The following is a 261,584-nucleotide window of genomic DNA, read 5'->3' as shown; positions in this document are numbered from 1 at the left end:
ACCCAATACTTAAGAAATCCTAATATGATCAAAAGATTTACCCTTTCGACAGTAGACTCAGCGGATTGAACAAATTTAACAAAAGGGTTTCCATTAGAGTTAACAATAGAAGAGTTACTAAGTTTAGGGTTTTGTAAATTGGGGGAATTGCCGACAGTAGATTCACTAGGAGATGGAGGCGAAGCTGGAGAAGTTGAGCTCAGCGAAACGATTCGAGAACGATAGAAATTACCGAAACGTTTCGTAATTTTAATTGGGTATTGAGTTTTTTTAATTATGGGTGTTGAGAATTTCGGATGTAAAGAAGTTGATGAAGTGATTACTGCAAAACCCATTTCAATTTAATTTTGTTTTTGGATTTGGGGATGAATTTGAAGAAGACAGAAAAATGAAGAAATATCAAAATAAATAAATACATGAATAATTGAAGAAGAAAAAATATTTATAAATTGCTAAAAATGGAAGATGTTGTGGGGTCTACCGAATCTGGAAGTTAGTGTTGGCGGGAAGTGTTAAGACGTACCGTTGGAGAAGATAAGTATGCAATCTCAATAATGGCGGGGTGAATTAATTGTAGCCAATTATTTATATTGACGATCTTATTTTATAAAAGGAAAATTGTAACCAACCAATTATTATGCATGATTTACATATTTTACATAACATTATACCAGATTTTGATTTTTTTTTTGGACAAAGTTTTGGCTGCTCTTTGAGTACAAGAAAATGTTGTATTATTCACAACTCAATGTAAGTTGGCGAAATTTGGCTTTTTTGAGGGACTTGTATTGTAGTGATATGAAATAATTGATGGATTAACGGGTTGGTTTTTCATTCGTTACTTGATATATTATCTTAAATAAAATGTATTTTAATTGTTTTATTACTAAATCTAGAACTTTATATAAATTTTTTCTAAGAGTTATATAGTACCTCCGTTCCCCAAAAGTTCGACTCACTTATTGTTCATCTGGTTAAAATATAATACCTTTGACCACATATAATCAAAATAAACAAGTTTGATCTTATTGGATTTCCCTTATGATAAAATTTTCAAATATTAACTTTTTAAATATTTTACTTATACACAACCGAAGTTATTAATGGTCAAAGATGTTCATTGGAAACCGTGCAAATGCAAAGAGTGTATATTTCTCTTAAACGAAAGGGTATATGTAAAGCTCCATAGAAAACTAAATGATGTTTTTGTTGGATTATACTCCCTCCGTTTTTGAATAACTGCTCCATTTCTCTTTTTTGCACTATTCATTTATCCTATTTTGACTAACGTTTGTGATTTATACATAAGAAAATATATAATCTTGTGGGTACTTGTTGGAATCATCTCAATGAGTAGATTATTAATTTTCAATTGTTAGAATTTATACTTATTGATTATTAAAGATATTAGTGATCAAATATTAGCATCGACATGCGTGTCCAAGAGAAATGGAGCAAATATTTAAAAACGGAGGGAGTACATACATTATATGAAGTCCCGTGTTAATTAATGACTTAATTTTAAAATGAAGTTATCTCAAAATTCAAATATAACTCATCAAAATTATTACTTGTACAAAAATAAATATTTACATCGAAATATATACGTAGTATATAAGAAAGTCACCATCCGATTTTTTTTTTATTTATTTTTTTTTCCAAATGGAACGCTATCTATTTTTCTGAGCTTGCTATTTTTCTAGATGATATTCTGTACTTATGTAGTGGCTTTGGTTATGTTGAGTGGTCGCATGTCAAAAGAGGTGGCAATATTGTTGCTCATCAATCACCATCTTGCTCAATTAGTGTCGTTCGATGTTGAACAAGTTTGGGTCAACCATTGTCCTTGCGAGATTTCTTCATATTTATTTTTGGACACTTTGTCTCTTGATTAATATATTTAGCTCGACGCTTTCACTTAAAAAAAAAACACTATCTTGTTGAGTTTACATGAAATTATTTAGGAATGTAACATAAATTGTTGCTCGATTACTTTTGCGATAATTATCTTAGGTTTGACTTGTGATTTATGGGTATGGACTTCGGAGTACATATGACTTTCCTATAGAACTGCTAAGCAAGTTGGCATTTACATAGTCATAGTTAGGGGTGACAATTCGGGTCAGCGGGTCGGGTTCGGGCCAGATTTTGGGTCAATTTCAGTTGTGCTTAAAAACTATCAAAAATAGTTTAAAACTTAATATTATAATGATATATATATATATATATATATATATATATATATATATATATATATATATATATATATATATATGACATTTTGGTCAAATCGGGTCGAATTTGGGTTGTTCGGGTTCGGATCGGGTCGGGTTTCTCTCAGTAACTTCAGGTCGAGTTATCGGGTCGGATCAGGGATTGCCATCCCTAGTCATAGTGTCATACTTCTAATTTCATTCATACGAAGTACAGTACAAATCATTCCAAGTATTTCTTATTCCCTTCAATTTTTTTGAAAAAATAATCAAAATATGAAGAATAAAAATAATAGGAAGAGCATTAATATATACTTGTATATATTTTTTTCTTTTCCAATTAACACCACTTGTCGCCGAAATCGGCTCCAAAAATTCCCCAATCCCCACTTCAATTGAATAGAGATCACATATATTAGTCATGAAAATCAACTGGTAATTTCACACTGCAAATTTGCCATTTTATCTTTGCATAATTGCTTCCTTTCTTCTTCCCTGAGAAATTCTGTGCTACCAGAAAATAAAAATGGCAGAAGCTGTATTATTCAACATTGCCCAGCAACTACTGAACAACATGAGTTCAGCAGCCATTGAAGAAGCAGCAACAGCTTGGGGGTACAAAACCCAGCTTGCCAAACTCAACAACACAATCAACACCATCAAAGATGTGCTCTTAGATGCAGAACAAAGACAACCCAACAGCCATGCTATTCAAGGTTGGCTTCAACGGCTTCGTGTCGCGGTGTATGATGCAGATGACCCGTTCGACGAAATTACCAGCTTAAATACCCGAAAAGAGGCATGTCTCTTCTTCTCTAAAATTAATCAGCTTCATGTTGGTAGTATAATGGGTAGAAAAATTAATAATATGAGGGAAATTTTAGATGGTATTGCAAATGATGGTGGGAATTTTGGGTTTAGATTGCTAGTTGATGAGGAGCGAGTGATGGGTAGGAGAAAACGTGAGCAGAGTTATTCTTTTGGATGCGAGGAGGATATTGTAGGAAGGGATAGTGATAAAGTTGCAATCTTGGAAATGTTGTTGAATGATGATGTTGAAGAGAGTGTTTATGTTATTCCTGTTGTTGGGATTGGAGGACTTGGGAAGACTACTTTGGCTCAATTGGTGTATAATGATGAGAAAGTCGAAAGTCATTTCGAGCTTCAATTGTGGGTTTGTGTGTCTGATGTCTTTGATATAAGAGTTATTGTGGAGAAGATTATAACTTCTGCTACTTGTGTGAAGCCTTGTGATTTAGACATGGAGCAACTGCAACGACAACTTAGGAATGTCATTGGTGGGAAGAGGTATTTGCTTGTTCTGGATGATGTGTGGAATGAGGATCGAGAAGAATGGCTTAAGTTGAGAGCATTGTTGTTTTGTGGAGGACCTGGAAGTAAGGTTTTGGTGACTACGCGATCTAGGCAGGTGGCCGGGATCATGGCAACCGGCTCGTGTTATGACTTAAGACATCTATCAGAAGCTGAATCTTGGTTCCTGTTTTGTAAGATGGCATTTGAATCTGGTCAAGAGGATAAAGATCTAAAGCTGGTTGAATTAGGGAAGCAAATTGTAAAGAAGTGTGCCAACGTTCCACTTGCTATAAGAACTGTTGGGGGGCTTTTATATGCCAGGGATGAGAGAAGGTGGTTAGCTTTTAAGGATAATGAGTTAGCTAAGATAAGAGAAACTGAAAATAGCATCATGCCTATTTTGAAGCTTAGTTATAATCATCTTCAACCATCACTTAAGCATTGCTTTGCGTATTGTGCTTTGTTCCCCAAAGACTATGTATTAGAGAAGGATAGACTGATTAGTCTCTGGATTGCCGAAGGATTTGTTGTACCGTCGTGTGAAAGACAGAGTTTGGAAGATGCTGGAGAGGAGTGTTTCACGGATTTGGTGCAGAAATGCTTCTTTCAAGATTTAACAAAAGATGCACTAGGAGATATCAAGAGTTGCAAAATTCATGACCTGATGCATGATTTAGCCCTAAAAGAGGCAGGAGGAGAGAGTGTTATCTTTACCTCTGATGTGAGGAATGTAAGTGAAAATACTCATCATCTCTCTGCTGGGTTTAATTTGACATCGTTATGGGAAATTCCAAGTTGTTTCCTAGAATTGAATCGCCTACGCACCTTTCTATTACCAGAACAAGCAACACTCGGGACAAGGATTAGGAAGTCAGTTTCTGAGCAATTAACTTCAAACTTTAGACGCTTGCGAGTGTTGGATCTACATGGGCTAGGGATTGAAAATCTGTCAAACTCTATAGGGGATCTAATTCATTTAAGGTACTTGGATATATCCTTCAATTCGCACATCAAAGCACTTCCGAATTCTGTTAGTCGCTTGCAGAACTTACAGGTGTTGATACTTTCCAAGTGCTATAGGCTGAGGAAGTTGCCCACAGATATCAAAAGGCTAGTCAATCTTAGGTGCCTTGATCTTGATGATTGTGATGCATTGACTCATATGCCAGCTGGAATGGGACGATTAACTGCTCTCCGTAAGCTTAATAAGTTTGTAGTAGGCAATAACTCTGGTGCTTTTAATCTTAAAGGATGTGCTCAGCTAAGAGATTTGAGTTCTCTCAACAATATCTCAGGAGATTTGCAGATTCTTCTTCAGGGAAAATGGAAATATGCTCTTTCAGAAGCCAAGGAAGCAAATCTGTGTAACAAATTGCATCTTTCGGAGTTGGTAATAGATTTTTTTGAGGCAAACTGCATGTACCATGAACCATTGTTTGAAGGCCTCCAACCAAATTCAAATATCAAGAGTCTAGCTATCACATATTATGCAGGTCAGAGTTTTCCAAGTTGGGCTAGGTTGGATAAGCTTAACACCTTCCTACCAAATCTCGTAGATATTAATATAAGAAATTGTAATAGATGCAAATGTCTCCCGTCTTTCAGTCAACTCCTTTGTCTTAAACGTTTACATATTACCTATGCCCACAGTGTAGAGTACATGGATAATGCAGGGCTGCATTTATCACCCTCAGTGTTTTTCCCATCCCTTGAAGAACTAATTCTTGATCGAATGGGTAATTTAAGGGGATGGTGGAGGCAAGCTGATGGAAACCATGATGTTATTGATGTTACAACAGCATCTTATCAGCAAGATATTGAAGCATTGCCATGTTTTCCTCGACTGTCAAAGCTACAGCTACGTAACTGTGCTAAGTTGAGAATGATGCCTCTGTTCCCTCATGTTGAAGAACTTAAGTTGGTGAATGTTGATGAGGACTTGTCATTAAGGAAAGCGGTTGAGAATTTTACTGCAGCACCTCGTTCATTGTTATCATCAAGACTGAAAACTCTGGAGATAGACAACATAGATCATTTTATATCTCTACCAAAGGAGCATCTTAAGAATCTCTCTACTTTGGGTCTGTGGCAGTGTTCTAAGCTCGTGGATTTGTCAGGACTTGGAGAAGGCTTAAGAAATCTACCTTCTCTTAGTACTCTTACATTCTTCCACTGTGATCAGTTGACATCTCTATGTGGAGGTTTACAACATCTCACATCTCTTCAGGAGTTGCTGATTCGAAAATGCAAGGAGCTTATCATGCTAGATGAAGAGGAAGAGAATGGCATGCCATGGAAAGCTCTCCGGATGCTTCGTTGTCTGAGACTTCGATACATCCCAAAGATGGTTGCTCTTCCGCAGGGCCTTCAACATGTGACATCTCTTCGGTTCCTAGAGATTGTTGGTTGTGATGGTTTAACAACACTTCCGGATTGGATTAGCTGCCTCTCATTGCTTCAATGGCTCAGCATTAGAGAATGCTCTAAATTAATGGAGTTGCCAGAAGGGTTCGTACATCTTAGCAAGTTAAAGGAGCTTGAGATCACTGCATGTCCAAGACTGACCAGAAGATGCCGAAGGCCCCAAGGTGAGGATTGGCTTAAGATTCAACATATTCCCAGTATTATAGTCAGGGAGAGTCATCGGGACAATGCTTGATTTTGCAGGATAAAACTCACCAAACATAACAATATTCCTCACAAAAAAATTACTGTTCCAATTTGTAGTTTAACTTTGCTTTGTTTGCATTAAGTATTAACGAAATTACCAGCTTAACTACCCAAACAGAGGCGTGCCTTTTATTCTTTAAAATCAATCAGCTTCATGTTGGTAGTACAACGGCTAGAAAAATCAATAATGTAAGGGAAATATTAGATGATCTTGCAAATGAGGGGAGGGGGGGATTTTGGGTTTAGATTGCAAGTTGATGAAGATCATATAACGGGTAGAAGAAAACTTGAGCAGAGCTATTCTTTTGTACGTATGTTGATAAAGTTGCAATCTTGTTATTGAATGATAATGTTGAACAGAAAGAGAATGACATGCCATGGATTAGCTGCTTCTCTTTGTTTTAATGGCTTAGCATGCATTAGAGAATGCTCAAAATTAGTGGAGTTGCCCGAAGGCTTCATAGTTTCATACAAACGTAACAAGGTTACGTAGACATATAGTGGCACAATTAATTTTTCAACAGAGGGAGTACATCCCAAGTCTTTTAAGTTTATCTCTTTTTTTTTTTTTTTTTTTTTTTTTTTTTTTTTTTTTTTTTTTGCAAATGCCCAAAGAATAAGATCTTTTTTAGAGTTGCAAATTGTTATGGAACAAAACTTTGTCGGGGTGTTGAAGTAAAGTAATTGAGTGTGAAAGACTTTATTTCAAGTGAAGAGCGAAAGTACACAGTTGCCCTGACAGAATTCTTTTGATCTAACTCATGTGTTTCTTATAATCATTTGCTAACCCAAAAAGTTATTCTGACATTTACAATGGGAGGAGTATTTTCCTCACGATCTAGCGGAAGATTCAGTACAAGGGGTAGATTTTCTACTACTCCCGCCCCTCATTATGGTGGTACGTTCAAATTTCTGTTCTTGCTCTCTCTCTCTCTAAAAAAAAACAAATTTTAGTGTTAGAAATTTGAATTATATAGAGTTTTGCAGTGTATAGGCGGCCAAGATGGAGAGTGGAAAACAAATTGAAGGAGTTAGGCTGGTATTTACCATTGTACAAAGCTGCCCTTAGAGGGAGATGGAAAGATGCAAGAAAAATCATAGATGAAGACCCAGAAGCATTGACAGCTAAAATCAGTATTGCATCAGAAACTGCACTTCACATTGCAGTTGGTACTGGAACTGATATACCCTTTGTCGAAAAATTGGTAAAGAATATGTCACCTGAGGAGTTGGCACTTACTGATCAAAATGGTGAGACTGCTCTTTCTGTTGCTGCTATTGTGGGCAACCTTGAGGCTGCCAAGCTATTGGTGAGTAAAAACCCCGATTTGCCAAATATTGCGAGCAAATCAGGTTTCCCCCTCCACAGGGCTGCTCAGTATGGTCATAAGTTGATGATCTCATATTTATGGGATTATACTAAACAGGATATGGAGCCTAGTCCATTTTCTGGTGAATATGGGGCTAAGCTCTTGATTTACCTTATTCATGCTGAGTTTTATGGTGAGTTGTTGTATACTTCTTTGATATACCTTATTCATGTGAAATTTACCTTAATTGATACTTTATTTGGCACAATTGGTCAACATATTGCTGGTTTTACATGGTTAAAAGCCTTTTTAAAATCTTATTTGTTTCACTTGATGATTCTTCATTTTGGTCTCATTTATCTCATATTTTATCTCTTAAGATCATGTGGTTCATAATATATAATACAAGTATGAAGTATATGCTTACACTTAGAGTTGCTTTCGCACCAATAACATTGTCTAATATATAGTCAAGGAAATTGTAATCCTATTGTTACTTTATTTTTATTTATAAATTATCAAAAAGCGGAATAACCCTTTACATGTTTCACTTTTACTTTTGCTGATGAGTACAATTAGATTATATAATTAAACAAGATGAGAATCAGGAGATGGTAGGGCGGCTTGTACTTCACCTTTCCCGGCCTTAGGCCTTAGGGGACCGACTTGCTACCTAAAAATATCTCAAAAGCGTACTCACCCATCTACTATAAGGACTGTAATTCAGATTTTAGACCAGCAAGGTTTTTTTCTGTAACATAGTCTATCACAAATTCACAATTGAATGGTTTATTTGCATACTCCCTCTGTTTCCTTTTGATGTATTTAATTACAATTGACTTTGTTTCTAGAAGAGGTGAGTAAATGTAAATAAATAGGGATTATGTAAGAATGAAATTACAATGGTGGGGTAAGGGATGAAGTACAATAGTAAAATATACTCCGTATATATGATTCTTTTGATTATTGACTTCACGTTTATAACTTTTTATCCTGGTCTTTGGACAGGTTTAGCTCTCAAGCTGTTTGAATTGAACCCAAACTTGGCAACCATGGAACTAAATGAGGTCGGTTCTCCACTAAGTGTACTAGCTGAGAAGCCTAACGCCTTTCCAAGTGGAAGTGACTTCAAGTTTTGGCCACAAGCTCTAAATCCTTGTAAGTTCACTGCCACCACATGCTCCTCTGCCCCCTCAAATCTCACAAGGTAGCCTTAACAGCCAACTTCAAGATGGCATGCTTTTGAAACTAATTGTTATCATGAAGTTTGTGATCTTTAAACAAGGCAAAAAAAATTTGAATTATCTTGATATGTGTTTATGGTAAAATTGCTACATTGCTACATGGATTACAGATGTGCAAATTGTATAGGTAACATTTTTGTATTATAGTGTATATGCTGAATTGCTGCACTCTGCAATTTTGATGGGGTACGATCTCTTTCTTTGTTCTGATGTTTTCTCACGTCTTCATGTTATTGATCCATTTCTTGTAATTGTAGTTAGTTTACTAAAGTGCTGAAAAGAACATGGAACTTTTGAGTAATTTTGGTGAAGGTGTTATCCCAATATCCTATAAAAATTATGAGAGGGAATCATGTCTTTTGATTACAGAAGTTTATTCTAACATTTGCAGCCTATACATAGTGATGTTTTAAGGGGATGTTGGGACTCTGTTGAAACTTACCTTTTAATGAAAGTAAATAAAATTAAAAAATCTATAATGGCTCTGATTTTCTCGTGTGATTTCTTATCACATTGGACATTTTAATTGCAGTTTCATACTGGAACTATGTTAGAAATACAAAAATGAGGCATCATCAAGCAATCAAACTTGTCAAATGCTTTTGTGAGGAAATCATGGAGTTGGATGATGCTAAAGCATTCTCAATGCTTCAAGAACCACTCCATCTAGCAGCTAAGTTAGGAATTCATGAGATTATAGAGGAAATTGTTGTGACATTTCCTCCTGCAATATGGTCTTCCAATGAAGAAAATCACAATGTATTTCAGCTAGCAGTTACATATCGTTGAGAAAATGTCTTTAACCTCATATATCAAATGAGCGAGTACAGACATTTAGTAACTAGGTATATAGATCCATATGGAAACAACATATTGCATTTGGCTGGAAGATTACCACCTTCAGACCGCCTTAATCTTGTATCTGGTGCAGCTTTACAGATGCAACGTGAGCTACAATGGTTTAAGGTGTTAAGCTGCTTAACCTAGTTACCTGTTTTTTAAATGTCATTTTCTTAGACAGTTGTATGATTTAGTTAGTTCATTCTATAGATTTCATAACATCAGTTTATGTGTGTCTCTTCAGCAAGTTGAAAAGTTTGTTCAACCTGCATACAAAACTTGGAAGAATGCAGAAGGGAAAACCCCAGCACTTTTATTCAGTGAAGCACATCAAGATTTGGTTAAAGAAGGAGAAAAATGGATGAAAGACACAGCAAATTCATGCACCGTTGCAGCAGCCCTTATTGCTACTGTAGTATTTGCTGCAGCCATAACAGTACCGGGTGGCAATGATCAAAACAGTGGGATCCCAATTTATATTAAGCACAAATATCACCATCATAAGGCTTTTGCAGTTTTTGCTGTTTTTGATGCAGTCTCTTTATTCTCGTCTGTGACTTCAATCTTGATGTTTTTGTCAATTCTTACTTCACGGTATGCAGAGGCTGATTTTCTGTATCCTTTGCCGAAGAGGTTAATCATTGGTCTTAGTATGTTGTTTATCTCAATAACATCGCTGATGGTTGCCTTTAGTTCTGCGCTTTACCTTGTTTTTGGTCAAAACAAGGTGTGGAGACTGCTTTTGGTTGGTGGACTGGCAAGTTTGCCAGTGACATTGTTCATCTTCTTGTGCGTGAGTGCGGTTTGCTTAATTGTTTCCTGAATAAAAGGTAATCACACAAATTTAATCTTTGGAGTTGTATGTCTATAATTTATTATTTCGTAATCACACGAATTTTATATGGGAGTTGTTTGTATTATATTTCGTATAATTATGGGTGAATTGTTTGATTTATTATTTAATTTGTATTTGTGAATTTTAATATGTTGTTGATGATTTGTGTATAATTTGATTGTATCATTGGTTTAATATTGTGAATATTGCTCTTAATATGCATCCGTCAGTGATACGCATCCACGAGTGAATGTAATATGTGATTACTTAAGTGTAGATTATTCTAGTTATTGTTAAACATACATATCTCGGTTTTTGGTAATTTATTTTAGTTTGATTTCTTTTTATTTGCTACGTTAGAGTGTACTTCCGCAATACTATTATTTGAGGTTTTATTTGGCTCTTAAATTTATAATCTTGGGTTGAGAATTAATAAATTTTGGGTATTAGTTTGATTGCCTATAAGAGTTGAGATATACTACGATTGAATCGAGTTCGAATTATTATATGAATTGGGAACCTTGCCAATATTGAGATATTATAAATTAATTTGTGAATGGTTATTTGATCAATGTGTGAGATCAAAAGGTTGAGATTATTATTTTGTTATTGGTTTGAGGCTCGGCGTTATAAACCTTAGTCCTTGGCTTGTTGGTAATGAGATAATGATCATGAGTTAAGAATGAGGTACAATCTTTATTATTTGCTTTTCTATGGTCCCCTACATTGGGAATTGACCCGTATATGGTCTGGTTCAAGGTGTTTTTTTGGTTGTTGGGAGTTTTCAAGTTTTTATACTTGTTGGTTTTATTCGAATTACCCATGTCCAAGGCTAGATATAGAACAATGAGCATGTCACACTTATGGGATATATTGAGTAAAGGTTCGTATTATTATTTGAGGTTGAGTTGATAAAGGTTATTTTCAGAGTACAATGTGTTATGTAGTTTTGAACGACATTATTTAATTGAGCTAGTAATGTTGATTATCCTATTATACTCTATATTCTGATATGTGGTAATTACTCAGCTTTTTGCTGACGTGTGTGTTATTTTGTTGTGCTACTTGTGTTTGCGGCCATGTCTTTTTCTTATGGTGGCCCTGCGACGATCTATTTTGGAATTTGTCCTTAATGGTGAGCAGTCAAAATTGTTTAAACAGGTTAATCAAGTGATCGTAGCTAAATGAGCTCAAGTGATCGATTAGTTTGTTTATAACAAGTTTGTAAAGTTGTATAAATAGCTCACCTAGTTTATTGGGATTTTGTAAGCCTTAACACTCGACAAGTTGTTGAGTGTGGCGATAATACCTCCGATTTAAGTGTATGCTTTCGCAATTTTATTTAAAGGTTGTCTATTTTTCCTTTATTTCTTATTTATTATTAGCTAGTAAATCGGGGGTGTTACAGTATATATTTATTTTGAGGGTTTAAAATATATGATTAAGACATATTTATAAGTAAATTCATTATTACTCATTAAATCATTTTTATTTTAAAATTTTTGTAAAATGAATATGAGTATCAAGATTTGTAAGCTGTGCATCGCACGGGTGCTATACTAGTGTAATAAGAATGTGGTGGGTTAATGATGTTGAAAAGGTGAGGGTAAACAATTTTCTACTATACCAATGAAGATTTTTTTTTTCAAAATTTAGTTAACATATATATTCTATGTTTTAAATTTCATAGCTTTTGCACCTTTTATATTAGACAATTCATTATTATTGCTCAAACCATGTGTCAGACTAAAGTTTGTCAACTAATTAAATTGGTAAGGGGAAAGTGTTGCATCTGTAACTAACCTAGATGTCATTGTTCTAAGGTATAACTTTGGTAAAAAAAAAAACTGTTAGTTTATGCGTATTATAAATGTTATAATTCTCTATAATTTATTTATTTTTTGTAAATTATTGTAGAGCTAACTAAGGGATGTAATTAAGAGAGTATTGCATGGTACTAACTACTAACCTAGATATCTTTGTTAAATTAAGAACCGTTATAAAACTAAATAATTGTGTTTATATTAAAAGAAACTATAAATCTCTCTTTTGTGTAAATTATTGTATAACTATTCAAATATTGAAATAATTCATAATAAAATTTTGTTAAATCTGTGCATTGCACGGAATCTAATCTAATTTATTTACGTAAGAAAGTGTATCGATCATTTTGAAATACAAGGGGTTACAAGCAACAACTACTATATACCAAAAACTTTTTTTTTCTTTTTTTAATCTTTTTACCGACTAACTTGTGGTTAACTTTTCAAATTTTTTTTTTCTTTTGACCATCAAACTATAGCACTTTAATAAACAAAAAATACCAAAGTAACACTATGACATTAGCATCTGATACTAAACTTATTTATTAGTACTATTGTTACCCAAAACAAAAAAAAAATCTCTTCCTAAAATTACACTCCCTCCATTTCACTTGGTTTTTTTAGGCATTTCAAAATGATATACCTATATGGAATATATTCCTAACAATATAATAGGGTGAATAATTTTCATAACCTATGAATAATTAATCTAATTGGGTGTTTAAAGAGTCAAATAATTCTATTTGGTTAATATATTCTATTTGGTTAATATATGCGCTAAGCTAGTGGATTGCTGACAAGACAAATTCTTCCAATCAAGATTTATTACAAGCGATTTAATTACACCAAATTTCCATAAATAAAGAAAGCGTGAAAAGACAACATTAATTACAAAGCTGCAATCAAATTCCAAATTTTTAGGTATAGACAGCTAAAAATGTCTCCCCAAAACCAAACCCGATAATGAACAATTTTTCACCGCCATTATTGGCCGGGTCGAGTATTTAATCTCCGGAGTGCTTAAAATCCATATTCAGTCCAACACAACATACAAATCAGTCTACATTTTTAGTCCAAGTATTTATCCAAATATTGTCCAATCATCATTTCAACCCAAACCATTTTAATCCATTTCGTTTCATTAATTAATTGAGCTCGATTAATACATAATAAAACCCTAAACCTGAAAATGAGTCCGGAACAACTAAAATGTCGCGTAATTATCATGTATTTTGTTTAAAATTAAACAAGATAAAAACGAATTTTAAGGAAGTTTCCAGAAAACATAAACGTTGCGCTACGACAATTTCTGCCGCGACACGACGTACAACAGCAATTCCTACCGTGACACGACAATTCTTTTGACCTGGTTTTATCTTTTAACACGACTTGACCTTTAGAATTAATTGTCGTGCCACAGCAGATATCCGTACCACGACAATTTATTTCTCTGCGACGCCTCGTTTCTGGGGGGTTTCGTACCTTATCCCTCCCATTTTCTCTATAAATACGAGGCTGATTTCACAGTTTCGGGGCTCGAAATAATACTCTCTTTCTCTCTTATGCTCTAGCCTTAATACTTGCCTTCCCTATTCTCACAATTCATCCCCTAAGCACTCCCTAGAGTTCGTACTTTACCTAAAGTTCTATACTTAAACCAAGGCATGAAAGGTAGAACTCTTTGAGGATTTGGGCCCAAATCAACTTTACTTTAATTTGAATCAATTTCCATTTTATTATTGATTTTCCTTGAAGTTACTAACGTGTTTATTGTTTTATAGTTATAAGCAAACACAGTCAAAGTAAGGAATCATGTTCCTTTTGTTCCTATTATATTTCTAACGATTTTTTTTTTATTGTATTTGTCATATATTGATCGCTATTATGGTTAAATTATTTCCAATGTTAATGTTGATTCTATTATTATTGTATTAGCCACCATATTGCATGATAAAGGGAATATGTAATTGAATATAACGTCTAATAAGATAATTTGGACGACCGGTTTAAGATCTTTTTTAGTCTTGTTGTTAATTTTAACTGGTCACGAAAATTAGAATTATATGTTGCATTAACATTCAACCAATTTAGTTTGGAGCAAATTGAATCTTTGTATTGTGTGCCTTTGAGATCGCATAAATACTTTTCATTATAAGAATTGAGTGGATGTCAATACGGGCGAATGTGACTCTATAACTCACTTTGTACCATCATCTCCGATTCTCTTTTTGTGGTCTCGAACCATATGGAGCTAGTAATCTCATGGATTATGAATAGGGTACGGTGTAACCTTCACGGGTCAATCGTTGTTGCCCATCATTGTCCCTTATTCATGGTTGCCTTTTAATGATCCGTGAACGGTTTACAAGTTCTTTAAAAACTTGTTGGCGGATCCCTACTTTGCTTTGGCCCTAATCGCATGTCAATTCCCACTTCCTAAGAGTGTGAAGCATATTCACAACATGCTTAGGTAGCCACGCTTCGAAATAACGCCTACATTAGGATTCCTCGCTCTTTTTTTATTTTAAGTGATTGATTCCAAATAGAACTAACAAAGTGAAACGGAGGGAGTAGTTAATAATTTCCCTCTGTGCTTTATTAGTTGCTCCACTTTTCTTTTGCAGCCGTATTTTATTACTAGCTCAATTTCTTATTTTTGGGAACTTTTAAAAATATTATACTCCCTACTAGTGTTCTCCTTATACTTCCTTCGTTTTTTTTTTTTTTTTGAAAACATACTTCCTTCGTGTTTAAATTAATGAAATGTTTCCTTTTATGTCAATAGGTAATATTTAGACTGGTAATTTCTTTAATTATCAATAAGTAAAAATTATAACAAATTAATCATTAATTTTATAGCTAGCTTAATATAAAAAATTCACCATTGAGAAAATTTAAAACCACAGTGTTACCAAAATGATTTTTTTTTAGTAAAGATTGAATATTGTAGATTTGATAGTTTATTTCCATTTTCTTTTTTACGAGTATTTTTTTTTAATTTTACATACAGTGGAAAACCGCAACTCCAGTTAGCGATTTTCCCCATTTGGAAATCGTTAACTCAAATGGCGGTATTTGGTTGAACCGGATAAAAAAAATATGAATTAATACTTAGATGATGATGTGGACAATATAATGAGAAATTTTAAAAGTATGGCTATATTTATGGAATTACAATTTTTGGGAGCATTATTAAGGGAAAGGAAGAAATACTCTTTAACAAAATACAAAGTAAACGCCATCACATGCGGATTATCAGGGGTGTTCTGATTGACTGAATTGAATATTTTATGAGAGCAGGAAATTAAGATAAAAACTGAACTGAACTAAATTTATTGGAGCTGAACTGAAAATAAGCCGAAGAGAACAGAGCCCTCACATTAGCATCACTGCATCAGATACTTAACGTACTATCTTAAAAAAGAAACAAAATAAATCAGCATAATTAAAGTGATGACACACTTGAAAAAGTAAGAATAAACAATGGTGGTTGCTTCAAAAAGTAAAGAATAAAAAAACAAGAGTAGAGTGACATGGAAAAAGAAAAGATAAAAAAAAAGCATTAATTTACTGTAAGGATTTTTTACGAAACTGAGCCCTATTAGCAAACTATTTACAAATATAGACGCGTGGCCAAACTATTTACGGAATTGAGCTTCTGAGGTAAAACGCTGCCTCGGTCAGCGTTTTACCTCTGTTATTATTTTTTTTTAAATTTCTTATTTAGTGAAATACAATTTTTTTTTAAAAAAAATATGGAAATACATAAAAACGCTGCCTCAGTCAGCGTTTTTGTCTCCCTTAAAACGCTGACTGAGGCAGCGTTTCATTAATACTAGAAAACCGCTGCCTCAGTCAGCGGTTTTGCCTGGTATATTTTTCGCGCACTCACTCTTCCTCAAACTAAAAACTCAAACTCACTCTTCCTCACGCAATAGCCTATCTTCCTCAAAGCTCTGTCGTCGCCGCCGCCGCCTGCTGCCTGCCGCCGTCGCCGCCGCCTATTGCCTGCTGCCGCCGCGCCTCTCCTCTTCTTTGTAATCACATTGTTAGTACTTCTCACTTATTTGTTTTTAAAATTTAAAAACCTAGGTTAGTTTGATAATTATATACTACATTGTTTTAATTTGATAATGTTGTTGTTTATTCACGGGCGCAGAGGAGTACGACATTCGCAGTTCCGCGCCCCTACGTCATCCTGATGACCCATCTTCCAGCCAGCTGACTCCGCCAGTACGCCCGAACCCATTTACGACGGTCCGTCACTACAACCGTCGTCAAAGGCCGAGAGTGGACATACAGGATAGAGAGCCGTTACACTAAATTGATGAGTCAGAATAGGATAGAATTATCTGATTTATTTGCTGTAATGACCTTCTCTAGTTTGTTGTACATAACACTTACATTACATTATTATTTGAATAATTATTTGAATGAATTTATGTCTTGTTTGAATTTCAAATTCCTTATTTGTCCACGTTTGACTCATTTCGTTCAAAATAAATTGTGGATGTGGAGGTGGTGGATGTGGAGGAGGATGGGTGGTGGAGGTGGTGGATGTGGAGGAGGAGGGTGTTGGAGGTGTTGGAGGATGTGGAGGAGGAGGGTGATGGTGGTGGTGGATGTGGAGGAGGAGGGTGGTGGTGGTGGGGGAGGAGGAGGGTGATGGTGGTGGTGGATGTGGAGGAGGAGGGTGGTGGTGGTGGTGGATGTGGAGGAGGAGGGTGGTGGATGTGGTGGATTTGGAGGAGGAGGGTGGTGGATATGGAGGAGGAGGGTGGTGGTGGTGGTGGTGGATGTGGAGGAGGAGGGTGATGGTGGTGGTGGATTTGGAGGAGGAGGGTGGTGGATGTGGAGGAGGAGGGTGGTGGTGGTGGTGGATGTGGAGGAGGAGGGTGGTGGAGGTGGAGGAGGAGGGTGGTGGTGGTGGTGGATGTGGAGGAGGAGGGTGGTGGAGGTGGAGGAGGGTGGTGGTGGTGGTGGTGCATGTGGAGGAGGAGGGTGGTGGTGGTGGTGGAGGATGTGGAGGAGGAGGGTGGTGGAGGATGTGGAGGAGGAGGGTGGTGGTGTTGGTGGATGTGGAGAGGGTGGTGGATGTGGAAGGGGGCTGCACTGGCTGCTGTTGGGGGCCTGCTGTTGCTGCCTTCAGCCAGCAGATAAAACGTTGACTCAGTCAGCATTTTTCTCTGTTATGGATAAAAAAAAACGCTGACTGAGTCAGCGTTTTACTGTATTTCCAATTTTTTTTTAAAAATTTGTATTTCACATAATACGAAATTTTATAAAAAAAAAATAATAACCAAAGGTAAAACGCTGACCGAGGCAGCGTTTTATATCCGAAGCTCAGTTTCGTAAATAGTTTGGCCACGCGTCTAGATTGGTAAATTATTTGCCAATTAAGCTTACTTTCGTAAAAAATCCAAATCAATCCTGAAAAAAGTATATTCTGAAGCTCTTGCTTCACATCAAGTTCGAAAGCTGAAGGGTCCAGTGACCAAGATCTCTCAGATACTTGAAGCTGGTGTCTTGGTTGATGATGAAGCTGAAAGTACGTTGAGTTGGGTAAAGAAGGTGAGCGATGCGGTGCATGAAGCGGAAGACTTGGTAGATGAAGCTGCTACTCATGCTGCCAGGTCAAAGGTACGCTCATTTGCCTCTTTGTATGTTAAAACAAGTTTAATTGGTAAGAGAATGGGCCGTGAAATAGAGAGGGTTTGCAAGGAACTAGATCAGCTAGCAGCTGATGCCGGCTTTTTGGAATTTGGTTTTGGTAACCAATCAGTATCAAATCTTGGGACAGATGTTGTGGAAACTCGTGGTTATATGCAAACCCAAAATGACATCATTGTAACGAGATTCGATCACAAAGAGTTAATAGTACAACAGTTAGTCAATACCAGTGATGTAGAGGGTGAAATAGCTACTCATTTCATTGTTGGGAAGGGAGGATTAGGCAAGACTGTCTTAGCTCAGTTGGTGTACAATGATGAAATGGTCGCAGATCATTTTGACCTAAGATTGTGGGTTTGTGTTGGTGATAACTTTGATGTCAGGACAATAAAACTATGTATTTAACCCATAAAAAAATTCTTTTTTTTAATACAAACTATTATTTTTTTTTTTGAAATAAATACAAACTATTACTCACTCCGTCCCCGAATGATAGTCACTTTTGGGTGAAAATCACGGGAATTAAGGAGAAATAAATAAAGTACATGAGAATTAAAATCCAATCATTTGCAAAATAAAAAAGAGAGAGAAACTGATTGTCATTAAAAAGGGAGACAACTCATTCAATTAAGGCACAAGTACAAAGGCAAATATGAGGGTATTTTGGGAAGCACAGATAATACATCCAAAAAAATGAGGGTATATAGGTCATTTTGTGTTATTGTATGGGACCTAAAATTGTGAAATGTGACTAACATTTTGGGTGTCCAAAAATGGAAATAGTAACTATTATTCGGGGACGGAGGGAGTAACTTTTTTTTTTTTTTGAATAGATACAAACTATTAACTTAATTCACCTTCCTTACGCAAATATTTTTTTAATCAGTAATTAGACAACATAAAATACTACTCTATATCTTTCATGTCAAATATTATTTTTATTATTCATGATTTCTAATTACTTTCTTAGAGCTTCTAATACGTAGTTGAAAGGGTAAAGTCGCATCCCCTAATAAAAAATAATTACCTAAGTCTTCTAACTAAAGTAGATAGGGAAGTAGGGTCGAATCCACAGGGAAATAAGTCTTTATACTCCTAATTAATTATTATAATCTAAATTATCGAGGTAACCAATATTAATGTAAATAAAGTCTGTATTACGAAGAATAAGATCGGAGGAAATAAAATAGGGAGAAATTAAATATTAAAAGACCTAGGGCATAGGTTCACTAATAAACAATAATCCAGGGAAAATCATAATAAGCAATCATCAAGCATTGATTAATCAAATTATAAAGGGCTTTCGCTACGTATTATAATCACAGAGTTAATTTACCGGTATTAAATCTCATCTGTCGAATCTCGACTAGTACTTAACCATTTATAAATTAGTCCGCCTATTGAAACTAAGCCTAAACATCAATTCTCATCTGTCGAATCTCGAATTAATATTTCTAAACTCATACAATTAAATCTGGCCAAACCTAATTGCATAGCATTAAATCAATCAATAGGAAATTAACCAAGCATTGATAATCAACAATCACAAATTTACCCCTTCATAATATTTATTAGATCCCCATGAACCCTAGAAATAAAACTACTCAAGCATCATCATAACTAAACTAATCAAATAAATAAAGCAAGACATAATCAAAGAAGTAAATAAAATAACTGAAATTAAAAGAGAAGAAATTGTTACCAAAAGAAATATGGCAAAACCAAACCAAGTGATGAATACCTTTCATGTCATTTGATTATCGAACATAGTGAAAGTGTGAAAAGTCTAGTGATGAGGATGTTTTTATTAAAATATCTCTTCTTTCTGTTTTTGAAAATATTTCTTTTCTTACTCTATTTATGAAAAAACGTACATTCCAGTTTATTTTGGTCCATGATATGAGTCCAATAATGGTGTAGTTGGATGGGTCTTGAAAAGAGCTTTCCAACGATATATTATAAGCCTAATTCCGATGAATAATGAGGAAGTTATGGCCAAAATACTAAACTGGGCCCGGTTTGGTTCTTATATGCGGCCCAATGATCTAGAGGAGGGCCTATTATTAATTATCATTCCTAAAGCTATTAGAATTGATTATGGTTTTCTAGAATACTGTTGAAGGTTATCTTAAATCCTAATGGAGTTAGGATTGATAATTATGTTTCAAAGAGTTTGAAATTGAATAAAACTACTCCTTTTGAGAATCCTTGTTTTGTACCAAATGAAATTTATTCAGATATTATTTTTACGCCTCATAATCTTTATCCAAATCTTATATGGTTGGATAAATCTTGAAATTATCTTTCCAATGATATATTATAATATTAATAATGGTTGTCTGTAACAACAACATTGACCGTTGGGGCCAGAGGTAGTAGAATTCTTGTCACTTCACGCTCTCAAAGAGTTACATATGAAATAAAAGCTGATTATATACTTCTGATGTCTGGTATGATGATGGATGAATCATGGGAACTATTCAGCAGAAATGCATTTGGCGAGAAAGAACCCCCAGAACATCTTATTCAACCACTCAAAAAGTTGGTTGTTTTTCCAAAGTGAGCCAATTTTGGCAAATATTAACCAAAATGGTTGCGTGGCAAAAATATTTACCAAACTAAGCTTCCAGGCTAAAACGCTGTCTCGGTCAGAGTTTTATGCCTGGGTTTTTTTTTTTAAAAAATCAACCTAAAAACGCTGTCTGGGACAGCGTCTTTGTTGTTGACCTTTTTTTAAAAATTTTTTTGTAATTGCCTTTTATTTATAAAAATGTTTTTAAAAAACAAAAACAGTTATACCAAAGACGCTGTCCCAGACAGCGTTTAACTCTGGAACTATAAACGCTGTCTCAGACAGCGTTTAAGGTTATTAATGAAACGCTGTCTAAGACAGCGTTTTGTCGTTTTTTTTTTCCCTCCAACAGCGTATTTCATTTCATTTCCTCCTCCTTCATTCTCAAACCCCTTCTTTCCCAAACTGTAACTTAATCCCCCTCTCTCTCATACTCGTGCTCCTCCGTGTAGACCGCCGCCGGCGCCGCCACCTCCACCGTCGCCCGCCGTCACCTCCACCGTCGCCCTCCGTGTAGCCCACTATACACTCCCCTCACCCTGAAATAGGTATTCATTCAACTTTCTTTGTGTTTTAAATTCTAGGGTTTATGTTGGTGATTTCTAATTTTTTTGGAATTGGGTTAAAATGTTGATGAGGTTGAGTTGTTAGTGTTAAAAATGTTGAATTGTTAGTGTTGGTATTGTTGAATTATTAGTGTTGGTAATTGTTGAATTGTTAGTGTTGATAATGGTAGTGTTGATATTGTTAGTGTTGATAATAGTTTGGATAATGTTGAATTGTTGTTGTTGGTTTTGTTGAAAATTGTTGACAATGGTTGATAATTATTAGGTTTTGAACAATTGTAATTACCTACATTGTTGTGTAATAATGGTGATTTAGGGGTTCTTAGTAGTTAATTTGTAGAGTATGTAAATTTTTTTTGTTTGATTGTGGTGATTTAGGGATGATTTAACGGCTTTACGTAAAATGTGTTTTGGTTGTTATGTAGAATATGGCTGGACAAAATGTAGCGTTGTTATGTCGATGGGGAGGTGAAATTTTGTGTAATGGATCAAATGTGGAGTACAGTGGAGGGAATATGGACCTTATAACACTTGAACCGAACATGATTGTGAATGATCTGATGAATGAGGTTCACAGTTGTATTGGTTCAAACCCTATGACTGTTGAACTGAACCTTAAAATGAGGTGTGATACTGGTCATGGGGTGCAAGTGTTACCTGTCTCTACGAACAAACATTTGAAAGGTTTGAGGAGCATGGTAGGAATGAAGGGTTTTCCCAATGAGATATATGTAGAAACAGTGCCTATATGTACCCAATAAAGTACTCGGGCAGAACAACAAGCAACATATGTCTCTGATTACAACACCACGTCCTTCCAAGAGCCCGCAAACCACATTCCATCGAATGCATATAGGATGGGTTCTTTCACTCGAATGATGCAGGACGACCAATTTCACTTGCCTTTTAGTTCTCATATAGCTTCACCAGTACATGCGGGGGGACGCGTGACAGTGTTCGGCCAGCCTGCTCCGTCGTCATCGAACACCGTGGCATCTTCGCCGATGCAATTGCATAGCTACTCTCCTATGCAAGGTGATGATGGTTCACCGTTTCGAGAAGAGCCAAATCATTTTGATGATGTTGTGAATAATGAATTGTCGGTGTATGATGTGTATGCGGAAATGGATGATGAGGACGAGAACGGAGAGGGGGATGATGAACCTACACAGGTGGAAGATGGTCAGCCGTTGGTTAGAACTCCCATACCTTGGTTCAGTGAGGTACCCGAGAAATATGAAGTTGATCAGTATTGGGCCGAATCGGGTAGCCACACCTCTTTTGTTCCCGGGGGAGAATTTGAGAAGGGAATGTATTTTGAGAGCAAGAAACTGCTTCAAGAAATGGTGAAGATGTATTCTATTCAGAGGAATCAATTCTACACCACAGTGACCTCGAATGATGGTGTCCTACATCTGCGATGCAAGAAGAAATGTGGTTGGATGCTACGGGGTACCAAATCGAGTGAGCACTCACGTGGTTTTACCATAGTCACGTACAAAGGCCCGCATCGGGAGACATGTATCACTGAAGTACTATCTAATGATCACCCACACTTGGATTCGTCCGTAATAGCCGAGTATGTGAAGTCCTTTGTGCGGAAAGATCCTTCGTTGAAAGTGGAATTCATACAGGAACTGATCTCGAAGCAATTTCATTTCGATGTCCCGTATCGATGAGCGTGGTATGCCAAGGAGAAAGCTATAGCTGAGATATTTGGGGATTGGGAGAGTTCATATGGAAGACTTCCCCACTTCATGCAAGCACTCCTACGGTCGAACCCGGGAACATGTGTCGTATGGAAACACAAAGCTTTAGTGGATGGTGTATACTACAGCAACATGGAAGTGTTTGAACGAGTGTTTTGGGCCTTCGGTCCTTGTATTGATGGCTTTAAACACTGTATGCCTGTCATCTGTATCGATGAGACGCACTTGTACGGGAAGTATAAAGGAACACTGTTGGTTGCTACGAGTGTTGATGCAAGCTTCCAAGTATTTCCTATTGCATTTGCGGTGGTTGAAGGGGAAAACACTTCCAGCTAGTCTTGGTTCCTAGGTTGTATTCGAGATCGTGTCACGCAACGGGATGGCCTTTGTGTTATTTCTGATCGGCATCCTGGGATCATTGCAGCAATGAATGATCCTAATGTTGGATTCACCCAGCCCCGAGCGTATCACAGGTTTTGTGTCCGCCACATAGCCTCTAACTTGAAGACTCACGTGCGAAGTAACGACATGAGAGACATGTTCAAGGCCGCTGCGTACCAAAGGCAAGAAAGAAAACTTCAAGCTGATATGTGTTTCATTGGTGAGGCCTGTCCCAAGGCCATTGAGTACATTTCTCAAGTCCCGTTCCCTATGTGGTCTCTGTTTCACGACAGTGGTCGCAGGTATGGTATATTTACCTACAGTTGTTAGACCACGACTGGGAGCATATCCGTGGATACAGCTGGGGTAGTGCCTCTTTGGCGGTGTTGTATCGCCAACTTTGCAGAGCCTCACAGAGTGGTGCGCTCGAGATTGGAGGACCTCTGTTTGTGCTTCAGGTATACTAGGTATATTATCACAAGCGAATTATGCAATGAGTAATGTCATATTTAACATAGTTTTGTGTTTTGCTATTGAAGCTATGGGCTTGGGAGCACATCCACGTAGGAAGACCAGGTAGGCCTGCTGTACATCGTCCGGGGCAGCAGGACCAGGATGACCAGTATGAGCCGTACATCGCTCCGCCTCACCCTGCAGCTGATGAGGCTTAGGGTTGCAGGTTTGTAACAATTGTCATTTTTTTCCCATATACGATTTCATTTTGTAAACATACTTACCAAATTTGTTGCCCCAGGTGGATGGTCCCCAGAATCACACAGGCACATGCGGCGAGGGGTCTCCCATACTACCGAGATGCCCTTGATCGACTCACTGAGGATCAGGTACAAACTCTGAAGACATTTGTAATCATTTAGGTACTGTGTATACTGATTGTGGACTAACTTATTTAGGATGTGTTATTGGAGATCACATGGGATCCGTATGTACCGGAGTTGGTAGATGTCATGCCTGCACATCTACTGGAGCATCAGGGAGAGTGGCGTGCCCGGGCCCCCCTGATCTGTTTCGAGGTTGTGGAGAGTCACCTACCTGACCGCGTCATGCGACAGTTCGGACTGCAGCAGCCTATTCCCCAGAACTGTGACACTGTCGTGCGCCTTCACGACATTGACCGTCGAGGAAAGACGGAGACAAACTGGGCACTGGAGTATTGGCAGTATCTTCAGCTATGGGAACAACGGTTGGGTCATGTCGTTCAGGGTTATCCCATGCAGGGCGTTATGGATCATGACGATTCGTACATGGTGTGGTACAGGCTTATCACACGCCGTTTCATCAACCCCAGCTACACGCTACCGTCCACCCATTACCACCCGGCACATGACGTCATTAGCGGATATGTGAGTTTCTTTTACTATACTTATCATCCTCATTTTTTAACTTTTTTAAATATCATGTACTTGACTGATCGATGATTACTACAGGCGGCGGATATGGTGGCGATGTATGATGCACTGTCCCTCGCCCTTACAGACGGACCCACCAAAGCCCAGGTCCAGCGGATGCGAGATATGTCCGCGACTTCCTTACGCAGACATGGTCACGGTCATCTCATCCAACAGCGGGACGGTGATAATGGTCACTCCATCCATTCGCGGTTCGACCCTGGCCAGAGTAGCAGTGGAGGTGATCCTACGTCGCACACAGAGGCAGAGGAGTACATCTTCCACAGTTCTGCACCCTTCAGAACCCAGGAGGACGCATCGTCCAGCCAGCTCACTCCCCCCCGCGCCGGAACCCATTCACCACCATTCACCATTACACTCGGCGTCGTCCAAGACGAAGGGACGACAGTGAGGCTAGGGAAGGGTTACACCAAATTGATGAGTAGTGAACGTTTTGTCCTTTTTCCCGGAATGCTGTATATAACGATTGCATTATCAATATAAGACATGCTGGTTGAATGAATCTGTTTGTGTTTTGAAGTTTTGTTTGTTTATTTATCCAAATCGGATTTATGTTAGTCAAAATAGATCCTTCAGGGCTAATGTACATTAAACAACAGACATTTGGAATCCATAGTCGAAAATGGGGAAGAAAGGATGGCCCGTGGTGGTTAATGTGGTTGTTCATGGTGGTTTTAGTGTTGTTGGTTGTGGTGGGTGGTTATCGACGGTTGTTGAATGGTTGGGGTTGGTGGTGGAGCTGGTTGAAGTGTTGTTGGAGGTCAAAAGTGGTGGCAGATGGTGGTCGATGGTGGGGGTTGTTGGTGGATTGTGGTGGCAAGAATCATGGCAGGGGGTGGTGGGTAGGGGCAGAAGAAAGTGGCAGATCAGTGGCAAAAGGCTGATTCTGCTGCTGTTTTGCACACCAGCAGAGAAACGCTGACCCATACAGCGTTTTAGGTTGAAAATAAGACGCTGTCTGAGACAGCGTTTTAGGTACAAGGAAGTTTGTACATAAAGCGCTGTCTGGGACAACGTCTTTGGTATAACTATTTTTGTTTTTTAAAAACATTTTTATAAATAAAAGGCAATTACAAAAATTTTAAAAAAAAAGGTCAACAACAAAGACGTTGTCCCAGACAGCGTTTTTAGGTTGATTTTTTTTTAAAAAAAACCCAGGCATAAAACGCTGACCGAGACAGCGTTTTAGCTTGGAAGCTTAGTTTGGTAAATACTTTTGCCACGCAACCATTTTGGTTAATATTTGCCAAAATTGGCTCACTTTGGAATTCTTGTCACTTCACGCTCTCAAAGAGTTACATATGAAATAAAAGCTGATTATATACTTCTGATGTCTGGTATGATGATGGATGAATCATGGGAACTATTCAGCAGAAATGCATTTGGCGAGAAAGAACCCCCAGAACATCTTATTCAACCACTCAAAAAGTTCCTTCACCTTTGTAAAGGTTTTCCTCTAGCCATTGTAGTTGTTGCCCGTTTTCTTCAATCAAAGAATGAAGACGAATGGAAAAACATCCTTGCAACACTTGAGAAGAATGTTGGGGATGATATTCACAGTCTTCTTAAGATCGTCCTAAAGCAAAGCTACAATCATTTCCCATCACCATTGAAGGCTTGCTTTGCTTACTTGTCCCTGTTTCCTAGGGACTTTGAATTCAGCACACTTGATGTAGTTAGTCTTTGGCAGGCTCAAGGGTTCCTTGACACAGCAGCACCAGAAATGTCAGGTGAAGACCAACAACTGGAGGATTTGGGCGAGAAATACTATTCTTTTCTGGCCCAACGTGCATTTCTCACGCCTTTAGTATCGGATGAAGATACAAAACTTGCAACTTTTAAGATTCATGACCTTTTGCATGATTTTGCATCAAAGGCAGCTGAAGGATGGGAGAAAACACATGTATCTCTCATTCATGGAAACGACCCGACACTGGTGCAAGATAACTTAATGGATAACCATAAACTAAAAACGTTTCTTTGCTTTGTTGCTCTAGAAGAAGCTGATACAATGACTGAAATAAGGCTAGTTATGAAATTGTCAAAATTCAAGAGCCTTCGGGTGTTGGATTTGCATGGGTTTGGCATTCAGATTCTACCAGATTCCAATGGCAACCTTATTCACTTGAGGTATCTTGATCTCTCCCACAATCAACCTTTAGTGAAGCTGCCCAATTCAATCACAAATTTGTACAATTTACAAACACTGAAACTCAATTGTTGTTACGATCTCAAAAAATTACCCATTAATACAAGAAAGTTGGCCTGCCTCAGGCGCCTTGAGATAGATGGGTGTGAGAAATTGACTCATATGCCTCCTGGCTTTGAAAACCTGACTTCACTGCGAATTCTTTCTCGTTATGTGGTTGGAAGACCTCGTTTTCAGTCTACCAGTGGATTTCACTCACTTGGCAGCCTCAACCGCTTACAGGGAAGATTGATGATTGAGCTTTCAGAAAACTGGACTGCTGATGTAAATGAAGTCACAAAATCAAACTTGAGCAGCAAAACCAGGCTTACAGAGCTAGCAATTAAATGGGGACCTGCGAGACATACCAGTGAAACTGATTCATTTAAGCACCAGACGACGTTAGATGGCCTCCAGCCCCCTCCTAATCTGAAAATGCTGCATATAGAAGGATATAGAGGGCCTGATTTCCCAAGGTGGGCAAAGGCCAACACTTTTACCACAGCACTTCCAGAACTCGTCACTGTCAGCATTGATGGCAGTGGACAGTGCAAAACACTCCCTCCTTTCAGTAGGCTCCCACACCTCAGGCGCCTCACTCTTCGATTTATGGACAATGTGCAATTTTTTGAAAACTCTTACAACCAATCATCAACATCAGAATCTCAATTTTTCCCAACCCTTGAAGAGCTCACACTGCATGGTTTTTATTGCTTGGAAAGATGGTGCGAGGATGAAACACTTGTGTCATCACTATCATTTGATTATCTCGAGAAACTGAAGTTATGGAGTTGCCCAAAGTTGGAATTCATGCCTCTGTTTCCTGATGTTGAAGTACTTGATCTGCAAAATATCAACAAAAAATTATTCGATGTTTGCAATGCGACATCACTTCCATCATCATCTAGTTCACAGGCTATGAATTCTGTGCCAAGAGGGCATCCACAAAACCTCCCACGTCTCAAGACATTGCATGTAAAGGGTTGTCCTAATTTAAAGACCTTAGCCCTTGAAAAAAACTCTGGTAAACTGAAAAAACTGGTGGTTGAAAGATTAGATATGGTGAGTTCTTTAACTGAAGTTCTGAAACAACTCACTTCTCTTGAAGAGCTTGAAATTTCTAGCTGCAAGGATCTTGACCTTTCAGGCGGATGCCAACGTAGCTGTGGTGAATGTGAGGAGTGTAGTATGCCATGGAAATCTCTCTCAACTCTTCGTCGTTTAACTCTAAGGGAGCTAACAAAGCTACACACTCTTCCTGTCAGCCTGGGGTTCATTGGGACACTGAAATTTATATGCATTTCAGCATGTAATAATTTGAGTGTTCTGCCAGAGTGGATAAGAAAGTTCAGTTCACTTCAACACCTTAGACTTGAGGGTTGTCTAGCATTGTCAGAGCTGCCTGAGAAGCTAAAAGACATTAGATCTTTAGTGAAAGTTGACATCATAGAATGCCCCAAATTAATGGAACGGTGTAGAAAAGGCGGTGAAGACTGGCACAAGATTAAACATGCACGAGTTCTATGTCACAAGTCCTGGCGCTATGCATTAATGACAGAAGCAGAATTACCACAGGTATATTGTCCCCTTTCCTCTCAAATCCTCCTCCTCCCTTGTACCTTTTTGTTGCCTAAACTTACACTAGTCATTGCATTTCTCAGAAACCCAAAAATCAGGGAGAAAATATTGCTGTTCATTCAGAAGATCCTACCATTCACGTAGATGTTACTGTCAGACGGCAACCAAAACGTAACATGTGATGGGTGAGCCTCAAATGTATGATAACACCGTTAAATTGCTGTCATTTAAATTTTTTGTCTTTGTGTTATGGCTGATTATATTTGGTAAAAAGAAAAAAAAATCATTCTAATTTTACTGCTTATTCTACAACATGCCATTAATTGATTTTATTTAATATTTTCGTTAGGTATATTTTTTTTAGATAAGCTAAGATTGATTTATCATAGTGATATTTAGGTATACTTGTAATCATATTGAAAAGTCATGATATTGCTCAAAAACTGTATGCAAATGACCCTATCTTAATGTCAGGTTATACCAATATGCTCAGCCCAAATAAAGGACTACTAAAGAAATTTTTTTCCTCTTTTATTTTTCCAGATATCAAAGTGAAGGTGTTAATCTCAAGTATCAGGCAGATATTGAAATAGCTCGAAAAAATGCTGCTCTGAAGCTGAGAAAGAAGGCTGGAAACCCCAAGTTTCAAACATCACTTGAATATAATAAAATTTAGCACTGATCGTTGGTCACTTGTAAAGATTTCTCAGCTATATTTTGTACCTATTCGTATTTTCTTCAGCAGTTGTCTTGGCAATAGTATCTCAATTCTCATCATAGATTAATATATTACTTGTATGTGTTTAGGCCAGGGTTTTAGGCCTTACTTTAATACAATTATTATCGGTTTGTAGTAATTTGCCACTATATATAGTGGATGTATCAGTTTGTTGGTTTGTTTTTTCTTTTACTGTAATTTAAATGAAGCTTATTCTGCAGAACAATGTTAGTAGATAGAAATAAGAAAATAAAGCTGTAACTCTGTAAGCAATTACTCCGTAATTTTTTTGCTATTATTTGCAGTAGTTGCCACATTAATTTTCACCACAAAGACAGGAAGTATTCCAGATTTTTGAATTAGAAGCAAAATACCATACTAAAATGAGGCAGCAAGTAAAATAAACTGCAAAGTTAAGCTCACTGATCTAATACAACGTACCAGTCATGAAACACATGCAAATTGATTGCATTTCTGCAGGTATGATTAGAATACGTGCGAAAATAAACATGCTCAAATCATGAGACAGATACAGGAGGAAAAAATTATAGCTTTACATCCAAAAATGGTACCGATCTCTCTACTAGTGTACATAGTATAGGCTCTACAGCATTAAAGCACTGGAAATATATTTGCGACAGTATATGACTCATAAGCAAATACAAATTCGAAAAGAATATCCTTGTACATGTTCTACTTAGCAAAGGCAAACAAAGATATAAATGGGATAAATTTAATAAGACCCACTTGAAGAAACAGGGAAAAGTTGAAATTACAAAACTAGTATGAAGAATGTCAGAAGAATAGAGATGAAGAGAATACCTGCAATACTTGTGGTAGCAGATCTTGTAACTGCTTTCTGCGCAACAAATGCCGACTGCTAGGCAATGATAAAAACATTTTGTCCTGCAATGGTTAACGCCATCAGAATTCTAGCCCTTCAAGTCCACAGCAAACTCAACAAGTCTGGATCTAGCCCATCCACAATTTCATTACTCTATCCCTGCCACCAGATGCCACCTTTTCACCATCTGGACTCCAATCCACAGCAAAAACCTGTAAATGTTAAAGAGCAAGGGCAATTTGTTGTCATAAATCAAAATTTATGTCTGCAAAGGAGGAGGGAGGGGGGATGATCCAGGAAAGAAACATAAATTAAAATTTCCAACCTCATCTGCATGGCCTGGGAGGTCTTGTTTCAGCTTCTGCGTTCTGATATCCCATATCTAATTGAGAAGATAGAAAATCAGGAACAAACTAATATAATCATATAAAATACAACTAATCTCACAAACCACACGAACATTATTATGATTGAAGACTAAATCCAGCAAACAGAAATACACCTTAACTTCATCACACAATTTGGATATCATAATATGAAGAAACAAGGCAAACCTACAATGTCGTGATATATAGCCAGAATTTAGTTGGCTTTGTGCAAATAATTTTAATGATATCATCACTTCATGTTAAAGTTCTAGCTTATGCTATGAGAGTCAACTTATGCTATGAGAGTCAACTTCTAATCCTGTATGTTGCTTGCACAAGAAATGAAGGCAGCATGCCAGCATATTTTGTGTTCATCCTTCCTGTTTAGGGGTTACTACTTACTACAGAGTCAAAAATCATACACGATTTAAGGTGATATTGCCGAATACTAAACGAAGCTTTCATAATGAAATGGGGTATCACTATCTATCAAGGTACCCAAGGCTACAAGAGAAAAGGTGGATTGAGCCCCTCTACATTTGGTGAGATAACTTGTTGAAGTGGAAGTCGGATAATCTTTACTCGTACTAACCTTTAGCGTAGAGTCCTTGCTACCACTCAATAGGAGTCTGCTATCTGCTGACCAACTGCAATGGAAAAAAAAAATATCAGATCAACGTCCACCATAGTTTGAAAATTTGAAGAATATAGGGAAAATTCATACCTTATTTGATAAACAGGCCCAACATGACCCCGAAAAACAGCAACAAATTTCCCCGTAACACCATTCCACAACTTAGCGGATTTATCAAAGGAAGCACTTGCCACCCATTGCCCATCAGGAGAAAAGTAAACATGATTCACAAGCTGAGTGAAACAACAAATGAAAATCTTAGGTGGCAGGCAAGGTCAGATTTTCCAGCTAACAAGTGACTATCATATTATAGCCAATAAAGAAATGTGGAAAAGGAGATGCAACATTGAAAAACAAATATGAGTAAACCCAGTTTGAGCTGGAACACTAAATTTGAGGCCAAACTACATAAGCTTTCCAAAAAAATAGAGGGAAAAAAAAATCTCAGTCTCACCTGTTGATGACCTGTCATTCGAGCTTTAGGGTGCTTGCTTACAGAAGGTTCCCATAGAAACATGGTGAAATCATCAGAACCTGAAACCAGTCTCTCTGGAGCATCACCTCTCATTTTGTTGTATCTAGCCAAAGCAACCTTGGTTCAAACATGGAATGTTAAATCAGAAACCAACTCAACTGAATTATAACCAAATAATATAAAATTAAGCAACATCTGTGAGCATCGTAGTTCCTTAGATGACCAAATTAAGCAAATTCATTCTACTTTCTGTCAAAGATGACAACTCTAACCAAAGGCCAGTTTCTATACATTCCATTTATAAGAACATTCGAAAATGTGAAATGTGACCTAATTACATAACTTTACGAAGAAGAAAGATGGAATTGTATCTATGAAAAGACTTGCCCACTCTTAGCAAAATAACCACTTGCATGTACAATATAAATGAGACACAACTATATACTCTAACTTCTGGAGCTGCAAGCATAGAGATTGAAATCTACATTACCTCCTTCATTTCCTCTGGGGAAGAACACTTCTTTCCTGTGTGATCAAAAGCTCCGGTTCGAAGGACATACTCGGTACTGAGTGCCAGAGAATTAACCCAATGTCCATGGCCCTACATCAAGGTTATAGTACATTAAACAATGCAATGAAGAAATTTAGGTATAGAGAAGATAGCTACACATCAAACAATACTGGTGACAATTAAGGGTTAATGAACAATGTGGGGAATCTACTAATGCTGAAGAATTTGGATTCTCAAAGATCCAGCAGAAGATGGAGGAACAATCAAAACAAGTAGCAAAACATAAACAAGCTCAAGTTGCTCCACTTTGGTGATCAACGTTATATTACAGGAGATGAGTAGTAAGAATAAAAAAAAAAAATGTCATTAATAAGTAATATTTATCATTATCATCACTAAATTCTTCAAGAATCAAAGTTAAGAGAAGATGTCAAAAAACAAAATCATGGAATCTTTAGCAAGAAATCAAAGCTTGACAAGTACTTCAGAAAGAAGCAATACAAACAATGGTTGCCAGAAAAATGGTACACTAAAACAATCATCATAGCATATTGATGAAGATACACCACAGTGCCTTAAAATGACCTGCAAAGTGCAAACTCAATACCAGAGATAACCTCATTACAGCAGTACCAGAAAATGCAGTTCATAGCTAACTGATGCACACACAAAAAACAGAAAAAAAAAAAAAAAAAAAAAAAACAAATAAAAAAAAAAAAAATCAGAGAAGTCATGAATAACACAAATGAAGAGAAAATCATGAAAAAAAATGTGATATACAGTAAATTATAATCACAGCCAATAAATAAATATAAGAGAAACAAAAAAACAAAACAAAAAAGAAAAAAAGAATTGCATCCAATACACTGCAGGTTATGACTTGAAGCATCCTTGATAAAGTTGTCTAGTATACCTTCAACTCACGAATTAACTTCCCTTGTTCTGTTTCCCAAACTTTTATGGTACAATCCTGAGAGCTGTTTCAGATTAAAAAAAAAAAAAAAACACACACATTATATGAGCAACCAGCACAATTGAGAGCTCTGGCTAGCATCACTAATTATTACTCCGTAAAATGATCAACGGACTAGTCAAAACTACAAAGGAAGCCAATAGATAGTTACATCGTGCACTTTTGAGTACTTACCCAGTATAGATGAAACCATCTCCACCCCATTTTACACAAGTTACAGCTAGGGTATGCCCACTCAGGCACAGTACAATTTTACTAAGTGTTACATCCCATACACGTGCATCGCCATCTTTGCTAGAGCTTACAAACCGGCGACATGGAGATTGCAAGTGTACTGGTTCCCAAGATATACCAGTAATCCATTTTTTGTGCCCCTGACATAAAGTTCAAGAGACTTATCAGTGAAGAGTTATGAAGAAAGCTCATAATTTTAAATTTCTGACACTTCAGATTGGCTTTCTCCACTTTTGTTTCCCCCCTGGGAGTAAAAGAGGTTGTCGCAGGTTAAAGGATCCTTTCATAATCTAACATAAATAAAATTGAGCCCTTTGCGTATTTTTAGACCTTAGTGCTCCTATCTCTTCAGGGAAAGACATGCAATTACATGACTAGAGTATTCTATCAGTCAAACAATGACTAAACTACTTACATAAAAGTAACTATGTACACAAACTTGAGACTTGACATAAAGCATGAATCTAAACCAAAATATAGTAAGCAAACGAAAACATAGCAAGGCTCTAATTGTTTCAAGGAACTAAACTAGCACATATGCATGTCAATAGGAGTGAGAACATTCACATGCCACCAGCAACTTTCTACTTCTTAAGCTAGAGGTGGTGTTGGCAAAACTACTCCCTATTTTTTTTAAGAAATTCAATTAATTTTAATACTGTGTAAATATTACTCCGAAACAATGTCAATATAAGCCATCTCTAGTAAGGAAAAATCTTTTATACAATTACTGCCTGGCTGAGTTGATAAAAACGAACCAGGAGAAGTTTTACCATAGACTAATCTAGCTGATGATGACAAATGATATTTCTCTCCTCAGACTTATAGATTAGAGGCTAACAAATGTTAATATTCAATCCTTAAACTGTACTAGAAAGAAACATAGCCAAAGGAAACCATGATAACGTATAATATGGAAGAGTTTGTTAGCCATGAGTTGACAATGTGGCATTGGACCCCTCCATAGTATTTCAACAAAATGCACAAAGTTAGCAACTTAAATCTATGATACATCTTAATTTATTTATTTTTGCACAAAATATTTACCGTAAGTGGGCTTCCTGATGGTTTTCCTGTTTGAGGATTCCAACACTGAAGCTCTCCTGCCTTGCTACCACTGACTAGATATTTACCATCAGGTGACCATGCTATGCAGAGTACCCAATTTTTGTGTCCTAAACAAGAAAGAACCAAAGGAACTTAAGAAAAACTAGTAAACAAAGTCAAAATCAAATATGAGTATCAAACAAATGAAAGACACGCAAGCACACAAAACCATTATTACGATACAGAAGCTCCCAATTCACTGAGCAGCACTTATTAGCACACTCATAAACCTTTCTCCCCAAGTTCCCATAATTATATTGTAAAACCTTACTACTCATTTATCTTACAACATCATCTCCGTAGATTGAACTGAAAGACATAATACCATTAAGTTACAGAAGGTCCCAATTCACTAAGCAACATGTCACTAACTCATTCACAAATTAAGTTACAGAAGGTCCCAATTCGCTAAGCAACACGTCACTATTTCATTCACAAACTTTTCTTTCAGTACTCTTAATAATAAAATCTTATACTCATTTATCCTACGTAAAAATCTCCGTAGAATGAACCATCAGCAAGTAGCCCATATAAATAATCCAAGTGCCATTAAAATGTGATAAATACAGAAGGACAGAAAGCACATGGAGATAACCCCACAAATTATTCTTGTGAATCATAAACCTTGGATTAAAAAGGAGATCAATGACATGTGGGGAGTGAAACAGAAGGAAACAGTAAGAATGAAGCTTCTAAACCATCTCTCAGGTCACTACATGAATTTCCAAAAGCTCCAGATAATCTAAGAACCAAACCTGTACAAGTGAACATTGGTGTTTGAGTAGCTATGTCCCACAGTCTAACAGTAGTGTCACCCGATCCACTTGCTAACTGTTGGCCATCAGGACTAAATGCGACTGAAAGCACAGATTCAGTATGACCTGCAGCACAAGATCAGAATAGCAAATTATGTTTCAATGATAATCAATAGCTTGACCAACGACAACAGATCACTAGAATATGAGGCAGTAAGCCAGTATTATCAGCACATAGTTATTTATGTAACCACAACAAGACAAACAACAAAATGGTAGCTTCTCCCTAGTAAATAGGTTTAGCCTTGAATTTCTTTTCCCCTTTATCATTCTTCTTGCTAGAATTCACAATGATTTAGAATATATTTAATATCTGAATGGCTTTCTCATACATAACTAGAAGAATTACCAGCTATTTAGCAGAACAACGATTAACAGGACGGATGCGGAAAATTGCTTGAGGCTGATAAACTATTTGAACAACCTTCTCCACAGAAACTGCATACAGAAGATATATTAATAGCTTTAGGAAGAAGTCAAGATACAACACAATTAATATGGCAAGATAACACATTAGTAGTACATTTGATAAAACCAACCTTTATTTTTCTGTAAATAGTTTCCCAGTTCAACAAGCAGCTCATGATCTGATATATAGAAAGCATATGGTAGTTTATCTTCCTGAAATAACAAAAGAATAAGGTCACTGTCTCCACTGATGTTTGATAGACAGCTTATGTGGAACACACTTCAAGCTTTTCGATTACCTTTATTACAAAATCCATTGTTATACCCAGCAGAGGGAGGATTAAAAATTGAATAAAGTAACCATCATTTGATGTTTAGCAAGTTTTGAACTTTGCTTTTAGAGAATTGGCAAGCCTGTATGATTTAAACTTCTCTTAGAAAGCTCTAAACCCCACATGCATAGACCAACAACCAACCTAAGAATCTGAAATTTCTGAGTATCTAAATACGAACACAAAAGCATCCACCTAGAAGGGTAAAGCGTTCTTGTAATCTTATTATCCAATTTAAAGCAATACTGATTTAAATGAATATGAAATCACTAGAAATGTGAGTACTTATGTATTAATACTAAAGAAGCTAATTATCCACCACTCATAACTACTAACAATTTCCCAACTAATTACCTTCAAATTCAGTGATCAGCTGTAATTGAAACCTGAACACATGCAACTCCAATTCACACAAATCACTTCCAGCTTCAAAATAGTGTCAACCTTCCCCTCCCTCCTCTCTCCTCTCCTCTCAAACAAACATACATAAATTCATACTTCCTCAATATCCCAACTCGCCCCGGTTACCGCTGTTTAAGTTATTTTGATTAATTTGTCGTAATAAACAGAGGAAAACAATTGAAATTAAAATTAACCAAAATTCATGAATCAGCTAGTTACACAAAACCCATAACACAAAATTTGATAAAAAGCAAGGAAACGCATAATTATGTCATCACAGTAGCAAAATTTAACCAATAAAAATCACCCAAAAATGTAAAATTATTGGGAAATACTTAATTAAACAAAAAAGAGTATGTTAATGAGAAAAGATTACATTGTTGAGAAGGGTATTGACGATTTGTTGAAGTTCTTTAGGACCAGCATTTTTGAGGAAGATACATGGCAGTTCCAAGAGGATTGCCTTCTGGGTCTGCCAATTGACACATCACACTGTTCCCATTGTTCATCTCTTTATCTCCTTCAACCTCCATTGTTATGGCAGATTAATAATTATCAGAGGAATTCTCCAAAGTTTGGAGCTTGCAGGGTTTTGGGATTATTAATTATCAACCAACTTGAGGAAATAAGAGGGACAGTGGGGTTTTATACTTTTACTCCGTATTTATTTATTTATTTATTTTTATTTTTATTTTTGACAGCCAACCGTATTTATTTTGTACGGAGTACTTGTCTTCAAATACAGTACATTTTTTTTTGAGGGATAAATACAGTACATTTTATTTTACTACTCCGTACTAAATATTGAGTCTTGAAATCGAGCTTATGTGGACGATACTGTGAGGAATAGTTTTTAAATAAGGCATCAAGGCAAATTAGTTTATATTTCTACGGGAATAACTCGACAATTGAACAAGTTTCAAGGATTAAAAAAGTATATTCTTAAAAAAAATATATATTTCTACTTCACACACTTCCATCAAGGCATCAACCACCATATCCATTCGGTTCATCCATCACTACTCAACCATAAGAATAACGAAAACCAACATTTATAGTTAAATCTACCACAAGTCTACAAGTAGAAACTACTTACTATCAACGATATTGAGTCATATTACAAGTACATTTCTCTTCATACGGATTATTTCTTTTGTAGACAAGGGAATAAACAATCAAATATACTTTCTCCGTATTTTTTTAAATGTTACAGTTTGTCCGACACATAGTTTTAGACAATTTAATTGACTTAAATAAAATAAGAGGTAAGTGGGGTAGTTGGAGTATTAAAAAATTGTAAAAGAAAGATAGTGGGGTTAATAGTTTATTGAAAAGTAATGAATGTGAGAGGAAATATATAATAAAAAAGTAGTAGTGGGTTTGGGTGGGCAGATGAGAGATATAATATTTTTATGTAGTTTTTTGCCAAAAAAAGAACTGTAACACTTAAAAATACACGACCGAAAATGGGAAGTATAACACTTAAAAAAAACACCGATGGAGTAAATAATTTTAATATGTGCAAAAATAATATTCGTAATAGAATTTTTTTTTTGAGGAAAATTCGTAATAGAATATTACTCGTAGTACATTGTAATATTTGATTTTGTTAGAATTATTCCAATATTAAATTTAAAATAATTATTTTAAAAAATAAATATATACAAATTAAATTAAATAAAAAGTTATATACATATAAAATAAAGGAGTACTTATTATAAAAGTATATATCAAAGCGAATCTAACGAAAGTCAATATTCATATCAAATTTTCCGATTAATAAACAGCGTAGAAGCATACGGATACAAAATACTACTGTACTGTACTACTGTGGTTTACTCTAAACAAAATACAGAGTACTTCAAAAAACTACAGAGTACTTTTAAAAGACAAAGAAAAAAAAAAAAAAGGGACCAACTTCAATCATTTTTAACGTTGACCAAAGAGGATAGAATTTGAGAAACGCAGCTTTGAATTCAATTGAATGTCTTAAAAATTCCCTAATTAATCATGAACAAAATTAAGTCATTGCTTCCGATTTTAGCTCTGCTTTTGATTTTCCAAACATGCGATTCATCTCAACAATATCCAGAAGAAATTAGGTCTGTAATCAACCGTTTAGATTCTCAACGATCATCTCCAACAATCCAGGAAAATGCAGCTAAATCCCTTCTTCAGAGATTGTTGCCTTCTCACTCTTCCTCCTTCATTTTCAACATCATTTCAAAGGTATCATCTTTTTTTAGCTATTTATTTTCTGGGTTTGATTTGCATGTATTTTCTACTTTAAGGGTTTTGACTATCATTGTCTTTTAATTCTTTATCATTTTGTTAGCTTTATTAATATTTTTTTTATTGAAGTTAAAGGGTATATTAGTTTGAATGGGTGTTTTGCATTATGTCAAGTTTTTTATTTGATTATAAATTTGTGGGTTTTGTAGGTTTGGATTTTGGTGCTTGTTGTTTTAGATTGTTTTCTTTAATCAAATGTATATTTTGAGGTTTTATTGTTGATATTTATAAGTTTGTTCAATCTCATGACCAATGTACCGGAGAATTTGGTTCGAAATTTGTGTATCATCCCTCGAATGTGCTGTGTCCTTTGCATCTTCTTTGATGCCTTACCATTTTTGGATAACTTGGTTTTGTTGTGCCTAATTTTCCTGACAAGAAATTAGAGAAGGGTGACTAGCTCTCTTATGTGAACTTGCAAGAGCAAGTTAAGTTGTTCTTCTTAACTAGAACTAGGTCGCGGGTTTACTGTTGCCATGTTTTTTAAGCAGCGCTTTGTCATGAGCACCAATGGCTGCTTTTCTAATTGTGATTGTCACCAATCAATGTCATTAGTGGATGACAAATAATTACTCTGACTTCTTTGATTAAGTTGCTATGCCTTAGAGAACATACATTGCTCATTGACAATCATAAGAAGTTTTATCTTTGTATTTGACGGTCTGACAGGATTGCATACTCTTTCACTGGAACCTATAATCCATGAGATTTGTGTGTGCTTGGAATGCAAAAGGCTTTCTAAGCAGTCTGGTTGTCTATATACATGTGTGACTAAAGTCGCCTGCATTTACCTAAATTTTGTTGCCATCATATAGTGCTTCACAAATCACAACTAGTGTGAGGATTGCAATATTGCTGAAACACATATTTTGCTTACAAAATCTTATTTTCCTGTAGTAGGATGTTTGTGGTGGAGACAGTTGCTTTAGGATTGAAAACTACAACAAATCAAGCAGGCATGGCCCGCAGATAGTGTAAGTAAAACGTAATTATTGCTGTTAAATGTCACATCACAATTGTTAGCTACCCTGTCATCCTTCTCCCTTTTTATCTCTTGGCATGACATCTGAATGTGCTTATTCATCTTACAGGATAAAGGGTACCACCGCTGTGGAAATAGCCTCTGGCCTTCACTGGTACTTGAAGTATTTGTGTGGTGCACATATTTCATGGGAGAAGACTGGAGGTGTTCAGATGGCTTCTATCCCGGATACGGGATCACTTCCTTTTGTAAAAGATGGGGGCTTGGTCATGAAACGTCCAGTTCCTTGGAATTACTATCAAAATGTTGTTACTTCAAGTTGTGAGTGTTATTCTTCTACCCATGGCTTTTATCTCCTTGTTTATTTCTGCAGTTGTTTTCCTCAATATATATTTGCTACCTCTGTTTCACATTTTTTTGCAACTTTGAAGGGTGCACGGACTCCTAGGCAAAATTTGTTTGTGAGTGTAAGATAGAGAGAGAAAAATAGGAATGCATGTGATGAAGAGAGAGATAGAGAGAAATGACAACCTAAAAAGGAAAGAAAACATTAGTTGCAAATAATGTGTAGCATCCATTTTTGGCAAAAGTTGCAAAAAAATGAAACGGAGGTAGTAGTTTTGTTTGCATGCCAATGGTACAAATTTATAACAAGAACTTGCTTATTATTAAGGGTGGAAGGTAAATTTCGTTTTTTTTTATTTGGATCTTATTCTGCCACATTCTAAAAAGATAACAAGTATCCTGCAAATAGCTGGGGATGCATTTTAGCTTATTGCCTATTAGCGCATTCTAAAAAGACAACAAATGTCCTTTAAATAGCTGTGGATGCATTTTAGCTAATTGCCTTTTACTAATAGTGGAAGTCTCACACTAAGTCTATAAGTAGCAGGGAATTATTGAACCTCAAAGGATTGTATGCAGTGTTAAAGTGATTGGTTGGTTGACATTGTTAACTGAGACAATACTCACAAACTCACAATACCTTAATTATAGCCTGTTTCTAGGCTTCTCAAAGTCTAAATGATAATGCTCCTAATTTTATCTCATACTCTCTCTCATTTTTTGTATCATCTGCACTGTTACTGTCTCTCATTTTCAGTTTTCCACTTTTACCTTCTTCAATCTTTTCATTTGTATTGCTTAAGTTGGCATTCTGGATTTGTAGATTCCTTTGTCTGGTGGGATTGGCAAAGATGGGAAAAAGAAATTGACTGGATGGCTCTTCAAGGTATCAACTTACCTTTAGCTTTTACTGGGCAAGAAGCTATTTGGCAGAAAGTCTTTGCAGTGAGTATTGGCAGTATTCTCCTAGCGCATTTAACTTACTGCATCATGTTAAGCTTTCATTTGAAGTTGTGCGTACATGTGAATACCTGATGGTCAAAGACCATAAGCAAGCCAACTTGTAAGGGAATGTTGCATAGCTACCTAAGGTAGCCAACAATTTAACTTAATTGTATATCTTTATACCTATGTAAGTTAACTCATTGGTAGGTTGAGGACTTGAGAATTGACTTTCACAATTTCACTGCCAAGATCCTTCACTACCAACATACGAATCACATAGCTAAACTCCAATGAGCTATGCATCAAATTGATTATTGGACTAGGAATGTTGAAACTGTTTTAAGTATTTGAAACGCCTTATTTCTAGCAATTCAAAAAATGTGAATCATTATAGATTCTTGTAGAGAATCAAATTCAAACACAGTAGTACATAACTGTAATAGTAGTTGTTTATACCTATTTTTACTTTTGTGGTTGCAGGACTTCATTGTTAGTAAAGATGACCTGAATGATTTCTTTGGTGGACCTGCATTCCTTGCATGGGCACGCATGGGAAACCTACACGGGTCAGTACATAATTATAAATTATTGCAATATTTTCCTTTACCTCTATGCATATCAAGTATAAAGAAGTGCTCACTGCAGCCTTGTTACATAGATTGCTAATGTTTTGTTCAGGTTAAGTATAACCTTCCTTGAGAATGCACTACATCTACATATGTAACTATATATTAGTACTCTTACATTATTGTTTGAAGGTTTCTGTTTGAAATCTGGTTCATCTATCAATTATTTCAGTTTTTTGCTCATCTTAATAGGATCATAGGATAGCTTTTTTATTTTCTTTTTTCATTTTATGTGTGAGATGTAGCATAATGGTCTATGACTACATTTTGTGCTATCAATGGACTGCTACTTCAGACCCTCTCTCTCTCTCTAAGTTATCCTCACAGAATAACCAAAAAGAAAAGTTATTACAATTTATTTGAATCTCCCCAGTAGAATAATCCTTAAAACCCCTTCCTGCCTTTCGGATAAAGATGCTAACAATCAAGTTACATAAATATTACTTGGAAGAACAACTAAATACAGGTATCAGATTAAGTTTGCTGTGAGGCTCTGGTTATATTCATCTGGTGCATCTTTATACCTAGCAGACTATAAGTTGATCTTGACCTTAATTATATTTTCTTAATGATTTAAGCTGCAGAATATGTATAATTTTGTATCAGCAAGATCCGATACATACATATCATTGTAATCTCTAACAGCCCGTTTTCTTATGATGCAACAGCTGGGGTGGACCATTATCACAAAATTGGTTAGATCATCAACTAGCCTTGCAGAAGCAGATATTATCCCGGATGTTGGAACTAGGAATGACCCCAGGTATGATTCAGCTAACCCCATATTTTGCCAGTCTATAATTTTTTAAAAAAAAAAATAATAAATTATTTACAATTGATAGATGTTTATTAAAGTATGTCTACTGTCAGATACAATTATGATTGCAGATTGATCCAATCACAATATTTTTTATTTCAGTCTTGCCTTCATTCTCTGGAAATGTACCTGCAGCACTGAGAAAAATCTATCCCTCATCAAATATAACAAGGCTGGGGAATTGGTATTCAATTCTCTTGCTCCTTCCCCAAATATCTCATGCAATATTTTAACTTTTAAGTGCTTCCTCTATTCTACCTTTGTTTTCAATAGTTCTACTTGCCCTTTTTCATCTACTTTTCTGAGTTACAGTCACTCCATTCCCTTATTGGAAATTTTATTTCATTTCAAAAAAAAAAAAAAATAGTTTCCTATCCCTCCTTGTGGGAACCTATTACATTTGACAAATCCTTTACTCTGTATCACTCTTATCCTAGTAGTAAAGTAACCCACATGTGTGGTCCCCCTTTTAATTTATCCTTGGTTTTTGTATCTGCAATAATTGAGTTTTTACTGCTACAGTACTAAGTAGATCTCTGGGAAGTAGAGGTAGTAATGATTTGCCTTCTGATTGTGTGGATATCTCAGTGAAGTACTTCGATAACTCCATGAGTGTTTAGTAGAGAATGTGTTTAATTAATGAATTGATTGTTTAGATCATAAAATCATGTCCTGTTCTTTTTTACAGGAATACAGTTAGTGGTGACCCCAGATGGTGCTGTACTTTTCTTTTAGATCCTTCTGATCCATTATTTGTTAAGCTGGGTGAGGCATTTATCAAGAAGCAGATTAAAGGTGAACTGCCTTTTTCTAACTTTATAAAATATCATTTGTTAGACATGCAGTGATGTTGATGATAGCATGCCATAACTTTCGTGTTTTGTTAATGTTTATAAACTTCTTGTAGATAGTATGTTTATGTGGGGGGAAAAATTATGAGGTCTCAAAATTACTTTTGAGAGACATACACACAAAGATCCCTGTGTTTTTAACAAATTACAAAGCCGTGCATGTTAAAACTGCTTAGAAAATCATTAGTATCCGAAAATGATAGAACTCATAGAATTTATAATAGATTAGAAACTAGAATTTCTCTTATGGTAGTATATTTTTGCATATTTGTGGGAAAAAAAGGTATGAAATCTTAGAAAAATAGAAAGGTACTTTAAGGGGGACGCACACATAAGGTCCTTGTGCTTATGCAACAGTCTACAAAGCCATATTTTTGTGGCCCAGAAGTGATTGGCAAACCTTGAAAAAGATGTAGAAGTTGCAAAACTGCTAGGGGATCACCCCCCTTTTAATGATCTGCCATGCCCATTATGAACTTTGGCAGAAATGCAATTTGGTGTTTGCGTTTAGCCCACACAAGGAGTTGTTGGTCTCTTATGTCCATGTATCTATGGGCCAGATTGAAGGATTATGAGAAGTAAGTGAAGGATCATATTGAAGCTGAGTTAGCTCAGAGGATTGACTGGATTACATAGGTTTTATTTCAATATTCGGTTCTAGCTGTACAATACATTTATACTACCAAAAACCTGATTAATTAAAATGCAATGAAAATGTTGTCTGGGAAGTTACAAAAACGGTTGATTACTTATTGGATGTTCACCCTTGGCTTGATCGGACAAATTTGATAAATGTGTACTTAATAACACTGCTGGAGAACATTCTTTCTGGGTTGATAGATGAGTACTTAATAGCACAGCTGAAGAACTGTCTCAATGTGTTTGTTTTATCAGTCATTGTTTTCGAATTTCAATTAAATGGTGAACTTATTAGTTTTATTATTTCTCCCTTTTACAGAATATGGAGATGTGACTGACATATACAACTGGTAAATGGACATTTAAATTTTGTAAGTCCAGTTTTTCCATGAATCACTTAGTAGTAGTCCACCTAGTCCTTAACGTTGTATGTGCAGACACTATACACTTGAGTTTTAGGTAGTTGCAATTTTGCATTACTCTCTTCTAAGTGTTATCTTGAATTATTGACGTTCCAAGATGTCTTTGCTACGTATGCTTTTTTTTTTTTTTATTGTGGAGTCCACAGGCTATTTATGGTCAAGAATCCATGCAACCCACGTGGTGGGTGTAAAATTGTATGTGATAAGTATTTTCTGTAAAATGTTTATTTAATCATGTTTGCTCTACGTTTATGATGGTTATAGTATACTAACAATCACACACACATAAATGCAATCAACACATTTCTTAATACTTAGATGGTTAGAGGATACATTGTTAGCCAACTCTTTTCATTCTTGAATGTTTTACTGCTGGTTTGTACTATGGAATTTTATCTTTGCTTTTTATTGACCTGACATGGACAGTGACACTTTCAATGAAAACTCTCCACCCACTGACGACCCAACTTATATATCATCACTTGGGGCTGCTGTTTATGAAGCTATGGTCAAAGGTGATAAGTATGCTGTGTGGCTTATGCAGGTAATATAATTACCCCCCTCCCCCAAGTCCCTACTTTTCTGGATGATATTGTATTGATTGCTGAAACTGGAGCAGATTTATAATGATGGACAAGGGTGTAAAGGCTTGAGTATTAAGCAACATATTCACATAATTAAATGCAGGAATAAGTTCATTATTTGATTGACTCCTCTTGGTAATGTTCAATCATCCATGATTTGTATCAACTAAAACATGAATCCCCCATTGTGTATCTGGAATCAATTGAGAAACGTTATTATAATTGTATTATTTACCCCCCACCCCCTCTTTTTTCCTATCTATTGTACATGGTAGGTTTTGCCTTCACATCCAATCAAGGAAAGACTGATGTTACGTGTTTTCTTTTGGGAAAGAAATTAGGAAATGGAGTTATTGATAGTTACCAATTCTATGGGCACTTGTCATTTGAGTATTTCATCATTTAGTCTTAGATTGATTGTATGTAAATTTCAACATCATCAAAGGCTTAGTTGTTAATAATATAATCCAATGTTTATTTCTTTGTAGGGATGGCTCTTCTATTCAGATTCGAAATTTTGGAAGCCACCTCAAATGGAAGTATGTTCTTGGCTCTTCTTTCTAGTTTTTAACCTCACAACCCTGATAAATTTTGGTTGTTGATAGTTTGATACCATTTTTTTTTCTTTTTTGCACTAGTCATTTTAGTTTTTTCTCAATATAAATGAGGTTGTTAGGCAGAACTAACCTACTCAGCCATGGGATCAGCCTTGGAAATTAGATCGGCCTCCCCCCCCCCCCCAAAAAAAAAAAAAAAAAGAAAAGTTTATGTACGTTATAAAGGTTAACTTTCATTCATTTATTATTGGATGATCAGTTATGAACTTTATGACTCAACTTGCACTATTGATCCTTAGCATATTGAATTCTTTGTTGTATAAAAAAAAAAAAAAAAAAATCATTCTTGATGTCTCCTCTGTGTGAAATTTGACACTTGCTTCTTTCCAATGTAGGCTCTCCTTCATTCTGTTCCCAAAGGGAAAATGGTAGTTCTTGATCTATTTGCTGAAGTTAAACCTGTATGGGAAACATCTTCTCAGTTCTATGGCACTCCTTATGTCTGGTAAATAAACTAATTTCAGTGGGCAAGTCGTTATTATCAATTAGACAATTAATCATAGTAATACTTGTACATTTGTTACCAGGTGCATGCTTCATAACTTTGGTGGAAATATTGAGATGTATGGTGTACTGGACTCTATATCTTCAGGGCCAATTGATGCTCGAACTAGTGAAAGTTCAACTATGGTACATTGTGATATGTTCGCATACATTCAGCTCTATGGATCAAGAACTGAAATTTTTATGTGTTCTGATAGTTTTTATCCTCATTAATGTTTCATTTAGGTAGGTGTTGGCATGTGCATGGAAGGTATTGAGCACAATCCAGTTGTTTATGAGCTCATGTCTGAGATGGCCTATCGAAATGAAAAACTTCAACTTGTGGTAAGTGAATAGATGTGATTATATGATTGATATGTACTTGCAGATATTGGGTGCACATGAATATTGATTACAGGATTGAATATAAATTGTGCAGAAAACCTATATATGACGATAATTGAAATCTTAGTTCAATTAGTGGTTTTTTTTTTCCCCTGAAGAACTTTTACTTTTAATCTCATTATAATACCCATGTTTGACATGTGAGACTTCTTACAGTTAACCCTGGTGTAGAAACTTTTTACCACATAATTAGAATTCTTGCATAAATAACAGGCACTTGAGGGCAAAACTTTCTAATTTTGGAAATCCATAAATGGAATACGACCTTGTCTTTCATGTTCCCACCAGCTCATCTCTGACAGAACTATATATGGACCCTTTATGTGAGTATGGTATAATATAAAACAAGCTAACAAGTGCATCCTGTTATGTCACTGGTATGAGTGGTATCCATCTCGCCAGGGCATTGTCAAATATTCCAAATTGTGTTTTTCTAACTGATTAATTCATATTGCCAACCCTCAATATCAATGCCTATAGCCCTAGATTCTCTTTTTAGCAGGATGTTGGAAATTATGAAACTTGACCAGTTGGGTTTCTGCTTTGCTTCCGATTTTTACTTTCTATTGTTGTCTTTGATTTTGGATTAATGTCCTGTTGCATGACCACCAGACCTAAAGACCTTCCCCGTCAGAGATTTTCTGAATTTGCTAAAAAAATGTAGTATTTATTAAAAGATTAGATTATGGATTGTTTTCTTATTTATTTTTAGGAAAATTTGTCAGAAAAAACCTTTTAAAGCACTCTTTTTGTTGGAAAAAACCTTTTAAATTTTTTTTGGCAATATAAAACCTTATTCTAAACTTTTTTTGTTGAAGACAACCAAAATCTCTAATTACCCTAAATATCCTCTAATATTCCCTAATTACCCTTTTAATTCTCAATTAATTAATTAAAAATTATATTAATTACAAAAAAAACATAAAACACCCAAACCCCCATCCCACCACTGACCAGCCACCCCCTCCCCTGCAACAGCCGTGGCGTCCAGAACTACCCCTCCCCTACCCCGCGCCGGCGCTGTTGATGCCACCCTTACCCCCGCTGTTACCCTCCCTCTTCCCCTTCCCCAATATTCCTCTCCTTTGGCCTTTGGACTGGGTTTGATATATATAAGTTTCCCTATTCTCCTTTTAACTCTTAATGATTGTCGTTGATTGCGGCAATGACGTTGGTGGAGGGCGGCGATGAGATGGATGAAAATGATGGCGGCAACACCTACAAAGATGAAGAAGAGAGAGATTACGAACGTGATAATAATTAAGACCAAAAGGATTGAGAGGAGTTTTGGGTTTGATTTTGTGACGGTTAAGGAGGAAGGGGGAGGGTGACGGCGGGGGTAAGGGCGGAATCGGCAGGCGCCGGCGCGGGGTAGGGGAGGGGGGGTTCTGGCCGCCGCGGCTGCTGTAGGGGAGGGGGTGGCTGATTGGTGGTGGGATGGGGGTTTGGGTGATTTATGTTTTTTGTAATTAATATAATTTTTAATTAATTAATTGAGAATTAAAAGGGTAATTAGAGAAAATTAGAGAATAATTAGGGTAATTAGAGATTTTGGTTGTCTTCAACAAAAAAAAATTAGAATCAGGTTTTTTTATTGCAAAAAAAAATTTAAAAGGTTTTTTCCAAAAAAAAAAAGTGTTTTAAAAGGTTTTTTCTGACAAATTTTCCATAATTTTACTTTTGCTCGAATTAAGGTTCTCACCTACCCTGAAAATGCTTGATTTGCAATTTTACTATGTTTCTTTACCCAGGACTGGATCAAAACTTATTCTCATAGGCGCTATGGCAAAGCTATTCATCAGCTAGATACAGCCTGGGAAATCCTTTATCACACCATTTACAATTGTACAGATGGAATTGCAGTAAGTTCTGTAACTTCTGTCCAGCTGATAGTATATGTGACTTTTTTCCTATTGATATATGTTGCTTCTTTACGCATCCTCATACTCCAATGACAGTTATACATCCCTTTAAGGTGGGTTTTACTCTCTTGCTGTATTATCATGTTTTTGTTCATACAAAAGTTGTTACTTTGACAAGGGGAGTGACCTCCATCAGAATTTTGAGAGACCCGGTAGGTCGTAGCTGAATATACAAATTAAAAGATTTGACAGTTTGAAAACAGCAAATTCTGATAGAGTGAGAAATATCTCAAGTATTTAGAGCTCCTCTCCCGTTTCCAGGTGATCATGGGATAAATTCTCATCACACGCCCTTGCGGCTCTCTAAACACCAAAATAAAATAAAAATAGCAGATTCAGTACAAGGGCAAAAAACTAATATGAAACCATGCATTATGTAAATACTTCCTCCATTTCAAATTAGCACGTTTTGACTTTTGACACTATTCACAAACTCTACTTTGACTAACTTTTGTAATTTATAGATAAATAATAACATAGTCATCATGTAAGATCTTGTTGGAATCCTCTTAATGTGTAATTTTCAATATATCAACTTTTTATAATTTTTTACTTATTAATAATTTGAGATATTTACAATTAATTTATGCATTGGGAAATGTGATAAAAGAAACATGTCATCTAATTTGAAACTGAGAATTTATTAAAGTAAGACAAAACTACTGCTAATACAATTTGCCTTGTATAATTTTTCGTCCATGGAGCTGAAAGAGTCATTACTGATATTGTTTTAATATTGGATTGAAATTGGAACAACCTTTTGTATTTATAGAGTGCTATAGACTGCACATGTCTTATAACTCTTACGCCCTTACCCTGCTTAGAGTCTCATTTGAGGAACTCGGGTATTCTTTATAATTCTTTTTTTTTTTAGCTTGTATGCAAATTCTTTTGCCTAAAAAAAGAGATAGAAATAACTCTCAAGTTATTCAGCGTGTTTAGATCAAATAAAATTGAAAAATCTTAATCTAATATGATACTAATATATTAATTAGCAGTTTATGAGATGAATTCAAACTCATTTTTACTCATTCAGTGTTTTGTTAATTTGTTTTCTTCGTTTTTGCAGGACCACAACAAGGATTATATTGTTGAGTTTCCTGACTGGGATCCTGTAAACAACACGGTACTGGGTGGAACAGAAAATTATCAGAATCACAATAGTTTCAACTCACACAGAAGCATGAGGCATATTTTTCTTAACTCAGGGCCTTCTCTGCCATCACCGCATTTGTGGTATCCAACTGAGGAAGTTATCAAGGCTTTACGTCTATTTCTTGATGCTGGGAAGGATCTTGTCGGAAGTTCTACTTATAGGTATGTTATCTTTCATTTGTGTGTGTGTGCTGGACTGTGGGGGGGGGGGGGGGAATTCTGTAACTTGTTCCTGGAAATCCAAGATGAAGATACCTTTGTTGCAGATGAAAGGTACAGCACAGCTAGTATAGCCTATGATGTTAAGTATCTATCTGTTTAATGCCAAGGGTTGAATCATCGACTAGATTTTATAGTACTCATATAAACTTGCTAATCGTGGAAGTTGAAATTTTATTTTATTTTTTTCATAGAAATTTATTTGGCAACATAAGATGCTTTTTCCCATCATAGCAATGTATATAATATTACTTGCATATTGCATTACATTTTAGACACATTTCCAAAATCACAGTAATACTTTCTTCGGTGATGTATTTGTATCTAAATGTGGCTAAATGATGCGTGGAGTATTGGAGTTGGTCCCATAGCTCTACTACATGCACTTTAACTTGCCTTTATTATGACAGGTATGATTTGGTTGATTTGACTCGGCAAGCACTTTCAAAGCTAGCAAATGATGCATATCTGAAAGCTGTGACTGCTTTTCAGCATAAAGATTTGAAGGCATTAGATTTACACAGCCAAAAGTTCATTCAGCTCATCAAAGACATCGAAAAAGTTCTTGCTTCTGATGAAAATTTTCTTTTAGGGACTTGGCTAGATAGTGCAAAAAGGTTGGCTTTAAATCCGAAGGAGATGAGGCAGGTCAGAAGTAGTTTTATCTAGTTTTTGTGCTTATTCACATTTTCTTGATATCAAAGTTTCCATGATGGTATCAATGCAAATTCACTTTTGCCGCAGTATGAATGGAATGCGAGGACTCAAATTACAATGTGGTTCGATACAACAGAAACCAATCAGAGCAAGCTTCATGATTATGGTAAATTGTGTCCCTAGTAACCCCCCGCCCCCCTTTATTTTCCCTTTTGATTCATTTGTTAGTTTGCCGTGGAGGACACAATTCCTTTGAGGCTGGGGAAGGAGGCTGGAGAACCCAACCTACCAGAAGCTCCAGCCCAAAGGCTCAAACCCCGTCAACCTCTAGGTTGGGGTGTGACCTTAAAAAGGATGAGCGAATTGTGCTCCCACATAACTCTTCTACAGTTGTAGTAGATATTGTATGTTTAATATTGTACTGCTTGGTGTGGGCTGTTATTCACCTCTTCTCCAACTGCTCTGTTCAGCAAACAAATTCTGGAGTGGGCTGCTGGAAGACTACTATCTTCCTCGTGCAACAACCTATTTCAATCATCTCAGGAAAGCCTTGCAAGATAATGAGGTCTTCAAGATTGATGTATGGAGAAGAGAGTGGATATCCTACTCAAATAAATGGCAGTCTGACACGAAGATATATCCTAAAAAACGTCGAGGTGATGCTCTTTCTATAGCATCTAGGATGTACGAAAAGTACTTCAGCTAGGACTTCCGATTTGGCTGAAAGTGTAATTTGCATGAAAAAACAATCAATCATTTCCACTTGATGGATGGAAGTAATAGAACATTATGTTACATAAGTTTTTCATAACTGTATTAATGTTTTTGGATTTATGAATAATCAATAAAGCTTGTAACATAACATTTGCAATAAATTACTCCGTACACTCTTGTCAGCACATATATATGAGGGAGCCCAAGTTTATCTGGATTTTTTACGAAACTAAGCCTTATTAGTAAACTATTTACGAATATAGACGCGTGGCCAAACTATTTACGAAACTGAGCTTCTGAGGTAAAACGCTGCCTCGGTCAGCGTTTTTCCTCATTTTTATTTATTTAATTTGTTTTGAATTATGTATTTTGTGAAATACAAAATAAAAAATAAAAAAAAAAACTGAAATACACAAAAACGCTGCCTCAGTCAGCGTTTTTGTGTTAGGCTATAACAGGCCTTAAGACGCTAACTGAGGCAGCGTTTCATTAATACTAGAAACACGCTGCCTCAATCAGCGGTTTTGTCTGGTATATTCTTCCAGGCAGACGCAACGCATTCACTCTTCCTCAAAACTAAAAACTCAAACTCACTCTTCCTCACGCAACGCATTCACTCTTCCTCAAAGCTCTGTCGTCGCCGTCGCTGCCGCCGCCGCCTGCTGCCTGCCACTGTCGCCGCCGCCTACTGCCTGCTGCCGCCGCGCCTCTCCTCTTCTTTATAATCACATTTTTGGTACTTCTCACTTATTTGTTTTTAAAATTTAAAAACCTAGGTTAGTTTGATAATTATATACTACATTGTTTTAATTTGATAATATTGTTGATTATTCTAAGTTAGTTTGATGTAAATTGATAATATGTTGATAATTCTAAGTTAGTTTGTTGTAATTTGATAATAGTTTAGTATAAAAGCCCTAAATTGATGTTAGTTTAGTAAGAAAGTTTATGATGAAATTGTGGAAATGTTTGATAAAATTGTTGAAAATGTTGATGAAATTGTTGATAATGTTGATGAAATTGTTGTTTTAATTTGATAAAGTAGCCTACATTGTTGTTTAATTACGAAAATTATGTTATGTAGAGTATGTTGGTTGTTATAGTGTGAATATGTTCGTTGTGTACTTTGTTTTGGTTGTTATGTGAATTTGAACAATGATGGTTAATTATGTTTACAGTGTGAATATCTTGGTTGTTATTGTGCGAATTGACGGAGATTGCATGCAATTAAGATGTGTTTTTGGTTGTTGTATAGAATATGGCTGCACAAAACGCAGCTTTGTTATGCCAATAGGGGGGTGAATTTGTGTCTGATGGACCGAATGTCCATTATAGTGGTGGAAATATGGAACCATTGCCACTTGGACCGGACATGACTTTCAACGATCTGATGAACAAGGTTCATAGAATTATTGGCTTAAAACCAATGAATGTACAACTTAACATTCAAATGAGGTTTGAGACTAATAACGCCAGACTTGCATACTCCCCCAAAGTCACATCCATTATGGAGAAAAACATTGCAAAGGCTAGATATCACAAAGTGGAAGCGTATAACCGTCGACTGCATATATATCAAGTTGAAACAAAGAGGGGAGATAGAATTGGTAGAAAAGGAGGCCATAGATATACTGTTAACTTTCAGTTAAGAACGTGCACATGCAATAAACCACGGATCTTCCACCTCCCATGTTCGCATGTTCTAGCAGTTTGTGTGAAGTATTCGATATCAGAGCGGCCATGGGTGGACCGGGTACTGCAATCAGAGGCCTACGCAAACACATACGCTCCCCAATTCTGGCATATCCCTTGTGAGACGACATGGAGAGAGAATGGAGGGCCTAAACTCATTCCCGACAACAGCATGGTATGAGGACAAGGTCGCCCTAAGTCAAGGCGCAAATGGATGAGACCAACCGTCCTGCGAGCAAATGCGGCCTCTGTCACCAGCAGGGTCACAACAAGAGATCGTGTCCCTCTAGATCGACCGGGCACTAATTTTTTATTTTTTCTGTTATCTAGAGTGATGTAGTAGAATAGTACGTTGATTGTATTTCTACATTTCAAATGATTGTAACAGTTGGATTTTTAGATTGAAGTATGAGATTTGAAATTCTGTATTTTGTTATCGCTTATATGTAATTTTTACTTTTTAATTGTTGGATTATAACTGTTTATGAACAGATACCATGGACACCCGAGATAGGACACCCGGACCCACCGACCCTTCTGTCCTTACACTACAGGACACACATCGTAGCGTTGACATTTGTCCACGTTTGACTCATTTCGTTCAAAATAAATTGTGGATGTGGAGGTGGTGGATGTGGAGGAGGAGGGTGGTGGAGGTGGTGGAGGATGTGGAGGAGGAGGGTGATGGTGGTGGTGGATGTGGAGGAGGAGGGTGGTGGTGGTGGTGGATGTGGAGGAGGAGGGTGATGGTGGTGGTGGATGTGGAGGAGGAGGGTGGTGGAGGATGTGGAGGAGGAGGGTGGTGGTGTTGGTGGATGTGGAGAGGGTGGTGGATGTGGAAGGGGGCTGCACTGGCTGCTGTTGGGGGCCTGCTGTTGCTGCCTTCCGCCAGCAGATAAAACGCTGACTGAGGCAGCGTTTTATGCTAAGGTGTAAAACGCTGACTCAGTCAGCGTTTTTCTCTGTTATGGATACAAGAAAAACGCTGACTGAGTCAACGTTTTACTGTATTTCCATTTTTTTTTTTAAAAATTTGTATTTCACATAATACGAAATTTTATAAAAAAAAATAATAACCAAAGTAAAACACTGACCGAGGCAGCGTTTTATGTCATAAGCTCAGTTTCGTAAATAGTTTGGCCACGCGTCTAGATTGGTAAATTGTTTGCCAATTAAGTTTACTTTCGTAAAAAATCCAGTTTTCTTCAAGATAAACATAATTTGTTTATGTAGTGGTATTTCTGTAAATAAATCATTATTTATGGGACCCCATTTAATAAAGTTGTTGATTTATTTATAGAAATGTCACTCAATAAACTCTTTTTTGTTTATCATGAAGATAAACTAGTATATTTTCCATGTGAGAAAATGTCATTAAATTTAAAATTTTGATGAAAAAATGTAGAGAAAATACTCAGCACAAGTTATCTCCATGATAAACAAAAAAAAAATGTTTGTCTGGTGGCATTCATGTAAATAAATCAACACCTTTTATTAAATGCGGATTCCAGTGATATTGATTCGTTTAAATAATACTAAGCTGATTAGAATATTTTGTTGTTTTATTTATAGAAATGCTACTAGACAAACGAATTTTGTTTTTCACCGAGATAAATTAGGGCTTCTTAAAAAAATGTATGTTTTTTTAATTTTTAATAACATGTCAATAAGACCCAGATCCTAGAGGATGGGAATTGAGGAAAATGAGTTGAGACTGCTGAAAACAAGTGAGTTGACTTGATGTCATTGTTTAGGAAAATAATGTACTATTCAAGGTCTTTGTTTCCATTACTCTTAATTTTGATTTTGATTTTGAACCTACTTTTGTTTTTGGGGTATGAATCCTACTCAATATACTACAGTATATCCCCAACACTTGTTGATTCACCTCAAAAATTGGAAACAGATCCAATTAAGGCTTTAATCAGCCGTTTAGATTCCCAAAGGTCAACTCCTACAGTCCAGGAAAATGCAGCTAAAACCCTTCTTCATAGATTATTGCCTTCTCACTCTTCTTCCTTCATTTTCCAGATTATTTCAAAGGTATTATCTTTCTTCTTTTTTTTTAAAAAAAAAAAATTATTTCGAAGGTATCATCTTTCCTACTAATATCTGTTCGTTTGACATGCATCAAGTTTTCATCTTAATTACATATATATTTATGGGTTTTTCATAATATTTAATTATGTTGATTGTTGGTTGAACTATCTTGTTGTTATGTTACAGTAGCTTTTAGGAAGTTTGCTTCATTCACATCATATTTGACATTAGTCTTTCTTGTAAAAAAAAAAAAAAAAAAAAAAAAAAAAAAAGACACTAGTCTTTTATGCGCGCGATACGTGCAAGATTTAAATTTACTAAAGAATTATTTTTTGTAAAGAACATAAAGTAATAGATATATAGATAGTTTATAGAAATATAGGTAAATAATGTTTTTTCAATATTAATGTCTACTGTATTTATTTTTCTGATTCAAAGTATTAACTCATTAATATCCTTTTTTTTATCAAGATTGATGAAACATTTGATTTTTTTTTTTTTTTTTTTGTCCCCCAACTTACCTTCTAAAGTTTGATTGGATGATTGGAATCTTAATCATAATACGGCAAATGCAAGTTTATGTGCCTGGTAAACGATTTTTTGTGGTGACATTTCTGTAAATATATTGAAAAAGCAGGATCATTTTTTCATTACTTTTGGTGAGCTGTGCACTTGCATTTAGATAATTACACTTATACCCCTCAACTAGTACATGAAAAGATGCATGTATGCCTCCACCGGTACTTGAAACGACGATTTATATGAGAAATTAAGTGATCAAAATATTAAAATAACATTAATCGACTTAAAGGGCAACCCAAATAGGCTTTGTATTGTGAGACGGAGGAAGTAGAGATTTACATTGGTATTGATCAATTTAAGTTTTATTAATCTCTTGAGCATTGTACCTGATATGTATCAACTCATAAATTTTTGTAGAGTACATTATTAATCTTATGGATACCACAATCTTCCTTTTGATTCTGTATACTGCGAGATTGTTGCATAATAGTTTCATTCGCAGTTTGGCAGTTTGTATGTGGTTTGTGTATAGCTTTATGTGTGTGTGAATGTGTGATTGATGTTGTTTTTATGTAACTAAGATTTATAACAGTCTGTAACTCATACGAGTATTTCAAATTTGCAATAGCAGATAAACAGGTTGTATTAACATAAATGCATAAACTTATTTTCGTGTACTAGGATGTTTGTGGCGGGGACAGTTGCTTCTGGATTGAAAATTGCAACAGATCGAGCTGTCATGGACCACAGATAGTGTATGTAAAACAAGAACTGTCATATCACATACTACCCCTATATCTGAATTGGCATGAAATGTAAATGTGGTTAGTCATATTTCAGAATAAAGGGCACCACAGCAGTGGAAATAGCATCCGGCCTTCACTGGTACTTGAAGTATTTGTGTGGTGCACATATTTCTTGGGAGAAGACTGGAGGAGTTCAAATGGGTTCTATCCCAGAACCAGGATCACTTCCTTTTGTAAAAGAAGGGGGCTTGGTCATGAAACGTCCTGTTCCGTTGAATTATCATCAAAATGTTTTTACTTCAAGTTGTGAGTGTTATTCTCCTGCCCATGGCTTTCATTTCTTTCGCTTTCTGCTGCTATTTTCATCCTCACTAAATCTGCAATGTTGTTTACACGCCACTGATATGAAACAGCAATTTATGGTGCTGGTTTAAAGTGTCGTTATTGAATTTTCTTTGGATACAAATGGATGATGTCAGGGGTAACTTGGAGTCCCTTAAAGGGCCTAAATGTCTGAACAGATAATGTAAGCTACTAAGCTGGATGTGATCGATATTATCTGAATTGTAAACTCAAATGTCTATCTATATTTTTCATCCTTTGTTTCTCCTCCTAATCATCCTTTTCTATTGTATTTTATTCTGCAACATCCTAAACAATAACGCAATACATGTACTTTTGATTTTTGCTTGCCTATGATTGGCATTCTGATTGTACCATATTGGTCATTTTTGACACTTTGTGCTAATAGTTTTCAGTTCCTCACTTTCACCTTCTTCAATATTGTTCAATACTTTGATTCTTTTATTGGTTTATAATTGACATTTTTGTATTGCAGATTCCTATGTTTGGTGGGATTGGCAAAGATGGGAGAGAGAGATTGACTGGATGGCTCTTCAAGGAATTAACCTGCCTTTAGCTTTTACTGGGCAAGAGGCCATTTGGCAGAAAGTCTTTGCTGTGAGTGCATGATAATCTTATTGTATCTGACGATTTTTAGTCCATCCTTAGAAAGCATTTACTAAGCTGTGTATATGCCTTATGCATGCATAATCAAGCCAACTCTTCGGAGAAGGTTGCAACTAAACTGGAGCTTTCTCACCTGATATTAAGATGCACAACTGCCCATGTAACCAACTCGCCTGATAAGTAGGAAAAAGTTTGGGTTGTTGGTTACTGTGCTCCTGATTGTTTCACACTTCTCTACTAAGGACTTTGACCGTCAATTTACAGTCACTAAGCTAAACTCCAATGAACTATGATTATAGGACAAACAGCACTTGAAACTGTTTCGAGTCATTGAAATCTTTGCTCTAATGTTGTAAACCATGTTAGCCATTTCTGCATCCTGAGGAGAGTTAAATTGAATATGATTAACACATATTTGTAATAGATGATTTTTTTTCCTTTTCCACCTGTTCTGGTTTCAGGACTTCAATATCAGTAAAGAAGATCTCAATAATTTCTTTGGTGGGCCTGCCTTCCTTTCATGGGCACGCATGGGAAACCTACATGGGTCAGTACATAATTAATGCATCTCATTGTCATCTCTCTTAATGCATACCAACTATAAAGGTTAAAGTAGAGCTCTGTGAATCTTTGACATCTACGCTTTGATTGGATTGAAGGAAAGGGAGGGAAAAGAAGGGAAGGGAAGGGAAATAGAGGGATGGATAATCTTTCATTTGGATAACAAATGAGGAAGAAGGGAAGATAAATGGAGGGATTAAATTGTAAGAAATTGATCTCTCGAACAATGGAGAAATTTGGACCAAAAACTCATCATTCCTCCCTCCCCCTACCTCCCCTTGTTCTCCTTTCCATTTCTCTTTCCAAAGCTAGAGTGTTAATTATATATTGTTCAAGTTAGATATATTCTATTGAGAATGCTCTGCAACTCTACACTATTTTCAAGGTTTCTGTCCTATATCTAACTTATCCATTAAATTATAACTTGTACCTTTTTTACTCTCAAGTAGAATGCCTTCTTTGCTCTGTGTGAGTGAATTGTTGCATAACTTGCATTATGGTCTATCACAATTTTGTGCTATTAATGAACTGCTAATTTAGATACAAACATTTCTTCGTGATCATTAAATAGATCAGGGTTGGAGGAAATTTTCCTCATAATACATGAACATTCTTTAGGAAGAAGTGAAGAACAACTAAATTCATGTAGCATACACAACTGCACAAGAATGATATTTGAGATATTGTGCATAGGGCTTTGTACAACATTTTGTTCTTGTTGGATAGATAACTGATGGTGCATTTTGTTCTTAATAGGTTATAATTATAACTTCTTCTCTAACAGCCAAATTTCTGTCCTGTAACAGCTGGGACGGACCATTATCACAAAATTGGCTGGATCAGCAGTTGGCCTTACAGAAGCAGATATTAACTCGTATGTTGGAGCTAGGAATGACCCCAGGTATATTTGGATTAATCCCATATGTTATTATAACCAACCAAAATTTGAGAGAAAAGTATTACACTGACATTTCATAAACTTGTATAGTTGTATGTTAATGTAAGTTTTGTTTACTTTTAGTAAAATTTAAGATTGATCTAATTCTAATATTTCCTTGTGTCAGTATTGCCTTCATTCTCTGGACATGTACCTGCAGCCCTTAGAAAAGCTTTCCCTTCTTCAAAAATAACCAGGCTGGGGAAGTGGTATGTCACTTTTCTTGCTACTTTTCCATATATTATATGCAAGCTTTTGTTGATATGTTCTTTAGTAATATATCTGCTGATTGTGCATTTACCTACGTCTGGATGGCTGTTAGCCACCTTTTATAATATGCTATGAGTTAGCATAGCTTCGGACTGAATTTAGAGATTAAATGAGAAGAATTAGGGAAGAAGATGAGGAATTGAGGATGATTGAATGGAAAAACAGCAAATCTGGAGGATAAGTATAAGCATTCAAGAGGCTTGTTCTCTTCCATATAGTAAAACAATCTCTGAATTCACTTTAAAGCTGTGCTAATCGCCTCTACACTTCCACCAGTGTCTGCAATGATCAAAATGTTTAATGAAACGCTTAATGGTTACATTAGTTTGATAGAAGATATGTTATTAATTGTTAAGTGAATGAATTGGATAATAATTTTGTATCCTGCTCTTGATTTTTTTTCCAGGAAATCTGTTAGTGGTGACGCCAGATGGTGCTGTACCTTCCTTTTAGATCCTTCTGATCCATTATTTGTAAAGCTTGGTGAGGCCTTTATTAAGAAGCAAATTAAAGGTGAGTTGTCTCTAATGCACATTAACAAGTAGTGTAATCGTATGATGCTCCCTTGTGTATAACCTAACAATTGTGTGAATATAATACGAAGTACATTTATAGGAAGAATGAGATAAATAAAATCGTATTTTTTCTTGTGGAAATTATCATCTGTTAGTTTTAAACCTTTAATTCAAAAGTGAATTTGGATTGCTGCTTGATTGTTTAGGTCAGGCTTAGGATTATTCTAAGAAATTCAAAACCTTAATCAAATAATCAGGATTTAGAGTTTGATAAGTTTTCTGCCTTGCTCCATATGAAAAAAATTAATAACACTGTAAGAGTTATCTTTCAGATTTAGCAAAGGTTGAATGTAATCAAATGTACTGTTGAACAAGCTTGCTGTATTTTTTTATAACAGTTTTATTCTTGGAACTGATCTGTTGCTATCTTTGTCATTAAACAGAGTATGGAGATGTGACTGACATATACAACTGGTAAGTGAATGGTCAATTTTATTTATTTATTTATTTTTAAGCTCAGTAAATCTATGACGAACTGTGCTTTATAACTGATATACTAGGTAGTACATCTAGTCCTTTCCTATCAACATTTGTGTAGACATTAGTTGCTTGAGTAGGTAGCATCAGTCTTGCATTTTTTTTCCCCCTGCTGTATAACTCTTTTTTTAGTGTAGATTCCGTGTGCTATTCATGGCAAAGAGTTTATGCCACAAACCACCTTGTGTCATAGGAACATCTGTTCAGTGCAATTGTTGATCTTATTAATTTGGTTACTGTAAATTTATGATTGTTACACAGACACACACACACACACTTATCAGATGATTGTGGGCAACTTTTTAGTTAACTTTTCATGTTATATTATTCAGCATTATTCTGCTGGTTCATATTTGCTTTTCTAATGTTTTAGCATGGACAGTGACACATTCAATGAAAACCTTCCACCCACTGATGATCCGACTTATCTGTCATCACTTGGGGCTGCTGTTTATGAAGCAATGGCCAAAGGTGATAAGCATGCTGTGTGGCTTATGCAGGCAATTACCTATTTCTTTCTCCCATTTCTTATATTCCCTGTTTTTCCGGGCCCTCATAGCCCTTTTTAATGTCTGGTTGCCTGGTTGGTATTGTATGATAGCTAAAAGTATACCAGACGTCCAGACTTCAATAATAGAAAAACATTTAGCAACATGATTTGGAGATTGATTTGTTTTGAAACATAATGCACATAATAAATACTTTGATAATATTTAGTCCTCCATGTAAATATCAGTTCTCATATAAATATGGTTGTATGGGTTCTCACATATGGACTTATTCTCAGTTTCTCACCTACTAGCATAGTTCAGTAAAGTTACTTTGAACAAGGATGAGTTTAGCATGGAGTTTCTGAGTTTTCAAGAAAGATGTCTAACATGTAGGAGGATACATTTTGGCCTCTTTGTAAGTTAACTGGAAACTCGAGAGTAGTTGGAACAAGCAAGGAACTGTGGTCTAGAGGAACTTAATTAAGAGTCTGCTCCTAGGAAGTTAGTTCAAGTCATGACTTTCATGCACCTAAATTTTTTATTTGAGAATTTGTTTCCTCATTGTTATCTAAGTTGTCAATCCCGTCAATTGATAATCAATAAACAGAATGTTAGTAACTTGAGTTTGATGAGGAATGGCTCGAGTTAGTAATAGGATTGTGACTGAGTTGATGTACATTTATTATGAAGAGTTTGATTCAAATTGCATGTAGTTGAGATTTTCCGCTTCCTATTGGGCATAGGAAGTTTCCTTGTATAATTCTCTCTTGCATTGATTCAAATCTGGCATTTACTTTCAAGTTTCCACAAATTGTAGACAATTTTAATACAATTCAGTCTCCTCTTGTTACTTCATCCAGATAGCAGTTGTTCATGGCATGTTAGCCTTCATATCCAATCCCAGGAAATTCGAGCTGAGTATTTATGTTCTTTTGGAAAAAGAGAAGAATAGGGGACTGAAGATGGTGATGAGTGCAACTAGCAAGTGACTGGTCTATAAACTCTATATGAGCTTGTCATTTAACTGATTCATCATGAAGTCTAAAAAGGACTATATATAAACCAAGTGCTGAAACCCGACATACGGTTTGCTATCATTTACTATATAATTGTATGTTTGCATATAAAATTTCAAATCAACAAAGACTCTATATTTGTTCATATAGTGCAGGCTTAACCTATCTATTCTGCTAGTAATTGTGCAATCCCTTTGCTCTTTTTTTTTTTTTTTTTTTAAAAAAAAAAAAACTTTTTGTTGTAGGGATGGCTCTTCTATTCACTTTCAAATATTTGGAAGCAGCCTCAAATGGAAGTATGTTTATGAGTCTTGATTTGAGTTCATGAATTTTCTTTCTGGATATTTACTCAAGCTGTTGCTCCTTACTTTTCGAATACTTTGTTGAATCAAACAGAAAGATTTTTGCATGCTGTCTCTTTGCTGTGAATTTTGACACCTTTCTTCAATCTAGGCTCTTCTTCATTCTGTCCCAAAAGGGAAGATGATAGTTCTTCATCTATTTGCAGATGTAAAGCCCATATGGGAAAAGTCTTCTCAATTCTATGGCACTCCTTATATCTGGTAACCTTTTTTACTAGGCAAGTCATCATCAATCAGTGAACTGCATTAAATCTTTGTTAATTTCTGTAATTTTTCGTTAGCAGGTGCATGCTTCACAACTTTGGTGGAAATATGGATATGTATGGTTTACTGGACTCCATATCTTCTGGGCCGGTTAATGCTCGAAGTAGCAAAAATTCAACAATTGTATGATTTCTATTATCATAAACTCAGCTTTACTGACTATAAAAGTTTGTGTGTCCTGATATTCATATCTTGTTACATGATGCACCTAGGTTGGTGTTGGTATGTGCATGGAAGGAATAGAGCAGAATCCAGTTATGTATGAACTCATGTCTGAAATGGCTTATCGAAATGAAAAGGTCGAACTTGTGGTAGGTGAATAGATGTAATTCCTATGTACTTACAGATAATGTGTTTTTATAACTTCCAGATCTCAAATGCCCAAGGACACTTAGGTTGTGTCTAGGGATTCATCTTAGATTACAAAATTTGAAGCAAATATACTCTGATCCCCAATTCTAGGACAGGGTCTCTGTATTCAGAAATTGAGCCTTGAACGGACACTTGAATATGTACCCATATTCGATGCTTGTACCTGTTGTAATTATAATTTTGTGTTAATTCTTTTCTGCTGCTGAAGGTAATTTTTCTTTGATCTCACCATAACAGCCATGTTTGATGAGTAAGTCATCCTACAGGCAACCCTCACATAGAAATATAGTACCAAACCCAAATTATAAATTGAAGATTTCTGTCATAAATATTACTTAGAGAACTATAGCATTTATCTTTCTAATACTGGAAACCCTCATATGATACAATAAAAATCTGTTATTTTGCATTTCTTCTGATGCTGTCTTGTCCTCACATCGATCTCATCTCAAAACTTGTACGTCGAATTGATTGCATAATTCCTGCTGGGAATCCTCAATTTTAACACCTCTCTTTGAAAGGATGTTGAATAAGCATCTTTCACTTGTTGTCCTCGTTTTTCGGATAGATTTCCAGTCATATATATCCCCAGAATTCAGGACTTTTGCCCTCAGAGATGGTTCTGAATTTATATACTATTTGTTTGTGGTATTTTTTTCTAAAAAACTTTTGTTTAACTGATTATTATTTTCACACAGGAATGGATTAAAACTTACTCTCGTAGGCGCTACGGTAAAGCTATTCATCAACTAGAGACTGCTTGGGAAATTCTCTACCACACCATTTACAACTGTACAGATATGATTGGAGTAAGTCATTTGTTCTTTATACCTGTTAGTGTAGCTGGTTTCTGTACAAAGGTTCATGCAACAATGATTCAGCATTTCACAGTATTCGTCTTAATGTGCAGATCGAATATGAATCAGAACATCTAATGCTAATGTGATGTAATGCTTATCAGTGTTGAGATGATTTCATACTCCTTTTACAATAGTTGATATTTGGCATGTTTTCAACCTTTTTCCATTGTTCAGGATCACACAATGGATTATATTGTTAAGTTTCCTGATTGGGATCCTGTAAACAACGCGACACTAGATGTCACCAGAGAATATGAGAAAGAAAATCTTCTCATCTTACACAAAAGTATGAGGCAAGTTTTTGCTTGAGTCACCGCGTTCCTTGCCATCGCCGCATATCTGGTATCCAACTGAGGAAGTAATTACAGCTTTACATCTGTTTCTTGATGCAGGGAAGTACCTTGTTGGAAGTCTTACTTTCAGGTTTACTTCTATCAGAATTTTTCTTTTTTTTTGTCCGGTCACTTGTCCTATAATTCTGAAATATATACGAAATGTTGAAACCCATTGTAGCCCACTTGTGAGTGTCCCACATTGGAAAAAGAGGAGAGGTGGTTCTACTTTATAAGGTAGAGGAGTTACTCCTATTATTGCCAATTGGTTATAGTATGGAAGCTCCAAAGGCTTGATTGTGAACCAAACTCCCCTCCTCCTTGTTCGGGTTGCCCAAGCCCATTTCATATTGTTTCGAAATTTATCATGGGGCTTTGTCAAGCCACTGGTTAAGGGGCCTGGACACTCACAAGTGAGGGGGAGTGCTGAAAAAATGTATCTTTGTTTGCTTTTTTATTTTTATTTTTATAATGAATTGAAATTCTATTTAATGACTAAATTGATTTTTACTAATTAAAACTTATTTTTGCCAATTGAAATTGACTTTATTTTATTAATTAAAACTGATTATACTGATTCACTGACACTAGTATCTTTTGTTACATGAGGACATAGTCATTGGTTTTGTGATTTTTACTGACTTGTATTGAATGAAACTTATTTTTCTTGGTTTAAACTGATTTTAACTTAAATAGATCTTTTTCTAACTGAGTATTTTTTTTTTATTTATTTTTTTTACAATTGAGCTTAGCAGAGATTAAGGGTCTAAAATTTAGGCTGGTAAAAGTAATCTTGAGTTGCAGAATTTTCAACATAAAAATTGTGGAATTACTTGGCAACATACTCCGGAGTAACTTTTTTCTCTATCTTAAACGATAGATACATCAGTATTATCTGTAGAACTGAAATGCTTTGTACAGAAACCGATTTTCTAGACTAATTATAGTAGAAATGGGATTACAGTTGCATACTTGCATAATATAAACTTGGCTGATTGGTTCGTCCAACATCAGGTACGATTTGGTTGATTTAACTCGGCAAGTACTTTCAAAGCTAGGAAATGATGTATACCTGAAAGCAGTGACTGCCTTTCAGCGCAAAGATTTAAAAGCATTAGATTTTCACAGCCAGAAATTCATTCAGATCATCAAAGACATTGACGAAGTTGTTGCTACTGATGACAATTTTCTTCTTGGGACTTGGCTAGATAGTGCAAAAAGAATGGCTACAAATCCTGAAGAGATGAGGCAGGTCAGATATAATCTTCATTTTGTTGTGACACAATAAGAGTAAGATGATGATACAAGTCCTCCAACCTATGATCCATGACCATAAGTGTTGAAAATCGGACCTCCATGGTATGGTGAGACCTAAACTCCTGTTTTTAATGCAATTGGCTTTTGTTGCAGTATGAGTGGAACGCGAGGACTCAAGTTACTATGTGGTTTGATACGACAGAAAACCATCAAAGCAAGGTCCATGATTATGGTAAAATCTACTATTCCTAGTAATTGTCATTATTTTTGTTGTTACAGTAAGTATTTTCCCTTGGACTCTTGGAGGGCACAACCCCTATGACTCTTTAAAAGGAGTGATACTGAAAGTCTCAGTTTAAGAAATGTCGTGTAATAATCAGATACCGGATACCCCCTCCCCCTTAACCTCAAGGTTTGGAGGTGGAAGCTCAATGGTAGAATCCCCACTTCATACTCTCCTACAAGTTATGTTTAATACTATATTGGTTGTGTGGGCTTATTCTCTTCATCTTCAATTGCTCTGTAGCCTGTAGGCGCCAACGTTTTGTTGACTGTTGGTGTCATTTATAACTAAACAAAGGTATACTATCACTAGTTAGTGTGCTCTTTTAGCTAGCAAATTCTGGAGCGGACTATTGGAAGACTATCATTATCCTCGTGCAGCAACATATTTTGATCATCTCAGAAAAGCCCTGAAAGATAATGAGACCTTTGAGATTGATGTATGGAGAAGAAATTGGATATCGTATTCAAACAAATGGCAATCTGATACGAAGATCTATCCTCTTAAGGCTCGAGGAGATACACTTTCTGTATCTAAGAAAATGTATGAAAAATACTTCAGCTAGGGACTTTAGCTTTATAAACAATTTTGGCTGCTGAGCACCTGTCATTCTGTCAAAGGCGAGTACATTCAGACTTTCAGAGATGCACAGCAGTTTGTTTCTTTTATTTTTCTGTAAACAATTTTGTTGTGAAATTGCATTTTGCAGTCTTGAGAATATTTATATTTAATGTTTGGTCTTTTTTTAATTATCTTTTCAATTTGAATCTTTCCTAGAATAGAATGGTAAAAAAGTATAAAATGCTGCAGAGAATTTCCTACTAGAAATTGCAAATTGTATGCCTGGAGTTCATAGTTGTATAAATCAAATGTCTTCAATCTTAGTATCTTACGTGAAAACGAGGTAAATTAAACCAGCCAATGGATACAGCTCCCCACTTTCAGTATCATTGTTGTCCAAATTGGAAGAACCAAACCAAAGCTTCCATGGCAGCAGCCGGATACAAAATCATTGTAGGTGCAGTGTAGTAGTGTACTGATGAGACAGAATTTAGTAGTATTTGGATTTGTAAACAGATTTAAATTAAATTAAAATGCCAATGTAATTTGTCTTTACAATATGAATCTTTGAGTTCAAACAACAAGAAAGTTACCATCAGATAATCATATACGTACCAAAATTACTAAACTCTACCTGAAATCCACTTCATCACTTCAATCAATATCTTTATTCCTATCTAGGTATCAGCAAATCCGAATCATATACTGTTCAACTTATCAAATTAGACTTTCCGTAATTATACATCAACCGCGCCAGCCAATGCACGCAGCTCCCCACCTGTGTCACTATTATTTAGTTTTAGCTTAATGGGGAAAAACCACAGTGTGGACTTGGCTGCTCCCCAGCCAATGCCCCGTGCTGGTCATGCACTTGAGCCTGCTCTGCTTGTTGTCTTGGCAAGTGCACCCCTGAAATCTAACTAATTGTTCACCAGTGACTGATCCATTTAGTCATAAGATGGCTTCTGGCATTCCTAGGTTACTGCCAAGGAAGATTTGCCTAGGCAGCTCGTACTTATGAAGGTTTGATACTTTCTCAGTTTGAGGTAATGTCAGTGATCCTGTTAGTGCTAGCAAGGGTTCCAATAGAAAAGGTTGGCTAATGTCGGTTTTTCTTCCCTTTTCTGTCGTCATTTCTTCCAACAAAGCGTTTGCACTGTCAATACCTAATTATATATGTTTTGATTAGACACCCACATTATATATGCTATGCTGCATCAATAGGATCATGATATCAAATTTGACAGCATTTACCTGCGAGATATCCTCCATGAACATAGCCATTAAACCTCTCACTGGTATGCTCTCCTGAGAAAAAGATGCGCCCTACAGGATCCTGATCCAAAAAAAAAAAAAAAAACAGTGAATAAGCTAATTTGCTAAACAGTTATATGACAAACCGTGAATCAAAGGAGATAGTACTCCGTTATGTTCTTCAATTATAATGTCACCTTAAGAAGGCTTAATGCAGAAAACATTAAAACAACAGGAAATGCAGTCAATCTGTCCATGAGAATTCAAGTACCTTAAGGTCTCGTGCAACCTTATTGTTGGAAATAATGGGGTAGTTGCTATAGCTGCCCCTCTGAAAACGATTATTCCACCAGCGAGGGACAAGTACGTCTGTAGCATCTGGTATATCAGGGCCAAACATATCTTTCAGAACTTCCATGGCTTCTCTGAGAGTCTCTTGGTCGGATTGAGCCTCAACACGTTTAGACTCGTCATTTGTTAATGTTACAACGAGTATATTAGATCCTGGATAGGCATTATCCATGTGCTGTTGACAAGTCAATAATACATAAGCAACTGTGGTCAGATTTGAAGAAACTCAGAACAACTATACTGAGGAAAAAATACTCAAAATCTTGGTATTTTATCATGCAGCAATTAACTGACACCACGAATGGAAATCACAGGAAATATGACTCAAATTGTCCACAGGAAGCTAAACACATGACACATTAGTTAAATATGGTAAACATCTCAATCAAACTTATGTCAAGTTCAACAACTTTGTTCCCCAATATTGTGACCATTGGCTGATAAAATAAAAACCATGGACTGACTTCCACAGCACACAGTTAATCTTGACACATTTTTCAAGAAACAGTTGCCATGTATAGCAAGGGACATGGTACACACAAGCCACTATACCATAAGATAGGATTAGGAGCAACACCAAAAGCTAAAAAGAAAACACTAAGTATTTCAACAACAAAAACTAATTTCTTTCAACATAACAATCTACATCGTTAAAAGAGTTTGCCTGATATGAGTGATATCTAAACAACTAAAGTGATGCCGTAATTTGTGGCAGACTCACTCCAAATTATTTAATGGTGTGTTTGGATTCTAGAATTTCATTTGAAATTCCGGAATTGGGACAATTATAGTGTTTGGATGTCCAAGAATTTCAAATGAGGAATTTGCCCAAATTATACAACTACCAAGTAATAACCCATGAAGGTAAGGATTTCAAATGACAAGGTAAACCATGTCATTTGAAATACTCAAATTCAATAATTCAAATGATGCATTTGAAATAAAATCTATCTTCCCAAACACAACCTAAAGTAAAACCGTTTTTTTTTTTTTCTTGTTCAAAGTGAGTCAGTTTTTGGATTTGTTGAGGAGAATCCTCACATCAGGAGCCACCAAAATAACATTTTAATGAGGGTGGATCCTCTATCCAAATAATCAAAAGGAATCAAGGAGAGCGCATTCAGACATTCTGATAAACCAAACCGCTCAGATTAATCCTTTTTCATGGAATATGAAGCCATAAAAAACTTAAAGTTCATCAAAAGACCCCACTAATCCACCATGTTAATCTCTTTGTGACTAAATAAAAGATGATCTGAAATGATTTCATTGTGTAAAGGGAAAAATGCAGAGCGCACCAAGGCCACCAACACACCACTTTATGTAAATTTTATAATGCCTCCGCAAAAAAGATACAAGAAAGAAGATTCACTAGCTAGATATATGAAGCCTCAAACACACCTGCCAGAATGTGTAGTAGCCTCTCCTCTCATGTGCATAGATAAAGAACTCTTTCTCCACCCCAGAAGGCCAAAACTTAGATGGAAACTTGAGGAAGATTTTTGTATATACCATCACATCACATTTTTCTATGGCTTCTGTCTTCCACCTCTGTTTCAAACACGGAAAGAGTCATTACATAAGAAAAATACACCATTGCATCACTGAAATAATCAGAAAATGAATACATGACCGTCTTTATGTTACAGCATTTCACAATCTCGAACTAAAATTTAGGCCATTAGTCCTCAACAGAACGAATTTTATACTTCAGACTACTATCACTTCATCTGAAAATGACATTATGTGATATTCTCATGTACTATAGTGAGATAGCTGTACCTATCTCACAGATTTATGGGTCCACAGGGCAGGCCAGAATGCCTGCAAGTTTACCAACAAGATAATATTTAGCTTTTGAGAGTGGTCCAATTCTTAATCTAGTTCGTTGCACCCACCAAATTTATTTTCCCTTATATCATAAATCAATATGAACTTTAAAGTTTCAATACATTTTCTATGTGGTGATGGACTGCAATGATCATTTACTAAAATCAGCCATATAAGACTATAAGGTAGTCATGGCTATACTTCCGAATTGTGAGTTGCTAAAAGACCAGACAAAACAAAGAAAAATCACATATAGCAGCTGAATGCACGTGGACATAACCGTGGCTTCTATTTAGAACTCCGTATTTGATTAACTCATATTCCTTAGTTCACTTGTAAGATCTAAAATGCTTAGAATCAAATGTCAGAAACTATACAAGTCCGCAGCAGAGGACAACTTAACCAGGGACTTAGCCTATTGTGATCTTGTGGACCATGTATCCTAGCAGTAATAATACTATCAATGGTTATATCCATAAGTTGGGTGGTACTATACATAAAATACAACTATAGATGTAAAACATTATATACTTCCTACCACAACAACAATGTCACAGCCTAAATCCCAATAGAATGGTACCGGTTGCATGAAGCCATGAACCGAGGATGCATATAAAATGAAGCCATGAACCGAAAAATGTGTAAAATAAACCATACATGTTCATTAGAATCTCACATTGGAGGAAAACATATAAGATCTAGGAAAAAACATGAATTACTACATAACACATCCTGTGGTTCACCAATGTGCAATACATGGAGTACATATGCATAAAAATCGGAGTACAATACAGAGTATGGAGTATATTATACGTGTACACAAGAATAGAAGGGATACGTACGGGTAAAGGAGGCCGAAAAGAAATAAGATCACTTTGGAGTACGCCAATGCTAACAGACAAAACCACATAACTAGCCTCGTAGATGGAACCATCCTCCGTTTTTACCGTAACGCCGCTCCTCGAGTTTTGAATTTCTCGAACAACCTGCCCATAAGCCATAAACGTACATGATTAACTCCAAAAAATATAGCTTGATTAATTAAGATGATAAGAATAAAAATTATTAAATTTTAGCTAGAGGACCAATTTTACCACCTTAGAAAAATAAAATAATAACATTACATTGCACATAGAATTCAAGCGACCGCCACCACAATCATCATCACATATTCAATAGTACAAATTTTTTTACATGATTTTTTTATGATTTGAGCTATTAAATTTTAGAAATGACCCCACCTTGAGTCAGTGGGAGCTTTTCAATCAATACATCAAGTTAAAATGTAGAGTTACCTTAATATAATAACATTACACAGTATACTAAAGAAGAACATGTGCATCTACAATCAATCTTCTACTGTTATCAAAGTGTTGTTAGATCTTACTGTAATAAAGAGTCGGCATAATAGCAAATTTTATGATGTGACGATAGTTAACCAACCACAGTGCATTGAACGTTAAGCCTTAAAATCAAACGTAGTATTGTTCTAACCAGTGTGATAGAGTATAAAACATGTTCCTGAACCTCAACCATAAGTTTAAACTTTTGGTTAAATTGGTCCACTGACACAGTGTTATGGAATAAGGTAACCTTAAATCAAGTTTACATAAAAAAGAGGAGGAGGATTCATTGACTTGCATGGTTTTAAGTCTGATTTGACATTTCATTATATTAATAGGTAGCTAGTAATCTAGCTAGTATTGTAACCTTTTGCAAATTGCAACATACAAATATGGGGCACAGTAAAAAGGTAGTGCAAGATATGTGGGACCCATGATGCAAATAACAACTGAGGAGAGTCAAGAAGAAAATCATCACAATTCATTACTGTATGATTAGGAATCATAATATGGATAGGTCAAACAAGGCTCTGTTTGATTGGGTCATGAAAATAGGAAAAAGGAGGAATTCTATTTATTTCATTGCACAATTTGATGTGTGCATGTGCAAATCTGCAAAATTAAATGATGGTCAAGACTCAAACACACCACCCAACCCAGCTAGCTAACTACAGCCAAGCCTATATCAACACATTTCATTTTCAGATATCAAATCAGATCTTCTAACCCATGCATTAACATAATAATGACAGCTATATATCTTAATTCAATGTTTCTAATATTAACTCTGATCAATATCATAGATTTTGGAATGGTAATCCAGATATACTTTGAATCGGATTGAATTTCATCTATGCCATATTGCTATTGATATTCATAGCCCTTTCTACACTACGAGAAAAAATAAATAAATAAATAAAAAAATAAGACTCGTACAAACTACATAAACAAAATGAGCTTCAACTGCCGAATAAGACAAGCTAAGTTGTCGTTTTTAACTATTCTTACTAATAATGACATAATTAGCTAAGATCCGTGACAAAATCATATTGATTATCATATTACCCTCATTGTCATTGTCATTGTCATTGTCGTTGTCATCATCATCATTTGTGTCATTATCATAATTGGCTTATCTATTTGCTAATTTAAGTCAAAACCAGAGCCAATTCTAAACAAAAATGATACGTATTACAATTTGAAAGCTAAAGGATGTTGCATGACATAAGTTAGATTGAGAAAACAGGCATATAAATTTGGATTACGTGATAATAATGATTCATACAGCCTAAAACAACAAACTTATAACTGCTCATTGAATTGATCACTTTCCCCATTTATAAAAAAAACAAAAACAGAGATAACCAACAAAAACACAACTTCAACAAAGGTATCATTATCATACAACGTCTCCCAGCTAAGAATTGAAACGTGCAAAATTACACCACTTTAAATATTTCATCTTTATTCTTGTTGAAACAAATTAACTTAATTTGTTTTACCTTTATTTGCCAAAATAGATTAAAAAATTCACAGCGATTATATTATACTAACACCGTGTTTAATTTAAAACAATCATATTGTATGACTTTTAGTTAATGAATTCGTTACTTAATCAAAAAATAAATAATTACCGTGTTGAGTTTGAGCCGATTATCCAATATCTCCCCATCAAAAGTCAACAGAAACGTTTCAGCCAATTTGTATAACAAATGCTCGTACCCTCTTTCATCAGCAACTAGATATTCCCTTTCTCCAAAATCAATAAATGTTGATATTGGTTCCACTTCTGCAATTAACAACATTTCATATTATATTAACCTCACTTTTCCTCAATCAATTATGCTAAAGATCATTAAAATAACTTACCTTTATATCTTCCTTGAATTTGTGTAATCATAGTTAAGTTCAATTGTCATATCAAAGTAGTAAAGTGGTGCACAATAAAAAGATGAGATATGTTTGTATAATTACCAATAGCGCATCTCCTTTATTCTTACTCTCCGTATACACTCGATTGTATTATGAATGCATATGGTATGCTAAAAAATCATTCTAAATAGAATCCGTGTTTTTTACATATGTCCTAGTGCACAATAGAAATCGTGTCTACTTGTACAATCGTACAAACAAAAAAATAGGCTTGGAGTTTACTTATGTCCCGGTGCACAATAGAAATCGTGTGATCCGTGTCTACTAGCACAATATTTATTACGAGTACAACCCTAAAGAGTGAATAGCCTTGGAGTTTCATTATGTCACGGTGCACACTAGAAATCGTTCAATATTACAATTTACCCCAAAGTTAGAATAAAAATAGATAAATAAAATATGAGTAAATAAATAACTCACCGGCCATTTCAAAATCATGAAGGATAAAATCAATTGCCAATTCAATTGGAGTTTTCGGCAAACTGCAAATTTAAAGAAATAGATATTTGAAAAAAAAAATATTAATATAATTTCGAAATTAATATATATAACTAAAAAATGTGCGACAAAAATTAAATTTTTTTTTAAAAAAAAAAAAAAGTTTTACTCCGAAATTACTTGGGAGGCTCATTGGTGTTATCAACTTCATCCTTGAGTCGCTGAATTGCCGAGTCAACCGCTTTTTTATACGAATCAGCTGCAATTCCACTCGGAAATATCTTCCCACTGCCAAATTTCCACAAAATTAATTCAAATTTTGTATAATTTCCTTCTATTTTTAATCATTTAAACTGAAATTAAAGAGAGAAAAATCGAACCCTCGGTCATAAATATTAAAATGGGCGTTACTATAATCAGAGAAGCAAGTACGTAACCCGGCCCGATTAGCAAGCTCCCAAACCGGGTTGGACTGTTTACCACCTACGCCGGCAATCCAACCGGCGCCGAGTTCGACCGGGACTCCGGCGAATTGCTCCTTACGAATTCGACCGCCGATTCTATTCGAAGCTTCGAGAATTACGACATCTTCTACGCCATTATCGGCGAGTTGCTTTGCCGCCGATATACCTGTGAAAAACAGAGCATTAATGGAGATATTCTTGGAATTTATTTGAATTTTTTTTATTGAAGTAGGATTAATGGTGGTTTTACCGGAGATTCCAGCACCGATAATGATGACTGAACAATGTTTGATAGAATCCATGAGAATTGAGAAATACAGAGATTTTAGTTTGAGTGTTGAAGATGAGAGGACGCGGGGTGTTAAAACAGCGGGAGTCTATTAGTCTATTTATATAGATAGTTTTTTTTTTTTTTTTTTTTCTAAAAAGTAAAAAATAAAAAATAAAAATTGTTTTTTTTTTTTAATTTTGTTTTGGAAGGTACTCCGTATTTAACAGATTTGGAGGGCCTACTACCAATATTACAAATCTTACGAGTATGGACCATAAGAATTAGAAGTTGGGAGTCTTGGGACAAAGTGATTAAAAAATACGGGTTGGGTCGGGCTTTAACATCAAATTTTATGACTGACTTTATAAAACGAGAATTAGGGTCTATTCGCATTTATTGAACTGAATTGATTGGAACTAAACTGAACTGAATAGATCTAAAATAAATATTTAATGAGTGAAGGAAATTGGGGGTGGAATTGAACTGATTGAAACTGAACTAAACTAAACTGAATTGAAATTAAGATGAAGTAAACAGGCCCTTAGAGGGGAATAAAAAAAATGGGATGAAAATAGTTGGAAAAGAAAAAGGGCATGTGATGGGCCGACGCCAAAAAATAACAAGTCTATGTTGGAAAGTAAGGGTTTGTTGTCTTAGCTTTACAAACATGTCTTATATTGCCAAAAAAATAAAGAATTAAAAGGTTTTTTCGACTAAATTTTGCTATTTTATTTATTCATTTTACTTCGATATTTAGATTGTGTTCTATTACTAATATGACAATTCTACAAAATAATTTATGTAATGCTGCATACTACTCGTATGTGGTTCAAAAACAAAATGCATACTATGCATATTACAAGAGATAAAAACTTATCAGCATGTATTGTTTGTTATATAAAATTAGTGTAAATGGATACTACACATTATATTCATTTTCCTCTAGAGCCTAGACGGTGATGTTTGATGTATTGATTTTTTTTTATTTTTTTATTTTTTTTTATGGATGTGTACTCTTGGATCTTGATATATTTAGTACAGTGTATTTTTTTGTTGAGGATATTTGTTTATTATCCTTTGAGAAATGCTTAATTGACACGTACAAACTTGAATTTTAATGCTCAATTTTTAAAATCAATAAACAAACTTTACATTTACTCCTATAATTTTAGGGAGGTGTTAAATACCGCCAACAAAAATTATCAAAACCGCCAACTTTTTAAGCAAAATGTCATTATTGCCCTTACTAAAATACTAAACCCAAACCCATCTTTCTCCTCTTTCTTTTTTCTCTCTCATCAACAACCCCTCAAGATCCCCAAAAATAGCCACCACCACCACCACCACAGAGACAACCGACGTACCAGTCAGCGGCGTTCAAGAGGTGGTGGCGCATACATGGATGACGGTGGTTGACATTGGGGACATGGCTGGAAACCGGGGAATGAGGTAAATTTGCCTATTATCCTTTTGTTTTGAATTTAAGTTTTTTTTTTTAAATTCCGCTGGCTGGCTAACGACGCTCAAAACCGGTTGGCCGCCACCGGTAACCGACGGCCAAAACCGGTTGACCGTGCTGGTCAATCGGTTTGACCGCCGATTACCGGTGGCGGCCAACCGGTTTTGAGCGTCGTTAGCCAACAACTTTTTTTTTATTCAAAACTTATTCTAATTAATTGTTATTATTATTACAAAATAATTATAATTAATTTTATTACTATTGTTGTAGATAATTATATTGATTAACTGTTATTATTCTTGGCAATCTGGTGTAGATGGTGGTGGTTGACGCGGTGGTTGTGGGTTTGTAGTGGTCGACATGGTGGCGTGGGTGGTACCGGTGGTGTGATTGGTGGTGGTTGATGTGGTTGCTTTAGAAGTGGTGGATGGAAATCATGGAATGAAGTTAAGAGAAAGAATATGGGGAAGATTTTAGTAAGGGCAATGTTGTCCCTTTACTTGAAATGTTGGCGGTTTGATAAATTTTGTTGGCGGTATTTAACAATTCACTAATCGATAATCTAGCATGTACTAATACGAAAAAAAAAATAGAAATCTTAATAAAGCCAAACTAAGCGTACAAAAACTCCCCTTCTTTATGTAATAATCTTAATCATATTCCACTAATAACACAAATCCACACAACAAGTATTCTTATCACAATTAAATTTTCGTTGTATATTGCTTCACTTAATTAATTTCTTCTGTTCAACAAAGTTCAACAAAGGAAAGAATAAATATATGTAAGTTTAACATAGCAAATAAATGCATGCACCAACAATTTCATGTGCAATAAGCCACTAATCCTAAAATTTATAACAATCCACAAGCACACGGCACACTTGGTAATTTAATTTTAAAATTCTAAACATGCACTAATCACTTCTTTATTAAAAACTTGATCTCAATGAAGGAAATTGATAAGGCTGTAATGGTGTTATCCCTTATAGGATGACAAAGGTGTGTTCTGCAGTAGCTTTAGAGTACCTTTTTTAATTATTTAACAAAAAAAAAATATGATCTGAGTGTTTGGTAATGTAGTGGTTAGGATAGCTTACTAAAAGTCCAAAACCTTAAACAATGGTTAAAATTATCCTTAATAAGCTTAGAAAACTTTAATTTTATGAGTTTTTTTTGTGTAAAACATATAGGGGGTGTTTGGGAGTTAAGAGGTTTTAGGAAAAAAGAGATGTTTGAGAGGAAAGAGAGGTTTGACCAACTCAATAAGCTATTTGGGGTCATTCGTATTTCGAGGTTTTACGCTTAATGGTTAAAAGGTGTAAAAGTAATGGGTGTGGGGCAGGGCCTTTCGTACTCCAATCCGTACGAAGAGAATTATTAAGCACACTAAAATCTAGTGGATCTGGTTCCATATTCATGAAAAGCCGGGGTTGAAACATGTTATGAAACTAAGACAACAATTATTTATTACTAATAATAAGAAAGAGTTAAGCGCGTCCAAGGCCTATAAATAGAAGCTTCTTTCAGTCTATATTTTCAAAGAGAGAGGTAGAAGAAAAACTTTAAGTAAAAAAACAATGGATATCCCTACCTCAGAAAGGCTAGCAACAATTCAGAACCAAATCCGTTTGCTGTCTTCCAGAGCGCGAATGCGGCGCTGGATCCGTAGCATGGCTGCAGCCACAAGCGCTGGATCGATGGGAGGCAGGTGCTCCCAGACGGAGGAGGACCCTCATCCATGAGCGGGACTTTATTATTATTAGGATGGGGTACTCATTCTGTAGTTGAGAGTTTACACGAGTTGAAAGGAAATCTCCTCATAAGGAAGGAAGTCTTTTCTTACTATTAGTTCTTACAGACAGGTTAAAGACAAAGAAGAACACGCACGCCATACTCCCCGGATCAGTCGGTAGATCTTAGACCTTCTCAAAAAAGGAAAGGTGTGAAAGCGGTTAAGAATTCTTTCTATTCTAATAGAGAAAATCAGTCCTTAAGCTTTAATAAGCGACTTCATACCTCTTAGCAGGTCGGTCAGTCTCAGTAGTAGAGGAAGAAGAGTCCACTGATCATCAGTTACATCACAGTAGTGGTCCTCTTGCCTTTGCCTGGCGGAGTCAGCCCTTAATGGGCAATTCAGACATCACATTACACACCGCAGTTGAACCGTGCTTTAGACTACCGGGCATAGCAGAATGAGGAGGCTCGGCCTGCAAGCTCTAGCATACTCTAGTAGACAGTGTAACCAATCCAGCTAAGTTATTAAACCTGAAATTCAAGACTAAAAAAAGTCCTTTCTCTTTAGGGATAGACCTAGAGCAAGAATGGTAAAAATACCCCATAAACATTTTAGTCAAATGGAATCTCTTTCCTTATGCTTCGCATAAGCAACTACATACCTCCTGCTCCTGATCTCTTTGATTTATCTCACCAGCTGTAAGGCTTGAAAAGAACTGGCTTGGTAGTTAGAGGTTTGGAAGAGAGTTTTGGGATAAAAAAGCTCTTTTTCAAAAAGCTCATATTAGGAGCTTTTTGGTCATCTGATCTCAAAAACAGCTTATAGCTAACCGCTATTTACCAAACAGTTTTACACAAACAACTAATATAATCAGTTAGTTAAATCATCTACCATAATCAGCTAGTCAAATCAGCTAACTCAACCACCTAATCTCTAACAAGTATCAGCTAACTCCCAAACAGGACCATAAACTTATCAATTATCATTGAAAAAAAAAATCCCGCACGAGTAACACGATTACACGACAGAAACGTAAGTGTGGTTAATATGGGAACGCGACAAGCAGTGGAGTGGATTAGCTAGAAAGGAATAAGCCATCAAGCAATATCGTGTCACCGCACGTGGTAATTAGAAATGAAGCAACCGAGTGAATAAAGTAGAGCATTTTATTATTTATTTTTTTTTAAAGGAAAGAAAAGATAATTTGATTGCATGATAATATTGGTATACTCTTTAATATCAAATCTCATATACTACGTATATTGTATTATTTCAAGACTTTTACACACAAAAAATATACTTATAGTTAAGGTTCTTAAAAACTTATTAATTTTGTCTTTAGGTTCAAGGACTAAGAGACATGTGATATATGCAACTATATCTTTAATCAAGAGATCGGAAATATAAGTTTAAAATTTATAAACAAAAATGTTTAAACATTACTTGAGACAAACTTAAAATAAAGGATTTTTCAGACTAACTCCAAACGAATAGAGTTACGTCACAACCTATATATAAGGATATGTTCTCATTGACTGAACTGAGCTGAACTGAATTGAACTGAACTGAACTGAAATAAATATTTTATAAGAGAAGGAAATTAGGAGTTGAGCTGAACTGAACTGACTGAGCTGAACTGAACTGAACTGAATTTCAACGTAAGAGAACAGGCCCTAACTCTTTGCTTAATCAATTTCAACCTGTAAAATGATTTGAACTCTAGAACCCAGAGGGACTTTCCAAGTCTCTTTGCTTACATTGGATGAGAAAATTGACACGTAAATTAATTATATGCATAAACCATCATGAAAACATGGTTATATTCAAACAACCAAAATTATTAATCATAATGCATAGCTTTTTGGCAATATTAGCGTTGAGGGTAGAGGGGGTGAAGCAATGTAGTTTAGACAAATGGCATTGATGTGATTATTGTCAACTGTGATTGCAAATCCACCACAATTAATATAATTAAGGTGGCTAATTATAAAGGGGGAAAAATGACCAATCCAAAGATTAGTTACAATCAAAAGTGTAGTGAATGGTCCCCATTCGTTAATCCATAATTAAACCATTTTAATTTTTTTGGTTGGAGATTTATTATATTAATTAATTGACATAACTAACTAATCAATAATCTATGTACCCCTTTGCCTGTCTCTTTAAATTTGTCTCATTTTATTTTTAGCTAACATGTGTGGTTTCCACAATCGCTCCATCAACTATTGATGGTTGACTGATCAATATGATTCATAGTAAAAATGTTCATTTTCTTAATTGAAAAAAAAAATAAAAAAAATCATGTACTTGTAATGGAGTTGGAGTTTATTCCATTTTTTATCAATTTGGTCAATAATGAATCGATGCCGACCTTAATTAGTTTGTGAGGATGATTGGAATTGAAACTTGTCCATAGATGATTCTACTAATTTCATTAATTCGTAATCTGATAGGATGGGCTTAAATCAAATGAAATCATTAAAGTTACTAGACCATCCACTTTTGTAAGAACGAACCATTGAACATTATTACAATTATATGGGTTTGTTAAGCAGAAACTCAAGTTTGTCTCATGTTGGAGACACGAAGAATTAATATATATATATATATATATATATATATATATATATATATATATATATATATATATATATATATATATATATATATATATATTAATTCTTCGTGTCTCCAACATGAGACAAACTTGAGTTTCTGCTTAACAAACCCATATAAGAACGAACCATTGAACATTATTACAATTATATGGGTTTGTTAAGCAGAAACTCAAGTTTGTCTCATGTTGGAGACACGAAGAATTAATATATATATATATATATATATATATATATATATATATATATATATATATATTATCTTCGTGAGTAAAGATTTGGATAACCCTTTTAAAATATTTTCTTTTTATAATAAAAATTTTGGGAATGCATGCTAAAATCACAAGTTAAACGGTGTAATTTATGTTTATTTCAAGTTAATATTTATACTTTTAATTATATTATTCAACCCATTCGGAGCGTTGGTTAGCTTTCTTCTATTTGTACATATATTGATATACAGTACAATACAAAGTACCACTATAGATTTATAGTTTATGTTGTCTTAATTTCCTCCGTTTCTTTTTAGTTGATACGTTTCTTTAGTCACGTTTGTCAATGCATAAATTCAACCATGTATATCTTTAATTTCTGTTAAGCAAAAATCATAAAATGTTGATATTTAGAAATAATATGTATCGTGACTATTCTAACAAGATCCCACATCACTATATTTTTCATCATATATATAAATCACAAAATACGGTTAAAGAAAAGAGTGTGAATAATGCTAAAGTCAAAACGTGTCAACTAATAAAAAACGGAGGTAGTATTACCTCAAAATAATGGTATAATATTTGATGTATCAACAAATTTATTTGTATCATAATACACTATGCACAATTACCCCCATATTATTTACATACAGTATGTCATATTACAATTTATTATATCATCTTATTTACTTCAAAATACGTAGGATGGCCCTATTGATCAATGATTAGGACTTCTCCGTAATGCTGTAAGATACTCCTCTTAATCTCTTATTACTGGTTAATTAGACTTATGAAGTTATTAGTTATTACTTATGATGGAACCCTTAGCTTTTATGCTTGTATGAGCTTTGGCTTTTATGTAACTTATGCATGCATGTTTATTTGTTTAAACTCGGTGAAGCTAAGAATTATCTATTTTAGTACAATAATATATATAGATCATAGGTCTCAACCATAAGTTTAAACTTTTGATTTTATGGTCCTTAAACATGAATTACATTAAATAATAATGTAAGTCGTATTAACATAGGTAAATTTGTACGTTACTAAACTACGTAAATTGAAATATAGCTCAACTTAAATGGTGTATGTAGTAGAGATGAAAGAGGCCCCCACATTAAGGAGGTTTTGGCCAATATAATGGAAGCAAATGATTAAGAAGACCGTTTATATTGACGCAATAACAAAGTGAAGGCAAGTACTTAATTAACTTTATCCAAAAGACATTCTAGTAATTAACGTATATATTACGGTGTGGTTAATACCTTAATTTGATATCATGAAATTTGACCTTTGGTACGGTAAAAGTGTGAAACCCATTCATCCGTTGCCAAGTCTTCCCTTGTCTTTGAAGCTTCAACTATAGGTATGCATTTTCTGTCAATTTAAGAACATAATTATCACATTCTGACTTTTATTTTTTAGATAAGAAATTGATGTCATAGCCATTAGCCACTATATATTTTCTTATTATTATATAAACCCTTTTATAATTTAAATTTAATTAAACGAGTCAACTAGGAAAATTAAGCACTTTTGATGATTAAATTTTTAAGAAGTTTCTCTAGTTGATTAAGGATGCACATATATAGTCAATTGAAGTTGGGGTTTGACCAAAAATATTTTGTTTTTTGGTTATGAACTCGTGTGAACGATATATATATATACCTTTGAAGTTTGAAGTGTAGTAGCATGTTATGTTTTAACAATGTGAATGTGACCAAAGTCAACTATTCTAGTGATGAGAATTAGGAAGACACTGTTTTTCTATGGGCGTTGACTCCCTGAGAAGCATATAGGGTGGAGTGGTGGACTGATGAGAATAATTTGGCTTCTTTAAAAAAAATTAAAAATAATTACAGGGATTTGGCTAAAATTATTTACATTGATTCTTAAGTTTTCGAAATATGTACCAATAATTATTAGAAATCTTTTCTTTGTTTTCATTTAAACAAACGGGGAATACCTTAGGCTTCGAGCCATTATTGGTAAAAATGAGCAATCCAAACACATATCCCTCGTTTGAGAAGCGTATTTCAGTTTTTTTTTTTTTTTTTTTTATTATTATGCGAGTAATAAATATAAGAAATAGACTTCTAATTATGAAACGAGAGAGTATAAAATATAAAATTTACATGAAACTATATACTCATAAGATATGAAGATAAGAACTTATTCTTTAGAATTTGACTGATTAATCACATTTTAAGTACTCGAAGTGTTTAATTTTTTTTTTACTTTTGCCATAAATTATAGCCATTACATACAAATATAATCGACTCAAGTTCTATTTTATATTTTTATGGGTTTGTTGAGAAGGAACTCAGATGCAAGTTTGTCTCGTATTGGAGACGTGAAGGATGTAACAAATTAAATACTCCATTTTATGCTCATTTAATGTATCAATATTACCTGCACTTGGTGCTCTGGTATCGATATCAATTCAAGATGAGGTTCCATGGTGTATAATATTGGTGGATGAAACTAAAGATGGGGTCAATGCCATATTTTAGCAGTGGATGCAAATGTTGGAATCTAGAGGGTTTAAGCTAAATCGGAGTAAAATAAATATTTGGTATGCCGCTTTGGTACACAAAGGAGGACAAGTGATGATGTATAGAACTTAGACGGAAAGGATTTGACTATTGAGTGAATGTTTTAAATAGATCGATCATCTATAAAAATGGTGACATTGATCACCAACAGGAGCCGGGATGGCTTAAATGGATAGCGATTACAGGGTTTTATGTGACCGAAGCATTACTTTACAATTAAGGGGAAATTTTATAGGACTGTCATAAGACCAGTGTTGCTCTATGATACAGAATGTTAGGCTTCTACGGAGGAGCACATCAAAAAGACGGAGTTAAGGAAATGCGAATGTTAAAATGGATGTGCGGGAACACTCTAGAGATAGAATTAAAAATGAGGTTATTCGCAAGAAAATAAAAGTTAGTATTAAAAATGAGGTTATTCGCAAGAAAATTAGGTGCACACAAACTAAAGGAAAATTGTTCGCGTTGGTTCGAGCATGTAAGACGACAACCCAAGGGCACCGGTGTGAAAAGTGGAAGAGTGGGACCACGGAGAGGTTAAACGAGGGAGAAGGAGACCAAAAATGACTTGATTGGAAGGAGTTAGAGAGGATAGGAAGCATATGGAATTGCATGAGAATGAGGCATTTGATTATACATTTATACAGGATAATCACTTTTGGTTTATATAGCCAACCCCACTTATGGGATTAAGGCTTTGATTGATTGAATATCACTGTCAAAAGAAAAACACATAAAACCATTTCCGTCAAAAAAAAAAAAAAAAAACCTCTCTCACACACACATATAACCATTGAGAACACCCAAAGAAACAACACAATACGCAAAACTGCAATTACAGTCATCCAAATTGGGTAATTGCAATGGTACATCAGCAGCCAACTGTTCGTTCTCATGATTGAAGCAAATAATAATACCCCTTTTCCCAGATGGAGATATACACAGACAGTGCATTGAATTGTCGTCTAAGCATACAAGTTGAACGCCGATTGGGAAGGTAGACTTATGGATCAACAAGATACGTGGTGGTCTCATCAATGCATCTCCAAGAATTGGACTTAATGCTATAGACCTTAACCTTACAATATACATCATGTGGTTTCCAATAATAATCAACAACAAAAGGTTTGAAATCACCCTTTAAATTGTCATAACCAAATCCAGTACACGTTCCTATAGGAAGATCAGTTGAGACTTGAGATGTTAAAGAAGATCTTTCCAGTGAAAGGATTTAGAATAATCGTGGAGTACTTCATATTATTGGTATTACGCTTAATCAAATAAGAGGACTTAAGGCAAATCAAACCATTGCAAGAACCAACGAACTCTAAACACCTGAGACTGCCATAATAACTATCGTAACCTGTGATGAACCAACCACAGCCTGCACTCAAGGTCTACACAAGAAGAGGGAAAGCAGAGAAAGCAGCCAACGGCAACAATGACAGGGCAGAAGAAGACGAGCCTCATTAATTTTCCACTATGGGGGAGTGGCACCTTGTCCTCTGATGTTCTGTATTGCAGTAGTACAGGACAAACACCTTAATTGGAAGCTAGGTTATTTTGTAGTAGTGCCTTGGTATATAAGAGGCTAATTTATTCAGTAGTAGTTACGTACTTATGTGAGAAATGTAAGAAACACTTTGAGAGATTAGCAACCTAAAGTTGCCTTGAGAGAGTTGTGGCCTAAAGCCACTGTCTTGTTACTTTGCTAGAAATCAATCAAAACCAAAAGCTTCCATCTTTATTACTTGAATTCCTTATTTTACAATTGCTGTTCCTTAATCTATTACATAACCACAAAAGTTTTGGGAATTGCAATATAGCAAGCCGGAGAGTCAGGTGAATCAAGATCTAACAAGTTAAGGCATTTTCGGCAACCTTTCATAGCAGCAAAAACGATGAAAGGTTGGTTGGTGAGGGAGGAAACAGAATGGTGAAGTTGAAGGTCAAAGAAATGTTTTGGCGAAATATAGGGATAGAAAAATTGTTAAGGCACTAAAAGTCATTCGCGAAGCTTGTTGCTTCCATTAAAATTCTTTAACACAAGTAATAAACACAGAGCATACTATATTACTACTCATATTAGCTATGGCAAAAAAACTGAAACAAGGAGAATTTTACCATAACTATATCAACAACAGCTAGCTGTCACATAGGCCTCCAATCTTTCATTTCTTGCAGTGATAGTTGGTCATTATCACAAGGTAGTAGCACAGAAAAATGAACTAGCACCCAAGCAGCTTAGGTCCTGAAATCAATAGAAAGTGAATCTCAATTCAAGAAATTTCTGTCAAAAGGTAAGATCATACAGTGTACTTCATATATGGCATGGCCCAAATGATTTAAATATAAAGATAAAGACAGACCTGAACAGGTTTGTAACGACAACATCTTTGCCTCAAAATGTTCTGCAGCTTCACTCATCCCCTTAGCATTGTAAGCTTGTACCATAGTAGCAAAGGTTACATAATCTGGATCATAGTTTTTCTCAATCATTTCCGAGAATACCTCACTCATTTTATCAACATTACCAGCCCTTCCATAAGCACTGATGACACAATTAAAAAATGGAGTGTCCAAAACTGCATTGGAGTTCTCAACTTGCCTAAGAATTGAATCCACTTTGAACAGCTTTCCAGCTTTACTATAAGCATTAACAAGTGAGCAATAAGTAATGGTGTTAGGCTTCATCCCTTGATGCTTCATTTTTAGGAAAAATTTATCCATCTTCTCGATATCACCAGCTCGTCCATATATATCTATCACTGTATTGAGAGTCACGACAGTCGAGGAGAAGAACCTATTTTTCATGAAGTCCAGAACAGACTCCATTTTCTGATACATGCCTGCTCTCCCATACGACCTTATTAAGATGTTAAAGGTCCTCACATCTGGGCTTATCCCCATTAACTGAAACTCTTCATACGACCTCTCCATCTTCTCTATTTGCCCACAATTCCCATAAGCTGAAATGAAAGAGTTCATTGTGAAAACATCTGGATGGCATGTACCACTATCAATCATGTCAGATAATACGTTCTCCATCATTTCAAACATTTCAGCCTTTCCATAACCATCTATTACAGTGTTATATGTAATTGAACTGCATTCTATTCCCAAATAAGTCATCTCGGCAAGAATCTGACTAACAAGATCAAGACGGTGATGCTTAATGCAGCAGCTTAGTAGTATTGTATATGTATAAACATTAGGTTTACAGTCGTACACAGATTTCATGTCATCAATGGTTGAAAATGCTTGGTCAAAAAGGCCACACATTCCATAAGCATTTACCAATGCACTGAAAACATCAACAGTAGGCTGAAGCCCATCAGACAACATCACCTCAAAAAGCAAACCAGCTTGCTCCGCCTTCCTACATTTTCCGAGCATCATCAAAAGCTTTGTGTATGTTTGACATCTTGGTTTATACCAATGCTGTTTGCGAAGCAAGCCAAATATCTAGGATAGTGTCTTTGTTAGACATGATTTGCAGAAAACATATAATTAGATAGAGTACATAAGGATGAGTTAGGTTGGTCCTTTACTAAGTGCTAAATTCCTTAATAGCTGCATAATACTCGAAATACAGCAAAGCAAGAATAACCAAGAAAACACCAACTGACCTTGAGAGCAGACTCCCAATTGTTCAGCTGAATAGCATCATCTAAAGCCTCCAAGACAGCTTTTGGCCACAAATTCTTATACTTTTTCGACCCGGCTTTACTCTCAATGGCTTTAATGGCTGCCTCAGTCCACAACATCTTTGATAATTCCTTTTTCTGGCGCTTCTGAAGCCCCTTTGACACCACTACACTGGTCTTCTTTGCCGCAACACGAAACCCAGATGGGTTTTTTCCTATTCCTGGTTTTTTTTCATTGAAGCATTTCTTCAAACAGGTAGAAGGCATAAACGAGGATGACAACCAGTTGAGATTGAGTGAATCTACAAGTACTATATTATCCATTATACTGATTGATGGGTTGAACGCGCGTTAGTTAACTGCAAGAGTTTAATTTTGTAAATTAGGTGTTTCGGATGAAAACAATCGAATCTCGGAAGATCCTTTTATCTTGAGGGAACTTGGTCTCGGTCCGAACGACGCAGGAGCCGAGGGTTTCCTGCACAACAAATACACGTAAACTAGCCTCGGGGGGGACGCCGAGGAAGGCCCCTCCGATGCTTAAGTCAGTATATTAGAGAGAGAAAGCTGTGCAAGAGTTTAGTTGCTTGAGGCTTTATTGTCTTACCAAGAATTGACCAAATTGTTGGCTTTTATACCTTGGCTAATGAAGGAGGCGGATTGGGCCCGGAAGTCAGTTGGGCTGGGCCAAGCTGATTGGGCCGTTGACTGACCTTGACATGGCTTTGAGGATGTTGATTTTTGACTTTAGCACATTTGGAGAGTTGAACCTTAACCTTGGGCTTTTAATTGGATCATTCAGTGACCAGGCCCAATTGGACTAAATTGGACCCAAACAACTTGCCCCCCAGACCCGATTTGGAAGGATGACGGGTCGGGTTTGATTTAATCAGAAAAGGAGGGAAGTGAATGATTTGTTAATCCAAAAATGTGAATTTAAACCGTAATTAACCCATGATTAATGAGATAACAACAGTTAATGTGGATAATTGCGGAAGTTGGACGGGTAGTGGGCGATTTAACTGCAAGGTCGTGTGTTTAACGGTTACTTAGTGGGGTGCTTGAGAGAAATTGAAACGCAGACTCCTTGAATTCCCATTTCTGGAGATATAAATAGAGGCGCGTCTTCTCTCCCCACTCATTCATCAACACAAACCCAGAATTCTCAAGAACGCTCAAGAGCCCGCATCAAAACTTCGCAAATTCCCCGAGCATTAAGCTTAGAAGCTGAGACTTGTCACTACCAATTCGTAAATCGGCGGCTTTTGCTTCAGATCAAGGTAAATTCCTTTGATTTTATTTCATCTTTCTTCGACTTTGCACTCTTTCCCCTTTTTCGACTTTTTCCTTCGAAATTCGTCAATGGTGAGGGGAGTTAGAGGTGGAGCCCGTGCTCCAAGAAGAGCAAGGCTAATCCCCGATCCCAGGGACAGGATTGGGACCTGGAATGGACGAAGGACAGAGTCTGACCCTGCTGAAGGGGTTAGGGCGACTCCCATTTCTTCGGCTCCTCCTCAGAGAACGGATGAGCCGAGTGCTTCTGGACGGGACGATGAAATTCCCGCTGTCCTTTGGGATATCCTCCCAGGGTTTTCAGAGTGGGAGGATGCCGAAGTCGCTTCGGCCATGATAAAGAACCGCCCCTACTCATGGTGGGTAGAGAACGCCGATCAATATCGATTTGCCGAGCAAATTGAGTTGCACTACGGCATTTTTGAAGCTGATGGATATTGGTGCCGAATGCCCTCAGCATCCGATAGAATCCATCGTCCACCCCCGGGGTATGTGGGGGTGTACACGAGACAGCTTCAGTATGGGCTGAGGTTCCCTTTGGACGTTTTCGTCCGAGACTTGCTGATCCATTACAACATTTCCCTGTGCCAGCTGACCCCCACCAGCATCCGAAGGGTAATGACGTACTTATGGGTCTGCAAATTCTTCAGGTACGTGCCGAACCTGCATTGCTTCAAAAGGCTCCATCGGCTAGTGCCAAACATTCAAAGTGGGCACGGATGCCATGGCTCTGGGTGGTATCGGATTGAGTCTCGGCCCCCGTTCCTAACCATGTGGCCGAACGACTCTTCAGACAAGGACTGGAGAGGTCAATGGATTTGGGTTAGGGCACCCACGGAGCCGAGCCACCCTTACGTTTTCAGCGCTCCCCGGTATCTTGCCGAGCCGGATCCTGATATGGGAAGTTTAGGTCCTCCCGAAGATAGCGGGCCAGACCCGAACCTTAATCAGCAGAACATCTTCGGCAAGCTGCCGAACCGGGGAGGCAGCGGCCGAATGCAGCATATCCCGGAGACTTGGCTCCCCGATACGCACTATGTTTTCCAAGAGAATATGCTGGCAGCTGTCGGCCTCAGCCGAAAGTTTAGGGATGGTAATCTTCTTCGGCTGGGGCCGAGGCCTTTTAATTATCTCTTTTCTTCTTTCATTTTGCTTTCTTGTGATGTGCCGAACTAACTGAATTGACTTCTCCCCTTTTCTTTTTCAGAACGGGACGAGACCAACATCGGCATTGATTACGCTCGCCTTGGCGTCAACCGAGAACGAGTCGTAACTGATCGGGCTCCCCCTATCACTGAACCAAGGCGCCGAGAGGTTCACCTAGACTCTTCCCACTTCCAAATTGAGGCTGTTGCTCTGTATCAGAGGCAGAAGCCTTGGTGGAAGAAGAGAGATCCCTTGTTTCAGCTGCTGGAAGAAGAAGCTGAAGCTGCCCGTACAGCCGAAGAGGTTGCACGGGTTATTGAAGCTTGTGAAGGTGGAGAAGGGTCCTCCAGAGTTGCTGAAGAAGCTGCGGCTAGGGCAGCTGAAGAAGACGAGGCTTTGCTGAAGACCTCGGTGAGCCTTTAGACTTAACTTTGTCTTTCTTCTTCTTTTTTTTATTTTACTCACATTCTTCCCCCTGCCTGCCCTTTACAGTCTGAAGAGAGCAGCAGACACAGGGAAGGGAAAGCCCCTGTTCGTCCCGAAGACCAAGTACAAGAAGAGTCTTCAGACTCGGGTATGGACGAGCAGCCGCTTCAGAAGAGGCGCCGAAGAATGGCCATCATCGGCCCGCATGACTTTCAGCGGAGGCCGATGACCATCGGCGTTGAAATAAGGGAACCCGAGGAAGGCAATGGATCGCCGAGGGTTCCCCGGCCACCGCCTCAATCACCCCCAAGGGCCTCTCTGCCACCCCCCGAGATGGAGGTGGATCAGAGAACTCCCAAACCTAAGGGAGAGGTTCTGGAAGAAGCTCGAGAGAGTGCCGCCGAGGACAAGGATGGAGACGCCGTGATGCCCAGTGCTGAGGGTTTCACGGCGGACATTGCCAGAGAGGTTGGGGCCTTCGTCCTCACACCTGAAGAAGAAGAGGTCACAATAATTGACTCTTCTGAGAAGGAGGAGGACGTTGAGCCACCCAAAGGTAAAGAGGCTCCATCGTCATCCTTCCCTTCCTTCCAGACGCTGCAGTCTGGAGAAATGGGTTTCTCGGCCCCCCGAATTCCAGTCCCAGACCACATCTGGGACCTCATATGGGGTCAGAACCGAGAAGGTGCTGCAGCCTACTTCGGCGATTTTGCTGGCCTGTCCGAAGTAGATAGGGCAAGGATTTGGTCGCTGAAGGCCACTGCTGGGATGGGCGAATCCAGCAGATCAGTTCCTGACCCTGCCAGGTCCAACCAACTGCTGATGATGCAGGTAATTCTCCTTGCCTTGATTTCTTTCTGAACTCAACCTTTCAGCTATTATTTTTTACTTTTTTAACTTGTGCCCCTGTTTTCAGTTCGTGCACAATCAGACTCTCACTGTAGAGCTGATTGATACCCTACAAGATAGGGTAGACGCTGCTGTGCACGAAAGGAAGGTGGCTGAAGAGGAAGTTAAGCTTGCTAAGCTGAAGCAAGCAGCAGCTGAAGAGAAGCAGCAGGAGGTTGAGGAGTACGGTAAAAAAGCTGCCGAAGCTCTGAAAACCTTCTGTGATGCTATGGAGATGGAGGTTTTTCCCCCACTGATGGAAGGGGAAAAATTCCTCCAAGAGCACCTGGGAGTGGACGTCTCCAAATTCAAGGCTGCTATTGAGAGCCGAATTCAAGAAGGAACTGCTGCACAAGCTGAAGTGCAGCAGCGTCTAGAGGCTCTTGAAGCCAGCCGAATGGCTGCTGAAGAGTTGCTCTTGGCCAAAGACGTCCAACTCTCAGAGGCTGCTGCTGCTGCTGAAGCTCAAAGAGCTAAATTCCAAGAGGCTGAGGATCAACTGCTGATCCAGAAAGTTGAAGTGGCCCAAGCTCAGACAAAGGCTTTCCAAATTCAGCAAGAGCTGAATGAGCTGAAGGGGTCCTCCTCCAAAGTCGCTGAACAGCTGAAGAAATCCAAGGAGGACTTGGAGGAGACCCAGAAGAAGCTGGCTGATGCTGAGGCTTTACTCAAAGTCCGTGTTTACACCCAAGAGGAATATGAGATGGGTTTCAGAAACGGATTCCGAGTATGCCGAAGACTCTGCCTTCATGCTGAGCCGAAGCTTGACTGGTCTAAATGTGCTGAGTGGGTCCAGAATCCCGAAGACCCTCACATGAAGTATGCAACTCCAGCTGAAGCTGAAATTCTTAAGGCTGAGGAAGCCGAAGAGGAAGCTGAAAGACTGGAGTTGGAAGCTGAGCAGAGGGAAAGGGAGGCTCGGCAAAGTGCAAAGCCCGCCTCTTCTGCTGCTGGAGCTGAGACCACCATTGGGCCCAATGAAGCTGATCAGTCTGATCCTCAGGCTGAAGCATAGGAACTCGGGCAGTCGTCTTCAGAATCTTGCGGTTCATCATGCGCTCAACTTTAGACTTGCCGCTTTCTGAATTTTTGCCTTTTGTTTTTTTTTTGCTTCAGCTTGCCTTATCGTACAACAGCTTATTATATTTTTATTTTGCCTGTACGTATTTCGGCAGCTGTTACTTTCCGCTTGTGGGCGGCTGCCGACTATTTTTGTAATTCAACATTTTTATTTCAAAGAAGTTCACTTTCTCAGCTTTCTCGTGTATTTTTTTCTCTTCGCTTTACCAGTCTTCGCACTTTACTGCTTTCTTTGAATGATCTTTCAAATATTTGCTAAGTGCAGAACTTCGGCTAGCGAGAATCATTTCTGCTGAGACTTCTTTTTGCCGTTTGTACTCGGATGTTTTCAACTTGTGAAAAAACTGACATAAGTATCAAACTTCGGCTGAGCTGAAGGGTATTAGATCAGTTGTGCCATTTCTCTATTTCCCTCTGCCCCCCCAGAAATCTGAAGATGAGGTCTTCTGAATTCTGGAATGGCTGATAATTTTTCTCGGCTAAGCCGAGGATCTTTGAACACTTTGCTTTATTTTCTACATCTGTTTTTAAAGTACTGATTTCCCACCTGAGAGTTTTCACTCTAGAGATGGTACTCTTGTGACACTTTCTTCAATTCATCCAAGGGAACAACTATCCGAAACACCATGCCGGGGCAGCAGTTTATCTGAAGTACGAGGCATCATCATGCAATACTTCAGAGTTGCAACTACCACCCGGAACTGATTCATCCGAAGTACAAGGCATCACTATGCAATACTTCGGGGCTTTATCAGTTCCTATTTTTTAGGCTATGTTTCGGATAAGTCTATGGCCTTTTTGCCCAAAGGAACAGCTTCTCCGAAGTACAAGGCATCACTATGCAATACTTCGGGCTTGTATCCTTTTTTGGCAGGTTTTACGGCTTGCCGAGGTACAAGGCATCATTATGCAATACCCCGGACAGCGCCGAATGAAACCTTGAATTTTTGAAAAACCGTAGAAAGCATAAAGAATAGATTGTACTATCCGAAGGATTTACACATAGTATTTTTTGAGCACATCGGCATTCCAATGGTTTTTCAGCTCGGTGCCATCCATTTGTTTGAGTCTGAAGGTACCGGGCTGAAGCTCTTGATAAATTTCATAAGGTCCCTCCCAAGATGCTGAGAGTTTGCCATGAATGCGACTTTTTTGAACAGCTGCAGCATTCCTCAGAACTAAATCCCCAACTCTGAGAGGTCGTTGATAGACTCTTCGGTTGTAGGACTTGCTCATTCTGAGCTTGTGTGCAGCCATCCTTTCTCGGGCTAGATCTCTAATCTCGTCAAGGAAGTCGAGGGACTCTTTCATGAGCTGCTCATTTTCCTCGGCTGAGAAGAGATTCACTCGTAGGCTTTCTGAGCCCACTTCCACTGGAAGCACTGCTTCGGATCCATACACCAGCTGAAAAGGTGAATGCCCCGTTGCCTCCTTCTCGGTTGTCCGGAGTGACCAGAGGGTTCCCGGAAGTTCCTCTACCCACTTGGACTTTTGATCCTCTACTCTTTTTCTGAGAGCGTTAAGGATCTGTTTATTTGCGGCTTCGGCTTGGCCATTACTCTGAGGGTGGCAACCGCGGAGTAAGCCAATTTTATCCCGAATTGATCAGTGTATCGGCGCAAGGGCAGGTTGTCAAACTGTCTGCCGTGGTCGAACACAAAAACTTTTGGGATGCCGAACCGAGTTATTATGTTCTGCCAGATGAACTGTCTGACAGTTTGCTCAGATATGCTTGAAGCAGCTTCCGCTTCAATCCATTTGCTGAAATAGTCGATTCCGACTATCAGCCACTTTCTTTTGTATGGGGCCTCGGGAAAGGGTCCCAGAATATCCAACCCCCATTGTGCAAATGGAAGAGGATTAAGAATTGGCTGGAGATCTAGGCATGGCCGATGGATTATCGGTGCAAATTTTTGGCATTTCTCGCATTTTCTGACCATGTTCTTTGCATCCGAGATCATTGTAGGCCAAAAATACCCTGCCCTGAGAGCTTTGTGGGCTAAGGTTCTCCCTCCTATGTGGTTTCCGCAGATGCCGAGGTGAATCTCTCGGAGAATATAGTCGGCATCCGTTGGACCCACGCATTTCAATAATGGAGCGGAGAAGGATTTTCTGAGGAGTTGGCCGCCGAAGACGAGGAATCGTGAACTGATCCGCTTTATCTTGGAGGCCGAATTCCTATCCTCGGGGAGCTCGTCCCTGAGTTTATAAGCCAGGATGTCATCCATCCAGCTCGGCTCGAGTGCAGCGCAGCAGATTGATATTGCTTCGGCTACACTCTTTTCTCGGCGCACCTCCACATAGACAGAACGGCTTAACTCAGTCAGAGTTGAGCTTGCAAGTTTGGAGAGTGCGTCCGCTTGAGCATTTTGACCCCTTGGGATCAGCTCTACTTCGAAAGATCTCAGCTTCGCAATTGTCGATTTGATCCTTGTGAGGTAAGCTGCCATTGAAGGCTCTTTAGCCTCATACTCCCCCCGGATCTGATTGGCGACCAGCTGAGAATCTGTCTTGAGGTAGACATGCTCGGCTTCCAACGATATGCACAGGTCTAAGCCAGCAATGGCTGCTTCATATTCGGCCTCGTTGTTAGAGGCTTTGAATGAAAATTTTAGTGCATACTCGAAGGTTTTGCCTTCGGGAGAGGTAATGACGACCCCTGCCCCCGAACCGTTCACGGTGGAGGACCCATCCGTGAAGACGGTCCAGATTTTCCTCCTTGCATCCAGAGTCTCCTGATAGGAGCACTCGGCCAAGAAGTCTGCCAAGGCTTGCGCCTTGATGGCTGTTCTCGGCTGATAACCGATACTGAACTCGGTGAGCTCGAAAGCCCACTTTGCTAGTCTACCGGATTTTTCAACCTTGCCGAGGACTTTCTCTAACGGCTGATCAGTTAGAACCGCTATTTGATGAGAATCAAAATAGGGTCGCAACTTCCGAGCAGCCACCACCACTGCATAAGCCACTTTTTCTAACAATGGGTAGCGCGTCTCGGCATCCGTCAGGGTGTGGCTGACGAAATAGATCGGCTGTTGAACTTTTTCTTCTTCCCTTAGCAGCACCGCGCTTACCGTGGCTGGACTGACCGCCACGTATAAGTATAGGATGTCTCCTACGACTGGCCTTGCCAGTGTTGGGAGTTGAGCCAGGTGTTCACGGAGCTGCTGAAAGGCTGACTTTTGTTCGTCTCCCCATTCAATGCCTTTTGAATTTTGGAGCTTCAGCGCCTTGAAGAAAGGGAGCCCTTTGTCTGAGGCTCGTGAGATGAACCTGGACAAGGCAGCCATTCTCCCGGCTAGACGCTGAATATCCCTTTTTGTCTTCGGCTCGGGGAGGTCTAAAGCAGCTTGTACTTTGGCGGGGTTTGCATCAATCCCCCTCTTGCTGACCATGAAGCCGAGGAACTTGCCTGACTTCACGCCGAAGACACATTTCTTCGGATTCAGCTTCATTTTGTATTTTCTGAGGGTGGCGAAGGTTTCGGCTAGGTCCGTGACATGATCTTTTTCTTTTATGCTTTTGACGATTGAGTCGTCAACATAAACCTCCATGTTTCGGCCTTTTTGCTCGGCGAAAACCTGATCAACCAGCCTCTGATATGTTGCCCCCGCATTTTTCAATCCGAAGGGCATCATTCTGTAATTGTACAACCCGGAACTTGTTATGAACGCTGTTTTAGCTCGGTCCTCGGGGTGCATGAAGATCTGATGGTATCCCGAGAATGCGTCCATGAAACTGAGCAGAGCATGCCCGCTTGTCGAGTCGACCAGTTGGTCGATCCTCGGCAGCGGATAGGAGTCCTTGGGACATGCCCTATTCAGGTCCGTGAAGTCAACGCACATCCTCCAGTTACCATTTGCCTTCTGAACCATTACAACATTGGCCAGCCACTCCGGATACTGACAGGGTTCAATGAACCCAGCATCTAGGAGCTTATCGACCTCAGCTGCGATGTTCTGGTTCTTTTCGGCGGAGTAGTTCCGCTTTTTCTGCTTAATGGGTCGACTGGAGGGGTCGACATTAAGCCTATGGGAGACGAAGTCCGGATCAATCCCGGGCATTTCTGCGGCTGAGAAGGCGAACACGTCTCCACTGGCCCGTAGGAGTTGGACGAGTGCCGCACGGGTGTTTGGCTCCAGTGACGACCCGATGCTAACACATCTGTTCGGATCTCCTACGGTCAGTTCTATTGACTCGGTCAGGTCATCCGTCTCCATGCTCTTAGAGTTGGATTCCTCGAATTCCGGCCTGCTATCAATATTAGCAGACTTTCCTGACCGCGGCTGGCCATCAGAGTCGTTCGGCTCTGAGGCGGAGTCAGCCTTTTGGCCCCCATCAGATTTCTCGTTGTCTGGGGCTTCATTAGCCGAAACGTCTGAGCCTCTCGGCTTTTTGGCGTTTCGGTCCCGGTGCTTTTCCTCCCCATCGCCACGGTCGCCTCGGCGAGACGTGGATGGCTTGAGGTGATTGCATCGGCGGGCTTCTTTTTGACTGCCCTTTATTTTCTCGGAGCGTCCCTCGTCTGAAACGTATATCATGATTTGATGATACGTGGAGACGACTCCTTGAATGCCGTGAATGAGGGGTCTCCCCATGATCACGTTGTATGCAGATGGAGCATCTACGACCAAAAATTCGGCCATGATATTCCTAGCTGCTCGGCCTTCGCCGATGGTGACAGGAAGTGTAATCTTCCCGTCAGGATACGAGGAAGAGCCGTTGAATCCAGACACCGGGTAGGGTGCGGGGGCCAGGTGCTCGGCTCCCATCCTCAGCTGGTCGAACGCTCCTCGGAAGAGGATGTTCGCCCCGCTACCGCCGTCGACGAGGGTCCGCCAGACGTTGCGGTTGGCGATGCCCAGAATGATTACTAGTGGGTCATCGTGGGGGTATACCACCCCCTCACAGTCTTCGGCTGTGAACAGGATGTTCGGCGCCGGTGACTGGGACTGCCGAAGCTCAGCCTGATGAATCTGATGGGTTAGACCCCTCAGTTGGCGTTTGGCTGTGCCTCGCGAGATTCCCCCGGAAATAACTAGGATGTCGAGGGACTCCTTGCCCTGAGGTCCCTTATCCTTCTTCCGAGCGAAGTTGAGGTCCTGCCGAGAATCTTTTTCAGCTTTTTTCTCCTCGCGCCTGTCCGCGAGGTATTGGCTCAGGTACCCCTTGCGGACCAGATCCTCAATCTGGTCCTTCAGCTGGACGCAGTCCTCGGTGCGATGTCCGGGTGAGTCATGGAACTCGCACCACTGGTCCTTTCCCCTCGTCTGATGCCAGGGAGGCAACGGACGAGGTTTTTTGAATCTCCCCTCGTCCTTCGTCGTGCTGAAAATCTTAGCACGGGGAAGGGAGAGTGGAGTGTATGAATCGTACCTTCCCGTGTAGGGAAAGTGTCTTTCCTTCTTCGGCTCGGCAGCAGAGGACGGTTCTGAGGCCTTAGCCTTCCCTTTCCTCTGCGCCGAGACTTCGGGCTGCTGCCCTTTCGGCTTCTCAATTCTCGGACGAGACTGAGACCTGGATCTGTTCCACTCCTCGGCTCGGATGAACCTATCCGATGCTTCCAAGGCTTCCTCCAGGGTCTGCGGGGGATGCATGACCATGAAGTCCAGGAACTTTCCAGCTTGGAGGCCGTTCCGTAGCGCGAACACGGCCAGGCCTTGATCCAGGCTTGTGATTCCGGATGACTCGTTGCTGAAGCGAGTCAGATAGTCGCGGAGGCTCTCGTCCTCCGCCTGCTGCAGACTCATTAGCTCTGCAGTGGTCTTCTCTCGGCGGTTGGCCGTAGAGAATTTGCTCTTGAACTTGTTGGAGAGGTCGTTCCAACCGGTTATGGAGCCTTCCTTGAGCCCTTTGGTGATCCAGGATTGGGCAACACCTTTGAGGGTCGTAGGAAAGTATTTACACCAGGTAGCCTCAGACCTCGGGTTCAGATACATGTGCCCCTCGTAAGAGGCAATGTGATCCTTAGGATCTGAGGTACCATCGTAAGTAATATGTGCCGGGATTTTGACCGTTGGCACATGCTCTTCCAGAATCCACTTCTGGAAGGGCGAGTTCGATGGAACCATGACCGCCTTCCCCTTGTACCCGGCCTCAGGGACCTCGCTCCCTCCTCTCTCAGAGGTGGAAGTGGTTTTCGTCCCCGGCTGAGACAAGGTTGGGTGGGGCCCGGTATCCTCTGGGAAGGTGAGGCGGCTATGCACACTCACCTCCCTCGAACCCAAGCGTTCGTGAACGCTTTGGCGGGCGAGTTCCGGGTCCTTGGAGGGCCCCATGGAATTCTGAGCTTCAGAGTGGTCAGAGGGTTGAGGGTTCCTCCTCCTCTCCTTACTGGAGTTTCGGGTGTCCCCTCGCCACCTCTGGCCGAGCTCTCTATGTGGTGGAACTTGTCCACCATCATCCTGACCGATCCTCCTTTTCAGGTTTCTCGGCTGGTGATCATCAGGCATCTGGATTGGAGCCCCTTGAGCTTTAAGGAACTCCATGCAGATGGCCACTGCTCTGGCCACTTCCTCGGTGGAGGGTCCGGAGGGAGGAGTCTCCCGCGGATGTGACCTGGATTGCACGCTATGGCGCGGCGGGGAGTTCCTCGCTCCTGAGCCACTCGGTCTCGGGGATGGCCCCGGCTGCCGAGTGTGGTGCGAGGTGTTCTCCTCCTGGAGGCTAGGACCTCTTGAGGCTTCCCTTTCCGGAGAAATGGGGGCCTCCGATTCGGAAGAGGCTTGCTCCGGGGAGGGATAAACCGGCTGGCGTTCCCTCACCGTAATCCGGCCTCCTCCCTTCTTAGCCTTCTTGGAACTCTTTCCACTCTTAGTCATGGCGACTGCCGGAGTGTTTGATGACTGACGCGAAATTTAGTAGCGTTCCCCACAGACGGCGCCAAATTGTTTCGGATGAAAACAATCGAATCTCGGAAGATCCTTTTATCTTGAGGGAACTTGGTCTCGGTCCGAACGACGCAGGAGCCGAGGGTTTCCTGCACAACAAATACACGTAAACTAGCCTCGGGGGGGACGCCGAGGAAGGCCCCTCCGATGCTTAAGTCAGTATATTAGAGAGAGAAAGCTGTGCAAGAGTTTAGTTGCTTGAGGCTTTATTGTCTTACCAAGAATTGACCAAATTGTTGGCTTTTATACCTTGGCTAATGAAGGAGGCGGATTGGGCCCGGAAGTCAGTTGGGCTGGGCCAAGCTGATTGGGCCGTTGACTGACCTTGACATGGCTTTGAGGATGTTGATTTTTGACTTTAGCACATTTGGAGAGTTGAACCTTAACCTTGGGCTTTTAATTGGATCATTCAGTGACCAGGCCCAATTGGACTAAATTGGACCCAAACATTAGGTAATTCAGTTTTATACTATGATCACTAAATATTTGAGCATATATTGCTCATTTATAAATTACAAACCACCTGAATTTATTAACAAAGAAAAATTCAACAGAAGAACAGAAACAACTCCAATTCAACAGGAATTGATATATAGTGACAAAAAATTCAAATTTAGCAAATTCAACAAATACAAGTATATATGAAGCCAACAATCATAAATCAAGGATTACAAGAAATTGAAACTAAACAAGATTTTAATAACCTGTTAATTAAGATTGTCATCTTCCTCACTCACCTTGATTATAGGAAGTGCACTGCAATTTCCTCAGAATTCATCTTCATAGCATAAATTCAATGAAATTTGAGCCAAATTGTGCAGTAGGTACCACTGTTGAGGTTTAATTAATTCCATGGATACCAAACTCTGGAATTAAATGTTGAGGTGATAGAGGGAGGAGGTGAACGATAAGCGTCGTTTAGCAGTAGGATAATAAACCAGTAGGTGGATCCGGGTTCAGTATCCACTAATCGGTCTTACCATGGCACTGACTGGGCCAAACCATAACGTGACATAGGCATGAGGTAGGTAGACACAACATGACATGTTATTGTGCGTGTTAGGCCGTGGGCTGTCCTCGGCTTCGCTTTTGTAGAGAAGCACGATAAGACATGATCTAACATGTACCAACTACCAAGGGCATGGAAGTACGAAACTGTGGCACTTGAGCTTGGGCCAAGGGGTGTTCAAGGATTGGGTTTTTAAAAAAATTCTGAACGGCACAACATGTATCTAGTGGGTTCATCCATACCTCATGCCTAACCAAGTTATTGAGTATTGATAGTATGACACGTTGGCTCGACACAAGCTACTACTCATAGCTATCTTAATTGGTTACCATCACTCCCATCCCTTATATTGTATAAGCTAGGTAAAAAATCCATGGCTTTGATCACTATTCACAAGTATTCAGTGATATATGAGGAGAATAATTCATTTCCTTTGGGGTCTTTTACAATTCTTCTCAAGATTTTTAACGCGTAATTTTAAAAATTTGATTTCGGCTACTCCAAAGAAAAAACAAATAAGCTTGTGACGATTTAAATATGAACATTATATCAAAATTATAATGTTGATTTTAAGATTAATGATGAAGAGTTTAGGCAGATGATGAGATTCGAGATTCTAAATTAAAGAAGGAAAGCATACACATATATAAAACCAAATTTATTAGCATAAACTCAACAATCAAACATCATAATTATAATGAGTGTTAAGTTGTATCTCTCTAATTATCTATTCCTTATGGTTATCGAGGTATGTTATCCAATTTTCATCTTATCAAAGGTTATTGAACATTTTTTTTAATTTTTTTTTAAGAGTACATTTTTTTTATTGTTGAGTTAAAAGGCCTCACAATGATCAATTGAGTTACACATAACGTAATAGAGGAGCTAATAGTGCTCTTAGTTTGTAATACCTTTATTTTAATTTAAATTGTTGTAAAAAAAAATGTAGTTATACCATGCTTAAACGTGCAAACCTAGTGTAAAGAATAAAAATAACCCTAAAATCTTCACCTCCATCCATTTTTGTTTTTTTTTTTTGGAATATCCATTAAATTTATTATCATCTAGTCTATCCTTACTTTTTTTGTAAACGGAACTTAATATCTCAAGGAGGAATGGGTCAATCCTCGCTCAATTAGTAGGATAAAACAATTTTTTTGCGAAAGAAAAACAAATACATTCCTTTTTCCGTCCCATAATAAATAAGATGTTGGACTTTTTTTTCACTATTTTTGCATCAGGTTTCACCATAATTTTTTACAACCTATCAAGAATATATTTTATGATAAAATATATTGTTAGATAGGTTTTAACATAAAGTTTCATAATATAATTTAAAAAATAATTTTCATTAATATTAAATTATATAAAATTAAAGTCAAACCAGCATATTGTCATGCATGCAATGTTTAACCCGTGTTATACCAGAGGATACTATTGACTTATTGAGGTGATATTTGTGATTTAAGCTAACCATAGGGCATAGGGGCAAGTATAAAAATCAATAATAGAAAGGTAAAAAGTCTAGAAACGAATAAAAAGGGTAGTCCAACAATTAGGTAACCGCGAATTAGTGGCTACCAAACGCCGCAACGATTCGCGCATATTGAACAGCACAAACGCGATTCTTTCCTCTGTGTTTCTTCAACGCTACTTCCATTCTCCCCATTTTATTGCCTAATTCAACGCATTTCATTGATTTGACCCAAACACAGCAACTATTAATTCAAATTAAATACCAAAAATTAATATCATAAAATAAATACTTTTTTAAAAAAATTATCAAATTGGGCCCGGCCCATAACCTAGGAAATAACGTAGGAAATGAAATCCCTAAAAAAATCACCTATAAATAACCACTACTCCTCCTTCCTCATTTCAAACCACAACAACTCCCATTTTTTTTATGGGATCTCCTATGTTTGACGTCTTCTAAATTTTCTTCCATTTTCTTTTATCATTCATTCATTTTCTCTCTCCTCAATAACTTCAATTCATTCATTTTCAGAAAAAAAGGAGAGAGAATTCAATTTAGAAGAACCCTAAAACAAAAATGAGCAAATATTCAGAGTTGTTGGATATTGGGGTCAGAATCGCTGCCCGTTTTCATTCCCACTGCCCGCAAACTGCCCGGATGTATTATCATCCTCCGCCGAACAATTCCTCCTCCGCCGGAATCCACCAGTTTCCGACGCAAGACGGCGGCGCTGTTGGTTGCAATGGGAGTTCTTCTGGGGTTGATTATACAAAGGATTTGATCCTTTATACTATCTGTTGATTTTTTTATTTCCCTTAAAAAAATTGGGATTATACTAATTTTAGGGCATTTTTAATTTTTTATCATGAGAGAAAAAAAAAAAAAGAAATGTTTTAGTTTCAGTTTTTGTTATTTTGGTGGATTGTTTTGAGGATTGATTGGTTTGATGGAATAATATGTGGATTGTGCATCATTTTATCTTGATATTGTGGCTGCTTATTTTATTATTATTTTTTTCTTGAAATTTCGATCAACTCATAAATATCCTGTTAAATAAAAATCTGTATAACGTCTTAAAATAAGTAGATTTAATCTGTAAAATTAGGAAGATTACTAACCAATTTGCAAATTGGTTGAAATTAATGAACTTGTTATGCGAATAAATTCGTTGCTTCTACGAGAGGTAATGAGGTAAATGATGCTTCAAGGTAACCTCATTTTAAATACGGAGTAATTAAGATGATCTCATTTATGGACCAAATCCTTTTTTAGAGGAAGTTGTAACCTAAAGAAATTTTTTAAATTGTGTTAATGATTTACCTATTACTTAACAATCGGGAATTGTCCCTTTAAATTAATACGCATACAATAAAAATAAAAGTTAATGTCGATTTGGAGTGACATTACATACTCCCTGGAGTATATAAGTTTGTTTAGTTTACACATGTTGTGTGGGAGGACACTAGTGTAGAGATCTACTGGGGAAGGAGCATCTGGTGCTGGTACAATTTGCGCTACTTAGGAGCATCTGGTGCACGATAACTGTCACATGACTATTATCACTATATGTATTTTTTAGTCGGAATTTTTTTCACTATTCATGTATTATGGAGTATGTGACTGAGGGAGTATAAATGACTAATCTAAGATAAATGTAAAGGAATTACAACCCTTAGATTTAACCACCAGACCAAATCTATCGGGCACGAGCAGGACACGTGATTGTGAGCAATTCCATTTAGCTGGAATGACTGGGTCATGAGATTAGGCAAGATATCCAACTTGTGTGGAAAGAATATCCCCCACGTTCATGGGTATGAGAGAAAGAAGACACAATCAACGGATAATATTGTAGACCAGACAAATTGTCCACCATTCACTTGTACAAGTCTACAAAGTACAGCAATTTATAAGACTTTACAGTATTGTAATTTATTTTTTTATAAATGAAAGGTTAGCTATATAAAGTGTAAGATAATAAGCACTTGTTATTTTGTGAATCTAAAATAAAGTGGCAGTCTACAACTCCACCTTTAGTTTTTATTTTTATTTTTTATTGTTTATTTATTTTTTTGAGAAAAAAACTCCACCTTTAGTTAATTGTTATAAAATCAAGTTTACAATTGCCTTTTCACAGTCACTAAAACCAAAATTTGACTACATCTTTTAAGTATATAAAGTAATATTAATCATATTTAATCATTATTAATAGTACAAACTACGTAGTAGTTGACATTTCAAAAATACATGGAGTGAATGAGAAACGAATCTAACAAAAGCTCGTACTAAAGAAGTACTATTTGAGCATAGAAGTATAAAGCTGTAAAAGGATTTTGAATTTTCGACTCTAAAATGCCAAGTGTGAAATAAATTACTTCTCATATGAAAAAAGATGAAAATTATTTTAAATGAGGAATGGAAAAATGGTGATAGAATACATTTTTCCATATCTACTTAGCACATAGCCCCATAGCATATTCCATTATTCCTATCTTGCATCCGCACCTAACAAGGCTAATAGACAGTTCATACACATTAGTGCATGCAGTACACAGGCAATACTCTAAAGCGAGAACATGCATCAGCATCATGTACATGGCCCGCATCATTTACGCGTCACAGAACAAGTTTCACAGCTAAAGAAGACAAATTCAAAGATAACTGCACTAGTAAATTAGCAAGAGCGAAAATGCAGCAAATTTTTGGCAAATTACACATTAATAGGTGATGATCCAAACCAAAATGTTGACGAATATGAAAATTGCAAGAAGGTGAAAAAAGATCTGCTAAATGGTAAACAAGAGGCAAAGTTACTAATTGGAAAATGGAAAAAGGACCCGAGTGAGCTAGCAACATTTCGGATGAGGTTGAGATGTACTAATTGCATGCGAGTGACACACAAGACTGCATTGAAGCTTGTTCTATTGGTCACAATTGGAAATTACACCAACCAGATGTCCCTCGACCGCTGCATAGCTTTTAAACCAAAACAGTACATGTGTTTAAAGTTACTCGGAAGGTGACAAGGGCTTCCGCGCCACAAAAAAGTACATAGGAGTGAAGATCTCTCTCCTGAAAATTTCCAGTTAAGAGTAAAGTAAGATACTATATGAATGATAATGATGATTCACAATATTTTCCAGGAAGGAACATAACCTCTTCAAAAAAATTCAAATGAGCCTTATTTAGCAAAATAATGCTACTAACCTTCCACCCTCAACAAGCCCTTCAGCAGCCTTTTCTAGAAAAGATTGAACTCTTAAACTCCCCTTTGGAGCAAGTCCGACGTATTCTAGAGACTTGACCTAGAAAAGAAAGACAAGATAGTTAAGAATCGTTCTCTGTGGATAGCAGGTAAAGCAAACTCGAAGTATTAACAATTTTTCGCATGCTATTCTTACCAGGTTTCTCGTGAAGAAACGTCCAACAGAAGTTAGACGGAAGCTACTAAAAGAAAAGTGATTTGTATCCAAAGGCAAGTACCAAGGAACTGGTGAATCAGGTGCAAGATCTCTCTCCCAAATGACCTTAAAAAGTAACAATAATTCGCAACTTTAGAACATAAAGAATAAATGAAGGTTGAACAAAAATAAAACAATGAGATATTCATAACTGCAGACCTCAAATCCTGCCTTCTTTAGAGCATCAAGGCACTGTCTAGTTGATCTGATGTCTGGAAGCCCATCACCAAGCTCAATTTCTGACTGAACTCGTCAAATTGCCAACAAAAAAATACCAAATTTTAAGATATTAGTCATCCACAACAATTGCATATAATAATGACCACTAGAAAGCATAATCAGATACTGTTGTTTCAGTAACAACCTTGATTTTCTGGTGATCTTGATTATCGGGATCAAAGGCATCTGTCATGCACCACTCGTATGCAGCAAAATGTTGCCCAGGCTTTAACACTCTGTATATCTCTTTATAGCACCCAACCTTTCTCCATCAGAAATGAAATAACATACATGTGAGTATGAATAATCTCAGCTTATAAATGTTGAGAAAGAAAGGAGATTATTGTACAACATACAGCATCTGGAGCATGACACGTTGCCTCTATGGCATAAACAGCATCAAATGAATTGTCAGGCATTGGCATTTTCATGAAATCAGCCTGAAAAAAATGATTTAAAGATGCAAGTTATTTAGATGTTGTCCATATCTCTGTAATTTTCAAAGCTAAATTTGCAAAAGTAAAACCTCCATTATGTGGCTACCCTTACTTTGATAAAATTACATGTCTTGTCAACCCCTGCAATCCGATTCAGTTCCTGTCATGCAGTGAAGGCAATCAATAAACAAGCATAAAAGCATATCCATCGATTAACAGAAAATGGAAATGATGCTGGCATGAAAGATTCAGAAACATATTCACCTAATGCAGAAATAGAAACAAGAGAGGTAAAGAGCACCAAAAAATAGTGGGATCATACCTTTCCCCTTGTAATTTGATATTCATTATTGTTCAACCCTGTCACAGATGTTGAGCTGCCAAATATTCAACAATTCAGATCTCCGACCAAAAAAAAAAAACCCACGAAAAGAATGAAAAGGACAGGATTTTCAATAACTTTATACTACACGTGATATTGTTTATTGTAACTAACACTACTAGCAGGTACTGCACAACACTTACAATAACGCCAGGTTGATTGATACAGCAACGATAGTACTACTTAAATATTACAGAATAGCATGTAACACACTGAAACCTCATAACATTCTACAGAATACCAACATGTATACACCAACTGTACTTAGAGAAAGTGCAGATATACAATGCAAACAGATAGTATTCCCCAAAGAGGCATACCAACAAAGGCTTTAGAGATAATATTTAGAACATTGAACATAGAACATTGCACGCCAAAGGTACCTGAATCTAGAAATTTCCCGGAGAGGTCCTCCAATACCACATCCCACATCTAACACCTGAGGAACACCCAAATTCAGGAAAACATTGGGATTAATTCTCAGTGTGAATATAAATCCACCACGAATCCCGAAAGGAAGGAGAAAAAAAAAACCTTCTGCCCTGGCTTCAGTTCTAGTTGCAAAGCAAGGAAGTGCTCGTGGCGTTTGATGCTTTCACGAAGAGATTCCCCATTCCATCTGAAAGCATAAAAATATAAAATTCCATGCATTTCATCCTTAAAAAAGGTAAAATCTGGAGAAACATGCTAGCACCAACATGAATACAGTTAAAATAAAATAAAATAAAAAAGGTTGTTAACAGAATAAAGGCAAACCTGTGAGCAAAATGAAAGGACTCTCCCCAGCCAAACTCGTAGAAACTAGTCACCAAATCATAGTACTTGTTGACCTGTCATTAGAGTACACCAAGAAAAATAGCTCATTCAGATTAAAAAAGTAATAATGTAAATAATTTTAACAATCAAGCCTGGACAAAGATTATGTGATCACCATTCACCAGTTAAGAAGAATACGAATTCTAGATACTTCGGAGTTCAAAACTTGGAATGGAGATATAGTCAGAATAATATAATTACATAATATAGAGTAAATTAAACTACGTGCTCATTAATCATTATCTAGCCTTACAGAGAAGCATACATCCTCAAAAGCAATCAAATAAATTTATAAAGCCAGCGCATTGGTATGAGCAATGCTTATTGTATCCTGCACTCAAAGAAAGTGAAACTAACTTATCGCCGATCCCATATATTATTTGGTTTTATCTACACTAATACATATGAATATAGGATAGCGAAGCTTAAACCTTCAAAACACGATAGATCAAGATAAAATGAATTAAACTAAAAAAGCTATTTCAACACAAGAGACGTATACATTGAAATTGGAATTCGGACTATATATTCCCCAGTAATCCCCACCACACAAGATTGTACCCAAACTTGCACATGCTCTCTCTAACTAGATGAACCACTCAAGTTTCAATTTGTCACAGTAAGATACAATCCCTACTTCATACCTTCATGTTAGCTAAACTTCCAACTAGTGTCAATACCTAAGTAGCAAAGATACTTCTAGATAATGACATGTTCCCTATCATGTACTTAAGACACTAGCATGTTCCATTTGATAATATTCGATAATCAACACTTAGAGCAAGCTAGCGGAAGTTGGCAACACCAAAATAAATTGAATAGATGACACAGTGATCATTAATCACCAGATCAGAAACTCTTAAACCAAACGACAATTGGTACAAATTCATTGTTCATTACCATATCGGTGTAGTTAGATTTTCTTCCTTGTTCTTCACCTCCATAGTAGACATGGTATTTCTCATACCTGAAGCAAGAAAAGTATACTAATTACTTGACGCTGAGGGATCGCAAACAGAACGAATATTCTAAACATTTTGCATTGGCTTTCATTACAGTAATCAATTCAAGAAAAGTTTAGACGGGATCTCTTTCCTATAATTATATTCATATTAACTGATTTACCATCATTATTAATAAGCTTCACCGTGAACAGTTTGATCCGAAATTACATATTTCCCGTGTTCTTCACAAGTTTATCATTTCGATACGTACAAATCTAAAGCTCTAAACAAGTTGAATGAACAATACCTACTCGCACAAAATGTACTAATTTTGTAACCGTTGACTTATTAATTGGTAATTAAACAAACATTGCGTGATAAACAACTCAACATACAATGAGGAGAAAGACACTTAGATTGTGCAAGTACAATTCCTCAACAAATTCAAAATAAACGTGGTAAGAAAATTACTCCCTCCGTCCCAAAATAACTCCGTAAGCCACGACTTACAACAATGAGACACAGATCATGAGGTGGGCAAACATTGCGTGATCAGACCACCACAAAAAACACATGTGAAGAAAAACGCTTAGATTTTTGCTTATATACATAATAAAAGCATGGATCTAGCCCAACAAACATCCTTAAATTGACCATCATCAACAACACCAAACTATGACAAATTGACAATTGACAGAACTTGTTTACAATAATTCAAATAGTAAATCAAACATCATAAATTCATTCAATAGAGCAAGTTTTGCTAGTTGGAGTTCATTAATTCAGATATCACGTGATTTTATTTTTCTTTTTCTTTTTTCATTGCTGAATTAGTGGACCCCAATACTCAATTCAAGTATTCAACTACCATAATCTATCTCCCCTTCCATCATATTCATAAAAAGTTTTTCCAGTTTTCTATATAGATGAGGTCTTCGCCAAGTGTCAAAGACCAAGGGTTTGTGTACGATAAGTCACAGATTCAAATTCCGAATAATTATAACAACAATGCAGTAAAAATAAAAAAAGAGAAATTACTTGTCAACGGCGGAGAGAACATCATCTTTCTCGATCTTTCCGCCAACGCCACTAGCAAGATCAAAGGCTCCAGTCTTTGACATCTTTCACTCTAATAATAATAATCAATTAATTAAAAAAAATGTCAATTAAAAATCAATTAACGCAAAAAAAAAAAATAGCAAGAGAATCAGAAAGAAATATTCGAGAAATAATTGGAGAGATGAGGAGAGAGAAAATCTGAGAAACCTAGAGAGAGAAAAAAGGCGGAGAAAGAAAAAGGAGAAAAGGTTTAAGAAAATTGGGAAATGCAGAAGAAATACTGGTATTATAGAGTGAGCGTGAGAAGCAGTAAGGAGGGGCCGTGACAAGTGTTGTATTTTGTTTGTTTGTTGTTGTATACTGTAGTAGTCTAACAAAAACGGCAATTGAGTTGTATTTTTCTATATTCAGAATTTTGATTTTCTGGCTATTGTGAGTTGTTTGATGTTAACGCTTCTATAATCTCTATTTTTTTTATTTCAGATGCGATTGGATCAGATTTTTAATTTGAGTTGCGATTGTGTTAGGTAATCTTGTGACTTCCGTATTTTTATTGTAGTACTAGTGTGTGATGTTTATCCTAATTAAATGTACATTTTATTGATAAGGACATCACTTGATTTGTGCATTTTTTTCATTTTTTCCAAAGAACGATTCTAAATTAACATTATCTATTATTTGAGAGGTAGGGATAACTCAAGTGGTTAGAGCTCTCCTTCAAATTTAAAGAGATCTGGGATCGATTCTCATCACTCGCCCTGTTTATGTTGGGTCTACTTGTTGAAAGAAATGAATTAAATATCATAAAAGTTTTTTCAAATAAGGAAATGAAACAAGTATTTAAAAACGACCGCAAATGACAAGTGGAGTCAGTATTTTAAAAAGGAGAAAATATTATTCATAGATCATATACTTTGTATTGTTTAAAATTCAAATGTAATTAGTTTGAATGATTCTTAAATAGCCATCTTTTGAATGAAGTCTTGAAGGAAAACTAAATTTCATTAATTAAAGTCATACGACATCCACAGTTGAGTATTAACGATAATAGAAACGAATTAGAAAAAATCAAACAAGAACTAATTGGGGAAGGCTAAGAATCCAAATACTGTCTCATACAACTTTTTGAGTGGATCCGTCATTGCTTTGCAATTTTATGAGAAAGTAAATTCTTGTGTTGATTATGTAACCTGAACCCGAGCCATAATCAATCGTAGTCCCGTACAACTGGAGACTAAATTAAACACAAATAAAATCTTGTCTTTCGAATGAGTGTGAAAAATCTTGTCTTTAGAAAGAGATCAAAAAATTCTTGTCTTTCGAAGGAGATAAATCCTAGACATTATTGTAACCTAAGAAACAAAATACTTAAAAGAAAATAAAGATTGGGTTTTTTTATCGGTGAAATCCAATAAAAACCCCTTCAAAATTGACAGGTAAGGCTTGAGTTTTAGTGAAAGGAGGCCATGAGGATAAGGTTTGCCAACACGTCCTTAAATAGTCATCTTAGATGAGCACATACAAAACAAAAATAAAATGATTGATTAATAGTGATGGACCATCTAATACTTTTACTCTTTTTTTTCCCCTCTGGGTTATTGTAAACCACTAGATTGTTGGACCATCTAATAATTTTAATTTTTTCGCTTCCTTCTTCTCCTAGAGGCTAGAGCCATATATACTACTCCGTACCACCGTTTCATATTATTTGTAACGGTTAGACATGAAATAGAGAGGAAAAATGTCTAATCATTGCAAATAATATAAAACAGAGGTACTATATAGAATACTACTTCTTCCATTTTTTTTTTTTCTTTTTAAGGGATACTACTTCTTCCATTTATAATCAAAGGTTATTCTCATTTAGTCATTTGAGATCTTGGCATTATTCATTAGATGAGAAAATTTACCATATTACTCATAGCATATAAAACAAAATATTACTCATAGCTAATTTAAGTGTAATTTTTGAAATAAATAGGTTCAAATGAACGGAAGGTACGCATATTATAACTCAAAGAGGTTAAACTCTCAACTGTCTCGCAATTTGCTTACACTAACCATCACACAAATATTTGCTCCATTTCATAATAATCACAAAAATTTGTCTGACTTATGTGCCAATGTACAAATTTAATCATTAATATTTGTAATTACCTTTTTTTTTTTGAAGGAATGTAATTACATATTAATTAGAAGTATAAAGGGTTGATATAATTAAAATATACATAAAAGTTAATAAAATAAATTTTACATGGCAACATTATGTAGTTTAAACAAGTACTTGTATATGAATATTAAATTATTGTGATTGTTTCAAACATCTATTGTATATAAGAAGTATAAATTCATCCGTTCTTTTTTCCTTGACCTGTTTCTTTTATCACGCTTGTCAATGCAAAACTTTAACAATCAATAACTTTAATTTTCCATACGTAAAAATTATAAAATTTATATACTATGATAGTATTTTTGAGGCAAACTAACATGAATATGTTATTTTTTACATATTATTCATAAAAGACAGTCCCCGGCTCAAAGTTTTTGTTGGATCTTTCTTGCAAATTTGACGGCCCAATGGGCCAGATTGAAGAAGCCTATTTTGCCTATTCCTGCCAAATTTGACTTCCTTTCTTACAACTACCAAAAAAAAAAAAAAAAAACCCCGAAGTAAATAAAAAAAAAAACGTATAATAATCACCATTTTTATTGACCATGCAACTCAACAATCTATTGGCGGCTCAATTACACTACAACTGACGAAGAGAGAGGTGTACTGATCAAACACTTTCAAGGTAATCAAATCAATTAATTGATGATTCAAATTTATTTTGTTCAGAATTTTGATAAAATTTATTTGATATCTTAAATTTATTTTGTTCTAATTTCTGATCTATTTGATGAATACTTATTGATTGTATTTAGATTTTAACTAAAGTTTAAGTTTTTTCTTGATTGTATTGAGAATAACGTTGTTTTGAATTGCAGACTTTAGAATGATTAAGATATCAGTAGTTCTTCGTTTTATTTGTTATTACAAGCGTGATAATTATGCAACTTTGTAACGAGATTTGTTAACCCACTTGTTTGATTGTAATTACATGATAATTAATGCAATAGGGTAATTTTGATTCTAGGGTTTGATGTGGAAGATTGTATACAGATTGAATTGTTGTTTTTGATGTTGTAAGGTTTTTGACGAGAAATGAAATCAAATTGAAATTGATTGATTGTATGATGTTCTAAGCTAGCTCCTTGAATTGCTGATCCTTGTTACAAATATAATATGATAATTTAGTCTTAAATTAATGAGGAAAATACTTTATTTTTTTAAATTACAAAAGGAATTTTATTGGTTGAGAGCTAGATTTGAAGCTTTGAATTGCTCTTTATAAATTTTAAGCTACATTTTATGTGTTGAACGGAAAAGCTTATTAATTTCATATTGGATTGACAGGAAGGGTTTTTTCATAACCTTTGTATTCGATTGTTTGAATGGATAGTGGAAAGGATGACGATTTCACATTTTGTCAGGTAAGTTGAAGTTACTGTAATATTTTCATTGATCAGACTATGATATTTTGTAAGAACGTAGTGTGAAATTTGTATATTTTATTTCTTTATCTAGGTCAGTGCACCCGTAGATCAGAATGATTTTAATGAGCAAACTGTGGTTCCGGGTATTAGTAAAATTACTATTAACGAGGAAGCCTCAAGTAGTAATAGTGGTGAACAAATTAATCTATGGAACAATACAAGTGTTCCTATATCTACCACTGTGAAGGAGAAAAAAGTTGGATCGTTGTCTTTCAATGTCATCGATACAACTCAAAAGCAGCCTATCACTACACAAAAACAAGCAGGGAAACCATTAAAGGATCCAGCAGAACAGAAACCTGTGGCCAAGAAGCCTGCTGCTCGGGCTAAGGTTCCTTTTGAAAAAGGTTATAGTCCAATGGATTGGGTCAAGCTTACTCGTACGCATCCTGACCTTGCAGGTTAGTTCATGTAGTACATTTTTGTTGACTTGTTGTGTCTGGATGAATGTGCTTTGGGGTGTTGGGGAGCTTGATAACAGACAGGAGACACCCCGCCTCTCAACCCTTTTTAATTGATCAAATACCCTAACTGTGCATGCAGGCCTAGAGTTAGATGAGCGACAATGATTTATGGCTACTCCTGGCTTTTGTTGTATATAAGTGGTCATTAATTAATGCTCTTTAATGTCCTGTTCTTTTTTTCCCCAATTGTGTATGCAAGCCTAGAATTAGATGACTGGCTATTTCATATGGCAACTCTTGCTCCTTGGTAATATTAAGCGATTAGGAATGCTCCTTAATGTTAATTTTTTGTAACTGTTAATATAGGATTGAATGGCCAGTCAAACAGGAGGCTTATACCTTTGAGTGAAGTCAAACAACATCAATCAGAAGGCACCATGTGGACGGTTCTGCATGGACGTGTTTATAACATTTCTCCATACATGAAATTTCACCCTGGAGGTATGGACACTGTTTTTGCTGTTAGCTATGTACTTTATCTGTCTTCATTATTGTGCCCAGTTTTATCTATCTTCGTTACCATCCATATGTTATGTCCTGTGAGAAATATCCTTGTTACCATCCAGAAGTTAATTTTATGTTCTGTCTGCCGACATGTTTGCAGTATATGCCCTGCATTTTTGGAATTTTCTTTCATTAAATGCACACTGCTTTTGCTGTTTAAGGAATTTAATAGGGAAAAAAAAACAGGGTCCATTGTATTAAACAGTATTCAGTAGATAAAAGAATGCCATCTATGGGAATTAGTATGGGATCAGGAAGAAGGGTACAGGCAGTCAAAACCTGGATTGTATTTATTTATTATTTTTTAAATTTTTTTTATTATTTGCTTAGGTGCTGACTGCTGAGTCCTGTGGTGATTTTGGAAAGAATTTCTGCTGGGTTTTATGGTTTGCTAGAAAATTATAACTTTTGCATAAATGAAATAGCAGGAACAATTAGTCCGACTTTCATAATAGATAGGATAAAACAATGGCACAATAGACAAAGGAAGACCTTATTGGTATTCTCAACCCTGAAGCATTAACTTCTAGGTGTTCTGAGCAATGCCCCCATTCATATTGCTAAAATTTTCATGAAAACTGGATATAATGAGTTTACATAAGCTTATATCTTTAGTTGGGCTATCATTTAGTTGGCCTTAACTTCCAGGTGTTCTGAGCAATGTCCCCATTCTTATTGCATCAGCATGTCTACCAAGTGAACCACAATAAAGAATGTTTCATGGGTAAGTATGATATTGTCTAGAGTCTGAGCAGTACAACCATACCCTATGTCCCTATCATCGCTTATAGCCTTCTTTCCTGTATTCACCAGAAATGAATCTACTGGGTGTTGCCTGGTGGTTCTGATCTGTTCACATTTTTGTAAGGATATAAATAACCAGTATGCATTCCCCACAGATGGTCCTTATCTGGCAAAATCTCTGGATATCATTTATTTTGGCACGATGCTTTACTTTATCTAGGTTCGGTACTCCCATAGATCAAGTTGTAATTGAAATAGACTGAGTAGGTTAGAAGGCTTTCTCTTGAACCTAAAGAGGTTCGTCTTGCTTTTATGCTTTGTGGTTTTGTGCAATGGAGTTGGTGATAGCCGCTTATGACCCATTATCATAAGGCCTTTTATATATTGCTGAAAATCATTGCCAAACAGCTAATTGTGCACGATAGTTGACTACTTATATAGATAAGACTTATCAGTGGGGCCATATAATACATAGCACTCGGACCATTACCTATCCAACATAGTCTATCTCCCTTCCCTACTCCCTTCTAAGTTATCCTACTCCTGATGCATTTTAGATATTGATGAAGCTTCATCATTATTTCTCCTTCAAACTGAGGAAAGCTCTTATCAATTAGTGCTCCCCCACTCCCCAACACTAAAACAAATCTAAAGTGAAAATGTTTGTTCCGTCATAAATTATTTAGCAGTAAAATCTTAGATGACTCTGTTGTCCCTTGAAAATTAGTGGCTAATGACGAAGAGAATAATGAGATTTCTCTCTCTAGTTGTTTTAGGCAATTAAATTTCTGTAAAAAAAAATGCTGTACCTAGTTATTGATAAACTTTATTTAGTTATTGGCCATGATCCCACCCCGTCAATACAAGATCCTCTTTGAATTGCTTTGCTTGGCTCTCCTGCTACTAATTTCTGACTTCTTGTGCTGATTGTTTTGTCTCCAGGTGTTGATATGTTAATGAAAGCTGTAGGAAAAGACTGCACATCATTATTCAGTATCCTTTGGCAATTGGCATATCATTCAGAGCTCTCCTCATCCAAGTGAATTTTTAGGAAGATAAATACTCCCTCTGCCTGGAAAGTCACATTGCCCCAAGGCCCTTAACTCCTCATAATATGAAATAATTTTACAAAAAAAGACCCTTGCAAATAGTTGGACTTTAACCATATTTTTTTTCACTACTCAAGTATCTTAAAGGATATATCCGACTCCTTGGAATTAGGCTTTTGGTTTGTTGTAATTTGATATCTGGATATAGGCCATATCGCAGTGCAACAAATAAAAAAAAAAAAAAAATAAAAAATAAAAAATAAAAAAAACTTTCTATATTAGGAAATGTGTGACAGCTTATACTAGACTTCCTTGTATATTACTAGTATATGTGAGTGTGCATTCCAGATTTCCAGACAGAGGGAGTAATTTGCTTGTGAAATCTTTTTTTCGCACCCTGAGAATTGATTGTTATTCAGATTAATGATGCATGTATCAAATTAAATTAAATTCAGTGGTTATGTTGATCAGCATATAAAGGAGTCACTGGTGGTTTTAAACATTTTAAGTGCTAATCTAGTGTTTTCAATATTTGTTCTATTGAGGCTTGTTTTGTAACCCTTGACCCTTCTTCAGATAAATACCATGCTTGGGTAAATGCAGATTTCTTACTTGAGAAGTGCTTGGTGGGTATCTTAGATGATAACAAAGGAGGGAAGTAACTGTGTGGTGAAGTCTTAAATAAGCAATTATTGGCAAGAGGTAAATTACAACTTATGGCCTTATGCTAATACTTGCCCTGCCTCTACATGAAATATGAGCTGAAATATTATTAATATTGTTTCGAATTGAGTCACTTATAGTTTTAATTGAAGATGGGTCAATTCTGTTTCGAATTGAGTCACATATTGTTTTTATTGAAGATAGGTCGATATGTTGTATATCTCACAATTATGTAGTACATTGATTCTTACTAGTATGAAATAACTTTTACCCATCTATTTTGTTAGATTGGTTTTTTTTTTTTTTTTTTTTTTCATTTTAGGCTTTTGGCCTCTGAAATAATGTGCATTGATGTTAGTTATCAACTGAGAATTTCTTAATGTGATCAAATTTCCAGATTCACATAAACATGTGGGGGATTTGCCAGTTTGCCACAATGGTATAGGGAGGAAAAAAAAAATCAGTGACATATATAAAAAGCATGAGAACAAATATTATTCCTGGATTAGCAGTAAGCCATTTTATCTTAACTTAAACTTTAACAATTTAAAACACATTAACTTTAACCGGAGTACTTAAATTGTATCAGAAACTAATTCAACAGATTAGTGTGGTAATGTCCATATTTTTATCCACCAATCTCAATCTGGTATGAATAATTCAAGGGACTAATATATGTGGCTTTCCTAGTTCCCAAAGGATTGGAGCTGACATGTGCTATCCCCTCTGTTAGATGCTGTCTGAGCATAATGGTAGTTGCACCAGAACTCTATGGTCTCTGTCTGATGTTTTACAGTAGAATAAGTAGATTGAAAATTACGATAGTACGGTTTTCATTATTTAAGGATTTTATGATGGTACCTTATTCCTTTTTTAACAAAGATTGACCGGATTATCTGGTCAATAGGCATTTGCTTAGGAATTACGGAGTAAGAAGGAGCTTTCTTCGCCATCAAGTGTTGTGTAACTTATGTAAGGGGATCTTCCCTATAATACAAAGTAGGTTGTGCATAAAGATGGGCATTGTGCCGTGTCGTGCCGTCGGGGGCCGTGCTTGGCCGTGCCGGGGTGGGGCTCGTGCCGTACCGGCTTGGTGGTGGGCCGTGCCGTGCCGTGCCAAGTTTTGGCACACCCTAGCCCACGGCACGGCCCACGTGTTTGGCAGGCTGTGTCGTGCCGCGGGCCACCACGATTTTTTTATTTTTAAAAATATATATATTATACAAAATCGATATATATATGTTATAAAAATAACGTGCCGGCGTGCCAACGACCGTGCCCGTGCCGTGCCGTGCCAATTTTCAATATTTGTGTTCACGGCACGGCCCACGGCTCACAAGTGGGCCGGCGTGCCGTGCCGGAATCGTGCCGGCACGGCCCATGCCCACCTTGTGCACATGAAGATATTATTAAGGGGAATAGTATTTAGCTCGCTGCTACAAATTGGTGTAACGTTCACTACGGAGTACATAATAGCAGAAGCAAATAACAGTTGTCCTTTGGTACATTACCGTCTTTGCTCACACTACAGTCTGTAATGCATGCCTTTGAAATATAAGTGGCATAACAAATCCCAAACCTCTAGCAAAAGGCATAGTGTCAACTAGACTCAAGATGTTATACAAGGATGGCTGAAGGGATAACATAATATACTCCTACCATCTAAGCAATAGGGAAAACCTTAACTTCATCAAGAACTGGACCACAAAGTATACCAAACCCGCCGTTCTTAACATGGCTATTGTCATGGTTTGTTATTTGTGCATAATATCCAAAAAAATAACTAAAATTTAAAATAAAAATAATAGCATTGGGCCCCGTTCTTTAGAGCTGCTCTGCTTTGCTCTGCTCTGCTGAAATCTGCTCTGCCCTGCTTAAAATTAATCCTAAATATTGAATTATAATAATAATAATAATTAATATTTAATAATAATAAATAATTAATGTTTAATAATAATAATATATAATATTTAATATAAATAATAATATAAAAAAAAATTAATATTTGATAATAATAATAATTATTATTATTAATATTTAATAATAATAATAATTAATATTTAATAATTATAATATTAATAATAATAATTAATATTTATTAATAATAATAGTAATTATAATAATGATAATAATAGTAATAATAATAGTTATAACTAATAATATTAATTATAATAATAATAATTGATTTTTATAATAAAAATTAATATTAAGATGATAAATAATATTTAAAGATAATACTAATTTATAATTTTTAATATTAGTAATAATAATAATTAAATAATATTTAATAATAATGATAATTATAATTAATATAATAATAATAATAATTAATATTTAATAATAAAATTTAATGATTAATAATAATGCGATAATATTAGTAGTACTAATAATAATAATAATAATAGCAATAATAATAATAATAATAATAGCAATAATAATAACAATAATAATAATAATAACAATAATAATAACAATAATAATGAAATCTGCTCTGCTCTGCTGAAATCTGTTCTGCTCTACTCTACTCTGCCCAGAAGCTCAAAAGAACAGGACCTTAATAGATCAATTTTATAATGTGGATGTTAACTTTCATGAGTCTCAACCAATTTTATTTAAACAATACTTGTAAAGTTGTAAGTTTGTAATAAATAGTGGAATTGTATGACAAGTTATGATACTAGCCACAAAGTAGTTTTCATATTAATTATCATATACCGATATACGTGGTGTACTACAGTGTATTAATATTTGGAAATTATAGTCCATGTTATAGTTAGATATCTAGCCCGATTAAGGCATTAACTACTAACTACACATATCTATTCATTTGACCCCCTCCCAAGGCTCTCATTGATTCCCATCATCCCATGTATTGCCTAAAATTCGTGTCAAACTCTTTTGTGATGTTTAAAATCTAAAGGTGGAAATAAAATCGAGGGAGCAATTGATATTTCTATAATAAAATTCGCGATAGCTAACTTTTTAAAAATGTACTAGTATTATACTCCTTAAAAATTCGAGTATATGTTTACCTCTTACTATGTTTTTGCTCTAAGTTGTCATGACTATAGAGCAAAAGTTAGAGGGGATTTATTATATGGATTGAAATCACAATATTATTAGAGAATAATGAACACATTGAGTGGAGTAATCACTCAATAGACTTTATTATTTGCATACTCTAGGTTTCAATAAGAGAGTGAGAGACCATTTGTAATGTTAGTATAATGGTTGTCAATTGTGATACATGAGTGTAAACTTTGATTTGATTAAGATACATGGAGCACTTAATCATATAGGAATATTTTGAGTGACGGATATCCAATTGGACAATGATAGTGATAAAAAAGAAACTCATATCGCACAAATCCTATAGCTATAAAGGGTGGTATATTGGGAAGGAATAAAAAAGGTGTGCATATATTACTAAACAAAGAAAAGACGATATTTTTTTTTTCGTTCCACTCATCAATTTCCTATTTTTATCCCATTGCAACTTGAAATCAGTCAAGAAGCAAAATAAGATAACTAAACCACTTACACTTAGTTTAGTTTAAATTTAGTAACAACATAGATGAAAAAGAAAGCGAAAGAAAGATAAAGGAAATATACCTAATATTCGATTTTGATTTAATGAAGAGAGGTGAAAGGTATAATGTTATAGGGAGGTTTTTCAGTTTTTTTTTATATTCCTATCATCTTTAAAGTACATCTTTAAAAATCTTTAAAAAAAAGTACATTTTTAAAATAAATTTGAAATATACTTTAATTGGTTCACTTATAATCCTCTCATTTCTTTTTAAAATGTTCACAATAAAATATTCTTTTAGTTGAGATGAAAGTTTTATCCACTCATCCTATGCGATGTAGATTCATTCACTCTTTTCTTCAACACTTTCACTTCATGTGTTTATGTTATGTGAATGATCGAATCCTTATACACCGCATATATATACATTTAATTGTGCAATATATTACTCCTTTTGTTTCGTTGTTGCACAGAGTTTTAGGAAATTTATAGTGTTGGAATCAAAAGGTGAATTTTATAATATAAAGTATAGTTAGTGGAGATATATTTAATTATTAATTATAGAGATAATAATATAAAAAGTAGTGTTAGTGAGATTGGTAGAGGAGAGAAATAGTGAGTCCTTGCCAAATAAAGAAGTGTTGCAATAATTATGAAACGAATGTAAAAGGAAATATTGCAATTGTTATGAAACGGATGAAGTAATTTATTACGAGTATTTTTCTGACTTCTACCAAAAAGTTATCCACACCATACTATATTCTCGAATCTACGTCCCTAAAAAGGGTCATTTGATTAGACCTTTTGAATGAGTAGAAATGGCTCCATACTCAATTCCAGCCAATTACGAAGTAATATATTGTTTAGACTTATAGTTGTGAAACCTCATAACAAGAGTGTTTTAACTTCCAAAGGCCTGTTTCGATTTATGAAAATAAATGAATTGAATTGATGGGAGATGAACTGAATTGGACTGAAATGAGCTGCAATGAATTATTTATGAGAGAATGAAATTAGAAAATGAATTGAAGTAAACTGAAATTATGTTAAACAAACAGGCCCTAACTCTACCCTATCTCCATAAAATCCCGTTCCCACCTCATCACCTTTTACGTTCACAATTCATCCCATCAATGAGATGTGGAACCATTCCAACATTATTAAAAAAAATTAATAATAAAAAAATTTGATACCAGTAAGGGCATGTTCACATTTACTGAGCTGAACTAAAGTGAATTGATTGGAGCTAAACTGAGCTGAAATGAATATTTTATGAGAGAGGAAAATTAGGAGCTTAACCGATTGGAGCCGAGCTAAATTGAATTGAAATTAAGCTGAAGTAAACAGTCCCTAAGTATAAAATTTAGAATCTATGCCCTTATTAATAATACTCCGTATGAGATTATTATATTACCTCCGGTCCAATTTACTTGCAACAAAAAGAATATTTTATGTCTCACAAATAATACCCCTTTGTTGCGAGTAAATTAGACCGGAGGTAGTATATGAGTATATCATATTCAACTTAGGCTATGTTTGGTAATTGGCTTTTTAATGGCTTTTTGGTTAGCTTTTGGCTTTTGACTTTTTTAGGTGGTCAAACAGCCAAAAAATGTGTTTGGTAATTGGCTTTTTAATCAGCGAAAAAGCTGGCTTTTAAGACAAAATGAAAAAACTGCTTTGAGTAGCTTTTTTTGTTGGCTTGTTAGCCCATAAATTATCTAATAAACAGCCAACAACCAACAATTAATTTACCAAACACTTTTATAAACAGCCAGCTTAACACAACCAATTTCAAAAGCCATAATAAACAGCCAAACATTCCAGCTAGTCAAACAAGCCAAGTGAACCAACCAACAACCAAAAGCAAACTGCCAAAGGCCTTAATGAACCTTACAATCTCTAAGCTAAAATTTTCGAATCCCTAAAAAAAAAATATAAAAAAAGGCTAAATTATTCGATGATGAACCCAATATGTTTTTTTCTTGATTCAAGCCCATTTTAAAATGACGCAACACGCAAGTTATATCCAAGCCCATTACAAAACCCATAAAACAAAACCAACCTAAAACTACACGTTTCAACTCTCAACACAACAAAACGATACACTCCACCAATCACTCATCTTCTTCCTTTCCAAACTTGGAATCTTGGATAGAAAGAGAGCGTGAGTGTTTTAAAATGCGTGTCAGCGTATTTGTCACCTGTCAGTTCAATTCAAACAAACTTTCCAAAATCCCGCCCATTTTTCAAATTTCAAATTCAAATTCAAATTCTATCGACCGTTAAACCCTTTCTTCTTCAAATATCCCTCTTCCTCTTTCTTTCCCCTCTTTCATTCTCACCCCCATTTCTCAGACATCATCTCTGTGTCTCTCTCTCTACTTTCTCTCTCCTCTTTCTCTCTCCTCCATTCCAAAAATGCCTCCGAAAAAGCAACCCCTTCAAACCAGCACCACCGTCAACATCCAACCCATGGATTCCGACCCTCTTCCGACCACCGGAAAAACCATCGAAGAAATGTACCAGAAAAAAACCCAGCTCGAACACATCCTCCTTCGACCCGACACTTACGTCGGATCCATCGAAAAACACGAACAATCTCTCTGGATTTACAACCCAGATGGTCAAATGGTCTACCAAAACGTCAGCTATGTTCCTGGGCTCTACAAAATCTTCGACGAAATCCTCGTTAATGCTGCTGATAACAAGCAGAGAGATCCGAAGATGGATCGAGTTGAAGTTGTGATTGACAAGGAAGAGAATTTGATTAGTGTTTATAATACTGGAGATGGGATTCCGATTGAAATGCATAAAGAAGAAGGTGTTTATGTTCCTGAATTGATTTTTGGGCATTTGTTGACCAGTAGTAATTATAACGATAATGAGAAGAAGACTACTGGTGGTAGAAACGGGTATGGTGCTAAGCTTACGAATATTTTTTCTACTGAGTTTATCATTGAAACTGCTGATGGAAAGCGTCAATTGAAGTATAAACAGGTATAATTTTAATTTCAATCGGTTTTCATTAGCTCTTGATTGTTGTAATCTGTGTGATTTATGATTTTGTTGATTGTAATTTTTAGGGTTTCGGTTGATTGTTTGTTGAATTGCTGAATTTAGGGTTTCTGGTTGCTAATTAATTGATTGATTGTTTGTTTTTTATGATCCGGATTATTAATAATTAGGTTACTTGTTTTTGTTTTTGAGCTAGATCTAATTTGAATAATTATATAATTAGGTCAATTGTTATTATTCAGGTTAATCGTTTTTGTGTTCGAAGATTGAATACTGAAATTGATTGTTGTATTTGTTGATACACAAATTAGTAAGGTTCTAATTGATGTTAATTTGTTATGCTATAGAAAAGTGAGCCAACTTCATTTTCGAATATAATTCGTATGACTTTATACTTCTTTGTCTTCTCCACAATGTATTAATCTTAGGCCGGATTACTGCACATTAGGCATGATTCATAATCTATGTATCTAATTTGGTTTACGAATTTTCGATACTTGGGTTACTACAGACTTGTAGCAACCTGTATCAGTAGTCAAACTTATACTTTAGTGACACAATGTTTTTGCATTTAAATACGAGCATTCGTGTGATTCTGGTGGTAATTAGTCGCCTTGTTTAGTTATAGGTGATAATATGAATAGAGTTGAAGAGGAGGCATTAGATATTTGCTATAATGTTGATAATATGACTAATTTGATTTGGTTATAAACTAAATTTCAACCTGTTTTGTTGATGTGAAGGTGTTTGGAAACAACATGTCTGAAAAGGGAGTTCCTGTTATTCAGAAGTGTAAGGCTACTGAGAATTGGACAAAAGTGACATTTAGGCCAGACTTGTCCAAGTTCCAGATGACCCATCTAGAAGATGATGTGGTGGCCTTGATGAAGAAAAGAGTCGTGGACTTGGCGGGATGCCTGGCCGCGTGTCCTGGGAAGAAAGTAAGAGTGTTTTTGAATGGAAACGAGGTCCAGGTGAAGACGTTTCACGATTATGCTCAGCTGTATCTGAACTCTGCTAACAATGCCAGAGGAGTTGAACTACCCAGGTGCATAAAAACTTGCCTTGTAATTGATTTTCTCTAGTTGTTTGAAGGTGGGAGTTATCTTCTTTGAAGCTGACTTGTTTTAGTTAACAGGATTGACAATAACACTAAAGAAGATATGAATCCAAGGTGGCAGATCTCTGTCAGTCGCAGTGACGGGCAATTTCAACAGGTGACAAACAATTTCTATGACCAATGGAGTTAATGCCCTTCTTAGTTTAAGTACACAGTTGGCTAACCTATGCATTTTGTTAACCAGGTCAGCTTTGTCAACAACATAAACACGATCAAAGGTGGGACTCATGTCGATTACATAACTGGCCAGATAACCAAATGTGTGATTGATGCTGTTAAGAAGAAGAAGAAAGGTGCAAACCTCAAGCCACATATTGTGAAGAACCATTTGTGGGTGTTTGTCAATGCTCTTATTGACAATCCTGCATTTGATTCTCAGACAAAGGAATCCCTAACAACTCGCACAAACAGTTTTGGTACTATTTGTGAATTGTCAGATAAGTTCTTGAAGAAAGGTTTGTAGCCTTGTGAATTGATCACTATATTTCTTCTCTGAACAAGGCCTTATTTTCTGATGTTGGTATTTTCTGACATAACTTGTTTTCAGTGGTAGAAACTTCTGGTGTGGTGGATAACCTCCTTGAATGGGCTGATCTCAAGCAGTCCAAGGAACTAAAGAAAACTGATGGGTCCAAGACTAGAAGGATACTTGATGTCCCTAAACTAGAAGATGCCAATGAGGCCGGAGGTAAAGAGTCTCACTTGTGCACTTTGATTCTCACTGAAGGAGACTCAGCAAAAGCACTTGCTGTAAGTCATTTAGCTTGAATTATATTTTCAATTAAACACTAGAGCTTGTGTTTTTATTGATGATATTCTAATTTCTTCGCGATTGAAACAACTTCAAATAGATGTCTGGGCTCTCTGTTGTTAAGCGAGACTATTATGGTGTGTTTCCTCTGCGAGGAAAATTGCTAAATGTAAGGGAAGCAAGTGCTAAGCAGATTACAGAAAATGCGGAGATCAATAATCTTAAAAAGATTCTTGGGCTCAAGCAGGGAGAAAAGTATGACAAGGATAACAGTATAAAGTCATTGCGATATGGACATCTAATGATCATGGCTGATCAGGTTGGAAATATTTTCGATTTCTCAATACAATTTTAGTTATTTGTGTTTCATTTTCTGCCAGAATGTATAATTAAGTTATCAATCAGTGCATCAAGTTTGCTTTGTTTTCTCTCACAGGATCATGATGGTTCCCACATCAAGGGGCTTATAATAAACTTTATTCATACATTCTGGCCTCCATTGCTGAAGAATCCTTCCTTCATGCAAGAGTTTATTACCCCTATAGTGAAGGTCTGCAACATTTGTATATCTACTCTTTTTTTTATCCCTATGTGCTATGCAGTTCAGTGAAGGGTATCTGGAACCCTAATAGCTTTTCCTTTTGCAATGCAGGCAATTAAAGGACAAGGGAAAAATAAAGAGGTTCTAGCTTTCTATACCATGCCTGAGTATGAAGAATGGATCAGAAGCATGGGAAGAAATTTGAAAAGTTGGACCATTAAGTACTATAAGGTGTGCTTGTGTAGACCAACCCACAATGTATAATTATTTGAATTTGGTTTGTGAGTTTCTTAATTTAAGGGTTTTTGACACAGGGGTTGGGAACAAGTGATGCAAATGAAGGAAAGGAGTACTTTTCAAATCTCGAGAGGCACAAAAAGATTTTCTGCTGGGAAAATGACAATGATGGCAATGCGATTGAGCTGGCCTTTAGTAAGAAGAAGATTGAAGCCAGGAAGGATTGGCTTCGGGAAGACGAGGTCTGAACTTGTTCAAAATTTGTTGAGTACCTTTTTAAATGGCTGGTTGTAGTTTCTGATATTTGTTGTGATGCAGGTTGGAAATTTCCTTGATCATAACGAAGAAATAATTAAGTACAGTGATTTTGTCCACAAGGAACTGAAACTGTTTTCCAGAGCAGACCTTCAAAGATCCATTCCATCCATGGTTGATGGGCTGAAGCCAACACAGAGGAAAGTCCTTTTTGCTGCATTTAAGAAAAACTTGATCAGTCAGGCAAAAGTTGCTCAGTTCAGTGGTTACGTATCTGAGAAATCATCTTATCATCATGGTGAGGCGAGTATACAAAGCACAATTGTTGGCATGGCACAGAATTTCGTTGGATCCAATAACATCAATCTTTTAATGCCCCATGGACAGTTCGGAACGCGTAACATGGTATGTTTGGCTTAGAAGAAATTTGTGTACTATTGATTTCTTTGAATTAATCAGATTACGATGAGTTCAGTTGTCATGCTGACCCCCCCTCGTTTTATATTGCTATTTCACAGGGTGGAAAAGATGCTGCCAGCCCCAGGTATATACACACAAAGCTTACTGAAATCACAAGATTCCTGTTTCCCAAGGATGACGATATGTTACTCAACTACTTAAAAGATGATGGCTTGACCATTGAACCTCAATGGTGAGTTATCCTTCTAGTGTGGAAAGGTGATGACTCAAGAGTTGACGTGGTTTAGATGAAGCTAATTTGACCTTGTGTTTCAGGTACATGCCAATAATACCAACAGTTCTTGTCAATGGATCTGAAGGTATTGGAACGGGTTGGAGTACATTTATACCCAATTATAACCCCAGAGACATCATTGCAAACATCAGGCGTTTGCTAAACGATGAGCCTTTGGTGCCTATGGATCCTTGGTACAATAATTTTAAAGGATCTATCCAAAAAACTGCAAGGAAAGACACTGGAATCACCTACACTGTTACTGGAATTATTGAGGTAGTTAATGAAAGCAGCAGTGATGATGACAGTAATGATGACGTAACTCTTTTAATCACTGAGTTGCCAATTCGGAAGTGGACCCAAGATTATAAGGAATTTTTGGCGTCCCTTGCCAAGGAAATGGAGAAGGGCAAGGAGCCATTTATCAAGGTGATTTAACATTCATTTTACTTAACTAAGTGGCTCACAAAGAGATTGGTTTAAACTAATTTTGTTTTATTGTTGCCTGCAGGACTTTGTGGACTGCAGTACTAATGACACTGTAGAATTTAAGGTTGTATTAACAAGGAAGAATTATAATCTTGCCAAGGAGGAGGGCTTGTTGAAGAAGTTTAAGCTCACAAATACCCTCAGCACTAATAACATGCACCTCTTTGATGAGGAAAATAAGATCGTTAAATATGAATCCCCTGAAAAGAGTACGTCTTTAAACTTTTCCTGAGGGGTGCATTCGGTTTTAAGTGGTTACTCATTTGTAATGACATTTCTTGTGCAGTTCTTGAGAAGTTCTATCCGATGAGGTTTGTATATTATAGTAAAAGAAAGGTAAGTCTTAAAGCATGAAACACGTGATCTGATTCACATACTTTCTTAACTATGCAACTCATATTAGTTCAATGAAAACCATGGCAGGAAAAAATCTTGGAGATATATCATGCTGAGTTGATGAAGCTATCAAACCAAGTTAGGTTTATCTTGGCTGTAGTAGAAGATGATATTGTGGTGTGCAAGAGGAAAAAGGCGGAATTGGTCAATGAATTGCGGCAGAAAGGGTTTGATCCTATCCCCAAGAATAAATCTGTTGAGTCGGCTGTTGTAGGTGCCACTGACAATAACGATGAGACAGAGGATCAGGAAGTCAGCGCTGAGAATACTACATCTGCTGCTGACCATTTGAGCTATTATGATTATCTGCTGTCCATGACAATAGGAAACTTGACTTATGAGAAAGTGCAGGAGCTATGTGACAATAAGGGAAAAGTTGAAGAGAAAATTGAACTGTTGAACAAGGAAACTGAAAGGTCTTTGTGGTTAAGGGATCTTGATGCTCTTGAGAAAGCTCTTCTTGTAAGTGTTAGCCTCTGAATTTAACTGTAAATATAGTGTTACAGTCAATGACTAAATAGTTCTAATATTATTTGTTTGTTTTTGCAGGAGAAGGAAATAAGAGAGGAGGAGGAGGCCAAAGATGCCCTGGATAAAGTGAAAGCTTCTGCCCAAAAACTGAACAAGGCACGTAAGCAAAAAAGGAATGCGGGCAAAGCCAAAACTGTCAGGGACTCCGATTTAGATTCAGGTTGAATCATCTACTAATGTTTTCCACTTACAATCATCAACTGCAGCAAATTTTTTGTTCCTTTCTTGACCACCTTTCTTTTGTTACTTAGAATATCAGCCAGGGCAAGTAAAGGAAAAAGGCAAGGCTCCAGCTAAGAAGGCTCCAGCTAAGAAGGTAGGTGTATCTCTATTTACTTATATAGTTCTACATAAGACTAACACCTTACAACTTGGGTTTGTAAGAAGCTAACTTAGCTATGTTTTTAGCAACCCAAGCCAACTGTTGTAGCTGAGGAAGAAGAGGATGACATTCCTGCTCTAAGCCAACGGATGGCTGCCTCTTGCTTGGATTCTTCTCCAGAAAAATCTGCTGGTAACTTCTCATTTTACACTTCCGAATGTTACTAAATGCATTCATCTGTTGTTAGTAGTAATTAGTTTTATTGTTTTGATCAGAAATGGAAACTGATGATGCCCCAAAAAAGGCTGATGCCAAGAAGCAATTTGCTGCAGTTGAAGAAATATCAGACAACGATGATGAAGTTGACCTTGAAATTACAAAACCAGCACAGAAAGGAAGGGGTAGAGCTGCTAACCGCAAGGAACCCAAGCAAGCTGCTGTTACAAAGAAGAGGGGGCCTGTCAGTAAGAAATCTCAAGCAGGGCAAAAGTTGATAACTGATACCTTCAAGGCTTCAGATACAATGGATGCATCTCCTGAGCAGAAGGTCAGGAGGATGAGGCCTTCTCCCTTCAACAAAAAAAGTGGGTCAGTTTTGAACGGAGGAGAATCAGGCAGTAGTAAAGCGAGTGATGACATCTCAGTTTTTTCTTTGGATAGTATTAATGAAGCCATGCCGGCAAGGTCTAGACCACAACGAGCAAACAGGAAGCAGATGACATATGTTCTGAGCGACTCTGACAGTGATGACTCTAAGCACCCTGCGTCTGACAATTTTTCTGATGCAGAGGATGATGATGATTCTGAATCTGAATAGGCAATACATCCACAGGAAAATATGGTAGTATTCTAATTGTATGCAAATTTAACTTTAGTCTTGTGTGACTGCTTGTCAAACAAAACAAATGATGTTATGGTGAACAAATTTAACTTTAGTTGTGCCTAAAAGCTGTTGTACAACTTGTATGCAAGAATACACAGTTGTACATATTGAAAGATGGCAATTTCGGCATGAATCAAATTAACCCGAACCCGTTTGATCCATTTTGTAAGTGTTTTTTTAGCCCAATTACTATTACTTCTGTTTCAAATTATTTGCTAAATTAGATATTTTCTACTCACACTTAATGTTTAACCGTCGTAAATAATTTGAAACGGGTGTAGTAAAAATGTTTTTTGCCCTAGGGAATTAGCTACTTCCTGCTTTTTTGAGGCTGTTTTAAAGGTCAGAATTTGTAACATGCTTACAAATTTTATTTTTTTGAACCATCTTTTTATGGGGCCAAATTTTTACTTCCTTATCCATATATTTTATGTGGTGCTCATATAAGATATTTTTCTCCTTAGCTTGAAGGTGACTGAATCAATCTTCTCAAATTGAAGAAAACTTAAAAAGAGTTGAGCTACAAAATTCTATTAAAAAAAGTTTCAATATTTCCTCCCTTTTTACTAAATGGCTGCAATTTCCATGAGCTATTGCCTCCTTGGCAAAAACCAAGAAATCAAAGAGCATAAAATGATAAGCATCCCCAAAACTTTGATCTCCTTCTCTTGCCAAAGCAGCAAGCCTGCAGGAGAGGAAGATTCGAGCGCGAAGAAAGAGAGGGAAGATAAGCCATTGATGACACTGCCAGTTATAAGTGGAGTGTCCAAGTTGGGTAAACGATTGAAGGAAACTTTAAGTCCAAAACAAAAGGGGGACTTAAAAGATGTGCTGTTGATGAGCTTCTCTTTTGGTGTTTATGTGTATATATCTCAGAAGATTGTTTGTGCATATTGTGCCTGGATGTCCATGCTTTGGTAATATAACGGAAGTTTGATTCTTTGTTGTTTTATTGTGTGATTAGTTATATGATTTGTAATAATAGTGTACACATCTTGTAAACTGCCATTAGTTTAAGTTTAAGTTATATGATTGAGAAGTCCATTGTAGTTTATACATCAGCAAATCTCATCATTTATCATCAAGTGTATTTGATACAACAACACATTAAATGAATAATGTCTATATGTGTGATTTTACATCTTACAAGGTTGCTTGATGCCTAAAAAGGGATCAAATGTTGGTAAATGTGCAGCAGGCTTGTACAAGGGCGAAACTTTTTACTAGACTTGGTAAAACTGAAATTAACCCAGATCCAAATTTACATAAAGTATTTGTACTTAAATCGAATCAACACAACCTAACCTGAAGTTTTTTGTGACAAATATTGTTTGGTTCATCATGGTATACGAATTACAGATTAACTCAAATACGATCCAAAACTGAAATCAAATTACTTATTGTATCGAAAAATGCTCTGTAGTAAACTAGTAATCTAATGCAAGTAAATCATTCATCACCTTTTGTACAAATATGAAATTAGTCCATGTAGTAATCTAACAATAGTCCTGTCCTATTAGCATGATATGAGCTTCAGAAATTAGGACAACATATTATGGTTTATTAATTGACTATCCCTGTAGCATTTCTGTAGTAAAAACAGTTATACAGTATATACATCAGTTTGATTTTTATTTAACTCTAGCTTATCACAATTTTGGGCACTATATAGGATAAATAAACTAGTCAGATTTTTGTGTTTTCTGCTTGAAAATTTTATAGAATAATGAGATCAGCCACTGCCAAAAGAGAGCTAGCCAACTAGTTTGCTGGGGCCTGGGTTCAGGTCTTGGTCCAAGCATTCCTTTGTACATCTCCTTCTGCTTCTTATAGACAGATTTTTCATGTTCAGCAAGAACCCGCAGTTCTCTGGCAATTGCTTTGTCATCCGGAGCATATTTACGAGCTTTGAGCAAATCTTCTCTAGCTGCATCTGTTTGCCCTAGTTCTGCTCTTGCTTTTCCTCGTCTGTACAGTGCTTTGACATTATTTTCATCCTCAGCTAGGACCTGACACCAAATCAACCAGTACGTATTCAGTATCGTCAGACCTAAATTATGAAAGAGAAAATATTTCTGAAGCAGTGTAATATGTACTGGGCAAATACGGCGAAATAAGCTAAATATTCTAAACAATAAAAAGTAATGGCAACATAACAGAGATTGATGCATGAATTCCTTAAGAATATTTTGGTCCATACAAAACTCTATAAAGGAAATGAAGCTTATACATTTCAAGCTCAGCCCAGGCCAACATCTGAAGGTAAGGGAAGTTCCCTACTTCCATCATAGATTAGTGCAAATGCATGATAAAGGTTAGGAGTGAAAAACATAAAGTTCCCTTGTTGATACTGCATCAATTGTCAGATGTATACAAATTATAAATTCAGACTTGCAATATGTTTGATGAGGCCATCATGAAGAAGCAAGCTAAAGGTTCTAAGAACATTAGTACGCCCTGGCATACAAGGGAACAAGCAACCCGTGCTGAAAAACTGAATTAAGTAAAAAAGCCCAAAGATGTTGCACACTAGGGAAAATCAAGGGCATATGTTTTATCTAATAACAATTCTGCACTTAATATATTAAAGATGGCCCGCAAGCAGGAAATCAGCCGAAAAGTATCATCACCAAAGGCCATAGTGCCTCTGCAAAGACTTGTGCCTTATAAATAAGATACTAGGTTTCAAGGAAAGAGGAAGGTGTTAGCAGTCCTTAGCACTTAGCAGCCTTGTCCATCCGATTACAAAAAAGACTATTTTATGGACCAGGTGTACAAAATTCTAATATGTTTTCTGTGTTTGATATCAACAGAACGAGAACTACAATATTTTTTGTTGTTTTAGCACAGGGATTAACTATACCATCAATTTTCAGAAAAAGACAAGCTAGATCCACATTCTTTGATGAGACAAGGTACTCACAATGCTGCATTGCACTATGGCATCATCATATTGCTTGAGTTTAATGTAACATGCTGCCATGTTGAGATGACAAGGATTCTTGACAGCCATAGCCATATCACGGTACTTTCCAAAAAGCTGGAACATGAAATCATCTCCCATATATGCTATTGCCTGAGGCATCAAGACATAGCAGAAACTGATTGAATGATTGATGCCTAACATGAAGATAAGTAGAAATCCATAACAATAATATGGTAATAGTGAAAATTAGAAAAATGAATAACCATTTCATACTGTTGCATAGCCTCCTCCAGTTTCTCCTCCTTAAATAAAGCATTTCCGTCCATTCTTCGTCGGTCTGCAGCACCAATCCTTTCCTCAACTGTCATGTCACTACGTGGTTTACCCTATATCCCAGATGCATTCTAATTCAATAGTGAAAAGGTATATCTTTTCAACCAGCTTTGGATCTAACAATACGTAGTTCATTGTAAAATTTAGGTGATTGATTACATACTTCTTTGGTTTCATCAAATCCAATGAGTTCAACTTCATATATAATGTCAGCCATGGGTGGAACATTTGGAAAGGAGAAGCTTCCTTCTTTTCCATAGCCTAGCTCCCAACCAACATGTAACAAGGCACGTTCTCCAGACTTCATGTTTGATATACCAATTCCTAAACCTTCCATCTCTTTCTTCTCTGTCAAAAAACAATAAAATTCAACTTAGTCTCAAAGTAAGTAGTCCAAGAGATTATCAACAATGCCAACTTGATGAAAGAAGTATGAACATAGAACTTGTACCTAGAATGAATTCAGAAAACACATCAAAAGCTCAATTTTTTCAGTGAAGAGGATGAAAATGACCCAAAAGAAAAGTCTCACATAACAATCCTTCAGCAATTTTTACGATGACAAAATATGAGGCACTGAAACTTGATCAATTTTGAAGCCAGAATTTATGCAAAAGGGCATGCATGCACTCAGGATGAGGGTAGTGAAGAGCCACTGCTATATCTGTACTTCTAGGCATAGCTGTGAGCTGGGACGGGAGGAATTATCACCGCTTGATAATTAAATTTAGAACGCATAGCACACTAAAAGATTAGTCAGGCAACTATACAAGCTAGTAGTGTTAGACAGTCTGGTCCCTTGAGTCATTAAGCCGGTGCCACTTACCTAGGTGCCCTAAAGTAACCTAGATTGATTTAATAAACCCCCAGCAAGGTATTTCATCATACTTAAATTGATTTGCATTCGATTGCAATAAAATAAAGATACTATTTGTGCTGATATAGAAATGTCTATACCCAGCTACATAAAAAATATGTACATACATGAAATTGGCGTCTGTCAACTAGAACAATAGTGACATTGTGAAATTCAATCTGTGTGATGGAAATCATCTCAGAAAACCGAAGGAATCAAAGTTGGCAAATCCAGTATCAAGCATATCAGGCACCAAACTTACCACAGAATAAAGCATATTTTGAGCATTACCTTTTCCTAGAATTAGCTCTATTGGCCGTTGCTCCTGCCATGTGTCTTCAAACTTGTGTTGTGTGCTCCCAGTCCATGCTCTGTAATGCACTATTAAAAGGGAAGAAAAAATGTCATTTTGAAACAAGAAACAGATGTAGGCTCTTCCCAAGCTCATTACTAAACAAACACACAACTTAATTTGCTTTTAAAATGTGCAAGTCTAGCCATCCAGAAAATAATAGTGATATATAAAATCACAACTTACAGCAAATGTGCCAACAAAATGAATGAACTTGACTAGATTAGAACAATGTCTTTGTATTCCATTGCAATTTTGCAATATATGACAATGTTGCTGAAATTTCAATTAGTTATATGACACACATAGTAACAAGGCAGTGAAAGGAAAGGAAAATTTTTATACCCATCCACAGTCCATAGTTACCAAGTGTAAAAAAATCGCAACAATTTGAATATTCAGTGGGGAAAATCTAAGAGACTAAGATGGAAGCCAATTATACTTACTAAAGCATGTGGAATATTTGGATGGTTTTTCACCGTGACCTTCTTTGATTATTTGCTTGGTAACTTTCTCATGAAGAACCTCAATTTCAGCATCTACTTTAGGGGGGCCATTATCATCTTGATGAGGTGCTCCATGGACAAAGGTAGCTTGTTCAGTTACTATATCACTCTCTCCATCTTCACCTTCAAAGGAGTATAGCAATGTGAGATTTTTAAAAGGGATATAGGAGTATGATTTGCGGTATTTGATTGAGTGAATATAGAATCTCATTTCCAATTCTAGAGATAGGCAATTCATTGAAAAAATGTATCATAAATTGGCTAAAAGGGATGTATTTTACCTAGTGATGGATTCTGTTGCTCCACAACATCCTCCATTTCTCTTACTAACCACAGTCCACAGTAGGTTCTTATACACTACCTTCCTGTTAACCTGACCAGGCTCAAGTTAGAATGTTGCAAATTGCCTTATAACTCAAATAATACCCTTGATCGAATATTTGAATTGGATAATGAATTGAAATATTATAATCTTATAAACATTACAAACCCATTTCATTGTATGTTTGCAACAAGTCATACACTAAACAGATAAATATGCATCTGAATTTGGGGAATGTGAATCAAATAATACCCAAGATCATAACTTTCTGAAACTAACCAAGTCAATTATTTGCTTCACCAATTACCATGCTCAATTACAGTTTTAAAAAAAAAGGTTCTTTAACAAAGTTAGAAAAATAATTTGGAACAATTTGAGAATCAATGAAAACAAAAGTCAATTAAGTTCAATTACTGCAGAATTCTTCTTGAGGCAACCAGAATTGTATTTATAAACCCAATTCATATACACATAAATTGGACACAGACATACCCATCTGAAGTTGCTGTGATTAAAAGATAAATTACTGCCCAAATTCCTAATTTTCAGAAGCTAATCAAGAAAGCTATGTACTGTAACAACCCAGCTCAATTACAGTAGATCAAAGTAATAAAGACTAGATTTTGACACAAAATTCTGTAACAGAAATTAGTAACAACAGCAGAATAAGATGCAACTAACGAAATTAGTAGAATATACTTGAGAAACGTACCCAGAAAGGAGAAGGGGCAGATAAGGAGTCCCTTTTCCAAGATCGAAGAAGATTGATTTGCAGATAAATGTAATGGGGAATTTTAATTTGTGGGATTGTTTGTAAAATTATACTTCGTACTGTTTTTGTACGGAGTATCACTTTATTTTTTATTTTATTTATTTATTTATTTATTTGGGCACTTTAAATCATGTCTTCCGAGTTCCAATAGAGGAACAAATGAAAAAAAAAACACTAAACAAGTTAGATAATTTTAGTTTGCCTCAAAAAAAAAAAGTTAGATAATTTTAGTTGAAAGTTAGATAATTTTAGTTTGCCTCAAAAAAAAAAAAAAAGATAATTTTAGTTGAATATAAAAGCTTCCCTCAAAAAAAGTTGAATATAAAATCTTAATAAAAATGGCTAAGATAGCATGACTTTTAGCTTAATTATGAGAAATATATTGTTAATTTCGAGTTATAAATTATTTTTCATAAATTCCGAATTAATACTACTACCTATTTTGAAGTATTAAATGAGTTATGAGTATATGTAGCTTTGCAACCCTTATTATTATTATTATTATTATTATTATTATTATTATTATTATTATTATTACTATTATTACTATTACTGTTATTAATTTACGGAAAAGACATAAAAAGATAAAGAAAAAATTGACCAATATAATCGACATATTACACATGTACAAATTCCCCAAAGAACTCGAACCTTTAACAATAAATTTCCTCAATTAGAATGATTTAAGACCACCATACATTTTCTTCTCCCTTTCTTTTCCCTTTTTCATCTCTCTGTCTCTTTGCATCAAAAGTAATGAACTTCCACAATGGCAATTAGAGACATTGACAGGTAAAAAGTCTATTTTTTTTTTTTTCATTCTTCGTAATTAATATTTTTTTTACTATGTGTATATGTCAAAAATTGATCTAATTTTTGGTTATTGGTTTATCTTTCTTTTATTTAATATTGTTACTAGATTGCTTTTCAAAAATATTGGGGAACACAATTACATTGCTTTTATAGTTCATGATTCATGATAAACTAATTACAAATTACACATGTTTATATAGAAAGTTATTTTATTCAAGGTTTGAAGTTACATGTATGAATTAATTAAAGAAATTATATGTATGTAGGCTTATTCTCTTTCGATTTAGGTTATAGATACATTGAAATTTGAAATTCGTTATTTTAGGTAAACTAAACCATGATTCTTATATTATTACTAGCTAATGGGTTTATATATATAGTATGTAGTAAATCTATTGTCATTTGACATTGTTTGTTTATCAATACTCGATCTTTTAACATTAAAGGATATAACTAGAATGGTAACAATTAAATTGAAAGAGATCATTACAATGACTACTACGAAATACTCCTTTTTTTTTTGCCTTATTTATTATTATGTCTATCCTTACTATGGTATTTTGTTGCATTCTTCCATTTTGTGATATTATGTAATATATAATAATGGGAAAATATAAGTTAATCTGCCAGATAAACGAATTTTTGTTAATCTGATGACATTTTTGTAAATATATTGAAAAAGCAGGGTCATTTATTCAGTACTTTTGGTGAGCTGTCCAATTACTGTTTGTCTTTTGCTTTTACTGTTTGGTGAGGAAATTACACATGTACCCCTCAACTAGTATATGAAAAGACGCATATACCCCTCCACTGCTACTTGATAGACAATTTTGTTTATCTGGGGAATTGACTGGGTATCCCCTCTATAATAATACATATATCACCAAGGAAACTTTAATTTCTGTTAAAGTATAAAAATGTTTGTATATGCTTGAAAGTTAGTTGGACACAAAAATTGTAATTTCATATTATATATACCCTTCATAAGTTGGACGTACTCATAAGCTTGCTAATTAGTATTACTTGTATTTGCATGCAGAAAAGCTAATGGAAGAGATTTTTAACTTCATGCATCTCAACTTGTACACAAAATATGGAAGTAACGAAAAGGACTCATATCCAATGAATGATATAATAATTGATAGGATATAATCAAAAGGAGATCAAAAACGAGAAGAAATGGAAGATGATACTACAGATTGTAACAATGCGATATCAAATGTTGCTTCATACGTTATTTGCTTCATTTCTTTGCTTGGACTTTGCCATGGCTTGCATATCCTCGTAAAGCCCTTTTCTCAGCCACGAATCATATCGGAAACTATTGTATGTCTTCTACATTCCGAATAATCTATATACATACATAGTATATTTCTTTATATGCATATGTGTACTATGAGAGTGAGGGATAGCTCAAATGGTTAGAGCTTCCCTCCCGATTCCACGAGATCCTGGGATCAATTCTCACCCCCGCCTTTGTGGCTCTCTAAACACCAAAAAAAAAATATGTGCATTATTAGTTTTCTAGAATACAACAAAGAAATTGTTGTAATTGACATAGAATGTTAATGATCATTTTTGCAAGCTACCTTAATTATTAAACTAAATTTATTATATATGTGATTAATGATAAGTATTGTATTGCAGGTGGGGTTTTCGTTAGCCAATTGGACCTTAGTAAAATCTTCGTTACTACATATAGATGATAACAAATTGAAAAACATGAAATTTCTAACGGATTTTGGGATGACCATCTACATGTTTGCACTAGGGCTCGAAATGAATCCTCTGGTGTTTTTTCGCATACCTAAGAGAGAGGTTATTTTTGCATACACGGTGATGATTTTCACATTTATTATGACAAGTGGCAGTGCTCCTTTCCTTCATTACGGGACGAACTCAAACCTTAAATTTTATTTAGCTTTCTCTATAATGTTGTCAAGTACGGGGTCCCCTTTGCTAACACGTGTGTTAACAGACCTTAAAATTGGAAAGTCTAACATTGGCAAGTTTGCCATTTCTGCAGCAGTGTACTCTGAATTGGTAACTATTTTTATAATTTGTGTTGGATATGTCATATTCCAAGCAGAAAGAGGGTTTCGGGTTCGTGTAAGAGAACCTGACCAACATAAGTACCTTAAGGGTCATGGTGTTATCCCTCTTGGCGCGACACTGTTGGTACAAATCATCATAACCCTCATTGTAGGACCTAGAATTCTTCATTGGGTCAACAACACCAATCCTCATGGAAAAACATTTAAAGGATCACACTTGGTGCTCTCAGTTGCGTTTGTTGTGTGTATTGGCTGCATTTCACCCCTTATGGGGTTTACTCCCGTGCTTAGCGCTTTTGTAACTGGGGCATTCTTACCGCGAGAAGGGAGGATTTCACAATTTTTCATTTCTAAATCTAATTACTTTTTGACCTTTGTGTTCTATCCTTTCTTTTTTGTGTGGGTGGGTTTGGAAGCACAAATTGGACGATTTGAGTTTCAAACTCTAGGCTCTTGGGCAAGGTTGTTTGGCTTTTTTGTTGTCGAAACGGTTGCTAAGATTATTGGAGCGCTTTTATCCGGGTTAATATTTGATATTCAATGGCCTGAATCCATAACACTTGCATTGCTTTTGAATGTCAAAGGACATTTGCATATATACCTCACTATTATTGCCATGAAGGTACACATTTATTTTTTTTGATGTGATTAAATTTTGCGCGAAATTTATTTCTCATGGGGGTATTTTCGTGAATAAATCAACAACTTTTTCATTATCGTGGGCTCCGTAGTTGAATAAAGTTACTGGTTTATTTACGAAAATGCCATATGAGAAATAAAATTTGTTTCTCACCATGAGAAATTGGGGCATCCTCCTTAATTACCACATGTATGTAATTTGAATATTTTAATTTGTTTTTTCTTACAATTAGTATAATGGATTGATGCAGAATCGTATCATCAGTTACTCAACAGGTATTGGTATGATATTTGCAATGCTTCTCAAGATCATCTACATCCCAATAGTTGCAAAATACATTGTTCGAAGAGCTAGGAAACGTTTCCCAAATCAACCTTTGGCGCTACAATGGCATGATCCTACTAAGGAGCTAAGGATTCTATTAGGTTTTCATGGAGTCGAAAATGTTCCTTGTGCTATAAATCTCATGGAGATCTCCAAGGAGACAGGTGACCCAGGCATCGTGGTGTATGCTACTGACATGATAGAACTCACAGATCATATAGCTGCCACTTTAGTCCCCGGAGGAGTAGATGCTATAGAGGTGACTGATGAGGTGACAATTCAGAATAGAGAGCAAATTACAACCACATTACAAGAATACCTTGAGAAGAATGGAGATGGAATCACCCTTCGAAGAGCCATGGCCTTGGCCACTTTTAACAACATGCACCAGGAAATTTGCAACTTAGCTGAGGATTCAATCATCAGTCTAATAATACTTCCTTTTCACAATGGTCTTCCAAATGATGGGAAGACAAATGATAGTCATGTAGGTTTTAGATATGTTAATCGCAAGGTAATGCTCGTATTTATTAATATTATGTTAATCCACCTAATCTCCTTTGGTAAAATATTTTAATTACTACTAGCCTTCTGGCCCGTACAATGCACGAGTTATTCATATAAAATTTTATTGAGAGATAAGTGAGGAAATATTTGTAAGTCATTATAGGGTATAATATGTAATCGGAAACATGATTAAAGAAATTAAAATTTTGGAACTTTAATCGAAAAAGAGGCTTAAATAGAAAGTGGAAGGGCTAAAATTAAAGAGAGAATAGGAAAATGTTGAATTAATGGGGATAAATGAAGTGTGTATGAAAGATGAAGTATAATTAAGTTTAATGAAAGAATTAAAAAAAATGGTGTAATAAAAAATTAATAGTGTAAGATGACATGTGGCACTTGGTTAGAGAAGTGTAATAGAATAGATGGCGACATGTGTCTTTCTTGGTTATACTTTTTATAAATACTAAGTATAGATAGATGAGTTCTGTTTGGGAGATTCTATCATGATCTAATATTACTCTATTTAGTCTAATGCAACCGAGTATAATATTTTTTTTTTTATAATTTGTTTTTACTAGGTTCTTCGCAATGCCCCATGCTCCATTGCAATCTTGGTTGATCGAGGTTTTGGTGCCACCAGTCAAATATCGAAATCGCGAAGAAGCACTTTGAATACTATTGTTATTTTCATCGGTGGCAAAGATGATAGAGAAGCATTAGCATATGCAGGACGAACAGCTTACCATCCGGGGGTAAAACTTACAGTGATGAGACTCCTAGTAGACATAGATGCAGAAAGCAATAACACGAGAAGAACAAACCAATTATTAGAAGAGATGGAACTCGATGATGAATGCTTTGCAAATTTCTATGAAAGGCACATTGCAGGAGGGAAGGTGTCTTACTTGGAGAAACACTTGATAAATTCGGCACAAGCTTACACCATATTACGATCATTAGATGGCCAATATGAGCTTTTTATTGTGGGACGAGCTGGGCGAGTGAATTCAATGTTAACAATGGGAATGAATGATTGGGAACAATGTCCAGAATTAGGGCCTTTAGGTGATATACTATCGTGCCCTAATTTTTCCATCACTGCCTCTGTTTTAATCATTCAACAACACAACCCCAAAGTTGAACCTGGAGGCTGTGATAATGAGCTTTCCTTCTTATAAAATTTTGAAGATTGTATGAAGCAATTTTACTAGAATTCAGTTGTATGTTAACTAGGATATGTGTCAATATGTAAGATAACATAGTGTTTCCTAATTAATCTAGCTAGTCATACATATATAAAAGGAAAAATTGACATTTGCTACCAGCGAAAACACCCCGTATCACATTTGCTACCCGTTTAAAATAAAATTTTATTTTGCTACCACACAAATTCCTAAAATATATATTTCACTACCAAAGACTAAGGCCGTTACTTTTTCCGTTAGCCACCATTCAACCACCTTGCAGCCACCCCTCCACTTCACTGTCACCCGTCCCCTCAACTACCACCCCCTCCCCCCTGTCGGCGCCGACGCAACCCCACCCCCATCCCCTTGCTGGCGCGACCCCACCCCTCCCTTTCCCCTACCTACGCAGCCAACCCCCCTCCCTTTTCCCGTTCTTGCTGCCATTCCCCCCACCCCGAACCAGAAACCACCTCCTTTCCCTTCCCCCACCGGAAATCGCCCCCCTCCTTATTCCCCCCACCGAAATCGACCCCCTCCCTTTCCCTTACCCTTTCGTCCATCACTTATCCTAAACCACCAGCCTCAATCCACCCTAAACGAGAGTTTCGATTTCGATTTCGGCGGTTTGGGGCTGGTGGTTTAGGATTTCGAATTCGATTTCAATTTTGAATTTTAGGGTTTCGATTGACTGGTGGTTTGAGGCTGGTGGTCGGGGCAACAAGAAGGGGAAGGGGGTTCGTTGGCTGCGTAGGGGTGGGGGAAAGGTCGGGGCGTCGCCGATGAAGATTTGGTGGAATTTTGCGGCGAAGGTGACGGTTTAGCAGCAGGAGACCACGGGGTTAGGGGTGGTTTGCAGGAGGGGAAATGGAGGAGGTGGGGTTCGCCGGCATCGGGGAAAAATTTGGGCGCCAACAAGGGGAGGGGGGAGGGTGGCTGACGCCGGGACAGGGGAAATGGGGTGTTTGAGATTTTTTTTTTTAAAGTTTTTTTTTTAATAATTTAAATAATTATTTAATGAAATATGAGGCCCACTTAACGGAACCTTAACGGATTCCGTTAAGTGGTAGAAATATATACAGTTAGGGAATTTGTGTGGTAGTAATTTAAAATATTTTTTTAAACAGGTAGCAAATGTGACACGAGGTGTTTTCGCTGGTAGCAAATGTCAATTTTTCCTATATAAAACACAAAATTCAAGATTAAATGAGTTGTTAATACTTTATATTGGTACTTTTGCCTTGGTTTTTAGCACCTGAGTCGCGACATTACAAGACAATTAACGTTAATTTAGGTGGACAAATCCCTTGACATAGTAAACTTATCACGAATTTAATGATTGAATCTATTATTATGTTCTACTTAAAGAGAAAGATTTGATGAGAGTAAATCATCCTAACACAAATATTAGTCATTAAATGCTCTCCTTTTAAAAATAAATGTAATCTCTAATAAATTAAACTGGCGCTACTTTCATAATAAATTATCTAAAAAATGGCTTTACCTTAGATCCGACCTTTTTAACTCAACTTCCAACAACCTCAATACAATACAAAATTACCATTAAATTACCTTATACAATCCCGCCTTCTAACTCACCTATCAACAACCTCATCAATACCATGCAAAATTACCCTAAAATTCCTTCATATAAGATCCCACCTTAAATTCAGCCAGCAACACCTATGTCTATATATAATCAACCATAATAACTAAAATAAACCGAACACCAGTAAGAATGACATGCTAAACCATCAGTGTTCTAAGTCAGTAAAAAACTTCCTCTACCAGAAGTAACAACAATACAACTATACAGGTAAATAGAAAACACTTAGAATAGAGTTGAACACCGATTAGAAGGACACGTTAAGTTATAAATGTACTCTAACAAGAGTAAGAAGTTAACATGTAGAAATAAGGGTAGAATTGTCAAAACAAGGTGTTGGGGGGGGGGGGGAGGGGTAAAATAGAGAAGGAAGAAGCTTGATTTAAAGAGAAAACAAAAAACCTGTACTGTATTTTTTTTCATAAGAAAAAAAAAAAAAAAAAAAAGGAGAAGAGAAGTGAGGTAGCGCCACCCCCATCAAAAATCAAAAAGAATTGGGTTCATCTCTCTCTCTCATCACTCATCATAATATGGCATTTCACGTCGCCTGCCCAATTACATGGTAAACTAGTTAGTATTACACTCTCCTCTTTTCTTTTCTTTTCTTTTAATTTTAATTTTATTAATTCCCTCTCTTTTTTTTTTTCGAAGAATCTAAAATTCTTGCTTACTAACCTCTTCTTCTTCTTCTTCTTCTTCTTCTTCTTCTTCTTCTTCTTCTTCTTTCTTTCATTCATTCTCCTCTTTTAGCAAGCGAATTTGTTTCTGCGAGTTAGGGTTTCCGCAGATTAATTCTGGAATTTCTGATTTCGAGGGTGGGATTTCGAGGTTGAACGATTTTCTCAAGGATCCATGGATTATTAGGGTTAAGGAAGGTGCTACGGTTCAAGTTCCGGTTCCCAAGGTTGTTCCGCCGCCTCCTCCGCCGCCTGTTTCTGCTCTTGTTAATGGGGATGATGCTGAGGAGTTGTTGTCTGCTCAGACTAAAAGGGTTGCGTTGCAGAAGAAGGCTGCTGTTGCTTCTTTGGCTGCTGAGGATTTTGCTCGCCGCTTTGAATCCGGTGCTTTGGTGGTGAGGGTTTGTTTTTCTTGTTTTTGCCGATTTCTTTGTTTTTGGAATTGGGGATTTTTGTGGGTTTTGGACTTAATTGGGGTTTGTGGTTGTGCATTGACTTGTTTGGATCTGTTTGATTGATTTAAGAGGTGTTTTGCTATTTGGTGTTGTGCTAAAGATTGTAAATTGTAATTGTATTTGTGTTGTAAATTGACAATTAATGATGGATTGATATTGTGAGTAGCATGGAATGTGGAATCATGGAAATTAGTTTTGTGGGATGATGACATTGGTTGGAGGGTGTTATTGGTTGTCTGATTCTATCCCTAATTTGGAAAAGAATGTGACTTTGGTTTTGGAAGAAGGAGTTTGAATTGCGGGATTGCTTTTGTTTTGGGAGTATGTGTTTGCTTTGTAAGTGATCATACTGTAGGTTCTGTCATTGCAGCATGCAAGAGCTCGGGTTGGTGGGAGTGGGGTATGGATAGGAGGAGAGCAGGATAATTTTAAGTTTTTAACGGCTATGACTTTTTTTTATTTAAAGCAACGATTTAAATTGGATAGGAGGAGAGCAGGATAATTTTAAGTTTTCAAGGTGATGAATTGATGATAATGAATAAGTGATTTGAGTTTTTGGTATCAATGAGAATTATTTGGTAATTTATGTTATTCTTTTGAAATGTGGACTTATTTTGCAATTGATGAATGACAAGTGAAGAATTTAAGTTTTGGCCTATTTTTACAATACTTCCCACTCTTTGTCTGGGTGAGGAATGACTATGTTTTTACTCGGGTCAGTTTGTTGCTAGTTTTGAATCTTAAATCATATGGTGTTCCTTTCACTAATTTAATGTTGATTGATGCAAGAACATCTTTAAAGTTTCCCAGGCATTTTCCATACCTGTTCCAACAGCTTAAAGTTGGTGGATAGGATATCAAAATGTCCATTTGTTAGAGTGGGAAACAGGTAGTATATGTCGTCAGATGAACCTAGTATTATAAACCTTGAATCTTGTCCCAACCTTGGGATTGGCAATCATGTGCTTTCTTAGATGGGTCATATTATTTGAGACTCTGGGGACTATGCTCCTTTTACTTTCTTGCTTCTATATTGCAAATAGCTTAGCTTGTTTTTTCTTCTGCTATTCTCAGGATGTCACCAAAGATTCTGGTGTAGAGGAGCAGGGTTCTTCTAATGTGAATGTGATGTGTCGACTGTGCTTCTCTGGTGAAAATGAAGGGAGTGAAAGAGCTAAGAAGATGCATCCATGCAGTAATTGTGGGAAAAAATATCACAGGAGTTGCTTGAAAACTTGGTCTCAACATAGAGGTTTGTTCAGTTTCTAGGGTTCTTGGTCTGGCTAAAATCTTACATTCCCCTTCTGAGTTATGTTTCCCTCTGCAGATCTGTTTCACTGGAGTTCATGGACATGTCCCTCATGCCGTACATGTGAGGTAATTATGTGCTGCAATATCTTGCTTAAGTCCATGGTTTATATCGTAGGATATAACTTGTGGTCAGTTCTCTTTTTTGTGAGTTGCACTTGCTGGCTGTAACTTTTTGAATTTAGATTCACTATATGGTTTCACTCTTTAAACAAAATTATGTTAAAAATTAGTCACTTTAGTGCTACGTGTGTATCATAAGAAGCTTTACTTTCCTTAAAATATACCATCTAGATTCACGGTCCGTTATAACGATTTGACCTATAAATAAAAGATTATAATATTTAAACCCACTTCAAGGAATTTCAAGTGTAATTATACGAATTTTTCTAGATTCATGAACCCAGTTACATGGCCTCTTCTCTTTTCAATAATGGGGGCCTGTTCAGCAAAAGCAGCTGCAATAGTAATTAAAATTTCTGAAAATTTTATATTTTGCTGAAACAATGGTGCCAGTCATTCATAGCTATTTCTTATGCGTTCTTATGTTTCTTGCTTTATGTGAAGCGTTAGGCTATATATATATATTTTTTGATGATAACATAGTTCTTTGAGATATCATTTAATATGTTATTTTTTAAATTGTGATTAGTGCTTTGCATATCATTGAACTTATTTATTTATTTATTTTTATTGAAAGGTCAGTTTCGTATTCAGCATGTGGAGGATTTGATTTTGGCATATCCAATCTCCTAATGGTTCCTGAATATCAATACACTCCCTGGGCCCTATATATTTTTCATTGAAGCCATCTTTTATTCTTTAGCTTCTCTTTCAGGAATACTAAAACTTTTGTCTGCTGATAATTAGTTTATATAGTGTTGGTGCAAATTGGTACTTCAGTGTTTGGTTTGCTTGTTTGTTTGACAATGGGTATCTTTTTCCTGTTTCATTTCCCTTCCAGGTTTGTCGTAGAACTGGAGAGCCAAACAAGTTTAAATTTTGCAAGAGGTGTGATGGTGCCTTCCATTGTTATTGTATGCAGCCTCCGCACAAGGTTGTTTTTGTTTTCTTTTTCTTCTTTTATTTGTTACACTGTGCACATTGTTAGATCTTAATATATTTTGCTGGTGCAGAATGTTAGTTCTGGACCTTACCTTTGCCCCAAGCATACAAAATGCCACAGCTGCGGGTCAAATGTTCCAGGAAATGGTCTGAGTGTAAGGTATGTGTTGAAGTTCTTGGCTCTCATATTAGATTGGTATTGCCTCGCTGCATTATGCTATAAATATGCTAGTTACAGCTTTTGATGATTGACATGTATAATTGTATAATTTACTCACTTTGTGTATGGAATAAGCATTTGGAATTTTGGTTGTAGTTTCTAAAGAAAATTTCTGGTATTAAAATACACTCATGCATCTAGCATCCTTTTTATGTCTTGTTCATATAGTTCTAGGAAAGGTTTGTGTATGCTTATTCTCCATTGTAGATGGTAAGATCCACATGGGCAATAGTGGTCTGTGTTTGGAATGCTGTAATGCATATGTTGACTAGCAGTAATTTGATTGTTATATGTTGCACTTACTATTGTTTAAGCTTTTGTATCATGTCTCTACTTTTTTTATTTGTCATTTTTTCTTTTGACCTTTTTTGGACACTGCAGGTGGTTTCTAGGGTATACTTGCTGTGATGCTTGTGGGAGATTGTTTACAAAAGGCAATTATTGTCCTGCTTGCCTGAAGGTATATATAATTCTGTTTTATTTAAGATTATATGAATGTGTCGTGCTATGCCTTGGATTCATCTTGAAATTCGATGTTGGCTGTTTCAGTCATATCAGCATCTAATGCCCCACAGAAACTTAAGTAGTTTTATGCTGTTAGTGTTTGACTTTCATTTAGAACATTCCTTCCCCATCAGTTGAAATGAAGTTTTTTAATCATGTGGATTTAATGCTTCCCTTCTTTGCTGTAAACCCCCTCCTCAACCAAGGGTCCGCTCGCGCGCAAACACATACACACAGAGACACCCAATTTTCACTGCTTCTGCTTGGTCTTTGACCATAGTGAGGCCTTGTCAACTTTATTCGCTGTATTGACTTACATGCATCAGTGATATTTGACTAATTCAACCTTAAATTTATGTAGGTCTACAGAGATTCAGAGGCAACACCTATGGTTTGCTGTGATATTTGCCAGCGCTGGGTGCACATTGAATGTGATGGAATCAGGTTATTTATTTATTTATAATTTTTTTTTGTCATCATTTTATAGTGAAATTAAGTTTGATGCTTCAACTTTTAATGATATCTGAATTGTGATGCTATTATACACACAGTGATGAGAGATATTTGCAGTTTCAAATAGATGGAAATCTTCCATACACATGCCCTACATGTCGTGGCGAGTGCTACCAGGTATGCTTAGAGAAGGTTTTCCTATTACTATTACTACTTCTACCACTATAATTTCTTGTGAGTTAACTCTCCTTTCCCTCTCTTCCTCTCATTATTTGCAGGTGAGGGGTCTTGAAGATGCTGTGCAAGAGTTGTGGAGGAGAAGAGACGAGGCAGATCGTGATCTAATAGCAAGTTTAAGGGCAGCTGCTGGTTTGCCGACTCAGGAAGAAATATTTTCTATTTCGCCGTTTTCTGATGATGAAGATTATGATCTGGGTGGTGGGAAGGGTGAACATGGGCGCGCTAGATTCTCTTTAAAAAGTTTGGCTGATTTCTCCCCTAAGAAGATCAAGGAATCTGGCAAGAAACCATACAGCAAAAAATATGTGAAGAAAAAGGGATACCAGACGTCTTTGGATGGTAAAACGGAGGTCAAGCCTGAAGAATACAGTGAGACTCAGTTATTTGGATCTAGATTGGGGAACAATAAAGAGACGTCACAGCCACATGGACCAGATTTTTTTTCTTCTCCAGTTTCTGGAAGTTTCAGTCCAAATGACAGAAATCTTTCTAATAAGGAACAGGGGGTTTTGAAGCACAAATCTATGGATGAGGTTGCAGGGAGCAATGCAGACAGAAGAGCAACAGTTTTACAGATTAAGAGCAAGAAGCCTAATGACACTGCTGTTAGTGAGGATGTGGGGCAATTTGGCAACAAACCAAAGACCATTAAAGGAACTAAGCTGGTTATACATTTAGGAGGACGAAATAAAACCATAACTAATTCTCCGAGGTCAGATTCATCAAGCTACCAGAGGGAGCAAGATTTGGTGACATTAAGTGGTAAGTCTTGTATTGCATAGTGCATACAGCTGTATGCTAGCTGTTGCTCGACATTGGTTACCTGTTTTCTGCTGATGCATTTTTGTCTTTAGAAGAAAGAATCATTTATCGTTATCTATTCTATTACTGTATCTATTAAGAGATGGAGATTTATGATATGATTTGAATTTCGGTGTCTCGTGTTTGTTCCAAATTGTGTATAAGCTGTGTTCATGTTTTTTTGGTAGGATTTTGACTGTTGTGTATAAGTAGCCTTATGAAATTTTATTGTGTTCCATCCATTGTTTTGGCATGTGATTCAACTTAAAATTTGGTTATGTGTTTTTTTTTTTTTAAAAAAATGTATTTAATAAAATTTAATTGATTTCTATTCATAATTTCAGTTTTATTTAGTTGTTTTTGGTCTTATAGCTCTGTTTTTCTTTGTTGGATTCAGGAGGGAATGAAGCAGTGAGTCAGCATAGGACAGGTGATAATCTAACAGAAAGATTAGATGGCACATCAAACTCTGATGATGGTATGCATTTGGCTACTGCTGTTCTTAATCTGTAATGAATATGAACTTTTTTGTTGACTCATGGGAATTTGCAGGTTACAAAGTTGATGGTTCTCATGATATAAGAGGAGTGAAACTAAGGGATCGTAACATAATAAAGCTTGGTAAAGGCAAATCTGAAGCTTATGGTCCTCAATCTCACAGAGGGAATGGATCGTTTGGTCTAGAGAGCACACATATCACGCCGTCAAAAAAAAGCCATGCTGACAGTGAAGGGCTACAGAACAATGTATCCAAAGGTGAGAAGATTTCTTTGAGAAAGCATCCAGATAGCAGGCATGATATGTCTGGTGATGGCAATAAAAGTAACCAGCCGGCACCACCTGCTGTAGATGCTTCACTTAAGGACTCCAGGCCTTTGCTTAGACTCAAATTCAAGACTCCTTATCCTAGTTCCTGGGTTCCACATAGCGAGGAAGAGAGAGGATCTGTGAAGGGTCAAAGGTCTAAGAGAAAGAGGCCATCACCCGTGGTGGAAAAGCCTAAACATCATGAACAGGAAGATGTGACAGAATCACAAGATGACAATTTAATGAATGAAATTATGGATGCTAACTGGATTTTGAAGAAGTTGGGTAAAGATGCTATAGGAAAGAGAGTAGAAGTTCATCAGCCATCTGATAATTCCTGGTGAGTCTTCCTTCATACTAGGCAGAAAGAATTTGTTTAGATTTTGGTCCTTGATTCTTTGATAATTATTTCATGATCATGCTTAAATTGTGTGGTCTTGGTTGCTAGATACATTGTTTTTCTGTCGTACTTTGTTACTTTATTATTTTCAGTTCATCGAAACTTTAATACTTTACTGGTCAATTCTCTATTTCTGAATGCATGATATACTTGGTTTACTGTTTCTGTTTATAATTGGTTATAAATTCTACCTTATCAGGCATAAAGGAGTTGTCAGTGACGTTATTGAGGGGACAGCAATGTTGTCTGTTGATCTTGATGATGGAAGGGCGAAGACTGTGGAACTTGGAAAGCAAGGCATCAGATTTGTAACACAGAAACAAAAAAGACTGAAATCTTGATGATCAAGTATATAGATTAAAGCAAAGCTATTGTCTTTGCAGTTCAGAGTTCTCCAAATGTTCTTACAGTTTTGCTAGCAGGTGGGTGAAGGCCCATAGGATATCTGCACCATTGGTTCAGTTGGGGTCATAGTACATCGACTGTTTGCACTTAAGTGTGAATTTGATCTCTGGGCCTCACCAGGGTTCAGATGATAATTTTTCTCTACCCTCAAATGTGCAGCTTCTCTCAGTGGGGAAAAGGTTTTTACTTGCTTCCTCATGTAACCTTAATACTTTAATAGGATGCATTTTGACACAAGTCTGATCTGAATACTAGTGTAGATCGCTATTTTCTTGTGTTTTAGTTTTCTAAGCGTTGTTGTAAATGATTAGGAATACACAGCCTTCTCTATCGTAGCTATGCTGACAAGTTGTTAGCTTCATTTGTACCCTTTAATAATAGTTCATTTATTTTTTCAGCTGCTTAGCAAAAGGTGAAAGGAGTCTGTATCATGGATATTTTGTAGCCTTGTTGCATTATCTTGAGTTCTTGACATGTTTAATGAAATCATGCTTGCTATGCTCACAAATATTGTTGAAATGTTGATGCTGCTAATGTTTATACAAAGTATGTTATTAGTAATAATGTAATACCGTGTTTTTTTTAATACGTAGTAGCAAAATCTCATGAAATTCAGTCTAAATCCTACAAAAAAAACCGTCTTTCTCATAAAGCTGTGTTAAGTCTTTATATCTTAGGAAGTCGCCTATACTTAACAAATAGAAGATACAAGAAGGCTCTTGTTCAAGAAAATGAATGGGTATTTGCCTATTGCTTGCTCAAAGATTGCCCAAAGGTTAATGTACATGAATTAAACAGGGGGTGGTGGCAAATCTAAGAGGAGCCAAAACCCAACACAATCATCTGAGTCAAGGTCCTCTTGGATAGCAAGGAAATGCAAGCCTCCACAGGCCTTCTTTGTTGCTTCCCATGCCTCAGTTTCTTGTGTTGTCTCAGGTGTTTTCTTATACGTAGCATAAATATATCGGGTTGAAATTCCCACAGACAAGAGCAAGCAAGCCCGGGCAGTATCAGCTTCAATGGAGCAGACTTCCAATCCATTCATCCATGCTGCATTTAGAACAAAAATAAGATTAGTTTGGAGTATACAGTGGAGAATTGGGTAGGTTGATGACAGGTCTTGGGCTCAAGGTTTTGAAGCTATCTTTGAAAGGCAGCAAGATTATAACATGGTGACACTAAGTTATACATTATAATTTAGTACAGCTCATAACCATTCTAAGAGAAATATTACTGAAGCGACAAGGATTAAGGGTTTAGGGTTAAGGGATGATAAATAAACAGGTAAGTTTACATTTTCTCAGATTTAAAGCCAGCAGCCCTACTCATACATGTTAGTGATGTTACTGCTACATGCCTACATGCATGGACTCTAAGTGTACAGTTCAATAGAGCAAGGTAGGGAAACTTCTTAATGCATGATATAAGTGTTCCTATAATAAGCTGCTTAATGCATCGGTATCCTCGTTTAGTGCATTCAAGGGGAAGAGTGTCTAACTCTATTAAGTAGCAGTTTCTTGAGCTAATTTTGTAGCAATATGACAATATGACTAGACCTGAATACGAAGTTAAGCAAAGGGTTTAAGATGATTCATACCTGCCAAAGGTTTGGCACGTGAAGACGCAACAGCCAAACCAGGAATTAGTGTGTCATCATCAATATCAATACCAAGCAAATCCAAATCTAAACTAGCACCAAATGCAAATTTCTTCTCCAAGGTTTCCACCTCCTCCCGCACCGCTGAGACAGTAAACTTGGATAATTAGTCGACTATCCATCACCAAATGCAATTATATAAATTTCACAATCTGATACAAAGTATTACACAATGCCCTCTTCTAGGATTGATTACCTGAATAAGGCAACTGGACAAAAGCCCATCTATCTCCGAACAGATTCTCAGGAAGTTCCATAGGAAAAGGGTTATCTAGCACCATAAGAGGCTTTGCTCCTTTCTGAAAGCCTGGATGGCGAGTATAAATGGTCTCATACCGTTCTTCCAACCAAAGAAGCAACGACAAACACTGCAATAACGGCGAATATTAACATCAACTATGAACTTAGTGAACCAAAGACTAGACAGATAAAAATCTTGGAACAATTACAGCAGGAATCTTCCAAAGTATATTGCCAATAGACAGCATATTGCTCCCATGGAGTCAAAATCAGAAAATACCAATCATTGATCACTAATTCCTTTCAAGGAAAACTCAAAGATGATCCTAAATGCTTCTCATTCAATTCACAGAAAAGGAATTTTAACCTCCATGCCAAGATTTCCCTTTTCATTTGACATGTTCTCCATCCATAATCTCATTTCATGAATAAACTAAAATCAATATTCAATACTACCTCCGGTCCCAAATTAGTTGTTCCATTTGTGTTTTGCACGGTTTAGAAGCTACTTATCGCAACATAGAAGTGTAAAGAAATAAATTAAATCAATCATACTAGTACAACAGTTTACCCTTTTACTTGGAATAGGTTTAATTCCAAGCTCTTTGCATGCCTTGGTTATAATGGTCTGCAACTGAGACCTACATAATAATGATCAATCAACATACAACCCAAAATCAGTAAATCATTTCACAGCACAAATTAAAGAAACACACCCCATAAAACTCAAACTTCAAACCCCATTTTTTTTATTTTTTAATACTAAAATCAACAAACAAACTTGAAGAAATTCAGAAAAAAAATTGACCTGAAAAACCGAATTTTCTCAGGAAGAGGGACACCCAATTCATCACAAATGGCAACAATGGCATTCTTCAAAGTAATGCTATTAATAACATTATTGGGGAAATACTTTGTGTATTGTAAAGATAAAGAATTATCACAAACAACAAGTTCCCATATCTTTTTACCCCTAATATCAAGAATGGGTCTTGAGCAAAAATCCAATTCCCATTCAATGATGTTTTCGGGTTCAGTTCCCGGGTCAAGAAAACTCATTTCTGCTGTCGGGTCATCATCAATAACATCTTCAATTGTTTCAGCTTCTTCGATTGAGCTTTCAGATACTGAGTTGACCAGAAAACGGCGTCGTTTGCAGTTTGATGAGGTTTTGAGGGTGGGAGAGTTTGAAATGTTATGAGAAGTTGAAGTACATGAAATTTTTGTGGGTTGTGAAAAAGAAGTGAAATTGGAGATGGGTTTGTAAGGAATTAAAGTAGTTTGGTCTCTGAAGTTGGTAGGATTGAAGCTCAGAGTAGCCATTGAAATTTTTGGTTTGAGCTTACTGATAAGGCGCGGTATAGAAGAAGAAGATGAATGTTATGGTTGGTTCTCTGCCACAGAATATGATGAGCATACCCGGGTTTTTTTGGGTGCCAATCAGGGGCCAGGACCAGGGACCTCACAAAAATAACAAATTAAATTAGAGGTGTCAAAAACCGACTCGATTCTAAAAACAATCCGATTTAATTTTGACTCGTATGAAAGCAATAACTTAATGACTCAACTTTGAAATGACTTGACCCGTGTACCTGAATTGACATCTCTTTTACTTGAGTGAGTGGCAAGATCACTCGTGACGACTTAATAGAGTTTGACATGTTTTAGAAGAAATCTGGTTAATAAATTCAGACAATTTAGATTAGATAAGTCATTTTAAAATAAGAGCTTAGTTCCTTATAAAGAATGACTATCAATATTTGTCTAACATAAGATAAGTTTAGGTAAATTTTTTTAAGTGTAAATTAAGTGAAGTAAATGCACCATTAGCTCCAAAGATGATCCTTGAAAGATTACACCGATTTGTTTGATAACACCCTTTATGAAAGCCAATAAACAATGCAAATATCTTCGATGTAAGAATTTCACATCCCAAAGACCCAAACTATCTTCGCCACAATTTCCAAACAATATGAGTAGTTGATAGTGAAAATACTGTCACTATTGTTATTGAGCTTACATTGGAAAATATCGACAATTCTGTAATGTCATCCGCTTGTAAAATTAACTTTTATGCGACTTTTATTTTTAAAACTTGTATGTACTCCGTAATTTGGAACTATAAAAATATTTCAATAATTTATTACTCACCTATAGTCACCATCATTAAAAAAATTAAAATAAAAATCCACAAATTTAAAATGCTAATAAAAACATAAAAAACCAAAATTTGGACATGAAAATATGAAATCATGTATGGGCTTTGACCCAGATTAGAATAGATAAACGAAGCCCAAAGTAGAGCAGAAGCAGAACCACAAAATCAATTTACATTCTGTATTTCTGTTCAGTTTACGAAAACCAAGAAATTTAACCCGCAAAATTGTAGAGTAGCTTCAGTTTGGTCGTTGTATTTCTGCAATTTCAAACGCCTTTAATTTGGTCGTTGCTTCAGTTTCAAGTAAAACCCTAATTCCTTTTTTAATTCCCTTTATCTTGCTATAATTTTCTATTGTAGTAGTTCATAATTCTGTTCAATTCATATAATTTGTAGAATTTGTGGGTCATTCTGTTCAAAATTATTGGAAACTAAGATATCATTTGTTTGTTCTATTAATTTTAAGTGATTATGTTTCTAGTATTCGAACTAATTGTGATAAATGGGTTCATGATAATTCAAAGTTTTGATTTTTATTTCCTGAAGTTTTTTCTGTGGGTATCCTAAGATTTAGATTCAAGGATCTAATAATTTAATTTTGAGCTCACAAATTATGTATTTTGTAATTTGTATGTTAAAATGTTAATTTACTTTGTTCAATCCTTTATAAAAATTCATATTCTTGTTGTAGCTAATAATATTTGTTATGTGAGTGAACTCCTACATAATATTCATGGAGGCTGTGATCTGATTAGGGCATGATGAGGTCTGCAGGGTATAGTGTCGTAACTTCGTGTGCTCCTGTACTTTGTTTAGTCACTCAAACTCGGCCCCGGTTTTCATCGAATTTAGTACTTGGAAATTCAACATCATCAAAGAGATTATACTGTTGTGGCCAAGGCCACACATTACATAAAGGATCATCAATGGTTGTGGCACGCTACCCTCCTCCCCTTTTCAGGTGTGTTTTCGTCTTCCTTTAGGGTTCGGGTAATTTGATTAACTTCACCAAATTAAATTCCATTTTGACATGAATTTCTAATGTTACTGATTTGATTCCCAGTGTCGCACCAATGATGGAGTGGACAGACAATCACTATAGGGTGCTAGCACGAATCATATCAAAAAATGCTTGGCTTTACACGGAGATGCTTGCTGCAGAAACAATAGTTTATCAGAAGGGCAATCTGGTTAGTGAAGATCCTCTGCTGTTCAGTGCCTTAAACTTGGATTTTATTAGAAACTGTAGCCTAGTCTTCTGTGTATCTATTTTGATCGGTTAGGATTGGAAGGAGGTCTTCCATTTAAAATGAAATTATGTGCTATGGTATATGCTTTGTGCTTCTATAGTATTTAAATATGAAATGATGTTTTTTTCTAGCAATGTGTCATTTTTTGTTTACTGGTTTCCATATTTCGTACTTACATATAGGTGTGGGAGTATGTTTCTTTACAAGTAAATACTGAGCGCTAAAATCTAAATTATTTTGGCTATGGAACAATTTTATGAGGCATATTTTCTCTTTTTTGGGGCATTGATTGGGTCAAATATAATTTATTTTTGAAATGTCCAGGACAGGTTTTTGGAATTTACTCCAGAGCAACATCCTATAGCTCTTCAAATTGGTGGGAATAACTTGGAGAATATTGCAAAAGCAACCCAACTTGCTAACGCTTATGGCTATGATGAAATTAACTTAAAGTTGGTGCTCAATATCTTTGTTCTATTTTATTTATTGATGTTATTTGATTAGTTTCATTATCTTCTTTTATTTGACTGGTATCTGTTGATCTTTGTCTTACCTAAATTATGTGACCTTTTTTTCTTTTTATCAGTTGTGGATGCCCTAGCCCTAGGGTTGTTGGACATGGATGTTTTGGCGTGCGCCTGATGCTTGATCCTAAGGTTAGAAACTATCTTTACTGACTTACTGAACTGCAAAAGAAGATTACTTTTTGTCAATTTTTTGTTAGTAAGAAGAATCCCTAATGTTATTACTCTTTGGCCTTTGCAAGGAAAGTTTGTCGGTGAGGCCATGTCAGTTATTGCTGCCAATACAGATGTTCCTGTGACTGTCAAATGCCGCATTGGTGTTGATGATCAAGATTCTTATAATGAGCTGTGTGAGTGATTTGCTTTAAGCATCATTTGTCTTCCAAATAATCAAAATTTGAGCTTTCTGTTTGTAGAATTGTAGTCCAACTTCTTAGGTCTCTCATTCTCTCTGCCCTCCTCTCCTCTCTTCCTTATGGTTTCTGTGGACTGGTTTTGTTTATAGTAACTCTATGTGGCATTTGGAAAAAGGACTATATCTTTACTATATGGCTTTCTTGTTGTCATTTTGAAGATTTTGTCGGCTTTCATCTGGTGTCTGATAAATATTTGGTGAAACTTTATTGTGATGTCCTCTGATTAATTTTTCAAATTGCTACTTTTCCTGTTATTCAGGCGATTTCATTTATAAAGTATCTTCGACATCTCCTACCAAGCACTTTATCATACATTCGCGGAAAGCACTTCTCAATGGCATTAGCCCAGCTGAAAATCGATCAATTCCACCACTCAGGTAAGTAATAGTATTTCAAATGCTGCCTCTCGGCTAGAAGCTAGACTAATTTAGGTTGAAGTTAATGGTCAAATGAGACCTCTTTGAATTAGAGCTGTATTTGATAGTGCTGTGCACTTGAACTGATGACTGATGGGGTAATTCAATGTTTGTTACACAGATATGAATTCTACTATGCTCTAGTACGTGACTTTCCTGACTTGAAGTTTACAATAAATGGAGGCATAAATTCAATTGAAGAGGTAAAACTTTTGTCTAGCCCCTTTAGTAGTCTTCTGATCATTATGCTAATTCTGATCTTTCACTGTCTAGCCGTGGTAGGTGTTTTTTTTCTTCTTTTTTTTTTTTTTTTTTGGTTGGGGGGGGGGGGGGGAGGAGGAGGGAGGGAGGAGTTAAGTACTTCCATATCAACAATGCCTTTTTATTGCATTGCCTGATGGGTCATCCCCATTTGTTGTCCTGTATTGACACCTATGCACCGGTTCACACTATCTGTGAGCTACCTTCACAATCTATTCTAGCTATGAAGGTTGCCATCTTTTCATGATATATCACTCGTAGTTATTCACCCTTGGTTTATGTGAAGAATGGTCCAACATGCTTTAATTTTTCTTCAGTAAATTAGTTTGCTTTAGTTTATCCATGGAAGCAATGTATAGGTCAACTTCTGTGGGGTTTAGTACATGTTATTTCTTAGTTGATGACAAGGCCCTGTTGTATACTCTACCATGCACTTGTGAAAGCCATAAAAATAGAGATTATGCCTTTAATGTTGCATTTCAATAAATGGGCTGTGAGCATTTACTTGTACAGCTTTTTAGCTATAAGCAACTGACTATACCAAATGTGTCTTGTGAGCTAAACAGTATAGGTGCAATTTTTGTGTTTATGTTTGTGATTTTATCTTCTTTTGTCTGATGTGCAGTCTTAATGATTTCGTGTCTCTCTTTTGTTGGTGATTGTTATATCGGGAATCTAATTTTTTTTTTCCTCCTTATGTCTTTTTATCTGGTTCAAAGGTGAACGGAGCACTGAAAAAAGGAGCTCATGGTGTAATGGTTGGGCGTGCTGCCTATAATAAGTGAGTATATCTTGTGTTGAAACATTTTGATGCTAGGTTTGGAGTTTTTCCTGTATTTGCTACGGTTTTTACATGTATTTGCTATTGGCTGTTTTTCTGAAAAACTATAAAACTATGTCAATATTGCAGTACATGGCAATTGTTGAGAGACGTTGACACTGAAGTCTATGGTGATCCTCCATCCGATCTTACACGTCGTCAGGTTAGCAGTTAGTGGTTACTGGTTAGCCTTACAGATGGAGTCTGCATCGTTGTGATTGACTATGTCTTTGATATCTTGGTCATTTATTTTGCTGATCACTTTTGTTGTAGGTTTTGAAGGAGTATCAAGAATATGCAGATTCCGCGCTTGGCAAACATGGCAATAACAGACCAAATGTTCGGGATTTGGTCAAGGTAAAAAATTATTGGAGTATTTATTTTATTTATTTGCCTTTGGCTCAATCCTATTTGAACTTCTCTTAATTGAGATGTGTCTATTGTTCAAGGATTAAACAAGTGTAGAATGCTACTGATTTTTATTTTTCAATGAAACCCTTATAGCTGCTGGACTCTTGTACAGTTTTTTCGTAATTAATCAAACTGCAAAAATCATAGCATTTTTTTTTATTTTCCTTATCAGACTGATTGCCTTTGAGGCATAAATAGGAGCTTTGCTTCAATTCCTTTTAGATATCTGCACTTCGTCTCCATTTTTATTTATAAATATAATATTGTCCTTCATCCCCTGAACTGTTTTCTCCTGTTTATTTGTGTGAAACAGCCTTTGTTGAACCTTTTTCATTCCGAGCCTAGAAATGCTGTCTGGAAGCGCAATGTGGATGCTGCATTTTTCCATTGCACGGTACGCATGTCATTGAAATTCATTTGCTTATCTGTTGCTTACTGAAAAATCTTTTTGGGAAATGTTTCTCTCTCTATGGTCTGGGAGATATAGAGCTATTATGGCTTTCTCCATCATCACAATAAGTGTACATTTTTCGACAACCATTTTGCTACATCTGCGATATGCTCACTCATTATTGAATTTTGCAGACAGTTAAACAGCTCCTTGAGGAGACATTGCCCATTATTCCAGACTACGTCCTTGATTCACCTGCTGCTAGGGTGCCACCCAGCCGTGGAGATATATTTGCAAATGTGGATGATCTCATGCCTCCCCCATATGAATCAAGTGAACTGGAGCTACAATATGCTTAGTTTGTCGTAGGTTGAGTTCTTATAGATGATAGCTACCATTAAATTAGTATACACAGTATATTCATCATTCTTTGGAATATGATCTATGTCCTTAGACCCTAGTGATAGAATGTACTCTATTTTTTGCACCAAACAAAGAATTTTAACAGTGTAATTTGGATATGAAGAAAATGGTAATGCAAATGCAATCACCTTCTTCACTCTATTTTTTCTTTTATTATCTTTCTTGTTAATTTACACTATGAATTTTGTGACTCAATGTGAATTTGATTGTTGACGGGTCGAGTCATCTGACGGCCTTGTTTTGCTATGTATAATGGCTGTTGGCCGAGGTTTTGGATCACTAAACAACTTTCAGGCCTTGGTAAATTATATGCCACGGCTATTATCTCTACGGTAATTTTTATCTACTATGATCGGGCACGTTAGATCTTTTAGATGATATACTGTATCTATCTTAAGAAGAACCGGAGTTTATTTGACGTGGCATTTCTACGCCATAGATTTTTTTAGCTAAATTGCTTGTGATATGCCAAGCACCAATGCCAAATTGCCAGCTAGGACAAAATCAACATTGACAGGTGGCAGGCAGTTGTTGGTCAAGTATAATACAGGGATAAGATGCTAAATTGTCACCAAAAGTTTCAGGTTGAAATTAAGCTAAGCTATCCTCTTCCTCTGTTCAACACACACACTCACACTGAAACACACACTTCATTTTCAGACACCAGAAACAGAACATTCATGGCTTCAATCAGCATGTCAGCATCTTTCCTCGGTGGCGCTGCCGCTATCTCCCCTGCAGCTGCTTCCCACCGGAGGCTTGTCATCACCAACAGTGTTAAACCCAACACTGTGAAGGTCAGCTGTGAGACCAACCAAGAGGGCAGCAACAATGGAAGGAGAGACATAATATTCGCTGCTGCAGCTGCTGCCATTGCTTCTGTTGCCGGTGTTGCGATGGCTGATGAACCAAAACGTGGTTCCCCTGAAGCTAAGAAAGCTTATGGTCCTGTTTGTGTCGCCAACCCAACTGCTAAGATCTGTAATAACTAAAAATATTCTGCAGTTTTTTTTATTACTATTCTGTATTTCAATTTTCATGTGGATGATTATCATTATTAATGTAATTTCTTTACTGCCTGATGTTTAATTGAGAACTCTGCTTATATAATATGATTAACATCTTGTCAGTATTACATTACTTTATTAGTCTTATTACCTTCTGTTATGCTGCCTTAATTCAGTTTAACTGCTCTTTTGCTTGATCTTCCTGTTTAAATCCTGCCTTTTCATTCAAATTCCAATCTCTTTGTATTCTTTGTTTATTGCTGTTGTTAACATCAATCAATGCATGTCTTTTCGCTTTACCTTTGCCTGTGTTTTCTCTCCTTATATATCTCTCGTTTTACCATCGTCTATTTGCACTCGAATTCGTTTTTATACTCTAATTCCTTAATACATTTATCATGGCAGCATTTTCTTCTGTAATTTTGCATTGTTCATTCTTGTTTATCTGTCTTTCTTCCATACTAGCAGTAGCACTAGGTTTCACTGTAGACCTCATTCACAGAGACTCCATCCTATCTCCTCTCCATAACTCCACCAAGACTCATTGGGAGCGGCTAAATGATGCCATTCGCCGCTCCACCACCAGGGCCAGTCACTTTGAGGTGTTGGCCTCGCGTGCAATGGTCCAGTCCCCGGTGATTCCTGCCAAGGGGGAATACTTAATGAACATATCAATAGGTAGTCCCCCGGTTACCATGCTTGGGATAGCTGATACCGGGAGTGACCTCACTTGGACCCAATGCAAGCCTTGTGTTCAATGTTACAAGCAGAGATTACCAATCTTTGACCCCAAAAAATCATCCTCTTTTAAGCCAATACCATGTGGATCCCCTCGTTGTTACACAGACTTGGCGACTAGAACGTGTAATTCTAATGGTGATTGCTCTTATTACTACTCCTATGGGGATAAGTCCTACACAAACGGAGTCCTTGCCTCTGAGACTGTCACCTTCGGGTCTCACACACCCTCGTTTCCAGAAGTGTTAGTTGGGTGTGGGCATGAGAATGGAGGCACCTTCAACGAGCTAGGGTCCGGCATAATTGGGCTTGGGGGAGGTACACTATCTCTGGTGTCCCAAATTAAGCCTACCATTGGTGGGAAGTTCTCATATTGTTTAGTACCCTTCTTTAAAACTGACTTAGTTGGTAAGATCAGCTTCGGACCAGAGGCCTTAGTCTCTGGTCCTGGGGTGGTTTCGACACCTCTAGTAACAAAAGATCCATCCACATTCTATTATCTGACTTTAGAAGGCATATCAGTTGGAGATGTTAATTTTGAGTATAAAACATCAGTCTCTTCCATGACAAAAAATAGTAAGTATACTGAGGAAGGTAATATTATAATTGATTCAGGAACAACATTAACACTGTTGCCTGAGGAATTCTATCAGGATATAGAGGCCGAGTTGAGGAAAAACATTAAAGCCGAATCTGTTGAAGATCCGGAAGGAGTAATGTCATTGTGTTACAAGAGTGAAGAGGATATGGATGTTCCGGTAGTTAAGGTGCGTTTTGCTGGGGCTGAACTCGAACTCAAACCGTCACATACTTTTGTTAAAGTGCAGGAAGATATGGTGTGTCTAGCAATGTTACCAGCAAGTGAAGTGGCCATATTTGGGAATTTGGCTCAGATGGATTTTCTTGTAGGGTATGATCTTGAAGAGGGCAAAGTCTCTTTTAAAGCAGCTAATTGCTCTCATCACCTTGAATTATAAGTCTTTAGTCTTGGTTGGTTTTGGTTATTGTGGAACTTTATATGATGTTTTCCACTTAATTCCTAGATGTTTAATCAATAAGATTAGGTAAGTTAATTATCTAAATCTTGAATTTTCTTAAGCAAAGTTTATGTTTAGCAATCATAAGTAATGAGATGGCAAATGTGAAATGTTAATCACAAGTTTGTAGGACAGTTCATTTCAGTTATTACTTGTTGACTCTAATGGTTTGTTTCAATTAGTTCATTGATTTGCTAAGGTACAATCTTGTTTTCTTTTTTTCTTGTTGGATATAAAAGACTAGTCATAATAACAATGGAACACAAGCACACTTCTATGACTTAAGTTGAGTCAAGTGAACTCGAGTTGAGGTTCAACGAGTATTAGTCAATTTGTGTTCAAAACTTCAAATTGATCAATTGACATATCTAGGAGATAGTATTTGCCTACTTAAATTAAGTGGATTGCTAAACATCGCCCGCATATCTCCACATAAAGCCCGCAAACTTATATTGAAGTTACAATATTGCCCTTGACCTTAAAAAAAAAACACAACCTCAAAAAAAATCAAAGTACGGGGATGTCGAGGCGGCAAGGCAAAGAGTTGGCGGCGGCTGTGGAGGAGGGAGGGTTGGCTCGTGGCGACAAGGTGGTGGTGGCGCCAGGTCCGCCAGTCACTGTGGCTGGGCGTCCTGCCTAGACGCCAGGCCGGTGGACGTGGCTGCCGGACCTGGCGCCACCACCAGCCATCGGCCGTCTTGGCCAGGCGCCCCACCACCAATCGTGGTTGTTTTGTTATTTTTTTTAAATTTTTTTTTTGTTTTTTTGTATAATATTTTTTTTTGTTGGAATTTGAGATTTTTTTTTCTATTTTTGTGTAATATCATATTTTTTTTTGTTGGAAATTGATAATTTTTTTATTCTTTTTTGTGTAATATTGTGTTTTTTTTTTGTTGGAAATTGAGAAAAAAAATTTCTTTTTTTTTTTAATATTTTTTTTTTGTTGGTAACTGAGAAAAATTTTTATTATGAATTTTAAGCAAGTCAAATGTAAAAAAAAAAATAAAAAAAAAATTGGCCGGACCACCACCTTGGAACCGGCGCCTGGCCGGGACGCCGCCACCATGGTGGTGGCGCCTAGCCGGGACGCCAGTACCATGGTCATGGCGCCTGGCCTGGAAGCCTCAACCATGGTACAGGCGTCCTGGCTAGGCGCCACCGCCATGGTGGCGGCGTCCCGGCTAGGCGCCGGTGCCACGGTGGTGGCGGCTCCTCCGAACGCCAGCCGTCTTTTCCGATGACATTCGTCGTCCCCCGGATCTCCGGCCTCCCCCAGCGTCCCCGTACAACTCCACATTTTTCGGTGAGTGAAATTTTCGTTTTCAGAGAAAATTGACAAAGGGGCAAAACTGTCAAATCATATTAATTTTGTGGGCTTTATGTAGTAATTTGTGGGCGATGTTTAACAAATCCCTAAATTAAAACAACGATTTACATTGTTGAAGTAAAATCAAAAGGGAAAATACAAGTTAATGTTCCAGATAAACGAATTTTTGTTAATCTGATGACATTTTTGTAAATATATTGAAAAAGCAGGGTCATTTATTCAGTACTTTTAGTGAGCTGTCCAATTACTGTTTGCTTTTTGCTTTTACTGTTTGGTGAGGAAATTACACATGTACTCCTCAACTAGTACATGAAAGACGCATATACCCCTATCTAGGGAATTGACTGGGTATTGCTCAAATCAAAGTAGGGTTTTCTTTTCTTCTTCCTTTTTTCGAAATGAGAATTAAGAGCAAGTCAAATACTATGGTCGAATGCAAAACGAACTCTAGTAAATTTCTAGTGAATAAAAAAAATTCAATATACAATTTACTATATACTCGTATTCTACATACATACTCAAAAATAAAAGAGACATACGTGTCAATTAATTTGAAGTTACGGCCTTATTTGGTTGACATATTAAAAAATAAATAAAAAATAAAATAAAATTAAGGAATTAAAAATTCATGGAAATTGATAAGATGAGTAGTTGTTTAGTTGATACACAAAACAAAAATGACCGAAATGAGAATTTATGGGAGTTTTAACTTTCCTCAAAAGAAAAAAAATTCCCGAACCCTTTTTTTTTTTTTTGGTGAAGGAGAGGGGCAAGCTGTAAGCCCCTAAGAGAAAAGAACAACCATAAACAAAAACATCACAAACAAAGAACATAAAATGGAATAACAAACATTCCCTAACCCTCTTTGGTACACCAAAATTCATAGAAATATCAATTTTCCTTATTAACAACTAGATCTGGTTATTGAGCGGGTCGGGTCAGGGTCGGTTGCGGGTCAAGGTCAAAGAGGGTCAGATTTTATAGGGTCAATATAGGGTCGGGCCAAGGCGGGTCGCGGGTCGATAATGGGCGGGCCTACAAAATATCAATTAAAATAAATATTGGACAAAGCCATTATTAAATACATATGAATACAAATTAATCTATATAATTATTTTTACATTATGTATTTTCTTTATCAACTAAATTGGAAAAACATGTTGGCCTTATAATGACCCTACCCAATAAGGGCCTTGTCCATTAATAGCCATGTCCATTAAAAGTCCTATAAGCTTGGCCTGACCCTATTATCATTGGGCTACCCTGTCCAATAAGCACCTCTATTAACAACCAAACAAGTTTAATTTTAATAAAAAAAAAAGAAAAAAAAAACCAAACAAGTTTAATAAAATCCCTTTAAATTGAACCAATTGAACCAAACAACACCGTACAAGATATGGAGCTCTTTCCCAAATTAAAGTCAAGAAGAACCGCAATTCCCAAATTGCAGCCAAAGTTTTAAGAATTCCCAAACTACCGTCCACGTCACCGGTTCAGGGGGAAGAAATTTTAAATCCGGTCTACAGCAAAACCGCTACCTGAAGTAGCGGTTTTTACTAATAAACCGCTACTTCAGGTAGCGGTTTCTTTTTAATAAACCGCTACTTCAAGTAGCGGTTTTTGTTTAATAAACCGCTACTTCAAGTAGCGGTTTTCTAGCAGGTATAATTTCCTGATTTCACTTTCCTCTTTCATTTTCGTCTTCTCACCAAAATCCCATCCACGCCTTCCACCAAAATCACACCTCCTTCAACGGAAGCCGGCGCAGCCAAGGAATCCACCGACGCCGCCGGAGCATTCCTCAGCAACGAAGGCCGCTGCTGTTGACGCCGAGGGTTCGACTTTAGTGGTCGGCTTCGCTAATTTCAGAAGAAACGTGCTGATCTTCTTGTTTGTGGTAAGTGCCCTAATTATTTTTTGTATTCAGTTATTGGGTTTGTTGTTGTTATTGAGTTTGTTGTTGTTATTGAGTTTCAGAATTGTATGTATGTGTTGTTGTTGTTGGTTTTGGTTGTGTTGTTGTTGTTAGTGTTCTTGTTTATTGTTGTTGTTATTGAGTTTCGGTTTTGGTTGTGTTGTTGTTGTTAGTGTTCTTGTTTATTGTTGTTGTTATTTAGTTTCAGAATTGTATGTATGTTTGTGGTTGGTTTTGGTTGTTGTTGTTGATTTACTTACCTTACATATAACCCTTGTAGAATTATTAATGGTTTCGATCACATTACTCAGTTTAGGTTGCTATAATTGCTGATTTTGAAAGTGAAAATAGAGCTTCTATACACAAAGTATATGAGCTCAAAGTACATGTAGTCATGACTTATGCCCATGTTGAGCTTCAAGAGGTATTAAGACCTTCATAGCTCAGTTTAGGTTGCTATAATTGTGTAGTTTGCTTGCTTGATGTTAGGACATTGCCACACTGTTAATGAATTTTTGCAATCTAATATCTTTGATTAATAATGGTCTTTTCTAGAATGAAACATGGAGGTTCCGAACTACCCTCTATATTGCTATTTGGGTGGAGAAATTGTCCACAAAGATAGCGATATAACGTATAGGGGTGGGAATCAAAAATTTGTGTTTGTACATTCTGCGATGACATATTCACAAGTTCTGAACAAGCTATATGAAGAATTGAGTGTTGATCCTAGAGGTGTGGAGTTGAAGGTGGTTATGCGTTATTGGGAGTCCTTCGTCAGTTCGGGTTAGATCCACCTCCCAGACCGAGTCCTTCGTCAGTTCGGGTTAGACCAGCCGATCCCACAGGATGTAGACACGGACGTTGCTTTACACAGGAAGGATCGAAGGGGACAGCGTAATTGGGAGATTCGGCATTCGGACCATGTACAGGAGTGGAGTCGACGAGAGGCATTAGTCGTCCAGGGATACCCGTTCACTGGGACTTCTTCCCCGGCCATGACAGAGTACATCACGAGACTGGTCATTACTCCACCTTCGCAGGAGCGCCCCCCGAGTCATTACCAGCCAGCTACCTCTGACCTCCTGCTTGTATGAACTTCACTTCATTTCAATCTAGTTCTTACGTTTTTGATTTCATTTTACTAACATTAAAACTACACTTAAATGTAGGTACATGCATTTGCTGATTTGCACGTCCAGCTATCGGGAGCTACTGAGACCATCTCCCACTTGCCACCAGAGACGGCTATACCATTTGCCATACAGACGATGCAGGGTTTTACATCATTTTGTGGCCAAACCTTGTCTAGGGTGGGGCAGCCACACCTTATTCAGCAGCCTCGACCGTCCACGTCTTCATCTTCTACTGTGCACACTATGCCGATCAGACCACCAACTCATCGTGGAGGCCATTCAGCACGTGCCTTCCGTCCACCGACTCCTTCTCAGCATACTATCATGACATCTCCTCCACTAGTGCATCGCCAGTATCAGAGAAACCGACGGCGTAGCAACACTACGTCTGGGGTTGGAGTTGGCCTGGATGACATTCCAGAGGAGACAGCTGCATCATCTTCATCGTCACCTCATGGGAAGAAGCAACGCCCGAGCTAAGTGTATATTTTGGAACTAAACTAATTTTTTTGTAAATGCTTAGAATTGGATTTTGTTATATTTAATCAATTGAAAAATATTCGACTTTGCAATTTCGACTTCCTTAGATCTTCATAAACTTGTTATTTATGGTGGTTGTGTTGAAAATATGCTATATATCTCATGTTTTACAGGTACACAACTTGCAGGTTTTTTTTTGAGTGATTATGCAAGTTTGAAAAAAAAACCAGTCCAGGGTAAACCGCTACTTCAAGTAGCGGTTTTTCAAAGTAAACCGCTACTTGAAGTAGCGGTTTTCCAAAATAAACCGCTACATAAAATAGCGGTTTTTTGTAAACAAACCGCTACTTCAAGTAGCGGTTTTAAACTAAGAAACCGCTACTTGAAGTGGCGGTTTATTGCAAAGAAACCGCTACTTCAAGTAGCGGTTTACCCTGGACCGGAAAAAAAAAAACCGATTTTTTAACCAGTGCTTACGTGGACGGTAGAATGGGAAAATAAAAAGATTTGGCTGCAATTTGGGAATTGCGGTTCTTCTTGACTTTAATTTGGGAAAGAGCTCCAAGATATGGGAGTACCTCTATATCATCATTTTCCTAATTCTAAAACCTAGACAATTTATTTAAAATACTAGTATACTGAATTAGAAACACAGATTTTGGGGTGATCATCATTCGTCATCCCTTCTCCAAAATTGCAGACATCTTACTTCTCTTACCTTCTTCCTCTACTTGTGTTATACTACTCAAAGCTTGAAGATTACGAACAACTTCGATTCCAGAATCAATGGAAACCGAAACCCTAGACATTTCTGCTACTAATTTCAATTCATCATGGCCGATCATTCATGGTTCTCTCGAAGATGCTATTACTTCCGAGTCCTCAATTTCTTCCGTTGATTCTGTTCCTGCGCTTAAACCCCCTCTTATCCTGCGCCGTCCTTCACCGGATTCCGGCCCCTGCGAGATCACAAGTAAATTTTTTTATTTTTTTTTTTTCGAATTGATTATACTATTTTCATCATTTTCTGATTTAATTGCTCATTATATGTTTTTTTTTTTTTTTTTTTTTTTGGCCGAATTGGTTAGGATTTTTGTAATTACTGTATAATATAGCTTCTTTTGATAGTAGTAATCAAGTTGTTTGTAATGCCTGATTGTATTTTTCGGATTGTTGTATTGATTACAATATTCAGCGTTGAGATGGCGATCAATTTTAGAATCATATATTTTGAATTATATTTGCGAATTTTTAGCTTAGTCAATTTCAAAGAACCATTAACAGGATCTTTATTGCTGGAATTTTTAGTTTTTATGGGTAGAATGAAGTATGAACTTGTGTAATCTCTTCAAATGTACTCGTAGGATTTAATTTGTTAGAGTGTACTCGTAGATGGGTAGGAATAGATTAATTGGGTAGTCAACTTCAAAGAATCGTTAACATCGCCTTTAGTGTTGGAATATTATTGTTTCTTTTGGGTAGGATGAAGTATTAACTTATGTAATCTCTGTAAATGTAGGACTTAATTTGCTGGTGAGTACTTGTAGATGGGTAGATATAGATCCTGGATTTAATTGAAAAAAGGAGGTACAAGGTCTTAAATTTCTAGAAATGACCTAGACTCAAGTTGAGTTATCCACCCCGCAACCTACCGTGTATGAGGGATTTGACTCCCTAAGCTATTGGTTTTTCCGATATTTTCATTACAACAGCCCTCTTGATACTTGTAAAAAGTATACTGCAGGTCTATAATTCTATGTTCTTGCATGAGATGATATCATGATATAGTCCTTCATTGCCTTGATTTAAACTGATGATGTTTTACATAGTGTGCCTGTGAGACAGGCTTTTGTAGATTTTACAGAATAATGTATTAGTTGTTAACTTCAACAAGAATATAACGAGTCATAATTTGAATGATGTTAGAGACAGGAGGGAGATACAATGAGAGAAGAAATCACATTTGAGCATGAAACATTACTAATCTCCTGTGATTTGCTGGTGTTTCTAAAGAATGCTCAATTTTTAGTTCTATTTATTCATTTTTTTTAATGAGATTTTTCATATTTTTAATTTATAACAGTGGAAAGAGCTTACCAATTGATCTTTTTCTTTTGTTTTATTTGTCATCCCCTTTCGCTTTTACTCTTTTGCACTAGGCTTATGCTTTTATTTCCTTTTTCAGTTTCTTTTACCCAGCAACATGAAATCAAGCAGGTCTATGTCCGTAGTACTGCTAGAGTCTATGAAATATACTATTCTGCTAATGAGAAGGGTGAAAATGAGTACCTATGTACAGTTCGTTGTGGGGTTGCTGCTAAAAGTGAAGAGCTACTGCAAGAGACAGATGGTGTAGGATCATTGCCTATAAGTTCTTGTAGCCCCAATAGTAGTTCTTGTGATGGCCATTTAAGATCTGATAGTGGAGGCAGCACCAACGAAGATGACTGGGTGGATGTGAAAGTGCGAAATTCTGCTATGCTTGATGAAGGCACACCTCTGTCTAAAATAGATGAGAGCTGCATGGAACGAGGCAATCAGGTATTTCTGATTTACTGCAGATCTTTTTGACCGATTGATATAGAAGTTAGGTTTAGGTTTGGTACTTATTGAGTTTTGGTTCTCTGTATATTGGATCACTTACTGTTATTTGGACAAAAATTACGTAGTATTTGTCAACTGTGGCCATTTCTTTTTTACTTTCAGCCTTTTAAGTCCACTTTGGTCGACTAAGACAGAACAGTAATACCTTGTCCTCTCCTATTATAAGAAATTGTGCAAAAGTTGAACTCTTAATTAAAACACAAATATGATTTAACTTTAGTAAATTATTCTTATTTCTCGCAATTATTTCATTCCTATAGATTATTCTTTGTGGCTGGCTTGTGGTTGACTTTTAGTTGTGTCAATATCCCATCGATTAAATTTTCAGGACTACTTTGAGGCTACTGCAGAGATATCTGATGCTGATCCGTTCCTGTCCATCACTCTCCGTTTGCTGTCTATCCAGAGTGGAGATTGCATTTACATAGATGAAGTTTATGTGTTTGCTGATCCTGTAGTATCAATTGATACTAATTCTTCGACTAACGCACCAGAATCCTCTTCTGAAAGTGCTAAGATGTCCTTGCTCATCCCGACACTTTTGAGCCTATCTAATATTCGAAGGAATCAAATGCAAGAACAAAGTGATTCTGCTGTTGGAGAAAGGAAGCACCAAGATACTGGAGTCAAGTCAACTAGTACGTTTGTGTCTTCTAACACCTCTCAGTCTGAAAGTATCCAGGGAACCACATTAAATAGTGCACCTGTACACATGTCCCAACCAGAGTTTCCTATGCAAAAGCCAGATTCTCAAATGAATCCTCATTCAAACAGTGAAAGGAATGAATTATCTTGTAGTCGCATAGAGAAAACTTTGGACGAACTTGTTTCTCGTGTTGCAAAGATTGAAGACTTCTTTTTGAGGTTTGAGGAAAAAATGGTGAAGCCAATTAGCAACATGGAAGGAAGGCTTGAAAGGGTAGAACAGCAATTGGAGTTATTTGCCAAGACTGTAGGTTCTGTGAAAGCTTGCAATAGAATTTCTGCTCCAGATTTCTCTGGCATTGATTCTGAATCCAAGTCCATCTTCAATGAAGGAAATGGTTCTCCTAGTACTACAAATTCTGAATCAATCAAGAAGGATGAAAGTCGCCCTCCAGACATGTCAATCCCATCCTCGGATGTATATTCATCTCCCTCTGTTCTACCCAATAATATGTCTTCATCCTCTTCCAATGCTGCCCCGCTAATTCCTAGTCTTGTTGTCACAGCACCGGACTTTTCGTGTGTTGATGATGAAGGAGAAAGTGACGCCTGTGAAGCAGTTAAGGACTCCCCAAAAGGCAATCTGAAGAAACCATTGTCTATTAATGATGCTCTAGCTTCTGCACTTGCTGGTTTCCTATCTTCGGCTTCCAAAGACACTGATGTGGTTGAAGAAACTGCTTATATCTCCAGTAAAGAAGAGAATGGGAGTCCTTGTCCGTCAGAGTCCTCAGACTCAATCCTATCTGATGAGCATGTTGTCTCTTCAGTCGATGTTGATTGGTATAATATTTCTACCAAGGACGATATTGTACTAACAGAGAAAGAGTTTTTTAATGCTGGCAAAGGTTTTGAAGAGACTACAGAATCTGTTGAATTACAAAACTGTGTAATTGAGGAAGGAAAGAGCGAGAAGTCCCTTGACATTTCTGTTTTGAATGAAGTTATTCTTGAGAATCTTGACGTAGTCAAAACAGATATTGATGATTCGAGATTAGACAGATTTGGAGAAGCTGATGATGACTCAAATCGTACTTTTATTTTTGGTTCCACTGACTCCCCTGCTATCGATTCCTCTACTGCTGCATCAGGAGTACCTGCAGCCATTATTGACTCCTGTTCTGGTGAGGAGATGGCAAGAGAGTGCCCTGGTATGCTGCTGAACATTTTGAAGTTACAAAGCCCTGCCGTTGTTGATTTTGGAACTCCTATACTGGATGTGAAATTCTTATCACAAGAGAAATTGTCTGCTACGTCGTCTTTTGATGCCCTATTGATGGATGTTCCTGATGTATGCAGTGAAGTTCCTTGTGTTGATGAAGATAATGCTACTTTTTTCAATGGGCAGCATGATTTAGTTATGATTGAGGATGGAGACTCCGCCATTTCAGAAACTCCTAATAACGAGTTTTGTTTAGATGATTATAACTTTGATTGCATACTTTCTAATAGAGAAGGACTGCAGGAATGTGGAATTCAAGATATGGGTGAAAGTCTTATATGATACTAATGTGTTATGAAATACATGTTTTGATCTGTAAATAGATATTCAACTTAAAATTTTATTTAATCAAATGCCTTCATCTTCTGCTGTAGCAAGCATTTTATCTGCCTTGGTGTGGTTGGTTCATGTGTTGTAAATTGAGTATCTCACCTTTTCTCAGAAGTTACAATGAGAAATCTGAGAATAATTTATTAGGAACCCTTAAATATTTTCCTAATGTTCAGCTGTGAAGGTAAACAGATCATGTAAGGTGCATCTTTCTCTGATTGATATTGCTCCAATTTTGAAGAACTTGCATTTTCCTTATCCATTGCTGAGGATGCCTTGCAAATATGACCTTGCAAATGACCACTGGTAGCCTATTGGATTTGCTCTATCAAACCCTATCATATCATATTAAAGTTTGGCATTGGTCTCTGGGCAACATTTCATACTATTCTGGAAAATTCTGTTTTTAAGATTGATATTTCCTGAGATGAGTATAAAGCTGGATTAATACTTTTATGATTGTGACTGGCTTAATTCTGATTTTCTGAGAGGAGAAAGTGAGATGATCGTGAGTATTTGCAGGTAACATCTTCTTATGCATTGGACTGCTAATATTTAAGTTGATGGTTCTGTTTATGTACGTGCTTATGCAACTTAATGGTTTTTATGGAATTTGTGCAACAGATCACATTCATAAGTTTGATGCATCCTACTTCTTCCAGAGTTCCAGCATACAAGTTGGTACTTTGGTAGTATTGACAGATAAATTCATTCTTGAGTCTTGATCTTCATGCAACCTTTTTATTTTCATGGCACTTAAACAGTGGTTGGCCAGATGGAAGTGTCAGGCTTTCTATTGCATTCATTGTAAGTCTACTTTGCTTCTGATACTTATAGCTGATTATGTGATCAATTTTTTGTGTATTTTTTCCCTTTAGCACCATTGGACCATTATCTTTGCATCAATGGTATTTAAATGGGTTGTATCAAGTGCTGTCTCTGTTAAGGTGAGTAGTCTCATCTATGTATTTTGGGAATAAGCTTCTGTACTTGCAAGAAATGAAAAGTTTGTTTGGGGGAAGCACTGAGGTTTTTGCTGTGGATACCTGTACAGTTTGCATCTATGCCTATAAATGTCTTATTCTTTTAATGCCATAATGGACAACTAACACAAATTTTGTGAAAGATCTGAGCTTGCTATATATCTTGCTTGCTTGGAAGCAATAATGCAAAAGACTCCAATTAGAGTTTCTGTGTATTAGCCAATAACTAAGCTTGTATGGGGGACACATGGAGTCCATGACTTCTTTCAAGCATGTTAGATGTCTAATGACTAATCCTAAGATGATTATAGTGCATTTGAGGGCATTCTATGTGTTGATTACTTTACAGCCTTGGATACATGGAGACTTTTGCTGTCATCTACAGAGAGGCTGATGGATACAAATACCAAAATTTAAAAAATTAAGAGTGATTTTTTTTTTTTTAATTTTTCTTTTCTTTTTATAAGTGTCTGCCCACACGTTTTACTCTCTCGAATCATTTGCTATTACATAAGTGTGGTGAAATGATTGTAGCACTGACAATTTTGTGCATGACAACTATGTATGGAGTACTTGATCTGAATATTGACTAGCTTAACACTGTTAGGGTACATACTAAGAAAGATTAAAACCACTAGAGTATGGGGTCAGATCACTTTCACCTTACCCCATTACTCTTGTATTTAAAGAGAAAAATAACCTGACCCCTTCCAGGGCTTCTGCGTTGTTGCCATCTCTTTGCACTGACATGTGTACACAATAAAGATGTATATATAGAGGCAAAGGAAGGTCTCCCTTTACATTGGATGTTATTGAGAGGCCTAAAAAGATCTAGTAATCAAGTAAGTGGACAATACCAGCTAGGCAGCTATGTCACAATTCTTCTACTTTTTGACAGAACTTTTACATCTTTGTTGCCTGCTTCTATAGTGAACATATGAGTATATAAAAGATAAATTAGAAGTGGATTCTTTCATTGTACAATTATTTCTCAGTTTCCCAGCTTTGTTTGGATGCAATTGTATCATGTGTTGGTGTATATTCCTGCAACTTGCACCGGTAAAAAGACAAATCATTCTTTGTGCTTTTTAAGTACTGTGCTAGTTCAAATAATTTGGTCTTTTTAGAATCTGCTTTTGGACAAAAGAAACATACCTCCATCTTCTTCAGCAGCTCTTCTGCTGATTCTGCTAAAATCACTATGTCTCTTTCTGTCTTTGCTATGAAACCCTCCTCGACCCCTTTATCAAATAATGTAAGCAAGTTGTTGAAGAATCCACCTACATTTAACAAGCCAACCTTTTTTTTGGTGGGAGAAGTTTGTGGTTAGAACAATAGTCAAGGGGGATATTAAACAAAAAGGGGGAGATTATCTAAAAGCATTAGAGGAATTCTTACAGGTTTTCCATGAATTCCTAACTGGGACCAAGTTATCATCTCTAAAAGTTCTTCCATGGTTCCATAACCACCTGAAAATTAAAATCTTGAATTTTCATATCCTTTCCTATACAACGAATGATAAGACTATTAACTGTGAAAGGATGTGTATCTGTATGCTGGACCATTCCCTACCAGGAAGAGCAATAAAAGCATCAGCATGCTTTTCCATTTCTGACTTCCTTTGATGCATGTCTGCAACTATCTTTACTTCTCCGTGTGTTTCTCCTACTATCTAGATTGAATTGTTGTTATCAGTAAAGAACTTCTGAAGAGTACATTAGCTATTATGAACATGAAGATGTGATACCTCAATTGGTAGGAGCGGTCTAGGGATTACACTGTAAAAGATAAACATGAGTACACTCACTAATCAAAACATTTAATATATCAAAAGATGAATGTATAAAGGTAAACTGTCAGTGTTCTCACTCTCTATCCTTTATTTAACCCCATGTTTTACTATGAAATGGTTATTAAGGCATACCCGAGAACATGGCATCCACCTTGAAATACTGTCTTAGATATGGTTCCCATAAGGCCTATACTTCCTCCTCCATAAACCAAATCAATTTTTCTTTCCACCTGCAGAAACATATCATTGTACATTCAATGTTGTCAAAAATGAAATGAAAAGAAACCTAGTTAAAACACTTAAATACGAGGATTTACCAGTGCTTTACCAAGTTCAAGAGCTGCTTCATCAAATAGGGGTCTGTATCCAGCTCTGCTACCACAGAAAACACAAATACTCCTAAATCTCCTGTCATTGATGCTTTTTGATGGTATCACTTCCATTTTCCAAATTGTCAGGGTTGGAGAAAAAGGATTCAATGCTCTGAAACAGTGAGATTACTATATTACTGTGAAAAACTAGAAATGAAAGGAAACATTTCTCTGCCCCTCCCCCTCCCTCTATATAGCACCTCTTGTCTGCTTGGAGTAGTCGTTTGAGGAGAAATGTCTAGCAGTAGGCACTCAGTTTTTCTTATAAGTTCCTCTTGCAATTATCCCATATTCTGTGGTCTCTTGTCCTGTGAAGTTTTTTAAAAAATAAAAATAAAAAATCAAGTTGTTATCTGCTAGTAGTTTGCTATTTATAGAGTTGGTAACCATGCATAAGAGTGAGCCATCACCAAACTTTGAGTTGGATGTTGACTTTTAGAAGAATCCTTTTGTAAGGTCTTTAGGTGGACCATGCATGGAAAACAACAAAACTAGAAAGGTATGCATAAGCTGGCCTTCCCTCTCTCCCAGGGAAACTACATACACTATACAGTATTCATCATTTTGTTGAATTCTTGGGAGAATCCACTTCAATTGGTTCGCTTCTATCTGATCATTTATGTCTTTACCTACATTATTATAAATTTATAACCACCTAATGGTTTGAGCTTTGAACCATGCAGTGTAAGGTTTTTTTTTTTTTTTTTTTTTTTTTTGGGGGGGGGGGGGGTAGACTAGATTAAGACTAATGCAAAATTTTTATTTTTGCATAACCTGTTATATTAACTGTTATCCCCATTTAATGTTATTTAAGAGAAGAGTATCTTCAATGCAACTGTAAAATTTACTTGCCTTCCGATCATGAAATTGAGTAGTACCCTAGCAAATAGAAATTTGGGTGAAGATGTGCATAGAATATTCTCTTTTTTTAAAACATGTTTACATGTCAACTAGTTTCTGTCTAAATTAAGCAAACTGCATTGTGTAACTAATTTGTGTTGGCCCTCACAATGCTGAAAATGCTATACATGATTATTCTACAATTCTGTCATTTTCAGAATCTGACATTTATAAGCATCACCTTTTCTGCTAAAAGAGATGAAGGGGTGGATGACAAACATTGCAACTTTTATCATGCATTCATGTTGTTAATTGAATCTTCAAAAAGCAGAGTACGATGAGGGATTGGGAATTTATATTTGATGAGAGATAAAAGCCGTGAAGCAGTTGTTCATAAAGTTCTAGATGTTTTCTTTACATAATAAGATTCCATGTAGGAGTAAATTTAGGACAGCCATTGAAAATGGGCGATAGGGCGTAGTATATGCCTATATGGTTGTTAGTCTTTTGCTGATATATGATTCTCTTGTACTTTGAACTCAAAAGAAGACTGTTGAAAGTGTGGTTTACGAATAGTATCCTTGACTAGTGGTTGTTAAATAGGTGATTAATGTAATATCTTAGAACTCATGGAGCCAAAGTATCTTGTGGCTTTATTGTGGTCCTAGCTAGAGGCCTTACCGCCTTAGTAAGTACAAAGGAACCTCCTGGCCTCCTTTTCTATTTTCATTAGGAGATATGTCGATTGTTGACAGTAACATGTTTGCTTGTTGATCATTTTTTCGATTGGGTTTGCTTTGTTTTGATGCATCAAGTCTCTTAGAATATAGTTACGTAAAAGCTTGCTTATGTTACAGAGTGCATCTACAGGGCTCAAGACAAATGAGCATTTGACATAATGATTAATTCTTGTGAGTTGTGATGGGTGGTTGCATTTTAGGTGACTTTGGATTGAGTATGCTTGGTTAATTTTCGTGCTGTTGGAAATTACCAGGGTGTTTTTGGCTGTTGTTATATGATGGGTTTCACCCTTTTTCAAACATGGATGTTATGCTTATGATGATGAATGAGTACAGTAAGTCACACTTTGGTAAGGGGCCCTAAAGTGTTGTTTAAATTTTGAAGCCTCAATTGTAGACAGCAAGGCTAAAAGCACTCAAGTCTTGTCTCCTGTTTCACTTGTGTTAGCAGAAGTTTTTAGGCCGCTGATTTGTTTCCTGATATCTTATATTGCTAGTACAGCTACACCAATGCAGACCACACCAAGCATTATGAGGGATATATGCAGTTTTATCGTTACGATAGGATAGGGCAGACAAAGAGAGGCTGTTTTTAATTTACACGTGAAGTTATCACGATTATCATTACCGGAGAAGAGTGACTAAATCATTTTCCGTTCAAGTTATGTATCAGGCATTGGACAAAAAAGAAATGCCTTGCCTAGATTTACCCTTTTCCAAGCATAGCTGCTAAGCTCCAATTCCAGCTTCTCAAGGTCATGGTCAGTTTTGGATGTATTGACCTTTACATTTTTATCCTGGGTTGTATGAGTTGTCTCGTTGTTTCTTTCTGTATGAGATGTTGAAAAAAAACTCTTAAGATGGTGTAGATCTCTCACAAAGCCTTAGCATGCCCTCTGGATATTGAGCCTTTCGTAGTATATGACAAAGGTTCGTCGAATGAAATTTGATTACTATGCTTCCCGTGAAACCCACCCCACCCCCTTCTTCTCCCCCTCCCTGCTAAGTTGAGTACAAAAAATGTGCTGTTTTAGTTTGACTACCAAGCAGAGAGAGAAAAAAAACTGCATGTGAGGGATAGCTTGTGCTTTCTAGTAGCACTTAGGTAGTTTCCTAGCCAAGAAGTGAATTTTAACTGGTATATCTTAGAATCTGAATGTCTATTTTGGTTTCCCAATTCATGTACCAGGTTATTCCTGTTAGAATTTCTGGTCTGTTTTGAGTTTGTAAATCATCAAAAACTAATGCAAGGAAATTTTATCATATAGTAAATGGATCTACAGGATCGTGTTCATTCATGTTGTTTCGGATCTATCTTAAAGTTTGTGTTCGGCTCGGGTTGTGTTGTAGTATTAGGACATAGATTACCAGCTTCAAAGCCTTCTACATAGTGTTAACTTGTTACCTACAAGTATTGGTTTGAGCTTCAGTGATTTTAGATTAGTAAAATGATGACCTCATGTTGCAGTGTATACTAATCACTAAACGTAGCCCTCTTTTATGGGTTATTATTGGTCTGAAATTTTTTTGTATAAATTAACAAGGCCTTAACCTGGCCCAACTCAGGTTTGGGCCTTGGCCCTCCAAAATCCGGTGAACATGAGTCCATACCTGAATGTAGAGCTGTTAAAAGTTGACCCGACCCGAAATACTAACTCAAACCTGATTATTAACCGACCCATCTGAACCCGAAAAAATGGTGACCTAAACCCGACCTGAAACCAACCCTAGACCCGAGTTGACCCGAGTATGTGAGACCCGAACCCGAACATGTACTATCTTGGAGATGAACCCGACCCGAATGTAACCCGTAAATTATTGACCTGAATCGAACCCGACTTGAACCTAAATTGACCCAAACCCCGTTTTAACCCATCAAAACCCGAATTTAACCCGACTTTTTACTAACCTGACCTGAATTCAACCCGACCCGAATTTAACCCAACCTGTTACAAACCCGACCCAAAATCAACCGACTTGTTATTGACCTAACCCAAATTCAACCCGACTTGTTATTGACCCGACCCGAATTTTACCAGACCTTAACCCGACCCAAAAATTCAACGCGATATGTTACTAACCCGACTCGAAAGCAACACGACTTGTTATTGACCCGACCTAAATTCAACCCAAATTGTTCCTAACCCGATTTCAAATCACATTAAATGCAATTTAGACCACCTTATTATTGTTGACCAAAGCATATTTTCTAAGGAGACCAAATCGGTCCTGGCCAGTAAAAGAAAGGAGCATCATCCTCAAATTTAAGAGTTAAATATATATGTATATAGTATATATTTGTTGTATGGTCAAAGGAGATAATTATCTTCCTAAAATATAAACTATAGTTCTCTAGTATATTGCCATATACATTTTAGTCAAAGGAAATAATTATCTTGATAAAAATGATAATTTTCTATTTAAAGTTAGTTGAACCCGAATATGACCTGACTTGGAAATGACCCAACCTGATTGTAACCTACAAATTTTTGACTAGAACATAACCCGACTTGACTCCAAGAATGACCCGAATTGGAAATGACCCAACATGATTATAACCCTCAAATTATTAACTTGAACCGGACCCGACTTGAACCCGAGAATGACTCGACTTGAAAATGACCAGACCTGATTATAACCCGCAAATCATTGACTTAACCGAACCCGACTCAACCCGAGAATAACCCGACCTGATTCTAACCCGCAAATTATTGACTTGAACCCCCGACTCGAACCCAAGAATTACTCTAACCAGTTTTAACCCGTGAAAATCCGAATTAAACCCGACCTATTGTTCACCCGACCTGTTATTAACCCGACCTAAACTGCATTATATGACAACATATAATGATCATATATGGTTCAAGTCTACCACAAACATTTATGGCCAATTTACCGATTTACAACTTGCACCAATTTCATCAATTCAAGCTTACCACGAACATTTATGACAACATATAATGATCATATATGGTTCCAAACGGCATTGTATGACCTCGAGATGTATCTCCTTAAATCCCAAGTCTTTTCGACACTGGCCCCGAAACCTCCAAAATTTCTCAAAAAACGTGGATATTAGCCTTTAATTTTGGAATTTTTTGACTTTTTTCACCCGAAAATAAAAATTGCCGAAATGTTTACCACGTTCCCTAATACCCTTCGGGAGTCCAATTGGCTGGGTGGAACCATCCAATTTGCCTTTAAACAACCAATTTACCAATTCACAACTTACACCGATTTCATTAACTCAAGCTTACCACGAACATTTATGACAACATATAATGATCATATATGGATCCAAACAACATTATATGACCCCGAGATGTATCCGCTAAAATTTCAATGCTTTTCGACACCAGGCCCCGAAACATTCGAAATTTCTCAAAAAACGTGGATATTAGCCTTCAATTTTGGAATTTTTTGACTTTTTTTTTTGCCCGGATATAAAAATTACCAAAATGTTTAACATGGTCCCAAATACCCTCCGGGAGTCCAATTGGGTGGGTGGAACCATTGACAGGCTAAAGTCGTAATCACCTAATCAAAAGTATTACCTAAATCCACTAATTATGTAGATAGGGAAGAAGAGTCGAAGCACATGGAAACAAGTCAACTTATTCCTAATTAATAGTATAATCTAAATTATCAAATAACCAAATTGTTATTATAAAAGGGAACTAAACTACTAAGAGTAAAAGTGGGAAGGAATAGAAGTGGGAGGAAAATCAATGAGATAAAAGCCTAGGGAATAGAGTCGCTAATAAACAATATTCCAGGGTAAAACATAACAATCAATCATCAATGCATCAATTAATCAGATCATAAAGGGATTTCACTACGTATTACAATCACAGAGTTAATTTATTGGTATTAAATCTCATCTCTCGAATCTCGACTTAACCATTTATAAATTAGTCCACCTATTGAAACTAAGCCTAAACATCAATTCTCATCTCTCGAATCTCGAATCAATATTGCTAAACTCATACAATTAAACCAGGACTAATCTAATTGCATAGCATTAAATCAATCAATAGGAAATTAATTAAGCATCAATAATCAACAATAATAAATTACCCTTTTCATATTATTTATGGATCCCCACAAACCCTAGAAAGAGAACTACTCATACATAATTAAATCTAAACTAAATAAAGGAATTAAAGGAAACATGATGAATTAAAGAAATAAAATTACTGAAATTAATAAAGAGGAAATTGTTACCGAAGTTATCGTAAACAAGGAGTTGAATCAAGAATAAGGTATGAAGTTTGTAGAGAGAGAAAATAAAACTAAGTAGAGAGAGAAAGTCTAAGAAGATAGGTCCTAAACAAAAGCATTAAAATCGTATTTATACAATAACCCAAAATTACTCCTAATTAGAACAAAGGAATCGCTGAAAATAGCTCCCCAGAAACGCGCGCCCGATCGAGCGAAGGGCCGCCCGATCAGGCCCGCCTTTTGCCTCGCGCTCTTGTTCTGGGCATCCGCCCGATCGGGCTAAAGCTCGCCTGATCAGGCCTGGGTATATGCTGGACTTAGATTAGGCTTCATTCTTGGCCCAATTCGAATCTCCACTCCGGGCCTTGAATACTCGGTGTCCAAATGCAATCAATCATGCCTTTAAATGCTCGTAGTTGTTCCGCGACCCCAGGAAAAAGCTCCAAAGATGAAATTTCCTACAAAACTCAACCAAATCTACGAAAACACTAGAAAACACCAATTAGTAATAAAAATGGCTCTAAAGAGCCAAAACACTACTAATTACGACCAAGGGACGAGGGTAAAACACTATACAAAATAGATATATCAACCATCTAATCTATTAACTATTACTAAAACAGAAGATGATGACATCATTACTGCCCATGTGTCATTCTCTTAATAAAAATTAAAATTTCCCGCCTAAATGCAATGATGATGTCATTTTTTATTTTTATTTTTGTGTGTGTGTGTGTGTGTATGTGTGTGTGTAGAGTTATCTTATTTAACATTTTTGAACTTTAAATATTAAAGGCTTCTATCTTACAACTAAAAGCTAGTAGGAAATTAAAATCATTTTTAATAACAAACTAATAAACGATCTCCTACATTGAACTATGAATTAGACCGCGTCGAACAGATACTAATTAAAATAAAAGATTTTAAATTACAAAATGTACGTAATTCTTATTTATATTAATGTATAATAGATATTTATTATTAAAATGTACAAATTAAAAATAGGTTTTATATAAACCGTGCATTGCACGGGTTCTAACCTAGTTTGCCTTTACACGACAAATTTACCAACTTAAAACTTGCACCGATTTCTTTAATTCAAGCCTACCATGAACAATTATGACAACATATAATGATCATATATTGTTCCAAACGGAATTATATGACCCCGAAATAAATCTCCTTAAATCTCAAGCCTTTTCGACACTTGGCCCGGAAACCTCAAAAATTTCACAAAAATCGTGGATATTAGCCTTCAATTTTGGAATTTTTTGACTTTTTTCGCCCGAAAATAAAATAGCTGAAATGTTAACCATGGTCCCTAATACCCTCAGAGAGTCCAATCTGGTAGGCAGAACCATCCAATTTGCCTTTAAACATCTGATTTACCGGTTTACAACTTGCACCGATTTCATTAACTCAAGCCTACCACGAACATTTATGCCAACAAATAATGATCATATATGGTTCCAAATGACATTATATGACCCTGAGACGTATTCCCTACAATTTCGAGACTTTTAGACACCGGGCCCCGAATGCTCCAAAATTTCTCAAAAAGCGTGGATATTAAGCCTTCAATTTTTGAATTTTTTTTGACTATTTTCGCCCGTAAATAAAAATTGCCGAAATGTTTCCCATGGTCCCTAATACCCTCCGAGAGTCCAATTGGGTGATTGGAACCATCTAATTTGCCTTTAAACGGCAAATTTACCAATTTACAACTTGCACCGATTTCATTAATTCAAGCCTACCACGAACAATTATGACAACATATAATGATCATTTATGGTTTAAAATAATATTATATGACCCCGAGATGTATCACCTAAAATCGAAAACCTTAACGACATAGGGCCCCGAAACCTCAAAAATTTCTCAAAAAGCGTGGATATTAGCCTTCAATTTAAGATTTTTTTTGACTTTTTTTCGCCCGAAAATAAAAAATTGCCGAAATGTTTACCATGGTCCCTAATACCCTCTGGTGGTCCAATTGGGTGGGTGAAACCATCTAATTTACTTTTAAACGACCAAATTACCGATTTACAACTTGCACCGATTCCATTCACTCAAGCCTAAAATGAACATTTATGACAACAAATAATGATCACATATATTTCCAAACGACATTATATGACCCAGAGATGTATTCCATAGAATTTCGAGACTTTTAGACACCGGGCCTCGAAGGCTCCAAAATTTCTCAAAAAGCGTGGATATTAACCTTCAATTTTTGATTTTTTTTACTTTTTTTCGCCCGAAAATAAAAATTGCCGAAATGTTTGCCGTGGACCCTAATACCCTCCGAGAGTCCAATCGGGTGGGCGGAACTATCCAATTTGCTTTTAAACTGCTAATTTACCGTTTTACAACTTTCACCGATTTCATTAACTCCAGCCTACCACGAACATTTATGCCAACAAATAATGATCATATATGGTTCCAAACGACATTATATGACCCCGACATGTATTCCCTAGAATTTTGAGACTTTTAGACACCGAGCCCCGAATGCTCCAAAAATTCCTCAAAAAACGTGGATATTAGCCTTTAATTTTGGAATATTTTTGACTTTATTTTGCCCGAAATTAAAAATTGCCGAAATGTTTACCATGCTCCCTAGTACCCTGCAACAATCCAATCAAGTGGGCGGAACTATCCAATTTGCCTTAAAACGGCCAATTTACCGGTTTACAACTTGCACCGATTTCATTCACTCAAGTCTACAACGAACATTTATGACAACATATAATGATCATTTATGGTTTAAAATAGTATTATATGACCTCGAGATGTATCCCCTAAAATCTCAAACCTTTACGACACCGGGCCACGAAACCTAAAAAGTTTCTCAAAAAGCGTGGATATTAGCCTTCAATTTAAGAATTTTTTTGACTTTTTTTCGTCCGGAAATAAAAATTGCCGAAAAACTTACCATTTTCCCTAATACCCTCTAGGATCCAATTGGGTGGGTGGAACCATCCAATTTACCTTTAAACGACCAATTACTGGTTTAAAACTTGCATCGAGTTCATTAACTTAAGCCTACAACGAACATTTATGACAACAAATAATGATCACATATGGTTCCAAACGACATTATATGACCCCGAGTTGTATTCCCTAGAATTTCGAGACTTTTAGACACCGGGCCACGAACGCCCTTAAATTTCTAAAAAAGCGTTGATGTTAGCCTTCAATTTTTGATTTTTTTTTTTACTTTTTCGGCCGTAAATAAAAATTTCCGAAATGTTTACAATGATCCCAAATACCATCCGGGAGTCCAATGGTGTATGTGGAACCATATAATTTGCCTTTAAACGACAAATTTACCAATTTAAAACTTGCACCGATTTCATTAATTCAAGCCTACCACGAACAATTATGACAACATATAATGATCATATATTGTTCCAAACGACATTATATGACCCCGGGATGTATCTCCTTAAATCTTAAGCCTTTTCGACACTTGGCCCCGAAACCTAAAATCGTGTTTGGAATTTTTTGACTTTTTTTCGCTCGAAAATAAAAATAGTCGAAATGTTTACCATGGTCCATAATAAACTCCGAGAGTCCAATTTGGTGGGCGGAACCATTCAATTTGCCTTTAAACATCCAATTTACCGATTTACAACTTGCACCGATTCCATTAACTCAAGCCTACAACGAACATTTTATGACAACAAATAATGATCACATATGGTTCCAAACGAATTTATATGACTCAGAGATGTATTCCCTAGAATTTCGAGACTCTTAGACACCGGGCCCCGAAGGCTCCAAAATTTCTCAAAAAGCATGGATATTAGCCTTCAATTTTGGAATTTTTTGACTTTTTTTCGCCCAAAAATAAAAATTGGCGAAATGTTTCCCATGGTCCCTAATACCCTCCGAGAGTCCAATCTGGTGGGCGGAACCATCCAATTTGCCTTTAAACGTCTAATTTACCGGTTTACAACTTGCACCGATTTCATTAACACAAGCCTACCACGAACATTTATGCAAACAAATAATAATCATATATGGTTCCAAACGACATTATATGACCCCGAGACGTATTCCCTAGAATTTCGAGACTTTTAGACACCGGGCCCCTAATGCTCCAAAATTTCTAAAAAGCGTAATGCCTTCAATTTTTGAATTTTTTTGACTTTTTTTGCCCATAAAAAAAAAATTGCTGAAATGTTTACCATGGTCCCTAATACCCTCCGGTAGTCAAATTGAGTGGGTGGAACCATCCAATTTGCCTTTAAACGACTAATTCACCGGTTTACAACTTGCACTGATTTCATTAATTTAAGCTTACCACGAACATTTATGACAACAAATTATGATCATATATGGTTCCAAACAACATTATATGACCCCGAGATGATTCCCCTAAATAGTACTCATACTTTTATACACCAGGCTCCGAAACCTCCAAAATTTCTCAAAAAGCGTGGATATTAGCCTTCAATTTTGAAAATTTTTAATTTTATTTTTCGCTCGGAAATATAAAATTGCCGAAATGTTTATCATGGTCCTTAATACCCTCCGGGAGTCCAATTGGGTGAGTGGAACCATCCAATTTGCTTTTAAACGACCAATTTATCGGTTTACAACTTGCACCGATTTCATTAATTCAAGCCTAGCACGAACATTTATGACAACAAATAATGATTTTATATGGTCCCAAACGGCATTATATGATTATGAGATGTATACCATAGAATATCAAGACTTTTTGACACCGGGCCCTGAACCCTCCAAAATTTCTCAAAAAGCGTGGATATTAGCTTTTAATTTTGGAATTTTTTGACTTTTTTCCCCCAAAATTTCTCAAAAAGCGTGGATATTAGCTTTTAATTTTGGAATTTTTTGACTTTTTTTCCCCCGGAAATAAAAATTGCCGAAATGTTTACCATGGTCCTTAATACCCTTCGTGAGTCCAATTGGGTGTGTGGAAACATTCAATTTTCTTTTAAACGGCCAATTTACAGGTTTACAACTTGCACCGATTTATTGCTTTACAACGGACAATTTAATTAACTTGCACCGAACTCGACTTGAACCGAAATTGACCCAAACCCGTTTTAACCTATCAAAACCCGAATTTATTCCAACTTGTTACTAACCTGACCTGAGTTCGTTCAACCCGACCCGTTCAGAACCCGACCCGAATTTAACCCAACCTGTTACAAACCTGACCCGAAATCAACCCGATTTGTTATTGATCTGACCCAAATTCAACCCGACTTGTTATTGACTCGACCCAACCCAAATTTTACCATACTTATTACTTACCCAACCCAAAAATTCAACACGATCTATTACTAGCCCGACTCGAAATTAACACGACTTGTTATTGACCCGACCTAAATTCAACCCAAATGGTTCTTGGCCCGGTTTCAAATCACCTTAAATGCAATTTAGATCACCTTCTTATTGTTGATCAAAGGCCAACAAAAGAAAGGAGCATCATCCTCAAATTTAAGAGTTAAATATAGTATATATTTGTTGTATGGTCAAAGGAGATAATTATCTTCCTAAATTATAGACTATAGTTCCCTAATATATTGCCATATATATTATAGTCAAATGAAATAATTAGCTTGATAAAAATGATAATTATCTATTTATAGTTAGTTGAACCCGAATGTGACCTGACTTGGAAATGACCCGACGTGATTATAACGTGCAAATTATTGACTTGAACATAACCCGACTTGAATCCGAGAATGACCCGACTTGAAAATGACCCAACCTGATTTTAACCCGCAAATTATTGACTTGAACCGAACCCGAGATTACCCTAACCCGTTTTAATCCATGAAAACCTGACCTATTGTTCACCCGACCCGAATGTAACCCGACCTAAACCTGACCCCAATCCGATAAGAAGTATGACCCGACGTGACCTGACTCAAGCATGACCCAACCCAAACCCGACCCGCATAGGTTATGAAATTAATCTGAATTGACCCGACCTGAGTTAACCCGACCCAAACCCGACTCGTTTAACTGAATTAACAGCTCTACCTGAAAGTGCAAGTAAATTTGGTACTTTTTTTATATGAAAATATTTTTTCAATACTTTCAATTTTATTTTACTTGCTAATATCAAATTAAAGATCAATTACTATGAAAATTTGGGCATTATGTAATCAATTATGAACAAATAACTTAAAAGTTAAAAATATATGTACAGGATTATATATAATGAACCCAAAGTAACAACTAGAGTAAGAACAATTAAGTATGTTGAAGACATTTGGGTGAAACCTTCCCTCTGTAAATCAATTCAACATTTTTACATTCAGCCATAGCTGCTTTTCTTCCTTTTTTCATAACAAGGTTTATATTCTGCAACACTATTCCTTGGCATTTATGGCTTTTACTGCAGTTTAATTTTATCGCGTCTTCTGTAAAACTTGTTCCCTTTATGTTTTTGTACACCACATTTTGTATGTGTACTGCTGATTTCTGCAATTTTAACAACAAAAATATTCAAATTAGTTACTATGAAGGCCGAGGAGGGTCTATATCACTTATAATCAGGTGTATTAGTGTATATATAGGCTAGTATGGTCATACGTCACTTATTATAAGGACGTGTTACCTCTGAATAAATAAAAAATGTATAAGTCTAAGTGAGTTTTATCCCAAAAAATTAATGAATGATTATTAATTATTATTATTATTATTATTATTATTATTATTATTATATTATAGCAACTTTGCATGTATATGAAAGGAGTTTTTGTAGATTACCATTTCATGACAAGGTGTTTTTTGATCGCAATAATTCTGGTCAATGATGATTGGATTGCTAACATTTTTCATTGCAATATTTTGAAATACAACATTTTTTGCATATCCTTGTCCTCCCTGCAACCAAAAAATTAAAGCACGAAATTAGTCATTTTTTAAAAGTCAAGTAAACATGAAAATTGCATTACAAAATTGTGTAGAACCTAACAAATGGAAAAATATCCAACTTTTACCTGCCAAACTTAAAAAAAAAAAAAAAAAAAAAAAAAAAGGAAATAATTCGTAAAATAATTTCTTACCTGCCAAGTCTTAATTCTGACTCCATTAAGGGTTCCAAAAAGTCTTGCCTTGTTTACCAATACATTTGAAACATGTGCCTTGGAATTTCCTTTGCCTAGGCTTCCAATACTGAAAAATCAATTTTATTATATTTTTCAAAAAAAAAAAAAAAAAAAAAAAAAACTATATTGATTTAAATTGAAAAGTGTTGGACCAATAATAATATGTGATTAGCTAGAAAACAAGTAGTGCAGAAAATAAACTGGTCAATGAAATCTCAAATCAAATAAAGTGAAATTTAGATATGATATTGGCTAAAATTAGATAAAGAATTGACTGAATTGAGCATGAGGTTGATAAGAGTTGGGTTTAAACCATACCTGATTCCATGACCTGGTCCACAAATTATGTCCGACACTTGAACATTCTTTGATCCACTTACTATTGACACGCAGTCATCACCTAAATTGGAACAAAAGTAGTAAGCTAAGGGTTATAAATTTCTAACAAGAATTATTATTATTATTATTTTTTTAATAAAAAATTCTTATGAGGCGGACTTACAATTTTTTATTGTAAGATTTGAGGGACTAACGATTCTATGAGATAGTTCATTCCTTACTATTATTAGGGATAATTACTTCTAGTGACTTATAATTGAGTTTTGTAAACCCGTTGATTGTCAAAACACATGTTAGTATGCTTTATTTTAATTATATTTATTGTTTGAACTTTATCTAAAGATTAATCCTTGCAAAATTTACCAAATTATAATAAAAAAAATTGCTCTATATTATTTAACTAAAGATTTATCCTTCCGCAGTTTACCTCAAGTTCTTTTATACTTAATGAAGATTTAATTTTATATAATAGTGATGATTGGTTAATAATTTGACTTCAAATATCTTAACCAACCCATCTAATTTAATATTGTTAAAAGTGTATGTATTTTGACTAATTGTATTTAATTTGTTAAGCATTCAGAGTCAATGAAATATACAACTACATTCTTGAGCTAAATTATTTCATAAGGAGACATATTATGGCCTTGCATTAACTTGATAGCTAGATAACATTTGTTGATCAATAATAATACGGTAACCCTTCATATTAGGTATGTTTTTACCTGTTCCAATACGAGATCTTGTTATCTGAATGTTTCTGCTCTCGGTGACATGAATTCCATCAGTGTTTGGGCTATTTCCTGGCGATTTTATGATTATATTTGAAGCTCTTACAGCACTGCATTTCTGAAATGTCATATGCATTTGTTGTGCATTCGTTATCTTTAAACCATCCACTATGAAGTTCTTGCATCCCTCAAAGGTTACCGCCTTCACAACAAATTTAACCCAAAACAATGCAATTATATTCGGTAATATCAGCTCATTTTAAAAATATAGTACGATAATGAATTCATCAAGGAAATGATTACAGGACTGATTTATTAAGATGAAGTCATACCGTAGGTGCATGTTGACAGGGCTGCAAAGATAAATGTATAAAGATTATTAAATCGTGCAACTCATTTGTAGTAGAAAAAATTTAGGAAATGTGAGTTTTAATTAGATAATTACCTTGGTTGTATTGATCTTACAAGAATTCTGCCACCAAATATGTCCCCTGCCATCAATGGTACCTCGACCTTTAATCTTGAAGTTGGTTATGTTTTCGAATTGTAGCCAATGTAGTCTATCTCTGTAGTCTGCTAGATTGGTAGACGCCTCGATTCTTCCTTTGATCTACACAATAAACCACAAGTATATCATATTATATCATATCATATCATATCATATGTATTGTACTTGAGAAAGAAAGTACGTGCATATATATATATTAGTAGTTTATTCGTTTGGATTGTATTGTATTGTACCTTTATGGTGAGAGGAGAACGACACGGTCCAGAGAACTTAATTGGTCTGACCCTATACTTCTTGTTTCTTGGCACTAGCAATATTGCACCCTTGGTTGAACATACCTTCTTCCAAGCTCTCTTAAAACCCTTTTTCATGTAAAATAAATATGACAAAAAACACAATTAAAAAAAAAATAATTACTACCTTATAATTTATATGAACTATAGATTAAAATACCTTGGTATGATCTCTCCTTCTTCCTGACTTGATAAAATGTTCTACATTAATAATTCTTGAAGGCGAAGATGAAGGGGAAGGGGCTCTTCTAGACCGAGCTCGATGAGAATGATGCCTATTACGATCAAGGATCACCTTATCATAATTGTCTAGACTTTGTGAATCAAGCTCGTAGTTGTAATTATTGTAAGTCCCCTTATTATCATCATCACTAATATTGTTGTTGTTAGTAGAATACTTTGTAATGTAATTCCTCGAATCGCGTTCCGGGAAGGGATAGCTAGATAGGCATACCGGAAGAAACGAAGAAATAAGGATGGTAAGACCACCAACAAGTATAAGAAGATGTGATATTAGAGACATTCTTATTGATTTATGTCTTAAATTATTTGTGCACTTAAAGACAATGAATAATAATAATATTATTATAATATAAGATAATAATAATAAAGGTTGGTTGTAAAAAAAACAAGTGAAGAAATGTATTTATAAAGAGATGAGGTTTCTTAAATTGTGTAGAAGAGAAAGAGTTGATGGGTTCGTTAAAAGAAGAGAATGAGACGGAAGAGTAAGTTAAATTTGATGGATTGATACCCGATTTTTACCTTTCCCTTCTCTTAATAATAATGGTTAGTTAGACTCCCATTACTATTAGCCCTTTCTCTCTCTCTAATTGTTATTTGCTTGTTTACCAACAAGCCTTTCACATATGTCATGCATTCCTATTTCTATCTAATAGTCCAATAAGTTCTCCCTCATCATCGAAACGAACCCATTTGATACCAATTTTAATTTATTTTCTTATTTTACTTGCTATTATTATTCATTTGACAATACATACTTGGCGTAATTAGAATATTTCCTTTTCTCATATTATTTCAATAACTTAGGGTATGTTCTCTTCAGCTTAATTTTAGTTTATTTCAGTTCAATAAATCAGAACAGACCCTTAGAATTAGATATTACCCTTAGAATTAGATCTTACCAAAGAATGATACTCCAAATATCATTGGATGTTTTTTGAGTTTTAGTTGGACACTCAAATTTGGTAAATTAAGTGTATAAAACACTGAACTTATTTATTTATTTTTTCTGTTGAGAGTTAGGTATAGCTCAAGTGGTTAGACCTTCCCTGATCTCTCGATTCCAAGAGATCTTGGGATCGATTCTTATCACCTGTCCTCGTGGCTATCTAAACAAAAAAAAAAAAAATAGTTATTTTCCATTTCATAGTTGATTACTAGGCTTCTTTGCCCCTCATTATGGAAAATTTTACAATAGGGAAATCTAAAGAATCCGTTGATATGTCTTAGTGTATGATTCATTCCTTCAATAGAAATAGTTTGTAACTTGTATGTAAGATTGTAATAACAGTATTCTGCCCATAATATTCAAGTAGGAATAGTAAGGAACAAATAACAAGATCTAAGATTACATATCTATGGCTTTTCCTTATTTGATTACTGGACAAAGTAGGTTAGCTTCAAACGTCATGCAAGTTTATAAGTCCTAAACCTTCAAGCTAACAATGAGTATAAATATTTTAAATTTGAGTAAAAATAATAATTATTGAAAGAGTCATATAAATATTATGCTACTATACCATGAAAATAAATTTTAATAGTGTTAATTAATTCTAATTGTATTGGTTCATATAAACAATATAAGTCATAAGAAAAATTTAGTTAAAGTTGACAATAATTTGGTCGAAAAAGTAGAAATTCTGTCACATTTCTAACACTTTTATGTGCACTGAAATTAAAAGTCAATAATTTTAATTTCGATCTTGCTAACGAGCGCCCCGTGGCGTTAGTTAAGGATAAATTTTATTGGTTGAGATGGTATTAAGTTAGGAATTCATGACAAAATCACGCGTCGTTCGGTGTAATTAATGTTAATTTTACTCTAATATTTGCACTTTAATTCTCTTATCTAACTCCCCGGGGGCGCTCATTAGTTTTTGTCTATTAATTTAGGCAATAAAAACCACAATCAATGTCAATGGTCAATTTATGCAAACTAACACTAATTACTCCGTAAAATGTTTATGGTCTGAAAATTACAACCACGCCCTTTTAATTCCACAAGGATGAAGAAAACAGAATTATTTGCTGGTTGAATGTATTTGTGCCCTAAGCCCAACCCATCCCTCTTAACGAATAAGAGTTGTTAAATTTAAAATTTTATTGTGTGCTCTTATATTTGACTTTTATTAGTTAAGTAATTATTAATTTTAAATTGAAAACAACAAGAAAAGGTGAAAAATTACAGTAAGGAAGCTAATTTAAGGTCTCGTGGTACAAACTATCATTAGTCTGTCATATAATGTTTAAGCAAGTCTATAATTAGCATGCATTATTATAAGAGCAACAACGTGCAACAATGAGATGAGAGATGACAAAATAAAAAGGCGAAGGAAAAATTGAAAAAGGAGTAGATAAAAGTTAAGTTAGGAAATTGAAGTTAGCAAAAATTGTAGGTAAAATATTAGGAGTTCCTAGCAAGAAAAGGAGGGATGGGAGATGATGAAGGTTTGGGTAAATTAGATAATGTGAATGTCATTTGCGTGGTCCTAGAAGCTATATACGAGTACTTGTACAAGCTAATTCTTTTCTTGCGTCATGAATGGCCAAACCCCTTAGACTTTGAACTTTGAGGTCCTGCTATGTGCCGTGATTGATTGCCGTCTATTATACACTTTTCTCTTCTTAAGGTACACACCACCCTCCCTTTGATAAGGACGATAACACTGCAATCGATAATGTTTTTTTTCGTTATTTTTTATGCAAACAAAAATGTCCCACATTGACTTCCGTTTGTGTATTGCACATAAAAGTAAGGTACTTATTAGAACCGTATCATTATATAGTTATCAAGTACCAAGTTGTTAATATTTATTGGTAATTAGAAATATAATTAGCCAAACTTCTGCATTGACAAACATATCGGTCAAATTAAGGCATTTCTTTTTTAAAAAAAAAACCCTTTAATAGGCTTTCAATAATTTCAAAATATTACAAAGTACTTCGTATTGTATAATTATGAAATTATTTAATTTAATAATTATAATTATCTATTTATCTTGGAGAAATGTTCAAGGTAAACTAAATTAAAACTTACTCTAATATCCAAAAAAAAAAATTTACTCCATATACTTTAGTGTTGTTTTTTGTTTTCATCTCTTACTCTTTGGGCTACAAGGCAACAACTATGGACTGTAATGGGCCTAACACTCAACAAATTGATTTGGCCCAAGCCCAGCTGTGCCAAACATCCTAAAATTTCCAAATGCCTTATTTAGTGAGTACGTGTCACAAGAATAACCTGTTGAAAACTAGAAAGATTCTGAAGGCCACATAATTTGTGCTATCAACAGTCACTAGTCATCAGACAATCTACAACAGTCTACAACTGCAACTTCTGCCATTCACCAGATATTGAGAAATTTCAGAAAATTATGGGTGAAGGAGAACAAGGGAAGAAGCAAACAGAAGAAAAACATGGAATTGTACAAGTTAACCCAAATCCCAACAAAGGGTTTACTTCCAAAGCAATTGATTTGTTAGAAAAATTGATTGTCAAATTGATGCATGATCCTACTAAACCTCTCCATTATCTTTCTGGCAATTTTGCTCCTGTTCTTCAGGAAACTCCTCCTGCTAAGGATTTACCTGTTCATGGTCATCTTCCTGTAAGTACCCTTTTCGTTTCTTTTTCTCTGTTTTTAAGTTTGTTATATACTGTTTGTTTTTCCCTGCCTTTTGATTTCCCTAATAATGATTTTCAAGTATTTAACTTTCTGGGATTACTCATTTACTAAATGGGTATAGTCCCATAGGTATGATTAGCCCGTGTTCGGTTTATATACACCCGGGTACATGGTACTTGTTATAAAGTGACAACAAAATTAAGGAGGGTTTCGTATTGTTGCAAATGATAAGAAACGGAGGTGGTGTTTAAATTGTTGCACTGTTATGTAGTAGGGTTTGTGGATTGTGCAGTTTTTGTGGTGGGTTAGTGGGCTACAAATTTCTTGTGAGTCATGATGATGGTGGTTAGATTGCTGGTGAAGTGGTGGTCATTAAGAATAGATAAACATATGGAGTAGGTTTTGTGAAATTTAGATTGGTGAAATTAATTTCATACATTTGGTCCTTTGAAACTTTTGGTGGATATTGCTCTATTCTAGTTGCAATGTGATAAAATACGAATTAGAGAACGAATGTGCATGGTTTCCATGTTTCAACCTAATTACGTATGTTCTCGAAACATCCCCAATTGTTTATTATGATAATAGCCACATACTTGTACGTAGCATAATTTAGTAGGTACAGTTTAGTAGAGGATTAATGCTAATTATTTTAATTATGTACTTTGTCCATTGTGCTATTTTATTATTAATACTTTTGAGTGTGAAAAGTTTGAGTCAATTGTATATACTTTGTAATGGCAATCTATATTTTATTTGAACTAATTACTAGAGGCCAATATGGTGAATTTGCACTTTGCAATCTGGAAGGGAGAATATAGTGAAACATTTAAGTTGGGCTGCAAATGTTAGTCATCAACATAATGGTTTATGAAGCAACTATAATTTGCAAGTGATGGTTAACACTTTATTTTCATTTGCCCTTGCTTTATAACGTGATTCGCTATGTCATGGAAAGGAACACAATAGATGAAAACAAACTAGAATTTTAGCAGCTACATAACATCATAACATCAAATTGTAGGATGAAAATTTAAATGCTGTCAGGCTGTCAGCTAGCTTAGTATAAATGCAGCTTATTCTGTTTGGTTTAATCCAATTCTCTGAAATACTACACCAGAATTCTGAAATACATAGTTCCTTTCCTTTTATTTGGAAGAAGATATAATGGATAAATCCACTTGATTTTTCATACATAAACATTCATCATTACAGGAATGCTTGAATGGAGAGTTTGTCAGGGTCGGACCCAATCCAAAGTTTGCTCCTGTGGCTGGATATCACTGGTAAGTTGTAACTCCTCTGTTGTGATTCATATTTAAAAAGTTGGTTACCTATGCAATGACTAATTTTAGTAATTAATTTTCTTGCAGGTTTGATGGAGATGGGTATGCTGAATACATCTTTTTCTCTTATAACTGGTTTGGGTTATTTGATATTTCAACATAGTTAAGCATTTGGAGAAATGAACTTTTTTTGGAAATTATTGAACCATTTTCTCCACTTCCTTAATTATGGACTACAGTGCCCATTTAAGACCCAAAAACCCAGAAATATCATTGAAGCTCAAGGCCTATCATATGTCTCTTATTCATGGATCATCTTCCTTCTCTAAGTATAGCTTCAAACTATGTAGTACAAAATATATTCTACCTCCGTTACAGGTTATGTGTAACGATTTGAGATAAAGCAGAGAGGGAAAATGTCTCTAATTGTTGCACATAACCTGTAACGGAGGTAGTATTAGCAGACATTCAATCTCATAAGTAGTCACTTCCACTCATATAGATTTATGCCATTTGATAGATGCAATAAAGATGTATGATCTGTTATTTGTAGTCATATTATGTATCAGATTACTTTTACCAACAACAAACGTCAATATGTTTTGCCTTCCTTTACAGCATGATTCATGGATTGCACATTAAAGATGGGAAAGCAACCTATGTCTCCCGCTATGTTAAGACATCAAGGCTGAAACAAGAAGAGTTCTTTGAAGGGGCAAAATTTATGAAGGTAAGCAATTGGATATTGAAACAAAAAATGATTTGTGCAACTGAGTTTGCAGTAATAAAAATGACTTGTTCCCCATATCTGTTTAATGGTCTATAACTTCATAGCATTAGTAATAAATCTGGAGACAATGCTCACATACACCTTTTACCATAACATTTCTGTAAAAAATGTGTTATTAGCCATGTTTTCATGAATGTCATTGATTTTATATTTTATATTTCCTCACTATTGCTTCTGAATCAAAGATATTATTAAAAAAATTACATTTGATACAATTGATTTTTTAAATTACTCATAACAATGTGTTTACAGTAGTAGTTTTGTCACTGATTTTTCAAATTATTGCTGCCGATTGCTCAACATTTTACGAAAAACCGTTTATTGTTTAAATTTTGTTTACATTTAGTTTTGGAAATTGGACTAGTTGTCTAACTAGTCACATCTCCTACATTTGGTGCTTCAAATTACACTTAAGTGTACTAATGCATGTTAATAGTGCCCTGAGAGTCTTGAGACTGCATAAGTAACTAATGAATATTTTTGAATGTTATTCACTCTTAGAATGCAATTTGAATGGGATCCATATGATAGACTCTTAATGAAGTCCTGAATTCCTGATGAAATTTTATTTTATTTTTTTGAATGGATAAAGAGTATTATATTGTAGGCCTTACACTTGTCTTTTCTCATACCTTTGCAGATTGGAGATCTTAAGGGGCTTTTTGGATTACTTACAGTCAATTTGCAAATGCTCAGGGCCAAGCTGAAAGTACTAGATATGTCATATGGAAATGGGACAGGTTTTTCCCTCTACTTTTATAATAACTCAATCCTTAGTGCTTGACCAAAAAGCTCTCTCCTGTAGTAGGAAAATAAGTATCACTTGGCTACTTGCAACTAGTATCTCATTCTTTGTGCTTTTGCTGGCTAAATCAATGCCTCATTGGTTTGAAGGAATATTTACTTTAGTTATGGTTTTACGTTCACTTGTCATTTTGATTATTTTTGGGTCATATATGTGTTTTTCATCTTTATACAGCTAATACTGCTCTTATATATCACCATGGGAAGCTGCTGGCACTTTCTGAGGCAGATAAACCATGTAAGTTTTGATATTCTGTCAACTATATTCATTTTGAGTTACCAAATTGAGTGTTACTTGTTTAACTTGATGATGACTTTAAATATCATTTGCCAAAAAACAGTAGTGATAGATTTCTATCCAGAGGTTGGTGATAGCTCTTGCTAGTACCTGATGTATGTGACACTAAGTGCTCTACTTTGCTGTTTTATCCAGATGCTATTCGTGTTTTGGAAGATGGGGATCTTCAAACCCTTGGAATGCTTGACTATGATAAAAGGTTGACCCACTCATTTACAGCTCATCCAAAGGTTGACCCTTCCACAGGTGAGATTTATTTACTCTTCCAAAAAGCACACACATTAATCTAAAAATTTTCTTTTTTGTAGTTTCACTTATCAAACTCAAACTTTTGGTGCAGGGGAGATGTTTACATTTGGCTACTCTCATCAACCACCATATATCACATACAGAGTAATATCGAAGGATGGATACATGCATGACCCTGTACCAATAACAATCCCTGCGCCTATCATGATGCATGATTTTGCGATCACTGAGAACTATGCTATTATCATGGATCTTCCTTTACACTTTAGACCTAAGGTATGGTAACTTTTACCAGCTTTCTTTTCTTTTTTTTCCTTCAAAATTATCTTTCATGCAACATCATTGATAGGGGTTCGGGAGAGGGGGGGGGGGTGCTCAAGCAAACTTGATAGTAGAGTATACCTTAGCTTCTGTTGGAAACAAGGCTTATCTGTTTGACAGTTGTTGCCATACATCTTTGTAGGATTTTGATGCATCATGATGCTGCCTTATTGTTTTCCATTTAATTCTCCCTTTTTCCCCTCCCTCCACTAGTGCTTCTGCTACTAATCTATTGGTCTTATATTCTTGAACTTCCAGGATATGGTGAAGGAAAAGAAACTAATTTTCACTTTTGACTCAACATTAAAGGCTCGCTTCGGTGTACTACCACGATATGCTAAGAATGAGAGTTTAATCAAATGGTTTGAACTGCCAAATTGTTTCATTTTCCATAATGGTGTGTTCTAGACTTCTAGCTACCTTTTTTTTCTTTTTTTATTAGTCATAGATTTTAAGCATTTTTATCACATATAGAGAATATTTGTATTTGTTATGTTGATTGACTATTTCAAGATCATTAACTGAATCAGCAGATGTTAACATTATCTAACAATTATATATATGTTTAAAATGAAATTATAAAAAGTAATTGCATATATTAATGCATTTAATCATGTATATTGTTTATGTTGACAGCCAATGCGTGGGAAGAAGGAGATGAGGTGGTTTTAATCACTTGTCGCATTGAGAATCCAGATTTGGATATGGTCAGTGGAGCTGCTGAAGATCGGGTTGAAGATTTTTCTAATCAGCTGTAAGAAAACTTCAATGATTGACAGTGTCTTATTCCTGTATAATCATCTTTTCTCTGATAATAATTCTTGTTACCAGGTATGAGATGAGATTTAATATGAAATCTGGTCTTGCGTCTCAAAAAGAACTATCAGCACCTGCCGTGGATTTTCCTAGAGTTAATGAGTACTACACTGGGAGGTACTTGGATCTCACAGTTCCATAATTAAAACTGTTTTATGATCCCCTCAGTTCCATAAGTATGTTGCATATTGGTTGACTGGTGGGTAGATAATCCTGTGCATTATCATTATATTTATGTTATTCTTATTCATACACAGGAGACAGAGATATGTTTATGGTACCATATTGGGCAGCATTGCGAAAGTACAAGGGATAGTCAAATTTGACTTGCATGCTGAACCAGATTCCAGCAAAAAAAAGCTTGAAGTTGGAGGAACTGTGCAAGGTATCTTTGACCTTGGTCCTGGAAGATTTGGATCAGAGGCCATTTTTGTTCCTCGTGAACCAGGTACCAACGGTGAAGAGGATGATGGATATCTTATCTTCTTTGTGCATGACGAAAACACTGGGTAATTTTTTAAACCTGTATTTTGAACTTTAAGATTTGTGACCCAATAATTGTCAGAAAGAAGATTATTTGTGGTCTTTCCTAGATTTTCTAATTTTTAGTGAGGTTCTTGTCTTACCAGAATACCAGTATGATATGTGCCATCTTATGTTACATCACTCTTTTTTACAATTAGACGTAAATTCTCACTACAAATGGTTCAGTGAGAGCAAGAATGTCCTACTATCTCGATAATACCTAATTGAATGGATCAGTATGGTCTCAAGGATTTAATGATACTAAATGATTTATACTTGTGATTTGCAGGAAATCATCCGTGAATGTAATTGATGCAAAAACAATGTCAGCTGATCCTGTTGCAGTTGTTGAATTGCCTAATAGAGTTCCCTATGGGTTTCATGCTTTCTTTGTGACTGAGGTTAGTAAAATTTTACTTTGCAAGAATGTGGCCAATATTTGACCATCCTTTTAATTTTAAGTGAAGTCTGTCTGTCCACCTTCAAAAATGGGAGCAAGCTTTTCTCATGTCATTACATCTTATAAGTGATCATATCTGAAATCCTCGTGAGCCAAGAATCCATTGTTATCGTTTGTGGTTTCGATTTGTTGTTGTTGTTGTGGTAGAGAAGAACGTTTGAAAGATTAACCCAGAAAGAGGTCTTTCCGGTGCCATGTAAATATGTAATGATATTAATATACTTGATGTGATGATGTAGATTCATTAAAGCTTTATACAAGTTTGGTCTTGCCAGTTTCTTGAGGAAGTTGTGTGTTACGTAGTATCTTAAGTCATGTTCGCTGCTTGGAGCCTTCTAACTGAAGTATACTGTTTACTCATGCTTGATATGATTTCTGGCAACACACACTAATCGTGATCTTTCTTCATTACCATTAGTATTCATTAACCACTAGTCCACACTACCAATGGTATAAAAAACATCGAGTTGGGAATTTTCGATTGTCAGAAGTTGTACAAATGATTTGACAGTTGTGTGCTTGTGTTATGTCCACAGGAACAACTTAAAGAACAAGTTGCATTTTAGTTGGAGTTATTGCTGCAGTCAATGAATCCAAATGCGATAAACGGGTGCAAGGGAAACATATGTAGAGTAATACTTTGTAATTGGTACTATGTTGTTGTAATATTATATGCATAACACCAAACAAAATGCATAGTACAATGTATATTGTAAGCTTCAGTATATACATGTGTAACAAATCATTGATACATTCCAAGCTATATCAATTATATATATGAAAGTTCACATTCAAGTTGAGTTTTGAATTATCGATATAAAAAATTACATTTAAATATTACGAGTATGTACAACTACTCATGAAGCATCACAAGCTCCGTCATTTAAGAGGTAAACTAACGGCATTACTTCCATTAGTTGGGAGTAAAGCAATTTCCCTTTATTTTTTATTTCCTCTTAGCCAAAAGTTGCATTTATTCACCAAATTGCCATTTGATTAGGAAAATTACATTGATTATTTCTCCACATAATTTGGGTTATTGACACATTTGACAGTAATCACTAGTCAACTCATTCTACTAGAGTAGCACTGATTCACTGAAACTGCCAATCACCAAAGACTGAGAATTTGAGGGAGAAAGTGAAAATATGGGCGAAGGAGAAGAAGGGAAGAAGCAAAGAGAAGAAAAACATGGAATTGTACAAGTTAACCCAAAACCCAGTAAAGGGTTTACTTCCAAAGCAATTGATTTGTTGGAAAAATTGATTGTGAAATTGATGCATGATCCTACTAAACCTCTCCATTATCTTTCTGGCAATTTTGCTCCTGTTCTTCAAGAAACTCCTCCTGTCAAGGATTTGCCTGTTCATGGACATCTCCCTGTATGTACCCTTTTCATTTCTTTTTCTCCATTTTTGGTTTTATTTATACTGCATGTCCTGCTGGTTGGTTTCCCTAATTATGATTTTGAAGTATTTAACTTTCTGGGTTTATGTTTGGTTTCCCTAATTATGATTTTGAAGTATTTAACTTTCTGGGTTTAATTTTGTGTACTGGTTTGATAATGCATTACTTTTACTAAATGGGTATTGTCCCATAGAAATGTTTAGCCCATGTTTGGTATATACACCCGGGTGCATAGTGCTCGACTGCTCGTTGTGCACCTGTTTTAAAATGACCGCCCCAATTAAGGAGGGTTTCAGTAGTCTATTGGGTGTGGAACTGTGGATTGTGCAATTTTTGTGGTGTGTTAGTGGAACTACTAATTTATTGTGAGTTATGATGATGATGGTTACATTGCTGTTGAAGTGGTGGTCATATAATTAAGAATAAATCAATAGTAGGTTTTGTGAAGTTTACTTCATACATTTGGTCCTTTGAAACTTTTGGTGGATATTGCTCTAATCTAGTACTAATGTGAATGGTTTCCACGTTTCAATCTGATCACGTATGTTCTCTAAACATCCCCAATTGACTATTTTAGCCACATACATCATACATGTATAATTTAGTAAAAATTAGGTATGGTTTAGTAGAGGATTAGTGCTATTTTTTTAATAATCAACTTTTTTCATTCTGCTTATTTTAGTGTTAATATTTTTTTGAGTGTGAAAAGATAGATATGAGTCACTTGGTCAATTGCTTTTACTTTGCCAATCTATATTATATTTGAACTCATTACTAGAGGCCAATATGGTGAATTTGCACTTTGTAGTCTAGAAGGGAGAACAAACGAGAAACATTTTTTTTGACTAGTAGGCCTGCAAATGCTAGTATTCAGCATTATGGCCTTATGGGTTATGAAGCCACAGAAATTTGCAAGTGCTGGTTAATACTTTGTTTTCATTTGACCTTGCTTTCTGTACGTGATTTGCTATGCCCTGGAAGAAAGACGATTGATATAACAAACTAGAATTTAATATGGAGTATGAAAATCTAAATGTTGTCAGATAGCTAAGTAGTACACACAACTTTTTCTGTTCGGTATAATCCGACTCTCTGAAATACTATGCCAGAAATTTAAAATAGCTCCTTTTCTTTTATTTGGCAGAAAATAAAATGGTTAAGCTCACTTGCACTTTGTTTGGATAGGAAGAAATGAAAGGAAAAGAAGAGAAGAGAAATGGAGGGGGACAAAATCTCTTGTTTGGGTAAAAGATTGGGGGAAGGAAGGGGAAGGAGAGGGAGGGATCCATTTTCCCTCTCTCTTTAGTAACCATAATCTCTCCAAAATTGGAGAGATTTGGAGGGAAAATGGAGCTCACCTCTCCCTCCCTTTCTTTTCCCTTCCCTTCCTCCATTTTCCCTCCCCTTCTTTTCCTTCCTTCTTTGCTATCCAAACAAAGCGTTGATGTTTCATACATAATTATTAATTATGACATCATCAATTACAGGAATGCTTGAATGGGGAGTTCGTCAGGGTCGGACCCAATCCAAAGTTTGCTCCTGTGGCTGGATATCACTGGTAAGTTATAACTAGTCTGTTGTGATTCACATTTAAAAAGGTGGTTACCTAAACATTGAGCTAATTATAGCTAGTATTTTTCTTGCAGGTTTGATGGAGATGGGTATGTTCAATACGTCTTTTTCTCGTATAACTGATTTGGATTATTCAATATTTCAACATAGTTAAGCATGTGGAGAAATGAACTATGAAAATTATTTAACCATTTTCTCCACTTCCTTAATGACTATAGTGCCTATATTAGGCCCAGAAATATCATTGAAGTTCAAGGCCTATTATGTCTCTTGTTCATGGATCATCTTTTTTCTATGAATATGTAGCTTTAAACTACATAAGTACATAGTACAAGCTCTATATTATTAGACAGCCAATCCCATAAGTAGTCACTTCCATTATATATATTTATGCCAAGAATAGATGCAATGAAGATGTGTGATCTGTTGTTTGCAGTCACATTAAGTTTCAGATTACTTTTTGTAACAACACCAACAACAAAAGTATATATGTTTTGCCTTCCTTTACAGCATGATTCATGGAGTACACATTAAAGATGGGAAAGCAACCTATGTCTCCCGCTATGTTAAGACATCTAGGCTGAAACAAGAAGAGTTCTTTGGAGGGGCAAAATTTGTGAAGGTAAGCAATTGGGTATCAAAATAGTCTCATCCCCTTATTTTTGCCCCATATGTGTATGTTCACTTTATTTATTTTTAGTTGTCTAAATTTGATGAGAGAATAATGGTGGGTCTAAAATATTGTTTGTGAGAGGAAAATGGTGGTCCCTATTGCTATATATGGTATGGAGCAAAATAAAAGGGATACCCCAATAAGGAAAGTGAAGCAAAGGGAAAAAGGGAGTAATGAATAACTCCTAGGAAGCAAAATGAATGTAATCCATTGTATAGACTCTTAATGAAGACCTGATGGATTTTTTTGCCTATTATGGATAAATAGGGTCTCTTATCGTAGGCCTTACATTTGTCTTTTTACATATCTTTGTAGATTGGAGATCTTAAGGGCCTTTTTGGATTACTTACAGTCAACTTGCAAATGCTCAGGGCCAAGCTGAAAGTACTAGATATGTCGTATGGAACTGGGAAAGGTTTTTTCTTCTACTTATACTCTATCAATCCTTAGTGTTTGGCATAAAAGCTCTCCCCTGTAGTCGGAAAATAAATATAACGTGGCTACTTGCACCATAATCCCATAAATATCTTGTTCACCGTGATCAATGCCTCAATGGTTTGAAGGAAATTTTACTTTAGTTATGGTTTTATGTTTACTTGTCATTTTGATTAAATTTGGGTCATATTTGTGAATATTTATCTTTATACAGCTAACACCGCTCTTATATATCACCATGGGAAGCTTCTGGCACTTTCAGAGGTAGATAAACCATGTAAGTTGTGATATTCTGTTATTTATTTTCATTCTGAGGTACCAAATTGAATGTTTCTTGTTTAACTTGATGTTGTCTATCCAGTGACTTGTGATAGCTCTTGCTAGTACCAGTTGTATGTGACACTAAGTGCTCCACTTTACTGTTTTATCCAGATGCTATTCGTGTTTTGGAAGACGGGGATCTTCAAACCATTGGAATTCTTGACTATGATAAAAGGTTGAGCCACTCTTTTACAGCTCATCCAAAGGTTGACCCTTCCACAGGTGAGATTTATTTACTCTCTCCCCCATAAAAGCACACACACTGATCAAACTCAAACTCAAACTCTTGGTGCAGGGGAGATGTTTACATTTGGCTACTCTCATCAACCACCATATATCACATACAGAGTAATATCGAAGGATGGATACATGCATGACCCTGTACCAATAACAATCCCTGCGCCTATCATGATGCATGATTTTGCAATCACTGAGAACTATGCTATTTTCATGGATCTTCCTTTACTCTTTAGACCTAAGGTATGGTACCTCCAACACCAAAAGAAGTTACCAGCTTTTTGTTCACTTCAAAAATTATCTTTCATGCAGCATCGTTGATTGAGGTTGGGGAGGGGGTGTTTAAACTTGCTTGCTAGCAGGAAATATTTTAGATTCTGTTGGAACGAAGGCTTAGCTGTTTGTAGTATTACAGTTGATGCCATACATCTTTCTAGGTTTTTGATGCTGTTGTGTTTTTTCCATTAAATTCTCCTTTTTGTCCCCACTCCCCCTCCCTCCAGGCCTCCACTAGTGCTTTTGTTATTAACATGTTGATGTTATATTCTTGAACTTCCAGGATATGGTGAAGGAAAAAAAAAAACTAATTTTCACTTTTGACTCAACGTTAAAGGCTCGTTTTGGTGTGCTACCACGATATGCTAAGAACGAGAGCTTAATCAAATGGTTTGAGCTGCCAGCTTGTTTCATATTCCATAATGGTGTGTCCTAGCTACTTTTTTTCTTTTTTTATTAGTCATAAATTCTAAGCATTTTTATCATATGATGAGAATATTTGTCGGTTTATTAAAATATAAAAAGTAATTGCATATTTCAGTGCATTTAATCATGTATATTGCTTATGTTGACAGCCAATGCGTGGGAAGAAGGAGATGAGGTTGTTTTAATAACATGTCGCGTTGATAATCCAGAATTGGATATTGTCAGTGGAGCTGCTGAAGATCGGGTTAAAGATTTTTCAAATCAGCTGTAAGAAAACTTCAATGGTCGGACACAGTCTAATTCCTTTTCAATCATCTTTTCTCTGATAATAATTCTTGTTACCAGGTACGAGATGAGATTTAATATGAAAACTGGTCTTGCGTCTCAAAAAGAGCTATCAGCACCTGATGTGGATTTCCCTAGAGTTAATGAGTACTACACTGGCAGGTACTTAGGATCTCACAGTTCCATAAGTTTTTTTATGATCCCCTCTGCCAGTTGGGTGTAATTCATATAGTTTGCGGGCTGCAGGGGGGAGATTATTTAGTGCATCATCATCATACTTATGTTATTCTTGTACCAAGCGCAGGAGACAGAGATATGTGTATGGTACCATAATTGGAACCATTGCGAAAGTACAAGGGATAGTCAAATTTGACTTGCATGCTGAACCAGATATCAGCAAGAAAAAGATTGAAGTTGGAGGAATTGTGCAAGGGATCTTTGACCTTGGTCCTGGAAGATTTGGATCAGAGGCCATCTTTGTTCCTCGTGAACCAGGTACTGCCAGTGAAGAGGATGATGGATATCTGATCTTCTTTGTGCATGATGAAAACACTGGGTAATTTCTTAAACCTGCATTTTATTGTCTGATTATAGTGAGGTTCTTGTCTGACCAGTATGATATGTGCCATTTTATGTTACATCATTCTTCTTTTTACTATTATACCTGAACACTTGCTACAAATGGTTCAATGGGAGCAAGAATTCTCGACTACTCTTTCTATAATACGTAATTGAATGGATCTGGTACGGTCTTAAGGGTTTAGTGACAATTAATGGTTTATACCATTGGTTTGCAGGAAATCGTCTGTGAATGTAATTGATGCAAAAACAATGTCAGCCGATCCTGTTGCAGTTATTGAATTACCTAATCGAGTTCCCTATGGGTTTCATGCCCTCTTTGTGAGGGAGGTTAGTAAAACTTTACTTTGCAAGAAAGCAGCCAATATTTGATTATCATTATAATTAAATTATTAACACTTAGGATTTTCAATTTCTCTTTCAATCTATCAGATACTATTATACAGAATTGTTTTTGACAGTTGTGTGCTTGTGTTATGTCCACAGGAACAACTTAAAGAACAGGTTGCATTTTAGTTGGAGCTATTGCTGCAGTCACTGAATCGAAAGGCGAAATTCGGGTTCAAGGGAAACATATGTAGAATAATACAATTACTTTGTAATTGGTACTGGACTATCTACTATCTAACATGTTGTAAAACTATTGTACTCCTATATTGTAAGCTTGAGTATATTCATGTGTAACAAATCATTATACATTATCTAAGCTATATCACATAAATGAATGAAAGTAATCATTCAAGTTAAATTTTGTAGGATTATTACAAAAAAGTTGCAATATCATATACAATCATGAAGTATCACAAGATCCATCTGCAACATTCATTGGCAACTGCAATTCAATTCTGCATTCTTCATAATTAATCTGCATAAAAATTTCAAAAAATTAAAAAGGTAAATAGTAGTTTCATAATAGATTTTGGCATAGCATAAAAAAAAAAAATTAAGAATTTATAAAGTTAAATAAATAAATAAATCCCTCAGAAATGCCTATTTTCCACATGAGATTGGAAGGAAGCAGGAAATGCAAGAAAAACAGAGTACCTCAAAAACCATTTGCAAAAATGAAAAATGGGAGCATCATCTGGAATTCTATGCACTACCAAATACCATTTGCCCAATCCATGTTTATTTGTTCAGATTACTAAATATTATCATCATTGGGATTTCTAGTAGTAATTAAGTGTGGAATTAAACCCTAAATTTGTGAAATTGATATTTGATGATTATGATAAACATCTTACCGAAGAAGCTGCTTCAATGGAGGAGGGAAAGCTCACAAATCGCTTCAATGGAGAATTCAGAGAATCGGAGGAGATTGAGAGAGAGAGAGAGAGAGAGAGAGAGAGAGAGAGAGAGAGAGAGAGAGGGGGTGGGGGGGAGGGGGAGGGGGAGGGGGGGGGGGGGGGGCAGCACTGCTGCGGCGCAGCTTACACGTTATAAACGTAGGAGCCCTAACAAGGTTTCTTGTCTTTTTTTTTTTTTTTTTTTTTTTTTTTTTTTTTTTTTTGGCCTCCTTACTAATAAATGAGTTTAATTTAAAAAACTTTGACCATAAATTCTCATTAATTAACAAAATTAACCTGTCAAAACACGAATTTAACCCGACTTGTTACTAACCTGACCTGAATTCAACCCGACCCGAATTGAACCCAACCTGTTATAAACCCGACCCGAAATCAACCCGACTTGTTATTAACTTGACCCAAATTCAACACGATTTGTTATTGACCCGACTCATATTTTACAAGACCTAATACTAACCCTACAAAAAAAATTCAACTTGATCTGTTACTAACCCAACTCGAAATCAACACGACTTGTTATTGACCCGACCTAAATTCAACCCAAATTGTTCCTGACCCGATTTCAAATCACCTTAAATGCAATTTAGACCATTTCATTATTGTTGATCAAAGCATTTTGTTTAGGGAGACCAAGTCGGTCCAGGCCAGCAAAAGAAATGAGCATCATCCTCAAATTTAAGAATTATATATAGTATATATTTGGTGTATGGTCAAAGGAGATAATTATCTTCCTAAATTATCGACAATAGTTCCCTATTATATATATTGCCATATATATTATAGTCAAAGGAACTTATTAGCTTGGTAAAAATGACAATTATCTATTTATAATTAGTAAAACCCGAATACGACATGACTTGGAAATGACCCTGATTGTAACCTGCAAATTATTGACTTGAACATAACCCGACTTGTATCTAAGAATGACCCAACCTGATTATAACCCGCAAATTATTGACTTGAACCGAACCCGAGACTGACCCGACTTAAAAATGACTCGACCTGATTATAACCCGTAAATTTATTGACTAGAACCGAACCCGACTCAAACTCGAGAATGACCCGACCTGATTCTAACCCGCAAATTATTGACTTGAACCGAACCCGAGTTGAACCCAAGAATTACCCTAACCCGTGAAAACTCGAATTAAACCCGACCTATTGTTCACTCGACCGGAATGTAACCTAACCTGTTATTAACCCGACCTGAACCCGATAAGAAGTATGACCCGACGTGACCCGACTCAAGCATGACCCAACGCAAACCCGACCCGCATAGGTTATGAAATTAATCCGATTGACCCGACCCGAGTTGACCCGACCCACTCTTACCGACCTAAACCCAACCCGTTTACCCGAATTGACAGCTCTACCCGAAAACTCCAAAATTTCTCCAAAAGCGTGGATATTATCCTTCAATTTTGGAATTTTTTAAAAAATTTTTCACTCGGAAATAAAAATTGCCGAAATGTTTACCATGGTCCCTAATACCCTCCAGGAGTCCAATTAGCTGGGTTGAACCATCCAATTTGCCTTTAAACGACCAATTTACCAGTTTACAACTTGCACCGATTTCATTAACTCAAGCCTATCACGAACATTTATGACAACATATAATGATCATATATGGTTCCAAACAGTATTATATGACCCCGAGATGTATCCCCTAAATCTCAATGCTTTTCGACACCGGGCCCCATAATCGAAATTTCTCAAAAAGCTTGGATATTAGCCTTCAATTTTGGAATTTTTTGACTTTTTTTTCGCCCGAATATAAAAATTGCCGAAATGTTTACCATGGTCCCTAATACCCTTCGGAAGTCCAATTGGGTGGGTGGAACCATACAATTTGCCTTTAAACAACCAATTTACCGGTTTACAACTTGCACCGATTTCATTAATTCAAGCCTACCACGAACATTTATGACAACAAATAATGATCATATATGGTTCCAAAAGACATTATATGACCCCGAGATGTACTCCCTAGAATTTCAAGACTTTTCGAAACCGGGCCCCGAAGACTTCAAAAATTCTCAAAAAGCGAGGATGTAGCCTTCAAGTTTTAAATTTTTTGACTTTTTTTTGCCCGTAAATAAAAAATTCCGAAATGTTTACCATGATCTCTAATACCCTACGGGAGTCCATTTGGGTGGGTGGAATGACATGCTTAAGTCGTATTACCTGATCAAAAGTAATTCCTAAATCCTCTAACTAATGCAGATAGGGAAGTAGGGTCGAATCCACATGGAAACAAGTCTTTTTATTCCTAATTAATTAAAAGTAATCTAAATTATTAAGTAACCAATTTGTTATTATTAAAGGGAACTAAGCTACTAAGATCAAGGATAGGGAAAATCAATGAATAAAAGGCATAGGGCATAGGTTAACCAATAAATAACATTCCAGGGTAAAACATAATAATCAATCATCAATGCATCAATTAATCAAATTGTAAAGGGCTTTCGCTACGTATTACAATCACAGAGTTAATCTACCGATATTAAATCTCATCTCTCGAATATCGACTTAACAATTTTTAAATTATTCTGCCTATTGAAACTAAGCCTAAATATCAATTCTCATCTCTCGAATCAATATTGCTAAACTGATACAAAAAATACCTGCACAAATCTAGTTGCATAGCATTAAATCAATCAATAGCAAATTAATCAAGCATTGATAATCAACAATAATAAATTACCCCTTCATATTATTTATGGATCCCCATGAACCCTAGAAAGAAAACTACTCACGCATAATTAAATCTAAACAAATCAAAGCAATTAAACAAGTCATGATGAAATAAAGAAATAAAATCACTGAAATTAATAGAGAAGAAATCGTTACCAAAGTTAACGAAAATAATGAGTTGAATCAACAACAAAGAGTAAAGTTGTAGAGAGAGAAAATAAAACCAAGTAGAGAGAGAAAGTCTAAGAGAAGAGGTAAAAAAGATAAAAGAGATACTAGACTCGCTTAACGAAAACGTATTGATAGGTTGTCGTACACCTGTCAAAAATAAATTCCTAACAAAACCAACTAACAATGTAGTAGGGTAAGTAGGGTCGAATCCACAGAGAGATGGTTATTCAATCTAACTTCTAAGGTATGGAGAAACTAAACTATGTCACAAAATTGGGATAGAAAAATAGTCTAAATTAAAATAGAAATAAAATAATTAATAAAAAGAACTAGGGTTATGGTTCACCATGTTTATAGCTCTAAATCTATCAAATATCAATAAGAATTCAATCATTCAATTATCTAGAGCAATTGCTAAGCCTACGGTCGGGTCTTAACGCTCTCAATTCAACATATGCAGTACGGTCGCTAACATAATCAGAATTGCTAATTGTAGGGAAGCCTCTAAAAGTAACATCTTTCGATTCAAACTCTTATTAACAAAATTAATCAAACAATTGATCAGGTCGCAAGATTAACAATAAAACACTATCAATTAGAGAAATCAATAATCAAAATATTAAAAATATCAATCAAGATCATAATATAAACATGGATTCCCAAACCCTAGAAATAACCTACTCTAACATGGAAGAAATAATAAAAACTAGACCTAAGGAATAAAACATAATTAAAAGCAAGAAAATAGAAATAAAATACCTCAATGAATTAAAAATAGTAAACCCAAGAATCATCCATGGAAGAATCCATGGAGATGCCATGAGAAACTAGGGTTCGAAAGAAAACTGAAAAGAACGTAAAATAATAAAAAGCATAAAAAAGGCATAAGGGAAAAATAATATCCCTTGAGTATTTATAATATCCTAAAACTAATCTAAAAATAATTATAGAAAAGAAATAAGAAAATAATAAATTACATAAGTTGAATTATTAGTGGACGATAGAAGATGACGTGGCCCGAAGACTTGTGACGATGTGAATGAAAAAGCTACTCGAGGCTTCAAGGCTGCTCGACCAGACCTGCGGGCGCAGGCTGGTTGCTGCGGCCTGGCAGCAGCACCTGGATTCAAACGCCTATAACTTCTGTTCTAGAAGGCTTCTTGGGGCGTGTGACCTATCATTGGAAAGCTCTTTAAGTCTAGTTTCCAACGCATGAATCGCATCAATCCGATTTGTAGAACTCAAGTTATGATCAAAAGAGTGGACAAAGGTCAGTTTTGCCACTTTGTAAAAATCGTTTTTCTTCGTTTCTAACTCAAATTCAATTCCGAAAAGTGCATAACGACCCTTGTGGATGCTATTTTCATTTCTCATACATATTAATCTCATACTAAGCTTCCATAAATGCATATCCTTCATTGAGCGACATCGATTCATCAACTTTTCATCCTTTCATTGTCCGATTCTTCCAAAATCACTCCGAAAGCGTCCAAATAGCTATGGAAACTATCTGAAACATTAAGAAAACACAAACAAAGCGTAATAGAGCACAAAAAGGACAACTTATGCAATTGCGATCTAAAAAGGGACGAAAATACCTAAAATGCTACTATAAAAATAGCATAAACGTGCCTAAAAATCCTATATAAATGTGATTCATCACGTATTTATATTAAGCAAGAAAATCTTAAACTTAAACAAACTAAACGACGCCTAAACCCTTTTCAGAGACACGCGCCCGGTCGGGCGTCACACCGCCCGATCGGGCCCGCCTTTTTGCATCATAAGTCTTCTCTCGCGCCCGGTCGGGCATGACTTCGGGCGTAGGACTTCTTTTCTTCTTCCCCCCCCCCCGGCCGGGTGCGCCTTCGGACGGACCATCTTTGGCCAGGCAAGGCCACTTGGGCTATCTCTTGGACTTCAATTGGGCTCCGATTCTTCAGCCCAATCCGGATTTCCTCTTCGGGTCTTGAATACTGGGTCCAAATGCCTTGATATCTCAATTGTCGAGCCTTTAATCACCGGTTTGATGAATCTAACTGGCCTTGGGCTACGAAAAGTGGTCGTGCTCCTCCAATGCTCGTAGTCGCTCCATAAAATCCCGGGAAAATGCTCCAAAAGTGCAATTCCCTACAAAACTCAACCAAAACTATGAAAACACTAGAAAATACAAATTACTAATAAAAGTGGCTCCAAAGAGCCGAAAACACTATCAATTATTACCAAGGGACGGGGGTTAAATACTATATAAAATAGAGATATCATGAAACCATCCAATTTGCCTTTAAACGACCAATTTACCGGTTTACAACTTGCGCTAATTTCATTAACTCAATCCTACCACGAACATTTATGACAACATATAATGATAATATATGGTTCCAAACGACATCCTATCACCCCGAGCTGTATTCCCCAAAATCTCAAACCTTTTCGACACCGGGTCTCGAAACCTCCAAATTTTCTCAAAAAGCGTGGATATTAACCTTCAATTTTGGATTTTTTAACTTTTTTTCGCCCGAAAATAAAAATTGCCAAAATTTTTACCATGGTCCCTGATACCCTCTGGGAGTCCATTAGAGTGGGTGGAACCATCCAATTTTCCTTTAAACGACCAATTTGTCGGTTTACAATTTGCACTGATTTCATTAACTCAAGCCTACCACGAACATTTATGACAACATATAATGATCATTTACGGTTTAAAACAGCATTATATGACCCCGAGATGTGTCCTCTAAAATCTCATTTCTTTTCTACACCGGGCCCCGAAACCTCCAAAATATCTCAAAAAGCGTGGATATTAGCCTTCAATTTTGGAATTTTTTGACTTTTTTCGCACGGAAATAAAAATTGTCGAAATTTTTACCATGGTCCCTAATACCCCACAGGAGTCCAATTGGGTGGGTTGAACCATCCAATTTGCCTTTAAACAACCAATTTACCAGTTTACAACTTGCACCGATTTCATTAACTCAAGCTTACAACGAACATTTATAACAACAAATAAAGATCATATATGATTCCAAACGACATTATATGACCCCGAGACGTATTCCCTATAATTTCAAGACTTTTCAACACGGGCCTCGATGACTACAAAATTTCTCAAAAAGCGTGGATACTAGCCTTTAATTTTTGATTTTTTTTTTACTTTTTTCGCATATAAATAAAAATTGCCGAAGTGTTTACCATGATCCCTAATACCCTGCGGAGTTCAATTAGGTAGGTGAAACCATCCATTTTGCCTTTAAACGGCCAATTTATTGATTTACAACTCTCACCGATTTCATTAATTCAAGCCTACAACGAACATTTATGACAACATATAATGATCATATATGGTTCCAATCGACATTATATTGTCATGAGATGTATCCCCTAAAATCTAAAGGCTTTTCAATATCGGGCTCCGAAATCTCCAAAATTTCTCAAAAAGTGTGGATATTAGTCTTCAATTTTGGAATTTTTTTGACTTTTTTCGCCCGAAAAGAAAAATAGCCAAAATATTTACCATGGTCACTAATACCTCTCTGGGTGTCCAGTCGGATGGGTGGAACCATCCAATCAGCCTTTAAACGGCCAATTTACCGATTTACAACTTGCACCGATTTCATTAACTCAATCTTACCACAAACATTTATGACAACATATAATGATCATATATGGCTTAAAACGACATTATATGACCCCGAAATATATCCCCCAAAATCTTAAGAATTTTCAAAACTGGGTCACGAAACCTCCAAAATTTCTCAAAAACGTGGATATTAACTTTCAATTTTGGATTTTTTTGACTTTTTTCGCCCGGAAATAAAAATTGCCGAAATATTTACCATGGTCCCTAATACCCTTCGGGATTCCATTCGGGTGGGTGGAACCATCCAATTTACATTTAAACGGCCAATTTAATTACCGTTTACAACTTGCACCGATTTCATTAACTCAAGCTTACCAAGAACATTTATGACTACATATAATGATCATTTATGGTTCCAAACAACAACATATATATGACCCCGAGATGTATCCCATTAAGTCTCATTTCTTTTTGACACCGGACCTTGAAACCTTCAAAATTTCTCAAAAAACGTGGATATTAGCCTTCAATTTTGGAATTTTTTAACTTTATTTTGCACGGAGATAAAAATTCTCGAAATGTTTACCATTGTCCCTAATACCCCCACAGGAGTCCAATTGGGTGGGTGGAACCATTCAATTTGCCTTTAAACAACCAATTTACCGGTTCACAACTTGCGCCGATTTCATTAACTTAAGCTTACCACGAACATTTATGACAACAAATAATGATCATATTCCAAACGACATTATATGACCCCGAGATGTATTCACTATAATTTAAAGACTTTTAGATACGGGCCTCGAAGACTACAAAATTTCTCAAAAAGCGTGAATACTAGCCTTCAATTTTTGATTTTTTTGAATTTTTTTCGCATGTAAATAAAAATTGACGAAATGTTTATCATGATCCCTAATACCCTCCCGTAGTTCAATTGGGTAGGTGGAACCATCCAATTTGCCTTTAAACGGCCAATTTACCGATTTACAACTTGCACCGATTTCATTAACTCAATCCTACCACGAACATTTTTGACAACATATATTGATCATATATGGTTTAAAACGACATAATATGACCCCGAGATGTATTCCCCAGAATCTCAAGCCTTTTCGACACCGGGTCCTGAAACCTCCAAAATTTCTCAAAAAACGTGGATATTAACCTTCAATTTTGGATTTTTTTGACTTTTTTTCGCCCGGAAATAAAACTTGTCGAAATATTTACCATGGTCCCTGATATCCTCCGGGAGTCAATTCGGGTGGGTGGAACCATCCAATTTGCCTTTAAACGACCAATTTGTCGGTTTACAATTTGCACTGATTTCATTAACTCAAGCCTACCACGAACATTTATGACAACATATAATGATCATTTACGGTTTAAAACAGCATTATATGACCCCGAGATGTGTCCTCTAAAATCTCATTTCTTTTCTACACCGGGCCCCGAAACCTCCAAAATATCTCAAAAAGCGTGGATATTAGCCTTTAATTTTGGAATTTTTTGACTTTTTTCGCACGGAAACAAAAATTGTCGAATTGTTTACCATGGTCCCTAATACCCCACAGGAGTCCAATTGGGTGGGTTGAACCATCCAATTTGCCTTTAAACGGCCAATTTACCGATTTACAATTTGCACCGATTTCATTAACTCAATCCTACCACAAACATTTATGATAACATATAATAATCATATATGGTTTAAAACGACATTGTATGACCCTGAGATGTATTCCCCAAAATCTCAAGCCTTTTCGACACCGAGTCTCGAAACCTCCAAAATTTCTCAAAAAGCATGGATATTAACCTTCAATTTCGGATTTTTGACTTTTTTTTCGCCCGTAAATAAAAATTGCCGAAATGTATACCATGGTCCCTAATACCCTCCGGGATTCTATTCGGGTGGGTGGAACCATCCAATTTTCCTTTAAACGGCCAATTTATCGGTTTACAACTTGCACCGATTTCATTAACTCAAGCCTACCACGAACATTTATGACAACATATAATGATTATTTATGGTTCCAAACAACAATATATATATGACCCCGAGATGTATCCCCTAAAATCTCATTTATTTTCGACACCGGACCTTGAAACCTTCAAATTTTCTCAAAAAGCGTGGATATTAGCCTTCAATTTTGGAATTTTTAACTTTATTTCGCACGAAGATAAAAATTGTCAAAATGTTTACCATGGTCCCTAATACCCCATAGGAGTCCAATTGGGTGGGTGGAACCATCCAATTTTCCTTTAAACGACCAATTTACCGGTTCACAACTAGCACCGATTTTATTAACTCAAGCCTACCACTAACATTTATGAAAACAAATAATGATCATACATGGTTCCAAACGACATTATATGACCTCGAGATGTATTCCCTAGAATTTCAAAACTTTAAGACACAAGCCTCGAAGACTTCAAAATTTCTATAAAAGCGTGGATACTAGCCTTCAATTTTTGAATTTTTTTGACTTTTTTCGCATGTAAATAAAAATTGCCGAAATGTTTACCATGATCCCTAATACTCTCCAGGAGATAAATTGGGTGGGTGGAACCATCCAATTTGCCTTTAAACGGCCAATTTACCGATTTACAACTTGCACCGATTTCATTAACTCAATCCTACCACGAACATTTATAACAACATATAATGATCATATATGGTTCCAAACGATATTATACGACCCCCAAATATATCCTCCAAAATCTCAAGCCTTTTCGACACCTGGTCCTGAAACCTCCAAAATTTCTCAAAAAACGTGGATATTAACCTTCAATTTTGGATTTTTTTGACTTTTTCGCCTGAAAATTAAACTTGCCGAAATGTTTACTATGGTCCCTGTTCCCCTCTGGGATTCCATTAGAGTGGGTGGAACCATCCAATTTTCCTTTAAACGGCAAATTTACCGGTTTACAACTTGCACCGATTTAATTAAATCAAGGCTACCACGAACATTTCTGACAACATATAATGACCATATATGGTTCCAAACAGCATTATATGACCTTGAGATGTATCCCCTTAAATCATAAGGCTTTTCGACAATGAATCCCGAAACCCTAAAAATTTCTCAAAAAGCATGGATATTAGCCTTCAATTTTTGAATTTATTTAACTTTTTTTCGCCCGTAAAGAAAAATTGCCGAAATGTTTAACATGGTCTCTAGTATCCTCCGGGAGTCCCGTTGGATGGGTGGAACCATCCAATTTGCCTTTAAACGGCAAATTTACCGATTTACAACTTGCACCGATTTCATTAACTCAAGCCTACCACGAACATTTATGACAACATATAATGACATATATGGTTCCAAACGGTGTTATAAGACTCTGAGATGTATTCCCTACAATTTCAAGACTTTTCAACACAGAGCCACGAAACCTTCAAAATTTCGCAAAATGCGTAGATAATGTCTTCAATTTTGGAATTTTTGATTTTTTTCGCTCGGAAATAAAAATTGCCAAAATGTTTATCATGGTCTCTAATACCCTCCGGGAGTCCAATTGGGTGGGAGGAACCCTCCAATTTGCCTTTAAACGGTCAATTTATCGGTTTACAACTTTTCGATTTCATTAACTCAAGCCTACCACGAACATTTATGACAACAAATAATGATCATATATGGTTCCAAACGACATGATATGACCCCGAGATGTGTCTCCTAATATTTCAAGGCTTTTTGCCACCAGGCTGTGAAACCTACAAAATTTCACAAAAAGCATGGATAATGCCTTTAATTTTGGAATTTTTTACTTTTTTGCCCGTAAATAAAAATTGCCTTAATGTTTGCCATGGTCCCTAATACCTTCTGGGAGTCCAATTGGGTGGGTGTAACCATCCTATTTGCCTTTAAACGGCCAATTTACCGATTTACAACTTGCACCGATATTAACTCAAGCCTACCACGAACATCTATGACAACATATAATGATCCTATATGGTTCCAAACGGCATGTTATGACCCCCAGATGTCGTATTCCCTAAAATATCAAAACTTTGCGACTAGGGCCCCGGAACCTCCAAAATTTCTCAAAAAACGTGGACATTAGCCTTCAATTTTGGAAATTTTTGATTTTTTTCGCCCGAAATAAAAATTGCCGAAATGTTTATCATGGTCCCTAATACCCTCCAGGAGTCCAATTAGGTGGGTGGAACCATCCAATTTGCCTTTAAACACCCAATTTACCGGTTTACAACTTGCACTTATTTACCGGTTTATAACGACCAATTTAATTAACTTGCACCGAACGCGACTTGAACTGAAATTGACCCAAACCCGTTTTAACCCGTTTAAACCCGAATTAACCTGACTTGTAACTAGCCTGACCTGAATTCAACCCGACCCGAATTTAACCCAACCTGTTACAAACCCGACCCGAAATCAACCCGACTTGTTATTGGCCCGACCCAAATTAAACCCGACTTGTTATTGACCTGACCCGAATTTCACAAGACCTATTACTTACTCGACCCAAAAATTCAACTCGATCTGTTACTAAATCGACTCGAAATTAACACGACTTGTTATTGACCCGGCGTAAATTCAACCCCAATTATTCTTGACCCAATTTCAAATCACCTTAATTAAATGCAATTTAGACCACCTTATTATTGTTGATCAAATCATTTTGTCTAGGGAGACCAACTCGGTCCAGGCCAGCAAAAGAAAGGAGCATCATCCTCAAATTTAAGAGTTACATATAGTATATATTTGTTGTATGGTCAAAGGAGATAATTATCTTCCTAAATTATAGACTATAATTCCCTAAGTATATTGCCATATATATTATAGTCAAAGGAAATAATTAGCTTGATAAAAATGATGATAATCTATTTATAGTTAGTTGAACTCGAATATGACCTGACTTTAAAATGACCAAACCTGATTGTAACCTGCAAATTATTGACTTGAACATAACCCGACTTGAATCCGAGAATGACCCGACTTGGAAATGACCCAACCTAATTATATCCAGCAAATTATTGACTTAAACTGAAACCAACTTGAACTCGAGAATGACCCGACTTGAAAATGACCCGACCTGCTTATAACCCGCAAATAATTGACTTGAACCAAACCCGACTCAAACCCGAGATTGACTCGACCTGATTCTAACCCGCAAATTATTGACTTGAACCGAACTCGACTCGAACCCGAGAATTACCCTAACCAGTTTTAACCCGTGAAAATCGAATTAAACCCGACCTATTGTTCACTCGACCCGAATGTAACCCGACCTAAAATTTTCGACCCAAACCCGATAAGAAGTATGACCCAACCCAAACCCGACCCGCATAGGTTATTGAATTAATCCAAATTGATCCGACCCGAGTTGACCCGACCCACTCTTACCCGACCAAAACCCGACCTGTTTACCCGAATTAACATCTCTAGCTATATACATGGTCACTAACTAGTTAGTCATATAAAGATACGTGGCAACCTGAGTCAATTAAGGGAGGCGTTTATATAAACTTTAAAGGTAATGTGAACAATTCTAACCACCCAAATAGGCTTTCGAATTGTCGTAGAATCAATTATTTGGTGTCACATATGAATTGGCATAAGACCCAATTCGGAGAAATAATAAAAAGAACTTTCAATATATCCAAAAAAAATTACTTCATATAAGTTGAGTACGGGCCTGTTCACATTTACTAAATTTCAGTTCATTTCAGTTCAACTCCAATCATTCAGTCCAGTTCAGCTCCTAATTTCCCTTTCTCATAAATTATTCATTTTAGCTCAGTTCAGTTCAGCTATAATCAGTTCAGTTCAGTTCAGCACAGTTTAGTTATGTGAACATGCCCTACATTGAAGAAAAATTTGCCAATTGCAACCATTTAAAGTTTGTATTTTGTAATTATTACATCCATTTAAAAAAAAAAACTACAAATTGCAGCCCAAAAGTACTTATAAATTGTAAATTACAACCCAGTTCAACGTTTCATCGACTTGCGTGTCGAAAAATATTTAGTTACGATTTTAGGGACCATTTTAGCTCTTAAGTGAATTGAGCCCAATTAGCAAAAAAATAATGTAAGTGTCTCATTTTGCGTAACAAAAATGTATCGATTTATGGACAACTATTTTTTGCTGTTAAAAAGAGGCACTTACGTTAATTTTTTGTCAATTCCGAACTCAATAGATCCTTAAGAATTTAAGAGCTAAAATGGCTGCTAAAACCTTAATTGAACATTTTTCGACATGCATACCGATGATAAAATTGAATTAGGTTACAAATTATAACAACTTTTAGGCTGCAATTTGTAATTTTTTTAAATGGCTACAATTTACAAAATACTAATTTTAAATGGCTGCAATATGCAAATTTTTCTAAATTGAAACACCTCAATAAGAAAACATAGAGCAAGGAATGAAAGTTAGTATTTAGTTATTTACTACTTCCTCCATTTCTTTTTAGTTGACACGTTTCTTTAGTCACGTTAGCCAATGCACTTATTCAATCATTAATATCTTTAATTATCGATAAGCAAAAATTATGAAAAGTTGATATTTTGAAAGTATATAACGTGACAAATGTAACAAGATCCCACATGGCTATATTTTCTGTTTCGGGGTTTTCTGATGTCCTGCGGGAGAGTTACAATTCCGAGACTGGAACCGGACGCCTGTACCTGCAAAATAACGGAGACTCCTGAGAGCTCCGCCTCCAACGGTCAAGTTAGTACCTGATTAAGGAGTAATTAATACAGAAATTAGAGTAATGAGATCTCTCTAGGTGAGAGTGCTTAGTGTTGGTAATCTGCGTCGTTAGCGAGATTAGCCGGTTGTTAATGACTCTGTTCTTCTCTGCTTGATCTCTTGATTATTCGATTCTGTGATTAATGAGGATTAATTGAGTATTTATAGCCTTGAGAAGCGTGCAACTCTCTAGGTTTAAGGTAAACCTAGGGCTGATCGGGCCTCTAGACTGGATTGGGCCTTGATGGCCGGTTTTCCCATTTGGCATGGGTGGACACGTGGCGTGTCTAAAGTGGTCCGTAGAGGACGTATCTGTGATTGACACGTGGCAGGCTCCTGTTGTCCTTCGTGAAGGACACGTGGCGGAACCTGGTTGGTCCACTTGTCAGACGGTGATTGGTGGATAAAAATCCCCTAATCATTTGCCCCTCACAGGTGGCACGTGATTGGTCACGTGTCGCCTGTGACAGGTGTCGCACGGTGATAGGCGACGGCCTGTTACAGGTGTCACCTTGAAACGGCCGAGAGATTTTCCCGCCCAAATTTTGAATTTGGAAGCGACCCTTCGCCTTCTCACCTTGCCTATATAAGAAAGTGCTGACTTCGGTCATTTTCACATTTGAGAACTTTGCGAGAACATTCGGACCCCTGAACTTGCTCTGACATTTCGGACTTTTTCTGCCTACCGCCTGTTCTGACAAGCCGACTGACCCGAACTTCCAGGACTTCATCAACCGTCACTCGTTCAGGTAACTCAGTTCTCTTACTCTTAATTTTCTTTTTATTTTTTGAAATGGCACCATGGAAGCACACGACACGACCTAAGTTAGTGATCAGCCGGTCACCGGGGACGGCTGAATCTAGGACTAGGAGTGCCGCCTGCCCTTTTCCGGACCCATCTTTGCCCTTTATACAAAGTCCGACTGTATCTGTGTCTATGCAGAACGTGATGGCCAGAACGAAACAAACTGCTAAGATATCAAACTCAGACGGCTCCTCCCAAAGGGTGCTCCTTAGTGAAACATCTGACCAGGCGCCAGATGTACAACGAGGCGACTGTCAAGCCGACAGTTCTGAGAGAGGGGCCAAGGTGTTCCCTTCCCATCTTACCGTTGACATGTCTAATTTTCCTTCTGCTCCTTCTAAGGGAGAGGAGGCGGGCCCCTCTAGGAGAGGGGAGGAGTCGTCCTCCTCGGACTCGTCAGAGGACGAGTCTGAGTCCAGCTCTTCTGGACACAGTTCTCCAGGCTCAGAAGAAAAACATAGCCGCCTACAAGAGGCGAGACTTTCTCATGCAGTTGAGAAGGGGGATAATTGGGCAGAGCCATCCGCCTCCTACAGAGAGGAAAACGCCCCCTACTACTGCAGGGTACCCCGGGGCCGGATTGCAACCATGCAAGACAACGTGGCGAGCTTTATTGCTAACCACAAAATGGGCCCGGAATTTTTACTGTTCGTGCCGGATCCAGAAGACACTGTCGTCTGGCCGGCTGGTACCAGCTATGGTGACGGCTGCTTTGGCTGCTATGTGGCGGCCATCAAAGCTGGACTGCGCTTCCCATTACATCCGGCTGTTCAGCGGATTTTAGATGGGTATGATCTGGGGTTATGGCAGTTAGCCCCCAACTCTTGGGTAAACGTACTCGGCTATGTGGCCGGGTGCGAAATGAACGGGGTGGAGCCAAGCTTTGAGGCTTTCGCCCACATGAACTATCTCAGCCGGACCCCTAAGTCGGGAGGTACCGGCTGGTATCAATTAACAAGCCATAGGGGTTACCTCATGACGAGAGGTAAGGCAAACAAATGGAAGGATTGGCGGAACACCTTCCTTATTATCGAGGGTTCAGACACGGAGCTGAACAAACGCTTTAACAAGTGGAATAGGGATCCGCCTCTTCTCGCAGGCGGCCGCAGCATGCCGCTGTTCCCCCAAAGGCTAAAAAAGAGATCCTAGACAAAGGACTCTTCAAAGTAGAGACTAGGGTGAACTCTACTTCAGGGGTACGAGAGCAAGTACCCCTAAACTGCGTCCCGAGCTTCAAGTGGCTCTATGACGAGTACTTTTTGGCCGCCTGTGGCCTCAGCAGTCGGTGCTCTAGAGGTAGCCGGCCTGACAAATACTCTGTTTTTTCACGCCTTGTTTACTTGGGATTTTTACTAACTTTGCTGTTTATTTCTTGCAGCTGACGCCATGAGTAAAATAACAGCATCCAAGACTGCAGCGGCCATATTGCGGGCCTCGCTCATGAAACAGTCGTATGCCGACTCCCCAACAAGGAGGCACCCTTGGTAAGCTTCGAAAACTCTTCCTCTTTTAGTTGTCTTATGCATATACTAACTCTTTTTGTTTTCAGTCTGGTACTCCAAGGGCTTCCTCCTCGCAACAGCCGGACCCCAAGGCCCGGAGGACGACTGTTGCAAGCTCTCCTGGGTCTTCCAGGAAAACAGTGGCTGCTGAGAAGCAGCCGGCCACTTCTTCAAAAACCCAGGCGGGGCCGCCTAGATGTATGGACCCTCACTTGTAAAAAACTCACCCTTGCTTCCTTCTTGACTAGGTCTAACTTGTTTTTTCCTTTCGCTTAATGCAGCCGGCCCTCAGGGGCTTGACTTGGTTGAGGTAGCCAAGTCTATGGTTAAAGTAGTTCCTCCATCTGACAGGGAGGCGGTCAGGGGTGCCGGCACCCTTGACCTTGATGGAATTTCAGGGGTCCTTGCTGAGGTATACTTAGCATTTTTTTGAGCTTTTGAGTTCCGGGACGCCTGTTATCCTTTTTGTTTGGAAACTGACGCCTGTTTTTCTTTGTACTTAGGCCCTGCTCCGAGTCAACAGCCTTCGCAAGCCGATTGATCGGAAAAACAAAGAGGTAAAGGCCGCAAAGGCTATGGCCGCCTCCAGCTGTGATAAGGCAATGTTTCAAATTGCCCAAAATGAAGTACTGACCATTGATCTTCTTTATTATCAGGCGCAGGCTACCGCCGCTGTTCGGGCTCAGTTAGAGGCAGCCCAAAAGAAGGTTGACGAGCTGGAGGGGACCGTCACCAACCTTAAGGCCGAGCTGAAACCTCTTCGCCAAAAAATGCACTCTTACGAAGCCATGGAGAAATCTTTGGCCAACGTAAAAGAACGCCTGGTGAACCAAGAGAAGAGTCTTACCCAAGAGCTCTCGGATAAGGCCGAGCAAGAGAAACAAGAGCTCGTCCGGGAGATGGTGGAAGACTCCGCTCAAATCCAACGCATGACCTGGGAACGACTGTTCCCCAGTGCCGACTTTGCCTCATGGGAAAGAACGTACCGCCAGTGTTCGGAAACATATAATCAACAGATCCTGGCGGCTGCTGAAGAAGAGGCGTTGGACGGTGCGTTGGAGGAGGAAGAGCCGGTTGTGGCGCTTGTGCCACTTGGGGGTAAGGCATCAAAAGAGGGTGCAGCTAAGGCCGAGTCCAGCAAGAAGAGTGCTGACCAGGCGGCAGCTGCTGATACTGAACTGCCCCCTTCTTAAGCTTTTAAGTATTTTTTTCACGGCCTGCATGCCGTTTGATTTGTAAATACCCGGCCAGGGGGCCGGGGTTTTGAATATTCTGCTGGTCTTTTATGGCCGGCTCATTTTTAATCAAATTTTTGTTTTGGTTCAAATTTGTCTAAGTATTTTTAATTTGTTCACTAGACCGACTGTTGTGTATGGCCGAACGTTAAGACAGGTACAAATAGTAAGTATGCCGCCTATGCCCCTGGACGACTGGTGGTCTGTTTCCAGGGTAGATGATCAGTCGGCCATTTATTCAATCGGTATTCGAACTACTTATTCAATTTGTCTGACCAAGTAAATAGAATTACCTAGTCACCAAGGAACAAGCGGCGGGTACCGGTTGTTTCCCTTTATTGCCAATGTTGGCTTTTAACTCGTAATTTGTTAACCTAGGAAGAGTATTGGTTGAGAGCCTTTGTTTATTAAAAATAAGTGGACGACTCATACCTTTTAGGCTCCATACTAAGTTTGAGTGATTATTAACTTAGGAGTTACTTAGTCTTTGTCGCAATTTAGATTGAGTAGTGGAGGTACCAGACGGCGTAGGCCGGCTAGACCTCTGATTCGCCAATGTTTGTTGGCTATTAACTCAATAGGTTACTTAGTAGGAATAGGGGTTCGAGTGCCCTTGTTTGTTTAAAACAGGCGGACGACTCAAACTTTTAGATTCCATACCAAATTTGAAGGAGTGACTATGAGTTAACGTTGGAGTTACTCAGTCGCCGTCACTTTTGTTTGAGAAGTAGAGGTACCAGGCGGCGTAGGCCGGCTAGACCCCTTGATTCGCCAATGTTTGTTGGCTATTTCCTCAATAGGTACCCCCTGCATCTATCCCAAGTAATACAGGCGGTCATCTGACTCAGATGTCAACTGCTACCACTGATTTGGTTAGTGATAGAGTTATCCTTGTCTCAAAAACGGCTACGTGGTTGTCCTTGGGGACAGTTGTATAGGTGCCGTGTAATTAGTTTATAGAACAATGTTCCACCCAAAAGGGAGCTGCTCTCTGCGACGAATTTCATCCGGAGGGATGCCGTCGGACGCCTGCTATGATGTTGGGACAGGTCGAATTAGTTTTGTAGATTTGATCAGTTGGCTTGGCGCCTGGTCTGATCATTCGGCCGGTGGCCTTGGTAAGTTCTTGGTGAACGTAGGTGCTAAGTAAAAGAAGGGTAGCCGCCTGTTAGGCACAGGATCGGCCAGGCCCTAATCTCTTTAGCTAAGTATTGTGAGTAAAATACTCGATGGAGAGTAGCCGACTGTAAAGGAAACAGACGACATGCCCCTCTGAAGAGGGAGTGAAAAACTCAATGGAGAGTAGCCGACTGTAAAGGTACAGACGGCATGCCCCTCTGAAGATAGAGTGAAACTCCATGGAGAGTAGCCGACTGTAAAGGTACAGACGGCATGCCCCTCGTAATACAAAATTGAATAGTAAGCGCAAACTTTATTAAGTAGCTCTTTTCTTTACATCATTCAGAAGAAATATTTTTTAAGGTTATCTACATTCCAGGTTCGAGGCAACGGTTGTCCGTCTGGTGTTTCCAGACGGTAGGTACCGTCCCTGACTTCCTCATAGATTCGGTAGGGTCCTTCCCAGTTGGGAGTTAGTTTGCCAGACTCATTAGCCCTACCGACTGCTTCCATCTTTCTAAGTACAAAATCCCCTACTTTGAGTGGACGCCTGTGTACTTTTTTGTTGTATGATCTAGTCATTCTCAGGCGATAGATCTCATGGCGCAAAACAGCATTGCCCCTCTTTTCAGGAAGTGAGTCTAATGCCAGGCGCATAGCTTCCCAGTTTGCCTCTTCGTCATATAGCATTACTCGAAGAGTCGGCTCGTAGTGTTCTATTGGAAGAACAGCTTCTGCACCATAAGTTAGGAGGAATGGAGTTTCTCCAGTCGCCCCTTTTTCAGTCGTCCTAATGGCCCAGAGAACATGTGGTAGTTCATCTGCCCATAGGCCGCCTGCTCGTTCAATCTTTTTCTTGAGACCGTCTGAGATGATTTTATTAAAGGCTTCTACCTGGCCGTTTGCTTGTGGACGGCCGACAGATGCAAAGTAATGTGCAATTCCTTGGTCTCCCAACCAGCTTTTGAGAACAGGCGTCTCAAATTGGGGACCATTATCAAAAACCATAGACATGGGAACCCCGAACCGAGTGATGACGTTTTTCCAAATGAATGAAATTACATCTTTCGTCTTGATTCCCTTTACAGCCTCCGCCTCTACCCATTTAGTGAAGTAGTCAACGGCAACAAGTATATACCTTCTGCCGCCTGTAGCAGGCGTATATGGACCCAGAATGTCCATGCCCCACTTAGCAAACGGTAGTGGGCTGTGAATGGTAGTGAGGTCAGTAGCCGGACGGTGAATTAATTTGCCAAACCTTTGGCACTTGTCACATTTTTTCACCATCTCCATTGCATCTGCTTCCAAAGTAGGCCAAAAGTAGCCCTGCCGCCTTGCCCTTTGAGCAAGCATCCTACCACCTACATGGGAAGCACAGAAACCAGAGTGAAGATCATCTAGTATCTCTCGTCCCTTTTCAGGAGTAACACACTTTAAGAAGGGTTGAAGGTACCCCCTCTTGTGAAGTTCTCCCTGTATCATTTCAAAACAGGAGGCTCGTTTTTTCAGTGCTGCCGCCTGTTGAGGATCATCCGGCAGTGTACCGTTTGTCAGATATGCCCTGATTGAATCCATCCAGGTTGAGCTCCTGTCTAGGATTCCAATAGGGTTTTCCTCGATGCTTCTCTTCTCCATTACTTCCCAAAAAACAGTTCGAGGAGTATCGGAGGAGGCGGATGATGCTAATTTCGAAAGTGCATCTGCCTGGTTGTTTTCTGATCTCGGCACTTGGATCAGATGGAAATCCTCAAGGGAGCCGACTGCTTGTCGGACCGCCTGTAAATACTTGATCATGGCCGGATGTGTTGCTTCGTATTCGCCATTGTACTGACTCACTATCAATTGTGAATCAGAACAGGCGTCTATTTTTCTTGCCCCTGCCGCCTTACACATGCGGATCCCGGCTAGTAAAGCTTCATATTCTGCCTCATTGTTTGAAGCCTGAAAACTGAAGCGTAGGGCATACTCGAACCTGTCGCCCTCTGGAGATTGACATACGACGCCTGCTCCACAACCATTTGAAGTAGAGCTTCCGTCCACATATACCTTCCAGACTTGGTCTGGAACTTGAGAGTCAGGAGGACGAGTCATCTCTACAATAAAGTCAGCAAAGGCTTGCCCCTTCACTGCTTTTCTAGGCTCGAAAGTAACTTCGAGGCTCTGTATTTCTATGGCCCATTTGATCATTCGTCCTGACGACTCCATGATGGTAAGGGGCCGCTTGATTGGTTGGTCGGTATACACAACGACTGCATGTGCCAAAAAGTAGGGCTTCAATTTTTTAACAGCCATGAAGAGTGCAAGACCAAATTTCTCCACTAGGGGATACCTCAACTCGGCATTTTTCAGTACGTGACTGACAAAGTAGACCGGGAGCTGACAGCCGTCCCTTTCAGCAAGGAGCACAGCGCTTAACGCATGATCAGAGACAGCCAAATACATGTAGAGATCTTCTTTGGGCAAAGGGCTGACCAGCCTCGGCAAGGAATGCAAGTGAACTTTTAATTTCTGGAAGGCGGCCTCAGCATCCGGCCCCCATTCAAACCTTGCCTTTTTCTTAATTGCCTGGAAAAAGTATAGGCATTTGTCGCCTGATCGGCTTAGGAATCTCCCCAAGGCCGCCAGACAACCTGTTAACTTCTGAACTTCTCGGACGGTACGAGGCGACTGCATGTCTATGACCGCCTGTACCTTCTCAGGGTTCGCCTCTATTCCTCTCTGATTGATAAGGAATCCGAGAAATTTCCCAGACTCAACTCCAAATACACATTTCTTGGGATTAAGCATGACATGGTGCCGCCTGAGTGTGGCGAAAGTTTCTCGGAGGTCCGTCAGATGATCTTTCTGAAGTTTAGTCTTGACAATCATATCATCAATATATGCCTCGACGTTTCTCCCAATCTGATCAAAGAACACTGTGTTTATCATTCGTTGGAAGGTAGCCGGGGCATTCTTAAGACCAAACGGCATGACCGTGTAACAGTATAATCCCTGATCAGTGACGAAGGCCGTCTTCTCCTGATCCTTCTTCCATAAAGGAATTTGATGGAAACCAGAATAAGCGTCCATAAAACTCATCAAGGCATGGCCGGCTGTTGAGTCGACAAGATTATCAATTTTAGGCAGAGGGTAACTGTCTTTGGGGCACGCCTTGTTCAAGTCTCTGTAGTCTACACACATTCGCCAGGTGCCATTCGGCTTTTTAACAAGCACCACATTTGCAACCCAATCTGGGAAGTAACATTGCCGAATGAACCCTGCATCAAGTAATTTTTTGACTTCGGCGGCTGCCGCCTGACCTCTTTCTTCACCATGGTTCCGCTTCTTTTGCCGTACCGGCTTCTTTTTCGGATCCACAGCGAGTTTATGTACTGCCAGATCAGGACTAATGCCTGGCATTTCATGGACTTCAAATGCAAAGATGTCCTTGTATTCTTTCAACAGGTTGTGAAAGTCATCACCAAGGTTTCTCAGAGCAGTCGTCCCAACTTTGACTGTTCGGTCAGGACGGGAGTCGTCTAATATCAGGTCCGCATGCTCACCAGCCGGCTGAGGGCGGAACTCATCCGGCCGGTCCTCTGCCAATGATTGCTATTTTCTTGCTTTTCTTGCGGACTCTGTCTGGGGCGCCTTTCTCTTTTTGTCGCCTGTTTCTTGAACAGGCGCACTCTCCTTGACGTTGTCAAGGTCTGTTTTTTCTCCACTTGACCCAGTGGCCATAACAGTGGGCTTGACATCCGAGAGATAGCACTCTCGGGCCATCCTCTGATCTCCCCTTAGGGAGCCGACTGTTCCATTATCCCTTTCAAACTTAAGCAGCATAAGTGACGGGATTATAACAGCCTTGGAATTATTCAGGGTTGGTCGACCCAGAATCATGTTGTAGGCCGAGAGTTCCTCTACTACTAGGAACCGGACTACCATGTGTCGTCCTTCCCCTTTTTCGCCCAGGCGAATGGGTAGATCTACTCGTCCCAGTGGGTGGACGACTCCTCCTCCAAACCCTATTAAAGGGTGGGAGGCCGGATGTATGCAGTCCGTCTGATATTTCAGTTTTGACAGACATTTGCTGCTGATGAGATCTGAGGAGCTCCCGGTATCTATGAGGATTCGGCCAACTCTCTGGTTGGCCACTTTACATTCAATAACGAGAGGGTCGTCATGCGGCCCCCTTATTCCTCCTAGATCCTGTTCAGTGATGACAATCTCAGGAAATGTAGATTTGGACGGCTGTTCCTGGTGAACGGAATTTACATCTAACCGCCTTATATTATCTTTGTTGCCCCTAATAGTGGGGCCGCCTCCTGAGAAGCCGCCTGCAATGGTGTAGACGACTGCATCATCTGTATCGGAACTGTCGGCCTGTTGATTCTTTTTGGCCGACTGCTTTTTTGAGGAAGTGTTCCCCGTAGATTTCTTGACATAAGTGTCAAGATCACCTTGATCAGCCAAGCGGTCTAGGTACCGCATGAGACTGATGCAGTCATTGGTGTGATGACCAACGTCATCATGATAAGCACAGATTTTGTCTTGGTTCCGATTGCTCGCAGAACCCTTCATGGGGAGCGGCTTCTCAATTGAGAGCCGTCCCTTTATTTCTTTTAGGATAAACTGGTTATCCTTGTTAAACACATACTTTGGGGAGTATGGTTTGAATTCTTTTTTCTTTTTCTGGGCCGGCTGTTTAGAGGAATCAGCCGCCCAGACCTCTTTTCTTTTCTCATCTTTGTTGGACGACTGTTTCTGTCGTCCCTCTCTTTTGTCGAACCTCTTCCCGTCCGACTGTTTTATCGTACACAGATCAGTCGCCTGTATATAGGCTTCTGCTTCAATCAAGGCCTCTTGAAGAGTCGCCACCCTTTTTCGAACTAAATCAAATTTAAAGGTAGACCCGTCTTTGAGACCTCTAAAAAAGTCAGTATAAGCTACCTCATCCGGTAACCCTTGAATCTGTATCCTCATCAGGTTGAACCGCCTGATGTAAGAACGAAGCCCCTCCTTCTCGCCCTGCTGAATTGTTCCCAAATCAAGGGTCGTTTTCTTCGCAGGGATGTTCATAGCGAAGTTGGAGGCAAATAAGTAAGCAAGCGTCCTGAAGTTGTTTACACAACCAGTTGGCAGGTTGCCGAACCATTGCTGTGCAATTCCCTTGAGAGTCGCTGGGAAACACTTGCACCAAGTGGGATCATCCAACCCTTGAAGGTACATCAGGTTGGTGAATGTCATCAGATGGTCTTCTGGGTTAGTAGTGCCGTCATAGGCGCCTACTAGAACATTTTTTACTTTGGCCGGCTGAGCGGCTTCAGTAATTTCCTTGGAGAAGGCCGACGGCTGTTCACCAAGTCTAAGCAGCCGTAGCTGCCAGTCCATAGGTTGGACGTTTTTTGCTGCAGGTCCACCAAATGGAGGTGGCTGCATAAAATACTGTTGTTGCGGCACAAATGGTAAGTTTGGTACCGCCTGGGCACTATGAAAGCCGGACTGACGGGAGGTGCCGCCTGACTGACTCTCATGGTACGACTGAGTATGCCTCATCGAGGCATTTCGCAAACTGTCCTGAAAATTTGAAGTAGAAGCCGACTCTGATAATCGATCACTCTTCTTCTGCTCTAGCAGGTGCCGAGCATCTGTGAACGTTTGCTTTGACCCATCCGCCTGAATATGACGAACCGGTTTCCTATTTCCCGTAGGATAACGGAGTTTTGTGAAATCAAGAGCAGGTGGCTCCCGCTTCTTGGATTTAGGATGGGGAGTCGCCTCCCGCCCTTGAACTGGCTTCCTCTTCAGTGAAGTGGAAGGTTTCTTGGCCGACTGCTCTTTGACTGAAGCAGGCGGTTTTTTGTTGATCAACTCTTGAATCTCTCCCTTGAAGTCCCTCATGAAGGTCATGAGTTCGTTCCTTGTGATGGGAGCAGACCCATCAGTCGGCTGTTGCCGAGCAAGCGGTGCGCCTGCTGGCTCACTTCCTGTTTGAAGATGCTCCCGTTCCCTCCTTTCGGTATGACGGGTACGTCGGGCCCTTAGGGTCCCGTCTGGAGCTGTATGAGTTTCAACTTCAAATTCACTTTCGGTATCATGGTCCGACTGAACTTGAGGGTCGTCTAGGGGACGCCTCTCTTCTGGAGTCGGTACAGACTTGGATGCCATCTCTGAAGTACTCTCCCCACAGACGGCGCCAAATGTTTCGGGGTTTTCTGATGTCCTGCGGGAGAGTTACAATTCCGAGACTGGAACCGGACGCCTGTACCTGCAAAATAACGGAGACTCCTGAGAGCTCCGCCTCCAACGGTCAAGTTAGTACCTGATTAAGGAGTAATTAATACAGAAATTAGAGTAATGAGATCTCTCTAGGTGAGAGTGCTTAGTGTTGGTAATCTGCGTCGTTAGCGAGATTAGCCGGTTGTTAATGACTCTGTTCTTCTCTGCTTGATCTCTTGATTATTCGATTCTGTGATTAATGAGGATTAATTGAGTATTTATAGCCTTGAGAAGCGTGCAACTCTCTAGGTTTAAGGTAAACCTAGGGCTGATCGGGCCTCTAGACTGGATTGGGCCTTGATGGCCGGTTTTCCCATTTGGCATGGGTGGACACGTGGCGTGTCTAAAGTGGTCCGTAGAGGACGTATCTGTGATTGACACGTGGCAGGCTCCTGTTGTCCTTCGTGAAGGACACGTGGCGGAACCTGGTTGGTCCACTTGTCAGACGGTGATTGGTGGATAAAAATCCCCTAATCATTTTCCATTACGTATAAAGCACAAAATACGGTCAAAGGGAGGTGTATGAAAAGTGCTAAAGTCAAAATGTGTCAACTAAAAAAAATGGAAGTAGTATTTGGTAGTAATAAACTCTTACAAGTTCAGAACATACTTATAAGGTTATGCTTTATTTGGTTTGTGCCAACCAAAATTACTGAAACTAATACTAGGTATTAGGGAAACTTAATTTCATTGAATACCAATAAAATCATACAAGTTGAGATACATGAAAAGAGCATTCTTAGATATCCAACAAACGGAAATCTATTTATCTTAAGAAATTACTTTGATTTTACAACATTACCTTTCAAAAAAATTTGTACATTTTGCAACGTGAAATTCCTCCTTTGTTGAGTTTCAGTGAAATATGGACCAAGACAGACGATATATACACCACTAAAATTTGTAAATAAATGACCAGAAAAATAGGGAGGATCAATAACAAGAATATGATCACTAAAAGCTTTTAAAACACCTCCTAGACCGTAATTGTCTCGCTTGTCCATGCTCCATTTAACTATATATATACACAGTGCTATACTAACTCCAACAAAGGAACACATCCAGAAAACCTATAAGAGAGGCACACCATTATCCATTATTGTTTCATCGAATCCTTCATAGTTTAAACAATAGATCCACGCACAATTTGAAATGTCAATCCTTTAAAATTCTACAAGATTAGCTCAGTACATTATACACAATAGATAAGTTGATTGTAGGAGGAGGATAAATAGGAGCAGGCAAATTACAACATAGTCCTACTACCCTGTATTTCCTCCTCCATCCCGACCCGGGTAAACCACATAAACCAAAGCCAAGAATGAGTTGCCTGGGACTCCACATACTTGGAAGGGTTACTGGGCTGTCCTCCATGATTGAATGGGCCCAATACTGCTTGCATAACCTGCATCGAGACAGAAATCAAGTCAAACAAAACATAATTGCTCCAAGGGTTTCATCCTCAAGTTCCCACAACTACCGAGTTCAGAAGTAGAAGCAATTGTTCCCTATAAATAAACAGCCAACAAAATTGAAACTGCGACTATTCACATGTCAAAAGGCAAATGAAATTTAGTTTTCCAGGAAAACTTGTTAAGTAAAGTCAGTCAGACAAATATCTGAAGGACTATGTTAATTTTAGTATAATGTAAGTACCAGACAATAAGGAGGCAGCCGTCCCTTCAAGCGTAAAGTGGATCCTACTTGACAGAAACAGCCCCATTCACCTTCATTCCTCCCTGACCATAGTTGTTTCTTTCTTCATTTGCACCAGAAAATGATAGGTATGTTGATGAAAGACCGTGAACATTAGTGCTGCCACTAGAATGTGAATCCGCTTTGTGTATGTCTGAAATCATCAAACCTCTCGATTCTTGCTGGTTCCAAGAAGAACCTGCATTTGCACAATAGGTTGTGGACAAGTGTTCAGCACGTGCTGAACCAGAGGAACATATTTGAAGGTTGGTTGCTGTATTTGCATTTGCTTTTGATGCAGCATTATTGGCATCGTTGCCATCAAGCTTCTTTGTATTGAGAAAACGGCCTCCAGCACCTCTAGCCCTTCGCAAAGCATGTACATGACGAGATTCATGAAGGTATGGCTGTAAAAAAGGCCCCAAAAATATAGATCAAAATTAATCCATCCAAAACCAAGACAAAAGCTTGCATCAACTAAGAAGCAGCATAAATATATGATGGGGAAAAGTGAGTAAAAGTAAATTGCGCTAGTTAGCAGAGGAGACGGAAATACAACAGTATAGTCAGAAATTAAATGACCTCAGTAAGAAAAATACCACAAAAAGAAGCACATCAAAACATTTGTGAATCTCATAGAAAAGAGCTCAACCCAAGCCAACCTTAAGTAAATGACAGTGGTTAGCAAACCTTCTAGGAAGGAGCTCCCGCCCACATCTAAGCTAGTTACCACAGCTAGCAGGCCTCGTCAACGCCAAGACAAGCAAAATATTCATCTCATTTACTATCCTGACTACCTAATTTACTCCCTAAAAAACAATTAATTCTATGTATAATAGTACATTGATTGCATATTTACCTATCTCCCTATCAAAGATCAAAGAACAAAGAACTAATTCTATGTCTAATAATGCGTATAACAATGGAAACCAAAGTAGCTGCAATGCAATGCCCATGTTATTTGATTGATCAAGGCAAACACATTACTATGTGCGAGGGGTTTATAGCATGCATATCATGCATTAAAATCTGAGAAACAACACTTCCAATGCCATACATGAAGTAGTGAAGTAAATCATGTCTTGGTGAAACCATCTCTAAACTTGACAAAATGCAGCAGGAAAACTAGAATTTAAAAAAAAAAAAGACTGACAATTATTTTATAATGCTAAAAAGAAAACGGTAAAAGCAATGAGGATGGCAAGAATTTCTATAATATCTCTATCATAAAGCCTTGAAATTGGTATTTGTCATGTTATTTTGGGTTTGACATGACATGTGGGTATGGATCCTTTAGACCCAAGGATGCTTTTAGGAGACGTGAAATAGTTCATCAGCTTATGGAGAGGGCCTCAGAGATGCAATAAACTTTGTTTAGGCAAAGACTCTAAGATCTGGTGTCAAATAGGGGTGCTAAGTGTCCAAAAGATTCTGCTTGAATTTTGGAAAAAAATCCCTTCCAATTTCAGCAGAGAATTTTTCTACCTGTGGAAAGGTTCTCACTACATTTGCTTGAATCACCCAAATCCTTCCTTCTCTTGACGATGAATCATCCCCAGAACTAAAGTACATAAAATCAGCTTCAAAGAAAGCCACTCTGTTCATCATTAATGAGCAATATGGAGCAGGAGTAATAATCTAACTTTAAAGCTTGAGTTCAACTATAGTGAAGATGACAATGGGTAATTACAAGGTTATTGCATAAAAATTTAATGGAGGGAGTATAATCAAGATACAACTTTCCTATATTTTAATGTCCAAATCCTCAATACCATCAATATTTTTTCTTTGTAATCAAGCAGCATCCTTTAATTAAGTTGGGGAGCGAAATCCAATAATAATGAAAACACACTACACTGCATGCAAAGGACTGTGAACATATAGGTTTAGTGATGACATATGATCAAACAAAAATGGATTTAGATGAGCAAATGATGATAAAAACCTTCAGATTAAGAAACAGGAAACTATGTTATTCTTATTACTACAATTACCAAGAAATTCCAACTATCAATTAATGTGAGTCATAGGCTCATAGCCACATGAGAAGATGACAACATTGACAACTATTTCAGACAACAGAAATTACCAAACTGCAATATCACATTATGAAGGACGATTCAGTAAAAGGAATAAAGTAGAAGAACAAAATTATGTGAAGATTTCATCAATTAGTTAACCAAAAGTAGATGAGAGACTAGACAGCACAGGTCTAGTCTCCTGACACTGAAACTGTTCTCGGCCTTCCTATGCCCCAACAAAAACAAATTGAGAGAAAGACGCAAAAGTCAAATGCAGCAGTAAAATAAAAGTACATTGATTGTAATTATATATATGTGAAAGCACACATACCTTCCTAGCTTTGATAACTTTCTTTTCCAACTCAGCTTTAGCACGTGACTGTCTGCGCCTTAGAATTCCATGATACTGCTTTGCGTTAACATAAACAGGTTCTTCTTCCATTGCAAGGGGCAGAGGCATCCTACTCTGGTGCAATCCATACAGTTGAGGAATCACCTAAGATAATACGAGTGGAAAAGAGAATATTTACTGAGGTATTTCCACACATTAAGTGATTGTACATACCATAAAAAGGGGACAACCTGGTTTACCTATCATTCAATAATCCATAAAACCTTTTCAAAAAATAAAATTAACAAATTATACACCTATACTACATAAATTATCCTTCTTGTTAACCTCAGCCAAAGTAGATAAGAGGTCATAAAGCCAATCATATAAACTTCTATACCTAGTATTTAAAAACCCAACCCATGGCACCACATGTCACCTCCTTTGACCTTTTCCTTTTTATGCTTTTTGATATTTTAGTGTAATCTCTATCTCAAATAGTATATGTCTAATGATATTAATTTCAGATTTCTTATGATTTAAAGTGCTTATTCATCCTCTAACCTAAAATAACTAATTTGAACTTTTTTTTACTTAACTTATTTGAATTAACAAAACTTATACGTACTTACTTTGTAAGTAGAAAGAAGATAATCCCTTAATAACCATTAGCAGAACAGAACTCATTTGAACTTATATTTCGTGAAATAAGTGGAAATAAGGTGAAAGACAAAACCATAATATCTTTGACAAAGTATTTAATTTTAAAAATTAAAAATTACTCCGTAATAATAACTTTTTTCCAGTTTAAGTTTGCATGCCACACAAACCAAAAGGCTATTTAAAATTCACAACGAAAATCATATTCTCAACTCAAGTCCTAATGCCAAAATATAATAACCATAATTCGGCATAATACAACTCAAAATCTAAAAAGAGACCCAAGAGGCAAGGTCACAGTTGTTGATGGGCATAAAACACTTCCAAACATACCTGTTGTACTTGAGCGTAAGACATAGCTCCAGCATAAGTCGGATCCTGGAATGGGTATGATGTCATAGCCTGCCAAAGTAAAAGGGTACAAACACAAATCAGATATTTGTGACCCAATTTCTTCAATTAACACCAACATTATCATACAGTCATAATCATCTAGTTAATCAGGACAGACCAACAAAATCATAGTGAACTCCTACACAGGTTCACAAGTCAATCTTTAAAGAAACTTAGGGTGAGATTCTTACAATTGAATGGCCAACAAATTCCATTTGAGGATTCGACTGATCTCCAAGATTTTGTGGCATTGAAGATGGCACTTGTTTGGTCTCTTGTGTGTTATCCCTCTCTGCTTCTTAAAACAAAAAATAATAAAATGTGTAAGTACCTCCCATAAGACAAAGCAAAAGGAAGTCTTAAGCATGAAAGGAACTACATTGAAAAATGCACATCAAATTTATTCCACCACACCCACTCCCATTGAAATTTTATACTACACAAAATCCAACCCATCTGCTCCCAATGACAGGATGCAAAAAGTAAAGGAGCCCTCAAAAGCAGTCCCCACCCCCCTGCTTTCAGCCCCCTCTTAATACAGAAAACAAAGGAGATTTCGAATTATATGCAAAATTCAAGTGTTATTTATCTTAAGTTTTAGGCTGCTTCACATGGTAATATTGTTACTTCAGAATACTGTACAATTGCAGTCATTATATTCAATAAAACCTTATTCACATCCTCCTATCGATATGATCTTATTCACATCCATCCTACTATCATCAATATGTAAAGATTGGCAACAAACATCATAAGATCACAACAATATACTCTTAGAACAAGAATTTAAAAAAATAATAATAAAATAAAAAGACAACTAATTATCACAGCACGCGTAGAAAATAGATGCATACCCGATTGAGGGGCCAATGCAGTGTGGATCTCTCTATAAACACTAGCTCCAGTGTCCTGCATCCCATTGATTTGCAATGAAAAAGGGCCAGCCAAGGAAGAACCATTTACTGGCTCCCCACTAGACGATCGAGTAGAAGAATCATTCGAAGCTGAAGTAGGAGAGACACCATTGTTATTCAGACCGCGCCACCATGGCTGTCCAAACAACATGTTTTGAGGTTTGCCTCCTCCATCGACTTGGAACCGATCTTCCACATTTCCAGCATTAGAGGGCATTATATCTCCCCAAATTAGGTTACCCAATACTTTCTAAACTCAAGATCTACAGACTTTATGATCAGTAAAACTAAAAGCAACTCAGAAAATAATGTCCTGAAAAAGTCAAGATAAAATCCTAAATTAATTTCAACAATAGTAATAGTTTTCAAAAAAAAATTAGCAGAAAGAAAGCTAGGAACTTTAACATGTAACATATCAAATGGATAACCTAAAAAAGTCATTAATTTACAGTAGTTCCTTGCTGTAATTAAATCCCTAAACATGAAAATCAGCAAGATTCAAATTACAACAGAAGAAATCAGAGAAAGCAAAATCAAATCTAGTTAATTAATAATTAGATGATTAATCACAATAGGGCATCAAACAAATTTCCAAAATCCTTACCTACCAACTACACCATGTTAATCTGAAGAACAAAACATTGAAAAAAAAAAGAGTAGAACTTGTTCCATGAATTAATTGAATAAGAAATTACATAACCCATAAATAAAATTCAGAAAACAATCCTAAAAAGTAAGCAGAAAAATAGAATAATCAAGGGATTATGATAACAGAAATAGGGATCAAACCCCAGAAAAAAGGAGGAAAAGTAAAAGAAAAACAGTAGTTAGTAAACAAAAGTCAAGAGTAAGAAAAGAGAGAGAAAGAGCTTACAGGTGGGACTGAAGAAAGCAGAAGAAGTTGGAGAATTCCCAGAAAACAGAGAGAAAGAAAAGGAAGAAGAAGAAGAAGATAAAGTTAAAAAGGGAAGTGAAGAATTAAGAGTGATGTGTTGGGTAACTTTGCATCCCTTAAGAGAGACAACACCACCAACATACGAGAAACTATCAACTTGCTTATTGTTTTCAGAATTCAGATTCATACACACAAATTGCTCTTCTGCCAGATATTAACCCCTTTTTCTTTTTCCTTTTTTTTATTTTTGTTTTTATTCACTCTATTATTAATTAAAATAATAGATAAATAGATGGATGAGTAAATAATAATTGGTTTTTTTTTTTTTCTTTTTTTGGTATACACGCAAGAGTTGTTCTATGCCCTTGCTGTCCTTTTTAACCAATTTTCTATCATCTTCTTCTTGCATTTCATTTTTATTTTAAGTGCTTAGTCATCTTTATTACACCCGTACCATTTTTAAGTGTTTTGTCACTATCTTAATGATAAGGAATTAAGGAGGGTCTTGATCAGATATCAACCCTTACAATTTTATTGGTTTAATATTTAGGTTAAACACTTTAAAATAGAGGAGAGTAATTAGTATCTGCTAGTCAAACACTATCCTAAATACCCTCATTTGATAGTATTAAAATCCTAAAACTCTAGAATATGAGGTAAAATCGTAAGAGTCTTATCAAGCTATTGTTGGCTTCTTATCCATATTACTTGGGAACGATCACTTATCACCTTGCTACTCCGTACTAATATGTCCAGTAATTACACATTTATTACCCATAGTTAGTTTCTTATTTTAACTCTTTATTTGACTTCACTTTTATTGATTATAATAATTTTATTAAAATACAATGATGAGAGATGTCAAAGCTATTCGAATACATTATAGTCATGTAAACGTATACAAATAACACAATTAAAGAACATTTATTATCTCATACACATATACATACATACGACATACCCTTTTAATCATTTTAAGCGGTGTTTTGAAGAGATGGATTTCATCCAAATTATTGTAATTTTGAACTCTTACTAAATTTTTTATTATAAAATTTTAAGTTCTATACACTAACTAAAACCGATAGATTTAAATAATATATGTAACTCTATTCTATATCCAACGGCATTTAAAATCAAAAGGAGTTTTCTTATTAAAAAAAATAAATAAAAATCAAAAGGGACTAAAAGTGTACATACAATTATACAAACTACAACTCTACAAGAACCTATAGTAGTAGATTATAAATTTAATGAGGAGGAAAACGACAATGGCACCCAAAGTCCCAACTCTGAGATTGAGATAAATAATGAAAATTTGTGAATATTTACAGCATACAACGAACCTACCTATATTCAATTTTCTTAAAAGTAGTGCTTCCAATATTGCTCTCATGATTTAGACTTTAGATCATCACTAAACCTTTTCAACTTATTCTAGTATTAATGTAATAAACAATTTTAAAAAATGACTATGTGTTACCTCTGACTATTTTTTATTATGTTAAGATTACCTTTCCAAGTATATAGTAAAGCATGTATATTGGTGGTGTTGTATACTTTATAGTTTATACACCACATAATTTTATTTCACTGTATTTTTTTTAAAAAAAGAATAACTACCCTATCAAGCCGAAATCCTACACATCTTAACTTGACTCGGATTAGCAAATTAAATACTTTGAAAGTAACAAACTGATAATCCACATATATGTTATACAATTAAAAAAATAAAAAAACCGAGGATTTAGGAGATGGAAGAGAAGCGATGGGGTTTGATTCCTCATCTTCCCTAATCAGCTAATCTTGTGATAGGGTGAGGGTTCTCCCTATAATAATTTATTGTTAAAAAATACATTAAACAAAAACCACGTTCCCATGCTTTTGACAGAAGTAATGAAGAAGTAACAGCCAATATGCATGTATACAATTAAGGTATAAAAAAATATTAAGGAGTAAGATTGAAATACCTAAATAGAAATAATATGTAAGTGTTGTAAAAGGGAGGAAGTACAAAGAAAGTGTACAATCATTGTACATTATTCCCATCAAGTTGGTTGCCACGGCACCACGTGTCATAGGAATACATGATCATTTAAGGTGGGCTAGCACATACAACAACGTGCCACGTGTTGATGAATTCAAACGCACAGCTGTCGTCTCACTAGAAGCAGAGTAAAAATAATGAGTCAAGCCCAAGTTAAGATAAGGTAGTCGGGGAGACGGCGTAATGTCTCAAACATAGGTAGCATTTCTACCAATAACTAAAAACACTTCAATACTACTGAGTAAGTAAAGTATGTATCAAGAGCACGTGTTAAGTGTAGGGGTTTAGGAATCTAAATTAATTCGGTTTTGAATTTCTCAAATCGGATGCAAATCAATTCATATTCGGTCTAATTAAATCTAAACCGTTTTAAATTCTTTCAATATTAAATCTAAACCAAACCAAACCAAAATTTATTAGCATAATAAATGACATAAACAACTTCAAAATATACAAATAAGTTTTAACAGCAAGTTAGCACCATTGCAGCAACTCGACAAGGCAGCAATGCCATTTGCAAGGATTGAAGACTAAGAGCTTGTTCTTTTCAACTTAATTTCAATTCAGTTTAGTTCATCTTCAATCAGTTTAGTTAAGAACCTAATTTCCTTCCTTCAAAAAATATTCAGTTCATTTCTTTTCAGCTCCAATCAGTTCGGTTCAGTAAATCAGTTTAGGCTCTAAGAACTAAATGTTGAGTGGCCAGAATGGGTGAGAGAGCAGAGACGAAACATGAGAAGGAAACTAAAAGGGGACAATGAGAATTAGCGTTTTTTCTTTTAGGTTTATATTATTGGGGCTTGGAGGCATATTTGGATATGCGATATTTGGGTTTGCTTATGTAATTCAATTTTCGGTTTTTAAAAATTTTTCAAACTGAATCCAAATCGCAATTCATATTTTATATTTATTCAAATCGAATTTTAAAAAAAAAAAATCGAATTACTTTCACCATTAGCTAAGTGGATAGCTACGTGGTGGCTTCTTAGGTTCTGTTCTCTTCAGTTTATTTTCAGATCAGTTCAGCTCCAATAAGTTCAGTTCAGTTCTTATCTTAATTTCATTCTCTCATAAAATATTCAATTCAGCTTCAACAAGTTCAATTCAGCTCATTTCAGTCAATTGGAACAAGCCCTTTGTCACAACTCACAACTCATACTAGAATTCAAAAAACTACTAAAGTACATCTCTGTTAAGTTTGTACTTTCCTTTCCTCTATCATTGCATTAATATTGTCTACTTTTAAATTTTAACCCCTTTTAAACTGAATTGCATTATTGTAACATGAATGCCACTTCCATACAAATTTATATAGTAAACTTTACCATCAATGTCAACTATAATCACCTACCAAACGAATCATTAAGTCTAGATTCTCAAGAAAGCCCCCTTATAAGAAGTTAAACTCATGACCTTAAACCTTTTGTTGAAATTCAGGTCATTTCAATCATCTTCACATCATGTATGGAAATTTAATCATAAACCATTACTATTTTAGTTTATAAATTAGTTTTTGGAGACGATGATGTTATGTACGAAGTTAGTAGTTGCAGTAGTACACATATAAAATGAGTTAAGTGTTAAGTGCATAAAAGAGAAGAGCATAGTGGTGGAAAAAGACTAAGATTAGGCCACAAGCAAATGTTTGCTTATCTATAAATCCATCGACAAATAATGGCAAGGCCAAAGGTTAATTGATGATGGTGACAATCGTATGTCATGTCAACACCACCACTCACAAATTAAAGTCACAACTACTTTTGTTAATGTTAACCTAATCACTAATTATATCACGGGACCGTGCACATCCGCAAGATGACGTCCGATGACTCCGATAACACACAATAACCATTATTCATTCATAAGCATTCCTTAATTGCACACAAGTAATCATCACTTTACGCCTAAAAGGGAATAGCTACATAAAACATAAATTAGCCCTCAATGTATTACATCTAATCTCCAAGAAAATTGGATTTTAATCATGATTTGCCGACACGCAACCACCATGGTACATGATTGTACAATAGAAATTGTTCACGGGTTATAATACAAATCAAAAACATAATACAGTACACCTTATAACATTCTTTACAATTTACAATAGTAAAATTCAGACTCTGCAGGAACATCACGGGAACATTCCCTCCATAAACTCATCAAAGTTTTCATCATCTTCGTTATTTGCACCCGAAACTAAGGCCCTTTTTCCTGTGAGTTTAATAGGAACTTGAGCAATGAATTTCAAACAACAAAATGATATGTAAATGACAAGCCTGGATGGTATATTTCTTAGGCCTGGCTATACTATTGGTTTGGCTTCATTTTCTTAACATCAGTTCAAGGTTTCCTAATTATACGCGTTGCCTCATACTGCTAAGTTTTGAGCCTGCCTAATGTGGTTGCAAAGCAAGAGATGATTTGTGCAGCGTTATAGCAAGTTGGAAATATATCAGTTGAGTGTAGAGTATGACAAGACAACAATGAAGCCGGACGCAAATAACTGGAAAAGCTGATATAGCAATCAATAATAATAAATCAACAAGTTTCGAACCTTTTTTCTATCCATCATTGCTCCTTTCAACCTCTTCATCAGTAGTGTCACCACTGCTAGATCTTTCCCTATAATCAAATGATATATATGCCCATGAGAGACGGAAGAAATTGTTCCTTCGAAATTACATATGAAATCATATAGAACTTTTTATTACCTTCTTCTCTTGGAGTTTTCATTATCCCTAGACTCTGACTTTGTTCTGCTTTGGTCTATGTTATCTTCCTCATCCACCTCTTCATCACTTCTAGGTGCTTTCCTATAACAAAGACCAAGTAATACATGCCCATCAGCCCATGATAGGTAGAAGAAATTGTGCTACTGAAATTACATATGAAAGCATACAGAACTTTAATTACCTTCGTCTCCTGGAGCTTTCTTTATCCCTAGGTTCTGACTTTGTTATGCTTTGGTCAATGTTATCTTCCTTGTCCACCTCTTCATCACTGCTAGGTGCTTTCCTAACAGAATCCAAGTAACTGCATCAGTTAACCTCATAAATTCATAATAACTGTCGTATGTCTGCATGTACGAAATAGTAAATTGAAAACAGCCTTTGTAGCCATATAGGTTTAAGAAAAACAGGTCAAAACCGATAACTGTTTCTTCTATAATACCTGTTTCTTTTTTTATCTCCTCTCTGTTGCCTTTCTAACTGCTCCCTTTCTCTATTTCTTCTATAGTGGAGCTTTTCTGCACACCTATATGGAGTAAATCAGGAGAAAATAGAGTATGATATAGTTAGTACATACAGTTATATGGAGTAGAATGAAGACAAGCTTGAAAAAATAAATTACAACGACAAAATAAAAAGTGTCACAAAACATCCAGTACAACCTCCTTCCATAACTACATGACTATTAATGCATGGTAGACCACAGCCAAAATTTTCAATTGCATTAATTGATGAATTTCTTGAAAAACAGGGAGCCAGCTAGTTTTATAGGAGACCAATAAGAAGCATGCCTTGATAAGATGATTTGTTATGGCATCATTCCAAGGACATTGACATGGTCAACCAATCATATAAGTGCATTGCCATAATTAAAGCACAAGCAAAACGAGTCTTCATACAAGGAACTAACCTCTCACATGTTACCAGTTTGACAAGAGCTTGCTTGCTTTCCCCGGCCTCGAAATAATAAAAAATTCACCTGAAAGACAAGAAGCAAAAAAATATGAGATACGCACAAGAGAGTTTACATTGAAGGAAAAACTTAACAAAATGATACCCTAGGGCCTAAGCATTCTCCTTCCGAAATAGTAGGAATAAAGCCATATTAAAGAATTCTTTATGTTAAAGGAGAGGGAGAGAGAGAGAGTAATCATCAGATAGAAGACGCTTTTTAATACCAAAATCGCCAGCATGAATCTGACTACCGGAGTCATGCATTGCTGGGAAGTTAGCTAAATTAGCTGGAAATTGATTCCCTATCCGAGAGAGAGAGAGAGAGAGAGAGAGAGAGAGAGAGAGCGTATAACCATTGACAAATTAAGTACTCACCTCAAAGCTAGCTAACCCATTTCTTTCATCACAATGCTTGTTACCACAAATGAACTGCCCTGACAAACAAGAAAACTGGTTACTTTCACAAACTTCGGTTCAGTGAAAAATTCCTAATAGTCACTTCTTCAGAAATAAGGAGTTATGAAAGAAGCGCAAACAAGCATTTTCAATAAACCTTTTCCAGATATGACTTCTTTTTCTGTTCTCCACCTCAAGCCAATCTGTAAAAGAGAATATATTCGTAATCAGAAAGAACATTGAAACTGGTCCCAAGTATGTACACCACATTACTACTAACTCCATGTACCTTGCCACTCTTATATTTTGTCATATCAGCTATGCAATATCTACAATGAGTCAAGGCTTTCGACAAAACAAGTGAACAACCATCTATGCATTTACATGTCTTACAAGCTAAAGGTCAACAAAAGATGATTTAACATATGTAGTAAAATTGGAATCATGTAAATCTCTTCATAGACAAGGATACTCTTTAAAGAGCTTATCATAGTACCGCTTGACCAGCCTTTGCTCCCAAGCTGTGTCCATGTCATCTTCTTCAGTGCGTATAAACCTTAACAAGCAAGATAGTACGGCAGCTACGTCACTATTGATCATAAACAATTCCAGAAAATAGATTTTATACCCAAAGGCCAAACTTAACAAGAGAAAAGAATTATGCAGAAAGAAATTCAGCAATATGATCACAGCATATTGATTGTGATTTGTGACATTATGTTATCAAATATGGCCAAAGGTAAGTAGCACAGAATGCAGCCCCAAAAAGACAGTAGCACAAATGACCTAAGAAAGTCAGCCACTTTATTAAAGAAAATGATTATATTAAAAATAGCATAAATTTACGAGTGCCTCAAGAGAGAATGTTTAATTGTTTTATGAAAAGTTACATCTATGGCAAAAGCAAACTGCACTGCAGCAACAATTAACAATGTTTAACTTTAGCATATAGCGTACAGAGGTTTCCTCAAAGAATACCACATTTTGATGTCAACAAATATCCCTGTCAAAGAGAAACCACATTATATGACAAACTTCAATTTTCATTCCTTGAGATCTGAATCACCCCCAAACACTTTATTCACTGGTGAAAAAACTTACAGTATCCTATTATTTCCTATCCCTGTAAATATACATTTTTTTTTTCTTCAGTAAAGAAATATGTCCCCTTTTATAACTTAAAGAAAACAGCAGAATTTTATTTTTGATTTCATCAACACCCCTCCTGCTTCCACCCTTTTCCTCCTCAAAATAATTAAACAAATAAACAAAAAATAATCTAAATTTCAACTTGATGCCAAAAACCAAGAATCCTTGTCAATCATCACTGATACCTGCAGTCATGCACTGGCAAGAGGAAGAACATTCTCATCTTTTGTGGACATTTATGGATTCACCCCATAAGATTTGACCCTAAGTCAGTGGGGTCATAGGTAAAACCCATCCTTGCAAAGTCTAAGTTTCCAGAATCATGCTAAATATTCCTTTTTTCAAAGTTTTGAAGCCATTTGACTTAAGGCACCATCTCAACTTTGATACAACTTTTTCGTGTGTGGGTTGGGGGGGTGTTGACTTCTGAATGAAATAGCAGAATAAAATATGTGAGAAATAGAAGATATGGACACTGGTGTGAGTATATAGTCATGTTTCCACAGTCCACAACACACACGGGCAAGGCTAGTTTTATTATTTCGTATAGTCTCTTTTACTATGTGTCTATGTTCTAAACAAGACTTTTACATTTAGCTAAAAACGGTATGTTGTATAAAATTATAGGCTCATAGCATCGAATCAATAAAAATAAATGTAATAAGAAAAGCTGGAAGCTAGAAGCACAAAAAAAAAAAAAAAAGACTACAAGGAAAACAAGTGTTGAGGCACGTGGAAAATAATTCAAAGCTCATAAGGAGTAGCTATTAGCATTTTTATTGCATAAAGTATATCACAATAAGCCAAACTAACTAAATTACAAAGCACCAGTGATAAAAGAGATTCTGCATCATAAAATAAATATCAAATAGGACCATTAAGATGAAAGACACTGCGCTACCAGTCTGCAGAAAGACAGGAAGAATTGAGAAGCATTACATACCGATATCCCTCTCTCAGGGCATCTTTATCAGTTTTAATATATAACTTCTTATCTGCAGGTCTTTCTTTCCCATAATACTTGACTGCACAGAGAAAACAAGTCTTTTACTATGCTTAAAAACAAATATACACGAAACAGGGAGAGGGGTAACTTTATGTGAACTATGATCACCATAACTCACATTGTGGAAACTAAAGACAATGCAGACAATTCATATACATCATCAATGTGGAAAATAATAGCCATAATTCACATCTAGAGCCTTATTTTGTGCTTATTAAAAGAGCCATCACCACATGACATATTGACAGGTATTGAGCTATATATGCAGATTACACCTGTTTAGAAGGACCTTTGTCAAGCATGCATTTACATTATTCTAAGAACTTGTTCATAAGATGCATGGGCCTGCTAAATTATTCCTTTTGTTTTAAGTGATATTCCGCCAAAACAAAGAAGCTATCCAATTAATAAAGAACATAAAACTCAGGCCATTTTGTTTGAACAAATAAAGTGAAGCATCCGACAGACCAACAGTGTAAAAATCAAATTTCAAGATGAAAATGCAATCACCATTATCCTCTTCAGGACTTCCATTGACCCCAAATTCCCTTTGATTGAATACCAACAAGGCAACAATATCACAGCGGTTGAAAAAAGGTAGATTCAATCTTTAAATACACAATAGGACTCCAGTTCTCCATTGGTCACCTTGGGATCTTCTATAGAAAAATAAAAAAGGAAGGTTCTAGTTGCAAGCAATACAATAGTCTAGATGAACTTTACAGCCCGTTTCATAAATGGTCTTAAATTTTTGGCTTGGCAACGAGTTTGTGTGCACTACGTAATTAACTACAGCTAAATTTTGGAGGGAATGTTACCAACAAGTAAGCAACGGTTGTACGAATGATTGTAGCCCCCAACCTCCTTAGTGGAGAGGACTGTTCACCATCCAATTAGTTTAGGGCACCATGATCTGGCAAGTAAAAATGCTCCTTTAAGTGCACATGTCATGGTGCCCAACTTCTACAGAAGAACATTACTGTCCCTAAAACCTAATTGTAAACCAATTAATCAGAGATTCCAATTTATATTGCAACTTAAAAACAATTTTTTCTTCAGAAATTTTCAAGCTAGAATTAAGTTAATTATAGCTTCTTGAGTCGATTAATTCCAATCCCAAATACCTAAAACCTAATTCAATCCGACAAAAATATAACGGTAGAAAATATCGATTGATTCCAATCCCAAATATCTAAAACCTAACTTATTCCAATAACAAAATAATCGCAGAAATACATCGATTGAATCCAATCCCAAATACATAAAACCTAACTTAATTCGAAAATACAATAATGTCAGAAAAATTATTAAAAATGGAGTGAGTATAAGAAAAATACCATAATCATTTAAGAATTTCTTGTGTTTATCGTAGGCGTTGAGGCCTCTGATATGAGCTTGATAATGCCTGAACAAAAACATCCATCCAAATGCAACGATTAAAATTAATTAATAAATAAATAAAAAAAAATTGAATGATTAAAAAAGATAAGGAAGATGGAAAGTACTTACTGTTTTCTTTCTTCTCTGTCGAAAATCGCAGATTTCAAAGAACTGAAGGAAGCCATTGATGGAGGTGACACAATACTGAAAAAGGAAGATGGGTTTTGATTCTGTGTTTCAAAAAAAAAATATGGAGATAGATAAATGGGTCTATCTATTGGGCCTAACATAAACAATGTGGCCTGTTATTTTAACATTTTTGTAATGTGAGTTTGGTTTTCAATTCGAGTGTGCGGGTCCGGTTCGGTGAAGTGGAGTCGGATCGGGTTTATTATAAACTTGAATCATGCTAAATTATTGTATCTATATGAGTCGAAACTTGAATTTTACGGAGTATTATTTTTGGGTAGGGCCTGTTCTATTTAACTTAATTTCAGTTCAGTTCAGCTCAACTCCAAATAGTTCAGTTCAGCTCAGCTTAGCTCAACTCCAAATAGTTCAGTTCAGTTCAGTTTAACTCTTAATTTACTTCTCTCATAAACAATTTATTTCAATTTTCAATAAATCAGATTCAGCTTAATTTCAGTTCAGTTCAATTTAGCTCCAACCAGTTCAGTTCAGTTCCTAATTTCCTTATCTCATAAACAATTCAGTCCAATTTAGCTCTAATTAGTTCAGTTCAGTTCGGTTGTTTTCTAGTAAATGGAAACAACCCCTTAGTCGGATTAGTTTTTCACAACTCTAGTTAGTCTAATGTGGTTTAACATTGGCCTTGTTAGATAAAAGTTTAATTCTACTCTTATATGTTTAGCTTTTACTCATCAATAAGGAAAGATATTACAATAATAATTAAAATAATGCATTGACAAACTTTAAAATAGAATTGTTCTACCTAGAAAAAAAAATGCTATCTTTTGAAGCTAGCAAAGTTTATTGTCTTCTATTTAATTAAATGCTTAATAAAAATGAATTATTGTACGGAGTATCATTATTAAGCGTGTGTCATACAAGTTGTTTAGGGTAATTTTACCCCGCCACGTGGTCCAACCAGAGGACGACACGTGTCAGCTTAAGGTTGGCCCAAAGTGGACCAATCTCTGTCTGACACGTGTCACACAAGAAATTAGAGGGAAAAAGGCGGCCTTCAGGCCCAAATCCCGAGAAAGCCGCAAAGCGACGCAGCCCACCAATGATTAGGGCTCAGTGACCTAATCAGGGACACAAATCCCAACGACCCTATAAATAGGGAGAGGTCCCTCTTTTTGAGGGCGGGGTTTTTTTTTTTTACCATTTATTACAAACAGTCCCTGTGATAGAGACATCTGAGCTTGGAATCCGAGCAGATACCCACTTAAATTTCCGCATCGTTTTCTCACTCTACAAGTTTCTAACTTGTGCGTCGGAGGCGGAGCACCACCCAACCGGTGTCTCCGTTTGTTTTGCAGGTACAGCTCCCGCCGGATCAGTCTTCGTGTAGTAACTCTCCCGAGGGACAAAAACACCCAAAACACAAGTAACGTTATAACCTTCGACGCTTATAACTAGTTTGATCACACGAGCTTAATAATCAATATTCTATTTTAGGATATGTTCGCATTTATTGAACTGAGCCGAACTGAACTAATTAGAGCTAAAATGATTGGAGATGAACTGAACTGAATTGAATTGATTGGAGATGAACTAAACTGAACTGAATAGAGCTGATATGAATTTTATGAGAGAAGGAAATTAGGAGCTGAACTGAACTAGTGTCAAAGTTGTTTTGAGGTAGTGGGTTTTACACTTTTACTTTTTGCCTTGATACCTCAATAAATTCATGTTTTCTTCACCTAATTTTTGTTAAACTAATGCTCCATCCGTTTAAAATATTTGCTCCATTTCTCCACGCGCGGAGTTTTAGGAGAAATTGAAGAAAAAAAATAAAATAGGGAGGTAGTGGGGTAGTTGAGAAAATAAAAAATTGTAAAAAGCAAAAATAGTGGAAGAATAGGAGGAGAGAGAGTATTGTGTTGGGTCCACTAAGTGTGAAAAAAGAATTAAATATTGTAAAAAACTTTCCAAAATAGAAAATGGAGCAAATATTTAAAAACAATCGAAAAATAAAAGTGGAGCAAATATTTAAAAACGAATGGAGTATTATATTTATTATATTTAAACTACTTTTCAAATTCAAATACAGTGAAGAGTACACAACTAAAGAAGAATTATCTATCTATAATAAATGACTATAATAACATGACGTTGGTGTTACATTACATTTGGTACCATGATAATACCATTTAAAATATACTCCGTGTCCGTAAAATGATATCAACGCGTGTTACTACAATTATTCATGATTCAAAATATTATAGGCTAGTAATTCCTCACAACTTAATTGAGCTAACAATCTTATGCTCGATTTAGCAATTTATTTACAAATCTATCATTTATTGTAATTTACTTTCACCTTTCCTTTGAATTTTTGTCAGTAATCTGTACGACTGGAATGGAGGAAGGAGAAGAAGAAAAAAAAAAAAGTTACCGAGTACCGTATAATTGTACTCCGTATAAAGCTGTATAAAATTAATACCGTACTCCCTAATTAAATAATAATACTCCGTAATTAAAAAAAAAAAACACCCTGAAGGCGACAGAGGATAAGAAAAGTGGTTTGAACATTCATAAAAGTCAACACTTGTCAAGTTTTGATTTAAGGTTGTTAGATAGCACGAAGCCAACAAAAAAAAAAAGAAAAAAAAAGCCAAAGCCGATAAATATAGTCACATGAAGAATGTCTATTTTTTTTTTTTTAATTTATTTTAATTACTAAAATAATACTCATTATAGAATGAAGATACTCGCAGTTAATTAAAGTTAATGATAATGAACACTTGTTAAGCAGCACTTGAGTCAAGTTAGTTGTATAAAATGATGAGCAGAGACTGTCAGTAATTAACACTTTGAAAAATGACAAATCAAAGTCGTTTTCTTAACATTAAAGCCGGTTTATCAAACGAATAACTCTCTTACAACTCACTACTATACAACTAAGTTTATAATCCTGCTTTATTTATTCATCTTCAACTTTAGTTAACTTTAGTTATTGTGTTGTAACAAAACCCTACTAATTCCATATTTTTAAATTAATCATCGATAATCCCTTCTTCAATTCAAAGATCATGTATAAAAGTGCCCTTAAATTTTAATTCAAGGGCATCAATCACTTTCCTTTCAAAAACCCCAACTTTTGTTCATTTCCATAAGCCCTAATTATTAATTAAAGGTTTGATTTTTATTTTGATTTTGTCCAAGAATCAATCTTTTTTCATCTTTTTATCTAGGGTAAAATTTATGTTACTTGTACAATTGAGTTAATCTGGTTTGATCATAGCAGAAGTTTACGCAAATGAAGATGGCAGAAAGCGAGGTTAGTACATTTCTTGTTATCATTTTCATTATTGAATTAATTATCATCATTTATTAAAATTACAGGGGATTTTTATAAAAATGATGAGTTATGAAAATATTTTGACAGGAAAAGGGAAAGTGGGTGACTGAAAAATCATGCGAAATTTGCGGACAAAATGTAGGAAAAGCAGTAAATGGGGAAGCATTTGTAGCGTGTGATGAATGTGGATTTCCAGTTTGCAGGCCTTGTTATGAGTATGAAAGGAAGCAACCTTATCAGTCTTGTCCTCAATGCAAAACTAGATACAGGCATCACAAAGGTTAATTTTTTATTTACTTTTTCGGGTTTTTGATTGATTGCGTAATTAATTACTTTTTACTGCACGAATATTTTATTAAATTAAATCAAGTTCCGTCAAAGTTGTAACACAATTGAGTTACTCTAGTTTATTCTTTATTGTAGTTGTTTGTGAGGAAGCCCCAGTTAATCTCTGGGATAAACAAAATTTGTTTATCACGTGACATTTTGGTAAATAAATGAACAACTTTATTTAGTCATCATTAATGTAGGACCCACTTTTATGGAAAAAGTTGTTGATTTATTTACAAAATTGCCATGTGATAAACAAATTTTGTGAATCTCAGAGATTAACTTGTATTTACCCGTTGTTTAGCTTGTTTTAATCTATTATTATGTTATGGGACTGTTAACTTGAATGTGGGATGAAGTTGTTATAATGGAATGTGTTTGTTTAATGGATAATGGTTTTAGGAAGTCCTGCTGCTCATGGAGATGTTGAGGAGGATGCTGATTCTAATTTTAATCAGAATGATAAACTTAATACTGCACACCGCTCGCTTGGCTATGAGCTAGGGAAGACTGCTGCTCCTAGCTATGCCATTGCCCGGCGTGAGGTGTCTGGAGAGTTATCTACTGGATCGCCTGATCGCTATTCTGTTGGCTCTGCCGGAGTTTATGGAGGAAACAAATGTATGTTGTGTAATCACATTACTTTCAATATTGTATCCATGTACCCTGGATAGTTTTGTTTCTGTTTCCTTATTACTGTACTTTTGCAGCTCATACCGGAACAGCTGATATTTCCAGAGAATTCGCCATGCCTCCCTTGGGTAATATAGCCTGGAAAGAGAGAGTTGATGGATGGAGGATGAAGCAGGATAAGAATGTTTTACCTGCTAATAGTACTCGTCCTCCGTCTGAAAGAGGTGCTGATACTGATGCTGCCACTGATATATTAGATGAGTCTTTACTGTAAGTTCATATATCTACTTTTTAGCTTAGGCTGTTTTTGTCTGATATTCATATTCTTACACATTTTTTAGAATATAGTTGTATGATTGTGTGATTGAACATTTCTGAATCATCATTTGTTGATTAGATTTGCATACTTTGTTCCCTTGAAAGCTGCATTGCACATAGATAAGCCAGTTTAATGTCTTGATTCTTCCTCGAATTTATGCAGGAATGATGAAGCTAGGCAGCCACTGTCAAGAAAGGTCCCCATCCCATCATCTAAAATTAATCCTTACAGGATGGTCATTGTTCTCCGCCTTGTGATTCTTGGAATTTTCTTTCACTATCGTATTACTAATCCTGTTCCCGGTGCCTATGCTCTTTGGCTCGTATCAGTTATATGTGAGATATGGTTTGCTATATCCTGGATATTGGATCAGTTTCCCAAATGGCTTCCTGTAAACCGTGAAACCTATCTCGACAGGCTTTCTCTAAGGCAAGGCCCTTTTCCTTAACAAGATTCCATCTGCTACTTATTCATTATCGATCTTACCATCTATGCTTTGTATGTCACTAAAAGTGGTTTGATGTTGATAATAGATATGATCGTGAAGGGGAGACTTCTCAATTAGCTGCTGTCGATATATTTGTTAGTACTGTCGATCCCTTGAAGGAGCCTCCTCTTGTGACAGCTAACACAGTTTTGTCCATTCTGGCTGTTGATTACCCAGTTGACAAAGTTGCATGTTATGTGTCTGATGATGGAGCAGCCATGTTAACATTTGAAGCTTTGTCAGAGACAGCAGAGTTTGCAAAGATGTGGGTTCCTTTCTGCAAGAAGTATGACATTGAGCCCAGGGCTCCTGAATGGTATTTTGCTCAAAAGATTGACTATCTGAAAGATAAAGTTCAGACATCATTTGTCAAAGATCGCAGGGCTATGAAGGTAAGATTGTTTGTCTATAATGGACGCGCTTTTGCTTTGCTATATATAGAGTATATATTGTCACCTATTATTCATTTGTTGCAGAGGGAATATGAGGAATTTAAAGTCCGCATCAATGCTCTGGTCGTCAAGGCACAAAAAGTCCCGGAAGAAGGATGGGTGATGCAAGATGGCACCCCTTGGCCAGGAAACAATATCAGGGATCATCCTGGCATGATTCAGGTAACCTACTTTGTAGTTTCACTCTTCCTTAACTGAATTAGAACCTTCCATCTTCACTTGTTATATCTTCTTATTTGGTCGTATACTGGTTTCTTTGGCTGGTTTACATTATAGCATTAGACTCTAGACTTTATTGTGTGCCAAGATTATTTGGTCTAGTATTTAATATTATTTCTGGATTCATGCTGTTTCTCTTTTTTATGCATTTTAATCCCATTCTTTAATTTGAATTGCAGATTTTCTTGGGTCAAAGTGGAGGGCTGGATACTGATGGCAATGAGCTGCCACGTTTGGTCTATGTTTCTCGTGAGAAGCGTCCAGGCTTCCAACATCACAAGAAGGCTGGTGCTATGAATGCCCTTGTTAGTATAAATTTCAAACTTATGTGATTCGTGACTTAATTGTTAGGATGTTTGCCTGTCTCTATACTAATATACCACATGATGCCTTGGCAGGTTCGAGTCTCAGCAGTTCTTACCAATGGGCCATTCTTACTAAATCTTGACTGTGATCACTACATAAACAACAGCAAGGCCTTGAGGGAAGCCATGTGTTTTATGATGGATCCAAACCTTGGAAAATATGTTTGTTATGTGCAGTTTCCGCAGAGGTTTGATGGTATTGATAGGAATGATAGATATGCCAACCGCAACACTGTTTTCTTTGATGTAAGTCTAATACGAAGTATATTTCTCAAGTTTGTTGCTATAGCAGTGTTCATTATTGTCCTTAATAGGAATAGTACCACCCTCTAATGGTTTCAGCAATAGTAGTACTACGAAATACCAATGCTGCTTCTTGATTTCAGATTAACTTGAGAGGATTGGATGGCATTCAAGGCCCAGTTTATGTGGGTACTGGTTGTGTATTCAATAGAACTGCGTTATATGGTTATGAACCCCCTCACAAGCCCAAGAACAAGAAAAAGGGATTGTTTACATTACTCTGTGGCGGATCACGGAAGAAAAGCTCAAAAGCAAGTACGAAGGGCTCTGACAAAAAGAAATCTAGCAAGCATGTTGATCCTACTGTGCCAGTTTTCAATTTGGAGGATATTGAAGAAGGCATTGAAGGTATGATGAACACCATATGTCATTATCTTTAGCCGACAAAACTCTAGTTGTTTAGCTTGTGATTTTGGTGAAGCAACCTTGGTAAACAATGCGCTGTTTGGAGTAGGTCACTTTAATTTCCATACTTTATTATGGACTTTTTAAATTTTCCCTTTCTTAGTTGAGAGTTGGTGGGTCTTTTACCCTTAGATTTCATGTGATGGTGAATTGGTGATAGTTGATCCTTACAAACTTCTGAAACAGGTACTGGATTCGACGATGAAAAGGCTATGCTCATGTCTCAGGCTAGTCTGGAGAACAGGTTTGGTATGTCTACTGTCTTTGTAGCTACCACACTAATGGAAAATGGCGGAATACCACCAGACACGGACCCTGATACGCTCCTAAAGGAGGCCATTCATGTCATTAGCTGTGGTTATGAAGACAAAACAGATTGGGGAAGTGAGGTGCGTGAGCTTTTCACCATTTTCTCCCCCCCTTTTTTTTTTAATTGTGCTCAACATTTTGGCTAAGTTGGATTTTGCATGTGTATTGAGGCAGCCATACATTGTGTAAATTGAAAATAGTGGCAGTAGAGTTTTGCTGTCATCTCATTAACATATAATGACTAAATGACTTCTCTCAATTTTTTATTTATTTTTTTTATTTTGGGCGGTTATAATTTGTTGTTCAAAGTTCTTATAAGAGCTACTTGAGCTAATTGATCAATGCCACAGTACTTTGGTCTGGTCGTCCTTGATTTGCAATTGGTGAATAATTGATGACTAGTCTAATTTATTTGCTTTCATGTTATAATGTCTATGGTTGCACCTCCAGGAAGGTTTATAGCCTTGGTTTGATATTTTTGCTTGGACTCTAAATCACTAACTTTTTTTTTTGGCCTGCAGATTGGATGGATTTATGGTTCAGTGACAGAAGATATTCTGACGGGTTTTAAGATGCATGCTCGTGGTTGGAGATCAATTTACTGTATGCCAAAGCGTCCAGCCTTCAAAGGTTCTGCACCTATTAACCTTTCTGATCGGTTAAACCAAGTGCTTCGGTGGGCTCTTGGCTCTATAGAAATTCTTTTCAGTCGGCACTGTCCTATTTGGTATGGATATGGTGGAAGGCTCAAATGGCTTGAACGCTTTGCTTATGTGAACACCACTATTTATCCGATCACTTCCATTCCTCTTGTTTTATACTGTACTATTCCCGCTGTCTGTCTGCTGACAAGCAAGTTCATTATCCCGCAGGTATTTTCTTCATCCTTTAAAAGTTAGCCACATAATAAATAAGCAGCTATCTAAGCTCTTTATCATCTCACTGTCAAGCATGTAACATGTTCTTGATTTGGGATCAAATTATTGACTCGAGTTTATATTGTTTAATAATGCTAATATCTGCACAATGTTTAAATGCATGCTCCTGCACATAACTTGTGATATTCTGAATATTGAATGTTATTGAATGTTGGTTTGGTTGACAGATCACAAATCTGGCAAGTATTTGGTTTATATCCCTCTTCTTATCCATCTTTTCAACGGGTATATTGGAGATGAGGTGGAGTGGTGTAGGCATAGACGAATGGTGGAGAAACGAGCAGTTCTGGGTGATCGGTGGTGTTTCTGCTCATCTGTTTGCAGTGTGTCAGGGTCTGCTAAAAGTTCTAGCAGGCATCGACACCAATTTCACAGTGACCTCTAAGGCCTCAGATGAAGACGGTGATTATACAGAGCTATACATGTTCAAGTGGACAACCCTGCTTATCCCTCCCACCACCCTTTTGATCATAAACTTGGTGGGAGTAGTTGCAGGCATCTCAAACGCAATTGACAGCGGGTTTCAGTCATGGGGTCCGTTGTTTGGGAAGCTGTTCTTTGCATTGTGGGTGATTCTACATCTTTATCCTTTCCTTAAGGGTCTAATGGGACGTCAAAACCGAACCCCAACTATAGTGGTGGTGTGGTCAGTCCTCCTAGCATCCATATTTTCTCTGTTATGGGTTCGAGTGAATCCGTTCATAACGAAGGTGTCGGGGCCTGATCTGGAGGTCTGTGGCAACTATTGTTAACTGAAGAGATAAGAGATTTAGATGAGATGATGATAGATTGTGGAATTAGTCAATAATAGAGTAGTGATGTCCATATAAGTAAGTATATTAATGATTAGATGATATTATTATTGGTTAGGTAGCTAGCTATTTACTCAAGTCAGTACTGATGTGCTGTAGTGCTGCTACAAATGTGAGCATGGAAGGCAAGCAATACTATTACATTGTTTGTGACTTGCCGCTTATTATTGTGTATTCTCTAATCTGTATAACTATTATCATTATTATTATTGGATTCATATACTACTTGGTATTATATTAAATATTATTGGATTGGACGAGATTTCTGTAACATATTAACATATACTTCATGAAAATCAATATTGATTTTGCTGGATATAATTCATATAAATAACAAATTTGTGTCTGAATTGAAGAAAAAGTAGTGGAATAGAAAGATCACACGTGAGCTTGAAATAAGAATAAAAATAAAAAATAATTATGATCTTGTTAAATGAGTAGCCAAGGCATCAGTAAAATACGGAGTAGTATTATTGCTTAAAATGCATGTTAAAATTACGCGTCAATTGATGTAGTTAAGTTATTTTACTTTAATGTTTCCACTTTAGCCTTCGTATTACTCCCTTCACCTTTTTATTAAATTTCTATTTCTAACATATATTCCTCATATAATAGAGAGGAATAAGAATCTATTTAAGAGACGGAAGGAATACTTTGCATTATTTAAACATTAAAATGTTAATTTATTTATTAGCTTTTGCAAAAAAAAAAAAAATATCTTGTACAGAATCAACAAGATGACGAAAAAGGCAACCCAAAGTCCAATGGATAAGTTAAAATAATTGGATCGATCCATACAGATATGGCCCCTCAAGAAAGCCATACCCAAATATCAAATCTGTACATATCCTGTTAAAAGGAGAGGGTATACTCTGATCCATTTAAAATTATTTTATTATTATTATTTTGTCTTGTGGAAAATGAAAATAATTTTATTTTGTAATAATAATAATAATCAGCTTGTTACTTACGTGGCTTCATAAGAAGGAAGATAGCTGTCTATAAAGACGCGTGGCAATTCGTCCTTAATTCAGATAATTACATATAAATCTATTCTACTACTATGAGCTACTATTGCTACTAATCCCTTCATTTTCTAAACTAATAATATCTACATTACTAAGCTTACCTTATTCCTCAAAAACTTGTAAACTTAAAATACCATATCATATAAAGATTTTGAACAATCTTTGATTAGCTTCTATTAATCATAATTTATCTCAAAGTAACCAACTTTGTTAGTTAATTGAAGCTACGTAATAATAATGGCAGTCACTCAACAGCCTATTCTTTCTAGGCTTGACCGTCTTGATAATTTGGTAAGTACCTTGTTTAATTTATATACTACCTCCGTTACATATTATCTGTAATGATTTGACATTTTTTCTCTCTATTTTATGTTAACTCGTTGCAAATAATATGTAACAGAGGTAATGATTTTGTTTTTATATGAATTACATACGAAATTACGAATTATACTACTTGTTTTTATTAATTTGGTATGTTGTTTCTTATTAGATGAGGCATTTAGAGAACCTAAGAGGGTCAAACCGATCTCTAAAGAGTTCATCACCATCCACACCATCAAGTGGCACTCGTACAAGCGATGTCGAATTCTTTTCGCCTAGGAGCCTTGACAAGTTACATTGCCGTCCCATTGACGATGTTATTGTCGAAACCGAGCACAAAGGTACCCTCCTTGATAGGGTTTCCCTCATCGAACACCGCCTTCTCAAGGTATATGTAGTTCCAAATTTTGTGTTGTTTGACCATTGTTTAAAGGACTAACTCAACAAAAACCTTAAGCGGGTGGTTGACTATAGTAATTCAAAATTTTGTGTTGTGTGACTATTGTTTTTATAAGTATTAGAGAGCCAACTCAACAAAAAGTTAAACGGGTGGTTGAGTTCCATGAATATGTTTTACACTCTTATCGATAATCAAGTAGAGAGGAACTGATAGTGATAACTTTCAGTTATGCATGCAGCTTGAAGAAGAAATGGAGAGCGAAAAGCAAGAGAAAGATCGAGAGGAGAAGTCGTCTTCACATAGTCATAAGAAAATCGGGTTAAAGCAATTTGTGAAATCTTGTGTTAAAGGAAGCAAGAACAAGTCAAATAATAAATAAGTACTACTATTAATCTCGTTTTACTAGGGATGTTAGTACGTAATTATTACTTGTATTTATTAGAGCAACCAAAGACCAGGGTCTTAGTTTTTCTGTTGTTTTTTTAATTTCTGTTTGTAATGTTTGGATCTTCTCAACCTTCCTTTTTACTGTAATATATTATTTGTTGAAAGGAATCTTTTGAAGCTTCTTCAATGCGTGTAACAATATTGGATAATATGTCCGAGTATATACTATAAGTATATAGTATATGGTGGCATCATTCTGCTTCTTTAATTTGGCTTCACGTACCTTTTAGATTTGTTTTTGTTTTATTTCTAAATTAGATTAAAATCCGTCTCAAAAATCCAAATAATCATCTCGAAATCACAAACAGATTACTTAGACCTCCTTTTCGAAGGTTGTTTTAAACTACTAAACGGAAGAGGTATGTTGAAAGTCGGATCTCAGTTACACAATTGATAGATTGCAAGACCTCTTGGAAGGTTGTCTTAAACTACCACATGGAAAAGGTATGTTGGAAGTCAGATCTCGCTCATTCACAATAACGGTCATAAATTTGTAAATTCGATTTGGGGCCTATACACATTTACTTAATTTCACATCAATTAAGCTCAGCTCTTAAGTTTTCTCTTTCATAAAATATTCAGTTCAGCTCAGCTTCAATCAATTCAGTTCATTTCAGCTCCAATCAGTTCAGTTTAGTTCAACTCATTTCAGTAAATGTGAATAGACCCTTGATATGTATTTGTTAAGACTTTTAGCTGTCAAATCTCACTCATCCAAACTATGTATATAATAATTGCAATTAAGATAAAAAAATTAAAGTTAAACAAAAGAAAAAGGTCGAAACCAGTCTAATTTTCGAACAAATTGTACTAGAAATTTGATTACTTTGTATTATATACCTAAACAGCTATTTCGAACAAACTATACTAGAAATTTGATTACTTTGTATTATATACCTAAACAGCTATTTCGAACAAACTATACTAGAAATTTGACTATTATATACTAGAAAATATTAAAATGCGTGGACTACTCCGTATTTTAAAATGGGTAAAAACATTTGGCCTCACATATAAATTATTTCATTATAAACCATCTACTTCGTAATAGATAATATCTATGATGTGTATTGAAATACTCCCTCCGTTTTTAAATAATTGCTCCATTTTTCTTTTTCGGTCGTTTTTAAATATTTGTTTCATTTTCTTTTGGTTTTTTACTATCTATTTTATTATTATTATTATTATTTTTTATTTTCACCAACCCCACTATTTTATCTATTTCATTATTTTTTTTTTTTTACTATCTATTCTATTTTGTGTGTGTTCAATCACATGGTGTGACAAGAAGTGATCGTAGGCGGACTGGTTCAAAGGAAACGAAAGCCACTTATGTGTTGACTGGGTTGGATTGGGCTGATGCTTGTTCAAAACCAATAATGTTAGATCGGACCTAGCAAACTATTTGGGCCGGGTCAAAAATTAACTACAATTCTTAAAGTACTTTGTCAACTTTGGGCCACAATTAAAACCCACCCAAATTTGGGCCGGGTCGGGCTAAGCCAACTTGATCACTGCTACTGTAACAACCGACAACATTTGTCTTTTTTTTTGTGTTCCACCCGTTTCACCCTTTAGGATAATTTGGATTCGGGGATCAGTTTTGGGTTGTACAACATTTGTCTTTAAAAATAATACTACATCCGTTAAATGTTATGTGCAAACTATTGGAATAAAAGAGTAGAGAATAACTCAAGTGGTTAGAGATTCTAGGAAAAAACAAAAAGCAATCAATCAATCAATCAATCAATCAGTACATGAAAAAAAAAATTAATCAATCTGCAAAAATTACATAAAACAAAAAATCAATTACGAAGTCCTTGAATTAAGTCTAAAAATAAATAAATTAAGAGTATATTATTTATTTTTTGAGTATAAAATCCATCAATTAATACATGTTCTAAATTTTCAATCAATGAAATAATTTATACAATGAAAATTATCTTTCATAAATTATTAACTTAATTTATGAATAATATATATAAGTAAATTTAATATTGTTTAATTTTAAATTCCACATTAGTATTGATGTTCATGTGTTAACGATGAAATATTGTCAATGAAATTTCATTAGTTGGGATAACGAGCTCAATTGTCTAGCTTCATCATTTTTACATCCGCGGATGTTTAACATTTTTTTCCATTATATACATGTAACAAAAGCATATTAATTAGTTAAAATATATAATTTCATAAATTATCGCATGCATAATGTATATAGATCTTAAAGGCCAGTTACTTATATATGTAAATTGCAAGTGCATCTGTGCATATTAGAATTTGTGTTATTTAATTTTCTTTTTTCAACCATTCTTGAAAATTTCTGATATACGGAGTATTCAATTGTAAAAATACCCTTCAAAAATCGATAAAGCCCAAAAAAAAAAAAAAAAAAAAAAAAAACATTAAAAAAGAGCAGGCTTAAGAGCAAAACATGTATGCTTTTTTTTTTTTTTTTTTTTTTTTTTTTTTTGATAAGAAAAATACAAAAGTTAGGTAAGTCTTCTCTCAAGACTATACCTTAACTTATCTAAAGAAATAAAATAAGAAAAATTAGCATCTACATTAGGGTCAATGTTTACATAGCCTGAAATTTGATGACCTATAGTTGCAACATAATCTGCTGCACGATTAGCTTCTCGATACACATGGCAAGAAGAAACAACCTCAAAGTGAGCCAACAACTTCTTAATGTCATTCATTAGCAATTGAATTTTCCAAGGACAACGTGCTTTATCCTGCAAAATATTTATAATTAAAAGGTTATCACCTTCAATAAAAAGTTTTCGTATATTATGTTCAATAGCTAAGAGAAGACTGTTGTTACACAGAGCTGTAGCTTCTGCAATAATAGGAGTCAAGGTACCAAGATTATAAGCACGACTAACAACATTATTTCCTGTATAATCTCTAATAACAACTCCGGCTGACCCAAAGTTATTACAAACAGAACCATCAAAATTAATTTTGAAAACACCAGGGGCAGGAGGGGACCAAGCTACTTGGATGGTTTTATGGTAAAGAGGAGAATGGGTCTTGGGAACAATGTCATTAAAAGAGTCAAGATGAGAACGAATATTCCATTCTGTAAATATTTTGAAAGCTCTAGAATAAATACTCATATTAGTAGAGGGGATATGACTAAAAATAAGAGCATTACGACCTTTCCATATACTCCATAAAGAAACAATAATCTTTTTTACAGGAAGGTTAACATTATGACTAATGTCCCGAAAAAGAGTAAGGAGATTCGGGGTATTAACTTGAGTTCCCATCCAATGACTAACGATATCTGCATCCCAATACTGTCTAATAAATGGACAATTTAGAAACAGATGATCCTGTGTTTCAGCATGTGAATTACAAAAGGGGCAAATATGAGGGTAGGGGTGGGACTTCGGTCTGGCAGTTCGGTTTGACCTCGGTTTGAGTCGGTTTCGGTTTGGAGCGGTTCGGATTGAAACGGTTTAGTTTAGCTGGCGAGTCGGTTTGGTTCGGTTTGGGTTAGTCACGGCTCGGTTTGGTTTCGGTTTATTTCTTTGCGGTTTAAATTCGGTTTGGGTCATAAGCGGGTCGGTTTATAAACGATTCGGATTATGTCGGTTCGGTTTGATACGGGGTGGTTTAAGGGGCGGGTTTACCCGGGTCAATGTCAGTTCGGTTTACAAACGGTTTGGATCAAGCCGGTTTGGTTTGAAATGGGTCGGTTTAGGGGCGGATTTACCCGGGTCAATATCGGTTCGGTTTATAAACGGTGCGAATCATGTCGGTTCAGTTTGAAATGGTCCGGTTTAGTAGAGGGTTTACACAGTTCAATTGGTTCGGTTTATGAACGGTTTGGATCATGTCGGTTCGGTTTATAAGCGGTTTGGGTCATGAATTGAATTCATAATTGTTTTAAAGATCGCGTCATGACCATGATTTAATGAGTTGATACTTATAATACGATAAGTCGATAATTAAGAATGTACAAATATTCAATTAGATTGATCAACAAGTGTTTTAAACTTTTAAGTTTTAATAATCAGATACGTAAATATGTTTATCGATTGTAGATTTGTAGTACATACCAATAATTCAATGAGGCAATGATACTTATGATAGTATGATAATGATACCAACCATACATTCGTACGATATGATATACATAATAATTAATCTATAATTACATATACATAAACAATATCGTATTGAATCAATTTCCATTTCCAAACATTGCATTTCTTATAAATTATAACTTACACGAGATTAAATGGATTCGTTATTTAGTTTGTTACTTTATTTAGATTACTAACTCAAACAACTTAATAAGTTAAATGGACGAAATCACGAAATCATGACCATGATTTAATGAGTTGATACTTATAATACGATAAATCGATAATTAAGAATGTACAAGTATTCAATTAGATTGATCAACAAGTGTTTTTAAACTTTTAAGTTTTAATGATCAGATATGTAAATAACTAAATATGTTTATCGATTATAGTACATACCAATAATTCAATGAGGCAATGATACTTATGATAGTATGATAATGATACCAACCGTACATTCGTACGATATGATATACACCATATACATAATAATATAATTACATATACATTAACAATATCGTATTGAATCAATTTCCATTTCCAAACATTGCATTTCTTATAAATTATAACTTACACGAGATTAAATGGATTCGTTATTTAGTTTGTTACTTTATTTAGATTACTAACTCAAACAACTTAATAAGTTAAATGGACGAAATCACGAAATCACTAATTAAAGTGGTGATGAAAGCATTATGCAATACTAATGTACGAATAGTCAAATATACAACGGTTAGATTGAATGCCCATGAAAAACAATGGTTAGATTTTCATTACTTTATTAGTTATTAGTATTATTACTTATTAAGTTATTATTAGTTTTATAGTTTATTATATATACTAATATACAATCACAGACTCACAGATGTCAGATATTGTCATATTGATGAGAATTAAGCCATTAACTCATTAAGTCATTAACTATGTCGTATTGAATCAATTTCAATTTTGAAACATTTGCGTTTCTTACAATTTATAACTTATAAGTAATAAACTAATAATAATAATAATAATAATAATAATAATAATAATAATAGTAATAATAATAATAATAATAATTATAATAATATTATAATAATAGTAGTAGTAAACTAGTAATAATAATAATATTAACAAATAATTATACTAACAATAATAATAATAATAATAATAATAAATAATTAAAAAAAACGGTCAAAAAGACCTAGAAAAGCACAAAGAAAATCTAGACCGTTAGATCTAGATGAATATTCTAGAATCTACAAAAAAAAATAAAAAAAAAATGAACGGTTAGATCTAACTTAGATGTTGAGATTGAATATGGACGGTTAGATCAACTGAAGTAAAACCTAAACCTAGAAAAAAAACCCACTCTCACTCTCTCAACCATTCTCATTCACTCATTCAGCCGTTTCTCTCTCAATCTCACAATCTGTCATAGTTTCTCTCTCTAACTTCTCAGTTTCTCACTCTTTCGTTCTGAAATTCTCAAGAATCTCAAGCTCAATTTCGTTTCATTTGTGTTTTGGATCTACATTTCTGATTTCTAGCTTTACATTCTCGTTTTTTTTGTTAATTTTTGTTGTTTTCGTTTTGATTTTTTTCGTTTTTGTTCCGGTTTGTTTATTTAGGGTTTTTGTTTTCGTTTCATTTGTGTTTTGGATCTACATTTCTGATTTCTCGCTTTACATTCTCGTTTTTTTGTTAATTTTTGTTGTTTTCGTTTTGATTTTTTTCGTTTTTGTTTCGGTTTGTTTATTTAGGGTTTTTGTTTTCGTTTCATTTTTGTTTTGGATCTAAGTTCTGATTTCTAATTTCTGATTTCAAATCTTCCTCTCCTTCAAGCCGTCAAACCCTAAGGTAATTTTTTTGTTAATTTATTCGATTTTTTTCGTTTTCGTTTCGGTTT

General features: G+C 36.5%; 25 protein-coding genes, 1 long non-coding RNA gene and 4 pseudogenes across 39 annotated transcripts in view; 18 read left to right on the top strand and 12 right to left on the bottom strand.

The window, feature by feature from the left end:
* The window catches only part of LOC110705705, a 2,537-nt gene extending 2,118 nt beyond the window's left edge, over nucleotides 1–419 (bottom strand). Inside the window, exon 1 of the mRNA XM_021883615.1 lies at nucleotides 42–419. Coding sequence (XP_021739307.1) covers nucleotides 42–335 — 294 coding nt within the window. The 5' untranslated portion in view covers nucleotides 336–419. The remainder of the gene's footprint in view (nucleotides 1–41) is intronic.
* Nucleotides 420–2,558: 2,139 nt separating this feature from the next.
* LOC110705702 (putative disease resistance protein RGA3) lies at nucleotides 2,559–6,234 on the top strand. Its single transcript, XM_021883613.1, has one exon. The coding sequence runs from the start codon at nucleotides 2,740–2,742 to the stop codon at nucleotides 6,184–6,186; it is 3,447 nt and encodes a 1,148-aa protein (XP_021739305.1). The 5' UTR covers nucleotides 2,559–2,739; the 3' UTR covers nucleotides 6,187–6,234.
* Nucleotides 6,235–6,981: 747 nt separating this feature from the next.
* Nucleotides 6,982–11,828, top strand: LOC110705703 (annotated as a pseudogene).
* Nucleotides 11,829–15,732: 3,904 nt separating this feature from the next.
* LOC110705264 lies at nucleotides 15,733–29,636 on the top strand. Its single transcript, XM_021883107.1, is given in 13 exon segments — nucleotides 15,733–15,751; nucleotides 17,651–18,316; nucleotides 20,713–20,777; nucleotides 21,483–21,755; nucleotides 21,942–22,521; nucleotides 23,191–23,449; nucleotides 23,509–23,605; nucleotides 23,687–23,769; nucleotides 23,902–23,989; nucleotides 24,059–24,508; nucleotides 24,593–25,029; nucleotides 25,817–28,403; nucleotides 28,406–29,636. Coding segments are annotated over 13 exon segments (5,721 nt in total). The 3' UTR covers nucleotides 28,523–29,636.
* LOC110705700 lies at nucleotides 24,354–25,126 on the top strand. Its single transcript, XM_021883612.1, has 2 exons — nucleotides 24,354–24,508; nucleotides 24,593–25,126. The coding sequence occupies exons 1-2, from the start codon at nucleotides 24,377–24,379 to the stop codon at nucleotides 25,055–25,057; spliced, it is 597 nt and encodes a 198-aa protein (XP_021739304.1). The 5' UTR covers nucleotides 24,354–24,376; the 3' UTR covers nucleotides 25,058–25,126.
* Nucleotides 29,637–29,781: 145 nt separating the features above from the next.
* On the bottom strand, nucleotides 29,782–37,180 carry LOC110705701 (annotated as a pseudogene).
* A 778-nt stretch (nucleotides 37,181–37,958) lies between these two features.
* On the top strand, nucleotides 37,959–51,097 carry LOC110705699 (alpha-N-acetylglucosaminidase-like). 3 transcript variants are annotated; one of them, XM_021883608.1, is made up of 19 exons: nucleotides 37,959–38,390; nucleotides 39,354–39,427; nucleotides 39,545–39,756; nucleotides 40,604–40,725; nucleotides 41,206–41,291; nucleotides 42,020–42,114; nucleotides 42,271–42,352; nucleotides 42,857–42,963; nucleotides 43,978–44,008; nucleotides 44,507–44,624; nucleotides 45,153–45,203; nucleotides 45,617–45,726; nucleotides 45,809–45,911; nucleotides 46,011–46,109; nucleotides 47,921–48,031; nucleotides 49,161–49,408; nucleotides 49,876–50,113; nucleotides 50,210–50,288; nucleotides 50,593–51,097. In XM_021883608.1, the coding sequence occupies exons 1-19, from the start codon at nucleotides 38,172–38,174 to the stop codon at nucleotides 50,826–50,828; spliced, it is 2,421 nt and encodes an 806-aa protein (XP_021739300.1). In that variant the 5' UTR covers nucleotides 37,959–38,171; the 3' UTR covers nucleotides 50,829–51,097. The 3 variants fall into 3 exon arrangements, with proteins under 3 accessions (XP_021739300.1, XP_021739301.1, XP_021739302.1); XM_021883609.1 differs by having other exon boundaries at nucleotides 38,299–38,390; nucleotides 39,351–39,427; XM_021883610.1 differs by lacking the exon at nucleotides 37,959–38,390 and having other exon boundaries at nucleotides 40,604–40,666.
* Nucleotides 51,098–54,228: 3,131 nt separating this feature from the next.
* Nucleotides 54,229–65,586, top strand: LOC110705697 (annotated as a pseudogene).
* A 336-nt stretch (nucleotides 65,587–65,922) lies between these two features.
* On the bottom strand, nucleotides 65,923–73,944 carry LOC110705696 (polyamine oxidase 1-like). The gene is made up of 10 exons (XM_021883607.1): nucleotides 73,286–73,944; nucleotides 72,952–73,201; nucleotides 72,752–72,859; nucleotides 72,554–72,615; nucleotides 71,836–71,990; nucleotides 69,701–69,844; nucleotides 68,430–68,579; nucleotides 66,949–67,203; nucleotides 66,678–66,759; nucleotides 65,923–66,589 (listed from the first exon to the last, which is right to left on the bottom strand). The coding sequence occupies exons 1-10, from the start codon at nucleotides 73,335–73,337 to the stop codon at nucleotides 66,375–66,377; spliced, it is 1,473 nt and encodes a 490-aa protein (XP_021739299.1). The 5' UTR covers nucleotides 73,338–73,944; the 3' UTR covers nucleotides 65,923–66,374.
* A 9,665-nt stretch (nucleotides 73,945–83,609) lies between these two features.
* On the bottom strand, nucleotides 83,610–98,172 carry LOC110705695 (pentatricopeptide repeat-containing protein At3g53170-like). The gene is made up of 4 exons (XM_021883606.1): nucleotides 97,992–98,172; nucleotides 85,517–85,893; nucleotides 84,257–85,352; nucleotides 83,610–84,138 (listed from the first exon to the last, which is right to left on the bottom strand). Exons 2-4 carry the CDS (start codon nucleotides 85,856–85,858, stop codon nucleotides 84,116–84,118), a joined length of 1,461 nt encoding a protein of 486 aa, XP_021739298.1. The 5' UTR covers nucleotides 85,859–85,893; nucleotides 97,992–98,172; the 3' UTR covers nucleotides 83,610–84,115.
* Nucleotides 98,173–102,387: 4,215 nt separating this feature from the next.
* Nucleotides 102,388–107,404, bottom strand: LOC110705694 (cycloartenol-C-24-methyltransferase-like). 3 transcript variants are annotated; one of them, XM_021883602.1, is made up of 14 exons: nucleotides 107,266–107,404; nucleotides 107,038–107,128; nucleotides 105,956–106,022; nucleotides 104,996–105,069; nucleotides 104,774–104,858; nucleotides 104,623–104,678; nucleotides 104,180–104,234; nucleotides 103,970–104,017; nucleotides 103,777–103,860; nucleotides 103,566–103,682; nucleotides 103,361–103,444; nucleotides 103,142–103,267; nucleotides 102,948–103,045; nucleotides 102,388–102,812 (listed from the first exon to the last, which is right to left on the bottom strand). In XM_021883602.1, exons 2-14 carry the CDS (start codon nucleotides 107,118–107,120, stop codon nucleotides 102,749–102,751), a joined length of 1,041 nt encoding a protein of 346 aa, XP_021739294.1. In that variant the 5' UTR covers nucleotides 107,121–107,128; nucleotides 107,266–107,404; the 3' UTR covers nucleotides 102,388–102,748. The 3 variants fall into 3 exon arrangements, with proteins under 3 accessions (XP_021739294.1, XP_021739297.1, XP_021739295.1); XM_021883605.1 differs by having other exon boundaries at nucleotides 107,340–107,358; XM_021883603.1 differs by having other exon boundaries at nucleotides 107,038–107,281.
* Nucleotides 107,405–109,695: 2,291 nt separating this feature from the next.
* LOC110705693 (cytochrome b5 domain-containing protein RLF-like) lies at nucleotides 109,696–114,357 on the top strand. Its single transcript, XM_021883601.1, has 6 exons — nucleotides 109,696–109,853; nucleotides 110,516–110,592; nucleotides 110,687–111,056; nucleotides 111,426–111,560; nucleotides 113,310–113,360; nucleotides 113,993–114,357. The coding sequence occupies exons 2-6, from the start codon at nucleotides 110,554–110,556 to the stop codon at nucleotides 114,076–114,078; spliced, it is 681 nt and encodes a 226-aa protein (XP_021739293.1). The 5' UTR covers nucleotides 109,696–109,853; nucleotides 110,516–110,553; the 3' UTR covers nucleotides 114,079–114,357.
* A 5,592-nt stretch (nucleotides 114,358–119,949) lies between these two features.
* Nucleotides 119,950–127,006, top strand: LOC110705692 (DNA topoisomerase 2-like). Its single transcript, XM_021883600.1, has 19 exons — nucleotides 119,950–120,608; nucleotides 121,370–121,674; nucleotides 121,765–121,843; nucleotides 121,931–122,201; nucleotides 122,294–122,496; nucleotides 122,598–122,816; nucleotides 122,934–123,047; nucleotides 123,150–123,269; nucleotides 123,353–123,517; nucleotides 123,594–123,935; nucleotides 124,049–124,182; nucleotides 124,266–124,653; nucleotides 124,736–124,922; nucleotides 125,000–125,049; nucleotides 125,137–125,571; nucleotides 125,659–125,800; nucleotides 125,892–125,956; nucleotides 126,049–126,154; nucleotides 126,238–127,006. Exons 1-19 carry the CDS (start codon nucleotides 120,030–120,032, stop codon nucleotides 126,777–126,779), a joined length of 4,446 nt encoding a protein of 1,481 aa, XP_021739292.1. The 5' UTR covers nucleotides 119,950–120,029; the 3' UTR covers nucleotides 126,780–127,006.
* Nucleotides 127,007–128,265: 1,259 nt separating this feature from the next.
* On the bottom strand, nucleotides 128,266–133,189 carry LOC110705691 (peptidyl-prolyl cis-trans isomerase FKBP42-like). 3 transcript variants are annotated; one of them, XM_021883599.1, is made up of 8 exons: nucleotides 132,853–133,189; nucleotides 132,100–132,183; nucleotides 131,759–131,935; nucleotides 131,252–131,341; nucleotides 130,268–130,452; nucleotides 130,035–130,157; nucleotides 129,769–129,921; nucleotides 128,266–128,854 (listed from the first exon to the last, which is right to left on the bottom strand). In XM_021883599.1, exons 2-8 carry the CDS (start codon nucleotides 132,134–132,136, stop codon nucleotides 128,528–128,530), a joined length of 1,092 nt encoding a protein of 363 aa, XP_021739291.1. In that variant the 5' UTR covers nucleotides 132,137–132,183; nucleotides 132,853–133,189; the 3' UTR covers nucleotides 128,266–128,527. The 3 variants fall into 3 exon arrangements, with proteins under 3 accessions (XP_021739291.1, XP_021739290.1, XP_021739289.1); XM_021883598.1 differs by having other exon boundaries at nucleotides 131,759–131,941; nucleotides 132,100–132,191; nucleotides 132,853–133,187; XM_021883597.1 differs by having other exon boundaries at nucleotides 131,759–131,941; nucleotides 132,853–133,187.
* A 1,715-nt stretch (nucleotides 133,190–134,904) lies between these two features.
* On the top strand, nucleotides 134,905–138,428 carry LOC110705263 (cation/H(+) antiporter 28-like). The gene is made up of 4 exons (XM_021883106.1): nucleotides 134,905–135,051; nucleotides 135,373–136,401; nucleotides 136,652–137,257; nucleotides 137,829–138,428. Exons 1-4 carry the CDS (start codon nucleotides 134,905–134,907, stop codon nucleotides 138,426–138,428), a joined length of 2,382 nt encoding a protein of 793 aa, XP_021738798.1.
* A 2,033-nt stretch (nucleotides 138,429–140,461) lies between these two features.
* LOC110705689 lies at nucleotides 140,462–147,819 on the top strand. Of its 2 annotated transcripts, none has more exons than XM_021883594.1 (13): nucleotides 140,462–140,602; nucleotides 140,791–141,112; nucleotides 142,247–142,424; nucleotides 142,500–142,549; nucleotides 143,445–143,537; nucleotides 143,617–143,705; nucleotides 144,147–144,225; nucleotides 144,631–144,713; nucleotides 144,821–144,899; nucleotides 145,001–145,724; nucleotides 146,161–146,241; nucleotides 146,316–146,910; nucleotides 147,170–147,819. In XM_021883594.1, exons 1-13 carry the CDS (start codon nucleotides 140,571–140,573, stop codon nucleotides 147,309–147,311), a joined length of 2,547 nt encoding a protein of 848 aa, XP_021739286.1. In that variant the 5' UTR covers nucleotides 140,462–140,570; the 3' UTR covers nucleotides 147,312–147,819. The 2 variants fall into 2 exon arrangements, with proteins under 2 accessions (XP_021739286.1, XP_021739287.1); XM_021883595.1 differs by having other exon boundaries at nucleotides 140,534–140,610.
* A 178-nt stretch (nucleotides 147,820–147,997) lies between these two features.
* Nucleotides 147,998–150,714, bottom strand: LOC110705690 (protein TAB2 homolog, chloroplastic-like). Its single transcript, XM_021883596.1, has 5 exons — nucleotides 150,081–150,714; nucleotides 149,844–149,913; nucleotides 149,229–149,400; nucleotides 148,973–149,116; nucleotides 147,998–148,425 (listed from the first exon to the last, which is right to left on the bottom strand). Exons 1-5 carry the CDS (start codon nucleotides 150,593–150,595, stop codon nucleotides 148,166–148,168), a joined length of 1,161 nt encoding a protein of 386 aa, XP_021739288.1. The 5' UTR covers nucleotides 150,596–150,714; the 3' UTR covers nucleotides 147,998–148,165.
* An 835-nt stretch (nucleotides 150,715–151,549) lies between these two features.
* On the top strand, nucleotides 151,550–156,532 carry LOC110705687 (tRNA-dihydrouridine(20/20a) synthase-like). Of its 3 annotated transcripts, none has more exons than XM_021883593.1 (13): nucleotides 151,550–151,733; nucleotides 152,247–152,391; nucleotides 152,494–152,620; nucleotides 153,005–153,132; nucleotides 153,267–153,336; nucleotides 153,452–153,554; nucleotides 153,880–153,997; nucleotides 154,158–154,239; nucleotides 155,017–155,078; nucleotides 155,208–155,280; nucleotides 155,391–155,474; nucleotides 155,842–155,922; nucleotides 156,114–156,532. In XM_021883593.1, the coding sequence occupies exons 2-13, from the start codon at nucleotides 152,357–152,359 to the stop codon at nucleotides 156,276–156,278; spliced, it is 1,128 nt and encodes a 375-aa protein (XP_021739285.1). In that variant the 5' UTR covers nucleotides 151,550–151,733; nucleotides 152,247–152,356; the 3' UTR covers nucleotides 156,279–156,532. The 3 variants fall into 3 exon arrangements, with proteins under 3 accessions (XP_021739285.1, XP_021739284.1, XP_021739283.1); XM_021883592.1 differs by having other exon boundaries at nucleotides 152,205–152,391; XM_021883591.1 differs by having other exon boundaries at nucleotides 152,186–152,391.
* Nucleotides 156,533–156,915: 383 nt separating this feature from the next.
* Nucleotides 156,916–157,482, top strand: LOC110705686 (photosystem II 5 kDa protein, chloroplastic-like). Its single transcript, XM_021883590.1, has one exon. It carries the CDS (start codon nucleotides 157,023–157,025, stop codon nucleotides 157,332–157,334), a length of 312 nt encoding a protein of 103 aa, XP_021739282.1. The 5' UTR covers nucleotides 156,916–157,022; the 3' UTR covers nucleotides 157,335–157,482.
* A 262-nt stretch (nucleotides 157,483–157,744) lies between these two features.
* LOC110705685 (aspartic proteinase CDR1-like) lies at nucleotides 157,745–159,248 on the top strand (the record flags this gene model as incomplete). Its single annotated transcript, XM_021883589.1, has 1 exon — nucleotides 157,745–159,248. A coding segment is annotated over one exon (1,320 nt), but the record flags the coding sequence as incomplete, so codon positions are not given.
* Nucleotides 159,249–164,540: 5,292 nt separating this feature from the next.
* Nucleotides 164,541–168,900, top strand: LOC110705683. Its single transcript, XM_021883586.1, has 3 exons — nucleotides 164,541–164,955; nucleotides 166,168–166,523; nucleotides 166,915–168,900. The coding sequence occupies exons 1-3, from the start codon at nucleotides 164,769–164,771 to the stop codon at nucleotides 168,793–168,795; spliced, it is 2,424 nt and encodes an 807-aa protein (XP_021739278.1). The 5' UTR covers nucleotides 164,541–164,768; the 3' UTR covers nucleotides 168,796–168,900.
* A 1,814-nt stretch (nucleotides 168,901–170,714) lies between these two features.
* Nucleotides 170,715–172,644, bottom strand: LOC110705684 (cytokinin riboside 5'-monophosphate phosphoribohydrolase LOG8-like). Of its 2 annotated transcripts, none has more exons than XM_021883588.1 (7): nucleotides 171,947–172,644; nucleotides 171,751–171,848; nucleotides 171,574–171,604; nucleotides 171,399–171,498; nucleotides 171,225–171,295; nucleotides 170,982–171,125; nucleotides 170,715–170,870 (listed from the first exon to the last, which is right to left on the bottom strand). In XM_021883588.1, exons 1-7 carry the CDS (start codon nucleotides 172,031–172,033, stop codon nucleotides 170,811–170,813), a joined length of 591 nt encoding a protein of 196 aa, XP_021739280.1. In that variant the 5' UTR covers nucleotides 172,034–172,644; the 3' UTR covers nucleotides 170,715–170,810. The 2 variants fall into 2 exon arrangements, with proteins under 2 accessions (XP_021739280.1, XP_021739279.1); XM_021883587.1 differs by having other exon boundaries at nucleotides 171,936–172,642.
* Nucleotides 172,645–183,931: 11,287 nt separating this feature from the next.
* Nucleotides 183,932–187,496, bottom strand: LOC110705682 (polygalacturonase QRT2-like). Its single transcript, XM_021883585.1, has 9 exons — nucleotides 186,919–187,496; nucleotides 186,699–186,827; nucleotides 186,403–186,567; nucleotides 186,290–186,310; nucleotides 185,952–186,159; nucleotides 185,206–185,287; nucleotides 184,846–184,954; nucleotides 184,547–184,663; nucleotides 183,932–184,258 (listed from the first exon to the last, which is right to left on the bottom strand). Exons 1-9 carry the CDS (start codon nucleotides 187,279–187,281, stop codon nucleotides 184,028–184,030), a joined length of 1,425 nt encoding a protein of 474 aa, XP_021739277.1. The 5' UTR covers nucleotides 187,282–187,496; the 3' UTR covers nucleotides 183,932–184,027.
* A 2,879-nt stretch (nucleotides 187,497–190,375) lies between these two features.
* On the top strand, nucleotides 190,376–196,976 carry LOC110705680 (carotenoid 9,10(9',10')-cleavage dioxygenase-like). Its single transcript, XM_021883583.1, has 14 exons — nucleotides 190,376–190,609; nucleotides 191,843–191,913; nucleotides 192,001–192,015; nucleotides 192,532–192,643; nucleotides 193,344–193,443; nucleotides 193,683–193,745; nucleotides 193,941–194,051; nucleotides 194,146–194,330; nucleotides 194,634–194,772; nucleotides 195,012–195,129; nucleotides 195,207–195,308; nucleotides 195,449–195,700; nucleotides 196,006–196,117; nucleotides 196,713–196,976. Exons 1-14 carry the CDS (start codon nucleotides 190,376–190,378, stop codon nucleotides 196,740–196,742), a joined length of 1,644 nt encoding a protein of 547 aa, XP_021739275.1. The 3' UTR covers nucleotides 196,743–196,976.
* A 348-nt stretch (nucleotides 196,977–197,324) lies between these two features.
* Nucleotides 197,325–203,090, top strand: LOC110705679 (carotenoid 9,10(9',10')-cleavage dioxygenase-like). Its single transcript, XM_021883582.1, has 14 exons — nucleotides 197,325–197,558; nucleotides 199,071–199,141; nucleotides 199,230–199,244; nucleotides 199,666–199,777; nucleotides 200,144–200,243; nucleotides 200,478–200,540; nucleotides 200,696–200,806; nucleotides 200,880–201,064; nucleotides 201,381–201,522; nucleotides 201,673–201,790; nucleotides 201,869–201,970; nucleotides 202,113–202,364; nucleotides 202,606–202,717; nucleotides 202,874–203,090. The coding sequence occupies exons 1-14, from the start codon at nucleotides 197,325–197,327 to the stop codon at nucleotides 202,901–202,903; spliced, it is 1,647 nt and encodes a 548-aa protein (XP_021739274.1). The 3' UTR covers nucleotides 202,904–203,090.
* Nucleotides 203,042–203,677, bottom strand: LOC110705681. Its single transcript, XR_002508116.1, has 2 exons — nucleotides 203,632–203,677; nucleotides 203,042–203,252 (listed from the first exon to the last, which is right to left on the bottom strand). It is a non-coding gene; the product is annotated as an uncharacterized LOC110705681 (long non-coding RNA).
* Nucleotides 203,678–228,834: 25,157 nt separating this feature from the next.
* On the bottom strand, nucleotides 228,835–234,932 carry LOC110705677 (nuclear transcription factor Y subunit A-4-like). Of its 3 annotated transcripts, none has more exons than XM_021883580.1 (7): nucleotides 234,663–234,932; nucleotides 233,729–234,101; nucleotides 233,066–233,169; nucleotides 232,815–232,883; nucleotides 231,822–231,986; nucleotides 229,431–229,876; nucleotides 228,835–229,179 (listed from the first exon to the last, which is right to left on the bottom strand). In XM_021883580.1, exons 2-6 carry the CDS (start codon nucleotides 234,003–234,005, stop codon nucleotides 229,475–229,477), a joined length of 1,017 nt encoding a protein of 338 aa, XP_021739272.1. In that variant the 5' UTR covers nucleotides 234,006–234,101; nucleotides 234,663–234,932; the 3' UTR covers nucleotides 228,835–229,179; nucleotides 229,431–229,474. The 3 variants fall into 3 exon arrangements, with proteins under 3 accessions (XP_021739272.1, XP_021739271.1, XP_021739273.1); XM_021883579.1 differs by having other exon boundaries at nucleotides 233,066–233,172; nucleotides 234,663–234,930; XM_021883581.1 differs by having other exon boundaries at nucleotides 233,066–233,166; nucleotides 234,663–234,930.
* A 3,926-nt stretch (nucleotides 234,933–238,858) lies between these two features.
* On the bottom strand, nucleotides 238,859–244,634 carry LOC110705262 (annotated as a pseudogene).
* A 2,725-nt stretch (nucleotides 244,635–247,359) lies between these two features.
* On the top strand, nucleotides 247,360–253,663 carry LOC110705676 (cellulose synthase A catalytic subunit 3 [UDP-forming]-like). Its single transcript, XM_021883578.1, has 13 exons — nucleotides 247,360–247,810; nucleotides 247,919–248,111; nucleotides 248,564–248,782; nucleotides 248,872–249,064; nucleotides 249,276–249,542; nucleotides 249,647–249,992; nucleotides 250,077–250,214; nucleotides 250,451–250,576; nucleotides 250,670–250,882; nucleotides 251,023–251,287; nucleotides 251,531–251,733; nucleotides 252,175–252,525; nucleotides 252,759–253,663. The coding sequence occupies exons 1-13, from the start codon at nucleotides 247,790–247,792 to the stop codon at nucleotides 253,341–253,343; spliced, it is 3,120 nt and encodes a 1,039-aa protein (XP_021739270.1). The 5' UTR covers nucleotides 247,360–247,789; the 3' UTR covers nucleotides 253,344–253,663.
* An 816-nt stretch (nucleotides 253,664–254,479) lies between these two features.
* On the top strand, nucleotides 254,480–255,726 carry LOC110705328. 2 transcript variants are annotated; one of them, XM_021883162.1, is made up of 3 exons: nucleotides 254,480–254,722; nucleotides 254,922–255,140; nucleotides 255,391–255,726. In XM_021883162.1, exons 1-3 carry the CDS (start codon nucleotides 254,669–254,671, stop codon nucleotides 255,529–255,531), a joined length of 414 nt encoding a protein of 137 aa, XP_021738854.1. In that variant the 5' UTR covers nucleotides 254,480–254,668; the 3' UTR covers nucleotides 255,532–255,726. The 2 variants fall into 2 exon arrangements, with proteins under 2 accessions (XP_021738854.1, XP_021738853.1); XM_021883161.1 differs by having other exon boundaries at nucleotides 255,379–255,726.
* The last annotated feature ends 5,858 nt before the right edge of the window (nucleotides 255,727–261,584 follow it).

Source organism: Chenopodium quinoa, unplaced genomic scaffold, assembly GCF_001683475.1.
Source record: "Chenopodium quinoa cultivar QQ74 unplaced genomic scaffold, ASM168347v1, whole genome shotgun sequence".
Lineage (NCBI taxonomy): Eukaryota > Viridiplantae > Streptophyta > Magnoliopsida > Caryophyllales > Amaranthaceae > Chenopodium > Chenopodium quinoa.
Note: the sequence above shows the minus strand (reverse complement) of the source record. Positions and strands in the feature narration are given on the sequence as shown.

Excerpts from the sequence above, each read along its gene's own strand:
- LOC110705702 (XM_021883613.1), top strand. The coding sequence starts at position 2,740 with ATGGCAGAAGCTGTATTATTCAACATTGCCCAGCAACTACTGAACAAC.
- LOC110705700 (XM_021883612.1), top strand. The coding sequence starts at position 24,377 with ATGCAGGGCGTTATGGATCATGACGATTCGTACATGGTGTGGTACAGG. Across the intron at positions 24,509-24,592 it reads ATGACGTCATTAGCGGATAT|GCGGCGGATATGGTGGCGAT; the intron begins GTGAGTTTCTTT and ends TGATTACTACAG.
- LOC110705699 (XM_021883608.1), top strand. The coding sequence starts at position 38,172 with ATGAACAAAATTAAGTCATTGCTTCCGATTTTAGCTCTGCTTTTGATT. Across the intron at positions 39,428-39,544 it reads AGGCATGGCCCGCAGATAGT|GATAAAGGGTACCACCGCTG; the intron begins GTAAGTAAAACG and ends TTCATCTTACAG. Across the intron at positions 49,409-49,875 it reads GTCGGAAGTTCTACTTATAG|GTATGATTTGGTTGATTTGA; the intron begins GTATGTTATCTT and ends TTATTATGACAG.
- LOC110705696 (XM_021883607.1), bottom strand. The coding sequence starts at position 73,337 with ATGGATTCTATCAAACATTGTTCAGTCATCATTATCGGTGCTGGAATC. Across the intron at positions 68,580-69,700 it reads CTTTTCGGCCTCCTTTACCC|AGGTGGAAGACAGAAGCCAT; the intron begins GTACGTATCCCT and ends TGTTTGAAACAG. Across the intron at positions 67,204-68,429 it reads GCTACTACACATTCTGGCAG|CACATGGATAATGCCTATCC; the intron begins GTGTGTTTGAGG and ends ACTTGTCAACAG.
- LOC110705695 (XM_021883606.1), bottom strand. The coding sequence starts at position 85,858 with ATGGATAATATAGTACTTGTAGATTCACTCAATCTCAACTGGTTGTCA. Across the intron at positions 85,353-85,516 it reads ATTGGGAGTCTGCTCTCAAG|ATATTTGGCTTGCTTCGCAA; the intron begins GTCAGTTGGTGT and ends ACACTATCCTAG. Across the intron at positions 84,139-84,256 it reads GTCGTTACAAACCTGTTCAG|GACCTAAGCTGCTTGGGTGC; the intron begins GTCTGTCTTTAT and ends TATTGATTTCAG.
- LOC110705694 (XM_021883602.1), bottom strand. The coding sequence starts at position 107,120 with ATGTCAAAGACTGGAGCCTTTGATCTTGCTAGTGGCGTTGGCGGAAAG. Across the intron at positions 105,070-105,955 it reads AATCTAACTACACCGATATG|GTCAACAAGTACTATGATTT; the intron begins GTAATGAACAAT and ends CTCTAATGACAG. Across the intron at positions 104,679-104,773 it reads AACTGAAGCCAGGGCAGAAG|GTGTTAGATGTGGGATGTGG; the intron begins GTTTTTTTTTTC and ends GGTGTTCCTCAG.
- LOC110705693 (XM_021883601.1), top strand. The coding sequence starts at position 110,554 with ATGGATAGTGGAAAGGATGACGATTTCACATTTTGTCAG. Across the intron at positions 110,593-110,686 it reads ACGATTTCACATTTTGTCAG|GTCAGTGCACCCGTAGATCA; the intron begins GTAAGTTGAAGT and ends TTCTTTATCTAG. Across the intron at positions 113,361-113,992 it reads AGACTGCACATCATTATTCA|ATAAATACCATGCTTGGGTA; the intron begins GTATCCTTTGGC and ends ACCCTTCTTCAG.
- LOC110705692 (XM_021883600.1), top strand. The coding sequence starts at position 120,030 with ATGCCTCCGAAAAAGCAACCCCTTCAAACCAGCACCACCGTCAACATC. Across the intron at positions 125,572-125,658 it reads CTCTTGAGAAAGCTCTTCTT|GAGAAGGAAATAAGAGAGGA; the intron begins GTAAGTGTTAGC and ends TTGTTTTTGCAG. Across the intron at positions 125,801-125,891 it reads GGACTCCGATTTAGATTCAG|AATATCAGCCAGGGCAAGTA; the intron begins GTTGAATCATCT and ends TTTGTTACTTAG.
- LOC110705691 (XM_021883598.1), bottom strand. The coding sequence starts at position 132,136 with ATGGAGGATGTTGTGGAGCAACAGAATCCATCACTAG. Across the intron at positions 130,453-131,251 it reads AGAGCTAATTCTAGGAAAAG|AGAAGAAAGAGATGGAAGGT; the intron begins GTAATGCTCAAA and ends GTTTTTTGACAG. Across the intron at positions 130,158-130,267 it reads GATTTGATGAAACCAAAGAA|GGTAAACCACGTAGTGACAT; the intron begins GTATGTAATCAA and ends TCTGGGATATAG.
- LOC110705263 (XM_021883106.1), top strand. The coding sequence starts at position 134,905 with ATGGAAGATGATACTACAGATTGTAACAATGCGATATCAAATGTTGCT. Across the intron at positions 135,052-135,372 it reads GAATCATATCGGAAACTATT|GTGGGGTTTTCGTTAGCCAA; the intron begins GTATGTCTTCTA and ends ATTGTATTGCAG. Across the intron at positions 136,402-136,651 it reads TCACTATTATTGCCATGAAG|TATAATGGATTGATGCAGAA; the intron begins GTACACATTTAT and ends TCTTACAATTAG.
- LOC110705689 (XM_021883594.1), top strand. The coding sequence starts at position 140,571 with ATGGCATTTCACGTCGCCTGCCCAATTACATG. Across the intron at positions 142,550-143,444 it reads CCTCATGCCGTACATGTGAG|GTTTGTCGTAGAACTGGAGA; the intron begins GTAATTATGTGC and ends TTTCCCTTCCAG. Across the intron at positions 144,226-144,630 it reads ATTGTCCTGCTTGCCTGAAG|GTCTACAGAGATTCAGAGGC; the intron begins GTATATATAATT and ends AAATTTATGTAG.
- LOC110705690 (XM_021883596.1), bottom strand. The coding sequence starts at position 150,595 with ATGGCTACTCTGAGCTTCAATCCTACCAACTTCAGAGACCAAACTACT. Across the intron at positions 149,914-150,080 it reads GAGAAAATTCGGTTTTTCAG|GTCTCAGTTGCAGACCATTA; the intron begins GTCAATTTTTTT and ends ATTATTATGTAG. Across the intron at positions 149,401-149,843 it reads AACCTATTCCAAGTAAAAGG|TGTTTGTCGTTGCTTCTTTG; the intron begins GTAAACTGTTGT and ends CCGTTATTGCAG.
- LOC110705687 (XM_021883591.1), top strand. The coding sequence starts at position 152,189 with ATGATGAGGTCTGCAGGGTATAGTGTCGTAACTTCGTGTGCTCCTGTA. Across the intron at positions 153,555-153,879 it reads AGATTCTTATAATGAGCTGT|GCGATTTCATTTATAAAGTA; the intron begins GTGAGTGATTTG and ends CCTGTTATTCAG. Across the intron at positions 155,079-155,207 it reads GGGCGTGCTGCCTATAATAA|TACATGGCAATTGTTGAGAG; the intron begins GTGAGTATATCT and ends TCAATATTGCAG.
- LOC110705686 (XM_021883590.1), top strand. The coding sequence starts at position 157,023 with ATGGCTTCAATCAGCATGTCAGCATCTTTCCTCGGTGGCGCTGCCGCT.
- LOC110705683 (XM_021883586.1), top strand. The coding sequence starts at position 164,769 with ATGGAAACCGAAACCCTAGACATTTCTGCTACTAATTTCAATTCATCA. Across the intron at positions 164,956-166,167 it reads CGGCCCCTGCGAGATCACAA|TTTCTTTTACCCAGCAACAT; the intron begins GTAAATTTTTTT and ends TTCCTTTTTCAG. Across the intron at positions 166,524-166,914 it reads GCATGGAACGAGGCAATCAG|GACTACTTTGAGGCTACTGC; the intron begins GTATTTCTGATT and ends TTAAATTTTCAG.
- LOC110705684 (XM_021883587.1), bottom strand. The coding sequence starts at position 172,061 with ATGGAAGTGATACCATCAAAAAGCATCAATGACAGGAGATTTAGGAGT. Across the intron at positions 171,849-171,935 it reads TTGAACTTGGTAAAGCACTG|GTGGAAAGAAAAATTGATTT; the intron begins GTAAATCCTCGT and ends ATGTTTCTGCAG. Across the intron at positions 171,296-171,398 it reads TGCTTTTATTGCTCTTCCTG|GTGGTTATGGAACCATGGAA; the intron begins GTAGGGAATGGT and ends TTTAATTTTCAG.
- LOC110705682 (XM_021883585.1), bottom strand. The coding sequence starts at position 187,281 with ATGTCTCTAATATCACATCTTCTTATACTTGTTGGTGGTCTTACCATC. Across the intron at positions 186,828-186,918 it reads GAAGGAGAGATCATACCAAG|GGTTTTAAGAGAGCTTGGAA; the intron begins GTATTTTAATCT and ends TACATGAAAAAG. Across the intron at positions 186,568-186,698 it reads GTTCTCCTCTCACCATAAAG|ATCAAAGGAAGAATCGAGGC; the intron begins GTACAATACAAT and ends TTTATTGTGTAG.
- LOC110705680 (XM_021883583.1), top strand. The coding sequence starts at position 190,376 with ATGGGTGAAGGAGAACAAGGGAAGAAGCAAACAGAAGAAAAACATGGA. Across the intron at positions 195,701-196,005 it reads GTGCATGACGAAAACACTGG|GAAATCATCCGTGAATGTAA; the intron begins GTAATTTTTTAA and ends TGTGATTTGCAG. Across the intron at positions 196,118-196,712 it reads ATGCTTTCTTTGTGACTGAG|GAACAACTTAAAGAACAAGT; the intron begins GTTAGTAAAATT and ends TTATGTCCACAG.
- LOC110705679 (XM_021883582.1), top strand. The coding sequence starts at position 197,325 with ATGGGCGAAGGAGAAGAAGGGAAGAAGCAAAGAGAAGAAAAACATGGA. Across the intron at positions 201,065-201,380 it reads CTTTACTCTTTAGACCTAAG|GATATGGTGAAGGAAAAAAA; the intron begins GTATGGTACCTC and ends TTGAACTTCCAG. Across the intron at positions 202,365-202,605 it reads GTGCATGATGAAAACACTGG|GAAATCGTCTGTGAATGTAA; the intron begins GTAATTTCTTAA and ends ATTGGTTTGCAG.
- LOC110705677 (XM_021883579.1), bottom strand. The coding sequence starts at position 234,005 with ATGCCCTCTAATGCTGGAAATGTGGAAGATCGGTTCCAAGTCGATGGA. Across the intron at positions 232,884-233,065 it reads AATTTGTTGGCCATTCAATT|GCTATGACATCATACCCATT; the intron begins GTAAGAATCTCA and ends TTACTTTGGCAG. Across the intron at positions 231,987-232,814 it reads CTTACGCTCAAGTACAACAG|GTGATTCCTCAACTGTATGG; the intron begins GTATGTTTGGAA and ends GTATTATCTTAG.
- LOC110705676 (XM_021883578.1), top strand. The coding sequence starts at position 247,790 with ATGAAGATGGCAGAAAGCGAG. Across the intron at positions 248,783-248,871 it reads AGTTTATGGAGGAAACAAAT|CTCATACCGGAACAGCTGAT; the intron begins GTATGTTGTGTA and ends GTACTTTTGCAG. Across the intron at positions 250,215-250,450 it reads ATCATCCTGGCATGATTCAG|ATTTTCTTGGGTCAAAGTGG; the intron begins GTAACCTACTTT and ends TTTGAATTGCAG.
- LOC110705328 (XM_021883161.1), top strand. The coding sequence starts at position 254,669 with ATGGCAGTCACTCAACAGCCTATTCTTTCTAGGCTTGACCGTCTTGAT. Across the intron at positions 254,723-254,921 it reads TTGACCGTCTTGATAATTTG|ATGAGGCATTTAGAGAACCT; the intron begins GTAAGTACCTTG and ends GTTTCTTATTAG. Across the intron at positions 255,141-255,378 it reads TCGAACACCGCCTTCTCAAG|TTATGCATGCAGCTTGAAGA; the intron begins GTATATGTAGTT and ends GATAACTTTCAG.